The 280241-nt window shown below is 44.7% G+C and overlaps 5 protein-coding genes, 1 non-coding gene and 2 pseudogenes across 18 annotated transcripts; 6 read left to right on the top strand and 2 right to left on the bottom strand.

Moving 5' to 3' along the window:
* Positions 1-49375: 49375 nt before the first annotated feature.
* Epn2 (epsin 2) lies at positions 49376-160896 on the top strand. Of its 4 annotated transcripts, none has more exons than XM_004868771.4 (10): positions 49376-49582; positions 106358-107115; positions 109129-109299; positions 129835-129947; positions 131650-131742; positions 132697-132871; positions 152720-152893; positions 153461-153547; positions 155829-156044; positions 158271-160896. In XM_004868771.4, exons 2-10 carry the CDS (start codon positions 106521-106523, stop codon positions 158552-158554), a joined length of 1908 nt encoding a protein of 635 aa, XP_004868828.2. In that variant the 5' UTR covers positions 49376-49582; positions 106358-106520; the 3' UTR covers positions 158555-160896. The 4 variants fall into 4 exon arrangements, with proteins under 4 accessions (XP_004868828.2, XP_004868832.2, XP_004868831.2 ...); XM_013067065.3 differs by lacking the exon at positions 49376-49582 and adding an exon at positions 51670-52517; XM_004868775.4 differs by lacking the exon at positions 109129-109299 and having other exon boundaries at positions 49432-49582.
* LOC147820657 (small ribosomal subunit protein eS4, X isoform-like) lies at positions 81564-106349 on the top strand (annotated as a pseudogene). The gene has a single exon (XR_015448351.1). The product of XR_015448351.1 is annotated as a small ribosomal subunit protein eS4, X isoform-like (transcript).
* A 3843-nt stretch (positions 160897-164739) lies between the features above and the next one.
* Positions 164740-172887, bottom strand: B9d1 (B9 domain containing 1). 2 transcript variants are annotated; one of them, XM_004868777.3, is made up of 7 exons: positions 172678-172885; positions 170912-170980; positions 169395-169506; positions 168007-168103; positions 167566-167628; positions 165428-165495; positions 164740-165043 (listed from the first exon to the last, which is right to left on the bottom strand). In XM_004868777.3, the coding sequence occupies exons 1-7, from the start codon at positions 172738-172740 to the stop codon at positions 164901-164903; spliced, it is 615 nt and encodes a 204-aa protein (XP_004868834.1). In that variant the 5' UTR covers positions 172741-172885; the 3' UTR covers positions 164740-164900. The 2 variants fall into 2 exon arrangements, with proteins under 2 accessions (XP_004868834.1, XP_021103236.1); XM_021247577.2 differs by lacking the exon at positions 170912-170980 and having other exon boundaries at positions 172678-172887.
* A 10767-nt stretch (positions 172888-183654) lies between these two features.
* On the top strand, positions 183655-219721 carry Mapk7 (mitogen-activated protein kinase 7). Of its 6 annotated transcripts, XR_015448350.1 has the most exons (8): positions 183655-185222; positions 185807-186043; positions 186590-186755; positions 187616-188694; positions 188798-189441; positions 189777-189910; positions 190056-192400; positions 218959-219721. XR_015448350.1 is itself a non-coding variant. In XM_087203904.1 (7 exons), the coding sequence occupies exons 2-7, from the start codon at positions 185812-185814 to the stop codon at positions 190118-190120; spliced, it is 2316 nt and encodes a 771-aa protein (XP_087060030.1). In that variant the 5' UTR covers positions 183655-185222; positions 185807-185811; the 3' UTR covers positions 190121-190511. The 6 variants fall into 6 exon arrangements, 5 of the variants coding, with proteins under 5 accessions (XP_087060030.1, XP_004868837.2, XP_004868835.2 ...); XM_087203904.1 differs by lacking the exon at positions 218959-219721 and having other exon boundaries at positions 190060-190511; XM_004868778.2 differs by lacking the exons at positions 183655-185222; positions 218959-219721 and adding an exon at positions 185259-185534 and having other exon boundaries at positions 190056-190511.
* Positions 190655-193820, bottom strand: Mfap4 (microfibril associated protein 4). Of its 2 annotated transcripts, none has more exons than XM_021247528.2 (6): positions 193674-193820; positions 193314-193392; positions 192942-193096; positions 192259-192355; positions 192002-192184; positions 190655-191891 (listed from the first exon to the last, which is right to left on the bottom strand). In XM_021247528.2, the coding sequence occupies exons 1-6, from the start codon at positions 193677-193679 to the stop codon at positions 191587-191589; spliced, it is 825 nt and encodes a 274-aa protein (XP_021103187.1). In that variant the 5' UTR covers positions 193680-193820; the 3' UTR covers positions 190655-191586. The 2 variants fall into 2 exon arrangements, with proteins under 2 accessions (XP_021103187.1, XP_004868839.1); XM_004868782.3 differs by having other exon boundaries at positions 190655-191598; positions 193674-193817.
* A 7178-nt stretch (positions 219722-226899) lies between the features above and the next one.
* Rnf112 (ring finger protein 112) lies at positions 226900-234009 on the top strand. 2 transcript variants are annotated; one of them, XM_004868784.4, is made up of 14 exons: positions 226900-228174; positions 228334-228374; positions 229195-229480; positions 229660-229866; positions 230015-230149; positions 230349-230453; positions 230856-230906; positions 231199-231255; positions 231335-231409; positions 231536-231656; positions 231800-231963; positions 232038-232091; positions 232264-232338; positions 232444-234009. In XM_004868784.4, the coding sequence occupies exons 1-14, from the start codon at positions 228121-228123 to the stop codon at positions 232912-232914; spliced, it is 1896 nt and encodes a 631-aa protein (XP_004868841.1). In that variant the 5' UTR covers positions 226900-228120; the 3' UTR covers positions 232915-234009. The 2 variants fall into 2 exon arrangements, with proteins under 2 accessions (XP_004868841.1, XP_004868840.1); XM_004868783.4 differs by having other exon boundaries at positions 226909-228174; positions 231794-231963.
* Positions 234010-235281: 1272 nt separating this feature from the next.
* On the top strand, positions 235282-237352 carry LOC101710323 (thyroid transcription factor 1-associated protein 26 pseudogene; annotated as a pseudogene).
* A 33613-nt stretch (positions 237353-270965) lies between these two features.
* On the top strand, positions 270966-271037 carry Trnaw-cca (transfer RNA tryptophan (anticodon CCA)). The gene has a single exon. It is a non-coding gene; the product is annotated as a tRNA-Trp (tRNA).
* Positions 271038-280241: the final 9204 nt, after the last annotated feature.

Raw genomic sequence — 280241 nt, 5'->3', positions numbered from 1 at the left:
GGCAGCAGGACCACTGAGCTAAATCCCCGGCGGAGCATGTCCATTTTTGTACTCATTTCTCTGCCTGTTGATATAGATCAGGATAATAGATTAAAATCATGAGCTTAATTGAATCTGAGCAGTAAATGCAGGTGAAGGTCACACCAATGGCACTGTAACACTTGGGCAGCTTTTTCTAAAGGTTTGAATCTTTTCCACACTGAGGTTGGGCATGGTGGGGTATTCTTGTAATCCTAGCACTCTAGGAGGCTGAGGCAGGAGGATTGCAAATTTGAGGCCAGTCTGTACAACTTAGCCACTTAAGGAGACCCTGTCTCAAAAAAACTAACTTGAGGAGAGAGAAGGTAACAGAAGTTGGTGGCTGCCCTGGCCCAGGGCCTGGCTGGCATTCCAAAACTCCACCCTCTTCTCCACCTCCCTACCTTTTGGCTGCCCTGGCCCAAAGATGGCCGGAAGTTACAAGGTATCTCTTTCTACCTTGGTTTCAGCTGAGCTTTGGTTTCAGCTGAGAGTTTAAAGCCTCAAAATAGTACAGCATAGGGTTGACAACTACTCCCACCTCAAATCTAAGGAGCATCAGCCAAAGGAGATGCGATAGCCAACCTGACTCCATTTGTGTAAAGTTGAATGATTCTGGGTGGTCGACTTCCCCTTCCCCCTTGGGAGCCCCCTCAGTTAATGCATGAGAGACTGCCTTTACTGCCTTGTAAACAGGATGCCTGTGTGAGTCTGCAACTATACTTTATCTTTGTGACCTTTTGGTAGAGCCATCTACAACTACGTTATCTTTACAACCTTGTAAACAGAAGACCCCACACTGCATCTGCGTGATACTTGTGATACTTAGTTTTAACTAAACTCTGTGAAACTTCCCCAACCCCCACTAGTTTAGCAAAGTTCTACCCCTGTGAAACTCCCTTGTGCTCCCCCACTCCCTGAGCCCGCCCCAAATAGAAGAGCCCTTAAAAGGACCCTGCAAACTACCTTTCTTTTGTCAAGAATTTTCTGGCATGAGCCATATCTAATCAGTTGGCTTATAATAAAGGACTCCATTTAATTCAGAGTGTGGCGCATCTCTATAGTTCCAGCTCACCTGGCCCTATTACAGAAAAGAGGCTTCCCCTCTGAAGGCTGAGCTTGGGGCCTCAGGCTTGTGGGTCTCAGGGCTGACTTATTTAAAATTATTCAGAAGTATTTTTTTCTAGGCCAACTCAGGCACAAAAAGGTTAGTTCCAGGGCTGGGGATTTAGTTCAGTGGTTTCAATGCCTGCTGCGCAAGCACAAGGACCTGAGTTCTATCTCCGGTACCAAAAAAAGAAAAATGAAAGAAAAAAAAATGGTTAGTTCTTCTCCCAAGGGCCAGCAACCAGCAAGTGGTAGTGCTGGAGCTCACTGCCAGGCTGACCAGGGAGGGCCCAGACACAGGCATGAGTCATCCTCCTGAGGCCTACTGGGCCTAGGGCCTGGCCACTGCCCACACAGCCAGTCAGGAGAGCTGCAACAGGGCTGTGTAGCCACACGTGGTTGGAGGGTATACACATCCCAGTGCAGAGAGGCTGGGGGGACCACTTGAGGAGTGCACTCTCCCGTGAGGAGGGACTTTGTAGTGCGACTAAGGGGAGGATCTTGAGGTGGAGACTCCTTTGATATCCTCTCGGGGCCCTAAGGGCCCTTATAAAGTCTGCTAAAGGTCTGGACTTACTCAGCTGTAAATTCCTTAAATACCAGGAAGTTTAACTGGTCTTTCAAGAGAAGCCTCTGGAGTCCACTGAAGCTTCCTACTATGCCTGCTTGAAACTGATCCCACCCCACCCCAGCTGAGGCGGAAATGGGCACTCATGGTCAGTTCCTTCTCTCTCACCTCATCATCCTCCCCATCCTCCTATTTCAAACTGTCATTGCCAGCTCCATCCCTTGGGATCAGCCCCCGGGGAGGGGGTGTGTTTGTTTCCTATTGCTGCTGTAACAAGCTACAACAAACTTACAACTGTACAAAGTTGTTCTCTATTGTTCTGGAGATGAGACTTCTTAGATCAGTTTCATTGGGTAAAAGCCAAGATGTGGGCAGGGCTAATTCCTTCTGGGGCCTCTGGGGACCAACTGTTACTTGCCCCCACCTGCTGCTAGACCCATATTCCTTGCACCTCTCAGTTCAGAGCCCTTCCTGCAGCTTCAATGCCAGAGCATCTTGCTTCTGGCTCACATCTCTGTCTTTTCCTTTGTCAAGACTCCCAGTAAAATTGGTGAAAACTAGTAAACAATGAACAAAGCAGTTAAAGCCTTTGGAATTGGTCCTAGTCATAAACTGAAAATGAAATATCTATTGGGTGGTCCTCCACTTACAATGAGGTTATACACAGATAAACCCACTGTAAATTGAAAATGTTACCTTTTTTTTGATACCGGGGATCGAACTTGGGTCCTTACGCTTAATGTTACCTATTTTTAACCCCAACTGGATCTTATTTCCTTCTTGGAATTGTAGAACTAATAACGAGACCGAGTAGCACTTCAGCAGTGAAAGAGACTTTTATTTTTGCCTAAGAATAGGAAAGAGAGACCGAGGGCAGAAGACCGAGAGAATGAGACCACCCGCACAGGCTAGTGGGAGGCAACGAGACGCAGACGTTATTCACCTGGGTGCAGACTAACTGAGGGCAGCAAAGCCATCAGTGCCCAACAAAGAAAAGGCAGGGAGTTTTACAGGGGATTAGAAAGGGGTTTGACACATACAGGGCTCAGAGCGAATATTTTCACTCAGGGTCCATGCAGGGGTCAAGGAAGACGTAACTTGGTAAGATGTAATATTATCAGGTAACTTGGCACTGGGAAGATGTTGTGCTATACTTTGGGTTTGTGTGTGTGTGTGCGTGCGCGCGCGGTACTTTATAGTCATATCCAGTTCATATTCAATCGGCCCCTCAAAAAAGACAACACACAAAGGAAAAAATTTGTGCTTCCCTCAGTCTTCTCCATGGCAGCATGCCACATTAGAAGACCCTATGGCAAATCCCTATATATGAGGATAAAGTGGATTGAGAAAGCTCTGGGCAGGAGCTCAGTTGAGGTGGGACAACCCAAACTGGGTCACTAGGGGTGAGAAGAGGTGTCAAGCAGAAGCCAGGTGACAGTAAGCAAAAGGTTTAAGCAGAGAAAGTGCCAGCTCCCCCGCCCCTCCTCTATTTTCCTTTGTGGAATGGCATCACCATGGTTGTTATAGTTTGTATCTAGTGTCTCCTGAAGCCTCATGGAGTCATAGGTGGGGTTTTTTAGAGGTGGCTGGATCCAGGGTGTGTGAGGCTGGGATCAAGGATGCAATGCTAGGATTAAGGGTATGGATGCTACCCTCCCTAAGGGTGGATAGCCTGGAATAAGTTATAAGGGATAGAAAGTCGCTTGTTGCTCATTGCTAATTGTTGCTGCTGCTTGTCTTTGCTCTGCGATGCCCCTCTGCCATGTGCCACCCTGCCTTGGAACCAGCCAACTATGGAATGAAACGTCAACAAACTGAGAGCCAAATAAACCTTTTCTCCTTTAACATTGAGTGTCAGGAATTTTTTGTTTCAGCAATGAGAAAAGTTACTAAGACAATGGTCATGGGGGTGTCATTTGGTGGAGGGAGCCCCAGCCAAAGGCTCCTATGGACCCAGGGATGGAGGGGACAGAGAGGGGAGACTCAGAGTGAAAAATCCATGGGTACTGAATCAGAGGGAAGAACATGTCTCCAGGATTTCTTTGTCCTCTCCCCTGTAAGGAGGCCCCAGTAGAGGTTCCTGAAAAAGACAGAAATAAGAGCATGAGATTATGGCCACCTGAGGGTCAGGGGGCTGAGGTCTTAATATCTGCTTTGTTCAGAGGCCACAGAGTGTGAAGATCTGTGCCCAGTCTGTGGGAGGGAAGGCAGCTGCCCCTTGAGGACTTCCAGGAACAGCCTTTGTCATAGCTATGGCTGGAGCTGAATGAGCACTCATAGATTTCTATCTAGGAGCCAGACTCCTCAATTATCATCAGAGGTTATATGCCCAAATGCCAATCAAGCATCAAAGTAACACACAGAGGTCCACAAACATGAATCTTCTAGGAGTTTGGATGTTGACTGTCTCCCAAAGGCCCCATTTGATGAAGACTTCATCCCCAGAGTAGGGCTATTGAGAGGTAATAGAACTTTTAAAAGGTGGAGCCTAGTAGGAGGTCTTCAGGTTATTGGGGCCATTATGGTTTGGATATGATGTCTCCCTTCCCAAGGTTAATGTTTTGGAGGCATGGCCCCAGTTCAGCAGTGTTCAGAGATGGGATGTTGGAAGTGACTAGATCATGAGGGATCTAACTTAACCAAGAGATTAATCCATTGATGAATTCATAGTTTGATGGAGGTAAAGCTTAATTGAATGAAGCAGATCACTGAGGATATGGCTTTGAAGAGTATATTTTGTCCCTGACCCCTTCTTTAATGACTTTTTTCCCCTCTCTGCTTTCTGGCTACCATGAGGTGAACAGCTTTGCTCCACCACATCCTTCCACCATGCTGTTCTGCCTCACTTTAGGCCCACAGGAACAGTCAACCAACCATGGACTGAAGCCTCTGAAACCATAAACCAAAGTAAATTTTTCCTCTTTTAAGTTGCTTTTCCCAGGTATTTTGTCACATTGACAAAAAAGCTAAGGGACCCTGGCCCTTTCCTCTTTCTCTCTTTTGCTTCCTGGCCTTGAGTTGGGTAGTTTAATCCATGATGTACTCCCCACCACTGGCATCTAGCATCCTCATAAGAAGCCCCCAAGGAATGATCTAACTACTCATGGACTGGAGTGAACCAAAACTATGGGCCAAAACGATCCTTTTCTCTTTTTAAGTTGACTGTCTTAGGTATTTGTTATAGAGATGGAAAGCTGACTAACACAGAATATTGGGGTGGAAGTTGTTAATTTGTTGACTCACAGCTCCAAATGCACCCATCAATACATGTTCTATGATAAGGAAAGGAATTCTTTCAACTTTTCTTGTTTTTTTTTTCCTTTGTTTTTTGTTTTCCGGTACCAGGGAATCAAACTCAGGACCATGCACTGAGCTAAATCCCCAGCCCTCTTTTTTTTTTTTTTTTTTTTTTTTTGAGATAGGTCTCACTATGTAGTTCAGGCTGGCCTTGAACTCACTATATATTCCAGTACAGCCTCAAACTCACAGTGATCCTCCTGCCTCAGCCTCCCAAATTCTGGGATTACAGGTGTGAACACAGTGATGACCCTTCCTAGGAGACAGGTCTGGAGGGGCATAGCAGAAGACAGAGGCTTTTTGCAGTTTCTGGCATAGAAGAGGAAAACACCAGCTGACATCTAAAAGAACCTGCCCAGCCTTGGGCCAAAAGCATGATCCCATGGTGACCTTAGTGCAACCTTATCCTGGTGAAGGTCTCCATGTTCTCAAAAATACAAGCCAAAGCTCCCTCATGGTCTGCACAAGGTTGCAGTGGCCTGAGGAGTTGCACACCAAGCAGTTACTCCCCCTCCAGTCTGGGGAGGACACATCCTGTGAAGCCACCTGCTTTCTATCTGTATGTGCTCATCAGCTGATGCCCACTTGCACTTGAGAGTTTGCCCAGCTGTTCTAAACCAACTTCAGTCGGACTACACCAGAGAATTTCTGGTACCTAGCAGCCAAAATACACCTTCCCTGAGTGGATCCAGACTTCCAGGAAGATGGCGGAGTGCTGAGCAGCAGAGAAAGAGCCTCTCCAAGCCTCTCCAAGATTTGGTGTCCTGACACTGGAATATAGCAGTATGAGAAGAGGGAGGGAAGTGGGTTCCCAGGACCCAGGAAGGATCTGAAGTGACAATTGAAGTCCACGAGGAGAGAAAAGAGAGAGACTTTAATGAAGAGGAGGGAGGTAGCAAGCAGCCCTTTCACCCAGAGCCCAGACTCACAGTGTGTGAATGGCAGGTCAAACCTGCAGAGGCACAATGACCCCAGAGGTCTCCACGGAGAAGCACACCAGTGGAACAGAGCAGTGGACACAGTGGACTGCAGTGGCTGGTGAGTTATTTGGGTTCAAATATCCCCCAGGAGAGGGCAACTGACAAGTAGCCATCTGGAGAGGGTCCAACTGTACTCAGGAGTCAGAACAGCTACTGGTGACTCCATCTAATGGCTCTGGGTGTCTCGGTGAGGGTACCAAGTTCAAGTCAGCAGGAGGCCAGGGAGCAGAGTTCAAATCAGCAGGGAGGTGAGTTCAAGCCAACTTGAGGCACATGGACTGTTGCAGGCTCAAAATATCTGGTTCCAGCCTCGTAGCCAGAAACCAGCCTGAACTTCAGTGGAACTAAAGGTGCAGGCTGGCTAGGATTATCCACTACCCCACTGTGAAGCTGGGGGTGGCTTGCTGGGATTAATCAATTTGGCTCTGGACTCTGTCTACCCACATTGTCTATCAGTGACAACAGAGACACACCTGGACTTTTCTTTTTCCTTTTCCTTTTTCTTTCTGTTTCCCTCTTTTTTGGTTCTTGTTTTGTTTTTTCTTGATTGTTTGAACACAGCTTCTAGTTTTTTGTGTTGTTGCTCAGTTCAGTTCTTGTTTTTATTTCTTCCTTTACCTTACCCTTCTGTCTTCTTAACCAGTTTCCCAAAGTTTGTACCATCTTCCTTTGTTCTCCAGCCTTGCTTCTAATCTCTTCCTCTTCTTCTACTTCTCTATTTTACCCCAACCCCTTTTAAATCTTCTCCACTAAGGGTAAAGTCGCCATATTAAGGGATTATTTATTGCATACAATTTTCTGGTTTGTTTTATATTTTGTTATATAACCACAAATCTAGTTCATATGGTTATGGGTGGCAAATTAATAGTTACCACAGTTTGTCGTTTTCTAGGCCGTATTTGATGTTATTGTTATTGCTGATCATACTACTTTAGCCAAGGTAACATAATTTTGCTAATCAGTTGTCATTCCTGGTATACCAAGACTGAGATTGCCTAAGGATCTTTAAAAAAAAAAAATATATATATATATATATATATATATATATATATATATGCCAATGCCAAAGAACTGGCAGTTGGGGCAAGTAGGCAGAAATTTCTCATCCCCAATAAACTGAAGAGGTAGGATCATGAAACAGACTCAAAACCTAAAAGCCAGCTATACCTGGAAGACATCTCTGAGAAGTAGTCATTTCCTAAACGTTCTGAATACTAGCAATAAAGCCACTCTCCATAAGCAATTTACAAGCATCAACCCAGGAATTAAACTAAAAAAAAACAAAGAAGAAGAAAATGAGAAGACACTTAAACAAGATGCAACCTCCCTTAACTTTCAGCTCACCAAAGGCAAACTGAGGGGGCAATGAGGTGGAACAGTCCAAAAGACTCTGCAAGGGAATCCAGAGATTCTCCAGCTTTATCCTTTCTGGGTCCTCTCTCTCAGGATGCTTGTACCACGTGGAGCTTCTTTATAGCTTTTTCTTTTTCTTTCCTACTCCCCTAGCCCACTCAGAGTACTCTACCACTGACCTACATTCCCACTCCTTTTTTATTTTGAGACAGGGTCTGACTAAGTTGCCCAGGCTGACCTTGAACTTATGATTGACCTGCATCACAGAATGTTGGAATTACAGGCCAGGCATGGTGGCACACACCTGTACTTCCAGCACTCAGGAGGCTGAGGCAGTAGGATTTCTCTGAGTTTGAGGCCAGCCTGAACTACATAGCAAGATCAGTCTCAAAAAAAAAAAAAGACTATTGGGGGATTACAGACATGTGCCACCACACCTGGCTCCTTGTATCTTATATGTACTTTTCTATTACAGTTGGTCATTATAGAACATCATTCCTGTTTAACGTATTGTGTTCAATCTCCTGATTAGATCCAGAGACTGCCACACTCAGGAAATACTGCACCTTTCAGACCTTCTTGAAAATTACTCAATAATAAAATCTGGCCAACTTATACAGGAATCAAATAAATGATTCAGTAACAGAAAAACGATGTTAAAAGAACTGGTGGTGAGTACTGAATTCATTTCAATACAGAATGAAAACTCAACTGGGGATCTTACGTCTGCAGAAAAGAGTGTGATCAAAGTATAAATGTTAACAAAGTGGAAAATACTCCAAGTTAGGTCAGTGTGAAAAATCCAGTTTCAGAGAATAGTTCATCTCATCTAAATTGAAAACATATGGTTTATAAAGAGCCTTCAACTTATTGGTGAGTTTCATTAACTCCATATTAACTATAGATTCTTTTCAAGGAACTTATATTTTTGTGACCAAAAAAATTCTCAAATTGCCAGTTATGTTGATGCATACCTATAATCCCAGCATTAGAGAGGCTCAGACACGAATGCTACAAGTTCTAAGCAAGCCTGGGCTACATATCAAGTTCAAAAAATTAATTTATTTTAATGCACCTTTAAAAAGGTACTAGGTATTTGAATCCAAGGTCTTTAAACTAAGCTACAACCCTAGCCCTTTAATTTTTATTTTGAGGAAGGACCTTGCTAAGTAGCTAAATTGCCTAGACTGGGCTCAAACTTGAGATCCTCCTGCTCCTGCCTCCCAGAGTACTGAAATTACAGGCATGCACCATCACTCCTCATTTCCTGCTTTTATTTTTTTAAAACAGTGTAGGTTGGATTTTGGTTTGTTGTTCAGCATGTAAAGAGCTTCACTGCTGTCACTATCACACTTGATCCTGCAGCAGCAAGAAAGCTGAACAAACTGAAATCAATGATTCTTTTCAGATTCATCTGAGAACTGAGGCCACAGAAAAAAACATGGTCCCCAAACTCGGGGAGAAAACAGATCCAGAGAATCACAAGTTACTAGAGCAGAAACCCAGGAGCAGAAAAATTGATGGAACTGTATGAAGGGTAGGAAAACCTGAACTGTTATTAGCAATGGATGGAGCTCTGTGTGGTCAAACTCCAGGGGAGCGCAGCTGAGAGATGGGGCTGCATTTTTATGAGTTTTACCTTCAGGAGGAGAAACAGAGAAAAGAAGAAATATTTGAAGCAATCATGACTGAGAATTTCCCAAAATGAATGATGTAGCTCAGTAGCAGAGCACTTGTCTAGCATGCACTAGGCCCTGGGTTCCATCCCCAGGCACACACACACACACGCACACGCGCGCACACACACACACACACACATGCACACACTCACATGCCAAAAAAACCCCTACATCTACACATGTCATAATCAAATAATAGAAAAATCAAGACAGAGAAAAATCTTGAAAGAAGCTAAACATAATATAAAAAGAAAGAGGCCAGGGATTTAGCTCAGTGGTTCCTCTGCCTACCTTGCAAGTGAAAGGTCCCAAGTTCGATCCCCGGTACCAAAAAGCCTTACCTATTGAGGAGTAACAATTGCATCAAAATATAAAGCTATAGAACTCTTAGAAGGAACTCTAAGAGTTCTACAGCATGATAGCACATGCCTATAATCCCAGCACTCAGAAGTCTGACACAGGAGAATTATAAGTTCAAGGCTAGCTGAGCTACACAGTGAGACTCTGTCTCAAGAAACAAAAAGACAGCACTGGGGAGGCAGGAGGATTGCCACAAGTTTGAGCCCAGCCTAGGCTACATAGTGTGTTCAAGGCCAGCCTGAACTACATAGTGAGATCCTGTCTCAAAAAACCAAACCAAATCGAACAAAAAATTCTCTTAGTAGAGACCCAAATGAGAACAACACTGAGATTCTGTCTCACTCCAGAAAGAACAGCTGCTATCAAGATATCAACCAACAACAAATGCTGGCGGGGCTGTGGGGAGAAAGGAACACTTTTCCACTGTTGGTGGGAGTGCAGACTGGTGCATCCACTGTGGAAATCAGTGTGGAGTTTCCTCAAAGAACTAGGATTAGAGGTCCCATTTGACCCAGCCATTCCCCTTCTGGATATCTTCCCAAAGGATTCTAGAACATCATACCACAGCGATATATGCACACCTATGTTTATAGAGGCAGAGTTTGTAATAGCTATATCTTGGAAACAGCCCAAATGCCTATTAACTGGTGACTGGATAAAGGAAATGTGTTTTTTTTATAAAATGGAGTACTACTCAGCCATAAAGAATGATGAACTCGAGGCATTTATAGCTAAATGGATCCACACTGAGGCCATACTCTTGAGTGAAATAAATAGTACAACATGTAAATACCACATAGTTTCTCTGGTGTGAGAAACTGCAAGAGTAAATGAGGACCAAAATAATATATAATAGATATATATAATAATATATGGCCTGCTGCGCAAGCACAAGGACCTGAGTTTGATCCCTGGTACCAAAAAAAAAATCTGCAAAAAGACTGAATGCCTCAACAAAGAAGCTATAAAATGACAAATAAGCATGTGAAAAGATCCTTTATATCAGAAGTCAGTATGGAGTTAAACAACAAAGCAAAACTACTACGTACCTATTAGAATAGCTAATCCAAAAGATTCTATCAACTGCTGAAGAGAACGTGGAGCCACAGAAAATTTCATTCGTTTTAGAAGGCAGGGGTTTTTTGTTATTCATATTTTAATTTATTTAATCTCATTTTAAAATAAGTTTGAATGTTGTTAAATACCTATTAATGTTACTCTTTTAAACATTATCAATATATTTTTAATTATACTTTTTAATTTACATGAAATAGAAGTAATTCTTTTTTATTTATTTATTTTTAGATGTCATTTCTTTTTTTTCATTCATTAATTTTATTGGTACATTTGAGGTATACAGTATGCTGACATTCGTTATTGGGAGTTTGTACCTTTACATAATATATTTTGTGAGGCAGGCAGCAGAACCACTGAGCTAAATCCCTGGCCCTACATAATATATCTTGGTTCTTATTTTTTCCCCATTCCCCTGCCCTCCCTTCAACCCCTCTACCCCTCTGTATTTACAAACACTTTGTTTCCATTTTTTCCTTTTCTCCTATTTATTCCTTTCCCTTTTTTCCTTTCCCCTACCCCTCCCACTTCCTCTTCCCCTTTTGATAGTGTTATTCACCAAATGTTTCTGTTCCCTCAAAATTCCTATGTTGAAGATGCTCCCAATGTAACTGTATTTGGAGATGGGGCTTCTATGATGCTAATTAAGGTTAAATGAGGCCCTAAGGATGGGGCCCCATCCAGTAGGATTAGTTCATTCTCCCTCTCCCCACTCCCCTGTCCCTTCCCCTCCCTCCCTTCTCCCTCCTCTCAACTTTCTCTCTCAAGAGATAGCAAGAAGCCAGCCATCTGTATGCAAAAAAAGTCTCAGCATGAAACTCACCTTGCTGATGCCTTGGTCTTAGATTTTAGTCTCTAGTACTTTAAGAAATGCATTCAGACCATCTCATGTATGGTATTTTGCTATGGCAATCTGAACTAAGACGGGCAGTTACTTACAAAAAGAAACGTAGTCTTACCATATGGTCCAGCCTTCACACCCCTTGGTATCTACCCAAATGAGCTGAAAACATATGTCCACATGGAAACCTGCTGGATATTTTAGCAGGATGTTTTTGCATGCCTGTCTATAGTAGCTTTTTCCATATTTTCCAAAATGGAGAAGCAACCAAGGTGTCCCTTCTAAATAAACTGTGGGACATTCAGACAATGGAAATTATTCAGTGCTAAAAAGAAATGAGCTACAAGCCAAGAGAAGCAATGGAGGAATCATAAATGCACATTGCTCAATGAAAGGAGCCAGTCCAAAAAGGCAGATACTGTATGATTCCAGCTACACAGCATTCTGGAAAAGATGAATTTGTGGAAACAGAAAAAAGGGGCCAGGTGTGGTGGTACACACTTGTAATCCCAGCACTCTGAGAAGCTGAGTCAGGAGGATCACAAGTTTGAGCCCTGCCTGGGGAACTTAGTGACTTAGCAAGACTCTGTCTCAAAATAAAAAATTATAAAAGGGCTGAGAACATAGCTCAGTGTGACAACCTGGGTTTAATCCCCAGTACCTCAAAAAACATTAGTAGTTATCTGATCATTACACACAGTATGCATATATTAAAATGTCACACTGTACCCCATAAATATGTACAATTGTATGTGTCAATTAAAAATAGAAAACATATTTTTTAAAAATCAGTGGTTACCAGGTGTTAGGAGTGAGAGAGATGAATAGGTAGAGCACAGAGAGTATTTAGGGCAGTGAAAATGCCCCGTATGATGTTGATATAGGAAATAGGGTGTGGCAAGGCTGCCTGGGGAAATGAGTGGGACCTGTCAATTGCGAGATCCCAGGGTAGCACTGTTTTTGGCTTGTCTCATCCAACTCTTTTGTTTGAGGCAAGAAAGACCTAGAATACTTTTTGAAAAATGGCAACCCGTTTTTCTATTTCTTTTTCAGTACCAGGAATCGAACTCAGGACCTTGCACTTGTGAGGCAGGAGGTGGAACCACTGAGCTAAATCCCAGGCCTTTTCAACCCATTTTTAAAAGAACTACCCAACAACAACAGAATAATGAGGGATACATGTTATTGTACGTTTGTCCAAACCCATAGAATGTATAACACAGAGAGTGAACTAGAATGTAAACCATAATTTTATTTAATAATTATATATGAATATTGGTTCATCAGTTATAACAAATGTATCACAGTATAACATAAAATATTGTATGTGATCGGGGGCAGAATATATAGGAATTCTCTGTCCATTCTGCTCAATTTTTTGGTAAACCTAAAACTGCTCTGCTCAGAAAAGTCCTATTGCTGGGGATTTAGCTCAGTGGTTTTGCCACCTGCTGTGCAAGTGCAAGGACCCGAGTTTGATCCCCAGTACCAAAAAAAAAAAAAAAAAGAAAAGAAAAGTCCTATTAACCAGATGTGGTGGTGCATACCTACAATCCCAGCACTCAAGAGGCTGAGGCAAGAGGATTGCTTCAAGTTCAGCCTAAATGACACAATGAGACCCTGCCTCAAAAAACCAAAAAAAAAACAAACCCCAAAAAACTAGTAACCAATTAAAAATACACACACATAAGCCGCTGTTATACACAGAAGAAAAATAGCATGGATTGTGGTCCCATTCTTAAAAATGTTATCCGCCCATCCTCTATCCATTACTCCTGTAGAGATAAGATGAGGATGTGTAGGGAAAATTCCATGCTGCTGTTTATGAAATCTAAAGTCCCACGTGCCCTAGGTGGTTTATCGCTTTTTGGGGGGTGTGTATTCTAAACTTCTCAGTTATTTTTTGTTGAATATGTACTGCCTTTATAAAAATAAGTCATTTAAAATAAAAACATTTGATTTAAGCAACATGACAATTCTTGAAGTTTTATATTTGCACTTAAGGGTTTGCGATGAGAAACAGACTGCAAATCTATTTGTCAGAGCCTGCTGTAGTGATTTTTGTTTGTCTTTGGTACTAGAGATTGAACCCTGAGCCTCCGCAGTGAGCTACATCCCCAGCCTTTTTTCACCTTGAGACAGGGCCTCACTAGGTGCTAAGTTCCTCAGGCTTGGGCTCAAACTTTGAATCCTCCTGCCTCAGTCCCCCAGAGTCCACCACCACACCTGGCTCCTACTGTGGTTATTAGTGACAGATAAATTTACAGGTAGATTTTGTTTCCTAAGCGCATTTTTTTCCAGGGCTGGGCAGGCATAGGAGCCAGGCCCTCACACACGCTAGACAAGTGTTCCACCACCGAGCTATATCCCCAGCCTGCTTACTTTATTTTCCCTCCCCTTCCCTTCCCTCCCTTTCTCTCCCCTCTCCTCTCTCCTCACTTCCTCATCATGTCATTCCCCTGCTCATCTTTCTCCCTATCAGACACTAGCTAAATAAAAATTCCTTAAATTTTTCTACTCCATTGAATGGGCCATAGTTCCCCAATTTATGTTCATAAACTAGGTACCTTATATTCATTCTTTAATCATTCTCAGGACTCGTCAGAGGGTCAGGATAAGCATTTTAGCCTGGGTGAGAAGGATGTGGGTTGGAACCCGCAGCCAGGATCATGAATGCGCGATTCCCAGGGCCCACTGTTCCAGTCCGCGACCCGACCCGACGCCGCGGCAGTGCTTGGCCCCGCATCCGACTGCCACCTCTGCCCTCTTGCGGCACCTTCCGGAACTACAGACCGCCCTCCTGTCGCAGAAGTGAGTGGGGGGTGTTAGAGGGTAGGGTCACTCTACGCCCATTTGTGCCCAGGCCACACCGAGACAGAACCCAACAAAGGGACTGTCGCCACCCACTCACCGGTTTCCACAGTGGCAAAGACGGAGGCACAGGTCAAGGCACGTCCCAGGGATAGGCAGCAGACCGATGTGGAGCTAGGACAGACAGGCTGAGCCTAGGATCCAGACACTGGCTCCTTCTGCCACTCTCAGATTCCTCCCACCCACCCTGAAGTCCCATCACTGTCACCAGGGAGCCAGTTTCTGGTGCCTTGGGTTTTTTGTGCCCTTGATGAGAATTCAGTCAAGACACACAGGCAGCCCTGCAGATATATAGGTAGAATTTATTATAAAGGAGATATAGAGAGAAGGCAGACAGTGTTCTAAAGACATCTGCCCTGAGTGCCGCTTTGTATCTTTTTATGGACGCAGAAGTTACTCCTAGAGTTTGGGAACTATGATGATTATCATCCTTTTTTTTTTTTTTGGTACCAGGGATCGAACTCGGGTCCTTGCGCTTTTGCAGCAGGCAGCGAAACCACTGAGCTAAATCCCTGGCCCTGATTATCATCCTTTTATTTACATGCTGTATGTGCTTATGGACATTTCTCTTAGGGCCTGCTTTGGAAAGTAAACATCTCAGAAATGTCTTCCTTGTTCCTATCAGGTGACCACCCATCAGGTGGTCAGGACTCGGGCACTTAATCAAATATGCATCTAAATCGAGTCTCAGCCCAAGGAGGAAGGGTCATTAATGAATGGTTCCTTTCTGATATTGTTGGGTGTATGCCATGACACCCAGGAATGGTGTGTCCCTTGTTTTGGAAATAGATGGCCTGGTGGCCAGGTGTCAGATGAATGTGTACAATGTGTAACCTTAAGATATTGTGCTCTGTGGGGGTGCTATAAGACTGAGACCTAACAGATTATTATAAATATATTATACATTGAAGTCTGTTTCTTTACTTAACTGACAAAGCTTTTTAGGACTCCTTCCCCTTTGTCCCTCAGGTCTGCTAATGTCTAACTACTTGCAACACTACCACTACCTCCTCATAAAACTTAAAATTATTCTCTGAATAGTTGACTTTTGAAATGTGGATGGTTCTGCCAGAGGAGGACCTTTTGTATCACTACTCCTAAGTAGAAAATGCATATCACTTTCATGGATAATAACAATGAAGATAAATATGATAAAAACAAAACAATGAAAATAAGTGTAATAAAAGGAAGGCACTGTTACTAAATGCCGTTGCATACTTTCCAGAAAAGACTGGGCACAGCCTTTGTAACAGAGATTAGCAAACTATGAGAGAACTCGGTTGCTGTTGTTTTTTCTTTTTTTGCTCTTGTAGGGCCTTTTTGTATCCCAGGCAAGCAGCTCTGTCGCTGAGCCTCACTCCCACCCTCTCCCAGTCCCTTGAGCTGCCTCCTTTTTAGCTTTGAGCCTGCAGCATTGCTCTCCTTCTTTGCTTTCCCCTCCCCTGTCTCTGGGTCCTAGAGTCACCTCCCAAAGAAACTCCTCTGGCATAAATGCCCCAGGATCCGTTTTAGGAGAACCCAGACTGAGACAGTGAGAGCTCAGTGAAGGTCAACTTTAAAGTTAACTGTTCTCTTAATTACTCACCCAGTGAATGAGGACCATGGACCTGAATGTAACAGTCATGGCTGACATCTACTGAGCACTTACTGGATACATGGGGCAGATGTGATAACTCATTGCTCACTGACAACCTTCTAAAGTTATCATTAAGTCTGTTTTACACATGGGGAAATTGAGGCACAGAGATGTTAAATGTCTTAGCCTCTCATTGCCAGCAAATAACAGCAGGTTTCCCAGCCAGGGATTCAGAGCTGCGTGTCAACTCTAGGCTGCAGTGGCCGGGGGTAGTGGTGCATACCTGTAATCTCAGCACTTGGGACATTGAGGCAGGAAGATTGTCATAAGTTTGAAGACAGCCTGGACTACATAGTGAGACTTTGTCTCAAAACAAACAAATAAATAAGGTTGTATTGGGGGCGTAAAGTGATTGCTGAACTTGCCTAAAGTCTTGGGTTCCATCCCCTGAGCCCCTCACCAAAAAAAGGTTAGTTGCTGAGGTGTAATTTTTTTGTTTTGTTTGTTTTTTGGTACCAGGGATCTAACTTGGGACCTTGGGCTTGTGAGCCAGGTGGTGGAACCACTGAGCTAAATTCCGGGCCCCCTTAATGTGTTTTGTTTCATTCATAATCTTTAGATTCCATGTGCTTTATTGAATCCATCTTCTCCTCTTAGAAAATACTGTTTGGTTCCAGTTTCCTCAAGGGACCAGCTCCTGATGTCCCTCAGCCCCCTCCTCCCAGGACAAGGCCATCCTGGTTTGTATGTCACATGCATGGAACCCATCGTACCTGCATACTCCGGCCTCCCTGCTGCTGCAGAGGAGCGAGGACCACCAAGAGGCCACCCTTGTTGCTCATTCTCCAGCCTTCAGAGTGTTTCCCTAGGGGGCAAGAAGAGAAGTGAGCCCTTCTCTTGCCATCAAACGATCCTGACCCACACTCCTGTACAAAGGCAGCCTAACAGGAGAAAAGAATACATTTATTTATTCATGAGTTTCCCTTCCATGAATGAAAAATCTAACGATGCAGGGGAAACTGTATGTTTTTATTCTTAGATTCAAAGGCTGGATAGCCCGGTACAGATGAAATTGGACAAAGGAATGTGACCTGATGGTCCCAGCAAGGCTTGGCCATTCAGATTTTTCTTGGCCTCTCTGTGGAGCATTCTTTCCTTCCAGATATGGGAAATAAGGATTTTATGACCTACAATCAAACAAGACAGGCTAGAGTATTTCTTCATGGCCAGCTTTTACACAGAAAGGCAGGAGAAAGCGTAATCATTCTGGTTTTTATGTCTGGCTTTGGGGAACAGAGTAACCCACTGTGGGGAAGTATCCCAGTTTCTATAGCCTGCCTTGGGGAGAGTGAGGGGTGAGAGGCAGGAAGGGAGAAAGCCAGACAGAAATTTTGCTCCTAAGGCCTTCACTTTGGGTACCATTTTCTGAGCCCCAGAGCCAGCTGGGGGCTATGACAAGCAGTATCACAAATATCTGCTGCAGGAGTCCTGTGCACATCCGCACACTGTTGGGTGTTGACACAGAGCAGCCACTGGCCATGAGGGTTGTCACAGGTTCTATTTCACTAGCTGTAGCCATGCCCTTTTTCCACATTAGGTTACTTAGGACATGCAAGGGTTTTCTTGTTGTTGGATTTTTTTGGTTTTTTTGGTACCAGGGATCGAAGTCTGGTCCTTGAGCTTGCAAGGCAGTCTGTGGAACCACTGAGCTAAATCCCTGGCTCCATGCAAGGTTTTTAAATTTTTATTTTAACTTTTTGTGGTACATCTGAATGCTTGTAAGGTATTTTCATTGGAACTTAAGACCGCTGTCTTCCATACCATGTTCCATTCTGAGTTTATCTTTGTCCCAGATTTCCTCATTTCACATTTGTAAGGCTGCATTCCTTTTCTTAAGCAGGCCTCTTACATCCCAAGAGCTTGAGGCCCCACACAACCCATCTACCTCTGAAGGGGTGGCTTCATGGACACCGGGTGGGCATACTGGGCTGACCTAAGTGGCTGGGAACCCAGGAAGCTCCTGAGGTATCAAAAAGAGGTTTCCATGGGGTCCTCCACTGCCAGGACAGGTTGCCAGGACCAAGGCAGAAGGAGGGAGGTCTCAACGCTAGGCTGGCAGAAGGTGCTTCTGGCTGAGGAGGGGGAGCCGAATGTCAGAGTCCAGTCTATCTCAGAGGCAACCAACACACTTGCTGGTGAGTCCCCTGGAGGGAGTGAGAGACAGACATTTCTCACTTGGAACAATTGGACTGGGTTTTACAGAGATAAAGACAGTGACCACAGCATGGTAGCGCATCCCTGAAATCTCAACATTCTAGGAGGCTGAGACAGGACGATTGCAAGTTCAAGCCAACTTTGGCAACTTGGTGAGAACCTGTCTCAAAATTTAAAAGGGGCTGGAGATGTAGCTCAGTGCAAAGGCCCTGAGTTCAATCCCTAGTGTGTGGGGGGGGGCAGAAGGGATTGGAAAAAGGGAGTTTATTTTTAGATGTGTGGATGTTAGATACATGAGCCTGGAGTTGAGGGGCACCCAGAGGTCTGAAGATGACATTGTACGAATTGTCAGGGCCTGGCCGGCGTTGAGTCTCCGATTGGCTGAGGCCAAACTTGGAGTTAGTGCAGGATGCCCGGGGTTGCTAGATCTTACAGGGAAGGGGAAGAGGAGCCAGCAAAGGAGACCAGCCCTGGAAGCTGCAGGCTCTTGCAGCCAGGGAGGAATGCTGAGGAAGGCTGTCCTACAAGCCTGTGTCCCTGGGACAGGCCAGTGTTACGTCCTTGCCGCCCTGTAGGTGTCCCCCTAGTATCCTCCACCCTGCTCTGCCCTCTCCAGCTTCTTTCTTTATAGCGCTCTCCCCACTGCTACAAACTTGATGTTACACTTTGTGCAGTACTTGTTTACTGCCTGTCCTTCTGTCAGATTTTTGGGGCAGTGATCCCCAGTACCCAACTCAGTACCTAGCACACAAGAGGCACTCAGGAAAATACTTGTATCATAAATGGATACATTTTGCAGAAGGGGAGATGATTTGCTTGAGGGAAGGTGATTTGGGAGGGAAGATGATTTGGGAGGGAAGGTGATTTGCTTGAGGTTACATAAAATACAGAAAGGCAGGCAGGGATTTGAGCAGGGTCTGTGGCTCCCAGGAGAGGCTTCTCTCTCTGGATGACGCTCTTCCAGGAGCCCTGCCTCGTTGGAATCTTGACACCCTTGGGATGTCAGACCCCTGCCTGGGCCAGAGCTGGGTACCACGCAGGCCGAAGCCGCGTTACCCTGGAGTGGCCGGCAGAGGGCGCTGCCGATACGCGTCCACACCCAAGGAGGAGCCCGCAGATCTAATCTCTTGAGAGCTGTGGTCGGCCCCAGAGCAGGGTCAAAATGAGGAGACTGGGCCCGAGGGAGGCTTGTGGATCCCACAACAGAACATTTACCAGCATCATGAAGACGGGCTTTCTAGAAGTTATGCTTTTAACTCTATGCTGAAAAATGGCTGGGAGGTGGTCTTTGAGAAAGGGGAGAGCAAGTTGTTCCTGGTGGAGGCAACAGCATTGCAAAGGCCCAGAGCAGACTCTGTGAGTGTCTAGGTATACGACTTGGCCAGGGGCAGTTGTCTAGTCAGGACAGAGTTGGTGATTCTGGCTGTGTGGACGACCCTGGGGTTTTCAGGTGAAGGTGGTGGAGGAAAGAAGAGCAAGGGGCTGGCTGGGCACCCAGAGCCCTGGCTGGCCACAGGGGCATAAAGTAAGTTCAGTCTCTCCTGACGATGCCATCTGACCTGTGTCCTCGCCTGGTAGAGGGTGCGGTGAGCCCAGAGGGGCTGGCCCACAGGCGCCCTTGCTCACAGCTTGGGGCTTGAGTCCTTGCTCAGAGTTCCTACGTGGTCAGCTCCATAAGGCTCCCTGGAGGTGGGGAGACAGAGTGAGATCTTGCTCAGCCTGAGAACAGGACACTGTGCAAGGTACGTCGGTGCCTGCCTCAGGGGGCCTGCCCAACCTCATACCCCCAGCTCTGAGCCCTTCTGGACACAAAGTCCTAGGGAAGGGAGTTCTGTATTTCAGAATCTGGGTATGGAGATAATGTAGGAGGTGAACTTTCTGTGGGACATTAGGTAAGAGTGGATAGGGGTTCAGAACAGGGAAAGGAAGGTAGAGTTGGGAAGTAAGGGAAAACCAAAGATGCCTGGGAGGCAGAATCCACAGAAATGAAATTATCAATAAGGGATGAGGAAAAAGGAAGAGTTGGGGACACGATCTTAAATTTATTCAACAAATCTTGGTTTCTGTGTGCACAATTACATTTGCTTGAACATGGTTATTCATCAGAGGCCCCGGTGTGTGTAGGGGACAGTTAAGTGACACACTGCACACAGCAAAAAAGGAATGAAGGCCTCTAAGGATAACAAATGATCTCCAAGATATATTGTTAGATATTGTAAGTAGGGGGGAAAGCCAAGTGTAGAACAGTGCTCATATTTGAGGGAAAATACAGAAAAGAGGGCAGATGGTATAGCTCAACGATTAAGTCCTTGCCTAGCATGTGCATCCCTAGCACTGCAAAAATAAATAATAAAATACTAAGGGAGATAGAAAAATATAAATATAAGCGGATTTTCCAATATGTACATAAAATATCTCTAAAAGCTCACAAGGGATTTATTACATTATCTACCCCTAGGGAGGTGCTATGGTTTGGATATTAAATGTCTCCCAAAGGCCCATGTGCTAAAGGCTTGGTCCTTAGCCTGTGGTGCCCCTTTAGGAGGTAGGACCACTCAAATAGGAGGAAGTCAGGTCACTGGGAGTGTGCCCTGGAAGGGGATATTGGGGCCTTGGCCTCTCTTCCTCCACTTTTTCTTCACTTCTTGGCTGCCTTGAGGTGAGTAGCTTCTTCCACACACTCCTCCAGCCATTATGTACTGCTGGGCCACAGGCTTAAAGGCACGAAGGCCAATGACCATGGACTGAAATTCTGAAACCATGAGTCAAAATAAATCTTTCTTTTTTTTTAAGATAGACTCTCACTATGTAGTTCAGACTGGCAGGATTATAGGCATGTGCCACCATATCTGGCTCCTCTTTTTTTTTTTATTTATATATATATTTGTTGGTACATTTTAGGTATAAAATACATTGACATTTATCATTAGGTGTTTGTACCAGAACATGATGTATCTTAGTTCTTATTTTTTCTCCCATTACCTGTGCACCCTTCACCCCCTCCACCCTTCCCTATTTACACAGTTTGATTCCGTTTTTTTCTTTCTCATAATTTTTCTTTTCCCTTCTTCATTTTACCCTTCCCCTCCCACCATCCCCAAACCGTTGGACCTTTTCTTATTTCAAATTATCAATTATTCATTTTAATCATGTTCATCCTTATTTACACTTTCAATTTCTCACACTAGAGAAACTTCTGTATTTACACGTGTGTCCTATTTATTTCACTTAAGAGTATAGCCTCAATATGCATCCATTTAGCTATAAATGTCTCTAGTTTCTCATTCTTTATGGCTGAGTAGTACTCCATTTTATAAAAAACCCACATCTTCTTTATCCAGTTTCCAGTTGATGGGCACTTGGGCTGTTTCCAAGCTTTAGCTATTACAAACTGTTCTGGCTCCTCTTTTTAAATTGATAATTTCAGGTATTTTAGTGCACTAAGGGAAAACTGGCCTACACAGGAGGAGAACTGGGTATCTGGGACCAATAGTTGAAGGGAAATTTTTTTTTTCTTTCCGGTACCAGGAATTGAACTCGGGACCTTGAGCTTACGAGGCAGGCAGCAGAACCACTGAGCTAAATCCCTGGCCCTGAAGGGAAATTTTTGCTTAAGAAATATCTATAAAGTACCTACAAATGACATTTTGGTGTTCAATCCTTGAAAGGGAAGGGGCAACATTAATCCACAGATTCAAATTCTAATACCAATAAAGGTGAGGAAAAGAGTGAAATAGCGGAGCATGAGACATTAGGGAGTGGTGGGGACTGACACAAGCAGAGTCCTGACCCATCTGAAAGGGCAGCCCTACTCAGCATCAGCAGATGGCTGTCCCGGGAGTACAGGCCCAGACTGTCAGCTTTCGATTTCCAAAGAGAAACAGAAACAAGTGGCCACTGGATGCAGGAGGAGGTCAGGTGTGATTATGGAGGGCAGCCTGGGGACTTGGAGTAGAGGGAGAGGGAGGTGGAGGGAGTGGCAGACACCCTCAGCTGGCCGACTTATCTCACCTTCCCAAACCCCCTCACCCCAACTGCCTTTCACTGTGGAGACTGGAAAAGAGAGATCATTCGAGTTCTCAGCCTTCCTAGCAGCTATGAGTGGCCATGTGACACAGTTCTGGCCAACAAGATCCAGTGATTAGATTCCACTGGGGATGGGCTCTGAGAAATTATTTATCTTCATAAGCCAGGGATTTAGCTCAGTGGTTCCAGCACCTGCCTCACAAGCGCAAGGTCCTGAGTTTGATCCCTGGTACCAAAAAAAAAAAAAAAAAAAAAAAAAAATGCAATGACAATCTACATAATAAGAGACAAATGTTTTCAATTCACTCTCCATTTTTAACCATTTTTCTTCTTTCCCTCTTAAATGTGGACACAGATACAATGGCAGGAAAAGCAGCCGCTACAGTGCAAACAAGGGGGTAAAGGCAACAGAATTGTAGACATTGGTTCTGACATCATTAGGCTGGTGAAACAATGCTGATCATGATTGATCACTGTGATAGGAGAAAACATAAACACCTAATTGTTCAGGCTGCTGTGATGTGTTCAGTTTTTTCAACCACATTCTTTATAGAAGGCAAATAAAATTCAGATGAGGAGGGGAAAAGAGAGGCTAGGCATGAGTCAGTGGAGAATAAAGGCTAAAGAAGAGATGTTTTATTTGAAGGTGAGAGAGTCCTGAACATGTTTTACAGCAACTTTTATTGATTACATACCAGGTGGCTGGCACAGCAATTTACACGAATTAACTCATTTAATTCTCAGCACAACCTTCTGAGTCAGGTTTTGCTTTATCCTATCATTCAGAGGGAAACGTTGCCCAGTGTCAAGGTGACTTGGCCAAATGTCTCACGGCCAGTAGGGATACAGGGAGAATTTGAACTCGGGCAGATGGAATCCCAACAAAGATGGACTCTATAGCTCCTCAAAGGAGGGAGTGATGCGTCGCGGGGTAGCGTGTCTTGCTGTGACCCAGCCCTGTGAAGACTGAGGCAGGGTAGGGGCAGGGTCTGTGTGTCACCCACACATTGCGGTGCAAGCTCTCGATGTAGGGCACCTGCTTCTCCTGCGGGACAGGGCGTCGGCCAGACAACCGCCTTCCTTTCGGGGTGGTCACCAAGTCCTGGTCACCAAGTCCTCCGCACTTAGTGGGAGGAAGTGCAGAGGAAGCCCAGCCCCAGAGCCACCTGCGGGAATGGCAGGTCCTTGCAGGTTACGCAACCCAAGTAGGAGCTGTGGACTTGGAAAGAGCAGCCGGGCCAGCGCGCCAGAGTCCTCTGGCACGTGCTGGAAGCGCTGCGATCCTGGGAGCCCGGTGTTCCTCTCTGAGCCTCAGTCTCCTCCTCTGTAAATGGGGAGCCCCCAGAGATGCCCGCCGAGCCTCACCGTGGCACCGACGCATGGAGTCCCTGAGTGTGCAAGCCGGCAGCCACGTGTAGACCTGGCCGGCTGATCCGGACAGGAGACCCAGCCCCACCGCCGGACCAGCTTTTCCTGCCAGGCCTCAGGAAATACCAGACGCCCCCGCCCCCGCGTCATCAGCTCGGAGCTAGCTTCAGAACCCGGCTCGGCCGGCCCTCCCCCTCCTTCCGGCCACAGGCCTCGCTCCTAATTCGCCCACTGGGAGTGCGGGCCCTCTGGGCGGGACCTTCGGGAATCTCCCGCTGCAACCGGAGCCTTCTGGATTCATTTGCGCCTCCCCTCCCTCTTACCACTTCGTTCCAGCTTCTCATCCTGAGCTACAGACATTTTAAATCTAGATCGGAAGAGCAAGGCGTTAACCAAGGCCAAATGGTTGAGCCAACAATTCATCCCTTCAGCAAGCGTTTATCGAGCACTTACTGTGTAGCAAGCCCTGTGCCAGGTCTTGGGCAGGAGGCAAGTTAAGTCTATGTGGGTTTGGTTTGCAAGAGAGGGGATGGGGGTGGTGAAGGATTAAGTACCAGGGTCAGAGCTACAGGGAAGAGCACCACCAGGGGTGCCGCAGAGGTTGGCCAGACTCGGGGAAGTGGTCAGCGCCTCCCTGCGTGAGCAGAGGGCCTGGGAACCGCTGGTGAAGGGTCACTTGAGCAGAGAGATGGTGGAAAGGAGTCCAGATTGGGAGAGCAGGCGGAGGCGGGCAGATGTAGGGAGGTGATTCCTGAGCCCAGCGGGGATGGGATCTAATGGCTTGCCCTAGGTCACACAGAGTGATGCTGGAATTTGACTTCACGGTACAGGAACAGGAATCTGGCTTTTTTTTTTTTTTTTCTGTACCGGAGATCGAACTCCGGTCCTTGCGCGTGTGCAGCAGGCTGTGAAACCACTAGACCATTGAGCTAAATCCCTGGCCCAGGAATCTGGCTTTTGGAAGCAGCTCTGCTGGAGCTGGACGTGGTGGCGCACGCCCCGTAATCCCAGCACTTGGAATGCTGAGGCAAGAGAATCACGAAAGTTTAAGGCCAGCCTGGACTACATAGCGAGAGCCTATCTCAAAAAAACCAAACTAGAACAAAACAAAACAGCCCCACCAGGCACCAGGAATAGCTCTGGCCTCCCCTAGGCAGTCTAGTCAGGCTGCAGCTTCCAGGCAGGCATAGAACAGGGGCAGCTAGCCATGTTGGTGGGAGACCCTGCCCTGGGAGAGGTGGCAGCAGCGGAAGTTCCCGTGGGTGGTGAGACTGTGGTGGCCCTGATGTGGTTTCCTGCGGGCCCCTGTGGTTCCACTGTGGGCATTATGCCTGCCTCCTGTGGCTTCTTCCTGTATAGAGAGCTCTTGTTGGCACATGCTGTGCTTCCTGGGCCTGGGAGCCCAGGTGGGACCCTGAGGAAACTGAAGAGTGGGACAGTGAGTTGTCCAAGTTACACACTGGACTTTGCCTGCTCAGTGCTTGGGCTGTGTGCCTTGTTAAATCGTGCTCCATTCATTCTTTCACTCATTGTAACAGATTCACAGGCCCTCATGCCCCACCCCCACCCGGCCAGTAACCACTCCTTTGCACGCTGGCCTAAGGCTTCCGGCTAGGCACACCCAATGACTGGGGCCCTGGCCCTGAAGGCTGACAGTGCTAGAGTGCTTCCCTGTCCCCCAGCAGCCCTGTTATGGGGTTATGGGGTACTGGAGTGTCCTTCTGGAGGTGGTTTCAAGGTTCAGTCTGTCCTGAGCAAAGAACTGGCCAAGACAAGCACAAACAGTAGCAAAGTTTTATTAAAGGTAGGGAAAGAAACAGGCTCTACAGAGCAAGTTTGGGCTAAGTGAAAGTAGGAAAAGAAGTACGCTCTACAGTGTGAGGGTGGGTCACCATAGAAGAGAAAATGCCGTGGCGAAAATTCAATGTGGACTGTCCCACTACAGGCTGACGTCAGGTCTAGGCCATCCTATCTAAAATGAGTTCTTGGGTAAAGTCCATGTGCAGGGCTTTGGGAACTATTCTTCACATGTCTCCTGGGATTTTACAATTAATAGGTCACGCCTGCTTCTCCAACCAGCTTTGCTATCCCCTAACCTCCTGTCTCAGCCCTGCTTAGAGTGACCTGATAATAACCCAGTCCCTTGGTTCCTCAGACTCCTGTTCCCTGCAGCTCCCATGGGATAAGATAATCTCTGAGGTTCAAGTTCCATATAACCCCAAGGTTCCATCCACCATGCTGAGCGCCAGGTGCCCACAGCGATGTGTGCTTAGTCACATACTCTTCTGTGCTTCAGCTCTCCCCTCAGCATCATTCCTGACATCACATCCAAGCAAAACTCCACAGGGGCCTGGGGATTTAGCTCAGTGGTTCTGGTGCCTGCCTTGCAAGCTCACGGTCCTGAGTTCGATCCCCAGTACCAAAGAAAAAAAACAAACAAAAAAAACCTCCACAGGAATCCTCATTCTAGGCTGGGCTTCAGGGGGCACCCAGTGAGGACAGTCATCCATCCAGTTACTCTGCACACGTGACACACTCCTGCTCTGAGCCACCTACTCTGTGCCCTGGGGAGTTGGGCATGATTCATAAGTATTCTTTGGTCTCTGGGTGCTTTATAAATGGGGAAACTAGCTGGGTGTGTTGGCAAACAGCTGTAATCCCACCACTCAGGAGGCTGAGGCAAGAGGATTGAAGCAAGTTCAAGACCAGCCTGAACTACAGAGACCCTGTCTCAAAAAAACAAAAAGGGGTGGTTGAGGTACATATGGGAACTTAGTCATGATCCCATATATTGGAAATACAGGCACAGGAATTGTTGCAGAATTCCAAGAGACAGGAGAGAGCAAAAGGGAGTCGGGGATTTATTTAAGGTATATATACTGGCTCAGTGGACCCTGTGTCTAAAATGGCTGAGTGTTGAACAAAGAGAAGTTTTAGCTTTCATACATTTTGTTGAAGAAGGTGGTTTTTCTAGTGATGTGGCAAGTGAGTTTACCGGAACAGTACAAAGCCAGACAGTTTTGTAACTTTACCTTGAAAGAAGACAGGGTCTTATGAATCATATGAGAACAGAATATCATAACTTTGGTTACAGGACATAGGTGTTAAATTTTATCTGTACCAGAACAAAGAGTTATAGTTACAGGGAAGAGGGGGCGTGCAGGAGGCTGCCCAAGGCTGGGAAGGACTTGTTTTTCTTTAAGTCCTGCTTCATTCTCCCTTTTGATGCTCTTTATAACAAGTTTTACTAGAAATCATCATCATCATCATTATTATTATTATCAATTTTTGTCATAAGGGGGTGCTTGCTGAAGGCCATCAGTCGAGTGATGTTGTCCCTGTTTGAGAGTCTTTATGGCTGACTGAATGTTTCTGAGAAGTAGGAGTGAAAGGCGAGGGAGAATTATAGCAAAGAGGTTAAGAAACTTACATTGTTGTGACTCTATGTTGATCTTCAAGCTTTTACCGTGGTTAGACTGGTCAGCTTCTGGAGTGACCCGAGCAGGGCTGTCATCTCTGGTGGCAGCCTGATTTTGTCACAGGTTCAAGAAGTCTGGATCCTTTTGGCTGGTCTACTTGTCTTGAGCAGTTGGCTTTAGCGGGCTGTGGTGGATCTGAGACACAGTTCCTGTACTTTTAACAGCAGTGGAGGTAGAGAGGATTACAGTACAAGGCCCATGCCATGTGGGCCCTAGGGTTGTTAATTTTGTTTTTTAAAAACTTTTTGACTCAAACAAAGTCCCCTGGTTTGAATGGGTATAGTGGGTCTGTTAAGCTTATGGGCACTTTTTCTTGTACCCAGCTATGGCTATCTTGCAGGGCTATTTCCAAAGGCTGTATTTGTTTTCTCGGGGACAATATTACTAGTTTATAAAAATTACCCTTAATTTGACCTATAATTGGGGGGGGCCAGCTGAGCTAAATTTCATAATGGGAATACCCAATTTGTTTGTTTGGGGTGTACTGGCTTTGGAGGAAAACCATGGGCAGGACTTGATCTCATCTCAAGTGGAGTTTTTTGACAATTTTTTTTTTTAATAACTGTTTGAGTGGGGCCGGGTATTTAGCTCAGTGGTTCTAGCACCTGCCTCGAAAATGCAAGGTCCCGAGTTTGATCCCCAGTACCAAATAATAATAATAATAATAATTGTTTGAGTGTCCAGTTCATGTGTTTTATTTTTCCTGAGCATTGTGGCCAGTAAGCCGTGTTAAGCTTTCATTTTATCTTTAACATCTGTGTGAGCTCTTGGACTATCTTGGCTACAAATGCTGATCCATGGTGTGGCTCTCAAGGTCAAAAGCAGTGTAAATCTTGAGGTAATGTCTTTTAACAGTACCTTGGTCACCTCTTGTGTCCTTTTTGTTCAGGTGGAGAAGGCTTCCATCTATTTTCAGCAGGTGTTGGAAAACCAACATATATTGATAGCCACCGGCTCAAGGCAATTTAGTAAAGTCCGTAAGTAGGTTTTTACATGAGACAGCTCTCGTTTCCTGGATACTTGGGGGCCTGGGCTTTATCTTGGGTTGTTTTGGGCATGGGTTAGGCATTATGCACAAACAGCCCAAGTGATGGCAGTGAGCAATGACACATAGAAATGGTGCCCTATCAGAGGGCAATCAATCCTCCCATTGCCTAGAAAGGGAGATGGGAAGGGCTAAAGAAAGACAACAAAGATTTGCATAATTTTAAAGTACACAGGGGGCCAGGAGGTCAGTGCCTCAGAGTGGGCAAAGACAAAAAACATTCTGAACAAGCCATTATTTATTGGGTACACATAATAATCGGAGGGAGTATCAGGTGACTTAGGGGGTGGTGGTAATCCTATGTGTTTTGTTTTTTTGGGGGATCAAACTCAGGACCTTGCACTTTTGAGGCAGGCAGCAGGACCACTGAGCTAAATCCCCGGTCCAGTAATCCTGTGTTGATGAAGATCTTCTGTTGATGAGGTTGGTAAGGACAGTATTCTTACAATAGTAGATGGGACAAGATAGTAGGCTAATAAAGAAGTTGTCCTTCCCCCAGGTGAAGCCTTTCTTTTTTTATTACTACAGAACCAGGATGTCTTCAGCTGATGTAATCTTTCCCTTGAACTTCACAGTATCACAGGACCATTGAGGCCTCTACTTGTGACTGGAGACAAACGGAGTTATGTTTTCACATGCCATAGCTGGCTCACAGGCAAGGTGACTTTGGGCCTTAGACAGCTATAGCCATATTTTAATTATGAAATTACCCCCCCCCCAAATTTATGTAGAATGGCTCTTGACAGAGGCCTAATAATGTTTTTAGTGTTGTCTTTTCCACATGAGACCCCTGATGGAATTGTTTTATGAACTTGAGGCCCAGCTTTTGGGGATGGCTAGCTTCTCATTAGCAAATTTCTATCATTTTAAAATATATTTTCTAGTTTCTGGGGCAAGTCAGGCTCTTTTATCTGAGGAGTAGCTCGGGGTCTCTGGCAGAGGAGGCTCTGAGATGGGGGGCATGGCCAGGGCTCCTCCTTTGGGTTGGGGGGCTGCCATAGCAGTCCCCCCTTTTTTCTCTGCTTTTTGGTTTCTTCTGGCTTTTAATGTTTCAGTACATTGATGTCCTCTGTAGTATATAATGGCCACCTTTTTGGGGCCCCACATTGTATCTTCATACTATAAATATATACCATATATATATGGCAGTTAAGAGTCTTCTTTTTTTATATATGGCCCCATGTACATGTAATGTTGTAAAGGCATATCTGGAATACATATAGATGTTAGCTTTTTGTCCTTTGTACTTTGTCTTCGGGGGTGAGATTTTGGTGAGCAGAGGTTGGATCTCTATCACAGAGCCTAATGTCATCATCACATATCTTGTCTTTTGGGCCCCTTTTAGCAAATTTTGGGTCTCCAAGAGGGCAATCTATGAGATATCCCCAGCTTGAGAATACTTTGTCCATGATTTTACATAGTCATGAAGAGGGGCTTGTGGCTCAACTGGGAGCAGAGTAGCTGGATTAAGAATGTTCATAGTTTTTAAAGTTATGCAGGAATTTTTTTTTTCCCATTAAGTTTATTGGTACATTTTTGGTATAAAATACAGTCACATTCATCATTGGGATCTTGTACCTTTACATGAGTATCTTGGTTCTTATTTTTTTTCCTTTCCCTTGCCCTCCCTTCACCCCCCTCCACCCCTCCCTATTTGCAAAGACCTTATTTCCATTTTTTTTCCTCTTCTCATATTTTTTCCTTTCCCTTTTTTCCCTTCCCCTACCCCTCACAATTCCCCTGCTCTTTTAGACTTTTTCTTCCTGTTACACAATATCAGTTATACATTTTAGAAATTACAATATTAAGATCTAGGAGACATTACCACAGATTTTACAGAATTTAAAAGGATATAGAAAGCATATTACAAAAATCTTTTTTGAAATAAATTTGACAACTTCTAAGAAGTACCTTGGAAGACAAATTAATGAAACTAAGTCTGGAGGAAATACAAAATTTGAATAGCACCTATTAAAGAAAGTATATTCCTAGCTTGAAAACCTACCTATATGACAACAGCAGGCTCATAAACATTTTAACTGATAAATTATATCAAACAATTAAAGCAGAAAAAAGAAGGACCACTTCTCCCCTCATTTTAGGAACTCAACATTGTGCTAATCCTAAAACTGGATAAAGATAATAGAAGAAAAAAGTATGAACATAGATAGAAATTTGTTTAACAAAACAAACTATTGGAAGTGAGATCTGGCAGGATGTAGAAAGTGGTTTTGTTATAGGGATGGCAGTGTTGGTTCAGCATTGGAAGATCCACCCCCAAAAGTCATCATTTTAACAGAGGAAAGGAAAAAGCCATATGATCCTGTCACTAGTAGGAGAAAAAGTATTGGACTAAATTCTACAGCTGTTCATGGTAAAAGCTATCAGGAGACTAGAAGTAGAACAGAACCTTCTCAACAGATTAAAGACATGTACTCCATACTTCCAGCGAGAACGCCTTATATAAATGGAGAAGATACAATGCTTTCTCCTTAAGGTGGGGAACAAGGGTAGATATGCTTACTCTTTATCTGTCCATTAAACTTTGAAACCTAGTCCCCACCAAAATAGTCTGGCAATAAAATGACACAACTAGGATAGGATTGGCACGGCAGAAGCAAAATCTTTATGTGTAGATGAAATGACCATCTACAGAGAAAATACCAAGAAATCTCTAGGACCCCCTAGAACTTGTACTTGAATTTAGCAGGATTAGAAAACACAAGGTATATATAAAAATTCAGGTCTGTGTATACTTGCTATAAATGAAGAATTGGATATTGAAAGTTAAAAGTTATGTAGGAGTACAAAGGACCTAGAAAAGTTTTTTTAAAAAAAAGTGTTGGAAGACGTTTAGTACCTAATTTTAAGACTTCTTCTAAAGCTACAGTAATCAAGGCAGTGTTGGTGTAAGGAAAGACATAGATCATTTGAATAAAACAGAGAATCTAGAAATAGAACCACACATATATGGTCCACTGAGTTTTGAAAGATTATTTAACATTAGCATTTTATAAAATATAAACTCGATTCAAGAGCCAAGGAAGAGACAATGTTTTCAGCAAATGACACTAGAACACCTGGTATCTGTATATAAAAAATTAACCTCAACCCTTTATTTCCATACATGAAAATAACTTGAAGGCATCTATGAACCTAAATATGAAAGCCTAAAAGTATAAAACTTTAAGAAGAAATTATAAGGGAAAATGTTTATGAATTCAGGGTAGGCAAGAACTACCTAGTATACAAAAGACATGATATATATAAGAAAAAAATTGATAAATGAGATTCCGTCAAAATGTAGAACTTTAAATGACATCATTAAAATGAAGAGTAGTCCTTAAACAGACCATATTTCCAATGCATATAACCTATGACCAGAATATATAAAGAATTCTTAGAGCTCATTAATAGACAACCCAATTAAAATGTAGACATAAGAAGATGATAAATAGCCAGTATAGCACAAGGAATGGTGTGCAACTCTAGAATCAGAAAAATACTAATCAGTACAATAATAAGATTGAATTATACACTCATTAGGGAGATGAAGTTAAAAGTTTTAAAAGCTTTGTCATGACTTTTTCTTTTTGTTGGATTCTCCCCCTTTGCGTTTAATTTGTCACGCCCAGTAGATTCATTCTGCTGGGTTTCCTGGGGTTGTGATCCTCATTGTCTTTTCCTAGGATATTGTCTAAAATTTTTTGGAGTGCTGGTTTGGTATTCATGAAGTTCCTGAGGTGCTCTTTGTCACGAAAGTATCTTATTTCTCCATCAATTTTGAAAGATAGTTTTGCAGGTACATCAATCTGGGTTGGAGGCTGTTTTCTTTTAGGGCTTAAATACATCACTCCAGGCTCTTCTTGCCTTGAGGGTTTGCATTGAGAAGTCTGCTGTGATTCTGATGGGGTTTCCTTTGCATGTGATTTGTTTCTTATCTCTCACTATGCAGGAATTTTTATATAGGATCCCTTAATATAGAGTCATTCTTGGGTTTGATAACCAGTGGTGTCTTCTCTGGTCCATCGAGGGTATGACTGAATGTGGCACTCGGATAGTCAGTTGCTGTCTCAGAGTCACCTTGTCAGCTTCCTGCATCATCAGAGTAGTGGCAGTAAGGACTTTAAAGCATGGAGGCCATGCCAGGGCCACAGAGTCTATTTGTTTTGACAAATATGCTGCCGGACAGTGCCAGGATCTTATGACCTCATCAGAACCCCTATGGCCATTCCCTTTCGTTCCTGGATGTATAGGAAGAAAGGCTTGGTCATGTCTGGCAGCCCCAGGGCTGGAGATTGGGTTAAGGCTTTTTTGATTATTTTGAATGTGCTGTCTTGTTGAATGTGTTCTCAAAGAAGGGGCTATTTTTCCCCTCCTTTGGTAGTTTTATGTAATGACTTAGCCATGAGTGAGAAGTTAGAAATCCAGATGCATCAGAAACCTGTCACCCCCAGAAACTCTCTTATCTGGTGTCTGGTAGTCAGGGCTGGGAGGGCACAGATAGCTTGTTTTCATTTAGTGCCCAGTTGATGTTTCCCTTTTGTTACTATAAAGTACAGATGTCTGACCTTTTGTTGGCAAATTTGAGCTTTTTTTAAAACATCTTATATCTGACCTTTCAGAACAGGTAAAGATCTCTGGTCCCTTAGAGATAGTCCTCACAAGAAGGAGCTGTAAAAAGATCATCTATATATTGTAATAAAACACAGTCACTTCCTGACATGAGAAAGACCTTGAGATTGGTGGCCAGTGTTTCCCTAAAAATGATAGGGGAGTTCTTAAGCCCCTGGGGAAGCCTAGTCTAAGTGAGCTGTTCTTTTATGCCAATAACTGGGTCTTCCTATTGAAATGTAAAAATGGGTTGACTGATTGGTGCCAAGGGGAGATAGAAAAAGGTGTCTTTTAACTCTAGGCAAGTGATCCAGGCAGCACTTGCTGGGATGAGTTCCGTTAGTGTATGTAGGTTTGGCATTGTTTCGGTGTATGGTTTTAGTAGACTGGCCTGTATTTATTAGTCCCTGGTTTACATAGCAGCAAAATTGAGATGTTCTACAAAGACTGGCATTTGACCCAGATTCTATTTTTTATAAGCCTCTTTAAGTGTCCCTGGATGCCTTGTATAGCTTTCTGGGGGAGCGGGTATTGGTGAACTCATACAAGAATTGCCCTCAGTCTTAGTTCTGTTACCACCAGAGGTTGATTTGCAGCTAGTCTGGGTGCGTTGTCTTCAGCCCATACTCCAGAAACTGTCTGTGTCAACCCATACAATTCATTCTTTCCTGACTAGGGTGGCTTGTCAGAATATAGTCTCCATTTCTCAATCTGTGAGACAGTAAGGGTTAACACCATAGCCTCTGGGTGGGTCAGATTTAAGTCATTTTTCCTTGTGGCCCAAAGGCAATTTGGGCTTGTAACTTACGAAGCAAATCTCTTTCCAGGAAGGGAACTGGGCAGTTAGGAGTTATAGGAATTCATGTCAGATCTGTCTTCCCCCTATAACATACCTCTTGGGTCTGAAAAATGGCCTCTGCTCTGAAACTCCAGTGACCCTAATGCTAATCACATGGTTTTTGTTCAATGAGCTAATGTGCTCTGTCACCACAGAATGTTCAGCTCCCATAAAGTCTTATCAATTGGCCCCCCACAGTCATTGTGACCATAGGCTCCTGGGGGCCCAAAGAGAAGCCTGGTCTGTCCTAGTCCTTGTAACTTTTGGTTCCTCCAAGCCCAATTAGATCAGCACCTTGCTCCCTCTGGTAGTGGCCTTTTGTAGAGGGGTCCCCTGTCTTGTGCTCTCCCTTGTCTTTTTAAATTTTTTTTCTGGACATTTATCTTTCTAATGTCTAAACTTTTTTTTTTTTTTGGTAGGGGGGATCAAATTAAGGACCTTGCACTTGCAAAGCAGGCTCGGTGCTGCTGAGCTAAATCCCCAGCCCTCTAAACTTTTTATATCATGCACACTGGTTCTAAGCTACCTTCTGACAGTTCCCAGGGTTTTGTCTAGCCTGATCTTTGCCTTTTGGTTTTTTTTCCTCATGTCCTCATCTCTTTACGTCCTCTGCCCTTTACCCCAAGAGTGCTGCTGCCAGCAGGTTTGTCTTTTTCTTGGTTCTTTGGGGGTTTCTTTGGTTTTTTGTTTTTTTCTGGTTTTTTTTTTTGGTACTGGGGATTGAACTCAGGTCCTTGCGCTTGTGAGGCAGGCGGCGAAACCACTGAGCTAAATCCCTGGCCTAGTTCTTTGCTTTTTTTTGGTACTAGGGATCAAACTCGGGTCCTTGCGCTTGCACAGCAGGCAGCGAAACTACTGAGCTAAATCCCCGGCCCTCTTTGCTTTTTTGAGACAGGGTCTCACTATGTAGTTCAGGCCGGTCTTGAACTCATGGTATAGCTCAAGCTGCCCTCAAACTCCTAGCGATCCTCTTGCCTCAGCCTCCCAAGTGCTGGGGTTACAGGCATGCACCACCACACCCAGCAGTTTGTCTTTTTCTTTTTCTTTTCTTTTTTTTTTTTTTGGTTTGTCTTTTTCTTAAGCCTCTGGTTAGCTTCCCATTTTGCCTCCTGATCATAATTAACATACACCTTAGTGGCCACTTTTATGAGCTGAGTGGCATTTATGCCAATGAAACCCTCTAGCTTTTGTAATTTCTTTCTTTTTTTTTCTGGTGCCAGGGATTGAACTCAGGACCTTGTGCTTGCCAGGCAGACACAGTGCTACTGAGCTACATCCCAGGCCCTAAGATTGTTACATTTTAAATTTGACTGGCTGCCAACAAACCTCTAAGTAACCTTGAATTAGTATCCACAGAGAGCAGAGAAGAGAGCAAGTTAACCCTATAATTATAATTCAAAAACTTGCAATGTATAAGAAATGCTTTAGGACTTGTGATTTAGCTCAGTGTCACCACACCTGCCTTGAAAGCACAAGGTCCTGAGTTGGTTCCCCCATACAAAAAAAAAAATGCTTTAAGCACACCAATTAAACAAAAAATCAAGTCAAATTGGAAACCAAAAGTACGTTTATCAATTAGCTAAACTTTGTAATTTGATTCCTCCTGTAAAACCTCTTTATGGTTGGCAGTACACAGTTGCGGCTTTTTAACTTTAACCATTCAGCCCCAGACTGTGTCTTCTCTGGTTTTTAGACACCAACAGCAAGCATTGGCCTTGGGGCTCCTGAAGCCAGAAGTGTCCCTGGCATTGTCTTGATCCATGCTTTCTGGCACTTTGAAATGAAAGGATAATCCCTGTTTTGTCCTTGTAACTTTGGCAGGCGCAGCTGTATCTTAATTCCCCACTTTGGGCCCCTGCCCCAGCCCAGCCACTGGACCAGCCAGCTGCTCAGGCTTTCTTTTAGTTTTGGTCCCCATCCAGGCTGGTCACAGTTACCACCTATTTCACAGGGGTTTGTTTTTTTTTAATCAGCTTGTCTGTGGTGCCCTGGCTGTATATACCAGCACACTAAACCTAAGCAGCTTTCCACATGCCTTTGCTCCTTACAGCTCAAATTATTCTCTTAATTACTTTTATTTTTAGACCAATTAGATTGCTTCCCCAGTCCCCATCTGAGTTCAGGCAACCTTGGACTCACACACACTTTACTCCACTCATTTACACACAATTATATACTTTTTCACACCCTTCAGACTCATACACTTTATTTTTCACTCACACACAGTCATACACCTCTCCTATCTTATTTTTTTAGCTTTGGTATAGGTTTCCCATAACTCCCTGAGCCTGGCTACTCAATAAACCTGCGTGTGAGTTTTGTCTGACTCCCCCTGAGTGTGACTACTTGCCACACCCCCTTTGCAAGTCATGCACATTGTGGGCCTATCCCATAAGTTGTTAGAGAGCATCTCCTGCCACGGGCTGGCTTCAGATTCCACTTGGGGTTATAGGTCTCTTCTCACTTAGTCTGGATTGGACTGACTGTGAGCCTCTCCCCTGGTGGGCCACTCCCACATCCCTAGCACCTCTATGAGCCAATTCCCATTGCAGACCACTCCTCCTTGGGATGCTGGTGTGGTTCAGTTTAATCCAGGTCAGATTAACTTGGTACTCCCTGGGAAGTGAGCGGCTTTTCCTTCTGTTCATATGGGACAGGTTGCCCCTGGGGCCCCTACCTTACCAAGGTCCCATAGTGTGCTTGTTCCAGGATTATCCTCAATCCCAGCAGGTTCATTTTGCACTGGCAGGGAGGGCCTCTCTGCTTCTAGAGGGCTGATTCCCTCTTTGAGCTGAAGTCTCACCTAGTCGCCCCAGAGGTCTCAGGATTCCCACAGCTCAGGCCCCTCTCAGCCTTATAGGGAAAGGAGACAGCAACTCTGTCAAATCCAGTCCCTTCGTGGTTGCCAGAAATGTTGCAGAATTCCAAGAGACAGGAGAGACCAAATGGGTGTCAGGAGGATTTATTTAAGGTGTACACACCGACTCAGCAGACTCTGTGTCCAAAATGGCTGAGGACTGAACAAAAAGAAGTTCTAGCTTTCATACATTTTGTTGAGGGGGGTGGTTTTTCTAGTGACATGGCAAGTGAGTTTACTGGGACAGGACAAAGGCAGACAGTTTTGTAACTTTGCCTTGAAAGAAGAGTGTCTTATGAATCATATGAGAAGAGCGTCATAACTTTGTTTACAGGACGTAGGTGTTAATTTTATCTGTGCCAGAACAAGGAGTTGTAGCTACAGGGGAGAGGCAAGTGGCGGGGCACAGGGGTGAGGGGGGACTGCCCAAGGCTGGAAATGACTTGTTTTTCTTTAAGTCCTGCTTCATAATTAGAAACCAGGATTTTAGCTTTAAGCTGACTCTCCAAATTGTCCCATAGCCCTACTTCCGAGAACCTAGAGGAATCCAGGTGCCCCCATCTGTCCCTAGCACACTGGGATGGGGACAGAAAAGGAATGAGCAGCCCAAGTCACAGCCAGGGAGGAACCAATTTGGCTTCTTCAGGGGAACTTAAGGAATAGGAGAGTCATTCTCAGCCAGGACAGAAAATGGGTTTGAAATCTTTATACTCAGTAGCCATGTGGTCTGAGGCAAGCCACATCTTCTCTTCATGACTCAACTTACTGCCTTAGTCTGCTTTCTGTTACTGTAACAGAATACTTGAGCCAGGTAATTTATAAAGAACAGATTTGGGCTGGATACAGTAGGTGGTATACACCTGTAAACCGAGCTATTGAGGAGGCTGAGGCAGGAGGATCACAAGTTTGATGCCAACTTGGACTATATAGGGAGATCTTTTTTCAAAAAATAAAGAGTTAAGAGTGTAGTTCAGAAGGAGAGTTGTGAGCAGGGCATGGTGGCACATTCCTATAATCCTAGCACTTGGGAGGCTGAGACAGGAAGATCACTGAGTTCGAGACCAGCCTGGGCTACATAGTGAGTTCAAGACCAGCGAGACTTTGTCTCAAAAAAAAAAAAGGGTCTGGGGTTTTAGCTCAGTGGTTTCGCTGCCTGCTGTGCAAGCGCAAGGACCCGAGTTTGATCCCTGGTACCAAAAAATAAACAAACAAACAAACAAAAGAGTAGTAGAGTGTCCTTGGATTTAATCTCCAATACCAGAAAGAAAAAAAAAAAAGACTTATTGGCCCATGTCCTAGAGGCTGGGAAGTCTGAGGTCACAGCACTTGCATTGTGAGGGCTTTTTTTTTGGTACCAGGGATCGAACTTGGGTCCTTATGGTTTCAAGGCAAGCAGCGGAACCACTGAGCTAAATCCCCAGCCCCATTGTGAGGGCTTTTGAGCTCATGGTGGAAAGCTTGGCTCATGGTGAAAAGCAGAAAACAAGCATCTAGGTTGGGAAGAAGCTAAATGTGAGGGGCTACCTTGCTCTACCACAGCCTGCCCTTTCAGGAACTAGCCTAGTGCTATGGGAGGGAGAGCTCACTCACTATGTGGGCATTAACCCAGTCCTGGGAGAAAGCCATTCATCCCTCTTTTTTTTCCTTGGTATTATGAATTGAACCCAAGACCTTTGTACTGAGCTACACTTCCAGTCCTTTTACTTTTTTGTTTTGAGACAGGATCTCAGTAAATCACTAAGTTGCCCAGATTGGGCTCAAACTTTTTGATCTTCTATTTCAGCTTGCCTCAGCCTTCTAGAGTGCTGGGATTACAGGTGTGTGCCACCAGTGAATCCCTTTTAATAGCCAAGTCACCTCTTTGAGGTTGTGCTTTCCAACACTGCCACAGTCACTGTCAAATTTCAGCATGAGTTTCAAGGGGCCCACCCATATTCAAGCCCTGGCACTCATCCATCTGTAAAACGAGGTCCTCAGAATCTCTACCTCAGGGTTTTCCACAGATTGGCCACCTGAAGACAATAGAGTTATCAGCACAGTTTGAGCAGGTGGGAAGGGCTCCCAGGGCCCCGTTAGTGGAGGAAGCAAGGCAGAACACAGCCTGTGGGCTCAGACTCCCTGCCCCCTGCCTACCACCGACTACCTCGTTTGTGACAAGTGGCAAGTGCCTTCACCTTCCCGTGCCTCAGTTTCCTCACTGGTACAGTGGGGGTAAGGCCTTCTTCCTTGGGCTGTTGTGAAGGGCAAATATGATGGCATGTGGAAATGCTCAGGAAGGACTCCTCAGAGTCTCTGTTGTTACTGGGTACCTACTATGCATTATAACCCTACACTGGTGAGTTGGCCTTCACCTTTTGTCCTCCAATGAGGAAGGCATTTTCACATCTCCATGTCATGGACGTGAAATGGAGGTTAAACAAGGTTTGAGGTTATGCAGAGAGTCACAACTGGTAGAAGTGGTGTGGGGACCGGAATCTCAGCCAGGCTGACTCAGATATCCCCAGGGTCCTCTGGCTGACAGTGCACAATGACTCAAGTTTGCAGGAAGAGGAAGAGGAGGGTGGTGGAAGCTGAGAGGAGCCTCGACTTCTACTTTCTTAGAAATGGAAGTGCTTGGTGAGGTCTGCAGTGGTGTGGTTGGGGCTGGTCGGGCCGAGAAGCAGCCTGGGAATCATTTGACACAGCACACTTGACAGGTCCCAGGGAAAAATCTGCCTCTGCAGCAGCACCAGGATTTCAGCCTGGGAAGCTGACGCCTCAGCCTGAGCACAGCTGCAATTTGGGGTTCAATTCCTGACCAATAGCTAAGAATTCTCTGTCTGGCGCAGGAGTCTCAAGTCCTCTTGGGCTCTGTCCCAGCCTGATGTGACTTCAGGGCCTGGCATGGGCCTCTCTGGGTACAAGAGGACAGGCAAGTAGCTGGCACAAGTGGGCATCCCTGATCTTCCCTACCTAGAAGTCTATAAATCAATAGACTGACTCTGGTGGGCACTGGAAGAAGCCAGAGCTGAGAGACTTTGGATCATGTTAGCTTCCACCCCATAAGCAGGCTGGGGTGGGGGCACTGTCTCAACTGATCATGCTCAGAGGATGTACTGAAGGTGATGGAGGCTGAGACCAGGTCTCTGAGGCAAGGGCATTTTGGGCAGAGGGAACAGCACAGGGACGCTCATTTTGCAAGGTGGATAAAGAAGGTGGGGTGGAGAGGGAAGGCCTTTCTAGCCACAGAAGGGGCAGTAGATGATTCTAACTCCAGAGTCCTTGAAGCATTTGTGAGGGGCTAGCATGATTTCAGTTGGTCTTCCTGGTAAGCCCCTGCCAGCTCAGGACAGGGCTGAAGAGCAGTGAGGAAACGGTCAGAGAGCATCCCAGTATACTTCTGAGATTTCACATCACCAGCAGAGGGGCTGGGACTGAAACTCAGTTCCAGAATCTGCTCCTTGTCCTAAACCACAATGACATTGAGAGTTGCCAGGAACAGCTGCCCATTCCTCCCCACTGGACCATACTCAGAGAACCCATGGCTGAGAGTAGTGCCCACTATGGCTCCCAGTGCTGTCTGGTCTTTCCTTCCCTGAGTCAACCAACATCCTCAGGCACTCCTTTCTGGAGCCAGAATCTTGCAGGGGTCAGAGACACAGATAATAAAGAACTGGCCCCTGCCCCCCTTGGGAAGCTGCTGGACCACAGGGTGACAGAACCCAAACAGGGTGTCCCATCCAGGGGGCAGGGGCTGGAGGGACGAGCAGCCAGAGAAGGCCCTTCTCTGGGATTGTGGTCATTTAGAAGACTCCTAGGGAAAGTGCCTCCCTGAATCCTACAGCCTGTTAGCAGACAGCCAGGCTACTTGTGAGAAGGCCCTGAGGGAAAGGAGAGGATGTTGTGAGGTTTTTTTAGGGTTTTTTTGTATATCATTTTATTGGTACATTTTAGGTGTACAATATAATGACATTCATCATTGGGAATATGCACCTTTACATACTTTCTTGGTTCTTATTTTTTCCCCTTCCCCTGCCCTCCTTTCAACCCCTCTCTCCCTCCCTATTTACAAAGACTTTGTTTCCTTTTTTTTGTTTTCTCATATTAATTTCATTCCCTTCTTTCCTTCCCCCACCCCTCCCACTTCCCCTTCCCCTTTGCCCCTTTTCTTCCTATTTCACATTATCTATTATACCTTTTAGTCCTTGTTTACACTTTAAGTTTCTCACACTAGAGAAACTATTTGGTATTTACACATGTGTGTCCTATTTATTTCACTGAAGAGTATTGCCTCAATGTGCATCCATTTAGCAACAAATGTCTCTAATTTCTCATTCTTTTTTTTTTTTTTTTGGTACTGGGGATTGAACTCTGGACCTTGCCCTTGCAAGGCAGGCGGCGGAACCACTGAGCTAAATCCCCGGCCTAATTTCTCATTTTTGATGGCTGAGTAGTACTCCATTTTATTTTTAAAAAATCACATTTTCTTGATCCAGTCTCCAGTTGATGGGCATTTGGGCTGTTTCCAAGTTTTAGCTATTACAAACTGTGCTGCTATGAATATGGGCGCACATATATCACTGTGGTATGACTCTTTTAATTCTTTGGGGAAGATCCCCAGCAGGGGAATAGCTGGGTCAAATGGGACTTCCAGTCCTAGTTCTTGGAGGTATCTCCATACTGATTTCCACAGTGGTTGCACCAGTCTACACTCACACCAGCAGTGGAGCAGGGTTCCTCTTTCCCCACAGCCCTGCCAGCATTTGTTATTGGTTGATTTCATGATAGCAGCCATTCTCTCTGGAGTGAGGTGGAATCTCTGCATTGTTTTCATTTTCATCTCTCGAATGACCAGTGATGTTGAACATTTTTTCATATGTTTATTTGCCATTTCTACTTCTTTGTCTGAGAAATGTCTGTTCATTTCAGATGCCCATTTTTGGACTGGGTCTTTAAATTTGAGAGGTCTGATTTGTTTAAGTTCTTTATAGATTCTAGATGGTAGACTTTTGTCTGAGGGACTGCTGGTGAAAATTTTTTCCCACATTGTGGGTTGTCTCTTCACACTGCTGGTGGTTTCTCTTGCTGTGCAGAAGCTTTTTAGTAAAAAGAGATCCCACTTGTTGATTGTTTGTGCTAGTTCACAGGCAACTGAGGTTTTGTTCATAAAATCTTTTCCTACCCCAATATCTTCAAGAGTTCTACCTAACCCCTGTTCCAGCCAGTTCAGCGTTTCTGCTTTTATATTTAGATCTTTAATCCATTTTTATTTTAGTTTAGTCCATGGTGAGAGATATAGGTCTAGTTTTACTCTTTGGCAAGTTGAAACCCAGTTTCTCCAGCACCATTTATTAAAGAGGCTGTCTTTCCTCCAGTGAGGGTGTTTGGCTCCTTTGTCAAAGATGAGGTGGCTGAGTGTCTCTGGAGTTGTTTCTGCATCTTCTAATCTGTTCCACTGGTCCTCAGGTCTGTTTCTTTGCCAGTACCATGCTGTTTTTATCACAGTAGCTTTGTAGTATAGTTTCAAGTTGGGGGTTGTAATACCCCGTGCCATGTCTCTGTTACCTAGAATTGCTTTTGCTATTCTGGGTCTCTTCTTGTTCCAAATGAATTTTTGGATTGTTTTTTCAAGGTCCATGAAGTATGCTGCTGGGATTTCAGTTGGGATTGCATTGAATCTATATAGCAGTTTTGGAAGTATGGCCATTTTCACTATGTTGATCCTTCCTACCCAGGAGCAAGGTATGTCCTTCCATTTTCTGATATCATCTTCAATCTCTTTTTTCAAAGTGCTACGGTTTTCAGAGAAAAGGTCTTTGATGCTATTGTGAAAGTAATTGTTTGCCCTATTTCTGGAGAGGATGTTTTTCCAGACAGAAGGAACAGTACACAGGAGAGATCAGAGGCAGGATGGGCAGGCCATCTCAGGGCCCCTGGGCCATTGATGGGACACTGTCTGGAAAGTCAGCTTTCCTCTTTCTGGGATCAAATTCCTGATATCCCCAATTTAGAGGAAGAAAGGTTTAATTTGGCTCATATTTTAAGGGGATCCAATATGTGGTTGGCTGGCCCAAGGCAGAAACATCATGGCGGAAGGGCATGGTGGATCAAAGGAGCTTAGTTCATGCTAGGTGGGAAGCAGAATAGGGTGACAGTGCCAGAGAGGAAGGGGCCTGGACCAGATATAGTCCCCAAGGTCATGCCCCAGTGACCCACCCAGACATACTCAGTAGTGTGCTTTAATGATCCCCTAGGCAGCTCCCAAGCCAATCAAATTGACAATTAAATTCAACCATCACAGACAGTTTGCAGGATTTCTGAGGAACAGTATCAGCAGGTGAGCCTGAGAGGGCAGTCTCTTCACCACACTGGAGATCAGAGTCCCCAAATATTCACTGGGTGTCACAGGAAGACTTGAGACCAGAAATGGGAAGGGGGTGGGGTAGGTGCCAGCTGGCTGGCCTCTCCCTTCTGCCTTTGCCTGGGCATGTGGGAGGCTGGTACCTAGCAGCCCAGATGGAGAGAATGGAGATGCGATTTTGTTCTCATCTTTCGTCTCTGAGCCTCTCAGCTAAGCACATTTACAAAAATTAATAACAGAACTTGAATTTACTTTGAATTAAAGAAAGTAATGGAGGCAAAGGGAGACAGGGAGGGAAGGAGAGAGGGAGAAAATCAGGAAGAAAGAAGGAGGCAAAAGAAAGAAAATGATTGGGTGAATTTTTAAAGTTTTTTCTGGGGTAAAAGCCCCAACCTTTGCATTTTTTCACCCAAGTCATTGGCCCCCTGACTTCTTTCTGGACCCCTACACCTTGGCCTCTTAGTGTCTGTGTCTATGTCAACCTCTTCCACAGGCTGCAGGCTGCTGGGACCCATGAACATAAGGAGTGAGGAGGAGGCAAGGAGAGGCAACTTGAGATGTGTTCCCAGATCTCTGGATCCAACAGCCTTGGCCTTGAGCCTAGTGTAGTGTGAGGAGTCCAGTCCTCTCTCAGTTCCTCCAGCCGCCCTGAGCCCTAAGTTTGAGTGCTTCTGCTTGCTGCCTTCCCATCTACCAGCAAAAAGACAATGTAGAGTGCCGGGGATTTAGCTCAGAGGTTCTGGAACCTGCCTTGAAAGTGCAAGGTCCTGAGTTTGATCCCTGGTACCAAAAAAAAAAAAAAAAAAAAAAAAAAAATTACATGAAAACTGTGGTGGTCCGTACCTATAATCCCAGCACTCTGGGAGGCTGAGGCAGGATTATAAATTCGAGCCCAACCTGGCCAACTTAGTGAGACCCTGCTTTGAAATTAAAAAAAGAAAAAAGTTTTTAAAAGGCTGGGGATAACTGGGTGTGGTGATGCATGACTGTAAATAAACAAATAAGCAAGCTTGGTTTATAAAGGATAGAAACCTACTTTTTTTTTTTTGGTACTGGGGATCGAACTCGGTTCCTTGAGCTTGCACAGCAGGCGGCGAAAGCACTGAGCTAAATCCCTGGCCCAACAGAAACCTACTTAAAGGAAAAAAAAAGATAAAGGAACAAGCCAGACTTTTTTTTATTTGTTTTGCTTTTTGAGACAGGGTCTCACTGTGTAATTCAGGATGGCAGAGCCATCTCAGTCCTCTTCCAGAAGCCTGGAAGGATGGAGGTGTCAAGAACACATGCAGCAGAAAATTCCAGGCCTGTCTGGTTGCCAAGCCAGGCAATTTGGCATATGCCTGTAATCCCAGGATTTGGGAGACTGAGGCAGGAAGATCACCAGGAGTTTGAGGCCAGCCTGGGCTACACAGTGAGTTCAAGGCCACCCTGAACTATATAGCGAGACCCTGTCTCAAAATACCAAAAAGAAAGAAAGAAAGGAAAAAGGAACAGATTGAGAATATTCAAAGAATGTTTTTTGGCCAAAGTTTTATTTTTTGGAGACAGGGTCTGACTATGTAGTTTAGGCTGGACTTGAACACACAGGGATCCTCCTGGTTGAAACTAAGTGCTGGGATTATGGTTGTGCACCATCACGCCCAGTGAGGCAAAACGTTTTAGATTACCCTCTCCAAAGAAAGTGGTGGTTCTCATGACTTTCACCTATAAAATGAGCTATTATCTTTCTGTGGGTGAGTTATCCTTTTTCATATAAACCAAGACCAAGGTGAAACAAATTCCACAGATCCAAAAACACATACAAATTTCCAGCTCCAAACAGTAGTGCACTTCTCTCTTGAGGACATGTACTCTAGGCAGCATTTTTTTTTTTTTTTTTTTGGTACCAGGGATTAAACTCGGGTCCTTGCGCTTGCGCAGCAGGCAGCAAAACCACCGAGCTAAATCCCCAGCAAGGAGGACATGTACTCTACTTCTTTGAATGTGTACTTTTACATTTCTGCTTAATAAAATCCCTTTGTGCCTCTTACACTGCAAATTCTTGTTCTGTGACAGAAGCCTGCAAACATGCAACTTACACCACAGGTAGGGTGGGTTTAGATTCTCCACCTCTGCTTTGGAAACCTTGGACCTTGTTAGGTGACAAAGCCAGAGCCTTTACCCTGGGTTACATCCCAATCCCTTTTGTTTTATTTTCAGACAAGGTCTAGCTAAATTGCTAAATTTTCCAGGCTGGGCTCAAACTTAGAACCTTCCTGTCTCAGCTTCACAGAGTGCTGCAATTACAGGGATTACAGGTGTGGACCACCATCCCCTGCTCTCCTTTATTAGGCAATTCTTTTCACTGGGCAAGTGGCTTCTTCCTGCCTATTGTCTGCCAGTCTAAAGTCTCTCCCCCCTTGAAGCCTTCCTCTAGTCCCACATAAATCCCTGGCCCACAGGTTATCTCTCCCTTTCTTCTTTTGTAACCATCTTTCTTCTTCTGGAATACACCCTTCTTACTAGCCCCAGTCATTCTGCCTCATTATCCATATAGAGCCAACTTCTGAAGCCTTGGAAAGGCAGGTGTGTCATTCCAGCTCAGTCCCCTTGGACTGCTTTGGGAATGGGCAAAATGTCCAGCTTATTCTACACTGTGCTCTGCAAGATTGCTATAGACATGGGAGAACCTAGATTTGAATTCCAGCAGTACTATGTGTTGCCTTTGTTTCCTCATCTGTAAAATGGTAACAGGGCTGCTGACCTCAAGGGATGTCAGAGGGAATGTGAAGGAGAGTAGTATGCTTTGAAGGGGGTTGGGAAGGAGGAATGACTTAGAGGAATGCAGGAATGTCCCCTTTGACCTTGCATGTGGGTGATGGTCCTCTGGCCGGGTGTGGGAGGCTCTGCCCACTCCCAAGGCTGGTCCAATTTCTTGCTCTCCAGCTTCCTATTTGTTAGCCTGTCATCTCTTTCTCTGTATCCAGCTCTCTTTCTCAAGCTTGTGTTGTGTCTCTGTAACTACACACATCTGCTAGCTGGGTGCTTTAGGGAGTCTCTGCCTGGTGAAAAATTGGCCTGGGTGAACAAGCCCAGCATCTCTCCAGATCTTAATTTCTCATCTTTAAAATGTGAACAGTGGGCCTGGGATTTAGCTCAGTGGTTTTGCCACCTGCGCAAACTCAAGGACTGGAGTTTGATCCCTGGTACCAAAAAAAAAATGTGGACAATAAGAATGTATGGGCACAAGGACCCGAGTTTGATCCCCGGTAGAAAAAAAAAAAAAAAAAATATATATATATATATATATATGTCTGATATGTCTGTGTGGACATGTTGATGCACCCCTATAATCCCAGCAACTGGGTGAGTGGGAGGCAGCTGAGGCAGGAGGGTCCCAAGTTCGAGCCCAGCCTAGACAATTTAGTGAGACTCTGTCTCAAAATAATATAATAGTTGGGGGGTGCACTCCTATAATCCCAGCACTCAGGAGGCTGAGGCAGGAGGATCATCGTGAGCTCAAGGCCAGCCTGGGCTACATGAGTTAAAGGTCATCATGAGTTCAAGGTCAGCTGAATTATATATCGAGACCATGTCTCAAAAAAGAAAAGAAAAGAAGGAGGCCAGGGATTTAGCTCAGGAGTTCCACCACCTGCCTCACAAGTGAAAGGACCTGAGTTCTATCCCCAGTACCCCTCCCCCAAAAGAAAACATAAATAAATGAAGACAGTAAAGGACTGGGGGTGTAGCTCAGTGCTCTCTGGGTTTAATCCCAGTTAACGCCCCCAGTGCACACACAGTGTACCTTGTGAACTTGCAGTAAGATTGGATTTTAGGCCAGTGCTGTTCAGCATGGCAGCATCTCACTGTGTGTGCCTATTGAAATTTGAATAAATGAATGTTAAACAAAGTTTAAAACATTTATCTCCTTAGTCACCCTTGACACTTTTCAGGCGCTTACTACCCCACATGTGGCTAGTGGCTACCGTATTGGATGGTATGGATACAGGGCATTTCCATTGTCAGAGAAAGTTCTAGGACCGTGGGAGTGTCAGTGGCACAGTGCTTGCCTAGCATGTGTGAGGCCCTGGGTTTCATCCCTGCACTGCAAAAGGAGGGGGGGATTCGCTTAGATATCAGACAGTTCTGGTTTGGGCAGGTCATGTGAAACAGTCAAGCCTGGAAACATTCCAGCTAAGTGCAATAAAGTTTAACTTAATTTGAAGTTTAAAGCTGAGGCAGGGTCATGATTTCAGGGTATAGTTTTGCTTTCCTTAAAGTTCCAGCACAGGGTTGGGGATTTAGCTCAGTGGTTCCACCGTCTGCCTCACAAACTAAGGACCTGAGTTCGATCCTCAGTACCAAAACAAAAACAAAAACAAAAAAACAACAAAAAAAAGTTCCAGCACAGACCTGCAGCTCACAAGAAATGTTGGACTGTTTGAGGGCATTTCTAGGATGAGGATTGTTGGGTTGCAGAAAGCAATACCCTAGCTAGAGCACACACCTATAATTCCAATACTTTGGGAAGCTGAAACAGGAGGGTCACAAGTTCAAGTCCCACCTGGGCAACTAAGCAATTTAGTAAGATCTTTCTCAAAAAAAAAAAAGAAAAAAGCCGGGCATGGTGGCACATACCTGTGATACCAGCACTCGGGAAGGTAAGGCAGGAGGATCACTGGGAGTTTAGGGTCAGCCTGGACTACATAGTTCAAGGCCAGCCTGAATTACATAGCAAGATCCTGTCTCAAACCCCCTCCCCAAAAGGGGTCGGACTAGTATATAACTCAGTGTGAAGGCCCCAGTTTCAATCCCTAGGACCAAAAACCAAAAATAGTCCTCCACACCCCAAAGTATGGCATTTTGGCATGCAGAGAACTTTGAACTGAAGGACATTGGCAGAACATCAGAATCAGAGTCTGATATTTTCCTGCCATTATTTCTTTTATTTCCCTTTGTGGCTCAAGTTAGTTTCAAAGAAACTAGAACTTCTTTCCACCAAAGCCAGCCACAAAACTTAGACATTAGTTTAAACTTTTGTATAGGAGCTGGCTAGAGAGAAATACTCTGACTTACTGTATCTTGACTGATAGTAGTTCATAAGACCCTCTTTCTAAAAGGGGCCCTGGTAGGAAGGAAAGCCAGAGAGACCAAAAAGAATGTGAACAGACAGGCTTTGCTGGGGTCCCCTACTCTGTTACATTATATCATTTGCTTTTGTCCAATCACATTTTTACATGGCTGTTTATTTTGCATAGAAGCTAAGCATGAAATAGCTTTCCCTGTATCTTTGGATCTTCATTTCTGTAAGCTCCTATGTCTCATAAAACTTTGATTAAATAAATTTGTTATGCCTTTCTCTCATTAACCTGTCTTTAGGAGTGTTGACCATGACCTTATGTTGGGGAGGGAAGGGATCATATACACCTCTCCACCTTTACCTGGCTCGGCCAAGTTCAAAACAAAGTTGTGATTCTCGCTGAGAGGCAGGCACTTAAGGTGTGATTCACTCCTCTGGTGGAGAGTGATAGCGAATAGTGGAAGGAACAGCTAACTGTAAGGCCGGGCTTCTAGCATCTAGAACTTTCCACTGTTGGACTTTTCAAATGAAAAGTGGCCATGTGGGTTTGCAAATGTGCTAGGTCTCCCTCCCCAATCTATTTTTAAAATAAATTTTATCCCATAAATCTAACTTTTTGTGAGAGAAGAACATTCTAGATCATAGCTTGTGAGACCCATATATGGTAACCACCTGGCTCCTTTATAAGAGAAAATTAATTTGTGGCTCAGAAAAGTGCAGTGACTTGCTAGTCTCTCAGTGAGCAAGGGCAGAGTAGGACTTCTATGGGAAGCTTCCTTGAAGCCATAGCTTAGCATAGCGTTGATATTGCCGAGGCAATAGAGATGGTATGTTCTGCCCATCTTGCAAGCTCCACCTCCAGGGGTCTCTACAGATGCTTGTCTTGACTAGAGCAGGTAGCCAACTTTGAGGTGCAGCCTCCAGTTCTGATCCCTCTGAAAATCTCTGAGAGGGCAGGCTTGTGTCCCGCACGTGTCAGGTTTAGGGCTGTTTCTTTCTGGGCCCAGCACATGGCCTGGCACACAGGACATGCCTTGTGGGTGATGATATAAGCAAGGGGAAGAGATGGCTCGCCTTGCATGTGTGTGTGTGTACAAGTGTGCGCGAGGGTGAGACCATGTGCCCTGCATGCGGGGTTTCTGTAAATCCCCAGTGACCAGGGGTTTCCACCTTTTTAGTTCATGAATCCCTTTGGCAATCTAGTGAAGCATGTGGGCCCCTTGCTAGAGTATTTTGGGGGTATAGTTTATTGAACTATAACACACACGGAATGGTGCACATCTAACGTGCATTTTCACAAAACGCACACACTTGCAGCTCAAGAAATCAACCTTGACAGCGCCTCAGAGGCTCCCTAGCCCTGTCCAATCTCCACCTCCCAAGAGGAGCCTCTCTCCACAGTGGTTTCAAATGCAAATTCCAAGAGTAGGGAGGCGTTTATTTTGGAGTATGGTGGGGCGGAGTTCTGTGCCTGTGGGCCTGAGGCAAGGGTGTGAGTTGGGGGGTAAGGCTAAGGGTGGTGTGTGTGGAGTTGCCGGAGGTATACAGGGGTGGGGGCATTTGTAGAGGTCTGAGCAAAGGGTGCTGGGCATGTGGGTTAGGGTATTAACGTGGCGCCTGGGATTTGGGGGTTGAACAGGGCACTTGGGCGTCGTTTGCGGGGCAGTGTTGGAGGGCAGGCTGTCTGTGCGGGGTCGGAGGGGAAACGGTTGGGAGGGGGACTCTGGGCAGTGGAGGGGCGGGGCCACGCATGGGCGGGGGGTGTAGTAGGGCAACTGGGCGGGGCCTCGACGGGGCTCCGGTGGGGTCGCAGGGGCGGGGCCGCGGAGGGGCGGGGCAGGCGGGCGCGCACACGCCATTGGCGCGCCCCCTCCCAGCCGCCATGTTGGCTGGTGTGTGGGTGTCAAACGGAGCCAGACGCGGCGGCGGCAGCAGCTCCGCGGGCTCGGGTAGCCCCGGTCTCTTCGGCGCTGCCGGCGGCCGCAGCCGCGTATCCGCGCCGGAACGGCGGAGCGGAGGTGAGCCGGCAATTCGGGGAGCTTGAGCTCCCCAGCGGGGCCTTAGGGCGCTGGCCCTCTCCCTCCGCGGGGCGCGGACGCTCTTGAGCCACAGGCTGCCCTCACCCCAGCAGCCCCTCAGAGCTTCCAATCCTCCAGCCCCAGCATGACCCCACTCTGAGAAGGATCCTCTTCTTTCTAACCAGACCCCGCCCCGCAGGCTGGAGCATGGCTCCTTCCCCACCTGGATGCCGCTTTCCGCGGCAAAGACCCTTGTTTCCTTATCAGGGAGCGCTTCCTTTTATATCCCTGGTGTCCGAAAGGCCCCTTCAGTTTGGAGCAACGCCGCCCCCCTCCCCAGAGTACATTCCATCCCCTCCCGGGCCGGGCACCCTTTCCTCTAGAGCCCAGCCTGGTCTCCCGCCCCCGTCCAGAGCCGCCGCCCGGCCTCCCTCCAGGAATCGGGGGAGGGGGTCCCCCTTCTCGGTCAGGATTTTGGCTTGTATTCCTTTCCTTTGGGCTGGAATGGGGCCCCCTTTCCCTCCCGGGGGACTAGGTTCCTCCTCCCCAGCCTCCACCCGCACATCACAGAGGGGACGGGGGTGGCAGAGCCAGGTTCCAGCTGCCTTTTGTTCCGCGTGGGACGGCAGAGACCCGGGCCGGAGGTCCTGCTTTGCTAGTCGGGGTGGTTGAGTGGGTGCGTAGGGTCAGCATCTTCCTAGAGACCCTTCCTGTCTTTTCTCCTGGGGCGGCTCCCGGGAGCGGGAGCGTTTGGGAGAGGCAGGATCTTCCTAGCGGAGTTGGTGCCAACAGGTTTTTGTTTGCGATCTGAAGTTGGCCCGGTGGCTTTGCAACGGGGCAGCTTGAGCTCCCTAGAAACCCCAGCAGGGCCCGGGAAAGCCATTTCTCTGTCGTCCCTCTTGGCTCCTTCACCGTTGTGGTAACTTGGAACAAATTTGAAGTCCGCTTTAAGAGTGGAAGGGGCTTAACTATCATTCCGTTTTTACTAAGGGAAACTCAGGCCCGGAGATGCAGTGATTTGCCCAAGGTCACACAGCAATCCTGTGTCAGTACCGCAGTTGGAAGCTCAGTCTCCATTGTTTTTCCACAACACTTAATAACTTTTTAAAAAGAGAGATGTTCAGGATTTCTCCAACCCCTTGCCTTTTATTTTTAACATTTACACAAGAAAATGGGCAGGAACAGATAAGAAGTGTAAATTCTTTCTGCCTCCAGAAAATACCTCAAGAAAGAAGAGATTGGATCAGGGGGTTGACATGATTGAAAAAGATGAATTTTAATTGTTTTCATGCCCCCCATTGTGTATTGTAACGCAGATTTGGCAGAAAATGCGTATCTTGTAGCTATAGATAAGGAATGGTGGATGGTGACAAAATCACATACTAAATTCTGCACAGCAGTGATTGAGTTTGTACTGATAATTAAGTTTTCATCTGTATTTAAATGAACACCAAAAGGGACTCCAATTTGTTTCTGAACAGTACTTGTTCAGGTGCTTAGTTAGGGCAAATTACTGTGTTGGGGAGGCCACTTAGATGTTCTCATCTTTACCTGCATTTTTTTTCTTTTACATTGTTAGTGTTTGTTTTCCTAGTTCTAAAATTGGGGTACTCTTTTGTAGGTATTTGTTATTAATAGTTTGGGAAAGTGTACATTACCGTAAGGCCTGAATTAGGATTGCCTGCATCCCACAAATTCCTGGACCAGGAGTCTTGGATAATCCTGTGGGGTTTACTGATGCCTCCAACTGATAATACCTGGCATGCTGTATAGAGTCATGAAAAATGACCCTTCCTTAGTAGAAATCCTCTGTAGAAATGTGGTTGCCTCTTATGTAACCTTCTTTTATAATGAGGTGTGGATTTCCCAAGAATTGAGATTCTGATAAGAGTCCTACAAAAGTTGTTGAAAAGTGTTTGGGACTCTTATTTTAATGGTTTGGTTTTTTTCCTGAGGTAAAGGAAGGCTTTTTTATTTTTTTAAATTAGCTAAACTGGCAATTTCCAGTTCTTTGTGGTCTAGAGTGCTAAAAGAATGGATTTCATGAAAAATTCATGGAATTCCATGTCATACTTTTGGGACCCCCCCCCCCCTTTAAAGTTCGTTCTTTCTTTCTTTCTGTCTGTCTTTCTGTCTGTCTTTCTTTCTTTTTTGGTTTTTTTGAGATGGCCTTGAACTCACTATGTAGATAGGATGTGAATGATTATTTTATGGCCTTACCTAAGTGACCCTGAGCCTTGGGGAAGTCAAAGGGCTTGAATTTGAAGCATTTGAGATTGGAGAGGATATGAGGAATTAGGTAGTTCTATTCCTTTAACTCATGTGTTTGGTTAAACAAACTTCTGTCTTTGCCAGCCAGCTCCACCAGGACCCTTTTCAGCTGTCCTAGCCTCCCCATCCTACAGTCTATTGGAGTGCTTTGCACATTGTGTGTTTGGGGCCTTTTTGACTCTGACATCTTTGAGGCCAGTGGTTGCCTTGTCTTTTCTACTGGTTAACTCAGTCTGTGACATAGGATAGATGTTTGGTAAAGGTCTGTAATAAGTATTCCTGTAGGCAGTAGAACACTTTTTTTTTTAAGCAGTGGCCAGGTGTATTTGAGAAAATAAAAGTGAAGAGTGAAGGAGTAACTGGGTCTGCAGAGTGAGATTGGGCCAAATTAGAGAAAAGGCAACACCTAGAGAAAGCAGAGCAGGCTACCATGGCCGGCTCCTCCTGGCATCTGTGTTGAACACATTTTTTATTGATTCCTTACTACAGGCTCTCCACAGTTCCGTTTTGCTCTTGCATAAACCACGGCTGTTGGGCTGGGGATTTAGCTCAGTGGTTCCAGCGCCTGCCTCGAAAGCGCAAGGTCCTGAGTTCGATCTCCGGTACCAAAAAAAAACAACAAACCACTACTATTGATCCAGCACCCCATGTGCCAGTCACACAGGTATTATTTTCCGTCCTAGAGATGAGGAAACTGAGATGCCATGTGTTTAAGATCACAGTAAATGATGAGGCTGGGATTTTGAACAGGTGTGTGGAACTCCAGAATATTTGAGAAACTGAGTCTTACGGGGGTGAAGAGATGTACTGCAAGTTAGCAAGGGGTGTGGGATGATATAATTAAGATTGTTGAGGGTGGAGAGAGCACATTTTGTTGTCAGATGCTCTGTGAAACGACTATTCCATCTGTTGAAGCTTTGAAAATTGACAAGCTTTCTGGTAAGTCAGTGGAATATTTTTCTTAATGAGCTTGTTCATAGTGTCTAAAAATAGAAACTTAAGTACAATGATACAAGTGTGCGTGCGATTAAGTGTATGTTCAGTCACTTCCCTCTGTGGTTGTGTTTGACTCTACCTATTTCCAGTCAAGAACTTTTCCATGTTCTGATTTTATTTATTTATTTAGTTTGGTCCTGGGGACTGAACCTAGGCCCTTCGAACTGAGACCTGGCTCTTTTTTATTTTTTATTTTGAGACAGTGTTTTGATAAGTTGCTAAGTTGTCCAGACTGGGCTCGAATTTGTGATCCTCCTGCCTCAACCTCCCACAGTACTAGGATTTATAAACCATGTGCCACCACACCTGGCTCATGTTCAGAAATCTTGAAAGCTGTTTCAGTGGCCTTTAAGAGAACCAGAGAGAGGGCCGGGGATTTAGCTCAATGGCACCATGCCTGCCTTGCAAGCACAAGGTCCAGAGTTCAATCCCCAGTACCACAAAAAAAAGAAAAAGAAAACCAGAGAGAGGGTCGGGGATTTAGCTCAGTGGTTCCACCACCTGCCTCAAAAACTCAAGGTTCTGAGCTCAATACCCGGTACCAAAAAAAAAAGAAAACCAGAGAGAAACAATCATTATAATTTCACATTGGCATATAACATAGTGATTACCACCCATCTGTGAATGGAAAACCTGAGACCCAAGAGAGGTTAAGTAACGTGAGAGGAACTTGGCAGAGCCAGGATTTAAACTGAGGTCTGTGATTCCCAGACCTGGGTTCCTTCTATGCCAGCCCCTGCCATAGAAAATGCTGCAGAATAATGGACATTCATTACCTTATTGGATGGATCTGTGATCTGAAATCACTGTCGGGTTTACTTAGATGGTTGGGAACTGGAATGAGAGATTTCTGGCTTTCTTCTAACCTTAGGATCTATGAAACACTGGTTTGAATGTCAGTAATTTAATGGACCAGTTTATCTGACAGACGGTAGATTTAGGGTTTGATTAAAAGAAAAAAAAGCCTACCTCCTTTGAACCAGATCTGCAACATTGTTACAATACTCCCTATATGTGTTGGATTCTTTTTGGTGACTCATTCCCAGTGTTCCTGGGTACTAAAGTCTGCTTTGTTCCTGAGTACTGAAAGGTTTTTTCCTGGTTCTGTTTTCTCTTGGTCCTGGTCTAGTGTATATTGCACTTTTAAGCCTGTTCTACAGATGGAACAGGTAATTTAATTCTCTTTCTGTTCAGAGCAGTGCAAGGAATTGGGCACTCAGAGAGCTGTAAATAAAGGAACTCCCATCTCCTGGTCATGTAACCCAACTTATCAATAGCACAGGGAAAAATAGGCTCATCCTGGGAGATGGCTGGCCATCTAGGTCTAATGCATGATGTGGATTTAAAAGCATTTATAATTAATCACTTTTGAGTGCCTGCATCTTTCCTCTAGCTCCTACCCCTCTGTGGTAATGTCACACTGCCGCAGGTCAGTAGCTGAGTACCAAATGGCACAGACAATTTGGCTACAAAGGCTATGCTTCACATTGCTCTAGAATCAGATGTGGGTGCTAATAAACATCCTGGCTGGGTAGCTTGGGACATCTCAATCATTGAGCTTTGGTTTCCTCTTCTCTGACATGGGTCTAGAAATGACCATTTTATGGAATAGATTCACACTGGCATGCATTAGAATCACCCAGGAGGCTGGTTCAGTAGTGGGCAGGCTCTAACCTAGAGTTTCTGATTCAGTAGGTAAGGCCTGAGAATGTGCATTTTGAACCACCCTTCAAGTGCTACTGATGTTGCCAGTCTGGGAACTACACTGGGAACCCTGGCCTGAGGACTGAAGAAAAAGATGCTCAATATTTAGTGATAGAACACTTGCCCAGCCTGCACAAAGCCCTAGTTTCAATTCCCAGCACTGGGGAAAAAAAAAATTAGTGTAGGAACCCAGTGCTGCCTGGTTATATAGAGGAAACTCAAAATGACACTTCCTTTTGCCTCTGAACTGCTTCTAAATATTGCTCTGAAGATGGTGGTGTGACATTGGGAAAGGAAACTTGGATTCTCAGAAGTTTGTATTGTAATTATAACTTAAGTGGCTTCATAGGAATGTTACCCTCTTTAGAGAGAATGTGAAATGTCAGTGGCCTTCAAAAAAGCAATGAGTTCATCGTTCTCACACATTTGACGGGAGGTTCACTGTTGAGGCAACTGCTAGAAATAACTTGAAGAGGTGAAGAGGTTGGCAGTGGTGGTGGCAGGTCTCAGCCAAATCCCATGGACCACTAGGGATGGACCACGGGTATTAATGGCAGTCACTCCTTCTAACAATTCAAATTGATTTTAATATTCTTTGGTGTTTAGGCTTTGGAAACACACACACATATGGGCTGCATGGTATGTTTGAGGTGAGGCTGGACTACATAGTGAGCTTAAAAACAAACAAAAACTCCACCAAAAAACAACCCCCTCAACAAACATGGTTATGTGGATGTATGAGTTGTGATGGTTTTTGATGTCTCTTCTATACCATGTCCTAGTTACTCTTTTTATGTGTAATACTTCATTTAATTTTCCAGATTGATCTTGCAAGGTCTATCACAATCGGCACCCCTCACCCTGCTGGATAGGGAACCCCAGGACCTTGCCCAAGTTAGGCAAACAATTCACCACCAAGTTACTTCCCAGCCATTTTTATCTTTTCTTCTGAGGCAGGATCTCACTAAGTTGACCAGACTGGCTTCAAATATGTGATCCTTCTGCCTCACTCACCCTGCAGGTAGCTGGGATTTTATAGGGTTGTGCTACCAAGCCCAGCTGCCCAGCTTCCCTCTGTCCCTCCCTCCCTCCCTCCCTCCCTCCCTTCCTCCCTTCCTCCCTTCCTCCCTCCCTCCCTCCCTTCCTCCCTTCCTCCCTTCCTCCCTTTCTCCCTTTCTCCCCGACTTCCCGCCTTCTGAGACAGTCTCACTGTGCAGTTCAGGCTGGCCTTGAACTCACTGTATACCCCAGACTGGCCTTGAACTCCCAGTGATTCTCCTGCCTCAGCCTCCCTTAGTGTTGGGATTACAGGTGTGTATCACCATGCTTGGCCCATTTCTCTTTTGGCATTTGAAAAAAACCACAAGATAGAGGGCTTCAGCAACCTGCTCCAGGCTATACAACCAGTCAGTGAGTGCCCCAGTTGGTATTTGCTGCCATCTGTTTTAGACTCGGAACCACGCTGTTTGTACTCCCTCACCCTGCAGGGTGCCAGGTGCTCCCATCACTTAACTGTTCCTTCACAGCCCCAAGGGGTAGGCACTTCACAGATGAGCACGCCAAGGCTTGAAGAAAAGCTTGGCCATGTGTACCCAGCCAGTGGCTGGTAGTACTGAATTCAGTCCCACATCTTCTGATTTTACAGCTTTATATAGTCTTTTTTTTTTTTTTTTGGTACTGGGCATTGCACTCAGGACCTTGTGCTTGCCAGGCAGGCTTGTTGCTGCTCAGCTATATCCCCAGCCCCTTATAGTCATTTCTATGACAACACCTCACCTCCCTGTCCAGGACCAGAAAAGTAAATTCTATGATTCTAAGCAGCCTGGTTACATATACCTGGTTACATATATTAGGAACCTGTGGATACTTCAGCTAGGTTGGCTGGGAGAAAGTCTGTGTGGGCTGGTAGGGGTTTTTGTTTACAAAGCTGTTAGAATAATTGGCCAGATTGCTTTTTGAGAGGAGAGGACAATTTCTTTTTCCTTTGTAATGGTGAAGCTCTGCACACTGTACATGAGTACTAAGACTAAAATAATGCTCTGGCCAGGCATGGTAGTACACTCCTGTAATGCCAGCACTTGGAAGGCTGAGGAAGGAGCATTGCTGTAAATTTGAGACCAGCTATGTAGTGTTGTGCTATGTAGTGAGTTCAAGGTTAGCCTGAAGTACAGAGCGAGATCCTGCCTGAAACAACAGAAAACCAAACAAACACGCTCTAGTGATGACTGTTAAAACAGTGATGAAATTTATGCAGATGAGCTTGGTATGCTTAAAAAGTTACTTGTAAGTAAAAATATAAAGTATCTCCTCCCTATTTTGGTAATTAACATATGAGTTCTAGCCAGTGGGTGGTTTTCTCTGGTCTTGCAATGCCCCAGGGAGGCTGGGGTGTGGGTACTTTCCCAAGGTTTGAAAACGGTCTGTAGGTCTTGTTCAGAGGATGGTAAACAGCTCTGTGTTGATACCTGCCCTGCACTTGTAAGAGGCCCTAGGGGTTTGGACTAGTTTGTTAGTGTACTCTTTAAGACTAATGTGAAAAAATGAGAGCAAAACATTGCTGTTCAATGACAACGACGGACCCCTTCCCCACCCCTAAAAGTCATAGGATTAAAGGAATGCTGACAGGCTAGACATGATTCATACTTTCTTTTTTTTTTTTTTTTTGGTACCGGGGATTGAACTTGGGACTCGAGCTTGCAAGGCAGGTGGCAGAACCACTGAGCTAAATCCCTGGCCCTGATTCATATTTTCTTGAAAGTGAAGTCCTCTGTGTGCCTGTTTTTATTTTTGTTGTTGTATTTTGGTACTGGGGATCAAACTCAGGACCTTGTGAGGCAGGTGCTGCCCTGTCTGTATGCCTGTTTGATATCCAGAACTGTCCTGGGACTATAATGACTCTACTTTTTTGTTTGTTTTTGTTTTGTCTTTTGGAAGCAGGGTCTTGCTGTGTAGTTTAGGCTGGCTTTGAGCTCACTATGTAGCCCAGGCTGGCCTTGAACTCTGGGTAATCCTCCTGCTTTAGCCTTCCAAGTGCTGGAATTATGGGTATGTGCCACCACGCCTGGCTAATGACTCTACTTTGGATCAAAATATTTGGGAAACATGATCAGAAAAAGAATTTTTATGCCACTTTTATGAGAGGCAGCCAGGAGATGTAGAGATTATAGATGGGTATTTCAAGGACAGTTTTGTGACAGTAGGGCAGAATAACTGAGGTCTTTGTCAGCCTGTATGGAACACATGATCTCTTCAGATTACTGGTTGTAAATGAATGCCATGTTTCTTGCCACCATGAGTGTAGTCTAATTGTGAAGAAAAAGTTAACATTTGTGAGACAATTAGTAGCTAGCGGTCTGTTGAGCTGTGATTTTTATTGTCAAGAGATCAAGGATGAAAAAAAATCTAAGAATTAGGGAAGGTGTCAGAGAGTAGATAGGAGTTGAGCTGTGCTTTGAAGAAACATGAACCCCTTTATTCCTGAGGGAAAGCAGATGCGAAAGCATTTCGGAACTAGGGAACAGAAGGCAGCAAGCTTGAGGTGAGCCTGTATGTGGTGCTAGGGTATGTTTGTGAGAATATGCATTTTTGTCTGTGCTTGCCCACCTGTGTGTGTGCAGGCTTTTAAGCAGCTTTGCCCTGGGGATGCCTGCTGGATACAGTGAGGACTTCAGTAGCCAGATGGTCCCCAGCTCTGATGAGGCAGCAGCCTTAGGATGTGATTTTATTGTGAGTAAGTTTTTATTGTAAGTGAGGACCAAGGCAGGTCTTGAGACGTGTACCAGCTGCATTGTGGGGGAAAGGGGACCTCTGGCAGTAGCTGCACAGTGGAGTACATCCTATCTTCCTGTGGTTGAGGGCCTGGCCCAGGCTGGCTTCATGAGAGTGGCTGTATCAAAGTTGTACAGACCAGGTGTGAAATGAGGCCATAATCTAGCTTTGTTTGGGGAGAGGTGGGGGGCCTCAGTGCTCACTGAGAAGTTTATAGTTGACACCCTGAGAGCCTGCAGTTCTTATCCCTAGTTGCACCTGCAAACCACGTGGTTTGGAAAGCTTTTAAAAAATGCTTCTGGCTGGGGCCCCACCCTAGACCAATCAAGGTGGAGTCAGTAATTTTTAGAAGTTCCCCAGACATTTCTAATGGTCTATGTGGGTTGAGAATTGAGCTTTGTGCTCAGGGGAGCCTCTAGGAGTGTCAGAGATTGGAAGGTGGGAGGAAATTGGAGCTAGAGAGAAGAGGAAGCCTTTGCAGTAATGAGGTGTGGGTGCTGGGAGCCTGAGCTCTGCTAGAGTCACTGTGGATGGGCTCCAGAAAAGAGATAGGGCTGCCGAGGAGGGGGATCGGGCCAGAGAGACTGACACCTCTGAGCCTCCTTGGAGAAGAGGGTAGTTTGGCAGAGAGTAAAGGTGAGGGCAGGAAGGGAGGTTGTCATCCACCTGTTTGGTAATCTGCCTCCCCACCTGAGTACTAGGCATCTAGCCGGCAGAGCAGGTTCTTTTTTTGTATCAGGGATCGAACTCGGGCCCTTGTGCTTGCGTAGCAGGCACCGAAACCACTGAGCTAAATCCCCGGCCCCAAGCAGGTTTTTATCTGTTCATTCAAGCTTGGCAGCCAGGTTCTTTCCCATACTCTGAATAATGACAATCACAGCAGGCAATACTTAACAAAATTTAAAACTGCATTTCTTGGCTGGGTGTAGTGGTGCACACCTGTAATCCTAGCATTGGGGAGGCTGAGGCAGGATGATCACCATGAGTTTGAGGCTATCCTGGGCTACACAGTTCAAGACCACCCCGGACTATATAGGGAGACCCCATCTCAAAAAAACACTAAACCTGCATTTCTTTAAAGTAGTTTTATTAGAGATAGTTGTACCATAGAGTTTCTAATTTAGATAGATTCGCTTTACTAGTCGAAAATTGGAAGTGAGGTTTACATGATACATTTAATACATGTTGTAATGTTATCATGTGTGGTATTTTGGACAAAAATTAATAGTCCATTTTATTCACTAATGCGTGTTGAGCACATAGGCATTATGTACTCTGTCTTGGATATATGAATGAGTGTACAGCCATACCATCCTGAATGTGTCCGATCTCATCTGGATATATGAATGAATAAAAGTGGGTCTCTACCCTCAGATAGCTCTGAGTCTGCAGAGCATGGCTCCTGGTGTAGAGAACAAGTAACATTGCCCTGGAAAGCAGAGCTCATACAGAAGTTTGGAAAGCAGTATCAGACACAGAATGGAATCTGGGGACCAGATGCTTCTGAAGAAATGATCTGGAAGTTGAATCTTGAAGGAAAAAATGAGAGTTCTTAGAGGACAGAGGTGTTGGAACCAGGCCGGTAGTGCTGTGTGTATGTGCAGAGGCCTGAAGGCACCCAGGGCTGAGTGATGAGGAAGAAGGGCTAGACATGTGGCAGAGGCCCACAAGCTGCCCAGACGGGGATTGATGAGAGCTGGGCAAGATTTGACTTGTGAGCTGTGGTTTTCGCACAGCCTTGTAGTGGTGAGTGGACAGGGCTGTGGGTCCTCTACCCTATTCTAATCAGAGCAGCTGTGCTCTGATGAAAGTAGGGAAGTCAAAGCTGGGAGTGGTGGTGCATGCCTTATAATCCCAGCACTCGGGAAGCTGAGGCAGGAGGGTTGCCATGAGTTCGAGGCCAGCCTGGGCTACATAGTTAAGTTCAGGGTCAGCCTATACTATATAGTGAGACCCTATCTCCAAAAAAAAAAAAAAAAAAAGTAGGGAAGTCAAAAGAGCTCATTGGAAAAGTGTTCCAAAGTGGCCTCCTTGCTGTAGGGGGCATCGAGGGAGGAGCTGAGGTTTCTCGCAGAGGACCTCCACAGCTCTCTTTTCTATCCAAGTGAGAAAGGTGGTGTTGGAAGGAGTTGCTGTCCTACCCTGTCCTCCAGACCAATTTCTCAGGATCAGTGTGACAGCTTGGTGATGGCCTGGTGCTACAGATGAGCCCGGCCCTAGGAGCTAGAACTCTGTTTTCCAGAAATGCCTACAGAATTTATGACCATGTGGTAAAGAGAAGGTATATCCGGGGCCGGAGATTTAGCTCAGTGGGTCCGTGACCTGCCTCGCAAGCTCAAGCTCCCGAGTTCCATCCCTGGTAACAAAAAAGAGAAGATACATCCTGATTGGGACATGCCAGAGAGCCACTGTGTCTAGATCTGTGCTGGGTGCTGAGGCTCCTGGGTCTGGACTAGAGAAAATGTGTGGGTGGATCAAGACCATAGAAATGTCTTGTTTGGCTGTATGTACTCTGCTTCTTTTTGAATGTTAACACTGGGCTAATGCTGCATTAGTTTCCTGCCAGTGCTGTATCAGCTGACCACTAACTGCTTTTTAGAACATCACAGCTGTGTAGGCCAGAGATCCAGCATGGGTCTGAGATAAAATCATTGTGTCCTCATGGCTGGATTCTTCTGGGAGGCTCTCAGGGAGAATCCATCTCTGCTTTGTCCATCTTTTAGGCTAGTAGCTCAAGGTAATCACGAGTCCTTCAAACTGGAAATGGGAGGTCGCAGAGTCAGTCAGAGATGCTGTGAGATAGACGGGACGGTCACAGTTGGCTATGAGGACAAAAGGGGCATGAACAAAAGGGGCTGGTAGCAGAAACCAGATGCCCAAGACCGGGCATGGTCGTACACAGCTGTGTAATCCCAGCATTCAGGAGGTTGAGGCAGGAGGATTACCACGAGTTTTAGGGCAGCCTGGGCTGCGTAGTGAGTTCAAGGTCAGCGAGACCCTGACTCAAAAAATAGATAAATAAAAAGAAACAGAGTGCCCAGACTACAACCCAAAACCCACTTATTTATTGCTAAGTGGCAATACTACAGTTAAACAACTGTTATCTGATGCTTGGTTGCTGGGGCTACTTGGCTTACATGCCAACAGAGGGGGCTTTGGGTGCCAGCTGCAGCATGCGTGCCATAGGTTAGTCACCACTGTTCTAGGCCATTTTTCTTGGTTCATGCCCCTTTTGTCCTCATAGCCAGCTGTGACTGTCCCATCTAGCTCACAGCATCTCTGACTCTGCAACCTCCCAGTTCAGTTTGAAGGACTCTTGTGATTAACTTGAGCCCAATGTATCTCCCTATTTAAAGTCAGCTGATTAGAAACTAATTCTATTTTCTACCTTAATTCCCCTTTGCCATGTAGTCTGACATTCACAGATTACAGGATTAGGATGTGGTCATCTTTGGGAGACCATTATTCGCCTACTATAGTTGCCAACATTAAAATCAGGAGATCTTGCATAGCCATCCACACTTGCAGCTTCATGGACAAATCAGAACACTTGGCAGCCAGGGTTGCTCTGTTGCCTGGCAACAATGGGTCAGAGCCAGTACTGGGCACCATCTCTAGATGGGGCCTGCATGTACCAGTTCTCTTTGGGCCCCAGCCCTCTCTGTGGTGCCTACTCATTCCCTTTTATTGTCTGGTCTCCACTCCTGGGAAAACAGGCTTACGAAGAGTCCAGTAGTGGCAGTGTCCTATGTTCAGGATGATTGAACTTGCCCCTTCCCTATTTTGTACTCTACTCCTCACCCCTTGGACTCTACACCCACTTCTTGTCTCCAGACTGTTGTTCAGACTCTTCTGCCTCTGCCTGACACACACTGTCCCTGCTTCTCTTCTGACCCAGGTCTTTATGCTCTGCAGTATCTCTGATGCTATTTTAGGTGGTATTGTTTGTGCTCTGACTCCTTGTCTCCCATTCTCTCCTTTTCTGGCACCCAACTTCTGGTGCCTTCTGCCCTGTCTTGCATTGGAGTTTGTGAAAAGCAGGTCTTTATGGTGGACCTTTACAACTGTATCCATCGAAAGTCAGGGTGACACAACAGGCATGTAATCAAACATCTCTGGTGTGCATTTTCCTAGACACTGGGAATGAAACAGGAAATGAGAGAGACTCCTGTCTGCTTCCCCTGCAAGTCTGGTTTAGAAGAGGGAGCAGGAGAGGCAAGTGAATAGGCAATTACTGTATCACCTTCCTACTCTATCTAGGGAGATCTTTTTCCTTCATCCTTGAGGCCTGGTGGTGGCTGTTTACATTTTATTTGAGGGTGTTGTTCCTGGGGCTCTTGTTTGAGGCATTTTGTTGAAGGATCCCCTCATTTCTAGATATTGCTTGGACCTCACTGACAGTTGAATTTTGAGCATACATCTTGAGGTTTGGTTATCATGTTGGTTTGTAGTATGAGGATCTGAACCAGACATCTTCCTGCGGTACTGCCTGGTGGTCTGAACTGGGGCTCTAGTTAATTTCTGAGGAGCCCTTTGTGTGGCCTGTGGAGAGACCTGTGACCCTGAACCGTTGGGCTCAGGGTGTGGAAGGTTCCTGGAAAACTTGCTTATAAATAAAATATTTCATCCGTAGTTAGTGAACCATCCTAGCACTTGGGAGGCTGAGGCAGGAAGATCACTGCAAGTTCAGGGCCAGCCTGGGCTACATAGTGAGTTCAGGGCCAGCCTGAATTACAAAGCAAGACCCTGTCTCAAAAAACAAAACAAAACAGGGCTGGAGATTTAGCTCAGTGGTTCTGCCACCTGCTGCACAAGTGCAAGGACCCGAGTTCGATACCTGGTACCAAAAAAACAAAACAAAACAAAAACCAAAACAAACAAAAAAAGGAGTTAGCAGACTATTTATTTATTTATTTAGGTATGGGGATCAAACTCAGGACCATGCGCTTGGGAGGCAGGCAGCGGGACCACTTAGCTAAATCCCCGGCCCAGCATTAATAATTTTAATCTAGTCCCCCCTCCAAATATTTAAAGGCACATTCCAGACTTTAAAGATAAACATTTCAATATGTAAACCTAACCAACTTTTTTTTTTTCCAGTAATGGTGTTTCAACCCGAGGCCTTCACACTGAGCTTTATCCTCCACTCCTTTTGAGACAGGGTCCTCTAAATTGCCCAGGCTGGGTTTGAATTTTTTTTTTTTGGTACCGGGGATCGAACTCTGGTTCTTGCACTTGCACAGCAGGTGGCGAAACCTGGGTTTGAATTTGCTAACCTCCCTCTTCAGCCTTTCAGAATACTGGGATCACAAGTGTGTGTCACCATGCCTGGTTCAGACACAGACTTTTTTTTTTTTTTTTTTTTGGTACCAGGGATCGAACTCGGAACATTGTACTTTTGAGGCAGGCGGTGGCACCACTGAGCTAAATCCCTGGCCCAGACACAGATTTTTTGCAAACTTTATAAGTGAAGATTGACCACCAGTCCTCTTAATTCTGATTTTCATACACTCTGTGTTCAAAGCTGATTTTGTTTATTTTTGTTTTTTGAGATAGGGTCTCATTATCTAGCACAGACTGGCCTCAAACTCACAGTGATCCTCCTGCCTCAGCCTCCTGAGTGCTGGGATTACAGATGTGCACCACCATTCCCAGCTAAAAGCTGACTTCTAAATTGTGGAATAATGATCATTTTTACACATTTTTTTTTTTTTTTTTTTTTTTGTACCAGGGATCGAACTCTCAGGACCTTGTGCTTGCAAGGAAGGCGCAGTGCCACTGAGCTAAATTCCTGGCCCACAAAATCTTGATTTAGATTAATTTTTTTGAGATAGGGTCTCATGTATTCAGGCTGGCTTTGAACTCAAGGCAATCCTCCTGCCTCAGCCTCCGAGTGCTGGCTGGGATTACAGGTGTGCGCCATCATTCCCAGCTATTTTTTAAGTTTTTTTTGTTTTTTTTTTTTTGGTACCGGGGATTGAACTCAGATCCTTGCGCTTATGCAGCAGGTGGCAAAACCACTGAGCTAAATCCCCGGTCCTTGCCCAGCTATTTTTTAAATTGTAAATCACACACAAAATTTACTGATGTAGACTTTTTTTTTTTTTTTTTTTTTTTTGGTACCTGGGATCGAACTCGGTTCCTTCCACTTGCGAGGCAGGCGATGGAACCACTGAGCTAAATCCCCGGCCCTGATGTAGACATTTTAAAGTGAGTAATTCAGTGGCATTTGGTGTATTCACAGTGTTGTAGAATGATGACCTCTAGTTCTAGAACTTTTTTATCACTCCAAAAGAAGAACCAATCCCATCTTCCCCAGCCCCTGGTAATCACTAAGCTACTTTTATCTCTGGATTTAGCTAATCTAGTTAAATTTAAATAAGTTGAATCACTTATTATGTGGCCTTTTTGCCTGCCCCTCCTCCTTCTTTCTGGTTTTGGTTTTCTTGAGACAGAGTCTCACCATGTAGTTCAGGCTGGCCTTGAACTCATTGTGTAGCCCAGGATGGCATCAAATTTGTAATGATCCTCCTGCCTCAGCCTCCTGAGTGCTGGGATTATAGGTGTGTGCTACTATGCCCAGCTACGTGGCCTTTTGGTTGGCCTGTTTTACCATCTATGTTGTAACATGAATCAGGACTTTATTCCTTTTTATCATTGAATAATATTCCACTCTAAGGATAGACTACAATTTATCCATCTGTTGGTGGTCATTTGGGTTGTTCCTGTCTTTGGCTAGTATGAATAGTTGCTATTTTAACTTGTTGCTTAATGTGAAATGTAGTGAAATCTGTGAACCAAAAACTTGTATGTGAGAGGGCAGAAGGACCATTTGGTTCCATTTATTGGTACACATTTTGAAAGAAATACATAATATATAAAACAGAACTACAGTGCACACTATACTTAGGGAATTTAGAGCCTTTCTTTTTTTCCCCTCTTTTTGGTGACCACCCTTCTCTGTAGCTTGGGAAGGCCACGTCTGTGGGTTTGATGTTGGGTGGTAACCTTTCTGAGAGTGGTGTGGAGGAAACCCTTAGAGTCTCTGGGACTTTTGTCCCCTTCCTGAGTTACAGGGATGGATGAACTTGTGCTGTTAGTGTTTTTCTTTCTTTCTGTCTTTTCTCTTCTTTTGGTACCTGGGATTGATCTCAGGACTGTAGGGAGCAGGGAAAGGGGATGTTACTAGAACCTCTGCAGTAGGTCCTAGTCTCCTTTGAGCCACGACCACACAAGGCGAATTGACTTATTACACACAAAAGGTAGAAAAAATGAGACTTTGAGAAGAAGCTGAGTTTTGGGCCTGATAGTGCTGCTCTGGGCAGCAAAGACAAAAGACCCCAACCCCAGGTGTATGCACCTTTCATTCACTACTTCAGTACATCTGGAGAAACAAATGTAATAAATGACTTGCAGAGAGTTCTCACATTGGAATAAACAAAGTGTAACATGATGGGGGCCGTGGAAATCCAAGAACAATGAGGAACTGAGTAGATGAAGATTTTGTTCCTCCCAGAATGTTTTCAGCTGGTGTAATCTTTTCTTTTCTTTTTTTTGGGGGGGGTACCTGGGATTGAACTCGGGTCCTTGTGCTTGCACAGCAGGCTGCAAAACCACTGAGCTAAATCCCCGGCCCTAGCTGGTGTAATCTTGTCCTGGAGCATCACAGCATCACTGGACCATAGAGGTCTTAGCTGGGACCGGAGGCCAAAATGGAGTTTTGTCTCAGAATCCCATAGCTGTCCTGTAGGCAGGAGAACTAGGCCTAATCAAATGATTGTTCCCCAAAATGATGTAGAATTGCTCCTGACTTACCTCCCTTTTTGTTTTATGAAACGGTGTTTTTAGGAAAAGTGAGCACACCGAACAATGGCTTATCCCTATATATTGTGAGGATCTGCAGTGTGTTTGACTGGCTCAGCTGTCTATAATAAGCACAATTTCTCTTAATTTTGGCTGTAAAAGGATTAAAAATCTAATCATTTAAAAAAACAATTTTGGCTAAAAAAGTTCAAACTTGTTGAACTCAAATAAATATCGTTTTTAGTTATACATTTCTACTGGGTGTTTAAGACCAAGTTACCATGAGACCTATATTAAATATTATTATTATTATTATTATTTGGTACTGGGGATCGAACTCCAGTCCTTGGGCCTGCGGGACAGGCAGTGGAACCACTGAGCTAAATCCCCAGCCCGGACCTAAATTTAATAAAATTAACCTCTTGCTATCTAACAAGGTCAATTGAGTCTCCTCAGGCACTGTCTTGGAACCATGCATAGAGCCTCTTAGCTCCTCTGTCAGTGTCAGCCATCAGGATATTTCACAGCCTTGCTTGACCATGTTGCTTTCTGCAAAAGCATGGGAGATTTTTTCCTCCAGGTGACATTCCTTTGGCACACTTTTTGTTGGATCTTTGAAGATTTGGTGTTCAGTAACCTCCCTGCTTAGGAGGTTGGGTGACTCACCAAAGATGCAGGATCTTGGAGAAGGTTCCCTCATGTCCTAGATCTTTTTGTTGTTTGACCTTGGAGGGCCAGGGCCAAAATATTGGCTGTCTTCTTAGCCCAGATACCTTTTTAGTTCTGGTCTCTAAACTTTGGTTGTTGAACACCCAGAAGAGAGGATAAATAAGATTAGCATTGTAAGAGGAGTAGTGAACTCAACTATTATAATTTTACCTGGATATTAAGCATTTTGGAATAAAAATATAGTTAAAAGACTGTTATTATTGCCAATCATGGTTGTTCTTGTGGTCAAATCCCTAAGTAGCTATCCCCCCCCCCCCCATTAACTTTATTGTACATTTTAGGTATAAAATACAGTTACATTCATCATTGGGATCTTGTACCATTACATGAGTCTCTTGGTTCTTATTTTTTTTTCCCCTTCCCTTGCCCTCCCTTCACCCCCTCCACCCTTCCCTATTTGCCTTCACCCCCTCCACCCTTCCCTATTTGCAAAGACCTTGTTTCCATTTTTTTCCTCTTCTCATATTTTTTCCTTTCCCTTTTTTCCCTTCCCCTACCCCTCACAATTCCCCTGCTCTTTTAGACCTTTTCTTCCCATTACACAATATCAGTTATACATTTTTTAAATTACAATATTAAGATCTAGGAGACATTACCACAGATTTTACAGAATTTAAAAGGATATAGAAAGCATATTACAAAAATCTTTTTTGAAATAAATTTGACAACTTCTAAGAAGTACCTTGGAAGACAAATTAATGAAACTAAGTCTGGAGGAAATACAAAATTTGAATAGCACCTATTAAAGAAAGTATATTCCTAGCTTGAAAACCTACCTATATGACAACAGCAGGCTCATAAACATTTTAACTGATAAATTATATCAAACAATTAAAGCAGAAAGAAGAAGGACCACTTCTCCCCTCATTTTAGGAACTCAACATTGTGCTAATCCTAAAACTGGATAAAGATAATAGAAGAAAAAAGTATGAACATAGATAGAAATTTGTTTAACAAAACAAACTATTGGAAGTGAGATCTGGCAGGATGTAGAAAGTGGTTTTGTTATAGGGATGGCAGTGTTGGTTCAGCATTGGAAGATCCACCCCCAAAAGTCATCATTTTAACAGAGGAAAGGAAAAAGCCATATGATCCTGTCACTAGTAGGAGAAAAAGTATTGGACTAAATTCTACAGCTGTTCATGGTAAAAGCTATCAGGAGACTAGAAGTAGAACAGAACCTTCTCAACAGATCAAAGACATGTACTCCATACTTCCAGCGAGAACACCTTATATGAATGGAGAAGATACAATGCTTTCTGCTTAAGGTGGGGAACAAGGGCAGATAATGCTTACTCTTTATCTGTCCATTAAACTTTGAAACCTAGTCCCCACCAAAATAGTCTGGCAATAAAATGACACAACTAGGATAGGATTGGCACAGCAGAAGCAAAATCTTTCTATGTAGATGAAATGATCATCTACAGAGAAAATACTAAGAAAACTCAAGGAGCTCCTAGAACTTGTACTTGAATTTAGCAGGATTAGAAAACACAAGGTATATATAAAAATTCAGGTCTGTGTATACTTGCTATAAATGAAGAATTGGATATTGAAAGTTAAAAGTTATGTAGGAGTACAGAGGACCTAGAAAAGTTAAAAACAAAAACAAAAACAGTGTTGGAAGACGTTTAGTACCTAATTTTAAGACTTCTTCTAAAGCTACAGTAATCAAGGCAGTGTTGGTGTAAGGAAAGACATAGATCATTTGAATAAAACAGAGAATCTAGAAATAGAACCGCACATATATGGTCCACTGAGTTTTGAAAGATTATTTAACATTAGCATTTTATAGAATATAAACTCAATTCAGGAGCCGAGGAAGAGATAGCGTTTTCAGCAAACGGCACTAGAACAGCTGGTATCCGTATATAAAAAATTAACCTCAACCCTTTATTTCCATACATGAAAATAACTTGAAGGGATCTATGAACCTAAATAAGAAAGCCTAAAAGTATGAAACTTTAAGAAGAAATTATAAAGGAAAATATTTATGAATTCAGGGTAGGCAAGAACTACCTAGGATACAAAAGACATGATGTATAAAAGAAAAAAATTGATAACTGAGATTCCATCAAAATGTAGAACTTTAAATGACATCATTAAAATGAAAAGTAGTCCTTTAAACAGACCATATTTCCAATGCATATAACCTGTGACCAGACTATATAAAGAATTCTTAGAGCTCATTAAGACAACCCAATTAAAATGTAGACATAAGATGATAAATAGCCAGTATAGCACAAGGAATGGTGTGCAACTCTAGAGTCAGAAAAATACTAATCAGTACAATAACAAGATTGAATTATACACTCATTAGGGAGATGAAGTTAAAAGTTTTAAAAGCTTTGTCCTGACTTTTTCTTTTCGTTGGATTCTCCCCCTTTGCGTTCAATTTGTCACGCTCAATGGATTCATTCTGCTGGGTTTCCTGGGGTTGTGATCCTCATTGTCTTTTCCTAGGGTATTGTTTAAAATTTTTTGGAGTGCCTTTTTGATATTCATGAAGTTCCTGAGGTGCTCTTTATCATGAAAGTATCTTATTTCTCCATCAATTTTGAAAGATAGTTTTGCAGGGTACATCAATCTGAGTTGGAGGCTGTTTTCTTTTAGGGCTTGAAATACATCACTCCAAGCTCTTCTTGCCTTGAGGGTTTGCATTGAGAAGTCTGCGGTGATTCTGATGGGCTTTTCTTTGTACGTGATTTGTTTCTTTTCTCTCACTGCTTGTAGAATTTTGTTCTTCTGTTGGATTTCTGGAATCCTAACTATTATATGCCTATGTGTAGACATTTTTTGATTAAGGCTAGCTGGAGTGCTATATGCCTTACTTGTCTGTATGTAAGTTCTTTTCCCCTCCTTGGGAAGTTTTCTGCCATCACTTCTGTGAAGAGTTTTTTTTATGTCATCTGCACTCTCTCGTCCTTCTTCATTGACTCCAATCAATCTTATGTTATTCTTCTTTCCATCATCTAGCAGCTGCTGGATTGATTTCTCATGTTCCCTTACAATTTAAAGCAATTTTTATTTCCCTCCTCACTAATTGCAATCTTATCTTCTATATGTGAAATTCTATCCTCACATTGGTTCATTCTGCTGTGCAGACTTTTGATGGAGTTTTTAATCTCCTGGAAATATGTTTGTATATGTTTCATGGATTCCATTTGTTTCCTATGTTGGGATTCCATCATGTTCCTCAGCTCCTGTATTTTTTTATCTGTGTCCTCTCTAGATTTATTTATTTATTTATTTAGGTACTGGGGATCAAACTCAGGTCCTTCCGCTTGCAAGGCAGGCGCCGGAACCACTGAGCTAAATCCCCGGCTTCTCTAGATTTATTAATCATGTCTTGCACCATGAGCACAATCTTTGCTGTTATCTGAGTAATTATTTCTGATTTCATTTTTCCCAGATCCTCTTTTGTTGCCAGTTCAGAGTCCAGGTGGTTGCGTATCAGATTGTTCCATCTCGTTTCCCTTTGGGATTGCTGTAGGTGATCTGGAAGTCTGTTTTTGAAGCTTGTTTATGTGTTTTCTCATTTCCACGGGGGTGGGGGTGGGGTGCTTCTGGCACTCACGCGGCTCACCTTCTCTGCCCTAGAAGCTTGGGATGGCAGCAGGGGAGCTTCCTTCCGGGTTCTGGGATCGGCTGAGCTTCTCTGCCCTAGGAGCCTGGGACGGAGGTGGGGAAGTAGCTGTCTTTTTATAGGATGTCATCTAAGGAAAATAAATCATCCTACAAGTGTGCTTATTATCATATTTGGTTGGAGCATAAGAGAAAGGCAAATATCTGAATCAAAAGGTTATTACCATAAACAATATATTAGATGACCCATACAATTAGAGAGCATGAATACATTTTGTACACCAGAAAAGGAGCAGTAATAAATATCACAATTATATAAAACCTTATGTTCTTCAGTGTAGTTTGGTACCAAAAGAATCTTTCTAGTAACACTTTTTTTTTTTTTGGGTTCCGGGGATTGAACTTGGGTCTTTGCACTTGCTCAGCAGGTGGCAAAACCACTGAGCTAAATCCCCGGCCCTAGTAACACTCTTCTTTTGCCACAGAAATTAATCTTTTGAAGATGACCAGTGTAGATGTATCACAGTAACATATTTAGAGCTTAACCAATGTAAACATTTTATAACATAATTTAAACTTCAATGATAACCAATATAATAAATTTATAATAACATATTGAGACAATATTTGTTGCAGCGTGACTCCCATAAGATTATGAAAATTACTAGGGGTCCCTTTAGTGAATTAAGACCAGAATAATTATTTTCTGGGTGGCTGCTTCTTTATTCACAAAAGGGAGTACCAATGGTCTATTTACTTTGACAAACAATATATATATATCTTTTTATTTTTATAACTGCTTATTGCTATTTGTTTATTGTAAGTGAGCAATAATATACATTACTTTCATAAAATAACAAGATTTAACACCCTGGGGGAAGAAGGGCATGCTTTTAACTTAATAACATTTATCTGTAAGCCAATTCAATAATAGGTGAATATCTTCTGAGAAAGAGAAGAAAAAATAATTTTCAGAATGTGAAAAAGAGAAAAAGATTGAGCTCAACTGTACAAACGGACATACAACAGACAAGCATATAAGACAATTTATAAAACTAGAGTGCACTCAAATATATTTGGCCAAATTGAATTATAATATCTTTTTTATGATTTTTAGTTTTATAATTGTACATAAGACTGATCAGAACTTTTTGTAGGTCAATTAACAGAGATCTCTTTAGAATCAGATGGAATAAAAGTACTTTTATATCTGTAAATCTAAAGAACTTTTTTTTTTGTACCAGGGATTGAACTCAGGACGTTGTTGTGAGGCAGGCAGCAGCAGCACCACTGAGCTAAATCCCTGATTGTAAAGAACATTTTTAAGTTACCCCTTTACTTTTTTTTTTTTTCTTTTCTTTACCATCAATCTGTACTTATTCTCCCTCTGGGGCCATCATCTCAGTCCCGGACCTTGCTGTGGATTTGCTGGTCGTTGCAGGTTAGGTCGGTTGCTCAGGTGCAGTTGGCTCATCGCTCTCAGTGGGGGCGCTATCCCTGGTCTCTGAGATGGTGTCCCCAGCATGACCCATGATCGCACGTTCTAGGAGGGCAGCCACAAGGTTTCATCCTTAACTGTCAGCACACAGGCAAAAATCTCTCCCCCAAGTTTTTGTTTTGTTTTGGTACCGGGGATTGAACTCGGGACCTTGGCGCTTGTGAGGCAGGCAGTGGAACCACTGAGCTAATAAATACCTGGCCTCCCCCCGCCAAGTTTTTAAGGCAGGAGCAATTTTTTGATGTATGGCCTTTTGTAATCTTAAAAACAACTTTAATAATTTAGGTTCTAAGGCAAAGCAGACCATAGCTTCTTCCAGTCTTTGAGTCAAACAAACTGCATAAGAGGAATCACTTAAAATATTAAGAGGTTGGGAAGGGAAGTTTTCAATCACAAATAAAATGGCTAGCAACTCTGACCTCTGAGCAGAAAGACCGGGTGTAGGCAAAGCATAACTAGAGGAAGAGCTCCAAATTGCTGCTTGGCCCTGAGAGGAGCCCCTGGTGAAGTAGGTTGAGGCACCTTGCAACGGCTGAAATTGTGTAACCTTGGGGAGAATAATAAATTCCTGTTGTGTGAAAAACTGAAATAGAGGATCACTAGGATGATAATTATCTATCTGTCCAATGAAATCTGCAAAGGCTGGTTGGCGATACAAAGCAGTTTATAGCAACTGCATTTGAGCCTTATCAGTTGGGATAATGATGAAATGAGGATCGGCACCAAATAATTGTCAGATTCAGTTATGTCCCAAGAAAACTGTTTTTGCAGTTTGCTCTAGATATAATTGTAGAGATTTTACTAACTGGTTAGACTGTTTTTCATACCATTGGTCCTATTAAACCTGTGGGTGAATAGGGGGTGTTAAGCACAAACAAATGAACTGGATAGAGTTGATAAGAAAAACCTGCCAGTTATGTGTGCTTTGTTCTATTAATTGTAACTCCCTTTGTGCCTCTGGAGTTAATCTTCGAGGGGAATTGAGATCAGAACCTCCCTGTGATATTTCATATAAATTCAGGAATTGAAAAGTTGCTATCCCTATTTTAGGCCTAATCCAATAAAAGGCAAATTGAGGTCGGTCAGTCGGCCACAAAGAAATGTTGAAAAAGCAGTCTTCTCCACCTGCTTCACAAGCTCAAGGACCGGAGTTCGATCCTCTGATACCGAAAAAAAGAAAAAAACAATCCTAACAAAAAGCAATCTTCTAAATCTCTAAGTGGCCACTTCTGGGGAATTGCCACTGGGTTTGGTAAGCCAGGTTGCAATGCCTTCATTAGAATGAGGCTGGTGTTAACTGCCCCTAAGTCTTGAGGCAAGTGCCATTTCCCTGACCTTTTTTGGAATAATAAAAATGGCTGTGTTCCAAGGGCTCAGGGATGGTTTTAAATGCCCCTTGTTAAGTTGTTCCAACATAGGTTGCTCTAAAATGGTTAGTTTCTCCTGTGTTAGGGGCCATTGATTAACCCAAATGGGGTCATTCAATTTCTGTTGTAAAGCCAAAGCTGCCTTGGTCAGAGAAACTTCTTCAATATCCCCAACTAAAAACTTAACGTATCCAATTCCAAGGCAATTATCTTTCTGTTGCTGTTCTATAGGCTGCATTCCGCCCTGAAGTTGCTTGCCTAATCCTATTTCCAGTTCATATCCTATTTTAGCCATCATGTTTTGACCTAGTGAGGTTTCAGGGGACAAAGTAGTCACTGCAACTCTCCATTCTTCCAATAAATCTCTGCCCCATAAATTTACAGGTATGGGAGCTATGTAAGGACAAATATGTACCAAGTGACCATCAGGCCCTTCATAAGGCAGGGCAGTGGAGCTTTGCAAAACTTGCTGGGGGGGGGGGGCCCGCGCCAAGCCTACCAGAGATGTTTTAGTTGGTTTTTTGCCCCAAGATGACGGCCAAAAATATGTGCCAGTCATGGATACATCTGCGCCCGTATCTGTCAGCCCTGTAAAGAATTTGCCATTCAATTAATTTTGCACATGGGGCAGTTTTTGGAAATCTCTTGGGTGAAATAAACCTCTCGAGGAATTTCTGGTTTAAGATCCTCTCAGGAAAATTTTTTTTTGGACCAGAGATCAAACTAGGGACCTTGCTCTTGCCAAGCAGGTGGTGGAACCACTGAGCTAAATCCCCGGCCCTCTCTCGGGAATTTTTAAAGCTAACATTATTTAATTTTGGTTTAGACAAGAGCAACAATTGTGCAATATAATCTCCTTGTCCTATTACCCAAAGTCCTGTGGAGCAGGAACGCACAATTCAGAATTACAATCAGAATCAACAATAGCCAGAATAATAATAATGCCTTTCAAAATTAGAATTTTCCAAATATCAAACTAATTTTTCCGGGGGTTGGGGGTGGGGGTCCATGAATTCCTGTGGGGACAGATACTGGAGTGTCACCTCCCAGCAGGTGAACTCTCTGAGCAGCAGGAAGATCTACTGAGCTCACGAGTGTTTCCCTGATGAGGGAAAAAGTGTCCCTCCAGACACCCATGCCGCCTGATTTTGTACTTCTGTGCAGGTCTGAACTGGGTACCGCTGACTCGGGGACTGGAGCCCTCTTGCCCTGATCCCTCTAGTTTCCTGGGTCCAATTCCCATTTTCCTGGCAGCAATGTGCCATGCTTATCATATTTGGAGTGGCAGGCTTTGGCCCAGTGAATGCCTTTTCAACAGCCAGGGGGCAAGGGCCAGGCAGTAACTTATTTTCTTTGGATGCCTGACCCTAGCGGCTCTGGGTCAGCTTGTAAAGCCACTTTCATTTTGCATTTTTTTCTGAGATGCCCCGTTTTTCCACAATTAAAACATTTAAAATCACTGTGTGTACCGTGTAAATGTTGGGAGATGGTTTGAGTCATCAGAGCCGAACTGTATAAAGGATACCCAATATTTTGGCATGCTTTAATATATGCTCCAAGATCCTTAGAGGAGCGAACAGGATTTATTCCCTGTTTGCAATCCATATTAGCATTTTCATAGGCTAGCTGTAAAATCAGGATGTCTGCTGCCTGGGAATTAGAAATCTGTCTCCTAATAGTATGTTGTAATCTTGCTACAAATTCTGTGTAATTTTCCAACAGCCCTTTCATGATTTGAGTAAAAGATTGTGTCGGTGCACCATCAACTGGCACAGAAGCCTAAACCCTCCGCAGGAGGTCCTTTAGCTGGTGAAAGAGTAACGCCCAGCAACAGGCCTGCCTGCTTAAATCCAAAGTTACTGGTGCCGCATAACATATCAATAGTAATTTCTCTCTCCCTGAGCATTCTTAAGAGCCTGTTCCCTGATTAATGAACGCAGTTCATCTCAAAGTGGAGATTGAGCGGGGGACAGGCGCGTTTTCACAAGGTAAAAAACAAGTGCAACCAGAGAATTAAGTCTGAAAGTACATTGTCCAACAGGCCCACTGTATAGGGACTTTGGATGCCATTAGTTAGCACGCTCTGCCTGAGGTCCTTTAGGATGTTAAAATCAAATGAGGCATGAACATACATGTCTACCTCTGAGTTGTTCGGGATCAGGCAAAATTGAGATAGGAAAGCACAAAGGGTCTCCAACCGCCTTGCTCGATGTCATACCCTTATGCGGGGTACGGCGATAGGGAGTGGCCCCAGAAATGGGCTTCAGAAGAGGAACAAGACCTTTCTGAGACCCCCGAGGAGGCTGAGGAGCTAGTGAATTAGAGTCCTCCTTAGCCTGCTGTGGTGGTGGAGCAGAAGCCACAGTGAGATGAAAGCAAATGGGGGGAAGAAGCCAAACAAGGGGAAGCATGGCTAGAAGGGCGAGTAGGGGGAGGGGTAGCTGAGGTCTCCTGAACTGACAGAATTTGAGAGCAGAGCGGACTAAGGTCAAAGTGGGTAGCATTGAGGGTGGGGGAGACGATCACCCCTTCGCTGGGCCTCATGGAGAACCGTACCTACATGTTCCCATGCTATTAAGTTGGTTGTCCCTTCCTGGGGAAAAGATGGGACGTACATTTGTACGTCTTTTAACAAATCTTATCACAGCATCCTTTGGTACCTGATACATAGCTTGCTTTAACAGTGACTGAAGTAATTTGGCAAAGTTATGCTGCTCTGATCACAGAGACTAACTCATATTTGTAACTCAGCAAAGACAGAAAATTACCCCCAGCAGGACATACTTACCACCAGTGTCCCTCGTTCGAGTCCAGAAATCGTCCTGGGAGATCCGTGTGCTGTCTCTTACTCGGAGTTTGTCTCACAGGCGAGTTCACCTGTGGATCCGATTCACATCCACATCAGGCACCAAATATAGGGAACAGTGAAAGGGGACTTTACTAGAACCTATGCAGTGAGTCCTAGTCTCCTGAGAGCCACAGCAGCACAAGGCAAATTGACTTATTATACACAAAAGGTAGAAAAAATGAGACTTTGAGAAGAAGCTGAGCCTTGGGCCTGATCAGTGCTGCTGTGGGCAGCAAAGAGGAAAGACCCTGAGCTTATCACATCTTTTATTCAGTACTTAAGTACATCGGGAGGAACAAATGTAACAAATGACTTGCAGAGAGTTCCCACATCGGGATAAACAATGTGTAACAAATGATGGGGGGGCGGAGACCAAGAGCACTGAGGAACTGAGTAGATGAAGATTTTGTTCCTCCCAGGATGTCCTCAGCTCGTGTAATCTTGTCCTGGAGCATCACAGCATCACTGGACCCTTGAAGTCTTAGCTGTGACTGGAGGCCAGAATGGAATTTTGTCTCGAAATCTCATAGCTGGCCTGTAGGCAGGAGAACTAGGCCTAATCAAATGATTTTTCCCCAAAATGATGGAGAATTGCTCCTGACACAGGACCTTGCACTTTTGAGGCAGGCACGGTGCCACTGAGCTATATCCCCGGCCCACTATTGGTGTTTTCATGAGAGCCACTGATAGAAAAGTTTGTTTTCCTGGATACCGAGGTAGTACCTGTACGTATATGCCTCATTAGTCAGAGAGCCTGCATTATTGTCTTAGCTTTGTATTTTACTGACAGTGTGCTGTGCTCCAGGAGGACAGATTACATATATTGTTATCAGAGTGGAAAATGAAGTGGATTTATTGGGTAGCTCTTTCTAAAATGGCTTGCCAAATAAACCTTACTGGGTTCTGGGTTGCTTGCTGCTTCTTCTAGAGTTAGATTCCAGGTTCTTCTCATCTTGAACAAAAAATTGAACGAAATGAGCAAAGCTGTGGCAAAGTTCATTTGAAAAAGTTAAACGTGCTGGGCGTGGTGGCATGTGTTTGTAATCCCAGCACTTGGGAGGCTGAGGCAGGAGGATCACCATGAGTTCGAGGCCAACCTGGACTAGAAAGCGAGACTCTTGTCTCAAAAAATCAAAAAGAAAAAAAAGTGGAAGTGAAGAGTGAGGGAGAAACTCACTCTGCAGAGTGAGCTTGGGTTGAATAAAAGAGAAAAAGCAAGATAAAAGTACACCCTGGAAAAAGCAGGTGGACTATTGTGAGGAAAGCCACAGTAGCAAGCTCTTTTTGCCATCTGTATCCTTTTAGACTGTTCAAATCTCGAGGAAACCCACAAAAATTTCTACTTGGGCCAGGGATTTAGCTCAGTGGTTCCGGCACCTGCCTCACAAGCACAAGGTCCGGAGTTTGATCCCCAGTACCAAAAACGACCCCCAAAAAACAAAAAAACCTTCTACCTGCAGGTCCTGAGAGGAGGTGCTGGGATCCCATGCCTCAATCTGACTAGGTTATCCTATTGAAAACCTGCTGGAGATCTTGTGAGAAGTCCATGTGCTGGGCTTTGGAAACTGTCCTGCCCAGGTGTTCTGGGATCTCATAATTAATAGGTCACACCGACCACCCCAGCTAGCTTTGCCATGCCCTAATATCCTGTGTCAGATTGGTAGCGTGCTTTATATGCAAGGCATAGAGTTCATGAAGGAGGGCACCCTTCTGGAGGGCTCCTGTGGAACTGTGCTCCTTGAGGTGTGTGAAGAGTGGTCCCTGTCACGTTTCTAGTGGTTATGGAGCTAGAGAGCATACTCTACTACATTGTCTCGAAAAGCAAAAATAAAAGCAAAAAACCCCCAGCAAACCATAGCTAATATACAATATAATATGTCCCAGCAGATTTCCTTTTTTTATACTAAGTTCCCTAGGGTTGTTAAGGAGACTTGTGTTTGTTTGCTATTTTTTGGTTTGTTTTTGTTTGTTTTGTGGTACTAGGGATGGAACCCAGGCCTTAACCATACTGAGCAAGCGCTGCACCACTGAGTTACTTCCCCGCTTTTTATTTGGAGACAGGATCTCACTGGGTTGCTCAGGCTGGCCTTGAACTTGTGATCCCCTTGGCCTAGTCTTCTGAGTAGCTGCTGTTACAGGCCTGTGCCACCACACACTCTGCCAGGATGCCTGTTTTGGTAGTGTAGGGACAGAGAAATGTGATCCTTTATCTTCCTTTTCATGGTAAGGAAGGCCAACATCCCATAACGCAATACAGGTTTATGAGAGGAAAGCAAAACCAATTTGTGTAATCATTGTTGTAAGTGATAAGGGAGCCTTCAAAATGACTAGGAGAGCCATCGAGGTGGTGCATGCCTGTGATCCCAGCACTCAGGAGGCTGAGGCAGGAGAATTGCTGTAAATCCTGGGCCACCTTGGGCTATTTAGTAAGTTCAAGACCAGCCTGAACTATGTCGTGAGACATTGTCTCAAAAACCCAAACCAAACAAAATAAAACAAAAGAGATGATGGGGGAATGTCTGTTTTATGTTTAGATTCTTATTTTTTTTTTTTTTTTTTTTGAGACCGGGTGTTACAGGCCAGCCTTGAGCCCATTAATGTAGCCCAGACCGGCCTTGAACTCATGAGATCCTCCTGCCTCAGCCTCCCAAGTACTGGGATTACACGAGTGTACCACCATACCTGCCTTTTAATGAAGAGACTTAAGACTGTGAAGCAGAGACAGCTGTGTAGAAATGTGACTAACAGTCTGATCCTAGTAATAATGATCTAGTGGGGAAAACTAGCAAGTGCTGTCCCAATTCTTTTTGCCCTCTCAGTTATAGCGTTCCTTCCTCCCAAGTTTGGGAAAGGACCTTTTGGAATGAGGGTCTTTGACCTGTCAGACAAGGTAGGTTAGAGAATTTCTTTATGGCCAGTTTCTACACTGATGGTGTGGTTGTGGTGGGGGAGACGAAAGTAAATTGTAGTTTTTATGGCTGACTTTTGGAAAAAGGGTGACAAGACTTAAGGAAAACAGAGCCTAGTTTCTGTTGCTCACTCTGGGGGAGCATGAGAGATGACAGGAGAACAGGAAAAAGTTAGAGACCTTGGTTCTGTGGCCTTTCAGTGTTCCTTAGTTCAGAATACCCAGTATGCCAAAGTGTCATACTTAGGGCTAGCAATTTACTGGCCTGACAATGGTCACCAAAGAAAATTTAGAAAAAAAAGTCCCTCCCCACATATATGACTAAACTTCAACTTGACTTCTAGCCTTGTCATTGGAACAACTATTAATATTTTGGTTTATTTCCTCTAAGTTGTCTGTTCACTAGCCCAGGTTCTTTGTGGTCTAACCCTTGTGGCTCAGAGTTTTCCCTTGAGTGAGCTTGCTAGAAAGGGGTCTGTAACTCCTGTGATTTGTCTTCTTTCCAAATGAGCTATTGTTCCTCTCCTGTTATGCTCCAGGTGGTGGCAGTCTGCAGCTCCCAGAGGCTTTGGGAGGCCAGGAGGGAACTCACTGGTAAGGGAGAGGCTATGCTGGACTGAGGGGCCTGTTAGCCAGTTGGAAGTGAACAAAGGAGGAGGAGAAAAAAACTGCCAGCATGAGTGGGTGGCTGCCAGGCTGTTTCTGATAGTCTGGAGGAGGAGCTGGCTGCTGGGAAAGAGGATTCAGGACTGACAATAGGACCAAAGCATGTTAGCACTGTACACACTTTGCTGGCATACAAGGGAGTCAGACAGGCTCCATTGGCAGAGTTATTTACTTCTCCCTGGGCCTCAGTTTCTCCATTTGTGACATAAATGAAAGAGTAGTCCTTCCCAGCATCAACACACTTTGATTCTGTGTCTTTGAGGGCTTTCCTGTCCTAGGTGAGAGCAGCATTCTGGCTTGCAGTTTTTGTGGTGTGTCTTCTCCTTTGGGCCAGTAAGGTTGGGTTAATGACAAAAAGTTGGTGATGAATGTCAGCATATTCTTCCCACACAATTTATTGCCTCTCTTTTCAGGAGGTTTCCAGAAGAGAAAACAGCAGTTCTGCAGCAAATGTGTTTGCCTAACAGCTAACTCTGATGCAACCTAGAAAGCTGAGTGGTCACTGCAGGGTGACCCATGATATACCCACATATAGTCATTTCCTTCTAGAGCCTTTGGCATTGACATAGAAAAGGTTGTTTGAGAGTCCTCCTGAGCAGGTCTCCTATGTTGGGAAAGATCCCTGGTATTACGCCTAGTGGTGTTAGGCCCACCTGACTGGTCAAGAGCCAACTTTGTACAAAGATACTGATCTTCCCTCTTCCCACAAGACTGGTCACCTGGAGGGCAGCACACTGCCACATGTAGCGTGCCAGCACAAGTGTGCATTTGTGTGCCATGTTACACTACCAGCTGGTGAATATTTAAATTTGTTGTTTGTTTTTTGAGACAGGGTTTTGCTATGTAGTTCATGCTGGCCTTGAACTCATGTAGCACAGGCTGATCTTGAACTTGGTGGTGATCCTCCTGCCTCAGCTTCCCCAGTGCTGGGATTACACACATGTGCCATGATACCTGGCCTTGTGGATATTTTGTTTTTTTGAGACAGAATCTTGCTATACAGTCCAGGCTGGCCTGGAACTCACAGTGATCCTCCTGCCTCGCAGCCTCCCAGGTGCTGGGATTGTAGGCATTGGCCATCCATCACTCCTGGCTGCCTTGTGAATATTTAAGAAATCCTTGCTGGACATGGTGGTGCATGCCTGTAATCCCAGCACTGGGGAGGCTGAGGCAGGAAGATCACATTGAGTTTGAGGCCAGCCTGGATTACATAGTTATTTCAAGACAGCCTCAATCAATTACACTTGATCTTAGCCAAAAGGCCAAGAAGCGATAAGACAGCCTCAATTACATAGCAAGACCGTGTCTCAAAAAACAGAAAACAAGGGGCAGGGATTTAGCTCAGTGGTTCCACCACCTGTCTCACAAGCGCAAGGTCCTGAGTTCGATCTCCGGTACCAAAAAAAAAAAAAAAGCCAAAAAACAGAAAACAAAACTCTTTCTGTTCCCAGTGCAGCCATGGCTTATGGTCCTAAGAAGCATCTGAAGTGGGTAACAGCTCAAAGCATTAAATGTATTTGCTCCTCATCAATCCACTGGTCCCCACAAGCTGAGAGAATGTCTGCCTCTCATCATTTTCCTAAGGAACAGACCTAAGTATATGCTCTGATGAGTGAGGAAGTAAATTTGCATGCAGCACTTCATTAAGATTGATGGCAAGGGGCCAGGGATTTAGCTCAGTGGTTTCGCTGCCTGCTGCACAAGCGCAAGGACCTGAGTTTGATACCCGGTACCAAAAAAAAAAAAAAGATTGATGGCAAAGCTGGGAATTTATCTCAGTGGTTCCGGCGCCTGCCTTGCAAGTGCAAGGCCCCATGTTCAATCCCTGATACAAAAAAAAAAAAAAAAAGATTGATGGCAAAGTCCAAAATAATATAACTTACCCTTCTGGTTTTATGGATGTTATCAGCATTGACAGGAATGGAGAGAATTTCTGTCTGATTTGTGACACCAATACACCTGAGGAGGCCAAGTATAAGTTATGCAAAGTAAGAAAGATCTTTGTGGGCACAAAAGGAATCTGGTGACCCATGATGCTCGCAACATTTGCTACCCTGATCCCCTCATCAAGGTGAATGACACCATCCAGATTGATTTGTATACTGGCAAGATTAGCGATTTTATCATTTGACTCTGGTAACCTGTATATGGTGACTGGAGATGCCAACTTGGGCAGGATTGGTGTGATCACCAACAGGGAGCGACATCCTGGCTCTTTTGATGTGGTTCATGTGAAAGATGCCAGTAGCAAAAGCTTTGCCACTCGGCTCTTCAACATTTTTGTTATTGGTAAAGGCAACAAATCATAGATTTCTCTTCCCCAAGGAAAGGGAATCTGTCTCACCATTGCTGAAGAGAGAGACAAAAGGCTGGCAGCCAAACGGCTGTGAATGAAATGGTCTCTAGGTGACATGAGAAGGGAAGTTACCTGTAGTCAAATAATATAGCACGGTGACATGCAAAAGAAATAAAAAACAAAAAATCCATCTCAGGGCTGGGACTGTACCTCAGTGACAGAGCACCTGTCTGGCACAAGACCCTGGGTTCAATCCTCTGCACACCACCCCACCAGCCAAAAAAAAAGAAAGGAAAGAAATCCTGTTAGAAATGTAAAGGCTGCTATGAAGACTTTTGTTTTTTAGAAGAACAAATCAGTTTAAAGCTATAAAAGGGGAAACAAATGCCTTTCTTAAAAGAAACAGTCCTGTGATATGCTAAACATATTGACCACTCAATCAAGCTCTCAGCAAACTGAGATTTTTTTAAAAAAAACTGAAAATCTTTGATGCCCATGGAAGTACAATTTGGAATTGGTTGGCCTGAGGTTTACTCCTGGTGGGTGATGTGGAAACATGGCTTTGCCATTGTTTTTTCTTGAATCTGAGAGTAGTAGCTTGCTGATCTAGCATCTTTTGAGCCTTGGGTCATTTTAGAGAGAACTTTCCAGAAAATGAATCTCATTCCTTAGAGGGCCAAGCCTTTCATCTTTACACGCAGCTTTTGTTTTTCCTCTTTTGCACTTTTCCTGGACCTGATTTAATGAGGACCAGGCTTGCTGGGGTCCAGGGGAAAAGGCTGAGGGCTGCTTGAAGTCAGAGGGGTAGTGGGGCTGTGCTCACAGACAGCCGTTGGGTTAGTGACCCTCCCCTCATACTACCAGAGGAGGGAACCCAGCTTGTTGACATGGGTATCCAGGCCCAACCTGATTTGGCCTGTGGTCTTTCCTTTCTCTTCCCTTTGGCCTCCTTTTTAAAAAAATTTTATTTTATCCCATTCCCCCCCTCAAGCCCCCTTCCCTCCCTATGTACAGAAGCTTTGTTTCCATTTTCTTCCATTTTCACTTTTTTTTCTTGTTCCTTCCTTCCTTTCTCCCTCCTCCTCCCTCGTTCCCCTTCCCATTTGAACACTTTCTTCCCATTTTTCAACATCCATTATACATCTCAGTCCTTATTTCCATTTTTGGTTTCTCACACCAGAGAAACAATGTAGTATTTAAACATGTGTGTCCAATTTATTTCACTTAAGAGTATGGTCTCAAGGTCCATCCATTTAGCTATAAATGTCTGAAGCCTATCCTTCTTTACGGCAGAATAGTAGTCCATTGTATAAAAAACCCATGCTTTTTTTTTTTTTTCGGTACCAGGGATTGAACTCAGGTCCTTGCGCTTGCGAAGCAGGTGGTGGAACCACTGAGCTAAATCCCTGGCCCAAAAAACCCATTCTTTATCCATTCACCACTTGATGGGCATTTGGACTGTTTCCAAGATTTAGCTATTACAAACTGTGCTGCTATAAACATGGATGTACATATATCACTGTGGTATGATGCTTTTAATTCTTTTGGGAAGATACCAAGAAGAGGTATAGCTGGGTCCAATGGAACCTCTAGTTTTAGTTTTTCAAGAAATTTCCACACTGATTTCCACAGTGGTTACACCAGTCTACACTCCCACCAGCAGTGGAGAAGGGTTCCTTTTTCCCCACACCTCCTTCAGCATTTGTTATTGGTTGATTTCTTGATAGCAGCCATTCTTTCTGGAGTGAGATGGAATCTCAGCCTTGTTTTAATTTGCATCTCACAAATGACCAGTGATGTTAAACATTTTTCATATATTTATTTGCCGTTTCTAATTTATCTGAGAAGTGTCTATTTCAGATGCCCATTTTTGCACTGGGTCTTTAAATTTGAGGAGGATCTGATTTTTTTGAGCTCTATATTCTAGTTAATAGTCCTTTATCTGAATACCTGGTAAAAATTCTTTCCCACTCTGTGAGTTGTCTGTTCATTCTTTTTTTTTTTTGATACCGGGGTTTGAACTCATGTCCTTGCGCTTGCACAACAGGCAGCGAAACCACTGAGCTAAATCCCTGGCCCAGTTGTCTGTTCATTCTGTTGGTGGTTTCTCTTGCTGTGCAAAAACTTTTTAATAGATGAAGTCCCAGTTGTTGATTCTTTGTAGTATTTCCCAGTATTTCTGGGTTTTGTTCATGAAGTCTTTGCCTACTCCTATGTCCTCAAGCATTCTACCTCTTCTCTCTTCCAGCAGATTCAGTGTTTCTGTTTTAATATTTAGATCTTTGATCCATTTCGATTTTAGGTTAGTGCATGGCGAAAGGTACGGGTCTAATTTCAATCTTTGGCATGCAGGAAGCCAGTTTTTCTAGTACCTTTTATCTTATTTTATTTATTTTATTTTATTTTATTTTTTGGTACCAGGGATCAAACTCGGGTCCTTGCGCTTGCACAGCAGGTGGTGAAACCACTGAGCTAAATCCCCGGCCCTCTAGCACCATTTATTAAAGAGGCTATCTTTTTTCCAGTAAAGGTGTTCAGCTCCTTTGTCAAAGATAAGGTGGCTGAGTATTTGGAATTGTTTCTGCATCCTCTGGTTTGTTCCGTTGATCCTCAGGTCTGTTCTTTTGCCAGTACCATATTGTTTTTATCACTGTAGCTTTGTAGTACAATTTCAGGTCAGGGATTGTGATATCCCCTGCCTTGGCATTGTTGCCCAGAATTCCCTTTGCTATTGATTGTCAGCCTCTTCTGGTTCCAATTGAATTGTAGGATTGTTTTTTTCTAGTTCTGTGAGATATGCTGTTGGGGTTTTGATTGGGATTGCATAGAATCTGTATAACAAGTTGGGAAGTATGGCTATTTTCATTATATTGGTTCTTCCTATCCAAGAAGAAGGGATATCTTTCCATTTCCTATTATCCTCTTCAATGTTCTTTTTCAGAGTACTGTAGTTTTAAATGTAGAGGTCTTTTACTTCCTTTGTTAGATTGATTCCTAGGTATTTCATTTTTTTGGATGCTATTGTGAAAGAGATTGTTTCTCTTATTTCTCTTTCCATGAGTCTGTTGTGTACAGGAAAGCTATTAACTTTTTTTTTTGTTTTTTTTTTTTTTGGTACCGGGGATCCAACTCTGGTCCTTTCACTTGTGAGGCAAGCGACAGAACCACTGAGCTAAATCCCCGGAAAAGCTATTGACTTTTGAGTGTTGACTTTGTATTCAGCTATGCCACTAAATTTAGTTATTAAATCTAAAAGTCTGTTTGTGGAGTTTCTGGGGTCTTCTGTGTAGAGTATCATGTCATCTGCAAATAATGATAATTTAATTTCTTCTTTTCCTATCCTTATTCCTTTTATTTCTTTTTCTTGTCTAATTGCTCTGGCTAATGTTTCCAGAACTATATTGAATAAGAGTGATGACAGTGGACATCCTTGTCTCGTTCTTGATGAAAGAGTGAAAGCTTTCAGTTTTTGTCCATTTTGCATGATGTTGGCTGTTGGTTTTGGCCTCCCTTCTTACTGCTCTTCTCTCTTCACTTAAATTTTCTCAGCTAAGCTTAGAATGTGCTTTGCCTGCTGTTCACCCACCTTGTCCGGCCCCTTGCCTGCTCAGTGTCTGGCCCGAAAGGCAGCGTGCCATCTTGTGTTCTTGTTATCTGTTTTGCCTTTGTCCTGTGAGCCTTGTCTCTTGAGCTCTTCCAAACAGCCTGCATCAGATGGATCTGCACCCCTCAGCTCCATACCCAGCACTTGGCAGGGTCCAGTGCTGGGAAAGGTGTGCTGCCTAGAGAGCTGTCCTGCCTGGCGGAGCCTTGTCCCTGTGATAAAGGCCCAGAGCTGTTTAGAACCACACTGGTTATGGGTTACACAGTGCTAAGGGTGAGCCATAGGAGAGGGAAAGCTCAGATCAGAAGAGCTGGTGGGTTGGTTGGAGTATGAACAGTGGGGGAAAGCCACCAAGATGTGAAATGGAGGAGAGTCACAGAAAGGGACAGCCATAAGAAGGCCTGAGGTCCTTACCCTCTAGCTCACAAGTATTGGTGCCTGGCTCTATATAAGTGGACACATAAGAATACAGGTTGGTCTAGGCTGAGACTGACCCCTTGGCTACTGGGCACCTGAGATCTATTGGCCAAAGGCTTTGATGTGGCTGTGGTATTCCTTTTCTTTCCCCAATAAAATGAGCCTTTTTTTTCTTTTAAAGGAAATGCTCATTTGAATGGGCAATTATTTACACATTTCTTTTTTTTTTTTTTGGTACCGGGCATCGAACTCAGGACCTTGTGCTTGTGAGGCAGGCGACGGCACAACTGAGCTAAATCCCCGGCCCCATATTTACACATTTCTAAAATGAGAAAGTATTAAAATATACATTGGAGGGCCGGGGATTAGCTCAGTGGTTCTGCCACCTGCCTCAAAAGCACAAGGTCCTGAGTTTGATCCCCGGCACCAAAGAAAAAAATTGGAGAAATATTGCCCCTTACTCCTGATCTCATGTGTTCTGTTTGCCCTTCTTGCTGATAACCACTTTTGTATTTTGAATATTCTTCTAGTTTTTCTCTAGAATCCTATTTCTCTTCTACTAAACAAAAAGTATACTGTGTAAACTATTTTACACCTTGGTTTTTTTAACTGAATAGCATATTCTACCGATTTTCTATATTAGTACATGGGGAGTTGTCGTTATTCTTTTAGTATGATATTATGAAGTTTAAAAAGAAATGTAATTTTATTCCCTGCAGAAAGGCATCTGGGCTATTTCCAGCATGCTGTTTCGTAACATGCCTTCAGTGTGTTTTCTTCTCTATGTATCATCTCCCACATGTGCATGTGGTCCCCAGGGACGCATCCCACAGTTCATGGTCAACAGGGAGACACATTTGTCATTTTGACAGATTTTGTGTGGCCCTTCTTCACAGAGGGTGCTGCTTATTGCCTTCTCACTAGCCCCTTACATGCTTGTTTGCCCACAGCCTTGTCAGCAGCAGGTGTTGTCAACTGTTCGGATTCCTGCCAGCCTAACAGGTGTATATAGTATCTCAGTATAGTTCTAATTTACATTTTTCTGAAGAGAGAGCTGATCATATTGTCATATATTTAAAGATTTATATTTTTCCATGTTTAAGGGCCATTTATATTTCCTGTTGGGTTGTTGTTCATCTCTTGATTTTTCTGTATAGTTTTGGAAGATTGGTTTATTGTGTTATGAGTTGTAAGTATTTTTTCAATAAGCACTGAGATTGAGGGTTTGGCCCTCCTGGGTCTTCAGTAGAGGGGATAAGGGCTCAGGAGAGAGAGCACAGAACCTCACACCAGGTCTATGACTTGGCCTCTCTTCACTTACAAAATGCAGAAAGATTGATGCTTTGAGCCATGTGGGTCATTTATGGGCACAGAAGTATTCAATAAATTTCACCCATCACCTTGGTACATTTGCCCAGCAATTATGATGATTGAGACAGATTCTTTAACGCCATTCCTCCCCATTTCCTTGGGTTTAAAGATTCAAACTGTTGGCCTTGGGACAGAGCCTGCTTCCTATTGGGACAGAAGCACAACCTTGGCTTCCCTCTAGGATTTTAAATTAACTGGCCACAGATGACTTTTTCAACACAAACATATGATGGCGTGGGTGTGCTTGAGTTGAATCCGAGGGGCCTCCATGATGCTCTGAGAACATCAGCTCTCAATCTCAGTGTCTGGCACAGCATGGCTTGTTTTCCCCTGCTGCTATGTGTCCAATGTGTGAGTTCAGGGGACTTCACCTGTCAAAGTCATTCATGACCCCAAGATGATGGAGACCCAAGCCTCATAGTTTTATTGGTACATAATGTATGTACCATGCAATAAAGTTCACCCGTTTGAAGTATATACATGGCTTTTAGTAGTGTAAATGGCTCAGTATTTTTTTTGTTTTTGTTTTTTTAGTATTATTTAGGGTCATACAACCATCAACATAATTTTATTATAGAACATTTTATCACCCCAAAAAGAACTGCTGTACCCACTAAACATTCTCCCTTCTGCTCTTTCCCCATCCTCTGGCAGCTATCAGTCTGCTTTGTGTCCTGATGGATTTGCCTATTCTGAACATTCTATATAAGTAGAATCATATAATATTTTACAGCTCCGGGAGCCTGGCTTTTTCACTCAGCGTTATGTTTTCCAGCTTAATCCATGTTGTAACATGTGCCAGGACTATATTCTTCAAGGCTCAGTAATATTCCATGGCATGAACAAATCACATTATTTATCTGCTCATCTGTTTGTGAACAGAGTTGTCTCCACTCTGGCTGTAGTGAGTAGTGCAGCTGTGCTCACAGTGCCTGAGTCTGTGTGCATGTGCCTTTCTCTGGGCAGATAAGGAGGCTCTGTCTTGACACAGGTATTCACTATTACCTCCATGGTGAGAGGGGCATGTGAAAAACAGACCCTGCCTGCTAAAGGTTTTAACAAACACTCTGGGAGGCTGCAGCAGGGGATTTGAAGGTTCAAGTCCAACCCCGGCCGCTTAGTAGCAAGTTAGTTAAATAAACAAAATAATTTTTTTTTAAAAAGGCTGGGAATGCAACTCAATGCAAAGACCCTGAGTTCAATTCCCACTAACACACACACAAATGTTTGCAGAGAATAACACATCTCTGTCCCATCTTATTGTCCAGTATCAAGATTGTCTTAGTTACTTTTCTCATTGCTGAGACAAAATACCTGACACCCAAAATTAAAGGAGGAGAGGTTTATTTTGGCTCACAGTTCATAGAGGGTTCAGTTCATAGTTGGCTGGCTCCAAGGCAGGATGGCATGGCACAGGGGAATGATAGAGGAGAAACAGTCCCTGATAAGGCAGTGAGCAGCAGCAAGGCTGCTTTAGTTTCTGCCCCTTTATATTCTATCTAGGCTATTAGCTTATTGATTGGTGCCACCCACACCCAGGGTGGGCCTTCTATTATCTGCACCCATCCTTAATCCACATTCACACTCTAATCCATCCGCCTTTCAAACTCTCCACCTATGACCACACGAGGCTTTGGGGGACATTTAGGTACAAGCTGTAACACTGACATCAGAGAAGGCGGGAGGAAGATCAGTTCTATTCTAGGTCCAGAAGGAACTGCAAATGTGTGGTAGGGACAACTGATACACTAGAAGGGAAGAAAGAGGATATTCCCAGGCCCCAAGAAGGTGGTCCTTTGTGGGTAGGTCACTCTGGAAGAAGCTTATCAGTAAAATGGGGATTCCAGGGTAGAAATTACATGGGTTGACCTTGAAAGATTGGTGGAACTACCTCTTATTTTCAGAGGGCCATCTTAGATGTATAGCATGGTAATATTGGAGCAGAGAAGAGTAGTCACCTAGGAAAAATGCTACACTAGGCTGAAGTGGAGGATTGAGCCCATTGGGGTCTTCACTGGGAGAGTGTGGCTTAGGAGAGCATAGAGCCTCATCCTATTTCTGTGATTTGCCTTGTCTTTGCACTTGTAAAATGCAGAATTGCAACAAGATCTGTGATGTGATCCACTGGGCCCCGTGGTGAGATATAGTAGTACTCAGTAAATTATAGCCATCACCTTGGTGGATTTGACACTTTGGTGCATTTGGAGGTCACCATATTACCTGGCCTTACCGTCAAAGGCCTTGGGTTCATGTTTTCCTTGAGATACATACGTGTGCTGCAGGACAGCCCAGTTCTCTTTGCCTTGTTATCCTTGTGGTGGTTGAAGGAGGAGGGGGCAGTACTGACATGGCCAGTGCATGTTTGGAGGGCAAGTTAACAGTTCTTCCTTGGCCTTTTGGCACTGGTTTCCAAAGTAGAGCATTTTCTGGGCACAAGAGTAACTGGGCAGATTCACATAACTTGCCCAGTTGTCAGTACTGGAAACATGCCTCTTGATTATTATTTTTCCAAACAAAGCAGGACAATGGCAGTGTAAACACTGAATAAAAGCATGTGGCCAATGGAGATAAAACCAAAAGGAAAATAACAACTTTCATTTCCTTTTGGTTTTTGTGTTTTGACATTTGGCAGAACACTTCTAATCTTTTTAAGAATTCAAAAATTATATGGTATGCAAACTTCTGTTTGTTTATGCCTGTTAAATTTAGTGTGAAATTACTCAAAAATTCCCCTCCTGTTCCATGTCAGCTTGCTCTGTTTTGCTTTTCTTCTGGAGGGGGTGTGATCAAGGGGCCAGTGGGTTGGAGAAGGAAGTCAGAAGCCTGTGGAGCACATGGGTATTCCTGTTGCTGAAGTGAAAGCATTTAGCCTTGGGCCGCGCTGCCTGCCTGGAAAGGGCAAGGACCCGAGTTCGATCTCCTGTACCAAAACAAAATGAAAAAGCATTTAGCCTTATTTCTACAGCTCTGAGGTCCTTTGTCTTGCTGATGTTTGGAAGTCATCTTCATTTTATGAATGAGAGCACTGAGGTTCACGAGCTGACTAAACAGTGGTAGGTAGAAAACAGTGACCTTTCCGCTCTTTGGAATTGTTTTAAAGCTCTGTGTAAGACTCACTTTGTTGGACTTAAGAACGAATCTGGGGGCTGGGGATTTAGCTCAGTGGTTTCGGTGCCTGCTGCGCAAGCGCAAGGACCCGAGTTCGATCCCCAGTACCCAAAAAAAAGAATGAATCTGACTTACATTCTTCTGGAATGGAACTTATTCATAAGTTTCGGACTTACTGTATAACAATCAATAGGCCATGTTTTAAATCCAGTGTGGGCATTTGGGGGTCCTTGCTTCAGAGGTTTGGTGAGGGTATGGATGATCACAGAGCTCCAAGGAGGAATGGGGAGAGGTAGAGTGTGAGCCTGTGGGGGCTGGACTCAGTGCCCTGCAGTCATTCATTCCTATAGCAGATGTGTGCCAGGCACTCGGCAAGCCCCAGTATGCAGCAGTGAGGAGACAGTTGGGGCCTCTGTCCCGTGAGAGCCTGCAGTTCAGAGGTCGTGGGAGGAAGGAGTAAGGGTAGAGAGAGATCCGGAAGCCCAGACAAGCTCCAGGGCCTCTGGTTGTGTCTGCCTGGTACCAGGTGGTGGATCTTGGGCAGAAGAACCCTGGAGGGATGGGGAAGAAGGGCAGACAGGAAGTGGGAAGCTACAGGTTTAGTTTTGTCCTGAGATTAGCATATATCACAAAGGTGTTTGTACAAAGGTACCTGTGCCATTTTTGGTTGTCATTAGTAGGAGAAGGCATACTTATGTGCACTGGTATAAGAGTGAATCTCTGCCCTCTACTCCCCTGGTGCTGAATGGATCCGTCTGTGCCGTGCTCCTGGACCCTTCTTGGACTTTGCTGCAGCCACTTGGATTCTCCTAACTTGCATCCTTGTCCCTGGTTCCCTGTGCTCTGTTGCCTAACTCTCTCAGATGTACATGCTGGCCTTAGTGCCACTCCTGCCTCTGTTCTCTATGCCTGTTCTGCCAGCACCTCCAGATACACTTGTTGGAAATAATGCTAAGTATTCTGCCTCATCTTTTCCCCTGGAACCTCTCTAGTTTTACTTTCTGTTAAGGGCAACTCTGTCCTGGCTATTCCCTCCCCTCCACCCTACCCATACTGACATTGGGTTATCGCGGTTCTATTTCCTACTCTGTATTTATGGTCATCTGCTGCCCTTTCCCATGCCCTTATCACAACCAGATTCAGGCTCCAGTGTCTTCTCATTGCTTGATTGTAGCGTCTAAGTTTCTTCCCTTCCTCCCTCTGCTCCAACTGTCTGCTGCCTGATGAGGATTTCAGAAATGCTGTTCTGACCACATCAGTTCTCTGTTCCCAGACTAAGACAAAAACCAGCATCAGTAACTTCCCTTGCAGCAGTATTTCCTAAAACAACTTTAAGTGGTATTCATTTGAATGTTGTTAGTTTTAATAAAGCTTTATTTTAAAAGTGCCATAGTACTTTGTCAATTCCTTAAATAGACAAACATTAAGTTAACATAGGACCTATCAATCCCACTTATCAGTATATACACAGGAGAGCTGGAAACACAAATCTGTGCAAAAATGTGTACACAGATGTTCATATTAACATTATTTGTAACAGCCAAAAAATTGGGGACAACCCAAGTGCCCATCAACTGATGAATGGATAAATAAGACGTGGTTTATCCACAAAATAGAAAACTATTCAGCTATAAAACGCAATGAGGTGCTAATATATAACGTGGATGAACCTTTAAAAGATGACGCTAAGTGGAAGAAGCCAGACACAAAAGACCACATATTGTCTGCTTCCTTTTACATATGTAAAGTAGCCAGAATAGACACATCCATAGACAGAAAGTAGATTTGTAGTTGTCAGGGACTTGAGGGGAAGGGGAAGGATAGTGACTAATGGATGCAGGATTTCTTTTGGGGGTGATAAAAATATTGTGGGATTAGATAGTAGTGATAGCTGCATTCCATTCTGAATACACTTGCTTTTTTATTTGTTTTAGGAACCGGGGATTGAACTCTGGTTCTTGCGCTTGTGCAGCAGGCGGCAAAACCACTGAGCTAAATCCCTAGTCACTTGTTTGTTTTTTTGAGATAGAGTCTTACTTTATATAATTCAGGTTGGCTTTGAACTGATGATATAGCCCAGGCTGGCCTCAAACCCGCAGCAATCCTCCTGCCTTGTCCTCCTGAGTACTGAGATTATAGGTGAGCGCCACTACACCTGACTCATTTTGAATATACTTTAAAAAAAAAAAAAGATAAAGAAAAAAAAAGATAAAGCACTGAATTATATACTTTAAAGTGGTGAGTTTTATTCTGTAAAAGTTATATCTCAATAGAAATAAAACAAGGCACTCCCCCAATATTATAGTAATAATTCTTCATATGTATTGTTACTTAAAATTGGTATTTGAATTTAAAAGCAAACTGATTTAAAAAAAAAAATACTAAGTAAGGGCCGGGGATTTAGCTCAGTGGTTCTGCCGCCTGCCTTGCAAGCGCAAGGACCCGAATTTGATCCCCGGTAGCCCCCCCCCCCGCCAAAAATTAAGCAAACAGTAGCATAGCTTATAGTAAGGATTCATTAGGTTATTCCTAAGAGTACCTGCCACAGAGTAAGTACTATGCTAGTGGCAGCCACAGTTACTGTTTGTGGAGTTGATAGCAAGAATCTTTTTTTTTGGTGCCGGGGATCGTACTTGGGACCTTGTGCTTGCGAGGCAGGCGGCAGAATCACTGAGCTAAATCCCCAGCCTCCTGAAGGCAAGAATCTTAAAACGTGAATAACCAAAGTTGTCAAGTCCAGATTTCTTTTACTTTTTTTATTTTTATGAGACAGTCTTGGCATGTGGTTCAGGCTGACCTTGAACTCACTGTGTAGCCCAGGCTGGCCTCTAACTCGAAGTGATCCTTCTGCCTCAGCTTCCTGGTTGCTGGGATTACTGGTGTGCACCACCAAGCCTGGCTTAGTCCAGATTTCTTAGCATGCCTGGGGAGGTCCTAGTAGTGAAGCCTCACCTTGCTTCCTAGTATGTCTGTCCATTCCTGCCATCCTGCTAACTCAGCAAGTGCACCTCACTCTAAGGCCTGCCTACTTCTCCTTAAGCACTCTTTCCTCCCTCTCATTCTTCCATAACCTTGCTACCAGTGCACTTGACAGGTTCCAGCCTATCTCTTATCTTTTCAGGAGCAACCAGTGTGGAGTCTGGTTTTGTTCTGTATGGGGTTGCTGTTTCCAACTGGACTGAAGACTGTATCTTGTGCTTTCATAAGTCCCTTGTGCCTGGTGGCATCACCTTTTTTTTTGGTACCAGGGATCAAACTTGGGTCCTTGCGCTTGTGCAGCAGGCGGCGAAACCACTGAGCTAAATCCCCGGCCCGGCATCACCTTCTTTATACACAGTGTGGAAAGTTCTTGTCAAATCTAGTATCAACTAAATTATCAGTATGTCTTTGTGATTATGAAATGATGTTACTAAACAGAGTGGCACCTGGGCATGGTGGCATATGCCTGGAGTCCCACCTCCTTGGGTGGCTGAGGCAGTAGGATCGCTTCAGCCTGGGAGTTGGAGACCAGCCTAGGCATGGCAGTGAGACCCTATCTCAAAAAGATATAGGACTAAAACCCAGGCTGTTTGCCCCAGAGGTGGAAGAGGTGGGAGCCAAGAAAGCCCTGAATGAACCTTATGGCAGTGTTGCAGGCCTTGAGGGGCCATGGGGTCAGGGGCTCATTTTGTGTGTACCTCACATGTGGTTTGCACATACTATCTTGCATGTACTCAACAGTCCCTAACAAAACATTTAAGCAAACAGAGGAGCGACGAGAAAATAGAGCTGGGCCCCCTTCTTGTCTGGGGCAGACTTTGACATTTAAGAGTTAGGAAGGAACGTTTCCTCCCAGTGTAGCCAGTCAGTGTTGTAGAGTAAATAAAACACTGGGAATGTCTCCAGCAGTGGAGAAAAAGTAATATTTTCATTCTGTGCCAAAAAAGGAAGTTAACCTCATAGCTTTAAAAGGCCCATTTCAGAGGAGCAATGGAGACTTCTCAGGTCACTAAATTTGATGTGGCTGATTTAGTAGAAGACTAATGTGGCATCTTTTTTAAAGGATGTAAGTTAAAAAAAATTCCTAGGGCCTGTTCTGGAGTCCATATGGTTCTGCTCAGCCGATTGTGCTGTGTTGCTAGTCTGTAGACCCTATACCTTTTATTTCCCCCTTCGGTATCGGATTGAACTCAGGACCTTGCACTTGCCAGACAGGTGTGGTGCCACTGAGCTACATCCCCGGCCCAACCCTATACTTTTTAAAGCAGAGCTTTCTTTGATTCCATCAAAACCTCTTCCCCATTGCTGGCATTGGCATTCCACATTCATACATCATGAGACCTGAGCATTCCCCCTCCATTGTCTGCCTCCTGCTTGTTTGATTGGTGAGCTTGCTGAGAAAAGGAACTCTTGGGACCTGTTCAACAGGTCATAAGGGTAGGAAGACATCTGTCATCTTCTGGGCCCAAACACCTAGATAAGAGGGCTCTTCTTAGGCCTGAAGCTTCAACAAGAGAAAAATTTATCATTCTAGACTTTCAGTACTAAATTTGTCTAAGCCAGAAAGAATAAGAATAAGGGACAGATGGGATCTGATCCTGGTCCTATCACTTGCTAGCAGTGTAGCTTTTCCGGTTCCTCTGTAAAAAGGGGATAAGAAGACTTAACTCCTCTCTGGGATTGTTATGAAGACCTATGAAATACTTAAAATAGTGCCCGGGATACAGTAAGTTTTGGCTCAGTTAGTATTGCTATCTTCTACTGAGAGCCTCTTCTATTTTGCAGTACTCTTAGTTCTGTTCTGCTATAGAACCAGAGCTTAGCAGCTTCTCTTCAGTGCCCCAGCCCCCTCAGGCTTGGGCTTCAGTGGCTGTTCATGTTGTAGTCAGCATTTATTAATTGACCATGCCTGTCTGGATTATTGTTGGGCAAGCAGCACAGCAGGTGTTTCTTACTCAAGAGATAGAAACCAAAGGGGAACAGGAACTGGGTGAATAGTATCAAGGTGTTAACTCAGGCAGTCTGAGTAGATATCTTTAGATTTTTTTGTTTTGACTTCTATGTCATTTATATAGAGGTACTTATTTTGTTGTTGTTGAGACAGCGTCTCACTATGTAGTTCAGGCTGGCCTTGAACTCATGGCAATTATCCTGCCTCAGCCTCCTGAGTGCTGGGATTACGGGCATGCATCACCACTCCCAACTATAGGGGTGGTTACTGAGGGTTTACTATAGGCCAGGCACTGTTCTGGGTACTGGGGAGAGGGTGGTAAAGACTCAGATGTGGCCCAGCTCTCTTGGAGGGTGGGGCAGGCAGGCAGGATCTGAACAGATAAACAGTTGCATAAGCTAGAGAATGTCAGAGAAGGAGGGTCTCTGCCAGAAACACAAACTGGTGAATTGATAAGAGTACCTGGTAGTTTCTGAGGAGGCAGTGTTTAACCTGACATCTAAATGATGACAAAGATTCCAGCTAGTGACAGTCAAACAAAGAGCAAAGAGGGTGGCAGAGGTACTGGCAGGTGTGTAGAGCTCAAGGCAGGAGCCTGTCTTATTGGTTTGTTTCTCTGGAGTGATGGTGTATATGGTTCCAATAAGAAAGCGACTAGAAAAGAGGGTACAGTACACAAGTGGCACAGAAAGTTGACCTTCAGGCTCGGTCCTTCCCTAGGACACCCCAAGGACCCAAATTTAGGATGGTTTGGCTCAACATTTGAGGTAAGCCTGTCTTCTAGTCTCTGGGACTCTGGCTCACCTTCCAAGTTCAGGGCTACTGGGATAGAGGTGGGGATCAAAGCCAGCTGGTAAAGCTTAAGGGCGGCCATCATTACCAGAAGTCTAGTAACTTCCTCAGTTTCCCCACAGAAATCTGCAACCACTGAGGGAAGGGACTTAGTTGACCTAGGAGGGCTGGTCATAGGGCAGAGGTGGGCCAGCCACTCATTTTCCTCATGGCTGTGGCCTTGTGCTTATACAGGGTGAGAATACCTTCTTCTCAGCAGACACCTCTTGGCATGCATCCTTGCTCCCTTCAAGAAGGGTGAAGTCACTGTGGTGCCGGAAACCCAGAGACTGCCGACACCTGGCTGAGGGCCCTGCAACTCACTCCCCCCACACCGAAGAGATGGCAACAGCCCAGCACTTAGCAGCACCATGGCCACCAGCCAGGTCTAAATTAAGCACGAAATCATGGGAACTTGAGATTTTCCCATGCAGCTTTGCATTTTTTCAAATGTCTCAGGCTGGAAAGTTGTACTAATATAGAGGCTCCTGCCTGGTGGTGTGGCATCATCACCTTCCATTAGCATGTTTCCTGTGACAGAGTCACAGTACATTACAAATGGAGAACTGTGTGTGTGTGTTACAAATGGAGAACTGAGGCAGGCAGGGCACAGGCTGCCTTCATGGGAGGCAAGGTGTTTTGAGGGCTGCTCTTCACACTTCCAAAGACGCAAGGGAAGCCTTCCCTTTTTGCCCCACATGGAGTCCCACAAGCCAACAGAAACATTTGCCATTTGTCTTGTGGCCAGAGTATCAGCTTCTCAGCCCATGAACTGTGGCTAGGGTAGCTCCTGGGACATCATGGAAATGGCAGGGAACCCAGTTATTTGTCAGAACAGGGCCTTTGGGATTGAAGAGTTTGGGGGGAGTGTCTGGTCTAACCATGTCATTTTAGAAGCTTCCTTGGTGCCTCAGAGTAGTCATAGCACTGGACCTTGGGCCCTGATTGTCCTGGTTCTCCTCTAATTCTGGGTTTTTTCTACCATGCCCTATAATTTTCTTTTTTGCATTTTTTGGGGGGGGGTTCTTGAGACAGTCTCACTATGGTTCAGGGTGGCCTTGGATTTGAGGTGATCCTCCTCTTTCAGCCTCCAAAGTGCTGAGATTACAGGCACGTGCCACCACATGTGGCTCTTTTTGCATGATTTTTAAATAATGGTGTTCATTATTTGGTCTTTGCAAAACTAGGGTAGAAATGAGGTGGGGAAATACTAAGAAATTCTAATTTTCCTTTAAGCCATGTTTTATGCATCCCATTTGTGCAGTTGTCAGGGTATTTGGTCCTCTACCATGGAAGGGTGGTGCAGCTCATCCTGCTGTCATTTCTTGCCTAGACAGGCTCAAATTTGTCATCTTCCTCCCTCAGCTTTCAGAGTACTGGAATTACAGGCATGCACTGTGACTAGAGGTCAAGACTTAAGTGTTTGATTTCCCTTGCAGTTCTTCAAGAATATAAATGTTGGGCTGGGAATTTAGCTCAGTGGTTCCACCACCTGCCTCACAAGCACAAGGTCCCGAGTTCGATCTCCGGTACCAAAAAAAAAAAAAAAAGTAATATAAATGTTGTTGGGGATTTAGCTCAGTGGTGCCACCACCTGCCTCGAAAGCGCAAGGGCCTGAGTTGGATCCCTGGCACCAAAAAAATATATATATAAATGTAAAGTTTTTCTTTAAGCGCACTTTTTTGGGTACTAGTATAAAAATTGGCTTCTCTAACCAACAAGAAGTCATTTGAGCTAGACGTGGTGGTGCATGCCTATAATCCCAGCACTTGGGAGGTTGAGGCAGGAAAATGGTCTCAAGGCCAGCCTAGACTACTTAGTGAATTCAAGGCCACCTGAACTACATAGTGAGACTGTCTTAAAAAAAAAAAAAAAAAAAAAAGTCATTGGAATGAAGATGTCCAGATTCAGTTATTGAAGAGAACATTTCTTTTTATTATTTATTTTTTCATTAAGTTTATTGGTATATTTTAGGTATACAGCACAGTTACATTCATCATTGGGATCTTGTACCTTTACATGATGTATCTTGGTTCTTATTTTTTCCCCATTCCCCTGCCCTCCCGTCCCTATTTACAAAGACTTTGTTTCCATTTTTTTCCTTTTCTTTTTTTTTTCTTTTCCCTCTTCTTTCCCCTACCCCTCCCACTTCCCCTACTCCTTTAGACCTTTTCTTCTTATTTCACAGTATCAATTATACATTTTGATCCTTATTTACTCTTTCAGTTTTTCACACCAGGGAAACTATTCGGTATTTACACATGTGTGTCCTATTTATTTAAGAGTATGGTCTCAGTGTGCATCCACTTAGCTATAAATGTAAGAACATTTCTTTTTAGCTGAAACTCACACTTTCCAGGTGTGAGGGAGATAAAAATTTTTTTTCCCTTTTCATTTCTCCCTTCTGCATGGGTTGCAGTTATTGGGCTTTAAGTTAATGCTAGCTTGGCTGAGGCAGGGCCATAATAATCCTTTCTCTTTAGCTGAAATGATTACTGTTGAAAAGAATGTGGCACTGTCCATATTGTCTTGACTGGGCCATTGTCTTCTGAAGGGCCCGTTTGGTGTGGTCATGTGAACTGTGGTTTCAGCCACTCTGACTAGGCCTCTTGTAATGATCGTCATGCCCTTTTTTCCAGTAGGAGGATGAAGGTGTATCCTCTTTCATGGACTGCACACACAGGAAACAGCCAGTGAATCAAGGATTGCTGAGTGTCCTACATGTTTTGGGCTCTTGGACACTGGATGCCATTGTTCCCACTTCAGTATGCTTAAAAATCAACAGGCAGCTGGTTAAGAATGTGGTATCCCCATGGCTGTATGTACCTCAGTTATTCTGCTTCTGGATTTTCAAACAGGTTCTCAGGAGGTTCTGATAAATATGGTCTGTGGACAACACTGGTGTGACACCAGAGAAACATGGATGTCCTCCCTCCTAAGCTCACTTGTCATCTGCTTTTAGAAAAGTGAAGTACATATAAAGTTATAGGAAGCTGCCAGACTCCCATCCATTGAGCTGCCACCTGAGGTGGGCATGTTGAGTCTGTCTAATCATATTTATTAATTGGGACTGGATAGCCACAGTTGCATTTGAGTGACCTGTGAGTGTTAGGTTTGGAGAGCAGGCGTTGAGGGACAGATGTTGTTTCTTCACCACAGCTCTTGATCCTTTATAATGACAGCTAAAAAGCCAGTGCCCAAAATCTCCTTAGGAATTTGGTGGAGACTTACAAATAGGGTGCAGGGGGTAAAGGTGCATGTGCTTTGACATGTACCCACCTGGACTGCTGAGTACCACATAAAGCTTTTCTGTCTCCCATGATCAAAGCACTAGATTTGGAAGGAATTTTCCTACCCTGCTCCATAGTCCTTGAAGTACATTTTTATGGAATTCTTGCCTCCAGCGGCATCAGCCTAGCCATGGAATTTTTTCCAGTTTTTTCGTTTGCTGTTTTATTCAGTCTGTTTCTAGTCTCCATTGCTATTTGGATTTTTTTTTTTTTTTGGCTATTTGCTATTTATTTTTGCTATTCTGATTGCATTTTCAAGTATGCCAGAATCTCCCCTTCCTATTGCATGTCCCCTGCTTGTGGGAATGCAGAGGTTACTTTATGGTTCCCTTTATACATCACTCTTGTCATTCTTACAAAAGAGCAGATGATTCCAAACTTTGGTTGGGGATGCTTTGTTCTTGGGGAGTGCTGTGCTTTCCTAGGAAAATGCAGCCCCTCTGTCAGACTAGGGCTGGGGATCAGATGTGGCTCTGGAGCCTGGCAATGTCTCCACACCTTACTTGAACTTCCTTTGGGAGCCTAGGAAGCACTCACACCCTGCTGCCAGCTTTCTTCCCCTTGCCCTCTCAGGTACTCCTTGCACAGGACTAGTGGTTGCAAGTAACAACACACCCTCTTATAGGTTACAGATGACTTCCCATGTGACTGAGAAGTACAAGGAATGAATTGCTTCAAGCATAGGTGGACCCAGAGGTTCAAATGATGGGATATCTTGCACCCTCCTGTTTTTCCCTTCTTACTTTCTCCTCTGTCTGTTTTAGGTAGCCTCTGCCTGGACCCTTAGGTGGCTTCTAGCAGCTTAGCAGCCATCTTGGTTTCCTGCTGGTTTCAGGGCCCATCCAGAGAGGTCTTCAGGTATCCCATTCTGTATTGTCACTGGGTCTCTCATTTAGCCACAGCACTAGGGGAATGGTGCTCTGTTAGACCCTGCCTGAGTCCCCAACCTGCCTCCTTCTGGCCAGTTTCCCAGAGAAGACTAAGGCACTCTTTCTAGGACAACAGAGATGGTTGTGCATAGGCAAAACCAGCAGATTCCATTTGTAGGCTGGAACTTAAGTATTTGGTTTAAAGAAGCTTCCTAGTTAGGGAAACAAACAATAGAAAAGTAATTGTTTCCTTCCCTACTGAATAGATGTGGCTTTGTTTTTTGAGACAGGGTCCTGGCTGGCCTTGAACTCACTCTGCAGTACAGGCTGGCCTTGAATTTAGAGTAATCCTCCTGTTGGGATTGCAAGGGTGTGTCACCACACCCGCCTAGATGTAGCTTTTGACATGGAGTTTTCAAAGATTCCCAAAAGGGCTTCAATTTTTAAAAAAAAATTTGCTGGAGGTGGATACCAGGCAGGCACTGTGACTGTGCCACACCCCTTGTCCACAGTGTGACTTCCACAGGCCAGCTGGCACATTCAGTTTCTTTCTGTTAGTTGGAATTTTATCCACACACTGTGATTAATAGTGGTTATCTCAGGCAGGGGATATAGCTCAGTGGTGCCTCACCAGCCTGACAAGCACAAAGTCCTGAGTTCAGTTCCTGGTACCAGTGGTCGGATGGGGGGGACAATGGGACGGGACACGGACTATGACGACGACAAACAAACACCCCCCTACCCCTGGTGATCTCATGTGCATCTGAAACTTTCTTTTTTTTGGTTTGTTTGGTTTTTTTTTTTTGGTACCAGGAATGGAACTCGGGACCTTGCGCTTCCAAGACAGGTGCTGAAACCAACTGAGCTAAATCCCTGGCCCCAGAAATTTTGATTCTTTTTCTTTTGGTACTGGGGATCGAACTCGGGTTCTTGCGCTTGCGCAGCAGGCAGCGAAACCACTGAGCCAAATCCCTGGCCCCGAAATTTTGATTCTTAATAAAATGAGTTATTAATAAATACAGTTTCAAAACAGGCTTTTTAGAACCAGGGTAGGACAGGGAGGTAGTGTTGAACATCTTTGCTTTTGCACTGTTCCCTTGGTAGGCACAGAAAGATTTGTTTGCTTTGAATAATGAATCCCAATTTAAAGTCATTTTATTGTCTCCATTCACAAATGTTTAGAAGTCTAACAAAATTGTATAAACTTACAATTGCTTTTGGCCCTTCAGTTGTCAGTGTGTAATTTATAAAAATAAGCCCTTCCACTCTTTTATTTCCCTGTTTTTGATGTAAATCATTAACAAAGTTTATCTTTCCTTCTTGTTTTGATAATCTCTCCTGAACCCCACCCTACCTATCTCTGGACTGGAAGTTTGTTTTTTTAAAATTAATTTTATTGGTACATTTTAGGTATACAGTATAATGACATTTATCATTGGAAATTTACACTTTTACATAATCTCTCTTGGTCCTTATTTTTTCCCCATTACCCTGCCTTCCCTTCAACCCCTCCATTCCCCTCTATTTACAAAAACTTTGTTTCCATTTCTTCATTTTCTCATATTAATTCCATTCCCTTCTTTCCTTTCCCCTACCTCTCCCACTTCCCCTTCCCTTTTGCCCCTTTTCTTCCTATTTCACATTATCTGTTATACCTTTTAGTCTTTATTTACATGGAAGTTGTTTTTTAACACTTATTTTTTTGAGACAGGGCTTACTGTGTAGTTCAGGCTGGCCTCAGTCCTGATCAACCTGTCTCAGCCTCCTGAGTGCTGAGCTTATAGGTGTGCATTACCATGCCTGGCGGTGGCCTAGAATCCTTAAGGCATGGTTTGTGTTTGTGAAATGCACTTGCCTCAGGTTTGACTGAGGAGTCCAGAAGGCAACAAATGATTCTGCTGTAGCAACTTTTTCATGTCCCTTGGTTTGTCCTCAGCAGACTGGAAATGAAGAAACTGGGGTTATTGGGAAGGGAAGTTTGGAAAATGGAGCATGCAAACCATTCAGAAAAAAGTGAGAATAAAGCAACACTCACACTTTGGAAATAACAGGACATGTAAATGGACAGAAGTGTGTGTTTGGGGCTCACTCTTGGGAGGGAGTCATGGTAGATACTTGCTAGGAGAGGAACTGATTCAGTGTTTACAACCTAGCTCTGAGGTTGAGGGAGAGAAGTTTAACCTGTTCCCATTGGCTTGAACCACTGGTGGTATATGGCAAATGGAATTTTTTTTTTTTTTGGTACTGGGGATTGAGCTCGGGACCTTGCATTCGAGAGGCAGGTGGTGGAACCACTGAGCTAAATCCCCGGCCCCACTGGTGGTATATGTATGGCTGCCCCATCAGACAGCTTGTACCACCTGATGGGACTGTCCTGTGCTGCGGGATGGGTCAAGCTGATGGGAACATAAAATGTTTAAATTTGAGCCACCCAGCCAGCAGCAAGACATAGGGTTTTTTTTTGTTTTTGGTACCGGGGATCGAACTCAGGTTCTTGCACTTGCGCAGCAGGCGGTGAAACCACTGAGCTAAATCCCGGGCTTAAAACAAGAATTACAGCCCCATCATGAATGAGAAAGTCAAGTCTGAGTATACATGGCCCAGTTCAGCAAAGCAATGGAGGCTCAGATGTTTGGAGCTTGAAGCTCTGCCTGCTGGTACCTCCAGGATCCTGTGTTGATCTCATAGTTTTGAAAGTTTCATTTTGTAACATCTTGCTCCAGTGAGGTTCGCAGCCCAGTCAGCCTGGAAGATGGTCACTCAATGGCCTGGTGTCCTTTCAAACTGCTGGCTATCTTATCCCCAGAGATCTCCCTTCTTACCATCTGTTGGTACTGAAAGCTATGTATAAGCCTTAAGAAAACAGCAGCTGCCTGGCACTCTGGAAGGCTGAGGCAGGAGCGTTTTAAAGTTACCCTGCTTTGGGGCCGGGGATTTAGCTCAGTGGTTTTACCGCCTGCTGCGCAAGCGCAAGGACCCGAGTTCAATTCCTGGTACCAAAAAATAAATAAATAAATAAATAAATAAATAAATAAATAAATAAATAAAGTTACCCTGCTTGGGTAACTTTGCAAAACCTTGTTTCAAAAAGGGGGGACAGGTAGGTACTAAGGATGAGGCTCAATGTGAAGACCTTGAATTCAGTCCTTAATAAACACACCAAAAATAGCAGCTAGATATATAAATTATATAGATAAGCTTGGTTTCTTTTTCTGACTGACAAATATTTTACTAGCTCTTTTGCTTTGTGAGGCCTGAGTAGTTCAGAAATCACAGCAGGTTGAACTTGTTACAGAAAGGCCTGGCTTCTCCAACAGCCCCAGTTTCTGAATTGCTTGGCATTCCTTTCCCAACTTGTGTATGGCCTGCCCTTCCTCAGAAGAATCACTGATTTTTTTTTTTTCTTCCCATAGGCCTATAAGGCTCTGTGGGATGTCTGGGTGAGCATGCTCACATTCTCTTTCAACCTTCTGGAGGATGCTGGGCCCAGTTGAATATCTGCCAACACCCCATAACCCATCTCCCCTGCCCAGGTGGCCTGAGTAGAGGGCAGCAGAGCTCAGGTTATTGTATCTCGATTGGGGAAAGCATTCTTTCTGTTTTTCTAAGATATTCTCAACAATTGGAGGCCATTTTAACCAGCACCATTTACTCTTGTGCTTAATTGAAGCTTGGAGGGAGATCCCCAGTTCTGCTCACTTCTTTGAAGAGTGGGGCACCATACTTGCTGTGAACCAACTAGAATGACAAATGGAAGTACTGGGGTCTCCGGCACATCATAGGACCCCTAGGTATTACTACTGATTTTGGCACAAATCTGCAATTTAAGATAGGAAGTACTGAAAATCAGAGTGTTCTTTTTTCCTTTGCAAGGCCCATTTCATTTCTATCAGTAATGAATGTAGCGCTGTGAATGAAAAACTTCGTTAAGTCACATGTGCAGGTTATCATGAAAAAGTTTTATCTCTGGTCCTCTGACAGGCTTTGGAGGATTCCTGAGAGTTGGGCAGATCGGTGGAGAGGTAGAATACGCCTGTCTTTTAGCTGTAGCCTCAAATGGAGACAGAAAACTTGGCATATCTTAGGGTGGAGAGAAGGTGGCGAAGCTTTATGAACTGCCCCTCCTTACTTCTATGGCTGTATGTTATGAGTGACCTTTGCATTCCCTGTGCCCTTTTGCTGACTTGTTTTTTTGGTTTTTTTTTTTGATGTGCCCATTTTTACCTGAGTTTTAGATAAGGAAGCTGGAGCTGTCCATTGTTATTCTGGCAGAAACAGCATGGCAGTTGGGTGCAGAGTAAGGCCCACCATGGGGACAGAAGAGGTGGTAGGTCCTCGGCTACCCTGGGGAAATGTATCAGGATGAAGGTTAGTGAGAGGGTACTGGAAACAGGTCCCAGCTAGGCAGCCATAATTAGACAGCATTGTGACTCTAGGCCCCAGGTTCCTCATCAGTATAGTATGAAGGATGTCCTCATCTGGAAGTTTTTCATGAGGTGTAAGTAAGACAGTGCCTGACCTGAAGGACCCAAATGGTCAAGCAGTTGAGTGTGGTAGGTGGAGTCTCACTTTCTCTTCTGGCACCAAGTATGGTGTTGTATCTGTGCCCATCCCTGGAGACTTCTGGACCTCAGTTTTCTCATTTTATAGATGAGGGACCTCTGCTGGACAACTTTGTGATATCATTTATTCAACAGTGTTTATTCCATGTTTGACACAGAGTTAGGTGCTGGGGTACTCACTGTGAACAAGACAGATGGCGGTCACCGAGCTTGAGGACCAGAGCTGTGTGTCAGGGATGTGGACCTCACTGTAGCTCATCTGGAGGAAGAGAGGGGATAGATGTGTTTGGAGTGGGTGAATATGCAGTCCTGGACTTTGGTTTTTTTTCTCTGTGAGATGGAGGAGTTGGGCCACAACCAGAGAAGTTTTCAGTCTGCTTTAGATTCTGTAAGCTCTTGAAAGCCCAGGAGAGGTTGCTAATCTTGCTCTGGTAGAGTAGTCAGAAACGTCACCCCCCCCACCATGGAACTCAGGACATTGCACTTGCCAGGCAGGTGCAGCGCCACTGAGCTACATCCTGGGCCCAGAAACTTCATAAATTCTTGAGCAGGGAGGATCGGGAGAGAAGTGGCCTTCACGGAGAATTCCTTGAGTAGTTAGAAGTCACCAGGACCGATGTCAAATATTTAGCAATTTTAAAGATGTAGACGGCATTTTGAAGTTGAAAGAATCCCGAAATAAGAGACTTTCTTGCCCTGCATGGAATTTTGAAACTCAGATTTGGCTGCATGTAGCTCAGTGGTAAAGCGCATGGTTAGCATGTACAAGGCCCTGGATTTAATCTCCACCGCGCGCGTGTGTGTGCACGCACGTGGATGTACACACACACACACACACACACACACAAATCTGATTCTGCTTCTGAATGTCCTGATTGTGCCTGGCTGTGAAAATGCAGCTCACAAAATACCCATTGTCCAATGGAAGCCTTTTGAAAATGTAATAGTCATATTTCTGGGGTTTTTTGTAGATTTAAATTTTATTCATTATTAATGAATTATTAATTTTTATAGATTTTTTTGAGGCAGGATCTTGCTCTGCAGTTCAAGCTGGTCTTGAACTCACTATGTAGGGCAGGTTGGCCTTGAACTCAGCATTCCTCTTGCCTCAGCCTCCTGAGTGCTGGGATTACAGGTGTACACCACCACACCTGGCTTTCGTGTTACTAATCTTGTCTTAGTTTTGAAAGCAAGATGGCCTCTTGTACCCTGGGATGGACAGCCTGTGGTCTGTCCACTCACAAAACTCACCCAGTCACACTTAGTACGTACCATTTATGGAAGTGTCTTGGCCAGGCTCTCTCACCCTCATGAGGTGCTCGTGTCACAGTGGAGTGTGTTTTCTCTTTTTAGGTCATGGCTAGCTTCTTGGATCTGAGGCTCCAGAGGAGGAAATGACTTCAGGGCTCTTACCCCAGCTTGATTGCGGAAACTGGACCTTCACAGGGTGTGGACTTACTGAGGAAAGGCAATTCTTTCTTTAAAGGGCTTTAAATTTGTAGCAAAGAAAATAAAAATGACGACTTCGTCTATCAGACGGCAGATGAAAAACATTGTGAACAATTATTCAGAGGCTGAAATTAAAGTCCGGGAAGCCACCTCCAATGACCCATGGGGTCCATCCAGCTCTCTGATGACCGAGATTGCTGACTTGACCTACAATGTGGTGGCCTTCTCAGAGATCATGAGCATGGTGTGGAAGCGGCTCAATGATCATGGCAAGAACTGGCGGCATGTGTACAAAGCACTAACACTGCTGGACTACCTCATCAAGACAGGCTCCGAACGTGTGGCCCAGCAGTGCCGTGAGAATATCTTTGCCATCCAGACTCTGAAGGATTTCCAGTACATTGACCGTGATGGCAAGGACCAGGGTATCAATGTGCGTGAGAAGTCAAAGCAGCTGGTGGCTCTCCTCAAGGATGAGGAACGGCTGAAGGCAGAGCGGGCCCAGGCTCTCAAAACCAAAGAGCGCATGGCCCAGGTGGCCACTGGCATGGGCAGCAACCAAATCACCTTTGGCCGTGGCTCCAGTCAGCCCAACTTGTCTACCAGCTACTCAGAACAGGAGTACGGCAAGGCTGGGGGATCACCAGCCTCCTATCATGGCTGTAAGTAATCAAAGTGCTCCCTGCCCCTTGTCTGATTGGGCCCCTTGTCTGATTGGGCCCCTTATACAGATGTGGCAGCAGGGGAGAGGGAGGTAGGTAGTATGGTACCATGTGTACCCTGAGGCCGAGGGAGTGGTGATCACCTTAGGGCCTGACTCTGTTCTAAATTCTCAGCTTTTGGCAATCCAGATAACCATGCCCTTGGTCTGGATTGAGATATGGTCACTAACGGGCTTTGAGTTCCTTGGGTGCTCTGTGGGTCTCCTTTGTGCATCTGGGAAGTACGGCCCCTGTGGCTTCCTGGGTCCTCAGGAGATGGACACTAACGCGGGTCTTACCATTTTCCTGCTGAGAAGGTCTGCCAGCAAAAGGATTGTCCTGCTGCTCAAACAGTGGGGAGCTGACTGATAGCCTGAAGAAAACAAATGCTCTTTCTTGATTATCTTCTTCTTTAATCTCACATTAAATGTTTTTCTACTGACTGAGCTGCAGGTCTCTTGAATGGCTCAGTGTAATTATTCTATTTCAGTATCATGGAGGATGGAGATTGGATTTCTCTGTCTCAAAGAGGGGAAAATGGAAAGAAACATTTGCAGGTGGTTAGTGTGAATTCCAGATGTGCAAAGGGACTTCTTTGTGATTAGGTTGCATGGCTGTATCTGTGTTGGGCAGAGCTGACCTGTATTTTGGGTTTGCCCATCTTTCAGAAGAGAGTATTTTGGTCTTTGCCCTTCTTTCAGAAGAGATTTAGAGGGCAGAAGTGGTGTTCAGGAAATGATACATGCTGGTCTCTGAACCATATTGGCATTCTGGTTGTTCACTGAAAGATTCCAGAATAGTGCCCTTCCTCCACCTTCACAGTGCTGTGTGAACAGTATGGACCCCATACTCAGAAAGGTGGCTCTGGTGGCCTTGTGGGGTGGGGCAGGGATGACAGTGGGGGTACAGAAATTGTGTCTTCTGGATGCAAAAACAAAAGTGCAGGTTTCCATTCTGTGTTTTTTGGAATTAATAACACTATGTCTGGATAATAGAAAACTTGTTTTTTTTAAAGGCAGTTGTTTGTGGTTTGACAAACCCCTGTTAACCCTTGCTTGGTTAATGGTTTTGTCACTAGACCACTTAGCAACATTTCCTGCTTTTGGAGGTTCAGTTAGACTTTCTATTTGTAGGGGCTGCCACCAGGAGTTTGAGAAATGTGTCAAATGGGAGATTTGCGTATCAAAATCAGACTTCCTGTCTCTAGGAATTCTAAATTACTGGGAGCATGGAGCAGGTTAGCATTTTCTTGTGCCATTTTTAGTTATCATTTCCTCTTTTAGTCTGAACTGTTTTGCTTAAGCAATGTTTGTAACCTCTGTTAAACCACTTGAAAATGATTCAACTTTAATCTTCACAGGTCTCCCTTAGGGTTAAGTTTGTAAACCACCCTCTCCCATGAAGATTGCCCTTTAAGTAAAGAAACTGATTTGTTTCTCTCAAGGACCCTTCTGCCATAGCGCCAGAAAAGGATCTCTTTGAATTGCCTTTTGCTGTGGTTGTGATATATGATCAGGGAAGTGGTTCTTTTCTTTCCATGCCTCTTACAGTCGTTATTCTCTAGATGCCAGAGGATACAAAGCAAGGAGCTGAAACAGCACCATGTTCATGAACAGTCTGTGAAACATTCCACATGCAAGAACGAGACTGAGGGGATAGCAGCCTGGTTGTTTGATCTGGCCCCTCCTTCTTATTTTGAGCCAGAGCCATGGGCTTTGCTGGGCTTCCACTGGGCGAAATGATGCCCCAGCTCTGAAGTTTTCTAGTTCCCTCAGACCTTGAGCCTGAGTTACATAATCAGGGTCAGATTGTGTTCAACAGGCTCTTCATGACTGGCTTCCAAGCACAAGGGACAGCAGGGGTGAGGCAGGGCTCTGGGTGGCCTCAGCCCATGCTCCCTGCAGGGCTGCTGCACATCCTCTAATGGTCTGTCTCTCTCTTATGTGTATGTGTGTGTGTGTCCCTGCCCAACAGCGCCTGAGGCCTCACTGTGCCCTCAGCACCGCACAGGGGCCCCACTGGGTCAGAGCGAGGAGCTACAGCCACTGAGCCAGCGCCACCCCTTCCTGCCGCACCTGGGGCTGGCTTCCTGCCCAAATGGCGACTGGGCCCAGCCCTGCCTCACTTGTGACCGGGCAGCCCGAGGTGGGACGGCGGTTTGCTTTTCTCCTTCCTAGAAATGCTGGGCAGCTTGTTGGGGGGTGCTTCTTATGCCAGTACAGCCAACTCTCTCCCTTTCTCCTGCTGGGGCTGGTGGTCCAACCTCCAGCACCCTGGAACCCTCTTATACCTTTCTCCCCAGGAGATCTTGGCCTAGCCATGTTCCCTTTCATATGATCACATACCAACTGCTTAGTAGTGGGACTGCTTTGGGTAGGCATGGGGTGATGGCCCCTTGTCTCCCTAGGCCTCATGTCCTGACAAACTGGAGAGGGCTCTGCTGCCTGCCAGGCTGCCAGTGGTGGTGGATCAGACCACTTGACTTGAAGTGGAAATATCTGTCTCAAACCTCACAATGCTGGCACCAACCAGGTCCTAAATTGATGGTCACTGGAAGCCATCATCCTTGGTGCAGTAGTTGATGCCTTGCTGATTATCCAATGGGATTGTTTTTGCTTCCCAGTCAACTGCTGTCATTCCTGAAATCCCTATTACCACAGTAAATAGAGAGTTAGCTGTACTGTCAATTCTAGGTCATGGTGTATGAAGATACTGAAATCAATGGATAACTAAAAATGGGGATTCGCTTCTCTTTGTTTGTTTTTGGTTTTTTTTTTTTATGTACTGGAGATCAAACTCAGGGCCTTGCGCTTGGGACTTCTCTTTTAACTAATTTTTTTTTTTTTTTGTACTGGGAATCAAACTTGGGACCTTGCGCTTGCTTGCAAGGCAGGTGGCAGAACCACTGAGCTAACTCCGTGGCTCTTTTAACTAATTAATAATGTATCCTGGTCAGAGCCTATACTGTTGGAGGTTAAACTGGAAATAGATTTTTCACTGTTGTTTGTAAGAAAATGCTCTCAGTTTAATCTTCCTTTGGTTGGAGGTAGGATCTGCTTGTGAAGAAAGCACTCTTTTCTACTCTTAGCAGAAGGGGCTCTGACAGCAGGCTTTTTCCTGACTTCCCTGATAAAGTATCTAGCCTTTTATTCAGCCCTGGGGACAGTTGCTGTTCATTCATGCCTCATTAATATTACAGCTTGTTTGACTTGATATATGTGTGTGATCACTGTATTTAGTGCTAAGATTTTCCTTCATCTCCCTGTCTTCCCCTAAAAGTTTATACAGAATTTTGGTTCCTTCTATGCTGACCTTAGAAAATATAAGGAAGATCAGCTTTGTGCTGAAAAGAATATCAAGTTCAAAGCTTATTTGAATGGACACATGAATTACATGTCCATTTCTTCTGCCATATACTCAGGTTTCCACAGAACTTCACAGAATTTCCCCTTTGTTTTCCTTTGTTCTACCCATTTGGTAACTGGTAAGATCTCTTGAACCTTGGTGGTTATTTTGGGTTAATCTGTCCCTATAGCTTTGATATTTGCTTCTTTTTTTTTTTTTTTTTTTTTGAGACAAGGTGTCACTGTGTAGTTCAGGGTGGCCTTGAAGTCACTGTGTAGCCAAGGCTGGCCTTGAATTTGCAGTGATCATCCTGCCTCAGCCTCATGAGTGCCACAGTTACAGGTGTGCACCACCATGCTTGGCAACATTTGCCTATTAAAACCAGGCCTGGCTATCTTTTCAGCTGGGCCCCCTCTGATCCTTCCTCTGCGCCTTTGCCTGTGTGATTCCCTCTGCTTGGATGGCCACCTCCCAAATCAGTCCAGTCATTCAATGTATATAGTCCATGTGGATTTCTCTTATTTTTCATCTCTAATATGAATTAAAGATAAATATCAGTATCTTTTTATTTAATAATTTTTAGTGTATGTGCTGTGAAGCAAGCACATATTTAGTAATTTTTTATACCCCAGGTGAATTTTCAGCAAACAAGTGGTGTTACTTGGGATTGCTGTTCATCCTTAACTATTTGATACAAGCATTTCTTTCCATATTCCTCACCTACCCTGTGATGCCATGGGGTGGGACCCTGTCCTATGTTACTTTTCTGTTCTTTCTTGTGTTGACTGTTAGGTAGGTGGATTTGCTTGGAGTGCACACTTGCAATCTAGCAGTGGAGAAGTCAAAGTAACCCCAGCCTTTCAGAAAAGAATCTCCTGAAATGTAGTCTGTGACTCATGAAAGACATTTGTGAGGGAGATTTTTAGGACCCAAACCCTGCAGGAGCAGAGGTAGCTGGTTGCTGAGAAGCCTTCTTGCATGAGAGCAGCCATGGTGGGAAGGTGTCTCATGCTTTTGACTGTTGTCCTGATGGGTAGTAACATGATGGTGTTTGGGGACAGCTTTCTGTCATGAGCCAGATATCATTTCATCCCTCCTCTCCCTCATTACTCTCAAATGTCTATAGATTTGACTGTGGATATCTCCCACATTCTGTCCTTCATCTCATTCTGTCACCTTAGTCCAGTGCTAGTCTTTTGATTGATTTCTTTCCTCTCAGCCTACACCGTCCTCATCTTTACTCATCTTTATCCTATGCTCTGGTTCTAGAGCTTAGAGTACACCTTTAGATGCTAGTAGCTTCCCTCCAGGGTCATCCCTGAGTTTTTGTCAAGGCAGATAAAACCTTCCCTGGTTGACCTTGGTCACCTCTTTCAGGCCCCGCCCCCCCCAATCTCTCTGGGTCCCTGTCCTCCAACAGAAGCATCTAAGATCTTAGGTCTGTTGACATCTGCCTTTGCTCTCAGCTCCCACATTTCCTTTGGGACATTGTTTACTGAGTTCCCGGCCACCTTGCTCTCCTTCAAATGCCCTAAATGCACTCCCACCTCAGCCTCTGTGCTAGGCACTTCTCCTGTGGTGCTTGCATGGTAATGGAAAGGAAAGCATTTAGCATGTTATATGATGAGTGCTCTGGAAAATAGCAAAACCAAAACAACCCTGTGAGTGTGTGGGGAGCAGTGAGGGTTGTTTGTAGTGTGGAACACACAGGGATTAGAGAAAGAGGTAGAGTGTACTCTGGAGAGCTGTGACAATGTACAGGTTTAGGTGGGAATGTGCTCAGGGCATTTGAAGAAGAGTAAAGTGGCCAAGGAGGCGGCTGGAGCCAGTGAAGGAGAAAGGCTGGTAGGGTCATGGTGGAACATGGCAAACTCTGGCCTGTAGGGTATGTAGGGTGGAGTCTCTCAAACTACTTCTGGCAAGGAGCATTCCTTAAATTCCTAGTCTGTCCCAGCCAGATACTTTAGTGTCAGTGTTTGGGTGTTGTTAACAATGTCAGATAGCTATAAAAAGGGGCTCACTATACTTATCTTGTCACAGACCACATGCTCTGCTCCATGAACTGGCATGAAGCCTTCTGGGTCTACATCAAACGGCCCATTGGCTTTTACTCAATCAGATGGGGAGCTGGGGAGAAGTGGTTTGAACATAGGAGAGACGCCATCTGAATTAAGGGTAAGAAGGGTTAGGAGGATCTCTCTGGCTGTATGTGAGGCAGGGCAGGAGCAGGCCACTTACTGCCTTGGTCCAGGTGGGAGACAATGGGTCTGGAGCCTGTCGTGTGTCAGGAGTCTGGGAAGTGGCCAGGCCTTTGGAGTGACTTCCTGGAGGCCTGTGAGCAGAGTCCTGGGTGTGAGTATGACTGTAGGTGCAGCAGGTTTGGTGAGGATGAAACATTGAAGTTGTCTACTCAACACGCAGGTGGAGATGTTGAGAAGTCTGGAGTCTGGGAGAGAATTCTGGGCTGAAAAGGGAGGTGTTGGTGCATAGATGGTGCTTCTGACTTTTAGCTTTTTGGCCTCCCTGTGTTCAGGTTTACTTGAAGGCTCATGGCACATTGGCTGCTTCCCCACCCGCAAGGGCTCAGCTTACCCAAGTTTGCTACCCTCACACGGTCCTGTCATCAGGTGATGCTTGGGACTGTTGTGTGTCGGCCAAAGCTGGGTGGCGTGGAAGAGACTTCTCAGGTCAGAGGGCTGAAGGCTCTGCCCAAGATCACAGAAGTGGCAGCTGGCTTGGGCTCGGGCCCAGGTGTGAACAGCCTACCTGTGCTCCCATCCAGCGACCTTGTCATCTTCTCAGCTTTTGCTGGACTGGCCACAGCACTTAGTAGGCTGTAAAGGAATTACAAAAGTTCTTGAGAGTAGTAGGAACTTCGTTAAATCATAGGTGACAGAGAGGTTTGTGAAGATCCTAAGATTCAAGGATGAGGCCTGAGAAAAAAGATTGCTGCTATCCTGTGTGGATGACTGGGACCAGATATCCTCTTCCTCCTGTCTCCTGCCCTGGCCTGGGCTCCATTGTGGGCCAGTGAGAGACAGCAGTGCCTCCCTAGTTCCACAGCCTTTGCTCCCTTTTGCTCATCTCTTTGAAACAGCCTCTAGTGTCAGCTCCTGATGTATTGTGAACCAGCCCTGTGTTGCCTAGTCTCTTGGACTTTTTGGTGGGAATTTAACTGCCAGGATCCCTGTTCTAAAAAAAAGTAAAAAGAAAAAGGAAGGCAGGAAATCAGAATAGAAGTTCTTGTCATCCTCTGATTTACTTTAGTGAATCAGGACAACTTTTAAGTACAGAACCGAAGTTTTGTGTTGGGCTTTCCCCCAGATGAGTGCTGTCACCCAACCTTCATCTCCAAATGGCCTGGCAGTCTGTCTGGGTTATGCCTTTGGCACTGTGGCTGGTGCAGGGGAGCCAGCTGTGGTGTGGTTCAGGTCTTCTCCTAGAGGAGTGTTAGTGAGCCCTTCACCTCCAGGGCCTCAGGCATTGGCTGCTCCCCTCACACACCATGGGCAGTGGCTTACCAAGTGATTACTGGAGATTATGGGCATTTAATGTGTTTGCCTTGCTTCACTCCAGAAGGGATTTGAGTTAGCTTGCAAAACACATGCAGTGCCATAGGATTAAGTAGATAGCAGAAGAAAGTGGGGCAGAAGGGAATTATGGGTGAGAAAATAAAATAGCCAGAGTCATACATAGTTGGTAGAGATGGGTCCAAATTTGGCTTTGACCTTCTTAGCCAACAAATCAAGAAGACAGTTTCTCTTTGGATTCTGGACAGGTATCCAGGGTCTAGGTGCAGGTACTGGGGTTCAGGTGCTTACTGTGGCACAGGTGGGAGGGGCAAGGCCGGAGAGCAGTTGCCTAGAATAGTTGGCATGGTGGTGGTGATAAGCACTGTCCTGTAGCTGCCCTCTCAGTTGGGCCTGACCCTGGAGCCCCCAAGCTGTGACTTCACTCCCTAGTGGTCCACCTGGCAGGAATCCAAAGGGAGTTCCAGATCCTTTCATGGCTGTTGCATTTGTTCCACAGCAACTAGCCATTCTAAACTGAATAGGAAAACTCTGGAGAATCTGAAAGCTTCTTGTCACCATGTCATATTGTGTGTGAGAAGTCCCCAGAGGCATTGGGCTTTCTGACAAGCTGATTCTCAATGGCAGAGGAACCTTAGGAGTAAACCAGACTGGCCATGGCCCCAACCCTGCTGGCCAGACTCTGAGAGAAGAGCTGGAGCTTGTTCACACACAGAAGAGAACACTTAATAAATAGGCATCTGAGAAAGGAAGTCCAATACAGGCCTATTTTTTAAAATCTGAGGCTGTGGGGAAATATAATAGTTTAAGAAAAAGAGAAACCTAAGCCATTGTGTCCCTCAGAAGTGCTCCTGAGGTGAAGCTTGGAAGGAGCCTGGGCCAATCTGAGTTTCCTGAGAGCATGGAAAGGGAGAAAGGGAGGCAGGGAAGCTCCAAGGTGTAGGATAGAAGGTAGAGGGTGTTGTTAGGAAAGGCCAGGGACAGCCAGCTACTGGGGAAGATGCCTGGCCCTCAGGGCCTCCTGCCAGCTTTGGTGGTGGACCAGGGATTTGGTGGGAGATGGAACTCATTTGACACTGTGTTTTGCTGAAATGGACGTGCTCTTCCTGTGTCTTTGCTGCGGTAGGTTCAGGGCAGGGGCAAGGTGTTACTGCACTTGAGAGACTTAATCTCTGGTTTAATCTTTTTGTTTGGAAAACAGAATCACAGAGGATGCTGGTCTGTAGTATGTACACACTGTTGGAGGTGACAGTTTTATTGACATATCTATCCAAATGTCATATATAGATGACACTCATTCTTGCAACAAAGGGCTTAGGTCTTCAGGGTGATTTAAATGTGAAATGTTGGCTGGCTGAGCTGCTGAAGCTGGCATTTGCCTGAGATCCAGAAGGCCCAAGGGTCACCTCTCCAGAGCCTTTGCTTTCCCTTGTGAGGGGGCCATTGGTCTCCTACACATGCACCAGGAGACGGGTGGATGTGGTTAATTAGGAAGTTGAGATGGAATCACTCAGTCAGAAGTGGTGAAGCCAGAATTTGAACTGGGGTTTTGGAGAATACCGGTTCTCTTTCCTCCTTCTCTTCCTCCTCCTCCCCCTTCGCCCGCCTCCTCTTCCTCTTTTGTTTTTGAGACAGAGTCTCATTGTGTAGTTCAGGCTGGCATTGAACTCACTGTGTAGCCTAGGCTAGTTTCTGACTCTCGATGATCCTCCTGTCTCTGCCTCCCCTAGTGTTGGGGTTACAGGTGTGCACCACCATGCCTGACTGGTTCTCTTTTCTGTTTGTTTGTTTGTTTGATTGGTACTGGGAATTGAACTCAGGACCTTGTGCTTGCCAGGCAGCCGAGGTGCTGCTGAGCTACATCCCCAGCCCCTCTTTTCTTTCCCTGTAATTAAAAATTAGTTTTCAATTTTGTTTACAAATAGAGGAATGTAGTATATGCCTGTTGCAGTTTTAGGATTGTGTGGTTCATCTCAGATAATGCTTTTTTCTTTTATGGTTTTTAAAAGCAAGAACACACCTATTTACATGGCACCAGTCTGGAATCCCAGCTACTCAGGCAGCTGAGGCAAGAGAATCACAGGTTCAAGGCCAACCTGGGAAACTTCATGAGACCCTGTCTCAAAATAAAATAAAAAGAGCTGGGGATATAGTTTAGCAGTAGAATGCTACCCTACTATGCGCAAGGCCCTGTATTAAATATTTACTCCAGGACTGGAAAACAAAATAAGAGTATCTTCATAAACTGTTACTTAATTGAGATCTAGATCTTACAGCGCTCTCTCAGTAAGTGTGATGAGAAAAGGGAAGTGTTTTTGGTCAGGTTAGACAACATGGCCACAACCACATGTCACTAGTCAACTTTAAGGGGACATTTTAAAGTTATATGAATAAAAATAGGAAGAAAAGCATAAGGATATATTGTATTTCTCTTTACATGGGAAAATAGACTGGTAGTCAGCTTTCTATCACTGTGACAAATCAGAGGAGGAATAGTTTATTTATTTATTTTTTCGGTACCGGGGATCGAACTCAGGACCTTGTGCTTTTGAGGCAGGTGGCGGAACCACTGATAAATCCCTGGCCCAGGAATAGTTTATTTTGGCTCATAGTTTTGGAGGTTTCAGTCCATGTTGCTCATTATTTTGGGCCTGAGGCAAGGCCAGACATGGTGTCAGAGACCATGTGATGGAGCAAAACTATTTACCTCATGGCAGCTGGAAGAAGGAAGAGAACAAGGGGAGGAAGTGGGGACAAAATATACCTTTCAAGGGTTGACTCCCAGTGATCCACTTCCTACAAATAGGACCTACTTCCAGAAATTTCTGCTACCTCTCCAAAGCTCATTAAGCTATGAATTCATCCATAGATCAGTCCATTTATGAGGTCAAGAGCCCTTGTGATCCAGAGGCCCAACCTCTGAACACTGCTGTTTGGGAACCAAGCCTTCAATATGAGCTTTTAGTAGACATTTAAAATCCAAACCATAGCATTGGCCATATAAAATCTGAATATAATCTCTGTCTACCATGTTATCCTGTATTATTTTCTTCAGAGTGTTTTTCATTGTCTGAAATTCTCAAGTTTTGTTTTTTTTTACAATTCAGAAAATATATTTTAAGAAATCATTGTCAATTTTTATAATAATGTTTGAAGCCCATTCTTTGTTGATAGCCTCCACATTTCTATGGTTGTCATTGTTGCTGTGTTTCTTATCTATGACCACCTCACTTTTATTTCCCTTCATTTGTGGATTCTTAAGATGTTGCAGAAGGTTCATTCCTGTACTCCAATACAGATTCACTCCTTCTAGCTGCCTTTTCTAGCATCAATATGCTTTTTAACAAATACACAAACAACAAGCAATGACAGCAGCCAATTCCTCAAATGTCCAGATTAATAACTGTAGCATGCTAAAGAAAGGTGCGTGTAAATAGCTGGAGATGGTATATGGTCCAGAGTCCAGCATAAAATATATTCCTTTCTAAGCACTCCCTCCATTCCCCTAATCCGAATACATGCATTAGAATGTAGCAAAAACCCTTTAGAAACTTCTCTTAGCCAACTGCAAACTTAACTGTTGCCACAAGTGCAAAAGGGTAGGATGTGAACCTGTAATTCGCAAAGCTCTTTAGCCACTTCAATTGGTGATAGAACAGAAAAGGAAAAATTCCCAAGTATACACATCAGTCTGTCTCCACTTTTTAGAAAACTGGAATAAAATGGGAAAGTGCCATTTTTATTTATCCTAATTGAATTTTATTCATATTCTTTTTTTGGTATCGGGGATTGAACTCGGGTCCTTGCACTTGCACAGCAGGCAGCAAAACCACTGAGCTAAATCCCTGGCCCCCTAAGTGAATTTTAAATGTCCTTTTGACACAAAACAGTATATACATAACACAGCTACACAACCTTTTTTCAACTAGACAACAAGTGTCAAAACCCTGTGGATGTATAGGGTAAAACAAGAGAATTGTTCCTATAACTGGTAATCTGACACAATGTCCTATTGCCATGAAAAAAAAAGGTCCACTTTCAGTTTATTCAAGTTTGTTTTCATGGTTTTTAATACCTCTTGATAAAAAAAAAATCAGACTGCCGTAATTTGTGTGTGCTGATCTTCATAAAAAAGGCTTGTTATCTGGGTCAGAGTTAGTGATGTCAGAATATCTGTAACGATCAGGTTCATTGTCAGTGACATCTGGCGTTACAGAAGTTGAACTCCTAGCCTCTGGATTTGATGGCTTCTCTACTGTTTTTGTGAAGTACAGCTTCACCTTAAAATTTGGAGAGAAATACTGGGTTGCTTTGTCTTTATTTGCTTTGTTGAGATCATTTTTTGTTAAAGTAAGTACTACATATTCTTTATCATTATCTGCATGCTCTGTACTGCAAATACTATCAATTTCTTGATCACATAGACTTCCATTTTCTACTTTTTCTGAGGTTTCCTCTGGTCCTGGTTGAAATTCTTAAGTTTGTATTCTCTCTTTCTGTGCAAACTAAGTGTTGAAGCAGGAAGCCTATTTATGTACCCCTAGTGCCTCTAGCACCAAGCCTAAGTCAGGAGAGGTGCTTGATAAATAATTCCTGAATGATGAATGTAAGAAAGTCCTCTCCTCTCCTATGGTTTTTTTTGTTTGTTTGTTTTTTGGGGGGTACTGGGAGCGAATTCAGGACCTTGCACTTTCTCGAGGCAGGCGCAGTGCCACTGAGCTAAATCCCCGCCCTCGCCCACAGTATTTTTATGTGATGTGGTTATCTCTGTTGGTGTCAGTCCTGGGTATGTTAGTCATTTGAAAATACATTTTGAAGGCTTTCCCAGAAATACAGAAATATTTTATATACAGTCGTGTGCCATATAATGACATTTCCATCCCCTCCTTCTGGCTGCTAATGGAGAGCTCAGTCTAGCACCCTTTGAGGGGCTCCCTTCAGGGGCCTGCCTGTCTTTCTAACCTGTAAGCAGGATGTGGGCATGAAATAAGTAATTCTATTTGATTTTCATTGTAAAAGTAGTGCGTGTTCATTAAATGATAGTGTATAAAAGGTAGGGAAAAAAGATGCCAGTAACTTATAATGCTATTACACAAACAGCTGTTGTTCCACTTGGTGTATTTTCTCCTGGACTTTTTTCCTAAGCATTTTCTTTTCTATCTTTGGATGGTGTTGTAAATGCAACTTTGACATCCCTGCTGTCTCATGACATTATAACAGAACATTTTCTGTGTTTCTTGCACAACCCTGTAAATATTTTAACAGCTGCATACAATGCAGTCAGCTCTGAGTATCTTTAGGGGATTGGTTCCAGGACCCCCAGAGCATACCAAAATCCAAGCTTGCTCAAGTCTCTTACATAAATGGTGTAGTAATTACTTTCAACCTATGCACATTATCCTATATACTTTAAATCATCTCTAGATTACTTTTAATACCCAACATGATGTAATTCTATATAAATAGGTGTTCTACTCTATTGTCTAGGGAATGACAAGAGAAAAGTGTCTAATTTTTTCCCCATATATTTTCAGCCTGAGGTTGGTTGAGTCTGGTGATACTAAACCCATGAGCACTGGGCTGTGTTCCATTGGGTAAAGATTCCTAAGTTGTCCCTGTCTTGTTGTGAAACTGTCAGACACACTCCCCGTATTCACCCAGATAGCTCAGCAGTTTGTCAAGTGACAAGGTCTCAGCTGCCCAGACTGTCATTGAGGGCATTTGTGTTATGCAGTATTGTCATGACCATCAGCAAACAGATCAGCACAGACTTGCTGCACTGACTCATCTGAACTATAGTTCTGAATATAACAGTGTCATGGACATACTTTTCATAACCACTTACCATATTCAAAGCACATTTTCACTAGTGGTAGTTTGTTCTGATTGCTCACTTTTTACACCTGTGCATGTCAGGGCTACCCTAAACTTCAAGGAGCCAGCAGCTAGTACCTGAGGCCTTTCCCTGCATGGGGGTAATTTAGGAGAGCGGGGCACATCAGTAGGGTGCTCAAAGTGCTGCCTGGGTCTGGGTGGGGAAACTGCCAGGTGGTGCAGAGGGTCTTTAACCACTGTGCTGTTTTTACCCTTGGCTCCATCGTCATTTCTGGCATTGGGCAAGTGAGTGGTGGGATAGGCTTTGAGTGCAGAAGCAGTCGCTCCTCACACCCCCTGCCCTTGTACCTGCAGAGGGTGCCTTTCAGCTGATTCCAAAATACAGCAGCTATAGTCTGGGATTTTTTTTTTTCCACCCAACTCTATATACATTTTTCATGTTGCTACCAAGTTACACTTTAAAGATTAAACCTTGGGACAGGTTACTTAACTTCTCTGAGTTTAAAATTTTTAATCTGTGAAGTGAGCATGTCCCCAGTACTTAACTCCTGGGTTATTTTTTAATTTACATATGCTAATACACATTCATACACACATGAAAGGCTCCAGCAGTGGATTATCCGTTGTTATCCTTATGGACAGTTATTTTCAGGTTCTCATCAATATAGATAAAACTGTGGTAAACTTCTTTGTGCAGGCAGTGGTTTTTTTTTTTTTAAAGGATTTTGTGGATTATTTCTATGTAGAAGTTCCAGATATAAGATGAAAAATATATGACTAGGAAAAATGTATACTGTTCTCTTTTGAAACTTTGCAAATGTTTTCCAGATTTTGCCCCCAGCAGCAGGTGTGAATGCTCAATTGACAGCCTCTGAGCCCTCAGTGGGTACTGTAATTTAAAAAATTATCATCAATTTAATAAATGAAAATTTACTGTCAGAAAGTAAACTCATTTTTAAAAGAGGTGGAAGGGGAGAGGATTGGGGAAAAAAGATAATCACGATGCAGATTATGTACAGGTACAAATTCCTGATGACGAATGTGATCATTATGTGTGTCTAAAATGTACCAATAAAATTAATTTTAAAAAATAGGTTTCCCCCTGGGTGTGGTGCCTGTAATCCCAGCAGTTGGGAGGCTGAGGTAAGAGGATTGCTGTGAGTTCCAGACCAGCCTGGGCTACAGAGTGAGTTCAGGACCAGCTTAAATGACATAGCAAGACCCAGGCTCTAGCAACCCCCTCAATGGATTTCCCAGTGGGAGCAGTGGTACATGCCTGTAATCCCAGCTGCTCTGGAGGCTGAGGCAGGAGGATCACAAGTTTGAGGCCAGCCTCAGCAACTAAGTGAGACTCTGTCTCAAAATAAAAAGATTAGGTAGAATGCTTGCCTAACATTATGTTAGGGCCTGGGTTCAATCCCTAGTACTGCAAAAAAAAAAGAGGTGGGAGGAGACTTCCTATTTAAAAATATAGTTGACTATCCTTTATTCAAAATACTTGGGACCACATGAGCCTCTGGGTTCATCTTCAGCACCACCAAAAGAGAAAGAAACTCAAAATACTAGGGACCAGAGCTGTTTGAGACTTGCGGTTGTTTCACATTTTGGAATATTTGCATGTACATGAGATGTCTTGGGGATAGGACTCAAATCTAAACATAAAATTCATTTGCGTTTCATATATACCTTATACACATACCCTCAAGGTAACTTTGTGTTATTTTTTAGTGTGCCAGTGTTTTGACTGTGACTGTATCACATGAAGTTAGGTGTGGGACTTTGTACTTGTGGCATTATGTCAGCATTCAAAATGTTTTGCACTGTGGAGCATTTTGTTTTGGATATTTTGGATTAGGGACAATCAACCTTTTTATTCTTAAGAAAATTCTCTAGGCATTTAACTTCTTTAGGGCTGATTGACCTAAAAAGAAGAAAGTTGTGTTTTTCTTGAAGTTCCCACCTCATTTGGTGCTGGCTCACTTGGTGCGGTTGCCCACTGCTGCCCTTCTCCCTTCCCTGGCTCATGCCTGAGAGCTGGGTTACCCCAGGCAAGGCATTTGGGCTTTTCCCTACTACTTTCCCAGCCACCTGGAAATACACACCCAAGCACCCCACCTAAGGAGGGACAGACTCTCCTTTGTTGATTTCACTGTGGACAGAAGCAGTAGCATGGGGATCTCTGGGAAAACAGCAGTGGGAAAAAAGCACTTGATGTTTTGGATAAGCCCTCCCTTTCCTACCCAACATGCTGATGATCTGCAAGGGACAGGGCTTAGTCTGTAGCACCAGGAGAACAGCATAAACCCTTTATTTCAGACCAAGGATGGGGTTTGAATCACAAAGACAGATACTGTAGGTTGCCTTTTGTCTCTGCTTTACTCTCCCCCATCTCCCTCACCAGCCATGTGCTGGGACCTAAATGTGGCCATTGTTCTTTTCATCTGGGCTTCAGCTTCCTTGCCTATAAACTGAAGTGGCTGTACCAAAAGCCTAGAGCAGTAGTGAGGAAGTTATAGCCATTATTAGTTTTCACCAGAAACTAATCTTGAAGCTAAACGGATAGATATTTCAGTGCCTGACCTGTGCAGAAATAAGCCACACTACAAAGTGGGTACTTTATAGGTACATCCAGCTGTTGCACTAAGTGTGCTGTGTCCCAGGGCCTGCTCCTGAAGTCTGATGGCCTAAGCTGAGAACCTCTCTCCCTGTCTGCTTGTGGCCTTCCCTGTGGCGCCCCTAGTCTAGTGAAAGAATGTCTTGGTAGCATGAGGAAGATGTGTGTGAGAAAGTGTCATTGGAGCTGGCATTTAGGGATAAGCACTTCTCTTTCCCATTTGAGAACCACAGGGAAAGTGCACAGTAAAGGGAGCAGCCTGGCTGCACAAGGCTCGAGGCAGGAGAAAGCCTGGTGTAGCAAATGCCCAAGAAGTATGGGAGAGGGAACATGGCTCAGGAAATGTCCTAGCCAGTGGACAAGGCAGTCTGTTCCTAGCATGGGAGCTAGTGGGAGTGCCTTGAGATACATACTAAAAGAGGTTTTAGTACTAGGGCTTCTGCTACATAGTTCCATCTCTGTGCAGCTGAAGACAGCAGAAATGGATTGTCTCACTGCTCTGGAGACTAGAAGTCCAAGTCAAGATATGGCAGGGCATTGTGCACAGAGATTTCTTCCTTTCTTCCCAGCTTCTTGTGGTAGCTGGCAGCTGCATTCCTCCAGTTTCTGCCTCCATTATTCCCTGGCTTCCTCTCCTCATTTGCTGTACTTTTGTCTCTTCTTTTTTATAAGAACACTAGCAATATAGGATATAGGACCTACTCCATTTTAATTACATTTTCTTATAGATTATCAGGCCTCTCATTTTAATTACGTTGACAATGACCCTATTTACAAATAAAATCACATTCTCAAGTACTGGGACTTAAACATATTTTTGGGAGGACCCAATCTTACCTATAACCTAGGATCAGAAGAAAGTGCCATAAGTGCCACAGCTACAACTATGCAGCAGCGCCACAGAAAGTGTCCTGCTTGCACTGTAAGCAAGGCTTGAGCCAGGCCAGGATAGATGTCCTCTTGTGTCTTTGGCTAAGTGGTTCAGAAACATTTCTAAGTATCATAGAATCTCAATTAAATGGATCTTGCATCCGTCACTTTGTATTTCCTTGAAAGCCATCACTCTGGCCCCAGCTAACATCACTGCTCCCCAGACCTGTCAGATGGCATCACTGCTCTGCTTAGACCCTCTGAAAGCCTCTTGGAAGACCTGAGCCCCATACTTTTCCTTCATATACCCTGTGTACCCTCTGTTTACACCAGAATCAGAGCAGAAGCTCCCACCCCTCACTGGCTGCCAGGCGTCTGCCCCAAAGTCTCCTCTCAAAAAGACCTTCTGTGCCATGCTGCTTTGTTTCCCCCCTTGCTTTTGTTTCTAGTCTCTCCTTACTGGGATCTGAGACCCATGAGAACAGGGCCTTTCTTTAGTTCTAGAGGAGGGACCACCATGGTATACTCAAGTATCAATAACTGAGAGTTTTAAACCCTCTTCAGGGTGCTGGGAGCAGGTGTGGGGTTACACTTTGAGTTCTGATCCTGCCACTGGCCATTTAAATCCTCTGGGTCAGTTTCCTTATTTATGAAAAAGGTTGATAAGGCTGTAGGAGTAGCTCAGGGTTAGAGCTTGCTTTGCATGAGGAAGGCCCTGGATTCTATCCAACATACGGAGTTGATATAGAAGAGCAGGCCTTTTAGTAATAAATCTACTGTCTAGCTGCGTGGCCTTGGGCAGGTCAGTGTCCTCCAAGCTCTGGTCTGTGTAGACTCAGGGATCAGTGAGAGATCCATGAAAGTTATACAGATATCATGTACTTTTTACATAGAAACTAATTTTATCCTCACAACAACCCTGGGAGACAGGTACTTTGTTTCTGTTCTACAGATGGGAAAACTGAGGCATAGAGAGTTTAATATCCTAGGCTAAGGTCATACATTAAGAAGCAGCAGAAGCTAGATGTGGTGGCTGGCACACAACTAATCCTAGTACTCAGGAGGCTGATCCAGGAGCATCGCAGTGAGTTGGAGGCCAGCCTGGGCTACATATTGAGTTCAAGGCTAGCCCAAACTAACTACATATTTAGAGACCCAGTCTCAAAGGAAAAACAAAATAAAAGAAAATGGTAGCAAAGCCCAGATCTCAGTTCAGGTATATTAAGACCTCAGACCCAGCAATCACCCACTGTAGATATTTTCTCTGAGACTGAATAGGCCCAGCCTAGGTCAGGCCCAGCTAGGAAATGCAGCCCATAGGGCAGAGAGTAGATATGCTTTCTTCATGCACCCACGCATGGAGCACACAGGAAAAAGCTGTTCTGGTGGGCATCACAAGAAAATGTGAACAGCTGCTGATTTTGATGTGGGCCGGATGAAAAGAGCAGCTTATACTGCTTTTTGTGCTTAAAAAACAAGGTATGGGCATCATCATGTTCCCACCCCTAAAACTTCAGGATGTCTGTCTTCCTAGATAGTTAGAAGCCATTGTCATACCTCACAGAATCAGAAATTGTCAATATCCCCCTACCCAAGCCAAACTTTTTATTTTGTCAGTTGTCCTGAAGATATCTTTCTGCAAGTCTGTCCAGAGTGAGAGCACCTAGGCCATTTCTTCAGGGGCTTGATGTGCCAAGGAGACTGGAGCAGTTGTCCAGCGGAGCATCCCTGGCTTGGGTCTCTTTGTTCAACTGCATTCTCACCCTGAATTTCCTCTGATCTGGGAATCATGTTCAGAGCCTGGATTCCACTACTGTCAGTGTTTTGCTGGGACATCCTGGGTGGTGTTGTGACATTGCCTGATTATGTGAGGTTGGGCACATGGCTTGGAGATGGCTGCCGTCTGTTCCTCTTGTAAAGTCACATCCACACTACAGCTGGGCAGTGATTTGGCTGTGGTCCTACTTTAGTTCACTTCTCATTTTGTACCTTTTTGGCTTTTCCCCTATGTATTTATACCTTTTTCTCTTTTTAAATGTTATTAGAAGTAATCTGAGCTTATTTTCTCTTAATTCACCTTATCTAAGTGAAAATAGTCCTTCCTGAAAGGAGGCAAAACCAGGGCCCTGGTGAGGGGTCACCTGTGTTTCAAAGCCTCAACTGAGGCTGGAGGTGTGGGGTGGGAGTGTCCTCAGTGGCCAGGGTCATAACTGCCTCAGGAAGTAGCCCAGGGAACCACAGGAAGATGTCAACACACTGAGAAACTAGTAAGTGCTTCCCTTCAGTTTAGTAGTGAGGAAGGAATTTAGTTGGACTGAAGAATGGGTCACCCAATGAAGGAAACTGGCCCTGAGCTGGTCCTGGATTCAGTGTGGGCTCTTTCTCCCCTTGCTCTCTGAAGGACACCATCTAGACAAAAAGAATCCAGAGACTAGGTAGGCTGGAGCCTAGGCCTGTTCGCATGGGGGTCTAGAAGGGCAGGTTTTCTGCTGTGTGAGGTGGAGGGTGCGGGCTTTAGCCCCTTAGATGAAGGAGAGAGTACCACCATCGTGGGTTAAGACTGGAATCCCCAGGGGACGGTCAGCTGGGTCCTAGCTATTCCCAAATCCTGCACAAGCCCTGTTGGTCTCCATTTCATGGAAGTGGGAGCAGAAGCTCTGAAAGGTTAGGCCTTTTAGATGTGATCCAACTGCTGGTTAAAGGTGGGGATAGGACTTGTCTAGTTGGTGCTCCTTCCCCTACCTAGCCTCCCTTCAGCTGACATGCATGGGGGCAAGGAGGGTAGCAGCAATGTTTGGACCAACATGCGATCTTCTCGGGTCCCTGAGGCTTGACAACCTGGCATTTTTTCCTTAGGACCAGGACACAGAATCAAAGCCCTACCTCTTTCTTCCTGTGGTCTGTGTGAGGCCCACAGACCAGAAGTCATACTGATTACTGCATAGTAATCATGTCGTATGTATGGTAGCTGTTCCCTTTAGTCAGAATTCTGTGCTTGGCAGCTATTTCTTCAGTACTTTCTAGGAAAATGGCAACCTATAGCTAATAACCAATTTCCTGTTTTACTATCAACGTTACTGCTTTGCTTTTTCTTCTTTAAAAGTTACCTGAAATTGGCCAATAGAAGCATCTTCATTAGGAATTCTCTTGCCCTTATCTTTAGGATCACATTTGGGAAAGGGGTCCCTCCCATACCACAAAGTAGAGACATCCTGGCCTTGCCTGGATGGTAAATGGTACAGGCAGAGTGGAGTTGAATTAGAGCAGCTTTGGTCTCCCTAAGTTGGGAGGGAGTTGCTTGTTCTTCCTGTTAGACTAGATTATGAGAGAATGTTCAGCAGCAGACTGGAAAGGATAAAAGTGATCCTACCCATGGTTATAGTTCTTGGGCACAGTGGGTAAGGACTTGGAGCTCTTCCAAGTAGGGTTGGTAACATAGAAGCCTGTGTTAGGGAAGGGGAAGGCCCCTAATGCATTTGGTGCTATTTAGTGATTAGCTTAAAGTACTAATTCTTGTTCTTCCCTCTCCAGAGTGTAGCTGGGAGAGGAAGCAGCCTGAAGCATGGAGAATGGCCCATCCCTCAAGCAGTTTCTTTTTTCTTTGATTCTAGGGCTCAGGTGGTCAGAAGGGTTCATTCAGGCCCATTGCACAATGAAATCTGTGTTCCCTGTCATGTGCCTGGGCACAAGAGGTCCTTTGTGGGCTGAGATGCTGTCACTAAGGCAAGAGCATTTCTGCTGGAATCCTCCCTCTATACCAACACTCTGTCAGCTGATGTTCAGGGATGGTAACTGCTCATTCTGCCACCTGCGGAACTGAGAGCTATACATCTGTTTATAAAAACCACAGCATGCAGGGGAATACCCTTTGTCTTGAATTTCCACATTGATGTGGTGAGCTATTTCTGGCTGTGTGTTATTCTCATTGCATCAGTGATGGTGGACGTGAGGGTGTACATTTGCATTTGAAGCCAGTCTAGCCTTGCAGGTGTGCCAGACAGCTCAGAGAACAAGGGAGTCCTCAATGCTGCAGCAGGTCTTCTTCATCCATTCATCCCTGGCCTGGCTGAGTCAGCCCCTGTGGCCATGTAGCCAAGGAGCAGCTCTCCCTACCAGGATGTGGCTCATTTTGGGGTTTGCAGAAGTGGGATATGAGACTTTCTCCTTTATTTATTCATGATTTCCATTTGGTTGTAAACAGAATAACAGATGCTATATCTGATATAAACTGAGGGTTTTGTGAGCTAACCCTCAGATTCTTTACCAGCAGCAAGGTTGGGAATGGGGTTAAGTGTTAATAATTTGGACAAGAGAGCTGCATTTAGTGGGTGAGAGTCTCTAAGAACCTTCCCTAGAACTCCCTGGCTGCCTTTGTTTCCTCCAATCTGGATGATGCAACTTTGCTCCTTGAGCACAAGAAAGCCAAGACCTGATTGGTATCTGTGAATTTGGGAACAAAACCAACAAAACAATGTTCTCTTTTGTTTTGCTGTATTGTTAAGAAATCCAATTATTAGGATGGGTTTGAGGATTTTTCATTACCATCCAGCTTTATTTCTAAAGAATACAAAAAAATACTTTGGAAAATATATTTGGGGTGACATTCTAGGATGGGATATGACTTGATTTTAATTAGAGAAATACCTTTGTGGGTTTTAAAAAAATTTTTATTTTTTGGTACCGGGGATTGAACTTGGTTCCTTGTGCTTGCAAGGCAGGCAGCGGAAGCACTGAGCTAAATCCCCGGCCCTGTGTTTTTAAAATAACTGCAGTGGTTTTCTTTTTTTCTTTTCCTTTTCCTCCTTCTTTCCTTCCCTCCTTCTTTCCTTCTCACTGTGCAGTTCAGGCTGGTCTTGAACTCATGGTGATCCTCCTGCTTCAGCCTCCCAAGCGCTGGGATTACAGTCATGCACCATCATGCATAGCTTGGTTTCTGGCTTTTTAAAAACAATTGCACTGTGCTTCATGCCCAGAACTGTTCCTGGTTCAGTCTTTCTGTTACATGTTTTGGTGTACTTTTCAAAATATTTACCAAGAAGAGTGCCTCTGTTTGGTAGTATCACAGTGGTGAGACGTTTCCAGTCTTTTGCACTGCCCCAGCCCACTCCCTGAAGCATCCTCTTGCTGTCTCACTTGGTCCTTCTGTGGATCACCTCCGAGGGCTGAACTGTTAGGCCTGTTTTCCTGTTCCATTCAGGTAGCCAGGACCCAGCCATCTAGAAACTACCTTGTCAGGAATCATTCTTGGCCTTTGACTTTCTCCCAAGGGGGCAGATCCTTGGCAGCAGGTTTAGATTGGAGATGTAGGCAGAAGCAATATTTAGGTGAGTGGATCCTGCTAGTTAGATTTGGTAGAATTCATGTTATAAAGGAAGGAACTAAACACACAACTAAAACATTTTAGAACTACTGCTGAGGTGTGAAGTTGAGTGTTCCATCAATCCATTCATCCACCCATCTGTCTGCATGTAACCATCCGTCTGGGAGATTTTTTTTTTTCATCTGGGAGATTTTTGAGAGCCTGGGGTGAATACCGTGAGGCAGGGCAGAGGGTATTCTAGAGGGCAACTCAGTGAGGCCAAACTGTAAACTGAGGAACAGGAGCAGGAGGTGGGGAGCTGAGCTGCATGGAGTGTCCAGAGGAGGCTAGAGCCAGGAAACTTCCCAGGCAGCAGCATCAAGCCTTCTACTGGGATGGGCAAAGGTGGGCACTCAGGCTCCTGCTCCTCCAACTCTACATCTAATTTCTGGAGGCTTCTAAACTCTTTGATCTATAAGTATCCTATGGCTGTGGAAAGCCCTGCCTGGGTTACAGGGTGAATGAAGATCCTTCCATGTTTTGGGGTTTGTTATATCATCTAGAAATTCACATCTTATCCTTTCAGTAAAAACTGTCTTTCCAGGAGCTGTTTACAAATGTTCAAACTAGCAAAGTACAGGAAAAATGTCTGTACCTGTGTAGTGTTACTAAACAAAATGTTCAGGATCATCACAAATGGCTGGGCCTCATTTTTCTTAGTCTTAAACACTATGAAATATCAAGTGCTGTTTTCAAACTTTGATGTGACTCAGCTAGAGCCTTTGGTGTCCCCATGCCCTGTGCCTGACTGAAGGATGTTATTTGGTCCAGCTCTTCCAGAACTCTACTTGGGGTTCTGTCTGAGTTAGTCCCTGTCTTTGGAGCAGTGCAGGTCTTCAGTGAAGACTGATGTTCTGAACTTCTGGAGGCCTGGGACTTGCACACTCAAAGGATGCCTTCTCCGTCAGCACCATATAACTTACATAGTTGTGAAGCCACATTTGATGATCACTTGATTTTAACTCTGACAAATCTGTAGCCCATTCTTGTACTCTGCCTGTGTCACTGGGCTCTTGCTGGATCTTGTGGGTATGAGTTGGGGATGGGATGTTGTCTAACTGGGGAGCTTCTGGCACAAGAGGGACAGCCCTGTCTTTGCATGTGGTGATTTTGCCTTCCCTCCACAGCCACCTCCCCACGTGTATCCTCGGAGCTAGAGCAGGCTCGGCCACAGACAAGTGGAGAAGAGGAGCTGCAACTGCAGCTGGCACTTGCCATGAGCAGAGAAGTGGCAGAGCAGGTCAGTGTCCTGGATGGGTCTGTACCACAGTGATTGCTGGAAGGGTGTGGCTCCCAGGGAGTGTGATGATACACACGGCCCTATTTTCAGAGCATCTCAAAGGTGCTTGCTGAGTTCACTTCCTGTGGCTACAAGGGTGTTACTTATGGCCCCCGGTCCATGAAGGCATCTGTGCAAAGTCACATTTACGAAGGGTTTTTGAAGAAGTCATCACCAAAAGTGAAAACCACCACAAGTGCTTCCCAGAAACATGTGTGCAGACACAGCCAGTGTCTGAGATCTCCTGAATGAGCAGAGTTCACATGGCTTCCTCAAGGGGACAGGCATGCAGGGCAGGCAAAGGAAGCCAGCTTGAGGAGCAGGAGTGAATCTAGCTGTGCCCCCACCCCCTGAATTTGGTAAGCCACAGATATACAGGGGTGAAAAAGGATAGAAGGAAATACTCTGTTATTTTTGTTTGTTTTGTGGTGTTCAGGATGGAACCCAGATCTTTTGGCACTTTAGCCAAGTGCTCTACCACTGAGCCACACTCCCTCAGGCACTGTATGTGTAGTTTTAATGTTTTTTTCCAGTTCCTGTGTTTCTTTAATAACCATGAATTACTTTAAAATGGGGGAGGAGGAAAAGGAGAAATTAAAGTGACCGAAATAGTTTCATTCCTGTGGTTAACAGTTGTCACAAGATTGGATGGAGATAGAGGTAGATCAGGGACATCTGTCATTTAGAAGACTGTGTTCAGAGAAAAGTGTTTGGGATGGTTAGATTTGAGGATGCTCGAGAGGGCTCACTTTGAGCCTTTTTAAGCTAATTTTAAGTAAAACATAAGGAATATGTCATAATCATTATGTAAAAGCTAGGGCAAGGCTGTCTTTTGCACATAGTGACTGTGCCTTAAATAAATATGATGAGTCATTTTTGTTAAAAATCACGGAACTATATAGCCATTTTCTAGAAGCAGCCACAGTGGGAGGTGGAATGATGTGTGATTTTCATCTTTCTAATTCCTTCTTGAGTTGTCAGATTTGTGTTTTAAAAGAAGACATACTGCTTCTATAAGTAGAATTATAAAGCTATTTTTAAAAGTTTCTTTTATAGTAATGGAGATTGAACTCAGGCCCTCACACATGCTAAGCAAAAACTCCACCACTAAGCTGCATCCCATCCACCCTTTTGGTCTTCTTTTTCCTTCTTCTTCTTTGGTACCAAGAATCAAACTTAGGACCTCACGCTTGGCCAGGCAGGTGCTGTGCTGCTGAGATACATCCCCTGCTCCACCCCTTTTTAAATTAAAAAAATATTGCTTTTTGAGACAGGATCTTGCTAAGTTTGCCCATACTGGCCTCAAGCTTTTGCTCCACCTGCCTCAGACCCCAGAATAGCTGGGTGTGTGTGTGTCAGTACGTCTATCTATAGGTGTATGCCAGCACATCTATTCTAAAGGTATTTTCTCTTTCCCCAATTTGATGGTGCCTGGGTATGACCCCAAGGGGTTGAAGTTATATGTGGTGTGGTAAGGGAGGAGCCTTTCAAGCACACAGTGGGATTGGTAAGTAATTGTGTTTTATAGGTTGATTTAAAATCCTTGTTTGGAATAACGCGTACTACAACATGCATTTCCTGTTGCTGGCCAGTGTGGCTTTGTTTCCTACCGTAATGTTATTAACATTACTGCCAGCTTCAGTCTCCCATTGTCCCTATACAGGAAGAACGCCTCAGGCGGGGTGATGACCTCAGATTACAGATGGCCCTGGAAGAAAGCCGGAGAGACACAGTTAAAGTTCCAAAAAAGAAAGAGGTAAGAGCTTACTGGAAGGTAAATATTTGAGACTGTTCCAGTGGTTGTTGCTATAATGTCATGTCCCCACCCACCCCCTCAGCATTCTATGTGGTGGGGACATAGTAGGTTCTCCATCCTCAATAAATAACCTGCATGTCTGTGAGCAAGGTGAAGGTGCAGTTGAAAGTACATCCCAACCAAGAGAAGACAGTGTCCCTGTGCCTCAGTGCCCTCATTCATAACATGAGGATGGCAATGGTGCCTGCCTCCTGTGGTAATTGGTATATATTAATTAAGTTAAAAGGCAGTGCTTTGGGACATTTTCCTGGGTCAGGTGAGCCCCCAGTAGTGTTGGTCTTCATCATTGTCACTGTCGTATTCTGCTAGGCTTCCCACTTTGACATAGATATAAGCATGGTTTTGCCCCAGACAAGCTCATCATCACTCAGCCTAGAGACAGGAACACACACACACACTCTCACACCCCGCCACCACCACTGCAAGGGGCTCCAGTGGCCTCTCTCATTCTGATGGCACAGGCTCCTGGTAACAGACTTTGTAGTCATTGGAGTGCTAAGGATGGGGCAGCCCTCAGAAGAGAGAGGAGCCCTGGGTGGCACCTGTCAGCTGGGTGGGTAAGTGGGTGGAGAAAGTGAGAGGAGGTTATTAAGTCCAGTGTTATCCTGAAAATGTTCGGGGAGCACTATGGTGTTCTGAACTCTGAAAGCCTGTGGTGCATTTGGCAAATGGCAAATAGCTGAAGCCCAAGCTCTCCTAGGAAGTAGTAAAATTGGTGGAGCTGGTGGGGACAGGGCAGGAAGTGGGGTAGCTAAATTTCCAAATCCCTCTTAAGCTCCTTCCGAAGGGCCTATACTATATAGTAAGAGGTATGGGCAATGTTCATGGCTAGTGAATGGGTATTTACTATAACTGTAACAAAGTAAAACTGTTCCCTTCTCTTTGTCTTAAAAGCATGGCTCCCACCCACAGCAGACTACTCTTTTGGACTTAATGGATGCTCTCCCCAGCTCTGGCCCTGCTGCCCAGAAAGCGGAACCCTGGGGCCCATCAGCATCTGCTAACCAGAACAACCCCTGGGGTGGGCCAGCAGTTCCTGCAAGTTCTTCAGATCCCTGGCCATCATTTGGTAAAGATCCCATCCTTGACCTCTTGTGTTTGCCTGCTGGATGGTTGAAAGGGACAGAGCAAGGCTTCACACTCTGTCTCACCTGGTCCAGTCCTTTGTGGTGGGGTGCAGCCTCATCTAGTCCCTGAAAATGATGCCCAGCAGGCCCCCAACCTCCTCCTTGGGGACTGAGGCACAGAGCTCCCTTTCTTTCTGCTTTGAATGGTTTTCTGCTTTTGATAGAAGGAAAGCTGACTTCCTTCCTGCCTCCCTCATGCATCAGAAATGACTTGTCCCTATTATGGAACATGTTTCTGTTCTCTCAGCCTCAGAATTGTATCCAGCACCCCCACTTTTAAGCAGCCGTAATACCCAGCATGAAATATCTAAATCAGGTTGCTATAATTATCTGGAAATTATCATGTGCTTACCACTGCTGCTAATGAAAAGGGGTTACATTTGCTGTAATTCTTCTTACTTGTTATTAAAGCAATAGTAAATCAATTTAATAGGATAAAGAAGTATTTCTAAGTTTTGCTCCGTGCCAGTGTGAGAGAAGGGAGATGGAAACATGACCATGACAGAATTGGTTTGTGCATGTGATCCTGGGCACATGAGTTTCTTAATTGCTAGGCAGGGCCTTGGCCTCACAGGCTTTGTGAGAGCTTCTGGCCTGGTGCCCTGGAGACCCCTCATAGTGTTCTAAACTAGGCCATAGCAGACCTGTGGGCTTTTTGCTTGAGAAGTGTGAATTGCATATTAGGGGCATCTTACCTATACCTCTTGGAGTCTTGTTTCCCCAAACTAGAATCATATTTTGTATTTAGCTCAGTTCCCTGAATGTTTGCTAAAGTGTACCGAGTGCCAGGTTGTGTCCTGCCATGTGAGGACCCTGAGATGAATAGGTAAATGGTTCTCCTTAGGCCCTGATCATGTATGTGCATGATAGCAGTGCAGTGTAGTAGTGCTGTGTGGTCCAGGCATTGGTGGAGGTTATGTGAGGGGATCCTAGGGCAGCTGGGAGACCAGAGGGTTTGAGGTGAGCATTCTACAGGAAGGGTGCTTCTATTGAGTGTTCAGGGAGGAGCAGGTGGGCAGGCAATGAGAAGCAAGATGTTCCCTACAGAAGACAGTTTGTCAGAAGGCACGAGGGCGTGAGGGGTGGAGTTGGTACAGGTACAGGGAACTGTATGGTATGAAGCAGATGCCAGGGAAGCAAAGTAAAGAATGAGAGGAGAGGAGGAGGTCACTCAGGGTGACCGTTTTATGACTGGATTCTTAGCATGCTTTCAAGGTTCATCTGTGTTAGAGCATGCTTCAGGTCTTCATTTCTCTTTATTCTCTCCATTGTATGGTTATGCCACTTTTTGTTTAACCAGTGAACAACTGATGTAAATTTAGGTTATTTCTCCTCTCTGGCTCTTATTACTCCCAATTTTTAAAAGAGAAGATCAGACCTGGATTTTTTTTTTTAACTGTAGCAAAGTTTTATTTAAGGTAAGAAAAGAAACAGGCTCTGGAGAGCAACTTTGGACCAATTAATACGAAGAAAGTATACCCTACAGGTTAGGGTGGACCATCAATGCAAGAAAGAACTCAGTGGAGAAACCTGGATTTTTGAAATCTATTAATGTTTAAATATTGGCAGTGATTTCAAAAAATTAAGAACATGGTTTGGACAAATCACAGTTTATCTGAGAGTGGCCACATGTGGCTTTTGTCTGCCTGTTTGCTGTTCCCACTTACAGCCTTCTTTGTTTGGATGCACTTGGTGTTTTTACCAGTGAGTGGAGAAGCAAACAGGCCACAAAGCCCAGAGAAGCTATTCTCCTGTGGGTTCACACAAGTTAGAGATGGGTTCTGATACCTAAGGCACCACATCTTGGACTTGTCACACCATCATGGATTGCTACAGTCTTTATGTGGTTCCAGCAAGTCCTGGAAAATACCTCAGATTCCAACATCGAGAGAGCTTGGAGCCAGGCATGGTAGGTAGCACATGCCTGTAATCCTAGCACACATACTTCAGAGACTAAAAATCATTGTGAGTTCAAGGCAAGCCTGAGCTACATAGTGAGATCCTGTCTCCAACAAAGAGGGGAGGGGCAAAAGGGAAATAAGCTCACATTGTTAAAATGTTAAGACGTGAGCTTATTTGCCTCCTGTTTTTTGGCATAGTTGAGGTGATTTTTTTTTTTGAGACAGTGTCTTGCTATGTAGTTCAGATTGGCCTTGAACCCACTAGGTAGCCCAGGCAGGCCTAGACAATACTCCTGCCTCACCCTCCCAAGTGCTGGGATAAACAGGTGTGTACCACCACATCCAGGGAGGCCACATTGTTATACATAATTTCATCTATCTATCTATCTATCTATCTGTCTATTTTTCTATCTATCTTTCTATCTACATACACACACATATACAGGCATCATTAGAAACTGAAAAATGTAGTACTAATGGGACATTGTGTTCCTCAGCCCATTACATATTATGGAGAGATGGTTTTGCAGTCCCAGCACTGTGTTCAGTAGGTTATGAGATTAGACATTTTCAGGGTGGTATGGCTGTAGTCTGTTTTAAGTAGGAAGACACTGGAACCACAGGATTCACATAGGAATTCTCAGCAGTTATGTGACCAGCTGCAGGAGGACAGCCTCATGCCAGCTCCCCAGTTCACTGTCACAAGCTGAGTCCCAGACATTTTGCTTCCGTGTACTGTAGACCTGGATTCAGAGCAAGTGAGTGGTGTTCGGTTTACTGTTAGGCCTCTGACACAATCCAATTGTATATATTTTCGTGGCCATCTATCATCCTGAGAAATGGTCATAACCCAGATTAGAGTTTCTGCCCATAGCATTGGGAGCTGCATCCTCTGGATGAAAGAAGCACTGTTTTGAGAGCCACCATTTTTTGAGGGTCCTTCATTACTAGTTCTTTCCAAGCAGTGCCAAGGGCCCCTGGGCCAAGTGGCCTTGGGAGGAAATGCTAAGAGCTGAGAAAGGGAAATTGGAGCCTGCCAGGTCAGCAGGGCACTTCCTCCTCAGTTCCAGACACAAAGCAGCCACCTGGTCTGAGGAGGCCTCACAGCCTGGTGATTCAGAAGCCTTTGCCATCTCAGCCCCCCTTCTGCTCACCCACCACCACCTGGGCTGGGACAGAGCCTGTCTTCCACTCTGGTGGCAGCAGGTGGTGCTGCTAGCTTCTTGGTGACCCTTTTGTGGGCCAAGCTTCTTGGCAGACCCTTGTGACTGCCTCCCTGTGCACATGAATATTCATCCCTGAGAGTTAGATACATGGTTGATAGAATGCATGTGAATGGGCCCCACAGAAGAGGAGGCCGGAAGCTGCTTGATCTTTCCGACCTGGTTCTATCCTCCTTTCCTCTCATTCACTTGAGCTTTCAACAAGTGTTTATTTATTGGCTGTATGGCATGACCTGGATGCTGCTGAGGCCATGGAGACAGAGTACAGAGGAGCCTTGCAGCAGCTCTACTGTCCATTCACAGAGGAGGAGCCAGCAGTGTTCCCTGGGGCAGCTGGGCCCTGGCCCCATGCTGGCTGTCTTCCCACAGAAAGAGGAGGGAACATTGTCTGTCCTTATGCCACTTTTGAAGAAAGTCATGCTGGCCGCAGGACTGTTTATCTGTGTCTGTGGAGGAGGAAGCTTTGATCATTTTGCATAATCTAAATTTAGCCCAGCAGCTTCCACAGACCTAGCACCTGGACACACCTAGGTTTGCAGTTCTCCTTGCAAAATGGAAACCTTAGCTCACCCAGGCTAAGCAGCTTGTTTACGGTGACCTGGGTGATTTGAGGAGGCTGGGTTTCATTCCATGTCCAAAACTCTGAGCTGTGATCAGCTTTGTCTCTGCAGGTGTGGAGTAGGGGTTCCTTCTGAGCCCAAGCACGTTGAGTTGACAGTGTGCATTGCATAGGATTCTGAGTCTTTAAAATCCTTAGCCATACTGTTTTTGTCATTTCAGCAGCAGGTTCTAAAGGGGAAGTAGACAGGGCCATGGGAACTAACTGCAGGTGTTGGAGGAGGCTCTAGAGAAACTTCAGGGTGGGATTGCATGGCAGGGTGGTCTTTCTTCAGGAAAGCCCTGCCTCTCCACACCTGGGTGGGCTGGGCTCTGCACACTGCTGACTCATGGAGAAAATACTGCAATCCATTTGATTGGTGCAGCTGTGTGTCATGAAGTTCACAGTGGAAAGAGCTCTTCCAGAAATGTTGAAATTCTCTGTGTGTGTGTGTGTGTGTGTGTGTGTGTGTGTTTGTGTGTTTGTGTGTGTGTATTACTAGGGATGGAACCCAGGGGCCTTCTACATGCTAGGGAAGTACCCTACCACTGAGCTACATACCCAGGCCTGTTTTAATTCTTAAAGATATAAGCTAGTCAGTTTGGGATTTTAAAAAACTATGTGTCCAGATAGAAGAACAAAATCCTACTTTTAAGTGCACACAGTACACAGTGGCTGAGATCAGGGAGGCAGAGATCCCAAGGTGAAGGGAGTGGCCAAGAAGAGTCCTGTGACCTGTCTCTACCTGGTGCCCAGGCAATGTGGTCCCTTAAATGCCCAGTCTTTGCTTTTTTAGACTTTAATTTTTATTTTTAAAAATTATTTATTTATTTTTTAAGATAGGGTCTTGCTATGTAGTTCAGGCTAGCTTGGTTTGAACTCATTATATAGCCCAGGCTGGCCTCAAACTTGCAGCAGTCTTAGTGCTGGGATTTCAGCTAATCTTTGTATTTGTCTCATCTGTCTAGAAAACACCCATTTAATCTTGAAAAAAATTTGTTTTTTGGTACTGGGAATCAAACTTGGGACCTTGCACTTGCAAGGCAGGCGCCGGAACCACTGAGCTAATTCCCAGCCCTTTAAATTGTTTTTGGGTTTTTTCTGGTACTGGGGATCGAACTTGGGTCCTTGCGCTTACACAGCAGGCAGCAAAACCACTGAGGTAAATCCCCGGCCCTTAAATCGTTTTTTTTTAATTTAATAAATTTTATTTTATTTTATCCCATTTCCCCCCTCAAACCTCCTCCCCTCTCTATGTACAGAAGCTTTGTTTCCATTTTTTCCCTTCTATTTTCACTTTTTTCTTGTTCCTTCCTTCCTTTCTCGCTCCTCCTCCCTCGTTCCCCTTACCATTTGAACACTTCCCATTTCCCAACATCCATTATACATCTCAGTCCTTATTTCCACTTTCTGTTTCTCACACCAGAGAAACAATGTAGTATTTAAATATGTGTGTCCAATTTATTTCACTTAAGAGTATGGTCTCAAGGTCCATCCATTTAGCTATAAATGCCTGAAGCTCATCCTTTATGGCAGAGTAGTACTCCATTGTATAAAAAAACCACATCTTCTTTATCCAACTCATCAGTTGATGAGCATTTGGGCTATTTCCAAGATTTAGCTATTACAGACTGTGCTGCTATAAACATGGGTGTGCATGTATTGCTGCGGTATGATGCTTTTAATTCTTTTGGGAAGATACCAAGAAGAGGTATAGCTGGGTCCAATGGAACCTCTAGTTTTAGTTTTTCAAGAAATCTCCACACTGATTTCCACAGTGGTTACACCAGTCTACACTCCCATGAGCAGTGGAGAAAGGTTCCTTTTTCCCTTCACCTCCTCCAGCATTTGTTATTGGTTGATATCTTGATAGCCGTCATTCTTTCTGGAGTGAGATGGAATCTCAGCCTTGTTTTAATTTGCATCTCATGAATGATCAGTGGTGTTGAATATTTTTCATGTATTTATTTGCCGTTTCTAATTCTTCATCTGAGAAGTGTCTTTATTTCAGATGCCAATTTTTGCATTGGGTCTTTAAATTTGGGGGGTCTGATTATTTTGAATTCTTTATTGGGGGAATGAACTCAGGACCTTGTGCTTGCGAGGGAGGTGGTGGCACCACTGAGCTAAATCCCTGGCCCTTGAGGTTTTTTTTTTTTTGGTACTGGGGATCGAACTCGGGACCTTGGTGCTTGTGAGGCAGGCACCGGAACCACTGAGCTAAATCCCTGGCCCATTGAGTTCTTTATATATTCTAGATAATAGTCCTTTATCTGAATAGCTGGTAAAAATTCTTTCCCACTCTGTGGGTTGTCTGTTCACTCTGTTGGTGGTTTCTTTTGCTGTGCAAAAACTTTTTAATAGGATGAAGTCCCAGTCATCGATTCTTTGTAATATTTCCCAGTATTTCTGGGTTTTGTTCATGAAGTCTTTGCCTACTCCTATGTCCTCAAGCATTCTACCTCTTCTCTCTTCCAGCAGATTTAGTGTTTCTGTTTTAATATTTAGATCTTTGATCCATTTTGATTTTAGGTTAGTGCATGGTGAAAGATACGGGTCTAGTTTCAATCTTTGGCATGTGGAAACCCAGTTTTTCCAGCACCATTTATTAAAGAGGCTATCTTTGTTCCAGTAAAGGTGTTCGGCTCTTTTGTCAAAGATAAGGTGGCTGAGTGTTTGGAGTTGTTTCTGCATCCTCTGGTCTATTCCATTGATCCTCAGGTCTGTTCTTTGGCCAGTACCATACTGTTTTTATCACTGTAGCTTTGTAGTACAATTTCAGGTCAGGGATTGTGATATCCCCTGCCTTGGCATTGTTGCCCAGAATTCCTTTTGCTATTTATTCTCGGCCTCTTCTGGTTCCAGTTGAATTGTAGGATTGTTTTTTTCTAATTCTGTGAGACATGCTGTTGGGATTTTGATTGGGATTTCATAGAATCTGTATAACAAGTTGGGAAGTATGGCTATTTTCATTATATTGGTTCCTCCTATCCAAGAAGAAGGGATATCTTTCCATTTCCTATTATCCTCTTCAATGTTCTTTTTCAGAGTACCGTAGTTATAAATGTAAAAGTCTTTTACTTCCTTTGTTAGATTGATTCCTAGGTATTTCATTTTTTTGGATGCTATTGTGAAAGAGATTGTTTCTCTTATTTCTCTTTCCATGAGTCTGTTGTGTACAGGAAAACTACTGACTTTTGAGTGTTGACTTTGTATTCAGCTATGCCACTGAATTTGGTTATTAAATCTGAAAGTCTTTTTGTGGAGTTTCTGGGGTCTTCTATGTAGAGTATCATGTCATCTGCAAATAATGATAATTTAATTTCTTCCTTTCCTATCCTTATTCCTTTTATTTCTTTCTGTTGTCTAATTGCTCTGGCTAATGTTTCCAGAACTATATTGAATAAGAGTGATGACAGTGGACATCCTTGTCTCGTTCTTGATTTTAGAGTGAAAGCTTTCAGTTTTTGTCCATTTTAATATGATGTTGGCTGTTGGTTTGTCATAGATGAGTTTTATTAGATTGACATAAAGACCATCTATACCAATTTTCTGTAGGGTTTTTATCAGGAATGGTTGTTGTCAAACGCGTTTTCTGCATTTGTTAAGTGGATTATGTAGTTTTGCATCTGTTACGTAGTTTCTGCATCTGTTAAGTGGATTATGTAGTTTCTGCATCTGTTAAGTGGATTATGTAGTTTTTGTCCGTGGCTCTGTTAATATAGTATATTACGTTTATTGATTTGCGTATATTGGACCATCCCTGCATCCCTGGGATGAATACTTCTTAGTCATGACATATGACCTTCTTGATGATTTGCTGCATTCTGTTTGCCAGTATCTTATTGAGGGTTTTTGCATCTATGTTCATTAGGGAGATTGGCCTGTAATTCTCCTTTTTGGTTGTATCCTTCTCTGGTTTTGGAATCGGGGTAATACTTACTTCCAGAAATGATGTTTTCTTTCAATTTCAGTAAAGAGTTTGAGGAGTAGTGGCATTAGGTCTTTTCTAAATTTCTTGTAGAACTCAGCAGTGAATCTGACAGTGCCTGGGCTTTTCTTTGTTGGTAGTTTTAAAATTACATATTCATTTTCATTGGCTGATACTGGTTTATTTAGAATTTCTGTATCTTCTAGATTCAGTTTTGACAATTCATATGCATCTAGGAATCTGTCCATTTCTTCTGTATTTTCCATCTTAATAGAATACAGATTCTCAAAGTAAGTATTGATGATCTTCTGGATCTATGCAGGGTCTGTTGTGATTTCTCCCTTTTCATTCCTAATTTCATGAATTTGAGTCTTCTTTTGATAAGGTTGGCTAAGGGTTTGTCAGTTTTATTTAATCTTTCAAAGAACCAACTCTTCAATTCATTAAATTTTTGTATTGTTTTCTTAGTCTCCATTGCACTAATTTCTGTTCTGAATTTTATAATTTCCTCCCTTGTATGAGCTTTTGCTTGACTTGCTCTTTTTCTAGAAGCTTGAGGTTCAACATTAGGTTGTTTATTTGAGCCCTCTCTGTTTTCCTGATCTGTGATTTCACTGCTTTAAATTTCCCTCGTAGAACTACTTTCATTGCATCCCATAAGTTCTGGTGTGTGGTACTGTCATTATTATTTAATAGTAGAAATTGTCTAATTTCTTCTTTAATTTCATCTGTGACCCATTGGTTGTTCAAGAGGCTGTTATTTAATTTCCATGTGTTTATGAAGTTCTTGTGGTTTCTTTTGCCATTGATTTCCATTTTCATTGCACAATGGCCTGATAATATGTATGGGATAATTTCAATTCCTTTGCATTTACTTAAGCATGTTCTATGAGCTAGTATATGGTCTATTATGGAGAAAGTCCTATGGTCGGCTGAGAAGAATGTACATTCTGAATGTGTGGAGTGGGACACTCTGTAGATATCTACTAAGTCCATTTGTTCAAAAGTTTGGTTCAGTTCTAGTATTTCAATGTAGATTTTTTTTGTCTAATTGGTCTGTCTGTATGTGACAGTGGGGTATTGAAGTCCCCCATTACAACTATATTAGTGCTTATATGATTTTCTTATTGTGTTAATATTTGTTTTGTATAATTGGGTGTGCTATTTGGTGCATATATATTTAGGACTGATATCTCTTCTTCTTGGATTGTTCCCTTTACCAGGATGTAGTGACCTTCTTTGTCTCTCTTAGTCAGTCTTGGCTTAATTAGTCTTGTCTGCAATTAGAATAGCCACCCCTGCTTTTTTCCAGTTTCCTGACTCATGGAATATTGTTTTCCAACCCTTGACTTTCAGTCTGTGAATTTGTTTTTCAGTTAAATGTGTTTCTTATATGCAGCATATTGTTGGATCTTGCTTCTTGATCCGTTCTGCCTGTGTATTTCTTTTGATTGGTTGAGACCATTAACATAGATGGTTATAACTGATATGCATTGTCTTATCTCTGTCATGGTATTTTCCTACTGTTGGCTTCCTTCTTTCCTTTTCTGTTTAATTTCTTGCCTTGCCTTTTGGATTCATTCTGTTGGGGTTCATGGAGTTGTAATCCTTATTGTCTCTTTCTAGAATATTCTTCAGAACACTTTGGAGTGCTGGTTTGGTGGTCGTAAATTTTTTCAGGTGTTCTTTGTCATGAAAGTATCTTATTTCTCCATCAATTTTGAAGGATAGTGTTGCAGGGTACATCAATCTGGGTTGGTCATTGTTTTCCTTTAGGGATTGAAATATTTCACTCCAAGCTTTCCTTGAGTTGAGAGTTGTGTTGAGAAGTCTGGTGTGATTCTAATGGGCTTTCCTTTATAGGTGATTTGCTTCTTTTCTCTAACAGCTTTTAATATCCTGTCCTTGTGTTGAATTTCTGAAATCTTGACTGTTATTTGCCTTGGGGAAGATTTTTTTTTTTATTATGGCTAACTGGAGTCCTATATGCCTCACTTATTTTTATGTCAAATGTTTTTCCTTGTTTCTGAAATTTACTGCCATTACTTCTAAGAACAAGTTTTTTATATCATTTGTGCTATCTCCTGATTTTTTTATTGACTCCAGTCAATCTTATGTTATTCTTCTTTGCATCATCTAGCAGATACTGGATTGATCTCTCATGGTCCCTTGCCATTTTTAAGAAATCTCTCTTTTCCTGATCACTAACCACAATCCTGTCTTTTACATCTGATACTGTTTCCTCACATTTCCTCATTCTGCTGCATATACTTTCAGTGGAGTTTTTTTTTTTTTTTTGGTACTGGGGATCAAACTTGGGTCCTTGCGCTTTTGAGGCAGGCAGTGGAACCACTGAGCTAAATCCCCGGCCCTTTTCAGTGGAGTTTTTAATGTCCTAGATATCTGTTTGAATCTGTTTCATGGATTCCATGGGCATTCATGGCTTCCATCACATTCCTGAGCTCCTCTATTTTTTTATCTGTATCTTTCATTCTGGTCACCATCTCTGTAGTTATCTGGAAAATTATTTATGCTTTGATTTTTTTTCTAGAGCCTCATTCATCTACTTTGTTACTTCTGCTCTTAGCACTTCAGAGAGTCCAGGTGGGTGGCCTTTGGAGTGTTCCACTTCATTGTCCCGGGGCTTGCCTTTGGTGAGCTGAAAGTCTGTGGTGGTTGCATCTTGTTGAAATGTCTTCTCATTTTCTTTCTTTCTTTTCTTTTCTTTTTTTTTTTTTTTAAGTTTTAGTAACTGGGGATTGAACTCAGGACCTTGCACTTATGCAGGCAGGCATGGTGCCACTGAGCTAAATACCTGGCCCTTCTTTTTTTTTTTTTAAAGTTTGATTCCTGAGTTGATGCTTGTAAATTGCTTATGGTCAATAGCTTTATTGCCAGCATTCAGAGCCCTTAATTCACTACTTCTCAGAAGTGTCTTCTAAGTGAGGATAGCTTTTGGGTTTTGAGTCAGGATCCTACCTCTTCAATTTATTGGGGATGAGAAGTTTCTGCCTACTTGGCCCAGCTGCTAGTTTTTTGGCACTGGCCTGTAGGTTCTTTTTTCTTTTAAGACCCTTGGGCAATCTTAGTCTTGATATACCAGGAGGAACAACTGATTAGCACAATTATGTCACCTTGGCTAAAGTAGTACAATCAACAGTAACAATAGCATCACATACAGCATAGAAAATGACAAATTGTAGCTCTTAATATGGCTTTTTTTACCCTTAAGGGAGAAGTTTTAAAATTAAAAGGGGTAAAAAACCAAACTAGAAGAGGAAGAGGTCAGAAGCGAGGCTGGAGGACAAACTATAGGAAACTGGTGAAGAAGACAGGTGGCAAAGAGAAAAGGAAAAAAAAAAAAACAAGAATAGAACAGAATAACAACAAAAAACTAGAAACTGTGTTCAAGCAATCAAGAAAAAATTGAAAACATTCTGCCGCCTGCCCTGCAAGCACAAGGGCTCGAGTTCAATCCCCAGTACCAAAAAAAAAGAAAAAACTAAAAACAAAACAAGAACTAGAAAGGAGGAAAAACAGAAAGAAAAAGAAAAAAAAGGAAAAAACCTCCCAAAATGTCCAATTCAAGTTGTGTCTCTGCTGTCAGTGTTAGACAATGCGGGCAAACAGAATCTAGAGCCAAACTGATTAATCCCAGTAAGCTAGCTGCAGCTTCATGGTGGGGTAGTGGATAATCCCAGCCAGCCTGCCCTTTTAGTTCCTCTGAAGTTCAGGCTGGTTTCTGGCTATGAGGCTGGAACCGGATTCTTTGGGCCTACAACAGTATATGTGTCTCCTGCTGGCTTGAACTCTGCTCCCTCACCTCCTGCTGACTTGAACTCAGCACGTGCATCAAGGCACTGGAAGCCACTAGATGGAGACCACCCACAGCTGTTCTGAGTTCCAGGCTCAGTTGGCCCTTCTCCAGTATGGCTAACAGCCAGTCACCTCTCCTGGGTGAGGTCTAAATCCAGATAACTCACCAGCTGCTGCAGTTGGGTTCATCCACTGCTCTGTTCCACTGGTATGTTTCTCTGTGAAGGCCTCTGGGGTCTTCAGTGGTCACTGTTCGTCTGCAGGTTTGGCCCGCTGTTCCCTCTCAGAGAGTGTGGGCTCTGGGAGAGAGCTCTGCTTAGTACCTCCCTCCTCTTTGTTGAAGTCTGTCTCTTCACTTTCCCTGTGGACTTCAATTCTTACCTTAGATACTTCCTGGGTCCTGGGGACTCACTACCCTTCTCCTTCTCCTCCTCTTGCTGCTGTTTTGTAGTGGAAGGACACCAAATCTTGGAGAAGCTTTCTCTGCCGTTCACCATTTTGCTTCCTGGAAGTCCCTCCTGTTTAATCTTGAAGACATGGTTTAAATGTCCTGGCCCAGGGGAACATGGGCATCTTTTCTTGAGATTGCCCTTTTGCCTTGTGCTCTGGTTGTGGTGGCTGGGATCTACTGGCTGGTGCAGTGGAATGTATCTATGTTTCTCTCAGATGCAGGGACCTTCCCAGGGCATAGTGCTTGGTTAGAGGAAGATGACTATGTGGGAGGCAGGACTTGTCCCCATCAAGTATTCACAGTGTGTGTCTGAGCACGGCCCTCACTCAAGAAAGCTTGGCAAGGGCAGAGGACACCAGAAGCTTAGTGGTTCTCACACATCCTGGTGCCACATTTGTGTTACCTGAGGAGCTTCTAAAATTGTGTCCAGACCCTACCAAGAATCTTTGTGTGTAAGGAAAGGGGACAGCATCAATATTTTACTGATTATCCCAAGAACTTCCTAAAGGTAGCCATGATTGAAAACCATTCTCTAGTGCCCTCAAGTACCATGTCAGTGAACACCATTCAATTAAAGACTTTGGAAATGCCCTGTGTGGAGTGAGGACAGAGATAAGGTTACAGTTCTCATATGCGTATCTAACACCTGAACCAGACATTTGGCTAGAACTTGTTTGAAGTGGTCACTGATGCCTCTCTGGACAGGGTAAAGCAGATGAGCTGCAGAGCCCCTTTGAGCCTGGTGGAGGAAAAAAAGGAAGGTCAGAAGCTGTGCATCTGCAAGGAGGTTGGTGCCCAGTGATGTCAGAGCTGTAGAAGCAGCGGAGGTTCCCTGGCCCTGGACTTGTAGACACTGCTCAGCTGAGAAAGTGTGGGGCTTATAGTAGATTGTCCTCCTTGTGAGGGCCTGTGAAGTTCTCACAGGTGTTGGTGAGCAATGAGAAAGGAGGAAGGTTTGCTAATGTGCTAATGTCCCCGTGGCTCCCTGTCCATTGTCCTTTGTGTTGTACTGTAGGCAACTCTGAAGACACAGCACAGTACCTCTAGCTTGCAGCCTTGCTCTCCCTGATGAACCATTTCTACCACATCGCTTCCTTCTAGTCAAGATGGAGAGCCCTGAGAGGTGCCCTCTTAGGGAGCAGAGCAAGGGCCAGTCCCCATAGGGCAATTTCAGCAAGGCCCAGGTTCCATTTCCTGTTATATCTCCTCACTATTTCACGCAGCAGTGGCCCTGGGAGAAAAGATTCAGTTGCAGGGAGAGGTGGTTCTGCACGAGACACTAGAAAAGCTGTGGTGAGAGTCAAAAGGAGCTTCTAGAAGGAGACAGGTGTTTCTGGAGCCTCTGGAAGGTTTTGGGTTCTGGGATGGCAGCAGAAGCTGGGTCCTGTTTGGATAGGAGTTGTCAGGGCATAAGGCAATGAAAGGCATCCACAGGAGTGTAACTTGCAGACACATGTGTCTGACTCTTACCTCTTAGCTCTTAGTTTGTGGTTGTGGTCACAACAGCAAGCCTGGGGAGGAGCAAAGGCAGAACTCACCTCCTCCCTTTCTCTGTGCTGTCACAGGTAGGTGTCAGCTGATCTGGCCAGAAGTTAAAAAGGCAGAACAGTAGCTTATGTGGCTTAATAGGCCCAGAAGAAAGCCCTTTGGCATTTCAGAGTCCCAGAGGTATGAAGCCATGCAGTAAAAGGACTAGCAGTAAGCTTATTTTCGTGAAAGCCATGGAGTTTTCCACCATGCAGAAGCAGTAAAGCTAGGGCTGATGTGAAGTGTGGGGATCCAGGGAGTTGAATCCTGCTGAGCTCAAGGGAACATTCATGGGTCCTCTAAATTGATGGGGTCTGCTGACCCTCTCTGAGCTCAGCTCAGCCAGATCATCACAGCCTTGCTGGGTATCCCCTCATGTCTGGGGGTGGGGCTGGGGTTGCCCCTTATCCCAAGGAAATTCACAGTCCAGAGAAGACCTGTGGTTACATGAGTAATTGTGTTGCTATATGAAAAGCTGTCTAAAAGTTAGATCCCTGGTAGCCCCCCCCCGCCCCCCCGCCAAAAGTGAGTGAAGATTCCAGAGGATTTAGGGAATGCAAAAAGACAAGGTAGAAGATGGAGCTGCCAGGGAGGCCCAGAGGCGGCAGACAGGGAGCTGCCCCTATGTGTTTGGGGGGTAGTGAGGAGTCAGTATGGCCAGGGCAAGTAAGGAGGCAGCAAGAATGTCTAACTTGCATCTGGAGTTCAGAAGAGTCCATGTTGGGGAAGATGACTGAGGGCTTTCCATAATTGTTGACAGGCTACTCAGATGCAGAAAGCCTAGTGAGTCCTCCCAGGCCCTTTATCAGAAAGCTGATTGAGGAACACACAAAAAGTTGGCCACCTACAAGGAAAGAGGACAGTTAACCTGATGCCTGACTGCTCAGCAGTGAGGACAGACACAGAATGGCGGAAGTGTCTTCAAGGTATACTGGGAGAAAATAGCTGCCAATGTAGACATTTATTCCTAGCAGAGTCATCTTTCTTCTGAGAATGATTATGACGAAAAAGTATTTTTAAGTGTGGAAGCAACTAACAAAAAACGTCTACCTTCAGAATTCTTTTTTATTTTAATTCAAAATTAGTTTCTTTCTCTCTCTTTTTTTGAGACAGGGTCTTGCTAAGTAGTTCAGGCTGGCCTTGAACTTGTGAGACCCTCCGGTGTCAGCCTCTCAAGTGTAGGGATTACAGGCATGCACCACCACACCTGCATATCTCCAGACTTCTGCATTTGGTGAAGGCAGTATGAAGGTGTGATTCATATCAAGAATGAGGGTGTGATTATGGCATCTCCTGGTAACAGAACACTTAAGAGTTTATTGCCAGTACATGGACAGTGCAGCAACACTGAGGGAAGTTCTTCAGGCTGATAGAGAAAAACGCAGTGGAGATGCAGATCTTCGGCATGAAATGAAGAACCTCAGAAATGGGATGTAATGTGGGAGAGTATTTTAAATGTATTAAGAGTGAAAAGAGACTCTGAGTGGTACAATTTATAAACTGACAAATTTGTTATTCTCTACAATTAAGAGAATATGCATTCTTGGCAACCTCAAGCAGGATACTTGCAAAAAATTATATGCTAGACAAAATAGCCTCAACAAACTTTAAAAATTGGAATTCCATGGGATACATTTTCTGATCATAGTACATTTAGGTTTTAAAAAATCAGCAACAAGGGCTGGGGATGTAGCTCAGTGGTAGAGCAGTTGCTTAGCATGTGTGAGGCCCTGGGTTCAATGCCCAGTACCACACACATACACGTGCACACACATACATGTGCGTGCATGTGCCCGTGCACACACACACACACAGAGTAACAAAAAGATCAGTAGATAATCTCCCTAACCTGTGTATAGTGGCCGTATCCCTGTAATCCCAGCACTGTGGGAGGCTGGGGCAGGAGAATTACAAGTTTGAGCCCAGCCTGGGCAACTTAATGAGACCTTGTGTCAAAATAACAAAAATTAAAAAGGGGATGGATTGTAGCTCAGTGTGAAGGCCCTGGGTTCAATCCTCAGTATTGGGGGGCCAGTGAGAGAGAGGAAAGAGAAACTTAATGTGCTTGAAATTTTAAAAACAATTCTAGCTGGGTATGGTGGCACATGCCCATAATCTCAACACTTGGAAGGCTGAGGTAGGAGAATCACCTTGAGTTCGAGGCCAGCCTAGACTACATAATGAGTTCAAGGCCAGCCTGAACTACATAGTGAGATCCTGTCCCCGCCAAAAACCAAAAAATCTAAATTGCCAAGTCAAAGAAGAAACTATAATGAAAATCCAGAATATTTGGAGCCAAATAACAGATATTTTCATTACAGAATTTATAGAACAATTTAAGCAGTACTAAGAGAAAAATCTACAGCTTTAATAAGTGCTCACATTAGTAATGAAGAAAGTCACAGGTTTAATGAGAATAGAATAGTATTATACCCAAATAAAGTAGAAAAAAGTCATAAGGAGACAAATTAATAAACTAGATAAACATAATATCCATAAAGAATGAAGCTAATAATTGAAAAGAGTAGTAAAATAGCCCAATCTCTGTTAGGATTAATTTTTTAAAAATAGGAAAGATATAGAGTTGGGAATAAAACATATAACTGAAAGCAGTGCAAAGATTTAACACATAGTGAGAACCTTTTTGATCAACTCCATACTTATAAATCCAAAAATTTAGGTAAAGCATATAAAAGAGAAAACTCGGCAAAGCTGACTGAAGAATAATAGGAAACTTATAAATAGAGGCAATTCTGTTATCATGAAAGAAATTAAATCAGTACTTCAACTGTGTTCCTTCCCCAAATCCACCCAGAGTATGTTACAGGCAAATTCTAACAACATTTAAGAAACAGACCCACTTTTATACAGTCTTCTTCAGAGAACAGGAAACAGGATATCTTCCTACTCATTTTATGAATCTGGCATAACCTTGACATCAGAACCAGACAAGGATAATACAGTTATAAAAATAGAGATTTCAGGCTACTTTCATTTATGAATATTAATACAGAAATTCTAGTGAAAGAATTGCAAAATCAGGAAAATAAAAAAGTACATCATGGAAAAGTTGGTAAAAACTTGAGTCATTAGAAATTTTATTAATGTACTAATTAACAGATGAAAAAATGATTTTTTTTGGTACCGGGGATCAAATTCAGGACCTTGCATTTGCAAGGCAGGCGGCAATGATCATTACTAATAGAGGCAGAAACAGTTTAATAGTCTTCGCCAGCCATTCATTGCAAAATTCTTGGCAAAGCTGCAATAATGGGGAACTTCTATAACTTGATAAAGGGCTTCGTGTGTTTTTCCTTTTTTTTTTTAGGTTTTTTTGAGACAGGGTCTTAGCATGTAGTTCAGACTGGTCTTGAACTAACTCTTGTAGCCAGGCTGGCCTCGAACTCATGGCAATCCTCCTGCCTCTGCCTCCTGAGTGCTGAGATTATAGGCCTGCACCACCAGTCTGGCTGATAAAGGGCTTCTTAAAAGAGAAAAATCCCATAGCTAACATATTTAATGCTAAAATGTTGAAAAGTGATCCTGTAAGATAAGAGCAAGACAAGGGTACCAATCTCCGTCCCTCTTACTTTACATTGTGACTGGTGGCCCTCACCAGTGTAGTAAAATAAGAAAAGGAGTATAAAGTACTAGGAAGAAGATACCAGACAGTCATTATTAGCAGGTGATATAAAAAATTTTTGTAGATAAATTATTAGGATTAAGAGTTATTAGAAGTAGGGCCGGGGATTTAGCTCAGTGGTTCCAGCACCTGCCTTGCAAGTGCAAGGTCCCAAGTTCGATCCCTGGTACCAAAAAGAAAAAAAAAGAGTTATTAGAATTATTACTAGAATCAATAATTACAATGACTTACAGTTGTTAATATTATTTAGCAACGTTGCTGGATACAAGGATAGTATACAAAATCATAAAAAGATGCCAATTCCTAGGATTCGTAGCAGGTTCCTAGGAATAAATCCTACACAAGTTATATAAACCTCTTATGGAGATGAAGGATAAAATAAAGATTATATATCAGTGAAAGGTAATAAAGAATATTTATATAAATACAGAGCTCTCCTATGATTTTACTTTGGAAAACAATGTTATTATGATAATACTTTTCCCCCAGAGTGATCTGGGATTCAATACAATTCTGGTAAAAGTCTCAACCAAGGTTTTTTGGGGGAGGCGGGTGCAGTTTGAGGCAAGGTCCCGCTTTTAGTTCAGGCTAGCCTTGAACTCATTATGTAGTCCAGGTCTGCCTCAAACTTGTGGTGATCCTCCTGGCTCAGCCTCCAGAAGGCTGGGTTATAGGTGTCCACCACCATGCCTGGCTGGTTTTTCTTTTTTTATCTCTTTAAGTTTAAATTTTTAACTTGACAGGATTATTTTAAGATGAATATGAAAGACCAGAGGGCCAAGAACAGGCAAGATCCGGGTTGGAATTTTCTGTACCAGAGGTCAAGAATCATAATGTATATGAGATATAAAGGACATGTCAGGATGGAAATCAATAAATGGGTTGGTGCAACAGAATAGGGAGCCCAGTGATAAGCACCTGACACCCTGACTTGTGACCCAGCAGGCACTGCCCACAGCTCATCAGGGAACAAATGAATGGATGAGGGCCCCAGGGATTTAGCTCAGTGGTTCTGCCACCTGCCTTGCAAGTGCAAGGTCCCGAGTTTGATCCCTGGTATAAAAAACAAAACAAAACAAAAATGAATGAATATATGAGTCAGTATGAAGATAACCCTGAAGGAAAGTGGATGAAAGACTTGAACAGGCATCTTGGGAGGGGGGCTTTGTGAATAGCCCGTAATGTGTGAAAGGATGCAGAGTTTATTGAGGAACAAGGAAATGCAAGCCAACTCAATATAAAATAGCTTCACACCTAGTGGATTGGCACAAATGAAAAAGATAGTTCTGTGTACCAGAGAGGTTATGAGGCAACATCTGGGGCCACAGGACCCTAGCATCCACTCCTGGAAGGGTATCTGCTGGTATAACAATTACAGTGGTTTCAGCATCACTTGCTGAAGGTGAAGGTTCTTGTAGCCCAGAAGTTGTGTATACATGTTACATGTATGCAAGGGGATGTGAACAAGAATAGGCAGCAGAACAAAGCCAAAGCAAAATAAAACCAGCATCCAATAGGGCAGTCTGGTGTGACTTTTTTCAAAGAATGAAATACTATATAGCAATAAGATAAACAAATTTCAACTATACCTTAACCCAGATGAATCTCCCAAATAAAACGTGGAGTGAACAAAGTCACAAAAGAATACATACAATGCATTTCCATTTATATAAAGTTCAGGAAATAGACACAGCTCACCAATGTATTGTTTAAAGGTGTGCAGAATATGATAAACTAGAAGGGAAAGCAAGAGAATGGCTAATACAGGGTTTGTGATGGTTGAGATGGGAGAGGGGTCACTGGGAGGTGTGCTATGGTCCCTGAAAGACAGCAGTGTTTAAATGTGGTGCATCACACATGACTGGAAGATGTACACTTTTAAAACTGACATTTTACTTTAGATGGATGCAGATTTTCTGTTCAAAAAAAAAGGTAATTTTGAGCTAAGTGTGGTGGTGCATGCCTGTAATTCCAGCACTTAGGAGGCTGAGGCAGGAGGATTGCTATGAATTCAAGGCCAGCCTGGAGCTGTGTAGTGAGTTTGAAGTTTGAGTTACATAGTGAGATCCTGTCTCAACCCCCCATCCCCAAAAGGGGAGTTGTGGTTGTGATTCATTAAGTTGATTTTACCACTCACAGTTTGAAATTGGTTTTTGTCTTTTTTGCTTAAACTGGTGGTGAGTACATAGTTGTTTATTATGTTATTTCTCTTTATTTCAATACTTACTCATCTTACACTCCTTCAGAAAGCAGAAACCACTCAAAGCAGGTGGGAGAAGTGCCTCCAAGGCCTCTGGAGAGCCAGGGTAGAGTGGGTGAACTGCCAGGCTCCTTTCAGAGGGGGAGCCTGGGTCCTGGGGAAATAGACTTGTCCCATAGTCTGATGAAGTGAGGCCGGCCTAGGGAGCCCCTTGTAAGCCCACTGTATGGAAGGGATCATGGGGAGGTCTCAGCTGTGTCCTCCCTGGTCTTCTCTGAAGGGCTGTTTCCATCTCATGGCCTGGCATTCTTCCTTCCCAAAGGGTGGGCTGCTGGAGCTATAGCTCTGCTCAGCCTTGCTGGCGGGGACAACAGTACCCATTGGGTGATTGTCTCACCCGACAGAGAGCAGAGACTCCAGTGTGGGCCACAGTATCCTTTCCCCTTTCATCTCAGCCTTTTCTGAAGGCATCTCTAAATCCTTACCCTACCTTTCCACAGGTGCCAAGCCAGCAGCCTCTGTGGACCCGTGGGGAGTACCCACCACAGCCAGCACACACTCTATTCCCCAGAGCTCCGACCCCTGGGCAGCTTCACAGCCACCTCCCCCAAGTGCTGGGAAAACAATGGATGCCTGGGGTGCAACCTCGGCTGCCAAGCCTGTATCCGCCTCGGGTGAGAGCTCCATCTTGCCCAGGACCTGAGAGCCCCCAGTCCAGTAGCTCTGCTGTTCCTTGGCAGCGGCCTGTTGGTTTGCTGCATTTGCTTCTCTGCCCCTCCTTAGCTTTTGATCCTGATTCCTAGATCCTGAGCACCCTGGAGTGAGTAGGAGTTCACAAGCCCATCTGTATACCCCCGTCTCCCTCTGAGGGGCTCCCCTAGAGGGTGTTGGGAGAGGTGCTATGTGGGGACCCCAGCCATGGTTCTGTCCTCACTCCAGACCAGTGGGTTGGCTTTGACCACTCTTTCAGGTCATTTCCTGCAGACCCTCACCTCACAAATGTGTCTGCACCATCACCAACCCCCTTGCACTTGGCGTGGGCTGATGGAAGCTGGTGGCCCTGTTCCTGTACTGGGAGACCAGGGTCCCTGCTTCCTGCTGTCCTCCTCAGCCCACCAGTGAGTTCTGCCCCAGGAGGTGGAGTAAGTAGGAGAGGCCTCCGCCCCAGTGTAGACTGAGCAACTGCAGCTCTGTGGAGTCAGATGAGACGCCATCAATCACTGGCCTCTGTATACCCTCAGGGTCCTTTGAGGTCTTCAGTAATTTCAATGGTACAGTTAAAGATGACTTTTCTGAATTTGACAACCTCCGAACTTCAAAAAAAACAGGTAGGTAAAGGTGCTTTCCATAATATTCTGTACATTTGACCAGCTCAGTTATTGAAGAAATAATAGCTAGCTTTCAGATCTCACCAATTTCAAGCATTTTCTTTGCATTTTGATCTTGGGAGCCTGAAGCTTTTAATTCTGGGGATTCACACATTGACAGTGAAAAGTCATGAGGTTAAGTTTTTCTTTTAACTTTTCCTTATGTTGAGCCCAGTGTTTTGTGTCTGGTGCCCTCTCCCCTGGGCCATGTCTGTAGGTCAGCCAGAGCTGCTCAGCTGCCTGCAGATGCCCCACCTCTATCCCACCCTGTGCAATGCGGGCCCACCTCAGGTCTAAGCCATCCTCTCCATCAACTTCTTTCCATCAACTACCCACTCCCCAAAGATCCCTCCTTTTCCCAGATAGCCTCCCTTTGGGCATGGATGAGGCCACTCTCTGCCCACTCCATCCCCCAGCCCCAGGTGACAGCTGCTGCCTAGGAGACCCCAGTCCTGGTTAGATACAGTTTCCTTCTTTCTTACCTCCTAATCACACACAACTTTCCTCTCTTTCCTCCCTCTGCCTTCTCTGCTTTTCTCCGCCATTTTCCCACCCCTCCCCCTCCTCCTCCCCGGCCCCTGTTCCTTCTATTCCCCACTATCCCCTCAACAGCAACCACAGGCCTGCTGGGCCTGGTCTAAGGTAATTGCCTGGCAGCCCTGGCCTCCACCTCCACCCCCTCTTCACTGAAGGACTCCAAGTAAGGAGACTAGAGGCAGCTTTGGGAACCTGGTGATTTGAAGGGTCTGCTTTTATTAAATTAAAAACAAGATTCCACAGGTCTCTGTGGGCCAGAGTACAACCAAACTTGTCATTGCCTCCAACCCCTTCATGCCTCAGTGAGAAGGCAGCCTGGCCCTGGTTCAGCATTGACTTTCAAGTATTTATATTCAATTGTAGAAGGATTCCCATTGTAGAAAATTGGAAGCATTTATGGCACCAAATGAAAACCATCTATAATCCTACTTGCACTCAGCCACTATATTTCTTTCAGGTATCTTTTTCTAAACTCTTTTTGTTTGTTTGAAACAGGGTTTGTGTAATCCAGGTCAGCCTTGAATTCATAATTTTCCTGCCTCAGCCACCTGAGTGCTGGGATTACAGGGCTGTGCTACCACACACCCAGCTTTTTTTCCCTGAACTCTTAGCAGTCTTTCTTGTTTAACTCATACTGTCAGATAAAGTCAAGTCCTGCCCCATCCTAATTTTTATGGAATAACATTTTAAAACATTTTCTATGACTTTAAAAATTCATGATTGCTCAGCAATAGTGCTCACTGTTTCAGGACATATAGATTGCTCACCAATAATTTACGGTGATACCTTCGTTCACGAACTCTGTTCTTTTCCACAGTTCTGGTTGTGAACCAAATTGGGTGAGAACCAAATCAAATTTCTCCATAAGATCACCATTGAACATAACCATTGAATTTGATTCAGTTCTTGTCCAGTTTGGTTTGTGACCAGAATCATGGCAAGAATTAAGTTCATGAACCGAGGCAGAACTGTATTTAATCAATTTGAGGGGAGACATTGTAGGTTCATTTCCTGTTTTGCCAAAGTAAATAATGCGGTGGTAAACATTTTTGTGCTTAAATCTGGTTCACATTTTGCGTTATTCCCTTAGACTGGGTTCATAGAAGTGGCATTACTTAGTGAGAGCGTGATTGTGAAGAAGGCTGAGCCTATGGCCACAGTGTATCCCAGGAAGACAAATGTGCCCACCAACCCATCTCAGCATACCCTCTTTTGACTGTATTTTAGAACTTAATTTTCATTCTTCTTACTGTCAAGAAATTTGCGTTCATTGTAGCAAATGAAAATATAAAATGATACAAAAAATGTAAATTATCCATGCCTTACCAACAACCCAAAATAACATCTTAATATTTTTGAAGGGTTTTGCTGTACATATTATTTTGAATTTTGCCTTTTCTACTTATTATTTTGATACAGTTTTCTTTGCTCATCATTAACTGTTCAGATGTCCCTTCATTTTGGTGTTATGTGGGTACATGGCTTTTTTAACCTGCCCCGTGGCTGGCTGTGTGTCTCTACATGGGACTGTTGGAAAGAATGCTGGAGGGGACATCCTGTCTTGTACACAGTATGTGTGTGCTGGGAGCCTTGGCATCAGGAATGTCTGCGTTCTGCTTTATGCTCCTGGGGTTGGCAGCTTTAGGTACATGGTCTCAGGCCCTGACCTCATGCTCACCATGCCATGTGTATTTCTGTCTTGCAGCTGAGTCTGCGACCTCCCTACCATCTCAGAACAATGGAACTACAAGCCCTGACCCCTTTGAGTCTCACACCCTAACTGTTGCCTCAAGCAAGCCCAGCAGTGCCCGGAAAACACCGGAGTCCTTCCTGGGCCCCAACGCTGCTTTGGTGAACTTGGACTCGCTGGTGACCAGGCCTACTCCACCAGCCCAGTCCCTTAACCCCTTCCTAGCACCAGGTAGGAAAGTGCCCACTCCTCATCTGGATGCTTGCTTTGCTCTTCCTCAGACTGGGTGTGTGATGGCCCTGGACCTGACTCTGACTCTCTCCCCCTTTTCGGGGCTCTTCCTACCATGCTCCATGTGAGGCCCAAGCTACAAGGGCTAGAAAGGAGCACATCCATCAGGAACTCAGGATTATACAGCCATCTCTCTCCAGGGCCACATGGGGGTGGGTTATAGAAGCTGCTGTTTAGAGGGGAGGATGTGAGGAGAAAGTTTCCCCTCTCCTTAGTTGAGAGCACCAAGCAGAAGCTGCTTAACTGGGTAGCCCTGACAGGAGACCCTGGAGAGAATGCTGGTTCTGGGTCAGGTGGAGGCGGGCAGAGTGCTGGGGTGAGAAAGAGCCAGGGTTTGCTGCCCAGCATCTGCCCTCTGTGGGCAGAAATTAATGGGACCCTCTAGCCATTCTCTGGGGACCTAAGGACCCTCTCCATAGTCCCCACCACAGAATTCTGCTCTGTGGCCTTCAGGGGCTCCATGTTGGCTATGGAACAGGGCCTCAGCTGCTTGATTCTGTATCTAGGGTCATTATTTCTGGCTCTGGTATCCCTAGCCCAGCCCTTTCCTTCCCCATGTACATCATGCCTGCAGCTGCCCTGAACTCTATTATGTCCCTCAAACATGAGAGAACTCCCCTTTACCTCCAAGGCATGACACTCTCCACCCCCTGCCTAGAATATCCTCCCTCCTCTTTCCTCCCATCACCCAGCCTACATGACCTCTTCCCCTAAGATGCCTTTCCTCTCATGCACCGATTCCCCTAAGGCCTTGAGGAATGTGTGAGCCTCTGACCAGGCCCCAGGCTACAAAGGATCAGAGGATCCCAGACCTGTTCCTCCTTCAGGCCTTACAGAGGAGTGGCTATTGGCTCTAGAGGGCCTGAGGTTGTGGCCTTAGTGGAGGAGTGTGTGGAGTTCTGGGTCCCACATTGAGGCCTAGGTCAGGAAGGATATGGTGGCCCAGGGCAGGGTGGCTCCATGAGTAGAGCTGGATTAGGGCCTGAGGACCTCAGTCAGCCTGGAGCCTATTCCTGCCCAGTAGTTCCTGTTAACTCAACCTGCAGCGAGTCCTCAGGGTTCAGAAGAGCTCCTGTACGGCTATGTCCTCAGCTCTAAGGACATCTCCTTGGGGCCTTGGGACAGTGAGCCCTGCTGGACCTTTGGGGTCATTCTCCAGGCCACACAGGTGGTCTTGGCTGTCATTTGTGGGTTGCATGGACCAGAGATGCAGTTCCGGTTTCCCTTCCTGGCACCTACCCCTCTGCAGTCTCCCATGTCCTCAGCTGTGAACCAGGGGTGACTCTTAGAGTCCTCTTCCTCCTTGGATCAAAGAGCAGCAAGCAGCCTTGTCTCCATGGTAGTGACTTGGCCACCCTTGACCAGCATGCTGCCTTGGGTTGGAGACTCATGCTGGGAAACCACATCTCTTGGCAAAGAATCCCCAGCTGTTTTGATAATGGGTAGAAGATGCTTCCTGCTTGAGGGAGGTTGGTAGACAGGGTGTCCCACGGTGCCGCATAGGTACTGGCACACAAGCTACATGCTGTGGTTCCTGAGCCCCAGTCCTTTCTCCCAGGCATCTGTGGTCATAGCTGGGCAGATAGAATGAGGGCACAGGGCAGCTGTTTGCTGCTGACAGCATTCTGGACACTAGCCCTCCAGAGGACCTTGGGTCCTGAGCCTGGCATGCTGCTAGCACTGTCTCTTTTAGCCCTCTGACCCTGGATATGTCACAGGCTTCTCACAGATACAGTATCCTGGCCCTTAACAGGTCAATTCTTGTGGTCAGCAGATGCTTGCTAGTGTCTCTTGTGGATGTGGCCACCATTGTTGCAGGCCCTCGGTGAAGCAGGGACCAGAACACTTGTATCCCTGACCTGGAGCTCAGAATTCAGATGGAGCTGGGCATGGTGACACGCACCTATATTCCCAACATTGGGGAGGCCAAAGCAAGAGGATTGCTGTGAGTTTGAGGCCAGCCTGGACTACATAGTGAGTTTAATGGCCAGCCTGGAATACATAGCAAGACCATGTATTTAAAAAAAAAACAACAAAAAAACAACCAAAACAACATAGCTCTCCACAGATGGAGAGCTGTATCTCTTGAGGGTGGCTGTACCCCACCACTGGAGGGGACAGTGCTTTCCTAATAGCTCAACCTCTGCCCTCCTGCTCTCTCCTCAGGTACCACTACCACCTCGGCCCCTGTTAATCCCTTCCAGGTGAACCAGCCCCAGCCACTGACGCTGAACCAGCTGAGGGGGAGTCCAGTCCTGGGGAGCAGCACAGCCTTTGGGCCTAGCACAGGGGTGGAGCCCATGACCTCAGCAGCCCCACACCCAGTTCTGGGGGCCAGTGGCTCCACTTTGACACCCCTGGGCCCCACAACGATGAACATGGTGGGCAGTGTGGGCATGCCTCCTTCGGCAGCACAGGCCACAGGCACAACCAACCCTTTCCTTCTGTAGTGCCCTGGGCTTGGGACCCACCCAGAGCAAATGCCCGGAACACTCGTGCCAGAGGACACTTAGTGAGAACTCTGTGTGGGGTGGTAGCTGAGAGGTGGGGGTGGGTATTAGGGCCTTCAGTTCCAGCTTCCTGGTAAAAGGATTGTCCTTTATAGCCCAAACTCTCAGACTTGAATAGCATGTGGGGTGTCCTCTCCATCTGAGGCAGGGCCGCTTGCCTCTCCCCAGCCTGACCAAGCTCCTCTGAGGCCTTGGATGCAGAAGTGAAGTTGTCATTGTTGTCCTTATTCCCAGCCTCATCCCAAGGGTCCTTAAAATGCTGCCTAGCCTGGAACTTGGGACAGTCACCTTGTCTCTGTCCCCCATGACCCAGCCCCAGTCCTGGGTATGGACCAGATGAAGTGCCAGCCCCATCTGACACTGACTTTTGGAGAAGTGGTTGTGCATATTTTATTTTCCTTTGACTCATGTGTGAGTTCAAAGTAAACACTACCACCATGGACAACTTTTGAATTAAATCCACTAGAGCAAGCTTTAAAACTAATCTGAGCATAACCCTGCCACATGGCTCTATGCTTGTACACGTTTGCACATATTTTGTTTAGTACAGTTTCATATTTGAGTTTGCAGAATTATCTAATAGTCTTTTTTTGGCTAATATTTTTATAACGTGGTTCTTATTTAACTGTCTAGTTTTGATAGAATTTACCAGGTCTGGCTGAATTAAGATCTTGGCATGTGTCATTTAGTGGTTTAAATCCTCTTATTTATGGTTTTAACTCTGTAAGAAAACTTAAAAAGGAAGAGATGTTTGAATGACAAAAACATGCCTTATAGGAAACCTAAAGCAAATTCTTTATAGGGAATTTGATTACACAAAAAAGATGTTTATTTAAGGGAAAAAAAACCAACTCCACCAGTAACAGACTTGTAGCCTCCAGTTGCCTTTTCCTTTCTCTGTCTCCCTTTTTTGGTTAATTACAAACCAATCAACTCTCAGCTCTTTCAGCTAGATCCTGAGAGCGGTTTTATTTCTTACCAGTATACCAACATCTTGGAAGTTAAAGGAAAAAAAATCTAATCTATGAATGTGACTCACTGGTTTTATCAACTAATTCCTTTTTTAATTAAAGGCCCACAGGGATTAATAGGGACTCTGTTTACAGTGTGTCAGAAGTAGAGGGAGCATCTTAGCCTTGCATCTGTGCTCTCCTCTGTCTCAGTCCTTACTCAGGTTATGGTTGGAAACAGCGGTCGTCCTGGGTGTGAGGTGCTGCTGTGCCCAGGGGTCCCTGGGGGAGAGTCCCTAGACTGAGATCGGGTGAGGGACCAGGGCTTGCTTTGAACCACCTACCTTCCGGCTCGAGACCAGCTCTAGACACAGGTTGCAGAAGATGAAAAAATTCATTGCCACCTGGGATAGAATTTTAACAAACATGCACTAATATCATCTCCCTCTTCCAACCTCCTTCTGTCCTCGTCCTACTCACCACTGTGAAAAAAGTATTAAGTCTCAAATTATAGACCAGAGAAGACTTTATTTTTCCCCAGGGAAGGGACAGTCCCCTGAGTCCTACTGTATGTCCCAGCAGTCTAGCAGGTGTTTCTGACTCGCTTTGAAACACAGACTTCTCACCTACAGCTCCAAGGGCAGCTAACCACCTACCTGCCCCTCTCTGGTTCCAGAGAGATTTGACCCCTAGCACCAGCCCAGGAGAGATTGCAGTGGTCCCTGGGCTGCAGGAGGCCATGATGGCTCTGCATGAGGACTGCTCTGAGTCCTGTGTGAGACCTTCTCCTCCTTGGTGCAGGCCCGAGTTCCCAACCAGCCACTCTTCCTGGAACTGCAGGCCTGCAGCTGGCCTTAGGCTCCAGTGTCATTCAGGAAGGCTGGTAGAGGGTGAGAGGCACTGTGGTTGTGGAGGAGGGCACCTGCCCCAGATGGTGCTTTCCCTCCAGTGGTGTGGAGCCTGGCAGCCTACAGGTCAGTGCACCAGACCCAACTCCTAGGGTCAGTGATTCTTTTGTAATAGACAGTAGCCCATCCTGATGTGACTGAGGCCCCAACACAACAACCACTGTGCCACCAGGGCCCAAGAAGATAGCCCCTCGCCCCGCCTCATGGCACAGGCTGTTCTGAGCGCACGTTGTTCCTGTTGCCTGCTGCACTGATCATGAAGCCACCGGCCACTTCCACATGTGTTTCACACGTGCCACTGTGCCCCCTTCTGATGAGCACCATGGTGGAGGAAAGCACCCAGGGGCCGGTGGCTGGTTTTGAACATGTGTTGACTGTTGATACTTATTTACTGTATAAATATAATTTATCATTTGTATCATGATGCGGTTTCTGGCTGTGTCCTTACCCAACTCTTTACCCATCTTGAGCCACAGGAGAGGACTGGGTGGGCTTGGGAGCCAATTTCTGCCCAGGAGCAGCTTGGCTTGTTAGTGAGGCCACCACTTGATCTTGGTGGCCCTGAACCTTTAGGACAGAGGATAGGAGACTTGCTCTTGGTAGGGCAGTCATAGGCAGTCTGAAGGGTATGCTGGGGAAGTGTCTCAAGTGCCCTTCCCCTTCTAGCATTTATCCCCTTGTGACCTCATGATGGAACCTGCTTTGAAGGAGGTGGCAATGAGTGTGCCAGCTCCAAGGCTGGGCCTCAGGTCTCCCATGTTCAGTACGTCATGTCCATGCCATAGAAGAGCTGCTCCAGGAGGATCTGCAACCTGCCATCTTATCAGCTGGGTCCAACTTCCTTTCTACCCAGGGGAACAAGAAATGGGCCTGCTTTCTACATTGCCAGACACTGTCACAGCTGGGCCTTAGGTGACCAAGACATTCCCTCCACACATGGATCAGAAGGTCCCATCAGTCTTTGCTTCTAGCTCAAAGCCCAGGGTCTCCATGGAGGATGGAGGGGCTTCTCCAGTAAGGCAGGTCCAGCCAGTGGTGATCACCATGCCCTCTTCCGACAATAAGGAGACATTGCAGCAGGGGTGATTGTCACAGGTGAGACTCCACTCATGGAAGAGTGAATTGAAAGGTATGGGCAGTCACTGGTTCCAGAACCAGACCTCTGAGGTGGCCCTGCTTGGGAGGGAAGAACCTGAGGAAGCTATGGTTCTGGTGGGAAGGGTGTTAACATTTCCTCAACGGCCCCAGGCTCTGCCCTCTAGGGGAGGCCTATCTTGTATCCCTTTGGCTACATTCAAGATGGATGTTAGAGCTCAGTGGAAGATGGGGAGGCAGTGCTCAGCTTCTGCCTGCTGCCTGTGAATGTTCCTCACCAAGACCTGTTAAAGTCAGAGGCATTGGTCCAGGCCCACAGATCCTGTAGAAGCACATGCCCTCCAAACCTTGGCAGTCTTTTGAGCTCTTTGCTTCCCATTAGTTTCAAGTACAAATGGTTGGAATTGTTTTGGTTGGAGAGTTACTTTGGTGCTGCCCTACCACCACCACCACCAACAGGGCCCTGTCTCCTGGTGTAGTACTACACTGCTGGGCTGATGGGACAACAGCAGGCACAATGCAGGCAGGGGCAATAGCAATAGATAATGAATGCACATATGAAGTTAATTTGTCCTCAGACAAGAGCTGTCATCCTCATGGCCTGTCCCTGCTTCAAGTTAAAGGTGATTACCATGAGGACATCTGGAGCACCATGGGAGGGCCAGCCCTTCATCCAGTATTGACCAAAAAACTGAGTTCCAGTGTTTAAATGGGGAGAAAGTTTTATTAGGTCTTTATTATCCAAAGCAATTTTCAGTTATCTGCATCAATTCTAGAAAGTCTTTTTCAACCTTTTTTTGGCAGTCCTTTTTCACCTTGTGCCTGCTTGGGAAGCACCCTGTCACTGAGTTGCATAAATTTTATTTTGAGATAGGGTCTTGCTAAGTTTCCCAGACTGATGAACTTGCAACCCTCCTGCTTCAGCCTCCCTGGTAGCTGGGATTACAGATGTATGCCACTGCCCCTGGCTTTCCTTTTTCAATCTTTTGATACCAACATTTTTTAGATTCATTTTGTTCCCTTCCATTTCTTCTTCCAAATTGGCAAGTTCTTTCCTGAGTTTTATCTATTTACTGTGACAGCACAACAGTAGCGAACCTCCACTGCACATTCTGTCTCTCCCCTAAAGCCGTCAGCTCAGCAGCCACATAACCCGCCTCAAAATCATCCTGGAGGGGCATGAGGACCCTCAATCCAAGTTGGTTTGTGCATTTGTCAAAAGTCAGCATATGGCTGAGAGTGTAGCTCAATGGAATACTTACCTAGCATGTGTGAAGCCCTGGGTTCTATCCCCAGTACCAAAACAAGAACAAAATAAAAATAATTCCAAACCAACCAACCAAATAACACCACACAGTACAATTAAGATTTATGCATCTCATTGGATATAAATGTCCCCTCAAAGAACAATAAAAAAAAACCTGATATACAGTTGGGTGTAGTGGCATACACTTCTGATCCCAGCATTGGAGAGACTGAGGCAGGAGGATCACAAGTTCAGGCCAGGCTGGTCAACTGAGTGAGACCCTATCTCAAAAAGGGCTAGGGATGTGGCTCAGCACTCCCTAGGTTCAATTCCTAGTACATACATACATACATAGACATAGCTAGATGATAGATACATAGAAGATAGACAAGAGGCCAAAAAATGGAGGGCCTCAGGGATTCCTGCCTGTAGTTTCCTGAGGCCAATGCAGCCATCTTGTGGGGGGGCACTTTGCAACTGTGAAGAGCCAGAGGGCAGAGGCCTCTTGTGTATTTCTGAGTGAGGAAACTTAGGAATTAGAAAAGTGCTATCTCTGGAGGAGTGGGTTGTGGTGGAACCAGGTGGGAGGTCTTCGAGGAGGGGTGGGAAGGGTCCTGGAGGGCTGGACAAGAGGTGTGGAGGGTTTTCTGAGGGAAATACAGCTGGGCTCTGGGCAGAGTGAGGGCCTCTGTGTTACGCCAGGGATGGAAGGTGGGCCAGCCAGTACTCTGCAAGCTTAGGCAGGTGGAGCAGTGGGTAAGAAGTTCCCAGCAGGGCTGAGGTTTTGGACAGGTGCCATACAGGAAAGGAGGGTTCCACGGAACTTATAGATGAGTGCATGTAATGACAACCGGTATTAAACAGGTAGAAGCCAGCAAGGGAAGAGTTGATGACTGGCAAAAAGGGGAAGGCTGGTGGCTTGGAGGTCTTGGAGAGACTGTGGATTGAGGGTCCCAGAGAAGGACCTACAAGGAAAGGAGTGGTCTGGGAGAGGGATCCCTAGATCTCTTAAGATGATGCAGTGGCTGGTAACAAGCAACTCCGAACCTGGAAATGGATGGCTACAAGGTAGAGATTAACGTCAATCCAAGTGAAGAAATAGAAGCCAAGTTGTTGGAGGGATCATTCATGTGGGCTGCAATGCCACCATGAATAGCTGGAGAAAAAGCAAGGTAGGCATGTTGGTGACACAGATGATGACCAGTGTGGTTTGATGGCTGGGGCTGCTGGAAGCTAGGCTGAAGAAGTGGTCTGGAAATGCTGAAGGACAAAGACACACCCCATTTCTGGGGCCATGGTGCATGGGAATGGGAGGGTAAAAGTGCTGCCCAAGAGTGGTATAGGGGACAGGGCAGCTTCAGAGATGGTCAGAATGTAGGAATTTTGCTGAGGCCAGACCAGGAGTTCCAGAATACACAGTGATGGGGCAAGGGATGGGGGTGCCCCTCAAGATAAAGGACATAAGAGAGTCTGTTCAGCAACTTGCTTAGGGCATGGTCCAGTAAGAGGCCAGAGCCTTGCACAGTGGTTTGTAGCCTGGCATCCTGCTGAGGACTCTCAGCCAGGGACAGCTGTACTAAGGGAAGCTCTGTGGCAGGCTGGGGGGCTCACCTGAGGCTGTAGAAAGGGAAGTTGTAGGACATGACTTGCCAGGGTGTGCATGGAGAAGGTAAGAAGGCTTCATCTCAGGCCTTCCTGTTGTAGTGCCACAGGCACCTGTGTGCAAGTGGCCCGGAATCCTCACAGATGCCAAGGTGTTGGGCCATGGGGCTTATCAATGCTCTCACCCTGGCGCAACCGAGTTTTGGGGGCTCCTGCAGCTTCCACCCAGCACAATGCTCCACAGGGCTGGAGATGAGGCAGGGTCTTGGAGGCCTGCTCCCATGTGGAGATAGCGGTGGCACAGGGAAGAGAAAGCAGCCCCACTTGGTTCTCTGAAAAGTAACTTTATTACATAAAACTATTTTGTTGTCCCCAAACGCTCCACAGCACCAGGCTGCACTTCAGGGTGATGGGTGAGTGGCTGACTCCAGAAAGAAGTCCTTGAGTAACGGGGCTGCCCAGCTGCCCAGCCAGACTGAGTGTCTTCACCCAGAGATGCCTTGGGGCAGGCTGGGCCCCGGGATACCATGTGTGTCTGCAGGCCCCGTGTCGTAGCCCAGCTTCCTCATGTCCTTGGTCACCACGTTGAAAAGGAGGGTAACAAAGCCCTGAGAGCGGACTCGGGTCACTGGGGACAGACGGATAGCATTAGCCAGGCTGTGCTGGGGCAGACCCAGGGTGCTTTGGCTATCTCTCAGCCTCAGTACTCTCTTCTGTGAAATGGGATGACAGTGCTTTGCCCATATCCCTCACTGGGCAGTCAAGAGACAACATACAGTGGGACAAATAGACATGCAAACCCTCTGCTCCAACTAGGTACTCACCTGGAAGGTGCTCTGAAAAAATTCTTGGGCCATCTCCTCTCCTATAGTACCAGGTCCCAGATGCCTGGCAGTTTCTTGGCCTTCACCCCCACCTACTTCCTGGGCTCCTGGGTACTAGGGCCTCCCAAGTCCCTCTCCAGGCTGCAGCTTGCCTCTGAACTGGGGTGGGGAGGGGCATCATGCTTTACCTTCCCGGCCTTCGCCCTGCGCCAGCACCTTTGGGTCTGTGTACTCAGGCCGTCGTCCCATGAACCAGCTGGGGACACAGGAGAACATCTGTGAGCAGGACCCAACTGGGGGATTCCTGGCATCAGACACTGGACATGGCCCTCTAGTACTCATGGCAATATAATGTGCTTCCTGTGCCCTGAGGACAGGCACCAGCACTCTCCATGTGCTGCCTTCCACAGGCTCTCAGGGCAGGACCGGAGACCACAGTGATGGAGGGGTGCTCACTGACTCCCAGTGGGTGGGCAGAGCCACCACCTCTATGTGTCTCAGTTTCCCCATCATGGAACAAGGCTCTTCGCAGGTGGCTGTGAGGACTGAGGCCTAGGGTGCAACCTCTATTGTGGGGGCAGATTCCATCCTCGCCACCATCTTCGCTAGGTCTGCACGCAGAGTGGTTTGCTCATCGGGCTGAGAAGACAGATTGTTCAGGGGAGGATGTTCCAGGTAAGGGCCCACTGGGCTAAGCATCAAGGCAGGTAAGGAGCAGGCAGATGGGAAGCAAGCAGGGGAGAGGCCACAAAGCCAGCAGAACACTGTAGTAATCTGGCTGAATTTAACCATAAATGCAAAGGAGTGTGTATGGGGCTTGGAGCATATACCATCTTACTTGCCATGTGAAGACTAGGTTGGAGGGCTATAGTAGTCTAAGAGCTCCCAGAGATATCAGGTGCTTGTTCCTGGAAACCGAACGCAACCTTATTTGGAAAGAGATTCTTTGCAAGTGTCATTAAATTAAGGATTTTACACTGTGGAGGTTATCCTAGATTATCCTTGATCATCTGGAATAATCTTAGTGATACTCTATCAGAGATAGTACTAATGTAATCACAGTCCTCATGGAAGGATGCAGAGGGAGATGTGACACACATAGAGGAGGAGGCATGTGACCAAGGAGAGATCCACCCATAACCCAAGAAAAGTGGGCAGCCACAGGAAGCAGAAAGAGGCAGGAGCAGAGTCTTTCCCTGAGCCTCCTGAGGGAACACAATCCTCCCAGCATCCTGCTTTTGGCTGAATGGTACAGGTTTTGGACTTTTGCATATCAACTTTGTGATACTACATGCTGCCTTCACTGATCAGACACCTCCCTGGTCCTACAATCCAAGAACACATGGCTTTGCCCATTTGGGATCCTGTGTAAAGGGCTGGAGATGCCCGGGCACTGAGCTGCCATCCTAGGCACAGGCTAGAAGCCTGCCTGTATGTCCTCCATCTTTCAGCATGAAGTCCTTTTCTCAGAGACCTCTCATTGCAAGGCCCAAACTCCTTCCCTGGGGTGTGGGATGTGAAGCAAGGAAAATACTATGGCAGGATGGACATATGGGCTCTCAAAGCCCATCCCCCTTCCCTAAGCCCACAGAGACGACCTGACCACTGCTTCCCACACAGCTCCAGGGATGGGCACTGTCACTTTTGGTGACATTGACCCGGGGCATCTGGCTAAGAAGCCCTTTCCCATCTAGTGGCCTCCCAGAGGGGCTTCTAGGGACAGTGGGCACCTAAACTGTTTGGCTGATGCCAGTAGAGAATGCTGTCCTTCCCCTCTGCAGGTCTCAGAGTTCAGTGTGGCTTCTTGGGCTCTTATCTGTCCCTTCACCCAGCAGGGTTCTAACCAGGTCTCACTCCTTGATACTGACCAGGCTTGCAGGGAGAAGTGGTGACTCAAGTCAGTCACCTGGGGCCTGCTGGCCCTCCAGGCTCCTACTTGGAAGTCATAAGGGGTAAGAGGGCTTCCTGCTGGCAGCCTGCTACAGGCATGTGTTCCCTGAGCCCTCTCATAGGCCCTGTATCCCGGCCCAGGCCCGTCTCCCTGGTCTCCCCACTCCCTACCCCACCCTAGTCTCCTAGTTTATCACTTACTGGCCACAGTGACTTCCTGATTACTTCTGATGCTAACCTCATGTTTTCCTCAGGGCTAAGGAATCCCAGGGACTCTGAGCAGCCCCAACCCCAGGCCCCAGTTCCATTTGTCCTCAGGAGGCAGAACAGCCTGAAGGCCTGGTAAGGTCTCCAAGCACATCACAAGGGCCAGAATGTGACAGCCATTCCAAGAAGATTAGAAGGAGCTGCCGGGGGCTTCACATAGAACTCTCACCTTGTGAACTTCTGCAGTTTAGACGTAGACTCTGGCACAAACATAGGGATGGTCCTTTTGTGCCTAAAACAAATATTTTCACACACAACATGTGCTCAGTAGTAGGAAAGTGATGTGCTTTCATAGCCTCTGACAGTGTGCTGGGACCCACACAGACCAAGTGTGTGGCTGCGGCCTGCAGAGGGCAGAGTCTAGGAGAGTCTTTTTCTCAGGGTCTGCTCCCTCCCCTCCCCATCTGGGGTCTGGGTGACACTGGGAGCCTGCATGTGGGCCTCTTCCCAGATCTGGGCCACACCCACCATACTCCAGGCTGAGCTGTCCAGGCTCAGGGCATTCCAAGGCATTCCCAGCCTGAGCCCAAGATGCCCTGCCAAGTGATGGTGCCCAGTCTCCAGGACAGCATGGCCCAGAAAGGGACAAGGGGTCAGGGTGACAACCTACCGGCCAGGTGAGAAGGGCACATGCACTGCCCCATAGCCTCGGACCACGTCATTCCCAAACATGTCTGGTCCATACACACTGAGCACGATCTGTGGCCCTTGGAAAGGACAAGGCTGGGGTCAGCATGTGCGGAAGCCATGAAGGGTGCAGGTAAAGAACAGGATATCCAGCAGAGTCCCAGGACAGCATTCAAGGCCTGGGACAGTGGTGGGCTCCAGGGAGGCACACAGAGGGCTCCTTCCCTTCCTGCAACTTCCTGTGGCTCTGCTACTGCCCAGGCAGGCACTCTCTACAAATCATAGCAGGGGAGAAAGAGCCACAGTGTTGTCCCAGCTCTATCGTTTGATGGGCACAGAAAGCACCTCTGGAGCCCTATGGCAGGCACTGGCCCCTGAGCTGACAAGGGTCTGCTACCTGCTCTCTGTGCCTCCTCTGATGGAAGTGGTCACACTCAGGTGTGCAGAGCACAGCTCATGGGACCAGGGTGGAGGGGGCCTATTCAGGGGTTTTCTTAGACAGAGAGATAGCAAGGCATTCCAGGTATTTCCCTTTGAAATATTAACAGGTACATCCATTTCCCATTAACATCAAGGTCCTTCACCTTAACACTAAGGTCCTTAACTGGGTGCCTCCACCTCATTAGTTTCTATGTCCTTTATGTGTAGGGAGATCACAGTCTGAGGTGATAAGTGAGGCCCCAGGAGGGGCTGGGAACCAGCTTGCCAGGCTCCTTATCCTGCAGCCCTTATTGAATGACCTCAGATTAAGTTATGTAATCTCTCTGCATCTTAGCTTCCTCACCTCTGAAACCCTTAGAATAGTGCTTCCGCCTAGTTTTTTTTTTTTTTTTTTTTTTTTGGTACCAGGGATCGAACTGGGGTCCTTGTGCTTGTGCAGCAGGCGGCAAAACCAACTGAGCTAAATCCCCGGCCCCCTCTGCCTAGTTTTAATAGCTGAATATTTTCATCATCATTCAATTCAAAATGTTTCCTAATTTCATTATTATTTCTTCTTCGCCATATGGGCTATTTTTAGAAGTGATTTTCTTATTTTTCAAACAGATGGAGATTTTTTTTCACCATCCTTTTGTCATTGGCTCCTAGCTTTAATTTCATTATAATCAAAGAAAACACTCCCCAGAAGCCAGGAGTGGTGGCACATACCCATAATCCCAGCACTCAGAAGAATGAAGCAGGAGGATTGTTTCGAATTCCAGGCCAGCCTGGGCTACATAGTGAGTTCAAGGCCAGCCTATCTCAAAAATAAAAGGTCCCAGATAATGGGTAGTGATGCTTTGAATGTGGCCAGTGGTGTGGGATGAGTGACAGGCTCATTTGGGGATGCCACAGGAGAGCTCCAGCCCCCCACCCCGCAGGCTGCAGACTCACAGCCATAGGGGTTGGTGCTCTTAAAGGTGACATCGATGGGGAAGTTCCACACCAGGGCTCGACGCACATCTTGGCTCTTGGAAGTGATCTGTGAGATTCCCTCCTCCAGACCCTGTGGGACAATGACAGTGACAGCTGGTCTGAGTTCCAGGTGGCCATACTCCCTCCCTTTACCTTGGGGAGGCAGTTGAGAGGGCTTTTTTCTCAACCATCTTCTACCGAGACCTACACTGTAAAACAAAAAGATCTAAGAGATAACAGAGCACCTCTTAGGTCTGGAAAGTTAATGCATTATCTTACCAAGGTGTGACAACACCAGAGCCAGACTTCCCCCAGGCACAGGCGCTTCTCCCCTCTGCTCCTAGAAGGTTCATAGATCTGCCCCATACCTCCCTATATGTTTTCAGCCCTCTTCCCCTCACCCTGTTCACTGGGCATCCTGCCTTCCTGCTGCTCCTCAAACATGCCAGGCATATCTGTGCCTCAGGGCCTTTACACTCTCTGCTCCTTTGCCCCAGAAAGTCTTCCCCACAGATTTCCACGTGACTTATTCCCTCCCTTCCTTCAGATCTTTACTTAAAAGCAGCCTTCTCATGGGGCCTTCCTAGCCCACCCTATCCAGCATCCAGCATCCAGCCTCCCTCATGTCCCTCACAGCTCTTGCTTGCTAACTTCATTCTTCCTCCAGGACTTACCATTAGCTAACCTAACGGAATATGTACTAATTATCCATCTCCCCCAAGAATGTGTTCTCTCAGATGACAAGGATTTTTGTCTGGCTTTGGTCACCATGGTTATCCTCAACATCCAGAAGACTCAATTATAGTTATTCAATGAATGGCTGATGGAAAATAAGTATTATTAGGTCAGCTGTACAGATTAAGAAACTGAGGCTCAGAAAGGTCACACAAGTTGGGCCCTTACTTCCCAAACTGCTCTAAGGATTAAATAAGTACTTTGCAAACAGTAAAGCATGATGTCAACTGAGGTCTTCACTTTCACCTCTCTCCAGGTGGAGGCCTTGGACTGAGAGCCCCTGAACTGTCCCAATTCTCTGGCGCTCCACAATACCTCTGGGGAGAGGACTGGCCCCATGCATCTACAGCTTAGCCAATTCCTGGCTGGCTCTCTGGGGCCTGCCCACACATCCCTGCTGGCTGCCATGTGCCAGTTCATAGGAAAGACTATGTGAGGGAGTGTAGACTGGGAGACGCATCAGGGACCCCGGTGGTGGCTGTGTTCTCTGTACCAGCTTCATCAGGAACAATTTCATGTTTAGGTACCCTCTAAACTCAGTGTCTACCTCTCAGTCGGTTCTGGAAGGAGGGGAAGGTTGTGACAGTCACCTTCAGAGACCTTGACAGTGAAAAGGCCAGGAATGGGGCCAGGGATTTAGCTCAGTGGTTCCGCCGCCTGCGTCACAACCTCACAAGCGCAAGGACCCAAGTTCGATCCCCAGTACCAAAAAAAAAAAAAAAAAAGGCCAGGAATAAAGTAGACCCAAGAGCCCAGCTTACCGCTGTGGGGGCCCAGTCCTGGCCGTACACAAAGCAGTACTTGCAGTAGAGGTCATCGTACTCTGGAAACTGCAGAGAAAGGATATAGAAATTCTGTTCCCTGGGACTCAAGTTGAGACTCATGTATTGGCTAGGCAGGAGCAGCTGACAGGAATTTTGAACATGAGGTACCTGGGAACCTAGACATGGGGGCATCTGTGGGAGAGACCCAGTTGCTACTGCCCCAGGGCCTCTCTGCTCAGGCTATGCATTTTTAAATTTTTTTTTTTTTTTGAGACAAGGCTTGCTATGTAGTTCAGGTTGGCTTTGAACTCACTGTGTAGCCCAGGCTGGCCTCAAATGTATGGTGATCTTCCTGCTGGGATTACAGGCATGTACCACCATGCCTGGCTTCTGCCTTCTATCTTATATGCCCTTCCCATCTTACTATCCTCTCATCCTTCTGCTCATCCTTCAAAACACACCCTTCACAGAGCCTGCCCTGACTCCCAGGGTCACCTCTTGGCTCCTTCAGGCTCTGTGCTTTCCTCTATCAAGGCACTGAATACCTGTGTCTATGTCTGTCATCCCCATCAGACTGTGAAGAGGAAACAAGTTTCATGGTTTTCTGTGTCTGCCACAAGGGTGAGCACAGATGAGGGAACAGTGCTGGCGTGAAAGGTCAGAGAACCCAGGAAGCCATAAGAACATAGAGCATAAGCATGGTGGAGCTTAGGGCTGGAGGACAGGGAACGGTCTAGAGCAGAGGGAAGAGCACTGGGGAAAGAAGGTGCTGAAAGCACTCAGCCCAGCTGGAAGACCATCATAGGGCAGAACAGGAGAAGGGGAGGATGGTCTTGGGTACTAGGCCAAGGTGGAGGTGAACAAGGGTGGGAGCTTAGAGCAGTATCCCTGGTGAATGAGGAAGGCACAAGACTCCTACTGAGCATCAGGCCTGGGAGAGCTGTACTTAAACCATCTTCATCAAATCTCACACTAATACAAGAATAATGAGGCTCATGTCCAACAAACAGCCTGGAAGGACAATGCAGCAAAGTGATACCTATCAGACAGACTTGGGCTCAAATTCCAACTTCGCCACTTCCTTTGGGCAAGTTTCCTCAGCCATAAGGACCTTAGCACCATCTGCCTTGAAAAAGTTTCTATGAGGATAGAGCAGGGCAGAACGCTGAGTTTTGCACATAGTGAGCACCTGGCGGAGACTGGGTTATATTTATAATAAATGGTCCTTGTAGACCGGATAGTGAGTACTGTCCCTTCAGTCTTACAGGTACATTCTCCCTGAAAACAGTCAAGGCCATCACCATCGTTGGATCAGAATAACCCAAATATCCCAGTTCTAATCCAAGTTCAAGGATGGGGATTTGGCGAGCATGGCACTCACTGCACACAGTACAGACGCCCTAGACAGTCGTTTAAGGACGAGGCCCTGTGTGCCCGCCCAGCTTCCGCTCCTCCCGTTACTCGCTGGAAGCTCCTGCCAGTGACTCAACCACGTGGACACGATCCAAGCCCGGGTCCACAGGCTTAGCCAAATGTGAACTCGGTACCAGCTCAACCTCCTGAGGTGTTTCCACAACGGCACATTGAGGCTAAGGATCTCCAGCAACCTGGCACCATGCCCCTCGGTGCCGTTCTCCCCCGCCTAACCCAGAAGCTTGGAGGAATGACACGGCCTTCTATAAGCCACGAAGCAGGCCTCGGGGTTGGGGAAGGGCCTTGGAGGTGACTGGGAACGGGCCCTGGCGGAGTCCGCGTCTGCTTACCTTGGCGCTCTCCACTTGCCCATTGACCATGAGCAGGAAGACACTGGGATTGGTCGCGGCCATGGCAAAGGCTCAGGAGGCTCACCTCGGCCCCTCGCGTGGTTGCTAAGAGGTACTGGGGTCGCTTTGGAAACAGACGGCGCGGCGCGCGGGACACATTTCTTATCCCTGCGATTTTGCGAAAGGGTGCGCGAGGGTGGCGGCACGCAAGCGTAGTTAGAAGCTGAGGTCATCAGGGCGGGACTTTGTGGGGGTGGGACCAGATGGGGCGGGGCTACACTAGCCCACATCTCCCTTGAGGATACTAGGACCTTCCCTCCCACTTCGTAGAACCCGACCGCATCCGATTACTCCAGCAGGAAATGTGTGCGCAGTGTGACTCAGCGCTACTTTGCTTGAAGCGCGGTAGCGGGAAAAGCTGAGTCGTGGGGAGAAGTTCCTCAGACTCAAGCCCACCTGAAGCCAAGTGTTAAAACACCCCTTAGCCACCAGGTGGCGCTGTGGCCCTGCCGGTAGGACGCAGAGGAACGCGGGTGGCGCGGCCAGCGCTACCACAGCTCGTTGCGGTTTAACTCCCGGCGCTGAGAAGGGGCCTCAGGTTGGGCCAAGAAGCTCCCTGCCTCAGGTTAAGGGCATGTGTCTGGGTGGCTTTTGAGACCCTTGCCTCCGAAAATGTTTCGGCCTCAAGAATTGCCTCCTGGCCTCAAGAATCCCTATACGGAAGTCACTTCTCATTGTGAAGCTGGGGAAACAGCCCCACGGAGGCGCGGCAAGTCACCCAGTGCTCCGGCGAACTGCTGAGCAGACTCATGTCGTGACTCTCTTCGTTACTCCCTGGCCACCACTACCCCACTCGTGGGCGTCACGGCTTCTGTTAACACGTGGATGGAGCTACTCTTAGCGCTCAACATTTGTATTTGCAAATTCATTCTTGTCATAATTCGGGCTGAAGCTTGCCTCCCCCGCTAGACTGCCAGCTCCAAGAGCCCAGGAGCCGCATCAGTCTTGCATCTTTGTTGCCTGGCACATAGTAAGCCCTCAGTAACTACATTTTAAATGAATGCACACTTGAACATATCTTCATTTAAAAAGAAAATTGAACTCAGTGCCTTTGAACATCCTCAGCCCTTTTTATTTTTTATTTTGAGACAGGATCTTGCTAAATCTCTAAGTTGACCAGGCTGAGCTCGAACTTGTTTTCCTCCTACCTGTCTCCAGAGTGCTGGAGGCTTGTGCCCTCGAGCCCTGCTGAACACAACTGCATTTCACGGGGGAGGAAACTGAGATTCAGACAGGGAAGGTGTCTTGGACACAGTTCAGAAGCAGTTCAGTAAGCCGAGTTTGGATTCACACCCAGGACTTCACAAGCTAAAGACCCTCACTACCTCCTCTGCCTTCTCCTAGCCACTCCAGGCCCAAGGGTGCCTGTTGGTGCAGGTGTCAAAGGAGACTTTGAGACCCCATCTCTAAGCCAGGAAATGAAGGGGTGCATGGGTATGCAGGCTACAGCGAGGCTGGGCCTCCAGGTCCTCTACCCTGCAGCAAACAGGTGCCAGCTTGGGAGCAGACAAGGGGACCCAACAGCCACCTATGCAGGAGAGACGTGGGGTTACAGCCCAGCCTGAACCCACTGCACCCCCCCCCCGGGTGAGTAAGGGTGCCTGGTTGGGGAGGGGACTGTAGGCAGCTAGCACTCACACACATCTGGCAGGAGCGGCTGTGGGGGCCTGATAGGTTGGAGATCCTGCGTGTCCAACACATTGCACAGGGAAGGACCTGTTTGCCTCCCCTGGACCTTGCTCATACTCCCCTGCTACCCCTCACACTCTCTTCCCAGTTAAAATGCTTTCTCCCACAGATTGTGCCAGCCTCACCCAACTCTTTCCTTCTTGTAGGCTCAGTATTGCACAAAAATTAGTTTTCAGCAAAAATGCTTGTGTTAGCAAATAATGGAATGCACCCAGCAGCTTAGAACCTGGCTACATTGAAGGCTGCTCCACTTTCAAATAGGATGTGATGGGGAAGTCTAATCAAGGAGCAGGAAGCTTGGGGGTGGCCCTCAGGAATGCAGATTAAGTCTGATCTCTGGATGCTGGGGAGTGGGGGACCCCAGAGCAGGAGTGAGGATGGCCAATCCCAACTCTTCTGAGTTTAGTGGCATGAGAAGGGACTTGAGGGGAGGGAGTCTTGAGTTTGCTCAGGGCCTGCTGGAGTCCTCACCACCACCTCTGGTGGGCTGACGAGGGCCCTGGTGCATTGCAAGCCCTTGGACAGACTGTCCCTCAGGTTGGGACAGTCAGGTTGCAGCAGAAAGGCATCTTTGCAGACACTGTGTGCAGTGATCTCAGCAGGATACAGTACAGCTCTTGAGGTGAGGGATAGGGATCTGTGCAGGGTGAGGACAGACCCTCAGGCGGGGCTGTTTCTTGGGCTTGCACCAGCCCAGCTTGCCTGCTTGTTACCAATGCCACACTTTCCTGTCTGCTAGCCAAGGTCGCCCGTCCCCGGCTGCCAACCTGGGCCTCTTCCTGCTCTCCATGACACTCTTCATTCACACTTCACTCTTAGTCTAACCCCATCTTCCTGGACTCTCACACAGTACCCTCTGGAAAGCTTTATGCCACTGACATCCAAGACACGTGGAGCAGGCAGGAGAGTGGTGGATGAGGCAGTGCCCAGCGCCAGCCATCAGCACGGGGTGGGGGCTGGAGGCTGAGCAGGCACACCACACCTGTTCCCTCTGCCTGGCCATAGCCAGCCTGTTGGGGTATGGGCAGGGACTCTGGGGATTCCTCTCCAAGGTTCTCAGCTTCTCCCCAGCGCCTGCCTCCCCTAGCTCAGCGCTTCTCACTGCTGTCAACCATCCCTGGTCCCTGCTGATAGCAGGTCCAAACCCTTGGCCCCAGCAGAGCTGCCAGGGAGGAAAAACCTGAGTGGCCAGAGGGATGGGCAACACAGCTCTGCTAAGAGCTGGAGGCTTTACCGGGTGAGTCAAGGCTGGGCCACTTAATCTAGAGCCCTCAGGTCCTCTTGAAGATAGGAGCAGCTCCCTCATGCTGGACTTGATGTCACAAGTTGATCTGGGTCCAGGGCCACATTGAAGTGGGAATGAGGGCAGCTGTGGAGATAGGTAGAGGGGAGGTAGAAAGATGGGGGACACCCTCTTGGACTCCTTCTCCATCACCCTGCCCAGACCCTGCACTCACCTGCCAAAGCAGTTGGCATCCATGAGCACCCATTCTGGGGAGCTGAGGGCCCGCTTGCAGTGGTAGTGATTGTTGAGGAAGATCTTCACCTGCCAAGGCCACATGGCTGGGCCTTTCCTGCTATACGCTTCGGCCAGCCTGGGCCCTGCACTTTGGGAAAATAAGGCCTCTGAAAGTTACCTAACCTCTCAGAGTTTCGAGTTTCTTCCTCATACCCTGAGAGCTGTTGTGAGGATTAAATGTGATGATATATGTCTTGTGTAAGGGTCAGGGTGAACGGATGTCGCTTGAGACCCCTGCAGTAGGTCCCAGCCTCCCGTGAGCCACCACAGCACTGGATAAAGGTTAAAGAATAGACGGAATGGGACTTATAGTGAAGCTGAGTCTGGGGTCCTGATCAATGCTGCACTAGGCAACAAAGACAAAAGCCCCCAAGTGCATCCAGTATTTATTGAATACAGTCGTGAAAAGGAATAGGGAGCTAGGGAGCTTTGAAGTCGTCTAGTGAATTACTGCTAAACGCCTGGCATGATGGTGCCAGGTAGGGCTGTTAGGGAGTAGGCACTGCTTATCTTGCTAGGAGAGAAGAAACGGGTACTGGGACCAGGCGCAATTAACAAGCACTCCACAAGATCAGTGAGATATCAGGGGAAAGGATTTTAATTGGGGTCACACTGACCTTAGCTGCACATAATTCAACAGGGCCCTGCTACTTCACAGACCAGGACTTAGGCCTCGGTGACAGCCATTAGCAAAGGAGCAATACTAGCCCAATTCTGCTACCTGACATGCCCATTTGAGTCACACAGGCCTTCAGTGTGACTCCTGATTTAGGGAAGGCAAGAAGCACGTGCCACTCATAGCCCACTGGTACTGGGCAGGGATGTCTCCTACAGTCTTGTACTGTATTTAGAATATTCTGAAGTTTAATACAATTTTAGCTCTTCTTATTCCTAAATGTAGTTCTTAGGATGCTTATGTTTTTTCATGTTTCCAGGTTTGCATATGCCATTCCTTCTACCTGGCATTTCATTCTCTGCCTTATCTACCTAAAGAACTCCTATTCAGCTTTCAAAAATGAGCCTTCCTTGAACTCCTCCCATGTCCCCGCAATTTGCTCCCTACTTCCAGCTTTGCTTGCTTTTCTGTCAAGACCTGGAGCTCACTCTGCTCAGGCACCTGGGCCTCCTTTAGGGGAGCCATCCATCTGTCCTATCCTGTTAGTTGGGACCCACCTGTGGAATCTTCAAAGGTCATGCCCAGTCTGCACAGAGCTCTTCCCTGCAGGCTGGATACCTCCTCCACTGCCTGATACCTTCTCTATCCTGGTTCCAGGTTTCTATTACCCAAACCCAAGGCTGAGTTACTGGTTGTAAGAGAACTTGGATTCCCAGCCCTCCTGGCAAGCCCTCAACAGTTGCTTGCTTCTTCCCTCTGTACTTCCCCGGTCCTCTCCCACAGTTCTTTACCAAATAGTAGGAACAGCAGCAGTGGCCACATCTGTAGAGTGGCCTGGGTTTGTTCCAGCTGTGTCTGGCCTTTCCCCTGTCAGCCCAGGAAATTTAACTTCTCCAGTGCCTCCTCCCCACTGCCCCCGCAAGGCCCAAGTCACCAGGCAAAAAGGGAACTTGCCTGCAGAAGAGGAAGCTTCCATAGCAGGACCTGAGCTCAGATTCATGGTGGGCAGCTCTAGGCATGCTGCTTACAGACTTTGGTACTTTTGGGCTCTGCAGATCCCACTCCCAGGATGCCATTCTAGTTACAGGGAACTCCTCCTATCTGCCCACAAAGCTCTGAGCAGCCATTGCTACAGGGCTCCTCACAGCAACACAAGACCAGTGCGCCACCTCCTTCATGGATAGGGAGGCTGAACCTTAGAGGGCGTGATTTCCCAAGATCACAGTGAGTCGGAGGCAGAGCCAGGACTTGGACCAGGGTCTCTGGGACTTCAAGTCCCCAGATCATTCCTCCTCACCCTTTGGGTCTTTCCTCCTAGCTCTTCATGTTGGCTCTCCAGTGGAGGGCCCCCACCTGCAAGGCCTGTGGTTCCCTGCAGCTATGGCACAGGCCAGGTGCATGGCCAACTTGCATAAGCATGGCCAAGTTACACCCTTCATCACCTGTCCTTAACAGCTCCTGCTGGCTCTTCCTGATGCGGCCTTGTCCACCATGCACCACACAGTGCTGGGTTCCTGTGCCCACCTTCCCAACAGTGGTGAGTTCATTTCCTGGATTTCAGGGTGGAAATCCACCTGCCCTGAAACCCACTGACATCCAAGTGCACAATTCTGTAGTGTTCTGCATGTTGCATTCTCTGCACATGCTGTTCCTCCATGCTGAAATGTCCCTCTGCCCCCCAGCTCCTCAGTCACAGTCCTACCGCACCAGCATCCACTTAAGCCTCCCTGGCTGACTCAGCCCTGGGCAGAGCAGCTGCCTTGGAGTCACTAAGTGCTTGCTCAAAGGTCACATGAGTGAATGAGTGAGTGGAGGTCTTTGAGGTCAGAGTGGGAGAGAACACAGCAGAATGACCAGGTCTGGGTTTGAGGATGAGCCCAAGATGGTATGCTGGGCCCTTGGTTCCCATCCTCAGCCTGTCTCCATGTGCAATAAGGGCCTGGGATGCTCGTTCCCTGGCTCTGGCCTCAGGATCATCATTCGTAGGAGGAGAGCGTTGTTGAAACTATCTAACAGTCCTGTGAAGGACATTTAATTGAAGGGCTATGAAGATTCCTGGTCTCTCCTCACTTGGGGGTTGGGTATTCCCCTAATTCCTCAAGTTCGAAGGAAAGAATATTTATGTCATGGATATTGGCCAAGGCTAAAATCAGAGATTTATTTTTTAAATATTTTATTGTAGGCCAGGGATTAGCTCAGTGGTTCTGCCGCCTGCCTCGCAAGTGCAAGGTCCCGAGTTCGATCTCCGGTACCCCCCCCCCAATTTTTTTATTGTAGTTTTATTTGAGCACACTGTTGGGGGTAGGTGAAGTCAGAGAGCTTTACCCCATAATGATCAAGGCCTCAAGGTGTGTGGAGGGTTGAACAGAGGAGGGATATGAAGTGACTTGGGTTTTCATAGTAACTCTCTGGCTACGTTGTGGGGAACAGAGTGTGAAGGGAGAGGGGAAAGCTGGGTGGGTATGGTCATCCCGGTAGAATCACCATTTTAGTAAGTAAAAATTCAGGACAAGGGGCCTGCACTCCATTCCCAGCCACTAGCGCGCACGCACACACACACACACACACACAAACACACACACACATCCCACACAAATACAAGACCCTTGGAATACTTGATTGCTATATATATATATATATGTACATATATATATATATCAAGAATTATTTGTTATCCAAAATTAAAATTTAATGGGGCATCCTGAATTTCATCTGGCAGCCAGCCCCATATTCAGGTGCCTGGTGAAAGAAGGTGGAGATTCACAGCTGCTTTGGCATGCTCACCACTTGAGTTTGGCTGCCAGTCCTTGGAAGGGTGTTTCCCCCTGGCAGTGCCTTAGCTACCCTCACTCTGGCCCACACCCTAACTGACCCTGGACCTGCTGTGGCCCTCAGCCACTTCCTGCAGATCTGAGAGAGGAAACTGGAGAGGGAGCAGATCACAGATGGGTGCAGAGGATGATCTCACAGGAAACCAGACAAGCTGGAGTTGCCACCACACCTTGGACTTGGGGAAGCTGGTCCCTACACTGACTGCTACCTCCTCCACAATCCTTGCAGGCTTAGTGATGGGTCTTTCCCTGTGGGATGGGGAATTCTGCATCACCACACCCAGGGCACGCAGGGCAGTCCTTAGGGAATGTTCTGGGAAGGGCAATGTCAGCTCTGGAGCCAACCACAGGGGCCCTAGTTTGAATGTTTCTTGTCCCCCAAAGGATTGGTCCTCAGTGTGGTCCTAGGATGTTCAGAGACAGAGCCTTAGCTGCCCTCACTCTGGCCCACTCTGACCCTGGACCTCAGGAAGGAAGCTCTGAAGGGTATTGTCCTACTCAAATCTCCAAAGGCTTCCAGTAGCCTAAACCAGGAATCAAGCTCAGATAACCACAGTGTGTGTTTCTGTCTCTGTTTTGGAAACACATGTCTTCTAAGCTGTTTTATTTCTTGGCTTTTAAGAAGACATAGGGCACAGTGCTACAAGTACCATGATAAATGGCATCAGACTCTCGGCCTCTGCTGGGGAGGCAGCTAGGATGCAGGAGGGACTGTGGGGGAACTGGAGAGCCCGTGCCTTTTCATTGCTGGGGTTCCAGCACATTATTGCCATGTGGAAATACAGGTCTAATGTTAACAGATCTTCTGATTTTCCAGAAGAAACCAGAAATCAGGATTTTTATGACATGGTATACTCCATTTTTAACATAAGAAATAATTCTGATCTTTGAAAAAGCACCCTGTGAATCATCCTCTCACACTGCTAGTGGGTGTCTACACTGGCACAATCTCTAAAGATAGAAATTGGACATTAGCTGTTAAAGCTACAAATGTAATGCTCTAAGTTGGCACTCCTACTCTGAGTATGTTTCCTGCAGAAACACCTGCACTGTGCAATATAATGTGTACAAAAAATTTAGTGCAGCACTGTTTGCAATAGCAAAAAATTTGAACTAATCTAAATGTATACCTATAGGGTCTTGGTTAAACAGATTCCATTTGTGAAAGAATATTATATAGCTGTGAAAAAAGAATGAGGGGGGGCCGGGGATTTAGCTCAGTGGTTCCACCACCTGCCTCGCAAGCGCAAGGTCCCGAGTTCAATCCCCGGCACCAAAAAAAAAAAAAAAAAAAAAGGGAAGGGCCAGGGATTTAGCTCAGTGGTGCCACCACCTGCCTCAGAAGCACAAGGTTCCAAGTTCGATCCCTGGTACCAAAAAAAAAAAGAATGAGGGGTTTCTTAATTGGACATCTATGGCACAAGTGATAAAAACAAATGGAGAAATTGGGCTTCATCAAAATTAAAAACTCAAAAAACCCCAAAAACTTGTGTACAAAGGAAGATGTTATAAAGAAAGTGAAAAGACAACCCAAGGAAGAAAAATAAATATTTGTAAATCATGTATATGATCAGGGACTTATATAACCAGAATACATAAAGAATTCAACAATAAAACTAGGCAAATAACCCAATTAAAAATGGACAAAGAAGCTGGATACAGTGGCCCATGCCTGCAATCTCAGCTACCGGGGGCTGAGGTGAGAGGATAGAAAGTTTGAGGCCAGCCTGAGCAACCTAGCAAGAAGCCTGTTGCAAAAAAAAAAAAAAAAAAAGGACAAAGCATTTGAATAGACATTTCCCCCACAAAAGGCCATTTGGCCAATAAGTACTTGAAAAGATGCTCAACATTCTTAGTCATTGGGAAAATGCAAATCAAAACCACAAGTGCCGCAGGCATATTGGCACAGGTCTGTAACACCAGCTACTTGGGAGGCTGGGGCAGCAAGTTTGAGGCCAGCCCAGGCAATTTAGCAAGTCCTGTCTCAAAATTTAAAAAAGGGTCATGTATATGGCTCAGTACTAGAGCAAATGTGTAGCATATACAAGGCCCTGGCTTCAATCCCTAGCCCTGAAAAACAAAGCATCAAAAACCCCTACAATGACATAATACTTCACACCTACTAGACTATAATTAATAAAAAGAGGAAAATAAAAGGTGTTGGTGAGGATGTGGAGAACCTGATGAGAGTGATTAATAAATATTAAATATTCTGTGAGAGTGTAAAATGGTGCAGCTGCTGAGGAAAACAGCTTGACACTTCCTCAAAAATTAACCATATAGTTATCATGAGGCAGGAATTCCATCCCTCAGTATATACCCAGGAAAACTGAAAACATATGTCCATGCAAAAACTTGTACATTATTTATAAAGAAAAAAAAGAAAAAAAGAAACAACCTAAATGTACATCAACTGATGAACGAAACAGAAAATCATTCAGCAGAAAAAAAGAATGGAGGGGCTGGGAATTTAGCTCAGTGGTTCTGCTGCCTGCCTTGCAAGAGCAAGGTCCCGAGTTCGATCCCTAGTACCAAAGGAAAAAAAAAAAAAAGGAATGGAATACTGTTACATAATGCAACATGGATGAACCTTTAAAACTCAATGCTAAGTGAAAGATGCCAGATACAAAAGGTCACATATATGATTCCATTTACAGTACATGCCATGTCCAGAATAGGTAAATACATGTTGATTTCCATTTTTTTTTTTTTTTGGTACCAGGGATCGAACTCAGGTCCTTGCGCTTGCGCAGCAGGCGGCGAAACCACTGAGCCAAATCCCCGGCCCTACATGTTGATTTCTAATGGGTTTCTTTTTGGGGTAATAAAAATGTCCTAAAATTAGGCAGTGGCAATGGTTGCCCAACCCTGTGAATGTAGTAAAGAACACAGAACTGTACATTATAAAATAGTGAGTTTTAGGGTTTGAAATATATCTCAAAAAACTGTTTTTTTTTCCTTTGGTACTGGACATCGAACTTGGGACCTTGTGCTTGCGAGGCAGGCGCTGGAACCACTGAGCTAAATCCCCTGCCCAAAAAACTGTTATTTTTAAAGGGGTGGAGAGGCAAGGGACCTGTCCAGTTATTGACATGGGACAATCTTCAGGGAAACTGTGTATGTGACCTTTTGTACACAAAAGGGAGGTGTGTAGGACTATGTACTACACTTGAATTGCTTTTTTCTAGTGGTCACCAGGGGGTGGAATCACAGTTTTCTACTTTTTAGAATTTTTGAACCTTAAGAATGCATTATTCAGTAATTTTTTTTTCTTAAAGAAGTGGTCGCTTGTGTCACATACAACTGAGAGCTCAGTAAAGCAAGGATGAAGGATTTCTATTGGGTTTGACTCTAATTGGATAACTGATGCCTTTTCCAGGACAGAATCAGGGTCTAGTGGGGGCAGAATCAAAGTAGGTCATGGTAGATTGAAAAGTAAACAGTAATCAAGGAGTTTTCTTGGCAGGAATGTTGACTTATATGCAATGTATACACCAAGCCTAGATTAAGTATTTGCAAAATATTTAAAAGTTATAGAGTTTGTTAATAACTTCTGGTATCTTACATTTTATTCTTGGATCAGACAGGACCACCAGACAGATGTCTACTTGGTCCCCTAAAATTTTTTTTTAATGTGTCCTGCTTTTGTATGCCCTCTGCTTACAGACAGTGGATCCTTGTACAGCACATATTTCAGAGTTAGGGAAGATTGTCTACTTTATTACCTGAAGGAAGGCCATCAAAGAAACACTGTTGGGAAAAAAATGCGCATTTCCCATGAGTGTGATTTATTAATGTTCTGTGCAAATTATGCAAGACAATTTTGCTTTTGTTATGCTGTCAGGTAAATCAGAAACACTTTTATAGTTCAACCTTAATTCAGTTGGTCAATAGAATCATTACATGTCTAAATACTAAACATATATTTATTTATAATACTCATAACTATTTCTACTCACGTTGATTTTTTAAAAAACAAGACTACTCTTCTATTTTATTGCACAGATCCCCATAAGCCTCTTAAGATTCAGTCAAAAACAACAACAGTCTCAAAAACAATCACAAAAGACCACACCACCACCACTAATAAGCCCTGTCAGTACTGGAAAAAATAAAGGACTTCTGGAAGGCTGGTAATGTTTGGGTTCTCCTACCCTCTTTGGTACTGGGAATTGAACCAGGGACGTTCAACCACTGAGCTACATCCCTAGCCCTTTTTAATTTTAAATTTTATTATTTATTTATTTATTTATTTTTGGTACCGGCGATCGAACTGAGAACCTTGTGCTTGCGAGGCAGGAGGCGGAACCACTGAGCTAAATCCTCGGCCGTAATTTTCATATTTATTTATTTAGAGACAGGGTCTATTTAGCCAGGCTGACCTCAAACTCGCAGGGACCCTTCGGCCTCAGTCTTAAGAGTAGCTTTGTTTCTCTATCTGAATGCCATACACAAGGGGCTAGGGCAGCGGGGGGTAGGGGGTGGGGTAGGGCGTCTCAATAGTAGAATGCTTGCCTAGCACTCGCGAAGCCCAGAACAACAAAAAAAGAAAGAACAAAAAAAAAAAAGAAAGAAAAAAGAAAGAAAGAAAGAAAGAAAAGGCGGCTGAATGCAATGCATAGGTTTGTGAAAATTTACAGACATGTGGAACTTTCTGTATAGTTTAGTAAAAAGCAAAGAACAAGAGAAAGAGTGGAGAATGTAAACAAAAGTGCAGGTTTACCAAAATTCATTTCTGGCCTGGATCCACCCTTGGGTCTTTAGTTTGCAATTTAAAGACTAAATGGTCAATGTGGCACTCAGACTCTATTGGGATCCACTGCTGTCTCCCTCTTCCATTCACTGGTCATTCAGGGCAAAGGAAGAACCTGTAGACAACTTGTTTGTCTTCTTCTCAGCCTATACACGTTTTTTTGTTTTTTGGGTTTTTTTTGTGGGGGTTTTTTGGGTACCGGGCATCGAACTCAGGACCTTGCGCTTGCAAGGCAGGCGGCGGCACCACACGGCTAAATCCCTGGCCCGGCCTACATACACTTTCAAAAAACTGCAGGGCCTTTCTTTGTCATTTCACCTGGTGGGAACCCAGAAATCTTTGGACTTCCAATTCCAAAACCACTATTTACAGCCCTACTCCAGCTCCCTGCTGAAAACCTTTTCGCCCAGAGCACACAACCCACTACGTCTACTTAGCCTGCTCGGCACTGGGCCGTAGAGAGACAGTTGCTATGTGAATGAGTAAACTATGGAATTCTGCCCAAAGCGCTGTTATCACCCAAGAGAGCAACCTGCGGCGAGAACAGGAACACGCCGAGGATAGGAAACCAGGAGCAGAGGTTTGCCGCAAGCTGTGTGGAAAGGACCATCCATCAGTGGCGGCTTCAGTACGGGCGCTCTGGAATCCAGGAGGACTGGGATCTCTGTGGTTGGACCAGACTGGTCACTCTCTACTGAGGATGACGCACTCTCAGAATTCCCAGGACAGAGAAAGTGGGAAGCACAATCTCCCGGACGATGACTGATAAAATAAGGAGGAATCAAAAGAAGGGGGATTTCGGGAGCTGGCTGCCGAGATAACACTCCTGGGCATTTCTGCCCAACAGAAACACAGGCTAGTCCCTGAGCTCAAGGCGATTGGCCTGGGGAAATAGAGCTGATAGGCGGGAGCGCGTGCGCATACGTGCAGGGGCGTTGCTCTCTAGTCACCCGGCTCCCCAAGCTGCCGGCGCGCATGCGTCGGAGGACAGAGCCAGGCGAGAAGTACCTCTGCGAAGCTTTAAGCACCCTTTGGGCGGCTCCCACCGGCGAGCGGGACAGCGGCGGGCGCGCGCGGGTAGGTGGAGGCGTGGCTTTACTGACCCCTGGGCTTGGATTGGGTACAGCAAATTGAAGGGGTGGAACCTCCGCGGAGGCCGGTCAGCGATTGGCCAGAGACTGGAGGGAGCGTGATCTTCGGGGACGGGGTAGGACGGGGCGGGGGTGAGACATACTGGGCAGTGCGCCACGCTGAGGTGGTGGCCCCGGTCCCTAACCAAGTAAGCGGGCGAGTCTTGAAAGCCCCCCCCGCCCCCCGCTAAGGACAGGAGGCCGGCGAGCCCAGGGACCTCCAAAGCGCCGAGGAGGCGTGGGGGCTAGGCGCCATTCGGTGAGTGTGGTCCGGAGGACGCCCCACTGCCCCGCCCCTCCCTTTCTTCCTGGACCGCGCTGCGCAGCGCCCTCCCCCATCTCGGACCCGGGCTTCAGCTCAGGGTTCCGACTCCCGGGATGTCTGCTGCATGCCTGGCGCTGTCTTTCGCCCCCTACGCAGCATCGGTCGGTTTAGGGAATTTGGAGATTCTCTGGTTCCGCTCCCCAGCCCGCGGAGGGGAAACTGAGGCCCAAGGGGGCGGGCCCCTCCTCACCAGCGTCTCCACACAGACACCATGGCCGAGCCTTTAAAGGAGGAAGATGGCGAGGACGGCTCTGGGGAGCCCCCCGGCTCGGTGAAGGCAGAACCCGCCCACACCACTGCCTCTGTCGCTGCCAAGAATCTGGCCCTTCTCAAAGCCCGCTCCTTTGATGTGACCTTTGACGTGGGGGACGAGTACGAGATCATTGAGACCATAGGCAATGGGGCCTATGGGGTGGTGTCCTCTGCGCGCCGCCGCCTCACGGGTGAGCTTCTTGAGACTCTCACAGATGTGGAAACTGCTTCCCAGAGAGGGTGAGGAACCTGCCCCGACTCAGCCAGCGGTGAAGCAAAGCTGGACTGTGCATTCTGATTCAATTCAGCTCTTACTGATAAGCACCAGGCCCCCAGTTAGGCACCATTCTCAGGTTTGGCCATCCTATCACCCTACTCCCTCCTTAGAAAAATGACAGCCCTGGTTAGACCAGAACCGAGCTGGCCCTGAGGTATTCTAGAGCCAGAGACTGACACAAGGGTCTGGTGGTGGGATGGGTGAGATCTGAGATGGAGAGCGAGTATAGGGGAGGAGAATGAACACAGGCATTAGAGTCAAGACTACCACTAAGGAGCTGTGCAACCCCCAACAAGTGACTGAGCCAGGTTTATTCACCTATAATTGAGCTATTATTAGTACTTGCCTTGCTTGGCTCATATGGTAGCTGCCATTATTTACGTCCTAGAAGTGAGTGTTGAAAAGATCCTGCAGTTACATCAAGGTACCCTCTGGTATCTGCCTTTTCCCTGTTCCCCAGGCCAGCAGGTGGCCATCAAGAAGATCCCAAATGCTTTTGATGTGGTGACCAATGCCAAACGGACTCTCAGGGAGCTGAAGATCCTCAAACACTTCAAGCATGACAATATCATTGCCATCAAGGACATCCTGAGGCCTACTGTGCCCTATGGAGAGTTCAAATCTGTGTAAGGAGCAGCATGGGAGAGGGAGGCATAGTTAGAATCATTTTGGAAGGCCAGGGCCATGTTTCTAAGTTCTGGAAGGGCAGCTGTATCTAATGTGAGGTAGACTGGGAAAATCACCACAATTCCAGACTAGTGCTTCTTTAGGGAGACGACCAAGACAGCTATTATTTCTCAAGATGAGTACAGGTATAACAGTTTTATAAAATCTGAGTATGTACACTGGCAGACATAGGACATTCATCCTACCACTGTACCATCTTATTGTCATAGCAGACATCATTAATTGATTACAGAATACTTATAGAAAATGGACTAGCATGGGCCGGGGATTTAGCTCAGTGGTTTTGCTGCCTGCTGCGCAAGCTCAAGGTCCCGAGTTCGATCCCCGGTACCAAAAAAAAAAAAAATGGACCAGCCTTCACAATTTTTATCATAGTCCTTTAAGCAGGCACTACCACTTCTCTCGTTCTTTTCTTCCCCAAGATGCTGAACTCCAGCATCTGTTCTCCCAATCCCAGAGAGGCTGATTTACTACTGCTCACCACTCTGCCATCTTCCCAGAAGTCTCCTAAGCAGCCACTGTCAAACAATGGAGTTACTTCCGAAACTATACCTGTTGGCCATTCCTGGTATAGTTGAACCCCATCTGTTAGGGAAACTAGATCTGGGGGAAAGTAACTCAATCCAGTTCATGGAAAGGATGTAGAGAATCTAGAATTGGTGCTCTTCTTCCATACCCTGCCCTCAGGCCTTTGAGGTCCCAGGGTAATCCCATTACCTGTCTACAGTCAGGAGTCCATGGTAAGAATGGGGCTTGTGCCTGTAATATGGTTAGTTCAACCCATACCTCTCATTTCCAGCTATGTGGTCTTGGACCTGATGGAGAGCGACCTACACCAGATCATCCACTCCTCACAGCCGCTCACACTGGAGCATGTGCGTTACTTCCTGTATCAGCTGCTGCGGGGCCTCAAGTACATGCACTCAGCTCAGGTCATCCACCGTGACCTCAAGCCCTCCAACCTGTTGGTGAATGAGAACTGTGAGCTCAAGATTGGTGACTTTGGTATGGCCCGTGGCCTGTGTACCTCCCCAGCTGAGCACCAGTACTTCATGACTGAGTATGTGGCTACTCGCTGGTACCGTGCCCCAGAGCTTATGCTCTCCTTGCATGAGTACACCCAGGCTATTGACCTCTGGTCTGTGGGTTGCATCTTTGGTGAAATGTTGGCCCGGCGCCAGCTCTTCCCAGGCAAAAACTATGTGCATCAATTACAATTGATCATGATGGTGCTGGGTACCCCGTCACCAGCTGTGATTCAGGCTGTAGGGGCTGAAAGAGTGCGGGCCTATATCCAGAGCCTCCCGCCACGCCAGCCTGTTCCCTGGGAGACAGTCTACCCAGGTGCTGACCGCCAGGCCCTCTCACTACTGGGCCGCATGCTGTGTTTTGAACCCAGTGCCCGCATCTCAGCAGCTGCTGCCCTTCGTCACCCTTTCCTGGCCAAGTATCATGACCCTGATGATGAACCTGATTGTGCCCCACCCTTTGACTTTGCCTTTGACCGTGAAGCCCTTACCCGAGAGCGCATTAAGGAAGCCATTGTGGCTGAGATTGAGGACTTCCACGCACGACGTGAGGGTATTCGCCAACAGATCCGCTTCCAGCCTTCCCTGCAGCCTGTGGCTAGTGAGCCTGGCTGTCCAGATGTTGAGATGCCCAGTCCCTGGGCTCCCAGTGCGGACTGTGCCATGGAGTCGCCCCCCCCAGCCCCCCCACCGTGTGCAGGTCCTACACCTGATCCCATTGATCTGACTCTTCAGCCACCTCCACCAGCCAGTGAGCCTGCCCAACCAAAGAGAGAGGGTGCCATCTCAGACAACACCAAGGCAGCTCTGAAAGCCACCTTACTCAAGTCCTTGCGCAGCCGACTCAGAGGTACTTTGGTTCAGCAGCTGTCTGGGGACTGGGGTGTTAGAGGGGCCCTCTGGCTCAAACAGGACTGTAGGCTCTCACTTTTCTCCTGCCTGACTTCCTGCAGATGGCCCCAGTGTACCTCTGGAGGCTCCTGAGCCTCGGAAACCTGTGACAGCCCAGGATCGCCAACGAGAGCGGGAGGAAAAGCGCCGGAGGCGCCAAGAGCGAGCCAAGGAGCGAGAGAAGCGGCGACAGGAGCGGGAACGCAAGGAGCGGGGGGCTGGGACCTTGGGGGGCCCCTCCACTGATCCCCTGGCTGGACTGGTGCTTAGTGACAATGATCGAAGCCTGCTGGAGCGCTGGACTCGCATGGCCCGGCCCTCCATCCCACCTCCAGCTCCAGCCCTAGCCCCAGCACCAACTCCATCCCCAGCCCAGCCCACCAGTCCTCCCCCTGGTCCCCCACCACAACTTGCAAACTCCACCCCTACTCCTGCACCCCAGCCTGCTTGTCCAACCCCTGCTCCCCACCCTGCTGGCCCTCCTGGACCCATCTCTGTCCCTGCATCACTCCAGACTGCCACCTCTACTAGCCTTCTGGCCCCCAAGTCACTTGTGCCAGCCTCTGGGTTGCCTGGCCCCAGCACCGCAGTTCTGCCTTACTTCCCATCTGGTCCACCCCCTCCAGACCCTGGGGGGCCCCCTCAGCCTTCCACATCAGAGTCACCCGATGTCAACTTGGTGACCCAGCAGTTGTCTAAGTCACAGGTAAGAGAGACCCAGACCATGGCAACACCTGCACCTGGGCCCATGGGTTTGGAAGTTGTTGTTCTATGAGAACTGAGCAGCAGATGGGGCTTTCTCTCTGAACTTGTCCCTTTGCTCATAGAGCACAAAACCAATGAAGAGGTTGTCAGGGACAAACAGTATACTGCACGGGAAGTACCTGGCTTATAAGTGGCCCCCAGCTGGCACTCAGTGATCAGTGAGACTGGTGTTGATCCTCAGGGATATCTAGGCAGAGTAGTCAGCAGCATTAGGCCAGGAGTGTTATGCCCTTGCTGACAGTTGTATTGTAACTAACTTGCCATTGTCCCCTACAGGTGGAAGATCCCCTTCCCCCTGTGTTCTCAGGCACACCAAAGGGCAGTGGGGCTGGCTATGGTGTTGGCTTTGACCTGGAGGAATTCTTAAACCAGTCTTTCGACATGGGTGTGGCTGACGGGCCACAGGATGGGTAAGATGGCTGGACTGAGCTCTTGGAATGGGAGTGTGGGGAAGGGTTTCTGGTGCAGAAAGAGCTTGCTAGTGAGATGGCTGCCAAGCTGGCCTAGGCTAGCAGCACCCCTCTCTCCCCCTTCCCTGACTCCCTTTTTCTGCAGCCAGGCAGACTCGGCCTCACTCTCAGCCTCCCTACTTGCTGACTGGCTTGAGGGCCATGGCATGAACCCTGCCGACATTGAGTCTCTGCAGCGTGAGATCCAGATGGATTCCCCGATGCTGCTGTCTGACCTGCCTGACCTCCAGGAGCCCTAAGGCCCGCAGCCAGTGCCTTGCTTCCAGGGCAGACCCAGTTCCAAGGTCCATGGGAGCATTCCTGGGGTCTGGCTCCTGGGCCCAACAGGTGAGGCTCAGCTTGGATTATTCTGCAGGTTCATCTCAGACCCACCCTTCAGCCTTAAGCAGCCACCTGAGCCACTGCCGAGCCATGACAGGATTGGGAGACCCTGACTCCCTCTGAATAATCCTTTTCAGTATTGTATTTTTATTATTATTATAATATTATGCAGTCTTTTTGCCATCAAAATGAAGCCTGTGAAATACAAGGTTCCCTTTAATGCCTAAGTCCAGGTGTCATTTTTAGTGAGGGAATGGATGGAGTGGGGGAGGTGGTGGTGGTTAGGGACAGGTATAAGGAGGAGCCAGGTACCCACATTTGGGGGCCAAGCAAATACGTTGTGTGCTGCACAAAGCCACTTCATTCAGGTCCTGAAGGTTTATTGAGACCTCCACTCCCCACACGCTCCCAGCCCCATAGCTTGTTCTCTATCCCTCACATGACCAAACCTCAATCCCTGGGGCAGGTGGGGGACCTCATTCCCATGCCTACCTTGCCTGTAGCTGTTTCAGGGTGTCTTGCAGTAGCTGTGGTGAATACTGTTTTGGCATTGAGATTTGGGGAGCTGGGATAGGCTGGGGGAGGATGTGGAGTATGGTGGTGAGGTGGGGCTGAGGGTCCACAGTGCTCACCATAAGGAGTAAGTTGGTGAAAAGGAGGACAAAGATGGGAGGTGGTCTAAGAATGGACAGGAGTGCTGGAGTGCAGTGGCTTCCCAAGTGGCCTGGAATACACTGTGGGTCCTAGTGAAACTGCATTGCTCAGTCTGGGGTGCCCCAGACAGAGAGGTCCACAGTGAGGAAGCTGGCTAAGGTGGGACACAAACACCCATGCCTGGAGGGTGGGTCCTGACTCTCAGCTGTGGGGACGGGCTGGAGGCTTAGAAATGGTCACCCTACGTGTGTGACAGGGATCAGCAAAGGCTGAGAGTTGCAAGGCTGCCTGAAAAGCTGGTGTGCAGGGAGCAGCAGAAACATCATATTGGGCCCGGAGGGGAGAGGAATACTCATGGAGATGCAGAAAGCCAGGGAAGGGGTGGAGCGGGACAGGGCCAGCCTCTCAGGCCCGGCGGATTTTCATCTCAGTGCGCTTAAGGGAGTAGTAGAAGCCCTTCCACTGGGCCCAGTTGATGCCATTGGCATAGGAGAGATGGGAGCCACCCAGGTAGAAGCCATTTAGGTTGGCAAAGTGACAGCTGCGAAACCAGAACGCTCCTGAGGAGAGGGCTGCGCAGTTCTGCACGAAGAGGTCCTGGTCCCGGTCAAAGGTGGAGAACTTCTGACCACTGTGGTAGGTCAAGGAATCACCTGGCAAAGGGAGGAAGGATGGGGCTGCTGAGGCACGTCACTGATCCCTGTGCTGGGAGGGAGAGGTTGATGGCAATGACAAGTGACAGTGTAAGGGAAATCAAGTGAAGTGGCATCCTGGTGGGATGGGGGCACCCTTCCTGAGTTAGATGTTTGTTGGATAGATGGGCGTCTGCAGTGAAGAGAAACAGCTGCTCCTTCACAGGGTTGCCTTGGAGCAGGGCCAGGGCAGCTGCTCTCAGGGCCGAGACAGGAGCTGGCTGGGGCTGGTTTGGATCCAGCTGTAGCTCTGCCTAGGCCAAGAGGGATGAAAGAGGGACCTCAAGGGCGTCACGGGCTCACCAGGCAGGGCCAACCCTGCCTCTTCCCCCACTGCCCTGCTGAAGCTAGCTGGAGGGGATACCTGCCCCGCCGTCCTCGAATCCTGCCACGTAGAGTGTGTAGCCATCTTCCTCGGCACTGACTGCATTGGGGGAGATGGAGAAGTCAACATACTTGGCATATGCTGTGTTGTTCTCAAAGTCCTCCAGGTCTACTCGAAGTTCGTACTTCTGCTTCAGTGTCAGGAGGTGCAGGTTCTGCAGCCCTGGGGACGAAGGGAGCTGGTCAGCAGAGACCTGGCTGTGAGGCAGCCCCTAGCCCTCCTGGCCCCTGCCTTACCCAGCCAGTATTCCCCGTCCGCACGGCCGAAGCCCAGCTTGTAGTCATTCCAGCCCCGGAAGAAACTCACTGAGCCATTGAATCTCTTCTGGAAGACCTGGAGCCAAGAGAACAGGAAACTGTTCAGTCAAGGATCCAGCGGGTACAGGCCCTACCCTACTGACCCATCTAAGCATGAACCTTTTGTTACTAAGGCTGGCTTGTTAAAGAAAAGAGTGAGAGTTGGAGAGGTTGCTAAAAGAAGGTACACACTGCTGCCAGGTCCCCCATTGAGCAGCTACTACGTGCAACCACCTGAGCTCTTCACTAGCTCCCACTCAGAGGCAAGGACAGAGGAAAGGAAAGAGGTGAAGAGGGGCTGTTTGGGGCCGAGGATGTAGTTCAGAGGTAGACTGGCTTGCCTACTGTGCAGGAGGCTTCTGGGTTCCCCAGAAGCACAAAGCAAAAACTCAAAAGGACTCTACAGTTCAAGTGGCTAGATGTGAATCCTGGTACTGGCTCTGTGACCACAGGCAAGTTACTTCAGGGTCACACATTAACCTACATTAAGTACTTAGAATAACTAAGAAAATGCCTTGGGTAAAAGCACACTCATTTTAAACTGAAAAACTGAGGTTCATAGAAGTGAAGCTCAGGGTCACACAGCTAGGAGTAAACCGGATCTGGCCTCTCCTTCCACTCACCGTCCACTTGCCGCCCTCAGTGGTCATGTCGCAGAAGACAGGCACTGGCACGCTGGGACCCGAGGGGTAGATGAGGTACACACCATCTGCCTGGTAGCCCTGGGCATAGATGTCATCACAGTCCAGGGGCTGCTGAAGGCAAGACTTCTCTAGAGCTGGGGGTGGGAGTGTGGGGACAGTAAGGAGAGGGAGACTAAGACACCCCACAGTTAGTCTCAGTCCCCGGGACCAGGGAACTCTCCTCAGAAAGCGTGAGGTTTCTTTGAGGGGAGCTGCTCAGAGATCATTTCATCACTCTCACTTTGTGGCCTGTACACCCTCTCTTTGCACAGTCTGTGGGACAGGCCTGTCTGTGAACGTGGGGCTGCTTACCATCTCCTCGGATCCCAGTGGCTTGGGGGCTGCAGAGAGGTGTTGAGAGAAGTAGCAGCAGCGGCAGGGCCAGGAGGGCCTAGTGACAGGAAACAGGATCAGTGAAGCCCCCAGCCCCAGGGATGCCCGTTCTTTCTGCATTTGCTCCATTGTATATGCTGCCCTGGCCTGAAACCTTTTCATGTCCTTTGGCCCCTCTTTTCCCTCCCTAGTAACCCTACTTCCTGGACAAAGCCCAACACCCTTGGAGCTTTAGTCTGGAGAATGCCTATGCTTTCATAGTACCCCTGTGGGGAAGTGGCTTCTCCACAGGTGCTCTTAACTTCCTAAGCCAGGAGCTCCCCACGGTGGGCCCAGTACCTTCATGCTGTCGGTTCGGCTCAGAGCGGCTGGTTGTCTGAGGCCCCAGACTGCAACCGCCCAGAGTTATGTGCTGGGCCCTTGGCCAGCCGCCTCAGCCCCGCCTGCCTCTGGAGCTGTAGAACCCCCCTCTCCACACACGACCAGTGTCAGCTTACATTATTAGGGGCCAGGGGACACCTGGGTCTCATTAGGTCTGTCGGCAAAGTGCTCCAGACTAGACGTTAACTCCCTGCTGTCCTGATTGCTGCCTGGATCCCACTCTGCCATCCGCCCTGCTGGACTTGTGGGCCCCTGGCACCCCTAACTGGCCCCAGCCTACCTCTGCTTCCTGACAGCCTCCCTGCAGAGGCCTGTTTATTCTCTCCCTCCTGTCCTGGCCTGTGCTTCATCAGCCATTCAGGGGAGGTCTGTGAAGGCAGGGCTGGATGTAGGTACCCGTGCATCTTAGGGAGGGGGACCACTGAGGGAATGGAAGGCAGGGGGCAGCTTCAGCACTCCTGATGTGGGAGCCTGCCCGGGCTGGTGGTGGGGGACAGGGGCAGCAGGGGCCAGGCCGTCTCCTGGCAGGACTAGGACATTTCTGAGCCATGAGCACAAAGCTGCAGGCGGCCAACTGCTCTGTCTGTCCCAGCTCACGCCAGGGCCCCTCTCCAACTCCCCTCCCCCTTCTCTCAGGCCCACCTCCTTTCCCCTCCCACAGTTCCCTGCCCCATCTGGGCCACTTTTGTTTCTCCTCACCCCACCCTCTTCCCTCTTCCAAGCCCCTTGCTTTGGCCCCTACCTCCTCAGGCTCTCCACCAGGGCTCTCTTAACAGGTTGGCCATTCCCTCAGCCCTGAGCAGCTACTTCTTCCTTTCTTGTGCCTCTTCAAGCTTGAACTCTTTCAGTCTTCCTCCCCACCATTCTTGTCGCCAACCTCCTCCCCTCACCAGAGTGGTTTATTGCTCCAGCCCCTTTACTGATAGCCTTGCTTTTGTCTTCTCCCCTCCACACCAGAAGTGCCTCCTAGATCTTCACTGCTCTGACAATGTTTCCCTGCTTAAACCTGCAGTGGCTCTCTAATCCTTTTGAGCTGAGGTTAAAATTTGAACCTTGGGCTTGAACTTTTAATCTGACTCCAGCCTACCCTCAGGACCTTGACCCTTATTGGTTGAGACTCATAGGCTCAAAGTGTGGCCACTCCAGACTTCTCACCATCAGTCCCTGTGCCTTTGCCTGCCCTCTTTCCTGTGGTGATCACCTGTCCATCTTTTCTTGGCCATGAATACCAATGGGCAGGGTCTGTGCTTCTCTTTTCTCTATGCCCAGCATTGTCATAGAGTAGGCCCAATACACACGTTCACTCAGAACAAGTGTGTTCCAAGCAACTACTATGTGCTGTACTTTATGCTGGCTGCAGTATCTGCCCTCAAGTGGTGAACAAACTTTGAATTGCAAAGGTAGTAGGTGTTAGGAAAAGATATTAATTGAATGGGTGAACATATGAAGTATTCAGAGTGCAGTGATACAGCAGGGGACAGCTCGGTCCTCTGTCCCCACTCTTGAGTTAGCAGATAAGCCCTTTGGAAGAGCCCAGTTGGCTTCCTTGATTTGGTTGTGTGGTTGCTGCTCTGTTCATTGTTGTGTCTTGTCTTTGGGGTTTTAGCACCAGGTTGCTTGCATTCAAATTCAGGTTCTGTCACCTGTTAGCTGGTGATGTTGGACAAATTACCTAGTCCAGTGATGGGGAACCTTTTAGAGCTTTCAGTGATGCAAACAACCCATTGTGGCATGCATTGCAAAGGTTTGCCACCACAGACCTAGTCTCTTTGAGCCTTGACTTCTTCCTCTGTAAAATAAGGATAGTAATACCATCTACTTCACAAGATTATGGTAAGGATTAAATATACATATCCATTACCAAGAACAATGCCCACAATTATTTGTCAAAAGGAAAAAAAAATCACCAGGCGTGGTGGTACATAGTTGTAATCCTAGCACTTGGAGGCTGAGGCAGGAGGATCACTATAAGTTCAAGGTCAGCCTGGGCTACATAGTGAATTGAAGACCAGCCTGAACTACATAATGAAATTATTTCAAAAAACCAAAACAATAACAAAAAAAGGGAAAAAAATCTTTAATCTCAACGGTTTATTTGAGCAATTATAAACAAAACAGAACAAATACAAAACAACAATGATTTGTGAATTGGTCAGTCCCTAGAACCAAAGGAGATTAAGAGAATTCCCACCAATAACATGGATCTGACAGCATTTATAGGAAACAGAAATGTGGCGTAGAGACGTCTTAATTGGTTACAGCTTAATTGGTTACAGAGCCTCTTGTAATTAACTAAAACTCAGATACCGTGGTTATAACCCATATTAGTTTTGTCTGTTAGGCTTAGTGTAGGAGCTTAATCCAAATCAGTGGATTCCAACACATTTTATTTAACATAGTAGTAATTACTTAGTAGAGATTAACCAACACCATTGTCATCATAAACATGCCTGTTCTCATGTGAATGAGTTGTCTTAGGCAACATGATTTTTATCCTTGTCTGTAGAGGAGATAGTTGGCTGCTCCTCAATAGTCATCCTTGGTCCTGAGTACTAAGATTCTGATTTTCATCTGGCTCATTGCCCAGCGTCCCTTGTGGCTATATGAGGTCATATGTTTTAATTTTGGTCAATAAGATGCAAACAAGTGTTACAAAAGTAGTCCTTCTTTGTCTTTCCCTCTGTCCTTCTGGATGTGATGGCTGGAGTTCTGGCTGCCATCTTGGACAGTGGAGAAGAGGCCTTGTTGGGCCATGGTGGAGAGTGGGCAGGAGGTGGGTTCTTCTTGGCTTTGTAGGGTGGGTGCAAGGCCAGCCCTGGGCCCTTCTAGGCCTTTTTTATGTGGAAGAGAAAGAAACTTCTATCTAGTTTAAGCCTCTTTTATTTTTCCTGTAACAGCTGAATTTAATCCTAATCTCTTCTTTCAGCAAGTGCCAGCTAATTTTAGCACAAGGCTACAAAAATAAAAATAATAAAAAAAAAATCAGTCATCAAAGTAAATAATGTATTCAAAGTCAAGTATGAGAGAGTTTTGGAGAACATGGTGAAAAACAAATATAGAACCCCCCCCCAAAAAAAACCCAGAGGATTAAGCTATGAGGTATCATGTTTGTCCTATTAGTTTTGAAAATTTTAAATGATTATGTGTGTGTATGCATAGCAAAGCAGGCACTATGTATTGGCTGGAAGTGGTTAGTTTAACTATTGATTTGGGGAAGGAAATTTGCCAGTCAGTAATCCTTCTTTGAAGAGATTGTGTGAAAGAAATACTCAGGCATAGCGAAAAGGTCACATGCACAGTGAGTAGACATTTCTTGTTGCCTGCCCAGGATGAAAACCTTACAGTTCTGTGGGAGGCACATGACCTCTGTGTAGCCAAAGAAGTACACTGCCCTGGGCTTCATTTGGGGAGCTGATGATTTTAGAAGGAGAAGCAGGAAGAACCCATTCTTGGGGTGGTGGTGATGATCCCAGTGGTCTCTTGGTCCTAGGGTCTCTGACTGGTTTCTTTGGAAATGTGGTGCTAAGCAATTAGGCTTAGACTGCAAAGCCCTAAGTTGATTGTTTTGATAGGGAGATAGGATCTTGCTGAATTGTCCAGCCAGTCTCGAACTTGTGAATTGCCTGCCTCAGCCTCCAGCCTTGGTAACTGACCGTGTGTGTGTGTGTGTGTGTGTGTGTGTGTGTGTGTGTGTGTGTAAGATCCCAACTCACATGCATGCAGTTTATTTTATTTTGGTGCTGGGGATTGAACCCAGAGCCTTGTGCATGCTAAGCATGCATTCCATCACTATATTTATAACATAATTTATATCAAGTTTAAATCAAGATTCTTTCATTCCCAGCAGCAGACACTGAGTGACTTTGCTGGCTTTCCTTGGAGTCTGGACTCGGGCTGGGTGGGGGCTGAGGCTGGTCTGCGGCTCTTGGAATCAGGCCCTCGGTGGGACAGCCTGTTGGGGTGACATTTCTCCACAAACAGACCTGTGGCTTTGTCAGATTCCGGAAGGAAGAGCACCCACCCCCTTAGCCTTGTGTGGGACATTTTGCACACCCTCTCAACCAGGGATGCAGTCAGACAGCTTTTGTTTGCCTCCTCACATTTCACCATCCCAATCCCTGCCCTGGGAGGCTGGCCTTACCTTCTGGTTTCTGACTGAGTCCAGTCAGTGAGGATCTGCTGCAGGATTTGGAGGGAGGGAGGACAGTGAAGTTGGGATACTCCTTCCTTCCCTTGTTGGGTCCCAGAAGCTGGCCTATTCCTCTGCCAAGGGTCTCAGGTCCTGGTGAGTGACCTCTTTACACAGCACCCAGGCACCATGTGGGAAACTGCTTCCTTCTTTGGCCCCTTCAGGTCTATGGGTTTGGCCTTGTCTATTTCATTGTTCTGGCCACTTAGTAGAGGCTTGTACCTTTTGGTTCTCAGAAAAATTCTCAGTTCTTCTTTGGCTGTTTTTTCCCTTTCATTTTTCTCTCCTCTTTCTGATAACTTTATTAGTTTGTTTGTTGGATGTCTTGAATTACCCTTAATTTTTTTCTGTGACATTTTCTATCACTTTGTTTTCATTCTTACTTAAGGAGCACATTCTTAATGTCCAGTACTCCTACTGACTTAAAAATTAGACATCGTGTTGTTTTTATTTTCCAGTTAGTCCTTTTAAAAAGGTTTTATTGGGTTATATTTTACACATAATAAAATTACCTATTGTAAGTATAGAATTCAATAATTACTCCTTTTTAAAAATCTAATTTTAGAGCAATTTTAGGTCTGCAGCAAAATTGAGCAGAAGGTACATATACCCTCTGCCCTGACACATGAAGACTCCCCAACACAATGGTACATTTGTTACAACAAATAGACCTACATGGACTTATTGTTATCACCAAAAGTCCATAGTTTATGTGATAGTTCACACTTGGTGTTGAACATTCCTTGAGTTTGGACAAATGTTGATTGACATGTATCTGCCATCACAGTGATATAGGGAATATAAACATAACTCCCAACCTGCTAGATGTCAGATACACCAAGTTCACGTTCCCCAGCAGTTGAAGAATTCTAAGGAACATCAGAGGTTAAGAGTAGGAAAATTTATTGAGAGATAGCTCCTGAGAGAGAGAAGGGGACCCAAAAGTGAGTTGCTACAGAGCCTACGTTTCTGAGCATTTTATAGAACAAAGTCACAAGGTGGGTACCTTGTGGGTCAAATTATAAGCAACTGATAATATAAGTGTAGCTGCTTAGCTAATATTGATCCAACAGTAGCAAATTATATGGATGACATCATTAACCTTGGTCTATAATCTAGTTTCAGTTTTGTCTTTAGTTTTAGTCTTAGTAATCTTAGTGGGTGGAAGATGGCCTACACCTAATGAGATAATGGTTATTTATATGGGAAATTTCAAAAGGATGGTACCAATAATCTGAGGGTTTTGTTTCTCCTTTAGGGAAGTATGTAAATCTGGCCATTGTGATTTTAATCTTCAGATACACCTCCAGCCACAGTTTTGATGTGTTCACATCTTCTGCACTCACTTCCTCTAGGGTCCAGCCCTGTCTGTCTATAACATTTCTACCTAACTTAGCTGTCTATAATATTAGTACCATATAGGGTATTTTCATTACCCTAAAAATCCTCTGGGCTCCACCTATTCAGCCTTGTTTCACCCCAACTCCTGGCAACCACTGATCTTTTTTATTGTCTCCAGAATATTGTCTTTTCAAGTATGTCACATAGTTGGAATCATATAACATTAGCCTTTTCAGATTGGCTTCATTCATTTAGAAATATATGTTTAAGATTCTTCCACATCTTTTTTTTTTAATATATTTATTGGTACATTTTAGGTATACAATACTTTTACATTTATCATTGGGTGCTTGTACCTGAACATGATGTAACTTAGTTCTTATTCTTTCCCCTATTACCTGTGTGCCCTTCACCCCCTCCACCCTTCCCTATTTACATAGATTTTGTTTCCTTTTTTTTTCCTTTTCTCATAATTTTTCCTTTCCCTTCTTCCCTTTCCCCTTCCCCTCCTGCCACCCCTACACCTTTGGACCTTTTACTGTTTCAAATTATCAATTATTCATTTTAATCCTTATTTACACTTTCAGTTTCTCACACTAGAGAAACTATTCAGTATTTACACATGTGTGTCCTATTTATTTCACTTAAGAGGATGGCCTCAATATGCATCCATTTAGCTATAAATGTCTCTAGTTTCTCGTTCTTTATGGCTGAGTAGTACTCCATTTTATAAAAAAAACCCACATCTTCTTTATCCAGTTTCCAGTTGATGGGCACTTGGGTTGTTGCCAAGCTTTAGCTAATACAAACTGTGCTGCTATAAACATAGGTGCACATATATCGCTGTGGTATGATTCTTTTAATTCTTTGGGAAAGATACCCAGCAGGGGAATAGCTGGGTCAAATGGGACCTGTAGTCCTAGTTCTTTGAGGTATCTCCACACTGATTTCCACAGTGGTTCCACCAGTCTACACTCCCACCAACAATGGAGAAAGGTTCCTTTCTTTCCACACCCCCACCAGCATTTGTTATTGGTTGATTTCTTTTTTTTTTTTGGTACCAGGGATCGAACTCAGGTCCTTGTGCTTTCGAGGCAGGTGAGGGAACCACTGGGCTAAATCCCCAACCCGGTTGATTTCTTAATAGCACCCACTCTTTGTGGGGTGAGGTGGAATCTCAGTGTTGTTTTCATCCGCATCTTTAGAATGACCAGTGATGTTGAACATTTTTTCATATATTTATTTGCTGCTTTTATTTCTTTGTCTGAGAAATGTCTGTTCATTTCAGATGCCCATTTTTGAATTGGTTCTTTGAATTTGGGGGTCTGATTTTTTTCAGTTCTTTATATATTCTAGATAGTAGACCTTTGTCTGAGGTACGGCTGCTAAGAATTTCTTCCCACATTGTAGGTTGTCTCTTAGCTCTGTTGGTAGGTAGTTTCTCTTGCAGTGCAGAAGCTTTTTAATACGATGAGATCCCAGTTGTTGATTCTTTGTGTTAGCTTCCGTGCTACTGAGGATTTGTTCATAAAGTCTTTTCCTATGCCAATGTCATCAAGAGTTCTACCTAACTTATCTTCCAGCAGGTTTAGTGTTTCTGTCTTAATATTTAGATTTTTAATCCACTTCAATCTTAGTTTAGTGCACAGTGATAGGTATGGGTCTAGTTTTAATCTCTGGCAGGTTGAAATCCAGTTTTTCCAACACCATTTATTAAATAGGCTATCTTTCCTCCAATGAGGGTGGTTGGCTCCTTTGTCAAAGATGAGGTGGCTGAGAATATCTGGAGTTGTTTTTGCATCTTCTAATCTATTCCACTGATCCTTGGGTCTGTTTCTTTGCTCAGTACCATGCTGTTTTTATCACAGTAGCTTTGTAGTATAGTTTCAAGTTGGGATTCTGATACCCCCAGCCATGTGTCTGTTGCCTAGAATTGCTTTTGCTATTCTAGGTTTCTTCTGCTTCCAAATGAATTTTTTGATTGTTTTCTCTAGCTCTGTGAAGTATATTGTTGGAATTTCAATCGGCATTGCATTAAATCTATATAGTAGTTTTGGAAGTATGGCCATTTTCACTATATTGGTTCTTCCTACCCAAGAATAAAGGATATCTTTCCATTTTCTTACATCCTCTTCGATCTCCTTCTTCAGAGTGCTGTAGTTTTCAGTGTAGAGGTCTTTTGCTTCCTTTGTTAGGTTGATTCCTAGATATTTCTTTTTTTTAGATGCTATTGTAAAAGGAATTATTTCCTGAATTTCTCTCTCAATGGGTCTCCTATTTGCGTATAAGAAGGCTATTTTTTTTTTTTGAGTGTTGACCTTATATCCAGCTACTCTACTGAATCTGTCAATTAGGTCTAGGAGACTTTTGACTGAGTTTTTTGGGTCTTCTATGTAAAGTATCATATCATCAGCAAATAATGACAGTTTCACTTCTTCCTTTCCTATCTTTATTCCTTTTATTTCTTTCTCTTATCTAATTGCTATGGCTAATGTTTCCAGAACAATATTGAACAGGAGTGGTGATAGTGGGCATCCTTGTCTTGTTCCTGATTTTAGCGTGAAAGTTTTAAGTTTTTGACCATTTAGTATGATGTTGGCTGTTGGTTTTTCATAGATAGCCTTAATCAGGTTGAGATAAAGACCTTCTATTCCAATTTTCTGTAGCATTTTTTATCATGAATGGGTGTTGGATTTTGTCAAATGCCTTTTCTGCATCTATTGAGATGATCGTATGGTTTTTGTCCTTGACTCTGTTAATATAGTGTTTACTATAAACATAATCATTTACTGATTTATGGATGTTGAACCATCCTTACATCCCTGGGATAAATCCGATTTGGTCAGGGTGTATGTTATTCTTGATGACACTCTGTATTCTGTTTGCCAGTATCTTGTTGAGGATTCTTGCATCTATGTTCATTAGGGAGATTGGTCTGTAGATCTCTTTTTGGGTTGGGTCTTTCTCTGGTTTTGGAATCAAAGTAACACTTGCTTCCAGGAATGAATTTGGAAGCCTTGCTTCCCTTTCAAATTCCTTGTTGAGTTTAAAGAGTAATGGCAATAGTTCTTTAAATGTCTTGTAGAATTTTGCAGTGAAGCCATCAGGACCTGGGCTTTTCTTTGTTGGTAAATTTTTTATTACATTTTCAATTTTACTCATTGTTATTGGGGTGTTTAGAATTTCTATATCTTCTTCATTTAATTTTGGCACTTTGTATGTATCTAGGAATCTGTCCATTTCTTCTGTGTTTTCCATTTTATTGGAGTACAGGTTCTCGAAGTAGGTATTGATGATCCTCTGGATTTCTGCTGGATCTGTTGTGGCTTCACCTTTTTCATTCTTTTTTTTTTTTAAGGGAAAATTTTAATTTTTTAAATTAAAAAATTGCCTTGAATATAGATTTTTATCTCCAAAGGGCATTTATAACAATTGGACATGATGGGTACTAGTATTCAAACTATAATGAATACTACTTATACTATGACATATATATGTACAACATTTTTATTACTGGCATCATCAACAACTGCGTTTCATCTCCCCCCCCCATTAACTTTATTGGTACATTTTAGGTATACAATACAGTTACATTCATCATTGGGATCTTGTACCATTACATGAGTATCTTGGTTCTTATTTTTTTTCCCCTTCCCTTGCCCTCCCTTCACCCCCTCCATCCTTCCCTATTTGCAAAGACCTTGTTTCCATTTTTTTCCTCTTCTCATATTTTTTCCTTTCCCTTTTTTCCCTTCCCCTACCCTCCCAATTCCCCTGCTCTTTTAGACCTTTTCTTCCTGTTACACAATATCAGTTATACATTTTTTAAATTACAATATTAAGATCTAGGAGACATTACCACAGATTTTACAGAATTTAAAAGGATATAGAAAGCATATTTCAAAAATCTTTTTTGAAATAAATTTGACAACTTCTTAAGAAGTAACTTAGAAGACAAATTAATGAAACTAACTCTGGAGGAAATATAAAATTTGAATAGCACCTATTAAAGAAACTATATTCCTAGCTTGAAAACCTACCTATATGACAACAGCAGGCTCATAAACATTTTAACTGATAAATTATATCAAACAATTAAAGCAGAAAAAAGAAGGACCACTTCTCCCTCATTTTAGGAACTCAACATTGTGCTAATCCTAAAACTGGATAAAGATAATAGAAGAAAAAAGTGTGAACATAGATAGAAATTTGTTTAACAAAACAAACTATTGGAAGTGAGATCTGGCAGTATGTAGAAAGTGGTTTTGTTATAGGTATAGCAGTGTTGGTTCAGCATTGGAAGATCATCCACCCCCAAAAGTCATCATTTTAACAGAGGAAAGGAGAAAACCATATGATCCTGTCACTAGTCGGAGAAAGAGTATTGGACTAAATTCTACAGCTGTTCATGGTAAAAGCTATCAGGAGACTAGGAGTAGAACAGAACCTTCTCAACAGATCAAAGACATGTATTCCATACTTCCAACAAAAACTCCTTCTATGAATGGAGACGATACAATGCTTTCTCTCTAAAGTGGGGAACAAGGGCATATATGCCTACTCTTCATCTGTCCATTAGACTTTGAAACATAGGTCTAAACCAAAATAGTCGGGCAATAAAATGACACAATTAGGATAGGACTGGCACAGCAGAAGCAAAATCTTTATATGTAGATGAAATGATCACCTACAGAGAAAATACTAAGAAATCTCTAGGAGCCCCTAGAACTTGTACTTGAATTTAGCAGGATTAGAAAACACAAGGTATATATAAAAATTCAGTTCTGTGTATACTTGCCATAAATGAAAAACTGGATATTGAAATTTAAAAGTTAAGTAGGAGTACAAAGGACCCAGAAAAGCCAAACACAAAAACAAAAACAGTGTTGGAAGACGTTTAGTACCTAATTTTAAGACTTCTTCTAAAGCTATAGTAATCAAGGCAGTGTTGGTGTAAGGAAAGACATATAGATCATTTGAATAAAACAGAGAATCTAGAAATAGAACCACACATATATGGTCCACTGAGTTTTGAAAGATTATTTAACATTAGCATTTTATAGAATATAAACTCGATTCAAGAGCTGAGGAAGAGATAGTGTCTTCAGCAAACAGCACTAGAACACCTGGTATCCGTATATAAAAAATTAACCTCAACCCTTTATTTCCATACATGAAAATAACTTGAAGGGATCTATGAACCTAAATAAGAAAGCCTAAAAGTATAAAACTTTAAGAAGAAATTATAAAGGAAAATATTTATGAATTCAGGGTAGGCAAGAACTACCTAGGATACAAAAACCATGATGTATAAAAGAAAAAAAATTGATGAGATTCCATCAAAATGTAGAACTTTAAATGACATCATTAAAATGAAAAGTAGTCCTTAAACAGACCATATTTCCAATGCATATAACCTATGACCAGACTATATAAAGAATTCTTAGAGCTCATTAATAGACAACCCAATTAAAATGTAGACATAAGAAGATGATAAGTAGACAGTCTAGCACAAGGAATGGTGTGCAATTCTAGAATCAGAAAAATACTAATCAGTACAGTAATAAGATTGAATTACACACTCATTAGGGAGATGAAGTCAAAAGTTTTAAAAGCCTTTTCATGACTTTTTCTTTTTGTTGGATTCTCCCCCTTTGCGTTTAATTTGTCATGCCCAGTGGATTCATTCTGCTGGGTTTCCTGGGGTTGTGATCCTCATTGTCTTTTCCTAGGGTAGTGTCTAAAATTTTTGGGAGTGCCGGTTTAGTATTCATGAAGTTCCTGAGGTGCTCTTTATCATGAAAGCATCTTATTTCTCTATCAATTTTGAAAGATAGTTTTGCAGGGTACATCAATCTGGGTTGGAGGCTGTTTTCCTTTAGGGCTTGAAATACATCACTCCAAGCTCTTCTTGCCTTGAGGGTTTGCATTGAGAAGTCTGCTGTGATTCTGATGGGCTTTTCTTTGTATGTGATTTGTTTCTTTTCTCTCACTGCTTGTAGAATTGTATTCTTCTGTTGGATTTCTGGAATCCTATTATATGCCTGTGTGTAGATATTTTTCGATTAAGTTCTTTTCCCCTCCTTGGGAAGTTTTCTGCCATCACTTCTGTGAACGGTTTTTTTTATGTCATCTGCACTCTCTCCTCTTTCCTCATTGACTCCAATCAGTCTTATGTTATTCTTCTTTGCATCGTCTAGCAGCTGCTGGATTGATTTCTCATGTTCCTTTACAATTTTAAAGCAATTTTTCTTTTCCTCCTCACTAATTGCAATCTTAGCTTCTATATGTGAAATTCTATCCTCACATTGGTTCATTCTGCTGCGCAGACTTTCGATGGAGTTTGTAATCTCTTGGAAATGTGTTTGTATCTGTTTTATGGATTCCATTTGTTTCCTATGTTGGGATTTCATCAAGTTCCTCAGATCCTCTATTTTTTATCTGTGTCCTTTCTAGATTTATTAATCATGTCTTGCACCATGAGCAAAATCTTTGCTGTTATCTGAGTAATTATTTCTGATTTCATTTTTCCCAGATCCTCTTTTGTTGCCAGTTCAGAGAGTCCAGGTGGTTGAGTATCAGATTATTCCATCTCGTTTCCCTTTGGGGTTGCTGTAGGTGATCTGGAAGTCTGTTTTTGAGGCTTGTTTATGTGTCTTCTCATTTCCACGGGGGGTGGGGTGTGCTTCTGGCGCCCACGCACCTCACCTTCTGTGCCCTAGGAGCTTGGGATGGCAGCAGGGGAGCTTCCTTCTGGGTGCTGGGACCGGCTGAGCTTCACTGCCCTAGGAGCCTGGGATGGAGACGGGGAGCTTCCTTCTGGGTGCTGGGACCAGCTGAGCTTCACTGCCCTAGGAGCCTGGGATGGAGGTGGGGAGCTTCCTTCTGGGTGCTGGAACCTGCTGAGCTTCTCTGCCCTAGAAGCCTGGGATCACCTTTTTCATTCTTAATTGCATGGATTTGAGCCATTTCTTTCCTTTTTTTGATAAGGTTGGCTAAAGGTTTATCGATTTTATTTATTCTTTCAAAGAACCCAACTCTTTGATTCATTAATTTTTTGTATCATTCTCTTAGTCTCCATTGAATTGATTTCTGCTTGGATCTTTATAATTTCCTTTCTTGTACAAACTTTGGGTTTGTTATGCTTTTCTTTTTCTAGGAGCTTGAGGTTCTGCATTAGGTTATTTAACTGAGTTCTCTCTGTTGTCCTAATGTGGGCATTCAATGCTCTGAATTTCCCGCATAGAACTGCTTTAATTGTGTCCCACAGATTCCTGTATGTTGTACTGGCATTATCATCTACTTGTAGAAACTGTCTAATTTCTTCTTTAATTTCCTCTGTCACCCATTGGTTGTTCAGGAGGGTGTTATTCAATTTCCGTGTGTTTGTGGGAGTTTTGTGGTTTCTTATGTTATTGACCTCCAATTTTATTGGACTATGGTCTGATAATATATAGGGGATAACTTCAGTTCTTTTACATTTACTTAGACATGTCCTATGAGCTAGCATGTGATCTATTTTGGAGAATGACCTGTGTGCAGCTGAAAAGAATGTGTATTCTGATTTTGTGGGGTGGAACACTCTATAAACATCTATTAAGTCCATTTGTTCAATAGCTTGGTTCAGTTCTAGAATTTCATTGTTAGTTTTTCTTCTAGATGATCTGTCTATTTGTGATTGAGGGGTGTTGAGGTCTTCCACTACAATTGTATTAGTGCTTATTTGGTTTTTCATGTCCATTAATATTTGTTTTGTATAGTTGGGGGCATTCATATTTAGTGCATATATATTTAGGATTGTCATCTCTTCCTCTTGGATTGTTCCCTTCACATGTATGCAGTGACCATCTTTGTCTCTCTTAATTAGTTTTGGTTTGAAATCTACTTTGTCTGCAAATGAGATTGCTACACCTGCTTTGTTCCAAGTTCCTGTCACTTGGAGAACTGTTTTCCATCCTTTTACTATCAGTCTATGAATTTCCTTTTGAGTTAGGTGTGTTTCTTGTATACAGCATATTGGGCCAGGGATTTAGCTCAGTGGTTCCGGCACCTGCCTCGCAAGCCCAAAGTCCCAAGTTCGATCCCCGGTACCAAAAAAAAAAAGTTAAATTTTGGGCTGGGGATTTAGCTCAGCGGTGCTGCCGCCTGCCTCGCAAGCGCAAGGTCCCTGTTCAATCCCCAGTACCAAAAAAAAAAAAAAAAAAAAAAAAAGACCAGCATATTGCTGGGTTTTGCTTCTTAATCTATTCTGTCAGTCCATTTCTTTTGATTGGTGAATTGAGGCCATTAACGTTGATAGTTATAATTGAGAGATATTGACTCATCCTTGTCATGATGTTTTACTGTTGTTGGGTCTTTTATTTCCTATTTTCCTCCCTTTCCCTTTAGTGTCTTACCTTGTGTGGTGTCTTCTCTCTGTTGGGCCTCATGGTGTTGTGACCTTCATTTTCTTTTTCTAGGATATTGCTTAAAATTGTTTGGAGTGCTGGTTTTGTGTTCATGAAATTTCTCAGGTGTTCTTTGTCATGAAAGTTATCTAATTTCCCCATCGATTTTGAAAGATGATTTTGCCGGATACAACAGTCTAGGTTGGAAGTTACTTTCTTTTAGGGTTTGAAATACTTCACTCCAGGCTCTCCTTGATTTGACGTTTTGTGTTGAGAAATCTGCCGTGATTCTGATGGGCTTTCCTTTGTAGGTGATTTGTTTCTTTTCTCTAATTGCCTGTAGAATTTTGTTCTTCTGTTGGGTTTCTGGGATCTTGACTATTATATGTCTAGTTGTAGATTTTTTTTGATCGTGGCTAGTTGGAGTTCCATATGCCTCATTTATCTGTTTGTCCAATTCTCCACCTCTGTCTGGGAAGTTTTCTACTGTTACTTCTGTGAACAGTTTTTTTATGTCAATTGTATTTTCTCCTGTTTTTTCGTGGACTCCTATCAGTCTTATGTTATTCTTCTTTGCATCATCTAGCAGCTCTTGGATTGATTTCTCATGGTCCCTTACTATCTTTAAGAAATTTCTGTTTTCATGGTCCTTAACCACAATCCTGTCTTCTATATCTGATATTCTGTCTTCAGATTCTCTTAGTCTGCTCTGCATGCTTTCAATAGAGCTTTTAATCTCCTGAATATCTGTTTGAATCTGTTTCATGGATTCCATTTCTTTCTTATGTTGGGTGATCATGGTTTCCATTTCTTTCTTTTTTTTTTTGGTACCAGGAATCCAACTTGGGACCTTGGATTTGTGAGGCAGGCAGCAGAACCACTGAAGTAAATCCTTGGCCCCTCCATTTCTTTCTTATGCTGGGCATTCATGGCTTCCAGCATGTTTCTGATCTCATCTATTTTCTTATCTGTTTCTGCTCTAGAGCCTCTAATCATGTCTTTCACTCTACTCACCATCTGTGTATTTATCTGGGAGATTATTTCTGCTTTGAATTTTTCTAGAGCCTCATGCATCTGCTTTTCTACTTCCGGTGCTATCAGTTCAGCATGTCCAGGTGGTTGATTATCAGACTTTTCCACCTCATTTCCCCCAGAATTTCCCTATGGTGGCATGGAAGCCTGCGTTTGTGCCTTGCTTAAATGTCTTCTCATTTTTGTTTTTGGTACTGTCTTTGATTTAATTCCTCAGTTGATATTTCAAAACTGCTTAATGTAAGTATCTTTGTTGGTTGTGTTTAAAACCCTTGTGGAATGATTGCTTTTCAGAGGTGTCTTCCAGATATAGCTTGTGTTTAGGTTTTGAGACTCTAATGACTCAGAGACTATTTTATTTTCCTTATACCAGGAAGGAAAACTGATTAGATCATTCACAACATTTTAGCCCAAATGATACAATCAGCAATACTATAGCATCAAGTGCAGCTTAGAAAATGACAATTAGTGGTGGTTATTAATCTATCACATTTAACTACATTAATTAAATCAAAACCAAGGCCCAACCCAGCATATGTTTATAGTGAATAAACTCTTCAATACAGCATCTTTCTCCTTCGGGGTGGGGAATTAGAAGGAATTGGGGAGGGAGGGACAGGTAGAAAGATCAGGAAAGATTAGCAGTGAGGCCAGAAGACACAGGAAGATCACACAAAGTCTAAGAAATTGTTAAAGGCAAGAGGAAAAGGCAGAATGAAAGAATAAAGATGTGAACAGAATCACCTAACAGCAACAGGGAGGCTAGATACTGTATTTACTTTCCTTTAGAACTAATGATAATCAAGAGAAGGAAAAAGAGAAGAAAAGAAAAATAAAGAAGAAATCTGAATTCAGTGCAGAAAGGAACAAATAGGGAGATAAAGAGCAATGTGGGACAGCAAGAGAACAAGTGAGAGAGACAGAGAAAGAAAAGATAAAAGAAAGAAAAGTAAAAATTTGAAAAGAGTAGGAAAAAAGTAAAAATTAAGAATTAAAAATAAGAGAAAAAAATTTTTTTTTCTTTTTTGCAAATAGCAAAAAATAAAAATGATGGGCCTCCTTCAGGGTATGTCTCTGCTGTCACAGTAGGCAACATAGGAATCCATGTGCATATACAAGTCAATGAGTCTCAGCAAGCCAGCAGCAGACCTGTGAGATTCAGGCAGATTTCTGGCTGCTAGTCCCAAGTTGAGCTCCCTGTCCTCCTGCAGGGTTGAACTCTGCAAAGTTCTACTGCAGGTTCCAGTTGCCCTTCCCCTGAAGATAGTGCAGGTTTTGATGGGAGGTGATGATCCCAGATGATGATCCCTCCAACTTACCAAGTATGGTCGTCTGGTGTGCCTTTATTGTAGAGATTCTCTTTACTTTTCTGCTGAACTTCAGTTTTCATCAAGGAGCCTGAGAAGCCCTCTTTCTGTTACTAACTTCTGCTCTATCTTGTGGCGCTCAGGACAAGGGCCTTTATAATCCCCTGCGCCTCTCTATTGTGGAACCAGGTAGCAGAAGAGCCGGGAGGGCAGAGGTGGGGGGTGGGGGGTGGGACTGGGCCTTGCAGGCACCTGCATGGCTAAGTGGAGCGCCAGATGGGGACGGGGCTCCAAGCCGTGCCTGGGACCTCACTGTGGTGGGGGCAGAGCCCGGGATGGAGTGGGGAGGGGGCTTCACGCTGCTTGGCTCCCCTGCTTGCCCTGATTGGTTGCGCCGAGCGGAGTGCCGGATGGGGCCAGGGCTCCAAGCTGCTCCTGGGACTTCACCATTGTGTGGCTCCTCCACATCTTTTCATGGCTTCATTTTTTTTATTTTTTGGCACTGAATAAAATTCCATTGTCTGGATAGATCACAGTTTGCCCATTGGCTAACTGAAGGGCATCTGGGTTGCTTTTATGCTGTGGCAATTATAAATAAAACTGTTACACCCAAGGGAAGGTGTTTGTATGGACATATTTTCAACTAATTTGGGTAAGTACCAAGAAGCATAATTCTGGATTGTATGGTAAGAGTGTAGTTTTGTAAGAAACTTCCAAACTGTTCTCCAAAGTGGCTGTACCACTTTACATTCCCAACTAGCAATGAACAAGATTTCCTCTTGCTCCATATCTTTGGCAGCATTTGGTATTATTATTTTTTATTTCAGCCATTCTCATAGGCATGGAATGGCATCTCATTGTTATTTTAATTTGAATTTCCTAGTGTTAATGATGTTGAACATCTCATGTATTTGCTTCTGCATCTCTTCAGTGAAATATCTGTTCATGTCTTTTGCCCATTTTCTAATGGAGTCAATTGCTTTTTTATTTCTGGAGTTTTGAGAGATCTTTAAAGATTTAAGTATTAGTGTTTTGTCACATGATTAGTATTTGTCAGGTTTGCAAATATTTTCTCCCACTCTGGCTAGTCTTTTCATCTGCATAATAGGGTCAGTCTTTCATAGAGTAAACATTTTGAATTTTGTGAAGCAAAACATTTATTGGTACATTTTAGATTTTGTTGTAGTCAGAAGGATTCAGCAAGGGAATATATTAAATACAGGACACATAACTTATAAGGTTATTTTATGATAATTACCCAAAGAGTCAAATGCAAAGGATTACAAGAAATTAACTGCACACTAGAAACCCATAGGATTCAGCTAAGGGGGTAGATCCCAGCAGTTTCCCATACAAGTCCAGCTGAAGCCCTAGCGTCCAAGGCAATGTGTCATGCTTGTGCGTGTTGAGGATCTGCACCTGGAAGGCCCAAAGGCTAGTGGAAGCCAGACAATCTATGCTGGTGACATGAAGGATTTCTGCCACCAAGCTGAGGGATCCACATTGGAGCCAGGAATTGATGCTCACGGTGAAGATCAGAGCTCCCCTGATGAAAACAGCAGCCATTCCCAGCGACAGCAAGATCCCAAGTTCCTCCTCCGATGAGAACATCCTAGTTTGCATCAGGAAAACCATCTCCAGCAAGCTTCTCCTAGCAAATCAACAGGTCAATATCTTCCCCTCCAGTTCTCTTTTTATGGCTATTGGTAACAATCTTCAGGTGGATCTTTCACACCCAGACCATGCTGATTCAGTTCAGCTGGGCATAGACCATTAGTTAATCCACCACAGATATACATAATGATAACATTCATCACAGAGAATTTGTACCTGTACATGATATATCTTGCTTCTTCCTTTTTATTCCACTTTCCTACCCTCCCTTCAACCCTTCTTCCCCTCCTTACTTACAAAAGCTTTGTTTCCATTTTTTCCTTCTATTCTCTCTTTTTTCTTGTTCCTTCTTTCCTTCTCCCCTGCCCCTCTTGTTCCCCTTCTCATCTGAACATTGTCTTCCCATTTCCCAATATCTATTACACATTTTGGTCCTTATTTCCACTTTCAGTTTCTCACACCAGAGAAACAATCCAGTATTTAAACATGTGTGTCTGATTTATTTCACTTAAGAGTATGGTTTCAAGGTGTATCCATTTACCTAGAAATGTCTCAAGCTTATCCTTTATGGCAGAGGAGTACTCCATTGTATAAAAAAACCACATTTTCTTTATCCATTCGTCAACTGATGGGCATTTGGGGTGTTTCCAACATTTAGCTATTGCAAACTGTGCCACTATAATCATGGGTGTGGATGTATCACTGTGGTATGATGCTTTTAATTCTTTTGGGAAGATACCAAGAAGGAAAATACCTGGGTTGAATGGAACCTCTAGTCTTAGTTCTTTGAGGAATTTCCACACTGATTTCCACAGTGGTTGCACCAGTCTACGTTCCCACCAACAATGGAGAAGGGTTCCTTTTTTCTCCACAGCCCTGCCAGCATTTGTTATTGGCTGATTTCTTGATAATAGTCATTCTTTCTGGAGTGAGGTGGAATCTCAGCATTGTTATAATTTGCATCTCACAAATGACCAGTGAGCTGAACATTTTTTCATATATTGCCATTTCTACTTCTTCATCTGAGAAGTGTCTATTCATTTCAGATACTCATTTTTGGATGGGGTCTTTAATTTGGGGGGCCTGACTTTTTTGAGTTCTTTTTATATTCTAGATATTAGTCCTTTATTTGAGGAAAAGTTGGCAAAACTTTTTCCCCACATTTTGCATTGTCTCTTCACTCTGTTGATGATTTCTTTTCCTGTGCAAAAACTTTTTAATAAGATGAGATCCCAGTTGTTGATTCTTTGTTATAGTTACTATGTGATCAGGATTTTGTTCATAAAGTCTTTCCCTACACCAGTGTCTTCAAGAGTTCTACCTATTCTATCTTGCAGCAGATTTAGTATTTGTTTAGATCCTTGCTCTATTTAGATCTTTGATCCATTTTGATTTGAGTTTAGTGCATGGTGAAAGATAGGGGTTTTTGGGGGTTTTTTTGGTACTGGGGATCGAACTTGGGTCCTTGTGCTTGTGCAGCGTTATGGATCTAGTTTTAATCTTCAGCATATGGAAAGCCAGTTTTTCCAGCAGTTTTCCATTTATTAAAGAAGTTATTTCTGGGATTTAGATCAGTGGTTCTGCCACATGCCCTGCAAGCGCAAGGATCCGAGTTTGATCCCAGTACCAAAAAAAAAAAAAAAAAAGAAGAAGAAGAAACTATTGATTTTTCATGGTCTCTTGCTATTTTTAAAGAAATCTTTCTTTTCATGGTCACTAACCACAATCCTGTCTTTTCTATCTGATATTCTCTCCTCACATTGGCTCATTCTGCTGTGCATACTTTCAATGGAATTTTTAATCTCCTAGATATCTCTTTGAATCAGTTTCATGGATTCCATTTCTTTCCTATGTTGAGTGTTAATGGTTTCCATATTTTCCTAAGCTCCTCTATTTTTTATCTGTATCTGCTCTAAAGTCACTAACCATGTCTTTCATTATGGTCACCATCTCTGTAGTTATCTGAGGAACTATTTTTGCTTTGATTTTTTTCCTATAGCCTCATTCATGTGCTTTGTTACTTCCGTTGTCCAAGGGGTGGGTTTCAAATTGTTCTACCTCTTGGGCCCCTGGGTTTGCTTTTGGTGAGCTGGAAATTTGGGGTTGCATCTTGCTTAAGTGTCTTCTCATTATATATATATATACATATATATATATATTTTTTTTTTTTTAAAGTTTAATTCCTGGGTTGATGCTTGTAAATTGCTTATGGTAAGTAGCTTTATTGCTAGTATTTAGAACCTCTAGGAAATGACTACTTCTCAGAGATGTCTTCCAGGTGTAGCTGGCTTTTGGGTTTTCAGTCTGTTGCAAGATCCTACTGTAGGGGGCCACTGTGAGATATGTCAAAGCCTAGTGTCTGAGGCTGTCTGAGGGCACCTGAGGGCACAATCCCATCATTTAGCACAGGTGCATGATGGGGCTTCATTATATAATAAATGAATCAGGATAGACAACCATGCATGCACCACACAGCCTGCAAGGATGCCCAGAATGTTTTGTCTTACTGTGTCTCAGTGAGCTGATAAAGAACTACTATAAGTTCTGTGCTGGAAATGAAAGTTTGGTTCCTGCTTTGTAATATTTGCTCCATGAGTGTTCTTTTCTTTGGGAACCTCACCGGACTGGACCTCTCTTCAGCCCACCAGCCCCAACACCTACTTCTTCAGTTTATCAGTGATGAGAAGTTGCTGCCATTTGACCTAGCTCCTGGTTCTTTGACACTGGCCTATAGTATAGTTTATGACCCTTAGGCAATTTCAGTCTTGGCACACAAGGAAGAACAACTGATTAGAACAATTATGTGACCTTGGCTGAAGTAGTACAATCAGCAACAATGATATCATCAAATACAGCCTAGAAAATGACAAATGGTGGTAACTATTAATTTGCCACCTTTAACCTTATAAACTAGATTTATGGTTATATAAAAAAACTAAAACAAATAAGAAAATTATATACAGTAAATATGCCCTCAGTATGCCCTCAGGGGAGAAAATTTAAAGGAGGTTAGGGGGAAAAAATAGAGAAATAGGAGAAGAGGAAGAGATTAGAAGAAGCAAGGTTGGAGAACAAAGGAAGATTATGCAAACTTTGGGAAACTGGTGAAGAAGACAGGAGAGAGAGAGAAGGAAGAAATAACAAGAACAGAACAACAACAAAAAAACTAGAACAATGTTCACACTTATATAAAAACAAGAACAAACAAGAAAAAAACAAAACAAAACAAAAACAAGAAAAAAGAAAAAAAAGAGAAGAAAATAAGAGGAATAAAAAAGTCCACTTCAAGGCCTCTGCTCTAACTGGTAGACAAAGTGGGCAGACAGAGTCCAGATCCATGTTGATTAATCCCAACAAGCCAGTCATAGATTTACAGCAGGGTAGTGGATAATCTCAGCAAGCCTACACATTTAGTTCTGAAGCTCAGGCTGGTTTCTGGCTGTGAGGCTGGAACCTGTTTTGTTCAGCCTGCAATATTCCCTGTGGCTCCTGGTGGCTTGAACTTCGCTCCTTGACCTCCTGCTGACTTGAACTTGGTTCCACCTCACCTTAATGGAGCCAGCCCACAGCTGCTCTGAGTTCTGCGCTCATTTGACTGCTCTCCAAGATGGCTACTGGCCAATTGTTCTTTACTGGGGGAATGTCTCACCCCAAATAATTCACCAGCTACTGCAGTCCACTGCATCCACTGCTCTGTTCTTCTGGTGCATTTCTCTGTGGAAGCTTCTGGGGTCACCAGTAGTCACAGTGCATCTGCAGGTTCGAGCAGCCCTTCCCAGCAGTGAGTCAGGGCTCAGGGAGAAAGTGCCGCTTGCCACCTCCTTCTTCTTCATTGAAATCGCTCTCTTCACTCTCCCCATGGGCTTCAATTCTTGCTTCAGATCCTTGCTAGGTCCTGGGGACCCACTTCCCTTCTTCTCTTTCTCACGTTGCTATATCCCAGCACCTGGACAGCAAATCTCAAAGAGGCTATTTCCCTGCCATTACTACTCCCAACATTTTGAATTTTGATTAAATCTAATTTCTGAACTTTTCCTGTTACAGATTGTGCTTTTGGTATCATGTCTAACAACTTTTGGCCTGGTCCTAGGTTCTGAAAATTTTCTATTTTTTTCTAAAAGTTCTATAATTTTATATATTATATTGAGATTAGTGACACATTTTGAATTAATTTTTGTATAAGGTGGGAGGCTTAAACCATATTTTTGTAGATTCCTTTGGACTTTTTACATAGACAATTATGTCATTTGCCAATAGGGATGGGCTTTTTTATTTTTTTGTGTTTTATTTCCTTGCCTTATTGGACTGGATGGCACTTCTAATTCAGTGATTATTTCTTCTGTTCCCTCCATTCTGCTGTTGAGCCCATCTACAGACAATTTTACTTTGTTTATTATATTTTTCTGTTCTAAAATTTTCATTTGATTTTTCTTTATAGTTTCTGGCTTTGTACCAAGGTTTTATATATTTTTATTTGTTTTAAGTGGATTTACACTTTATCATGGCTGCTTTAAAATCTTTATCAGATAATCCTAACATCTCTGTCATCTCAGTGTTGGTATCTATTGTCCTTTGTCATTCAACTTGAGATCTTCCTGGTTCTTGATTGATGAGTGCTTTTTGCTTGAAACCTGGGCATTTTATGTCATATTGGGACACTTAAGTGTCTTACTTAACCCTGTTTTGTTTTGTTTTTAAACCAGATTTTTTTGACCTGGCCTTGAATTTACTATATAGTCCAGGCTGGCCTTGAACCTGTGGCATCCTCCTGCCTCAGTCTCTAGAGTGCTGGGATTACAGGCATGCACCACCACACTCAGTTTAACCCGGTTTTAGCTGGCTTCGTTTGACACACTCTGACAGGGGAAGGGGGTGGTGCTACCTTGGTATTGCCCAATGAAGGTAGAAATCCAGATTGCCTATCCTGCTTCCTCTGACACCCAATGGAAGGTTCCTTGTTTCTGTTGGCTAAGGTATGAGATTCAGCTCTCCACTCTCCACTAATACCGTGGTTTTAGGGGAGCATTTGTCATTACTAGGGTGAAAGTCTCAGCTCCCTACTTGGCTTCTTCTGATACCACCCAGGTGGGGGTATTGAGTCCACTTGTTCCTTCTTGGTGAGGCGAAGGTCTGGATTCCCCACTCAGCCTTTGTAACATGAATGAGGTGGAGCTGCAGCTGTCCCTCTGGCATTTGGCTGGGATAGGGTGTTTATTGCCAAAGAATTTTCTGCTTGCCAGGCCACCCCTTTGCTTGTCCTTTGGACACAGACATCAGCTTTTTGGGAGTTTCTATTTGTGCCCATTAGCATATCCAGGTTGCTAGATTCTCCATTACCTCATCTGGGATAATGAGACAAATAGGAACCCCAAAGAAGTCCCATTCTTGGGCCCTGAGGTCCGTGGCTCATCTATCTTCTTTCTGCCTCTTAGAGTATTTTTATGTTTGTCTTATACACAACATAGATTTTTTTTTTAGTTGTACTTAGCACAAGGAATAGGAAAAATACTCCTACTTCATCTTCTTGCAAGTGGACATCCCTTTAAAAATATTACATTGATGTGTAACTTATAGTATCATAGACCAATCTTTCCATATGTGTGTAATTTGGGAACTACCTACCAGCAGGCTCCCTTGTCTTGGGAGGGACACATTTTTATTTGTGTCTTTGAGAAACCTAGGGGCTATCAGAAGGATTGGTGAGAGGTGGTAGAGGGAACAGCAACCAGGAGCTCATCTGTCTCTGTGGAGTGAGGTGGCCTGGGTTCTGTGGAAGACTTCCAGGTCTGTCCAGGCCTGTTGGCTGAACATGTTTCCCCTCTTTGGCCTGGATCACCAGATAGGGTCAAGTATGCCAGGGTTGTCTGATGCAGGTGGGGAAGCTCTGCTCTGTCTGCTATCAGACTCACTGACAGGAAGCAGAACCAAATTCCAGCCGTTGGATGCCCTCTTTCCTGACCTTTGGGGTCAGCTGTTCATTTCCTGTTGCTCAACCTCACTCCACAGTGAGTGTACATTAATTTTATCCATAAATATGCTGTCTTTTGGATCCTGCTGCATCTGTTTACTCTGCTCAGCCCTGGTTTATAGGGTTGTAAAGGGGAGAGCAATTGGCTGGGGGTTAGAAAGACAGGACAGAGAAACACTTTGTGTAAGAGACAGATACTAGAGTCACATGGGCTTGGCTGTAAGTCACTTAGGTAGTCTCAATTTCCTCATCTGTAAAATGGAGCCAGTTATTACCAGCTTTGGAGGAATGAAGAGGAGGGTTGGGAATTCCATTGTACGAAGGACTCAGCATATAGTAGGAACCAATAAATAATACATGATCATTATTATCAATGTGATAAACTAATGGAAAATTGTACTTCTCTATCTACTTGGCACCTTTTCACAAGCTTAGTCCCTAAGCCCTGTTCCTGTAGGAGTCTTTAGGCTTGACAGAGAAGGGATAAGGCTTTGGGAGCGAGATCTCAGAGCCAAAGCAGGACTGGCTAGTGCCTGGGAAAATCTGGGCACAGTGAGGTGAGCAGCTCACAGCTAGCATTTATTAAGTACCAACTATACACCATACTCTGTATAATGCCCCTCTGTGGGAGTAATCATATCTTCAGTTTTACTGCAGAGGAAACTGGAGTTGTATAGAACCAGTATCTGAACTGAGCCCCATTTGGTGTCAAAGCCTGGGTGCTGCCCAACTAATCCTGTTCAACCTCACTCCACCTAATCTTGCTAGTACCCTCTTGAAGGAGGGTACAGGCCAGCTGGCCAATAGAGGACATGCACAGAGGCTTGGACAGTAGCTGCTCCCCAGCTTTACTCATTCTGGCTGTCTGCCCATCAAGCCAGCTGCACAGGGCCACTTCTCACTTCAGAGGAGTCCGAGTGCCTGGGTCCAGCTGGACAGAGTCTGGGGGCTGAGGGGAGTTTGTGTCATAGGGGGCCAGCAGGGCATGTTTCTTAACTTCCTCTCTGACTGGATGCTCCAGACCCAGGGTGATGGTGGACTATGTTGGAGTTGGAATAGCAGTGGCACTGAGGAGGTGAGGAGTCTGGAGCCAAGTCTCAGCTCTTGAGGGTGGGTGATAATGTGTAAGAGGAAACTGGCTGCCAGAGGTTAGGATCCCTACTTAACCCCATTCTCTGCTGCCAATCAGGGTGAGCAGCCAGCTTCAGCATTGTCACCTCCTTTCCCTGCTGCCCTCCTCTTCAGTTTGTGCCTCAGCTTGTGGTCCTGCTTTCCCCACCTCTGCATCCACCCTCTGTCTTGCTCCTCTCCCCACTTTTACCATCCTCTATCTACCCAGCTTTTTACCTCTGAAGGAAAGCAGCTATATTTTAATTTTGTCATCTCTACTTTTTTTTCATTATAGGTCTATTTCAGCTGTCAACACTTCAATGTAAGAAACTGCTATGTCTGAGAAGTGATTTAACCTCTCCAAGACTCAGCTTTCTTGTCTGAAAAATGGTAGTGGTGGGGTGTGCTGTGAGCTAACACTTCAGGAGCTGGTTAATAAGAGGGAGCTCCAGTCTCCAAGTACCTCCTGCTCCTTCTCCCACTCCCATGCACTGGCCTCCACTTTTTGATCCCTTGCCCATGCCAACTGCTAGAGCAACGGCCCTCATAACTCTCCTGAAAATTCTGCTTTTGTGATTACCTTCTATTATTTTTAGAGCACAGAATCCAGTTTTCTCAGCCTGATGTCCATAGCCTTTCTGGCTCCTGCCAGCTTCTTCATACTACTTGCCTTACCATGTCCATATTCACACACTAGCTATCCACCTTGGGGCCTGCTATGGGGTGAATTATGGACCTCCCTCATATATTGCAGTCCTAACTTCTAGAATGTCAGAATGTGATTCTATTTGGAGTTAGGGTCTTTAGAGTGGAAATAACGTTAAAATGAGGTCATGAGGGTGGGCCCTTGTCCAATACGACTTTGGACATATAAGAAGAGGAGATGAGGACACAGACATACATAGAGGAAGTACCACAGGAAGACACCAGAGCAAGACAGCTGTCAAGGAGACAGACCAAGGAGAAAGAACTCAGAGGAAACCAACTGTGCCAACACCTTGATTTTGGACTTCTAGCTTCCAGTACTGGGAGGAAATAAACTCTTGTTGTTTAAGCTAGGTGGTGGTGCTTTGTTATTGCAGCCCTAGCAGACTTGTTCAGGGCTTACAACAGGCTACTTACTAATGGCCTCAAATTTAAACTTTCCTTTGTCAGATGGATTCTTTAGTGTTTAAGGCATCCACTAAAAACTTTAAACGTGTGTCTTAGCTTCTACAACCCTGTTTTGGCATTATTTCATTTGTTAATGTTCTAGAAGTATCTTAGGATTTCCTCTAGTCCCCATCATCCAGTTTTCTCCTTCTCCAGAGTGTCACTGTGACTGCTGCTGTTTGTGGGGCCACCCTGACCATTGCTTGCACTTAGGGCCCTTGGGAGTTGCTGTGAGGTCTGTGGAAAGGGCTGCCAGAACGAGGCCCTCAGGCCAGGCACCCACATGTCTGTTGTATGTGAGAATCGGTAACAGCCCTTCGCTTCTAATCAGGAATGGACTCAGTCTAATGGACAGGTGTCTGGGTATCTATCAGTCCACCACAGTTTTGCCTGGGTAACCATGAGTCTGTGGTGTCTGTTTATTTAGCTATCACCTACTTATTTATAACTATACCTTTAGGATGCTTTAAGTCTTTCCTTTTAATTAAAAACAAAACAAAACATGTCCTAACTTCTGTTACTGGCAATGGCAGAACCTTAAATTCCTTAAAACCTTAAAACTCCAGAACAAACTAGAAATACTAAATGAAATAGAAGAATCATCCTTTAATGTTTATAACTGATATTGGTAAAGATCAATACACTTAGCTGGGTTTGGTGGGGGACACCTATAATCCCAGCACCCTAGGAGGCTAAGGCTGTTCAAGCCCAGCCTGGGCAATTTAGCCATTTATTGAGACCCTGTATCAAAATTTTAAAAAATTGGGCCGGGTATTTAGCTCAGTGGTTCTGCTGCCTGCCTCACAAACGCAAGGTCCCGAGTTCAATCCCCGGTACCAAAAAAAGAAAAAAAGGTATGGAGGGATTGAGGATATAGCTCAGTGAAGGCCCTTGATTTAATCCTCACCATTGCCAAAAAAGCCCCCCAAACAAAAACAAAATGATCAATATGCTTGATAATATTCTGTGTTGTTGAAGATAGCCCTAAATTATATTAATGCAGGTGCCAGATGGTGTGAGAATGGGAATATTTCTTACAGCGCAGTTTGGAAGAGGAAAATGTGAGCAGTGCTTTAGCTATCTGTCACTAGAGGGTTGAGACAATAGCCTAAGGTGCCTATGCCAAGAGGTTGTCCAAAATAGCAATTACCTCCAGTCTGTTGGCCGTGAGCACTTAGAGGCAGGGTTTAAGAACATGAATCTGGCCATGTGCCTCCCTGCTTAAAACTGTGTGTGATTCCCACTGTCATGCAAGTAAAATCCAAAATCTGCCACATGATCCTCGTGACCTGTCCTCTGCGGTGACCATAGTCCCCTTGCCCTGCCTCTGCTCTTCTGTCTTGTCAGCCTGGCTCTGCACCAAGCCCCACTGTGCGGAGCTTGTTCTGCAGACTCCCTGCCAGATCTTGGCCTGTGCTAGTCCTTGGGTGGGAAATTCTACCCTCAGTGTCTTTCTCCCAGTTAACTCCTTATCCTGCCAGGCTGAGCCTCATTGAGTCCTGGCACCTGGGCTTCCTCTGTACCAACCTGGGGCTTGCTGAGGGGCAGCTCATTGCTCCCTCATTTACACAATGGGGTCTGTCAAAAGATCTAATTATAGCAAATTAATTAGGTTTTTGTGTGTATGTGGTACCAGGGATCGAACTCAGGTCCTTATGCTTTCGAGGCAGGCAGCAGAACCACTGAGCTAAATCCCCAGCCTACAGCAAATTAGTTTAAAGATCAAATTAGCTTTTATTTGCAATTCTAAAATCAGGGCATACCTCATTCTTTTGGGTTTTTTTGGTACCGGGGATTGAACTCAGGACCTTGAGCTTTCAAGGCAGGCAGATATCTCATTCTTATAAAATGAGTGTTTTAATGAGCTGAAGGAAGGAGGTTGGCTTTATAGGCAGAAAAGGGATGAAGAAAGCAGAAACTGAGAACAAAAAGTAGATTGGTTGTTTCAAAGTTAGTTTATTTTTCAGAGGAGACATCCTTGTCATGCTAGGTAAAACTGGCCCATTTGGGGATTTGGCTGTTACCTCACCTACTCATGGCTCAGAAGGTCAGATAAACCACTTAGCTTTGGTGTGGTGGTGTGAACTTCACCTGGGGAAACTCCATTTTGCAGGGAATTATTCCCAACCAATAGCTTCCTCTACATTTTACTTGGCAGATCACATCTTATTTGTTGTAGCCCCTTCATACAGTACCATGTGTGGTACATAAAAGTTATTTTATAAGTGTTTGGAGAAAAGGTATTTTATGTGTTTGGGGAAGGAAAGGAAAGGACCCGCAAGGTACTCTGCAGGAAGTCTGAGCCAACCTGGCCTGAAGTATGGGCCTCATGTAAGCAGGCATTGAATAGTGAGGTCATGCCAGGTACAGGGAGTGGCAGACAGAAGTGTGGTAGTGGGGGCCTCAGCACATGGGGCCGGGGAGGAGGGATGGCACAAACCTGGGAGTCAGGGCTGGAAGGTTTGCTGAGCTGAGGTTTGCTCAGCACTCTGACAGTTTCCTGACTGGAAAAACAAGGATACTAGCCACAGTGTTACGGGAATTGATTATGGTCACAACTTCTGTGACTACATACTGTGAACCCTAAACTGCTAGGCAAATATCAGATAATTGTATATCATTATTATTAGTTATTTTGGGAAGCCCAAGACCAGATGGAGGGGGGTGTTTGAAAGGGGAGTTCAGCTGTATCCCTCAGTTGCTGATGGAAGTCCCTAGAAGCTGGCAGCAGGAGAGGAGTGAAGCCATTTTGAGGGGCAGGGTTTTGACAGCCACATGTGGCCTGGCCTTTCTTGTGTCTCTACTTGTGTCTCCTGCCCAGCTATAGAGTTTGGACCCTCCTGCTGATTGCTCCTCCCCAACCTCCAGCCCAGACATGATGGTCCAGATAGACACCCACTTACAACTGTGTAGCTATGGTCATGGGTAGGTTGGAGACACATGGCTTCTTTTGTGGGGAGCCTGACAGAACTGATAGCTGTCTCTTCCGAGTCATCCATGTTTCTGTTTGGACTACAGCCTGAAATGGGCCTTGCCATTCTAGGGGCTGACCTGGGGGAGAACTGGGGCCACTTGTACTGGGAACAGGCTGAGGACCCCTGGCAGGGACTGTCCAGAAAGCTGAATCCTTGTTTCCTCTTTTTTTTTTTTTTCCATATTTCCTCTTAATGCAGGAATTCTATGCTATGCCCAGCCTTATCTTGATATTTATTTGAAACTAAAAGTGCCAGTGAGATGTGACATTGCTCAAATTCTGTTATCTATGTCTGGTCCTGGTTCTCACCTACTTTCTCCAAGACCCATTTCTGCACTGGAAGGAGGTCTGACCCCTAGGGGCCACCCACTCAGGCCTGGCTCTCTCCTGTTCATGTGTGGAGGTATGGTCCAGACACAGCCTAGGTGAGGGTCAAGGGAGAGCAGGGAGGCCCACTGAGCCTGAGGGCAGGAGGATGGCAGGCACTTAGAACAGAGGCTGCTGTACTTTGGGGGCAGGGTGAGGGTCCTGAAATGAAGGCAGCCATGTTGGGATGGCCACCAAGGAAGGTGGGGATTCTACAATCTATTTCCCACTCCAGGGCACCACCCCACCCCACACCCAGCTCACACCCAGCTCACACCTGACAGTACCTAAAAGCCGTGGACTTCAGGACAGCGGGTCTCCTGAGCTCTAAAAGAGCACTGGGTGGGTTAGAGGTGGGGCACTGTGGCTGAGGGATGATGTCAATGGTGGGAGGGCTTCTGTGTCTATGTGAGTGCTCATTCCCCTTACTTCTCCTTGCTTCACAAACTCCATTCTGGCTAGGGTTTTGATCTTGTGCCTCTTGGTCTTTGCATGGGCCGATTTCTCTGCTAGAAATGTCTGCTCATCTCTGTGCCTTTGTCTGGCCACCTCACATTCACCCTTCAAATGTAGCTTGTGTAGGAAGCCTTCTCAGCTGCCCATGTCCTTTGCTTGATTCTCCTAACATCTTCCCCAACTCTCCCTCATTAGAAAGTTTTTTGCCTAGTACTTTCTCATTGAGCTTTTTGTCACCCTCAGAGTTCATCAGTGTATTCCAGGGCCTAGTGTGATGCGTGGTGTGTAGTGTTCCACAAGTAATTGTAACATCCATAGATGGATGAACCTTTGCATGAATGGATAAGTGTAAGAATGGATGGTGGATAGGTACACATGTGATAGGTGAAAGAGTATATACGGGTAGGTGGTTGGGTAGAGGGATGTATGGCTGACTGGTTGGATGAGTGGGTTGGGGATGGCTAGATGGAAGACATTACCCACGTGTGGACATATGGACAGATGTATGAATAGGTAGTTGGAAAGCGGATAGTTAAAATAATACAGCAAATGAATGGTATACACACATGAATACCCATAGATAATGAATGCATGAGTGACCGAGTGGGTTAATAGGCAGATAATCAGTGTATGCCTGAATGGATGATTGGAAAAGTGGAGAAAAAAATGTTGGATTTGTAGGTGGATAATGAATGGATGGATAGATGAATAGGTAGGTGGGTAGACCCCTTACTTACCTAGAAGGCATCTGGGATATCTTGGGTGTCCCCCTTCTGGCTTGTCCTACCTAGTAATTAGAAATTCTGGGCTGTTTTGCAGGTACCTATGGTAAAAGAGATTTCCCTGCCCAGGAGTGGCAGATGGGCACATTTCTGGAGAAAAGTAGAGAATGAGGAGTGATAGAGTCTTGCCTTGGGCACAGGCAGTGAGCTGTTCATATTTAGCGTATTGTGGGTATGGCTGGGGAGACATTTGGAGAGCAGAGAGTGGTTTGAGAAGAGCACTGGGGTTCAGGGTGATGACAGGGTGAGGGTATTAATTACTTACAGCCCCAGGGTCCCTGGATCTGGATTTCCTTCTTTCTCTTGCTCCCAGCTAGTCACCCAATAGGAAGTATCCCTATGTAGCAGGACAGAGGCTGAGGAGACACATGGCTGGATCTTCTGGGAAAAGGACATGGGCCCTGAGAACTGCATCCAGCCCATGGATGGTCCAGAGGGAAAGGGGCTGATGGCTTGCAGCCCACACCTTGCTGGCAGAGCTAAGGAGCATCAGGTAGCAACACTAGGAAGTGGAGGGATCCTGTGCTCACCACGCCAGCCTCTCTGGTGGGCACCAGCCTGACTTGCCCTCTGGAGGCTCCAGACCAGGAAGTGGGAGATCAGCAGGGACACTCCAATCACCGGGCATCCAGTCTTGTCAAGCTCATCCTCAGGAAACTGAGGCCAAGAGAAATTCAGAGACTTGGCCAATGTTACACAGCAAGTTGGGGCCAGAATTCTCTCCAGAACTCAATTGTCTGCTTCCAATACTCTATATAGACTGGGTGGGGCCAATCCCCCCCCCCATCCCCCGCAAGTGACTGCAAACTGAGACACAGACAGACCACACATTCTTTCCCAGGCTTAACATTATAATTGATGTTATTGTTGCCACCAAAGAGACTATAGAATATCATGGTTAAGTCCTTGGGTTGGGAAGACTGATGGGTTTGGATTCCAATTCTGCCTAATACTTAGTTGTGTGACTTTTTTTTTTGGTACCGGGGATTGAACTTGGGGTCCTTGCGCTTGTGGGGCAGGTGACAGAACCACTAAGCTAAATCCCTGGCCCCTAGTTGTGTGACTTTAAACTTAATCCCTTGGTGCCTCAGTTTCCTCATCTGTAAAATGGGAGTGACATATACTTCCCTCACAGGCTGCACTATTGAGGGTAAGTTCACTGCATAAAGTACTTGGGACAGACCTGTTGAGTAAGGATGTGTGTTGTCTGTGTTTGTACAGTAGTAAGAGTGAGCTCATGTGTAAGTATGCATGTGTATGAGGCCTAGAGGTACACATATGTTTGTGTATGTAAATATGTGAGCATGTTTGTGTGTATGTATAAGAACAGTTATGAGTCTGTGACTATACACATGTGTGAGTGCTTATGAGTCTACTAGACAAGGTGAAGGAATGTGTATACACAGTGTGTGTGCGCACAATATGAGGTAGGTGGAATAGTGTGTGTGTGTGTGTGTGTGTGTGTGTGTGCGCATGCGCAGCTGTCTCTTGCCCACCTTAGGGTCCCAGAAACCTACCCAAACAGAGTACTAGCCAGGAAGATTCTATTTTTGGTTCCTGAGGCTCATTATTCTAAGTCATTCTCCACTGTCCTCCCCTCCTAGTTTAGAAGCTGAAACCAGAGGTCAAGGAGGTAAGCCATTTGGGCTGGACCAGCAGGAACCTATCACAGGGGAAGGAGGCAGAGGAAGAGCAGGTACTAGGAGCATTCGGCTTCAGATCTGGAGACTGAGGGCTGGATGTGGGCCACGTGGATTTGTAGCCATGTGGATCCACAGGCAGGAGGGAAAGTGCTGCATGAGGTTGCAGCGTCAGGCTACCTCACCTATGAGGAGCCCGGTCTTTCCAGCTACTGAGTTGTGGACCCACAGGGATACATAGAGGCTTCCTGTGGGGCTCCTTGGACCTACCCAAATCCACACACAGCCACACAGTGTCCACACACAGTGATGCCACACATAGCCAACACTGTCCTGGGCAGGAACAATGGCCACCAGTGGCCACCAAGTGGTTGGCTAATTGGCAGGTGGCAGAGGTCCTACCTGAGGCAAGTTAGTGATACACCTGGCCCAATGGGCCCATAGTTCTCTGATCCAACGCAGGTTCTTGAGGGCCGTGACTGAGGTGCTCATGGCTGTGTTCTAGCACCTCACATAAGGTGGATGAATGGATGGAAGGGCACAATGATCATAGAGTCTGGCTCTAGGATCCCAAACTTACTCTGCCCTCACAGCGTCCCCACCCAAGACTCAGGACTACCACCTACTACAACCCTCCTCATGGGTTCCACTGACATTCAAGTCACTTCTCCATCTCCAGAGGATTGTCCATCTTGCAAGACCAGGCCTGGCTCAGTGTGGCCATCTTGTCCCTGTGAGCCTCTGAGGCATCCTTGCCTGCTGGTGGTCATCTGGACTAAACTTCTCCAGGGTATGGTCTTATGTTACTCCCCACCTCCTCTGTATCTCACTTCCTGAGATTTAACTGTGTCCTCTCAGAGCTCAGAGAGGTGAAGAACTCAGGGCTGCTCAGCAGGGAATTGAGCCTAGATCCACCATAGTCCAAAGACTCAGCTGCATCCAACCTGTCAGGAGTTAGCTTTCCAAGCCATAGTCACCTGAATGCACATCACATCAGTCTGGAGGCAAGGAGGCTCCAGGGAGGCCATGGTGCCTGAAAGAGGTAGGGGAGGGTGTCTCAGGAGGAATGAGGAGGAATAGACAGAGGTAAGGAAGGGCTTGGTGAGAGGAAAGCTTAGAGAAGATTCAGGCCTGGGAATGTAGGCTGGGTAGTTTGGATTATGCTCTGATAGTGGTAGGGAGCCCCGGAAGGTGTTTGACCAGTGTTGGATTCACCTGTGCAAGGAACATCTATGCTGGCTGCGCAGTAGAGAGTGGATGGGAGCAGGTGAGGGGACCAGTCAAGGGGCCCAGTCAAGGGGCAGTAACAAGGTCCAGAAGTGGCTCTTCACAAAAGGAGGGAAAGACCAGGGGCATGCAGGACCCAAGGGTACTGAGGAAGGTTGCAGCTGAGACTGATCAGTGATGTACCCCTGGGGGAAGGTGGTAGGATATACAGAGCCACATGCAACCTTATGGTATCCTGAAGGCCTCACGTGGTGCGGCTCAAGGAAAGTAGGTTATAGGAACAAATAGACCAATAGCCTCTTGGGTTTGGCCCATGCCAGTTGCCTTCTCTGCTGTTCCCGCATCTTTTCTCTTTGCCCACCCTGCCTGCCGCGTGGCTCTGAAGGACCCTGTCTGGCCCAGTAAAAGAAGTACTGATCCATGGTTACACCTAGAGCCTCTTTTCTTTTTGCTGCGCACTCACATGGCTTCTCTCTCTCTCCGTCCCCCTCCCCCTCCTTGTCCTTATCTTTCCCTTCCGTCTCCATGGCGACTCACCACCTCGGCTTGCCTGCATCCCAGCCCCTGCCAGGAATTTGGAGCTGGGCTCCCTCCCTCCTCTGAAGCCTTGTACCCGAAGCCCTGTCTCCTCCCCCTGGGGTGAGTCCAGCGGCAGCCTCCTCTTTCGGGACCAGTCGACCCACAGGCACATTGATTCTCCAGCTCTGACAGAGAGTCAGCTCCTTGGGGAGACGGTCCCCTGTCCCTCCTTCCACCTGCCACAGCTCAGCCAGCTCTTCAGGAAAGGCTAACCTCACCTCCGTCTGAAGGTCTAGGGTTCTCCTCGCTCCGTGGCAGACCCTCTCCCATCTCAGCCTCCCATGCCGAGGCCCAGCTTGTCAGTCACTTCCTTTTGTCATCGGCTTGGCAAACGGGCAAGTCTTCAGTCCTCAGATCTGGGGAGGAGGCTGGGGGTGGGAAGGAGCCACCTGGAGTGGGGGATGGGTCTGGGGAAGGGGAGGAGGGGCCCCTGGAAACCCAGGATGAAGAAAGCAATCTGAATTCTGTTTTAAACCTAACCCCCCACCTTCCAGGAGAGAAAACGGAGCTTCATGAGAAACAGCAGCAACAGTTGGTGAGCAGCGGGGCCTGCTGGGCTGGGATTGGTGCAGTGGGCCTGGCGGGTCAGCTGGAAATGGCTGAACCAGGAGCATGGAGTCCTGTGGCCAGGCCCAGCCAGCTGAGGCTCCGTAGGGCTCTCCATGGGGAGGGTGTGGCAGGCTGGATCAGCCAGGCTGTGGAGGGGTGGACAGGGACAAGCAGGTGGGTGCTACAGGGAGGCAGATGCTCAGCTCAGAGAATGGAAGAAATTCTCTAAGAGCCAGACCCATCTGCTCAACTGCATAACAGGCTGCTTGGGGACCAGGAGGCTTCCACAGTCTCTTAGTGTCCCAGCAGCAGAGGCTTGGAGTTTATCACTCCTTGAGGGATCTGGCCCAAGTCAGCACTTCCTTGAGGGACCCTGCTGCACAGGGCTGGGGAGAGGATTTTCCCAAGTGTGGGTACCAGGCACACATGTCATGTCAGATGACTGCCCCCATACCCATGAGCTGGGTTCTGCTAACCTCTCCACTGCACAATTAGGAAATTGTGACCCAGAGTGGGAAAGGACCTTGCCCACTATAGGATGTGGCGGTCAGAGCCAGCTTTCTCACTCTTAGGTACCCTCTCACCATTGCTCTGCTTCCCTGACTCTTGGGGCATCTGGGCATGGGATGTGAGTGAGTGAAGAATGGGCAGAGCTCAGCTCCTCTGGGAACAAGGAAGCAGTCCAGGGAAGCCCTAAGGAAAACTGAAGTGGCACTGAGGGAGCCCCACCCCCAGTCATCAGCCGGACCCCCAAAACCCTGCCCCTGATAAACACTCTGATTTTAAATGGCCTATCCTTCTCCCAGGTCCCATGCACCATTCCCCAAGTTGGAGCTGGGTCTGGGGCCCCGAGTGACTGCACCCCAGGAGCTGCCTGCCTGCTCCATCTGCCTGGAGAGGCTGCGTGAGCCCATCTCACTGGCCTGTGGCCATGACTTCTGCATTCGGTGCTTCAGCACACACCGTGTCCCTGGCTGCGAGCCACCCTGCTGCCCCGAGTGCCGGAAGATCTGCAAGCAGAAGAAGGGCCTCCGCAGTCTGGGGGAGAAGATGAGGCTCCTTCCGCAGCGGCCATTGCCCCCTGCGCTGCAGGTGCCTGGACCAGGCCTCCCTGTGGGGTAGGGTGTGTGGAGGTCTCTGGGTCAGACAAAGAAGAAGAGTGGCTTTGGCGCTGTTCGAGAATGCCAGGACAGGGCATGGAGTCCCAGGCTGGACACACTCCAGATGTGGGTCTGTTCTGGATGCTCAGTGGACCCTTTTCTCCTGTCCAGGAGAGCTGTTCAGTGAGGGCAGAACCTCTGCTGCTGGTGCGCATCAATGCCTCGGGGGGCCTCATCCTCAGGATGGGGGCCATCAACCGCTGCCTGAAGCACCCCCTGGCCAGGGACACCCCTGTCTGCCTCCTTGCCGTCCTGGGGGAGCAGCACTCAGGGAAGTCCTCCCTCCTTGACCACTTGCTCCAGGGCTTGCCAAGCTTGGTGAGGGCAGGGCTGGCTGGAGGCTGGGGGTGGGGGGCGGGGGGAGGAAGCAGAAGTCCTGGGTTGGCTATGGGTGAGGAGCTGAGCATGAAACCCAGTCTCCATGGACCTGGAATGGACCACCTGATGCTCCCTTCTCTGCCTGCAGGAGCCTGGTGGTGAGGGCAGCTGGTCCAGAGGAGGAGAAGGGTCCCTGCAGGGGTTCAGATGGGGTGCCAATGGCCTCAGCAGGGGCATATGGATGTGGAGCCACCCCTTCTTGCTGGGGAAAGAGGGGAAGAAGGTGAGAGGAGGAAGGGAAGAAGGAAGTTAGGGTTAGATCACAGAGGCAAGGTGTGGGAAGAGATGGGGGAGAGAGAGAGACAGACAAAGAGGAGAGGGGAATCAAGAAGGAATGTTTTGAGGCTTTGGGGTAAGTACAAGAAGACGGGTCCAGGGAGCACACCTGACCCCTTGGCTCACCCTCTGCACCCCCTGCATAGGTGGCTGTGTTCCTAGTGGATGCAGGGGATGCCATGAGTCCTGAGCTGAGCAGGGAAACAAGGATCAAACTTTGCGCTCTCACCACGATGCTGAGCTCCTACCAGGTGAGAGAGGCATGGAAGTCAGCCTTCATCCTGAGTGCCCTTCCCTAGCTCAGTTTTCTTAAGGCTGAGGGCATCTCACAGGCTTTGGTATCTGGGGTCCCTGTAGGTTCTGGTTGTGGCCCTGGAAGGGGGAAGATGCTCATAGTCTGTGAAGGTGGGAGCATGGGTGGGCAGATGATCCTTGGTTATGGGGGTAGGGTATGGGGAACTGAAGGTCTGCAGGATCCCAAGTCCACTGCAGGCTGGGAGGTATAGATAACTTGCCTGCATCCAGAGGCCTCAGGCCGGGCCCATCCCGTGTTCTGAGGCCTGCAGCTGCTGGGAGGTCCTCCTCATAGGGCCTTCCCAGCAGCATTTGGCCTCTGTGCACACCCTCCTGCATCCTGTTCTCCTTGACTCCAGATCCTGAACAGCTCCCAGGAACTAAAGAACATAGATCTGGACTACCTGGAGGTGAGGAGAGTTGGGCACAACCCACCCCTGACCTAAGGCTAGGGGTCTCGGCCAGAGGAAACTAGAGTCTTCCCAGTCTAGCCCAGAGTTTTATGGCCCTTGAACTGGGTTGGTGGGTTTGATGGTGGAGGGTGCAGCACAAGATGCCTGGTGTGGGGAGAGACAAGAGAATCCCAGAGCTGGGAAGTGGGAAGCTTGACTCCTACAGACAGGCATAGGGAAGTGGAGAGATAGCTTGAGACAAACTGTAGCCTTTGGAGGGCCCACTCTGATATTCTGTATCCACCCCCAGATGTTCGTCCACGTGGCTGAGGTTATGGGCAGGCATTACGGAATGGTACCAATCCAGGTGAGACATTTGTTCTGGACTCATCAGCCTAAACCCTGACACTCCCCAGCTGCTGCTATCAGGGCTCTTTCTCTTTCAGCATCTGGACCTCTTAGTTCGTGACTCATCTCACTCCAACAAGGCAGGGAAGGGTCTCGTGGGTGACATCCTCCAGGTGAGCAGTGCAGAAGGAAGGGTTGGAAGGCATGCTGAGGGCAGAGAGGCCGGAAGGGCCCCTAGAAGGGTGCTCAGAGGGGAGGCTAGGCCCCTGGATGAGTGCCCTCCTCCATCCTTCTCTCAGAAGTTGTCCGGCAAATATCCCAAGGTCCAGGAACTCCTCCTAGGGAACCGAGCCCGCTGTTACCTCCTGCCCTCTCCAGGGAGGCGGTGGATGAACAAAGGCCGAGGAAGCCCAGGAGGTGGTGAGTGTCCCTAAGGCAAAGTCCTCTGTGCATTGCTCCCTAGCTCCACTCCCTGAAACCCTCTGCAGTATCCAGTCCTCCCAAGCCCTTCACCTTGAAAAGCCCTGGTCTCCTCAGTATGAAGAATCTCTTCTTAGACACAGATGATGATTTCCACCACCTTCTGTGGCCCTATGTCTTGGATGTGCTGAGCGCAGTCCCCCAGCACGCTAAGAGCCGCTGCCAGGGCTACTGGAGTGAGGGGCGCACCGTGGCCAGAGGAGACAGACGCCTGCTCACCGGGCAGCAGCTAGCTCAGGAGATCAAGGTGTGAAAACTCCCTGGAGCCCCAGCGCTCAGCAGGTCCCTGCTCTCCCTGACCCAGTGGTGGTGTCTCTACAGAACCTCTCAGGCTGGATGGGGAGGACAGGGCCCGGCTTCAGCTCTCCCGATGAGGTATGGAGCTCCCCTTCCCCCTAAGGGTGGGTGTCTGGGAGGGAGGCAGGTGTGTGGGGGGGGTCTGGGCTGAGCTCTGGGGGTGGGGGTTTGTGCCTGGGAGTAGAGATGAGGAACAGGTGGCCAGGCCAAGGAGGAAGGAGGGAGGCAGCCAGGGCTTTCCCATGGACAGATGGCTGCTCAGCTGCATGACTTGAGGAAAGTGGAAGTCGCCAAGAAGGAGTTTGAGGAGTATGTGAGGCAGCAGGTGAGTCCCGGGCTTGCAGGGGAGGCAGGGGCTGGCCAGGTTCTGGGGTGGAGATTCCTGGGTCTCCCAGTTGGACCACCTTGTTCCCTCTTCCTGTCACCACAGGATGTAGCCACCAAGCGCATCTTCTCTGCACTCCGGGTCCTGCCAGACACCATGCGGAACCTGCTCTCCTCCCAGAAGGATGCCATCTTGGCCCGTCATGGAGTGGCTTTGCTGTGCAAGGAGCGTGAGCAGACCTTAGAAGCCCTGGAGGCTGAGCTGCAGGCCAAGGCCAAGGCCTTCATGGACTCCTACACTATGCGCTTTTGTGGCCACCTGGCTGCAGTTGGGGGCGCTGTGGGAGCTGGGCTTATGGGCCTGGCGGGGGGCGTTGTGGGTGCGGGCATGGCTGCGGCTGCTCTGGCAGCAGAGGCTGGGATGGTGGCAGCAGGGGCAGCAGTGGGGGCGACGGGGGCCGCTGTGGTGGGGGGTGGTGTGGGTGCTGGGCTGGCTGCCACTGTGGGCTGCATGGAGAAGGAAGAAGATGAGAGGGTGCAGGGAGGAGACCGAGAGCCCCTTCTCCAGGAAGAGTGACAGCCCAAGAAATGTTGAAGAATGGGAGAGATGTGAGGTTGGGGAGAAAGTAGGGGGTTAGGGTGGGGCAATGCAGAGATTTTAAGGGGCCCACATGTACCGCACTGCCCCTGTTGAATGCCCACTGTCTGGGCACTGGCCAAGCTGGGGACTCAAGGTACATATAGGAACTTGGGGAGGTTTCCCGGGGCCAGAAGGCAGCCAGCAAGTAGAGCATAGGGTCTGTTTCTGGTTGTAGATGATTATTGATCTGCTGCTGTCCTGGTCCTAGGTAAACTTGACCCTGGGGTTTCTGCTATGAGTGAGGCTCCATCCTTCCCTCTCTAGTTTATTTCCCCAGATGATGGTGGATTGGAGCAAAGATGAGCAGTGCTATCCTGCAAGTCAACCCTGGGTCAACAGCCCTGTCATTTCACAGATGGAATAGTCCCTGGCATGACTGATATGATCAACTTTGGCGTTCAGGAGTGAGGAGCACTGACAGGGTTGGGAGGGAAAGAGGAAGGGAGCCTGGGCCAAACCAGTGAGGCAGGTTATGAGAGATGGTGGCTGAAAACCCACAGTAGAAACATTTGCTCCCAGATGCATTCCAAAGCTACTCCTACAGGACTAAGGTGGGCTGCCTGCCCTCCCCTCGCAGCCTGGCAGCTGTGTGTGCATCCTGAGTGGCCCTGAACCCAACTTGGGCTCATGCCTTTTGTCAAATCTGTTCAGACAGAGGAGTGCCCGTGTTCTTTGTGGAATGCCCTCACCACAACAGATTAAATGCCAAAGAATCACACTTCAGTTGCATTCTGAGCTAAACTAGTCTATTCCAGATTCTATCAAAGCCTCATAAAGGAAACCAAAGGGAACAGATTCTATCTTTAAACATGTTGTTTCTCCCTTGAGCTTGTGAGAGACCACTTTGCTCTGTCTTAGAAGATCTCTTGATGCTGCTCTCCTAATACCAGCTCCATGGGGAATTTGGGGGTGAGGAGCTTCTCTCTGGAAGACAGAAAATCCTACTAGGAAGACTTTTGGGCTACTAAAGTGTAAAATATGCTGGGCACACGACCCCTTATTTTATGAAAAAATAAAATGTGTGTACATGAACATTAGCTTCCCAGTACGTTACTAAAAGAATTCTATCTCCAGTATAAAAAAAAGGTGTGGGGGGGGATGACATACGGGGATGTAGCTCAGTGGCACTGCACCTGCCTCGCAAGTGCAAGGTTCTGAGTTTGATCTCGGGTTCCAAAAAAAAAAAAAAATTTCTGCCCCCAGAGGACCTCAGAGTGTGTATGGAGGTGTGGATCAAGCAGTTCCATTATTGGATGGATGATGGAAAAGGGACACTGAAATTTAAAAGTGACCTGTGGAGCATCAGAGGCTCATGTTTGTCAGTGGCAGGAGGGCTCAGGCCAAAGGGCAGGTTCATAGCCATCTTTGTAGGCTTCTCCACTAGGACTTGGCAAGGTCCTGTTCCTCTTGTCTCTCCTCAGAAACACTACCTCAGATGACATTGCAAACAAATATCAGCTGGCATATGTATGTCCCCACAGAGGACAGAATAGAGGCATCATCAGGGAGGTCTTAGTAAGACCCCCCAAAAAGGAGACTCAGGACCCATTGGGCAGGGCTCAACCAGCTGGGAGTTCACCAGCCTGATTCTCCTTCCAGCCTCTACTCCCTATCTAAAAGTTACAACAGTGGTCACTGTATCCAAACTTTGGATTTTATAGATGCAAGTCTTGGGAGGGGAAGTCTTGAGTAAGCTGCCTAGCTGACAACAAAGAAGCAGGGGAGCCCTGAAGTCCAGTCTGGCACTACCCACAGACACCGACATCCTAAGACATTTTGTTAAGATCAGCTCCGCTGAAATTGAGACATTCCATTTTGGATGCTTCTTCTTATTGACTAGGTCCAGCTCTGGGAGATTAGAGGTGGCAGAGGTGGGGCATATGGTCTAAGACAGATGCCTTAACAGTCAAAATTGCAATTAACAGGCTGGGGACAAAATACATAATGTAGAGAAATCCTAAATCCCTGGTGGGGGTGGGTGCAGTAAAGATGGATGAGGGTGACTCTCTTTTGGAAACTGGGCCAGGGGTGGGGACAGGGTTTAGACTTTGTGCAGTGTTTGTGGAGAAAGGTCTTCTGGAAGCATCTCTGTGAGTTCTTCCATCATCATCTGGTGGACACATGAGCTACAAAACCTCTGGGAGGTTGGGCTGGCAGGCATGGGAGGGCCTCTGAGGACTCACAGGGTGATGGTGGCTAGAACCCCCTCCCCCAGAAGCATTGGAACAGAGGCTCACAATCAACTTCTTGCTCTTTGAACAGATGGGGAGAGGTTGGCCCAGCTGGGGAAGCTTTGGCAGCGACATGATGAGTAATACTCAGTGGTATTTCTTGTGCCTCATAGCTACCAAAGCATTTCCCCAAGCACCATCTCCCTTAAGCCTTAGAACCATCTTATGCAATATGTAGAGGACACATTTTTACAGAGGAGGACACCAAAGCCTGGAGAAATGACATATCTCAGTAGAAACAACTAGTCAGAGATAAGCTAGGACTCAAACCCAAGATTTCTGATGGCAAATCCCTTACTTGACAGAGCCTTCACTTTGATCCCAACCCCTGCTATGTGGCTTCCTAAGTATATGATTTCCTTTTTGTTTCTATAATGAAATACCTGAGGTTGTGGGCTTTATAAAAAAAAAGAGGTTTACTTGGCTTACAGTTTTGGAGGTTCAAGGGCATGGTGCCAGCATCAGCTCAGCTCTAGTGAGGATGCTCTGGTGGTTGACATGACATGATGGTAAGATGCACAAGAGGGAGAGCTCACATGGCAAGCCAGGAAGCCATGGAAACTATACTAATCCCTTCTTAAGGCCATGTCCCCAATGATCTAATGACCTTCCACTAGGTCCCACTTTTTAAAGGTGCTTTTAGTATAGCTAAATGGGGTATTTAGCTTCTAACACATGGATTCTTGGGGACATACTTATATCATGTTCAAAAAATACCACCAAGCTTTTAGCATCAGTTCTATAATTCACCAGAGGTAACTCTGTGGCCAAGATCTCTATGGCATGCTTAGATCTGGCTAGTTTTCCTTCTCTGACCTATTAAAGTTACCAACTCTAAGCTTCTCATATGTCAAGTGTCTGGATAGAGATTTGGTGATTTACTTTGCTGTTAAAGCCTTTGCTGGGGCCTCTATCCCACTGAGGATGGCAGTAGCACAAGACCAAAGGAAGCTGGATCCTGAAGTACTGTAGCTACATGGAGCAGGAGCCCCAAGGCCATTGACCTGCATGACACTGTGCTGGGAGCTGGAAACCAACTCTTACTACATTAAGTGGTGACCCCTCTAGGCTGATTTCTTACTGTACCATTGCCTCCTGTACCCTAACTAACCCAGAAATGTGCTCGTGAAATGGAATGATTCCATAACAAACACCTAAAACATTCCTGGTTGAGTGATGAGCAGTAAGGAAACACATGGCTGGGCCCATGTTATATCGTGACAAAACATTTGCTAAACTGTCGCCTACAATCACTTGGAAGGCAGATTTTGTGCTGTTGAGGGAAATGATTTTTTACATAAAGTCTCCTGCCAACCCAGAATATCCTCTCCATCAATGTGGAAAACAAAGAAAAGAGTTCTGCTATTGAATATGCATTTAGCAAGACTGGGATGCATCATGTGTAATTTGCTAATGCAATTAAAAAGGAAAAAGAAATTCCACCTTATTGGCCCGGCAGCGAGGTGGCAGAGTAGAGGTTTTGAGATGTGAGGTGAGGAGGTTTCTCAGGTCAGATTCAAGAATAAGAATGTGAAACGGAGGACTTTACAGTCTAACCATCCACAGGCCTTCATGGGAGGCGTTTGCGAGGGACAAGACTTTGCATTTCAGAGAAAATTGAAGATTTAGCAAAATTACAAGAAATTTCTATGAAAGGAAAAGAAAGCTGGAACATCACAGGAATCCCAATTCACAGATCAGTACCCAGATCACTTGAAACATCTCTATTTAGCTGAACAGGAAAGACTCAGGAAGCAACAAAACAAAACAAAACAAAACAAAAACAGCATTGTCAGAAGAAAAAGTCAATCAATTTTTGCCTGAATTAACAGTGTAGAGTTGGCCATGCTTTGTCTGAAGACCAATGTCATTAGCCTCAGCCAGAAAAACAGTGTAGCAAAAAAGTAAATTCCATGACTGTTCCAAATAAAAAGAAAAAGAAAAAATCCAGTCAGAAAGCACAAGAAGAATATGAGCAGGTACAAGCTAAGCATGCTGCTAAGAAACAATTCAAGAAGAGAAAACAAGAGAGAGAAGCTCAAAGGCTCTACACAAAGAAAAAAACAGAAGTGTTCAAAATATTGAGCAAAAGGATTAAAAAGGGCCAATCAAACTTGAATTTACAAATGGAATATCTTCTTTAAAAATACAACAAAAGAAAAAAGTTAAATCAGACATTTTGTCCTTTAGGGTAAAAATACCACTGGATATCTACTGGGTTCTTATGTATAGGAAATGGATAGTCCCTGAAAATGAAACAAATTGGTCAATATAACATGAACTGCTAAGATGTGCAAATGTATTTTTTCTTGTAAAAGAAAAATTTTAATATGTACAGTTGATGGGCTAGTTTTATATTTTTTTGCCTCTGGAGGAAGATTGGGTTGAAGAACTTAAAAAAACCTATTTGGGGGACAGGCTTAAGCATACTTCTGTCATGTATAAAATTTCTCGGACAAACGCATAGTCTAAGTACCCAGGCTAACACCTCTTTTGTGACAGGGTGATAGAGTACTGGTTTCCTTGATGTTTATACTTGAAAAAGATGGCTCCAGGTCCTTCAGAAAAAGTCCTGGGTTTTCATCCCATTAAAAGGTTTATTTTACCTTTAAAAAGATTTGCATAAGCTTCAAAAGAGCAGAGGAAATCATGTTGTCTCTGTAGCTTGCACTTTTATAAGATTAACTGTAGAGACTACTCACTGTACCAAGGCTACTCTTGCCTATTTCTGTTCCTTCAAAGGATTGAATTTAATACATCTCTTTTCAACTGTGTAGGCCCTCAAACAGCCCCCTTCATAGGATTCCATAATGGGAGCTCCCATTTCCGGTTATAGTCCTTCTCTTTTGGGGTTGGTTATCCTCTTTGACCAAGTGTGCAACTTGGGGAGGGATGCACATGGGACAGTGAGGGAGGAAGGGGACACCTGCCTAGTCAGCCAGATCAGCCGAATCAACCATGGTGATCAATGGGGTGACAGATGTTTCAGCCAGATCGCCCTCACATCCCCAATTTCGGTTATGCAGACTCCCAGTCTCAGACATTTTGTGGCTAATTTAGGGCTTGAGTATTGGGATGCAATATGAGTTATGTTTACTTCAATACTGCCAGAGTTACTCAGGAAGATGGCCCCATCCTTCACTCTGCTGACATTCTCATCACTGGGCTTTTAAGTCCAGGCTTGTCTATCCTGGGAATACAAAATGGAGCTGATGAGAAATAGGAGGTCCATTACTGGGAGTACAGAAAGAAAACAATGTTACAAATAATGTATTTGTTTCTAGTAAATTGTGGGTCTTAAAGTAACTGAAATCATCACTACTGTGAATAGGCCACACTATGTTTGGATAAGTGTCCCCCAAAGGCCCATGTGTTAAAGGCTTGGTCCCATGGTACTATTCCCGCCCATGGTACTATTGGGAGGTGGGAGGTGGTGGGGCCTTTAAGGGGTGGGGCCTGGGGGGAAGAAGTTAGTTCCCTGGGAAAGCATGCCCTTGAAGAGGATTTTGAGATTCCAGAGCGCCTCTCTCTCTCTCTGTCTCTCTCTCTCTCTCATATTTCTCAGCTACAATGAAGTGAGAAGCAATGGGCCAACTGAACATGGACTGAAACTGTAAGACAAAGTAAAACTTTCCTTCTCATAAAGAACTTTCTCATGTATTTGTTACATTAATGGAGAGTTGACTAATGCAGGCAAGCAAGGCTGTCTATGATAATGATAATAATAGTAAATTCACTAGAATGGCTCTTTCTGGTTGAATGCCCCAATATCAATTATTCTAGAATTGAAAAGTCTCAAGTCCTTGTGGGAATCCTAGTCCAGTCCTCCAGAGGAGCTGGCTTCATATGGAAAGCATGAATCCAACCAAATTTTTCTTTCCCTTTGATAGTCACATCAGAACATTTGAGAAGGTCTCTCTCAGTGTGGTGACAGCCTGTCTTTCCCCTGGAACATCTTTAGGTACATGAAATCAAAAATCTATTTTTGCAAAGCTTCCCTATTCCATGAAGACCCTAAGCAGACATTTACTATTAGTATGTAGATTTGTTTTAAGTCCTGACCCCAGAATGGCAGCCCTGATAACTGCTGTCTATTAACCTGGTTTGTGCTGATTTAATTCCAGGGAAAAGGTAAGCTTCTAAGATTTCCTGAGCAGCTGCCACAGCACAGGAAGGCTTAAGCTGGCCACATGCATCCTGGACATGACTTACCAGTATATATGATCTATAAAAAGACAAAAAGTACAATAAATCTGAAGATCTTAATTGGCTTCTATTTGTGATTCTAGAACATAACTCCTCATATTCATGATAACACTTAACATTGTTTCAGTGTTCTTTCAGACTTTATTTTTCTTCATTCTTTTAATTTGTCCATAGTCTTTTCATAAATTCTTTCAATCTATCTTCAAGATCACTAACTCTTTTGCCAGTTAAAATCTACTGTTGAGGGCCAGGGATTTAGCTCAGTGGTTTCGCTGTCTGCCTAGCAAGCTCAAGGACCTGAGTTCGATCCCTGGTACCAAAAAAAAAAATCTACTGTTGAACTCCTTTAGTGATTTTTAAATTTCAGTTATTATTCTTTTTGGTACTGGGGATTGAACTCGAGACCTTGCGCTTGAGAGGCAGACGGCAGAACCACTGAGCTAAATCCCCAGCCAGTTATTATTCTTTTTAACTCCAGGATTTCCATTTGGTTCTTTCTTTAAAAAAATAATTTCTGGGGCCAGGGATTTAGCTCAGTGGTTCTGCCGCCTGCCTCACAAGCCCAAGTTCCCGAGTTCCATCCCCGGTTAAAAATAAAATTCTGGCTTTTAATTGAGTTCTTAAAACTTGGTGTAACATCCTACATTCCCTTGCTTCTTTTCTCCTACTAGGGTCTTTCTTCCTGTGGCGATTCTAGCTATCAGTTTTCAGGCTAGGCATATTATTTGGGTATGGAAATATCTAATGAGCTCACCTCACTTAATGAGGGCTCTTCTTTTTCTGGAATCTTGGTGATTTAGTTGTGTTTACATTTGCAGTTATTTGGTTATTTAAAAACATAGAACTTTCAATGTATCATTTCTCTTTAGTTAGTACATCTACTTAATGCCTTCTCCTTGGAAACAGAAATTTCAGCAGATTAATGGTACCAAATGCCAGCTTCTTTGGACCAAAATCTGGTTCTTCTCTCATCCTAAACTTTGGGGTAAGAATAATCTCTTTAATAAACTTTGTTGAAACAACTAGATATTCACAGGCAAAATAAAGCATAAGAGTGAAAACTTACTCTTAGAAGAAAATGAAAGAAATCTTCATAACCTTGAGTTTGGAAAAAAAAGGTCAGTGTGAATGTGACACATCATCTTGATTCCCTTTAATATTTAATATTACACCAAGGGACATGGCCAGTGTAATAAGAAAGGAAAAGGAAAAAGTGGTCAATATGTGCACAGAACATGACTATATATGTAAACACTTATGAAATTAACGAAAAAAATTAGAACTGATTATTAAAGGCACAGGATAAAAGGTCAATAAAAATGGCTGGGGATTTAGCTCAGTGGCACTGTGCCTGCCTGGCAAGTGCAAGGTCCTGAGTTTGATCCCTAGTACGGGGGTTGGGTGTTGGGGGCGGGGGAGTATGGTAATTTAGTTACCATAGATTCAAAATAAGTAAAACATCAGGTCTCTTTATTTTATTTTATTTTGATTTTTTGAGACAGGATCTCACTATGTTCCAGGTTGACCTCAAACTCACTATGTAGTCCAGGCTGGGCCTGAACTTGCAGTCCTCCTGCCTCAGCCTCCCAGAGTGCTGATATGATATGCATGTGCCACCATGCCTGGCATAGGCCTCATTTTTTATTGGTACATTTTAGGTACACATATTGATCACATTCATCATAGGGAATCTGTACCTGTACATGATATATCTTGATGCTTATTTTTTCTCAGTTTTCTACCCTCCTTTCAACACCTCTTCTCCACCTTATTTACAGAAGCTTTGTTTCCATTTTTCCTTTTCTCATTTTTTCCCTTTCCCTTCCTTCCTTTCCCCTGCCCCCCTCCATAGTTCCCCTACCAATTTGAACATTTTCTTCCTATTTCATAATATCTATTATACATTTTGGACTTTATTTCCAACTTTCAGTTTCTCACACGATGGAAACCATGTGGTATTTACATATGTGCCTGATTTATTTCACTTAAGAGTTTGGTCTCAAGGTACGTCCATTTACCTAGAAATGTCTCAAGATTATCTTTCTTTATGGCTGAGCAGTATTTCATTGTATAAAAAAATCACATCTTTATCCATTCATTGGTTGATGGGCATTTGGGCTGTTTCCAGGATTTAGCTTATTACACACTGTGCAGCTATAAACAGGGGTGTGCATATATCACTGTGGTATGATGCTTTTAATTCTTTTGGGAAGATACCAAGAAGGGGAATAGCTGGATTGAATGGTACCTCTAGTCTTAGTTCTTTGAGGAATTTCCACACTGATTTCCACAGTGATTGTATGAGTCTGCTCTCCCACCAAGAAGTGGAGAAGGGTTCCTTTTCCCCACATCCCCTCCAGCATTTATTATTGGTTGATTTCTTTTCTTTTCTTTTCTTTTTTGTGGTACCAATGATCATCAAACTCAGGACTTTGCTCTTGCGAGGCAGGTGGTGGCACCACTAAGCTAAATCCCCAGACCCTGGTTGATTTCTTTTTTTTTTTTTAAATTTATGGTAGCCAATTTAATTTTTTTTTACTTTATTAAATTCTTTTATTGGTACATTTTAGGTACACAAGACAATTACATTTCTCATTGGGAATTGTACCTTTACATAATGCATCTTGGTTCTTATTTTTTCCCCATTCCTAGCCATCCCTTCTCTATTTACAAAGACTTTATTTCCATATTTTTCATTTCTCAGCATTTTTCCTTTCCCTTCTTTCCTTTCCCCTGCCCCTCCCACTACCCCTACCCCTTTGGACCTTTTCTTCCTATTTTGCATTATCGATTATTCATTCTAATCATTGGTACATTTCAGGTATACAATATAATGACATTCATCATTGGAAATTTGCACCTTTACATAGTCTCTCTTGGTTCTTATTTTTTACTCTTGCCCAGCCCTCCCTTCAACCCCTCCAGTCCTCCCTATTTACAAAGATTTTGTTCCTATTTTTCCATTTTCTCATATTAATCCCATTCCCTTCTATCCTTTCCCCTAGCCCTCCCACTTCCTTCCCCTTTGCGCCTTTTCTTCCTATTTCACATTACCTATTATACATTTTAGTCCTTATTTACACTTTCAGTTTCTCACACCAGAGAAACTATTCGGTATTTATACATGTGTGTCCAATTTATTTCACTTAAGAGTATCACCTCAGTGTACATCCACTTAGCTATAAATGTCTCTAATTTCTCATTTTTTATGGCTGAGTAGTACTCCGTTTTATAAAAAAACCACATTTTCTTTATCCAGTCTCCTGGTTGATTTGTTGATAGCGGCAATGCTCTGGAGTGAGATGGAATTTCAGTGTTGTTTTAATTTGCATCTCTCAAATGACCAGTGATGTTGGATATTTGTTCATACATTTATTTCCATTTCTACTTCTTCATCTGAGAAGTGTCAGTTCATTTCATTTGCCCATTTTTGGATGGGGTCTTTTAATTTGGGGGGGTCTGATTATTTGAGTTCTTTATATATTCTGGATATTAGTACTTTGTCTGAGGAACAGCTGGTGAAAACTTTTTCCAACACTGTGGATTGTCTTTTCACTCTGCTGGTGGTTTCTCTTGCTTGCAAAAGCTTTTTATTTTTGAACATTTTTTAATTTTTAAAAATTCTTTTATTGGTACATTTTAGGTCTACACTATGTTTACATTTATCTTTGGATGCTTGTACCTGTACATGATGTATCTTGGTTCTTATTTTTTCCCCATTACCTGTGTGCCCTTCACCTGCTCCACCCTTCCCTATATACATAGATTTCGTTTCCATTTTTTCTTTTCTCATAATTTTTCCTTTCATTTCTTTCCTTTCCCCTTCCCCTCACACCACCCCTACACTTTTGGACCTTTTAATATTTCAAATTATCAATTATTCATTTTAATCATTTTAATCCTTACACTTTCAGTTTCTCACACTAGAGAAACTATTCGGTATTTACACGTGTGTCCTATTTATTTCACTTAAGAGGATGGCCTCAATATGCATCCATTTAGCTATAAATGTCTCTAGTTTCTCATTCTTTATGGCTGAGTAGTACTCCATTTTATAAAAAAAAACCCCACATCTCCTTTATCCAGTTTCCAGTTGATGGGGAACTTGGACTGTTTCCAAGCTTTAGCTATTACAAACTGTGCCGCTATAAACATGGGTGCACATATATCGCTGTGGTATGATTCTTTTAATTCTTTGGGGAAGATACCCAGCAGGGGAATAGCTGGGTCAAATGGGACCTCTAGTCCTAGTTCTTTGAGGTATCTCCATAGTGATTTCCACAGTGGTTGCACCAGTCTGCACTCCCACCAACAATGGAGAAGGGTTCCTTTCTCCCCACACCCCTGCCAGCATATGTTATTGGTTGATTTCTTGATAGCAGCCATTCTTTCTGGGGTGAGGTGGAATCTCAGTGTTGTTTTCATTTTCATCTCTCGAATGACCAGTAATGTTGAACATTTTTTCATATGTTTATTTGCTACTTTTACTTCTTTGTCTGAGAAATGTCTGTTCATTTCAGAAGCCCATTTTTGAATTGGGTCTTTAAATTTGGGGGGTTTGATTTTTTTCAGTTCTTTATTCTAGATAGTAGAACTTTGTCTGAGGTACAGCTGCTAAAATTTTTTTCCCACATCGTAGGTTGTCTGTTAGCTCTGTTGGTGATTTCTCTTGCAGTGTAGAAACTTTTTTTTTTTTTTGGTACCAGGGATCGAACTCAGGTCCTTGCGCTTGCGCAGAGAAACCACTGAGCTTAATCCCCGGCCCCCCAGAAGCTTTTTAATGATGAGATCCCAGTTGTTGATCCTTTCTGCTAGTTCCTGTGCTACTGAGGTTTTGTTCATAAAGTTTTTTCCTATGCCAATAGTTTCAAGAGTTCTACCTAACTTATCTTCCAGCAAGTTTAGTGTTTCTGTCTTAATATTTAGATCTTTAATCCACTTTGATCTTAGTTTAGTGCATGGTGATAGGTATGGGTCTAGTTTTTTAAATTTTTAAATTTTTTTTGGCACTGGGGATCGAACTCAGGTCCTTGTGCTTGCAAGGCAAGCAACAGAACCACTGAGCTAAATCCCTGACCCACTATGGGTCTAGTTTTAATGTCTGGTGGGTTGAAATCCAGTTTTTCCAACACCATTTATTAAATAGGCTATCTTTCCTCCAGTGTGGATGGTTGGCTCCTTTGTCAAAGATGAGTTGGCTGATTATGTCTGAAGTTGTTTCTGCATCTTCTAATCTATTGCACTGATCCTCAGGTCTGTTTCTTAGCCAGTACCATGCTGTTTTTAATCACAGTAGCTTTGTAGTATAGCTTCAAGTTGGGGATTGTGGTACCCCAGCCATGTCTCTGTTGCCTAGAATTGCTTTTGCTAGTCTAGGTCGTCTCTGGTTCCAAATGAATTTGTGGATTGTTTTCTCTAGTTCTGTGAAGTATATTGTTGGAATTTCAATTGGCATTGCATTGAATCTATATAGTAGTTTTGGAAGTATGGCCATTTTCACTATGTTGGTTCTTCCTACCCAGGAACAAGGGATGTCTTTCCATTTTCTTATATCCTCCTTGATCTCCTTTTTCAGGGTGCTGTAGTTTTCAGTGTAGAGGCCTTTTGCTTCCTTTGTTAGGTTGATTCCTAGACATTTCATTCTTTTGGATGTTATTGCAAAAGGAATTGTTTCCTGAATTTCTCTCTCAGTGAGTCTGGTATTTGTGTATAAGAAGGCTATTGTTTTTTTGAGTGTTGACCTTATATCCAGCTACACTACTGAATCTGTCAATTAGTTCTAGAAGTCTTTTGGCTGAGTTTTTCTGGTCTTCTATGTAAGCAAAAGCTTTTTAATAAGACGAGATCCCAGTTGTTGATTCTTTGTGATAATACCTGTGCGATCAGGGTTTTGATCATAAAGCCTTTGCCTACACCAATGTCTTTAAGAGTTTTACCTATTCTACCAGTAGATTTAGTGTTTCTGTTTTATTTTTTATTTATTTATTTTTCCCATTAAGTTTATTGGTACATTTTAGGTATAAAATACAGTTACATTCATCATTGAGATCTTGTACCTTCACATGGTGTATCTTGGTTCTTTTTTTTCCCCTTCCCCTGCCCTCCCTTCACCCCCTCCACCCTTCCCTATTTGCAAAGACTTTGTTTCCATTTTTTTCCTTTTCTCATATTTTTTCTTTTCCCTTTTTTCCTTTCTGCTACCTCTCCCACTTTGCCTGCACCTTTAGACCTTTTCTTCCTGTTACACAATATCAATTATATATTTTAAAAATTACAATATCAAGATCTAGGAGACATTACCACAGATTTCACAGAATTTAAAAGGATATAGAAAGCATATTTCAAAAATCTTTTTTGAAATAAATTTGACAACTTCTAAGAAGTACCTTGGAAGACAAATTAATGAAGCTTACTCTGGAGGAAATATAAAATTTGAATAGCACCTATTAAAGAAAGTATATTTCTAGCTTGAAAACCTACCTATATGACAACAGCAGGCTCATAAACATTTTAACTGATAAATTATATTAAACAATTAAAGCAGATAAAAGAAGGAACACTTCTCCTCTCATTTTAGGAAATCAACATTGTGCTAATCCTAAAACTGGATAAAGATAATAGAAGAAAAAAGTATGAACATAGATAGAAATTTGTTTAACAAAACAAGCTATTAAAAGTCAGATCTGGAAGGATGTAGAAAGTGGTTTTGTTATAGAGAAGGCAGTGTTGGCTCAGCATTGGAAGATCCACCCCCAAAAGTCATCATTTTAACAGAGGAAAGGAAAAAGCCATATGATCCTGTCACTAGTTGGAGAAAAAGTATTGGACTAAATTCTACAGCTGTTCATGGTAAAAGCTATCAGGAGACTAGAAGTAGAACAGAACCTTCTCAACAGATCAAAGACATGTACTCCATACTTCCAGCGAGAATGCCTTATATGAATGGAGAAGATACAATGCTTTCTCCTTAAGGTGGGGAACAAGGGTAGATATGCTTACTCTTTATCTGTCCATTAAACTTTGAAACCTAGTCCCCACCAAAATAGTCTGGCAATAAAATGACACAGTTAGGATAGGATTGGCAAGGTAGAAGCAAAATCTTTCTATGTAGATGAAATGATCATCTACAGAGAAAATACTAAGAAATATCTAGGAGTCCCTAGATCTTGTATTTGAATTTAGCAGGATTAGAAAACACAAGGTAGGGCCGGGAATTTAGCTCAGCGGTTTTGCCGCCTGCTGGGCAAGCTCAAGGACCCGAGTTCAATCCCCGGTACCAAAAAAAAAAAAAGAAAGAAAGAAAACACAAAGTATATATAAAAATTCAGGTCTGTGTATACTTGCTATAAATGACAAACTGGATATTGAAATTTAAAAGTTATGTAGGAGTACAAAGAACCTAGAAAAGTTAAAAAACAAAAAACCAAAAAAAACCCTCAGTGTTGGAAGACATTTAGTACCTAATTTTAAGACTTCTTCTAAAGCTATAGTAATCAAGGCAGTGTTGGTGTAAGGAAAGACATATAGATCATTTGAATAAAACAGAGAATCTAGAAATAGAACCACACATATATGGTCCACTGAGTTTTGAAAGATTATTTAACATTAGCATTTCATAGAATATAAACTCAATTCAAGAGCCAAGGAAGAGATAGTGTTTTCAGCAAATGGCACTAGAGCATCTGGTATCCGTATATAAAAAATTAACCTCAACCTTTTATTTCCATACATGAAAATAACTTGAAAGGATCTATGAACCTAAATATGAAAGCCTAAAAGTATAAAACTTTAAGAAGAAATTATAAGGGAAAATGTTTATGAATTCAGGGTAGGGAAGAACTACCTAGTATACAAAAGACATGATGTATAAAAGAAAAAAATTGATAAATGAGATTCCATCAAAATGTAGAACTTTAAATGACATCATTAAAATGAAAAGTAGTCCTTAAACAGACCACATTTACAATGCATATAACCTATGACCCGAATATATAAAGAATTCTTAGAGCTCATTAATAGACAACCCAATTAAAATGTAGACATAAGAAGATGATAAATAGCCAGTACAGCACAAGGAAAGGTGTGCAACTCTAGAATCAGAAAAATACTAATCAGTACAATAATAAGATTGAATTATACATTCATTAGGGAGATGAAGTTAAAAGTTTTAAAAGCCTTGTCATGACTTTTTCTTTTTGTTGGATTCTCCCCCTTTGCATTTAATTTGTCATGCCCAGTGGATTCATTCTGCTGGGTTTCCTGGGGTTGTGATCCTCATTGTCTTTTCCTAGGGTAGTGTCTAAAAATTTTTGGAGTGCCGGTTTAGTATTCATGAAGTTCCTGAGGTGCTCTTTATCATGAAAGCATCTTATTTCTCTATCAATTTTGAAAGATAGTTTTGCAGGGTACATCAATCTGGGTTGGAGGCTGTTTTCCTTTAGGGCTTGAAATACATCACTCCAAGCTCTTCTTGCCTTGAGGGTTTGCATTGAGAAGTCTGCTGTGATTCTGATGGGCTTTCCTTTGTATGTGATTTGTTTCTTTTCTCTCACTGCTTGTAGAATTGTATTCTTCTGTTGGATTTCTGGAATCCTATTATATGCCTGTGTGTAGATATTTTTTGATTAAGGCTAGCTGGAGTCCTATATGCCTCACTTGTCTGTATGTCAAGTTCTTTTCCCCTCCTTGGGAAGTTTTCTGCCATCACTTCTGTGAACAGTTTTTTTTATGTCATCTGCACTCTCTCCTCTTTCTTCATTGACTCCAATCAGTCTTACGTTATTCTTCTTTGCATCGTCTAGCAGCTGCTGGATTGATTTCTCATGTTCCTTTACAATTTTAAAGCAATTTTTCTTTTCCTCCTCACTAATTGCAATCTTAGCTTCTATATGTGAAATTCTATCCTCACATTGGTTCATTCTGCTGCGCAGACTTTTGATGGAGTTTGTAATCTCTTGGAAATCTGTTTGCATCTGTTTCATGGATTCCATTTGTTTCCTATGTTGGGATTCCATCATGTTCCTCAGCTCCTGTATTTTTTTATTTGTGTCCTCTCTAGATTTATTAATCATGTCTTGCACCATGAGCACAATCTTTGCTGTTATCTGAGTAATTATTTCTGATTTCATTTTTCTCAGATCCTCTTTTGTTGCCAGTTCAGAGAGTCCAGGTGGTTGAGTGTCAGATTCTTTCATCTCATTTCCCTTTGGGGTTGCTGTAGGTGATCCAGAAGTCTGTTTTTGAGGCTTGTTTACATGTCTTCTCATTTCTACGGGGGTGGGGGGTGCTTCTGGCATCCGCATGGCTCACTTTCTCTGCCCTAGGAGCTTGGGATGGTGGCGGGGTAGCTTCCTTCCGGGTGCTGGGACTGGCTCAGCTTCTCTGCCCTAGGAGCATGGGATGGCGGCGGGGGAGCTTCCTTCTGGGTGCTGGGATTGGCTCACCTTCTCTGCTATAGGAGCTTGGGATGGTGGTGGGGGAGCTTCCTTCCGGGTGCTGAGACCGGCTCAGCTTCTCTACCCTCTGATTCGGTGTTTTCGGCATGACCGGCGACCTCGGGACCATGCCTCTGTTTTAATATTTAGATCTTTGATCCATTTTGATTTGAGTTTAGTGCATGGTGAAAGATATAGGTCTAGTTTTAATCTTGAGCAAGTGGAAAGCCAGTTTTTCCAGCTCCATTTATTTTATTCTATTTTATTTTATTTTTTGGTACCAGGGATTGAACTCAGGACCTTGTGCTTGCGAGGCAGGCCGCAGAACCACTGAGCTAAATCCCTGGCCCAGTAGCTCCATTTATTAAAGAGGCTATCTTTCTTCCAGTGAAGGTTTTTGGCTCCTTTGTCAAAGAGAAGGTAGCTGAGTATGTCTGGAGTTGTTTCTGCATCTTCTAATCTGTTCCATTCTTAGGTCTGTTATTTTTTTTCTAGTACCATGCCTTTTTTTTTTAATCACAGTAGATTTGTAGTATAATTTAAAGTCAGGGATTGTGATGCCCATATCTTGCCTTTGTTGCCTAAAACTGTCTTTGCTATTCTAGGTCTATTCTGGTTCCAAATGAATTTAAGGATTGTTTTCTCTAATTCTGTGAGATATACTATTGGAATTTTGATTGGCATTGCACTAAATTTGTATAACAATTTTGGAGGTATGGCCATTTTCAGTATATTGGTTCTTCCTACCCAAGAACAAGGGATATCTTTCCATTTTCTTTCTTTCTTTCTTTCTTTCTTTCTTTCTTTCTTTCTTTCTTTCTTTCTTTCTTTCTTTCTTTCTTTCTTTCTGAACCAGGGATCAAACTTGCACCTTTCCACTTTCTGATATTCTCTTTGATCTACTTTTTCAGAGTAATGTAGTTTTTTTTTTTTTGCTACCAGGGATTGAACCTGGGTCCTTGTGCTTGTACAGCAGGTGGTGAAACCACTGAGCTAAATCCCCAGCCCAGAGTAATGTAGTTTTAAATGTAGAGTTCTTTTACTTTCTTCATTAGATTGATTCCTAGGTATTTCTTTCTTTTTTTTTTTTTTTTGGATGCTATTGTGAAAGGGATTGTTTCCCTAATTTCTCTCTCAAATGAGTTTGTTTTTCATGCACAGGGATGCTGATTTATGAGTGTTGACTTTGTATCCAGCTACACTACTGAATTTGGTTATTAAGTCTAGAAGTCTTTTTGTGGAGTTTTTGGGGTCTTCTGTGTAAGTATCATGTCAGCCACAAATGATGATAGTTTAACTTCTTCCTTTCCTATCCTTATTTCTTTTATTTCTTTCTCTTGTCAATGTTTCCAGAACCATATTGAACAAGTGTGGTGATAGTGGACATTCTTGTCTTGTTCTTGATTTTAGAATGAAAGCTTTCAGTTTTTGTCCATTTAATATGTTATTGGCTGTTGGTTTGTCATAGATGGCTTTTATCAGATTGACAAAGACCATCTATACCAAGTTTCTGTAAGGCTATTTATCATGAATGGTTGTTGGACTTTGTCAAATGCTTTTTCCACATGTATTGAGATGATCATATAGTTTTTGTCCTTGGCTCTGTTAATATAGTTTATTATATTTATTGATTTGCATATGTTGAACCATCCCTGCATCTCTGGGATGAATACTTCTTGGTCATGGTGTATAATCTTCTTGATGATTTGCTGCATTCTGTTTGCCAGTATCTTATTGAGGATTTTTGTGTCTATGTTCATAGGGAGATAGGCCTGTAGTTCTCCTTTATGGTTGGATTCTTCTCTGGTTTTGGAATCAAGGTATAGCTTGCTTCCAAAAATAATTTTGGGAGTAATGATTCCCTTGAAATTTCATTTAAGAGTTTGAGAAGTAGCAGCATTAGATCTTCTCTAAATTTCTTATAGAATTCAGCAGTGAATCTGTCAGTGCCTGGGCTTTTCTTTGTTGGTAGGTTTTTAATTACATTTTCAATTTCATTGACTGATATTGGTTTATTTAGACTTTTTATATTTTCTTGATCCTGTTTTCGTAATTCGTGTGTATCTAGGAATCTGTCCATTTCTTCTGTATTTTTCCATCTTATTAGAATACAGTTTCTCAAAGTAGGTATTGATGATCTTCTGATTTCTTCAGGATCTGTTATAATTTCACTCTTTTCATTCCTAATTGCATGGATTTGAGATTTTTCTTTCCTTTTTTGATGAGGTTAGCTAAAGATTTGTTAAGTGTATTTAATCTTGCAAAGAACCAACTCTTTCATTTGTTGATTCTTTGTATCATTTTCTTAGTCTCCATTGCATTAATTTCTTCTATGATCTTTGTAATTTCCTCCCTTGTACAAGCTTTGGGATTGACTTCGTCTTCTTTTTCCAGAAGCTTGAGGTTCAACATTGGGTTATTTCAGCTCGCTCCGTTTTCCTGATGAGTATTCACTGTTATAAATTCTGTCATAGGACTGCTTTCATTGCATCTCATAAGTTCTGGTATGTTGTATTTTCATTATCATTTAATTGTAGAAACTGTCTAATTTCATCTTTAATTTAAACTGTGACCTGTTGGTTGTTCAGGAGGGTGTTGTTTAATTTCCATTTGTTTATGAAGTTCTTGGGATTTCTTTTGCCATTGATTTCCAATTTCATTGTACTATGTTCTGATAATATGTACGAGATAATTTCAGTTCCTTTGCATTTACTTAAGCATATTCTATGAGCTAGTATGTGGTCTATTTTGGAGAACATCCCATGTGCAGCTGAGAAGAATGCAGATTCTGATGTTGTGGGGTGGAACACTCTGTAGACATCTACTAAATCCATTTGTTCAAAAGTCTGGTTTAGATCTGATACATCATTGTTGATTTTTTTGTCTAGTTGGTCTCTCTGTTTGTGACAGTGGGGTATTGAGGTTCCCTCATTACAATTGTATTAGTGCTTATTTGATTTTTCATGTCTGTTAAGATTTGTTTTGTATAGCTGGGTGCAGTAGTATTTAATGCATATATATTTATGATTGTTATCTCTTCATCTTGGATTATTTTCTTTACAAGGATGTAGTGACCTTCTTTGTCTCTCTTAAATAGTCTTGGCTTGAAGTCCACTTTGCAAATAGAATAGCTACCTCTGCTTTTTCTGGGTTCCTGTCATATGGAGTATTATTTTCTATCCTTTAACTTTCAGTCTATGAATTTCTTTTTGAATTTAATATGTTTCTTGTATGCAGGATATTGTTGGATCTTGCTTCTTGATCCATTCTGCCAGTCTATTTCTTTTGATTGCTGAATTGAGACCATTAACTTTGGTTATAACTAATATGTATTGACTTATTCTTCCCAAGTTATTTTCCTGTGTTTGGGTTCCTTTCCCCCACTTTGTTTAATTTCTTACCTTGCCTAGTGGAATCATTATATTGGGATTCATTGAGTTGTAATTCTCATTATTTCTTTCTAGAATATCCTTCAGAACATTTTGGAGTGCTCATTTGGTGTTCATGAATTTCCCCAGGTGTTCTTTGTCATGGAAGTATTTTATTTCTCAATCTATTTTGATAGTTTTGCAGAATACACCAATCTGGGTTAGAGATTGTTTTCTTTTAGGGCTTGAAATACTTCACTCAAGCTTTCCTTGACTTGAGGGTTTGTGTTGAGAAGTCTGCTGTGATTCTAATGTGTGTTCCTTTATATATGATTTGTTTTTTTTCTCTAACAGCTTTTAACATTCTGTTCTTGTGTTGGATTTTTGGAATCTTGACTATTAAATACCTAGGTGTAGGTTTTTTTTTTTTTTTTAATCAAGGCTATTTGGAGTCCTCTGTGTCTCACTTATCTGTATGTCAAATTCTTTTTCCCTGTTTGGGAAGTTTTCTGCCATTACTTCTGGGAAGTTTTTTTAAAAATGTAATTTGTGCTATCTCCTGCTTTTTCATTGACTTTAATCAATCTTATGTTATTCTTTTTCATATCATCTAGCAGCTGTTAGGTTGATTTCTCATGGACCCTTGCTATTTTAAAGAAATCTTTCTTTGCATGGTCGCTAACTGCAATTCTGTCTTCTATATCTAATATTCTGTCCTCACATTGGTTCATTTTCCTGTGTATACTTTCAATGGAATTTTTAATTTCCTGGATATCTGCTTGAATCTTTTTCATGGATTCCATTTCTTTCCTGTACTGGGCATTCATGGTTTCCATTGCTTTCCTATGTTGGGTGTTCATGGTTTCCATGATTTTCCTAAGCTCTTCTATTTTTTTAATCTGTGTCTGCTCTAGAGTCATTAGCCAGGTTTTTCATTATGGTCACCATATATGTTACAGCCTTGTTCATCTGCTTTATTACTTCTGCTGTTACCACTTCAGAGAGTCCAGATGAGTGGCTTTTGGGTTATTCAATCTCATTGCCCCCTGGGTTTGCCTTTGCTGAGCTAGACATCTAGGGTTGCATCTTGCTTAAGTGTCTTCTCATTTTCTATGTTTTTTCAAAGTTTAATTCCTGGGTTGATGCTTGTAAATTGCTTATTGTGAATTGCCTTATTGCTAGTATTTAGAACCCTAGGAAATGACTACTTCTGAGAGATGTCTTCTAGGTGTAACTAGCTTTTGAGTTTTGAGTCTGTTGCAAGATCCTACCTCTTCAATTTATTGAGGATGAGAGGTTGCTGCCTACTTGATCTAGCCCCTGGTTCTTTGGCACTGGCCTATAGTGTTGTTTATGACCCTTAGGCAATCTCAGTCTTGGCATACCAGGAAGAACAACTGATTAGGACAATTATGTCACCTTGGCTAAAGTAGTACAATCAGCAATAACAATAGCATCAAACACAGCCTAGAAAATGACAAACTTTGGTAACTCTTAATTTGTCACCTTTAACTGTATGAACTAGATTTGTGGTTATATAAAAAAATCTAAAAGGAACCAGAAAATTGTATGCAGTAAATAAGCCCTCAACAATATTGTGATTTTACCCTTAGGGGAGAAAATTTAAAAGGAGTTAGGGGGAAAATAGAGAAATGGGAGAAGAGGAAGAGATTAGAAGCAAGGCTAGAGGACAAAGCAAGATCACACAAACTTTGGGAAACTCGTGAAGAAGACAGGAGGGAAAGAGAAGGAAAAAATAAAAAGAACAAAGCAACAATAACAATAACAAAAACTAGAAACTGTGTGCACACTCATATAAAAATAAGAACAATTGAACAAAAATAAAAACAAGAAAAGAGAAATGAAAAAAAAAAGAAAAGAAGACAGGAAAAAAAATGTTCACCTCAAGGCATGTTTATGCTGTCACTGATAGACAACCTTTGCTGAGTAGTGATCCAAGTTGATTAACCCCAGATAGCCAGGCATAGCTTTATGACAGGGTAGTAGATAATCCCAGCAAGCCTGTACTTTTAGTTCCACTGACATTCAGGCTGGTTTTTGGCTGTAAGGCTGGAACTGGACCTGGGGAGCCTGCAACAGTCTGTGCACCACCCACTGGCTCAAATTAGGTTCCTTGACCTGCTGATTTGAACTCTGCCACTGACACTGGAAGAAGCCACTAGATGGAGCCAGACTGCAGCTGTTCTGAATTCTAAGCTCAGTTGACCCCTCTCAAAAATGGCCACCAGCCAATTGCTCTCTCCTGGGGGATGTCCAAAACCGAAACAACTCACCGACCATTGCAGTCCGCTGTTTCCACCACTCCACTCCACTGGCCTGTTTCTCTCTGGAGGTCTCTGAGGTTGCCAGTTGGCACAATTCATCTACCTGTCGAGCCACCCTTCCCATGCAGCAAGTTTGGGCTGCCTCCCACCTCCTTCTTGTTGGATACTCTCTCTTTGCTCTCCCCATGGGCTTCAATTCTTGCTTCAGATCCTTCCTGGGTCTTGTATATGCTAGGCAAGCACTTTACCACTGTGCTACATCCCTAGTGTTTTTCAATTTTATTTTGAAATGGTGCCTCACTAAGTTGCCCAGGCTGACCTTGAACTTGAAATCTTCCTGTCTCTGCCTCTTGAGTAGCTGGAATTACAGGCATGAGCACCATACTTGACCTATTTGTTTTGTTTTTAAACTTTAAGTGGAGGGGATAGTGCTGAGGTAGGATTGAAGAAATAAAGATAGGTGGAAAGGAGACAAGGAAAATCATAACTAAAAATTGTATTTTTAAGAAAACTGAGACTTCTAGGATCTAGTCCAAGTTACTGAAGGCTGTTCATACTGTTATTCCCTTGGTTAAATTAGCCTCCTTTCCTTCCAGACTCATCATACCTGAAATTCCTTAACAATATTTTAAGACCATAAATTGACTTGGTTGAGAAATTAAGAGTAGGAACCTAATTGTAAAATAAAGGAACAGGTTGATAAAATTCAAACATTGCTTAAGTTAACCATCTTAAAAAATAAAAACAACTGGGCTCATAATTGTAAAATGGGCCAGTACCCTTCTGGTGGGTAGGGGATGTTTTCCGTAGGTTTCTACCCCTCAAAAGAAACAAATGTTCCCAATGCCAGAAAATAGCATACCTCTCCCTCTCTTGAGTGCCTCATTCTATTTCTTTGAGTGTATACTTTTAAAATTCTGCCTGATAAATCCTTTCCTTGCCTCTTATTCCATGGTGGGAATCAGTGAACCTGTGAACGTATTTGCAGGTAGGGCAGGTTTAGACTATTCACTTCTGGTTCAGGAATCTTCTTGGACTCTTTCTGGTTCAAGCCTCTTACAAGAGAAGAGCATTTATTACTTTTGTTACGGGGGCTCACTTATAGTTTTCCTATTTCACCTTTAGCTTGGCTTAGGCCATGAACAAGATAGGAGAGAGGCAACAAGGTTGAATTGTACTTTACTATGTGCATGTTGGTATACACTTCCTCTTTGAGCCACATTTTCCTCTGCAGATAAAGGAGGTTAACTCCATTCTCTGGCTCCTTATGAACCTAGTAGCCTGGGAGTCCACAACTACACCTAGTTAGTGATGGGTAGAGTGAAGATGAAGTGTCATTGCTCCTCTGCTTCCAGCAGTCACTTGGAGTCCCTGAGTCACCTCTCCAGGAAAGCTCCAGGTTGGTCCCGCATACTGCCTCCACCCAGTGCACAGCTGCAGATTTTCAAGATGGTCAGTGCTTTACCGTGTACCTAGGAGTTTGCTTTTATTCAGATATGGTGAGGCAAAAAATCAGGAGATAATTGGGATCCAACTGTTATAATTCCTGAGGGGGAGCACACTGCCTCAGCAGGAAGCTCTGGGGTTGGTCAGAAGGCAGAGAAGGGAGGGGAGAAGTGTAAGCAGAAGTCTATTATTGTTTTTGATGGAATGAGCATGGCAAAGCAAGCAGGCTCAGGAATGGCTAGTCTGAATAATTTCTGTGGGCTTGGGGGTGTAGGGGTGTCTTGAGTTTTCTGGTGCCTTGCCTTGGGGTGACTTAGGGTACAGGAGAAGACCGCAGAGCCAGCCACTAACCTCTTGCCAGGGCTCTGGGAGGCTCTCATTTTCTCCCTCTTCTCAGCACTTTTCTTCCAGTGACCATACAGTTCAAAGATTTTGGGAAGAATCTGAAGAGACTCATCTTAAACTGTTTGCAACCTTCCGGAAAACTGTCACTTTACTAGAAACCAAGTTTAGGTATGGGTTTTGAGGAAGTCTGGGAGAAAATGACAATGACACATTTTTTTTCATCAAGAGACAGGTCTTGGTGCCTCAATCACAGAGAGGGAGGGAGGGAGGGACAGGGAGGGAAGGAGGGAGGGAGGGAGAGAGAGAGAGAGACAGAAAGACACACACAGAGAAAGACAGAGAGAGAGAAACAGAGAAAGACACACACAGAGAGAGAAAGAGAGAGAGAGAGAGAGAAACAGAAAGACACACAGAGAAAGACAGAGAGAGAGAGAAACAGAGAAAGACACACACAGAGAGAGAAGGGGGGAGAGATATTGATTCCCAGTTACTTCACCCTGTGTGAAGCTAGAGCAGGAGGGATTGCCAAGGAGTGGGCACCTGTCAGGACGTGGCAGAACTGCCTAACCTAGCACCATGGGTGGCCAAAGACCAGTTGTTGAGCCTAGCAATATGCAGAAAGAATCCATTAGTTTTATCTGATTTCAAAAATCTCAAAGACCCAGGAAAACTTATGGAGTGGTATGGAGGAAATTTTCCACCAAGCAAACGTGGGAACCCTGGAAATCCTAAACCAGATGTGATCTTTCACATCATCCAGCTGAAATGTCCATTCTACAGATGAGAAGTCTACGGCCCAAAGAAGAAAGGGTTGTCCAAGATAAAACTACAGCTCAAGATTTGGGAATAGAAGCAAAGCCAAGGATGTAAGTTAGATGTCAGTTCCCCATTATAACTTCAGTACAAGTTAATGGGCATATACTCCTTCTTACTAGAAGATGAGGCACCTTATTTGGTAGCCTCTTTGGTTGCGTTCACCTAAGGGAAACGCTAGAAGCCACAGACCTTCCAGGTTGAGGTTCAGGGCAGCTAGACTCAAATTCTAGGTCTCCATCCAGGGACGGGAATATCAGGCACAGGTTCTCCCCAGCCTTGTGCTTGAAGCGCCCCCTGATGGCTAGTGTTAACGTATGTATGCTTTATGATGGAAAACTCTGGTGAATGTTTAAATTTTAACACGTTTATTTCAATAAAAGATACCTTGCCATTAATACCTCTCAAAATACCCATCCTCGCTTTGAACACACTTATCCCATTGTCCTTGTCACTTACTAAAGCGTTTCTGGAAGCCCCCTTTAGTGTTTTTAGTTGCACTGTCGTGGTTGCCTCAGTGTCCTGAATTGATTTGAAACCTTTACCTTTCATGGTCATTCTGAGTTTGGAGGAAGAGCCAGGAGTCTCACGGTGCCAGAAGTGGTGAAGAAGGTGGATAAACACACACTGCAATGTTTTAACAACTCGCCTTTCCACTGAATGACACTCCGCAGACAAATTCACCTTGTAAGAAATTAACTTTCTTGTCCAGACACGCCCCCGCCACCATTGGACTCCAGAGGCAGCGAAAGCCAGGCTTTTAATCCGTACTCTTGCAAGAGTAGTGCCTATACACAGAGATAGGCACACTCCAGTTGAGAAACTGTGTTTTTATTTCTAGCTGGCAGGCGTCTCTCCCGCCTCTCTCCTGGCCTGGGATCCAGGGTTCACAGTCTATTCCCAGCAATCCATTTCATCCCACAACTGTTGTTTCCCTCCCCTTTCTCCTTCCTATTCCTTCCTCCCTCTGTATTTCTCTTTGTAGTTATTTTTAGATTTTTGGCTTCCCAGGATTTGGGAAAACTTAAGAATGATGGAATAAATGTGTTAGAAGTAAGGGGGAATATTTTGAGGGAGAGGAATGGAAAGTCTCTTTTACTGTAATAAATTTTAAAAAATTCATCAGATATTTTGATCACCTCTTTTATGGCTTTGTCATGAACATTTGCAGTCATTTACTTCTCTGGGAAACTCTTCTTTCTCATTAATGAGGAAAATGTGCATACATAACTAAATTTAACTGTAGATCACTAAATGTAAGTGTAAAACATATATGCCAAGAAAAATGCATCATGAGGATGAATATTTTTGTTTTGTTCAGGGTAGTGGTCTCTGTACCCATACCAGTAACCCTACCAATGTATGATGCATGATGACTAAAAACTTACTGAATGGCTACATGGACTCATTTCTTATTATTTGAAGTGCTTCAATCAGCAAACATTTATGAAGTGTTTTATGTGTGCAATATGCTGTGAGAGTCACGGTGATCAGAAAAATTTAAAAGACACTGTTCTTACAGTGATAGAGCTGCTATTCATTGTTGCTCTGGCAAACCACAAGCCTGTGAGGTGACAGAGGATGGCAGGCAGGAGAAAGGTGTAGCAAAAAATGTAGGCAGAGCTGGGGCAAGAAGACTGGGTGTCAATTGTGCAGCCAGAAAATGTCTCCCTGGGAAAGAGGCTGTATGTCTTAGTCCCCTTTGTGCTGATAAACAGAATACCACAGGTATGGGATAATTTCTCATGACCAGAAAATGTATTTCCAGTGCGAGTCTGGGAGGCCTAGCATCATGAGGCTGTGTCTGCTGCATTACCTCTGGCAGAAGAGCAAAGAGAAAGTGAGGGAACACAAGACGATAGGAATATATGAGAGGGTGCAAGGGAACTGAACTTGCTTTTGTAACAAACCCACTTGCAATATGGACATTAATTCATCCATGAAGGCAAAGCCCTTATGACCTAATCATCTCTCAACACTGCTGCACTGGGGATTGAGTTTCCAGCACGTGAACTTGGGCACACATTTATTCTGTAGCCATGTGGGGAGCTGAGGCAGAAGGAGAAAAGGAATTTCAGAAGCAGAAGAATAGGGACAGACCTAATTCTGAGTCATGGTCAACATCTTCCTCTTTCATTTTGTCTTTGTGGGTTTGTTTGTTTGTTGTATGGGGGATTGAACCCAGAGCCTTTGCAATGAACTACATCCTCAGCCCTTTTAAATTTTTAAAAATTATTTTTAGACTGCTCTACCCAAGTGAGTTGGAACTATAGAGATGCACCACACTCTGAGCCAGATTTGAGTCTGTTTATTTACAGCCAGCAAATAAGAGGGGGCTCCGGAAAGGTCTTTTGGCACTGAGAAGCAATTTGATTTCTCCTTTCAAACCATGCTTTCAGTTGAGGAGGGCCCAGGGAAGAGCAAGCAGAATTTTACAGAGCAGAACCATGCCAGGTCTGTGGGGGCAAGGGAACTTTCAACACTAGGTGAGCTATAAAACATCCTGCAACTGCAGCAAGTTTTCTGCCAAACAGGATGTGGGTTTTGGGTGCTTTGTCCAGCACAAGTACACAATGGTGGTAAGGCTCAAGATGGAGTCGGGTTGGCTATCACAGACAGGGTCTTGCCAAGTCACTAAGTCACCCAGGGTGGGCTTGAACCTGTGATCCTCCTGCCTCAGCCTCCCACAGAGTTGGGATTGCAGGCAAACACCACAAAGCAGTCATGGGTGCTGAATTTCTAACAGCCACCTATTATGGAGTGCCCATGGCTCTCCTGCCTGCCTTTCCAGTGCACCTCCCTGCTCTGGCAGCACCATCTCCTCATGCTCCCCAGCCTCAGCTCTCACTGAGCCCTGAAGCCATGCACTGGTGGCCATTCAGAGCCCTGCAGTTTCTGGGCTGGACTCAGCAGGCTGAGACCTTTACTGGCATATCAGCAGGATGGGATGAAGAGGGATGTTGCCCAATTTGCAACCAGAGAAAGAAAACTGCTGCAAGGGAGATGGACATAAGGTTTAGTGAAGGACCCAGTGAGCCCTTGTGGCACAAAGTGATTCTGAGAGAACTCCTGGGTGGGAGAAGTTGACTCTGGGCTGTTGAGGGAGGAACAAGGAAGAGAAGTAAACTGATCTCCAGGAACTGAGGAAAGAAGTCCAGAGCAGAGGATAGAAGGTGGGCATCAAATGTGGCAGATAGTGTGTGACCTGGCTCAGCAGGGCCCCAGGACTTCCAGGCCACATCACAACTTTATTAAGGTATAATTCATATCCTATCCAATTCATTAATTTAAGGTACACATTCAGCAGTTTCTAATATATTCCTAGAGTGGAGCAGCTGTCACTACAATCAGTTAGAGAATGTCTTCATGGCCTTAAATAGAAACCTTTTAACTTTTATTCACAGCTCCCCCAACTTCCCACTCCCACAGCCACTAATCCACTTTCTGTATTTATAGAATTGCCTATTACAGATTTCCATGTAAATGGACTCTTGTACTTGTTTTTTTGTTTTTTTGTTTGTTTTGTTTTTTGGTTCTTTTGGTACCGGGGATCAAACTCGGGACCTTGCGTTTGCAAGACAGGCGCTGGAACCACTGAGCTAAATCCCCAACCGAAGTCTTGTACTTGTGATGCTCTGGGACTGCCTACTTTCCTTTGCACACTCATTATGGCCAAAGTACATTTAATGTATGGATAGACCATGTTTTGTTCACCATTTCGTCAGCCGATGGACACTTGGCTTTACCTTTGGTTATCATGGATAAAAAGTGCTGTGTCAGTTTGTGTACAAGCTTTTATGTGCACATCTGTCTTCATTTCTCATGATATAATCAAAGTGCAATTACACCAACATTCCTGTGGAGCTGATTCCTCCCTGGCAAATTCCTGGCTATGTTAGTGGGATATCTTTTACTTTTTTTTTTTGAGACAAGGTCTTACTGTGTAGCCCAGCCTGGTATGGAACTCATAGTGATCCTCCTGCCTCATCCTCCCAAGTGCTGGGATTATAGGCATGTGCCACCATGCCTGGCTACTGGCACATCTTTTAGAACCATATCTTTTGGTGCAAAATCATCTGGCAAGTTTTCTGGACTAACATGGTATTGTCCACAGGAGTATGCTCATGTCGCTGAGCTGTTTAATTCCTTCTTCCACCATCTCACATGGCAACTGGGGCTTACGTGCCTCCCTTTCATGTTTTTAGGTGCTAAGGTTTCTTCATATTTATACCATAACCTAGAGTTGTTTTCAGGATGGATGATCTTGTATTCTAGGCAAGTGCTTCCAAACTGGGGGGCTCCCTGTTTTTCAGTGTTGTTTCTCCCAACCCTTGACACAGGTCCTCAACCACATCACATGAGTAGTCCAGTTCCTGTTGCTTTGCATGGATGAGCTCAGGAAGGTCACAGTCCCACTTCTCCCTCTCAAACTAACACACACCAAGCCATGTCTCATGATTTAATCCTAATAGCCAGTCAGCCAACAAGTCTTATAGTTGTATCTATACTTACTTTAAAAATTTTAAAATTAGTATATGTTTGTGATACCTATTAAATACATTTAGCACAGAGAATTGATACAAATTCATAATGCATCTTGATCCTTTTTACTTCCCCTTCTACTCCTCTCCTTCCCACCTTCCCCCATTTCCCAGGTCTCCTTCTCATCTCCACAAAGTCTATCTCCTTGTTTCCTACCATCTATCTTTTATTCTGCTCTTTGTATTATTTATACTGTAGGTTTCTCATATAAGGGGAATCATGCACTATTTAATCTTCTGTGTCTGACTTATTTCACTTAGCATCATAGACTCAAAGTACATCATTTTTCCTACAGATGACTCAAATCTATCCTGTTGATGGCTGAGTGGTCCTCGGTTGTGTATAAATACCACATTTTCTTTGTCCACTCATCTGTTTGTGGGCATATAGGTCTTTTCTAAGATTTAGCTGTTATAATTTGTGCTGCTATAAACATGGATATGCATGTATCATTGTAATATGATGTCTTTAACTTTTGGGGGAAGATACCCAGAAGAGGTATAGGTCAAATGGAATATCTACTTTTAGTTTTTGGAGGAATTTTCATACTCATTTGTATAATGATTGTGCTAGTTTACATTCCCACCAACAGTGTAGAAGTTTTCCTTTTTCCCTACATTGCCAGTACCTTTTTTTTTAGTTCTTAATGGTGGGTATTCTTTCTGGAGTAAGATGGAATCTCAGTGTTGTTTTGATTTGCATTTCTCTAATGGCAAAAGATGCTGAACATTTTTTCACGTACCTACTTGCCATTTGTACTTCTTCTTGGAGAAGTGTCTATTCATTTCAATTATATCTATACTTTATGCCAGGGAATATACATCCTCCGTCTGCACCAGAGATGGGGTCTTTCTGCCAGCCAAAGGCCAACATCTCATCTTCATCTCTCTCAGACCCTCCTGGCACCGGCGGGATTTTCTGGAAGCAGTCTCTGAGATGGAGATTAGTTAGTGTGCAGGTTTATTGGGGAGTGCTCTTGGGTCACTATTGTGGAAGAGAAGGAAAAGAAACAAGATCAGGAAGAGGGAAAAATTGGTGTATTACAGGGAAAACATCATAGGATTCTTCAAAGCTGGGAAGGCCCCTCAGATGGAAGAAAAGGCTTAAGTTTTTATACCTTCATCAATCAGCTTTCCATCGTTATAGCAAATACCTGAGATAACCAGCTTATTTTTGTTCAGTTTTAGAAGTTCCCATCTATGTTTGATTGGCCCTGTTACTTTTGAGCCTGTGGTGGCACACTGTAACAGAAATGCATGCCAGAGTGAAACCACTCACCTTAGGGCCAGGAAGAAAGAGAATAAAGAAGAGACTGGTATCCTGCTATCTCCTTCAGGGGCACCCCCGCAATGACCTAAAGACTTCCCACCAAGCCCACTTCTTTTTTTTTCCTTAAAAAAACAAGACTTTATTTTCAATAGAATTGTAAGTCAAAACAATAATTGCAGTAAAAATGGAAATCAACCACCATATCTTTTCTTGAGTTCTTCAACAGAATTATCTTTTAATCCTGATTTGTCTATGTGATTGAATAATACATGTGCAATCTTTTTCTCCAGTTCTAACATAAACATCACCACCATATCAAACCTTTTTAGTTCAGAAAGTCTTTGTGAGATTTCAAAGATAACTGATGGCTTTTCTTTCTCAATGTAAAAGTCATGCAGAATTTTAATGATCTGGTTGAACACATCTGGATCTAGATTTTTCTGAAATCACTTCGGATACAAGGATAGTTCAATTTGCTTTAAATACTGATACAGCATATCTGGAGAACTTTTCAGCTGTCTGAAATCAGATTCAAGTTGGAACGAGTTGGCAGGAATTGGAGGTAGAACAGTTGTGACAAACTGAACAGGGGTTTGTTCCACCTTTATAGAAATCTTCTCCCTGGAAGACTGACATACATCCTGTTTCAAACTGACTTGACGTTGCAGAGCTGAAGTATCACTAATTTCTTCTATTTTCAATACTTTTGCTCTTGGGGTATCACTTGAGGGCAAAAGGTAGGTCATCTTGGCTGGAATTCTTCTTACTTGCAGTGTCTGTGGCTGCTATTACATTTGCTCGATTAATAGAATTACTCTTTGGAGCAGCAGCAGTAGTGCTGTCTAAGCCCCACTTCTTAATAGTTCCAACAGCTGCCAGTAGAGCCAAGCTGGGAGACCATTCCTTTAACACATGGATCTCTGGGGAACATTCCAGATCCAAACTATAGTAATCCCTCACTAGATCTGTACTATGGCTGGGTGGAAGCACTTGTGAAGAGTTCTGACAGCTGAAGGATATCTGAAACAACGTTCCCAACAGCTTGGGAAGGAAATCCTTTCCAGGGTGGGATCTGGATGGTGTATCAGTGCCCACTTTAGAGGGGGAGAACAGTGGCATCCATGAGTGACTGGAGAAACCTACTCATCTTCATTACCCTCACTATCATGTTTGTTGTTGCTTTTTAAATTATCTCTAGTGCAGGAATTTTGATATCTGCATGGGGCCAAGCTAACTAGTCTCAGGAGTTAGCAATGCACAAAATTTAGTCAGCTTGAAAATTAGTAGGGGCCTCCTGCCCAACTGGCCTCCTCCAACAAAGATGTTCACCTGAAGACCATAGAATCTGGAAAGATCTTAGAGAGTCTTGTGCTTTGCAACACTCACTTCATGTTGGAATTACCTGGGAATTTTTTTTTTTTTTTTGGTACTGGGGATCGAACTCTGGTCCTTGCACTTGCGAGGTAGGCAGCAGAATCACCTGGGAATTTTTAAGAAAAATAATTCCTAGTTCCATCCTTTTAAAGTCATAAAATTATTTTAATCTTCTCAAGTTATACTTTTCTCCTTCTATTCTTTCTCTTTAAACTCCTGTAAACTTCTAATGGTCAGGCTGCTGGAGAATAGTTAATTTAATTCATTCTCTCTGCCTCAACTTTACAGATGCAGAAACTGATGCTAAGAACTCACAGCTGGCACCCCAATAGACAGAATACTCTGCTTCCAGTATTCTGTTCCATCAGTGTAAAGGGCATCCTGACCACTTCAGTCTCTCCAGACCATTGAACGTACCTGTTCAGGCAGACTGCCAGTCAGCTTTCAATTACTATAGGAAGATAATTGAAATAAACAAGTTTGAGAGAGGAAAGGTTTATTTTGGTTCATAATGCCAGAGGTTTCCAGTCCATAGCCACTTGACCCTTGTTATGGTTTGTATATGGACTGCTTCCCAAGGCTCCTGTGTTGAAGGCTTTATCTCCAGGTGGTGATGCTATTGGGAAGTGGAGGAAACCTTAAGAAGGGGGTCTTTGGGGCCTGCTCCATCACATGCTCTAAGCCATGATATTTTGCCCCACAGGGGCCCAGAAGCAACAGGGCCAAGTGACCATGGACTGAGACTTCTGAAACCATGCACCAAAATAAATCTTTCCTCTTTAGGTTGATTTTATTGCATATTTTGTCACAGCAATGGATAACAAACAAAACTCTGTTGCCTTGGGCCTGTGGTACCACAGCACATTATGGTGAGAGGGTGTGACAGAGGAGGCCTGTTCACCTCACGGTGGTCAGGAAGTAGAGAGACAGAGGAAGGGACTAGGGTTCAATATCCCCTTCAAGGGTGTGCCTCTAGTGACCTAACTTCCTTCCACTATGTCCCATACCCTAAAGGTTCCACCACCTTCCATTAGCACCAAGTTGGGGACCAAGCGTTCAACACATGGGCCTTTGGGAGACATTTCAGATCTAAACTATAGAGTAGACCATTGAAGGTCATTCCACTTTGCCAGATTTATGTGGGTTTAAACTGAACCATGTCCAGGGCTGGGGATTTAGCTCAGTGGTTTTGCCGTCTGCTGTGCAAGCGCAAGGACGAGAGTTTGATCCCTGGTACCATTAAAAAAAAAAACTGAACCCATGTCCTCAGAAAAACCAAAGCCTAAGAGAATTACAGAAGCTTTAAAAGGGGGAAGGACCAAGAGGGGAGATGGAGCAACTGCTTAACTGGTAAATCCTTTAGGACTTTTCTATTTTAAGAAAGGGCCAAAAAAAAGAAAGGGCTGTAAGACAAGAAATGAACACCTGGCATCCAACCAAGTTATCATGAAAATCTAAAACCTTTATAAACTCAAATCCTTCCTCCTTCCCCCACTTCCTTCCTCCCTCCTTCCTTCCCTCCCTCTCCCCCTCCTTTCTTTTCTTTTTACCTCTTCATAGCAGCCAGACTCCACTTCTATCTTCATCTCATGGGTTTTGAGTAGCTGTTTTTTCAGCCAATCACGGAGAAGCAGCTTGGGGGAGACCTGCTCTCTGCCTGGGACTCCAATGAAGCCCATATTGCCGCCCAGTGAGTATTTCTGATAAAAATTTAAAATGTTTGGGGCTGTGGCTTAGCACATGCAAGGCCCTAGCTTTAATTCCAGTACCCAAAAGAAAACGTTGCACTAGTTTCAGTGGTAGGTTTCCTTCTGAAGAGTTGAACAGTTTGCTGGTGTTGGGACTTAGAAAAAAAGTTTTCTGTCACAGTGCAAATAGGAGTTGTTTTCTTCATTTGGTCTATATTCTGTCAGGAAAGAGGTTAATAGGGGACAGGGAGGGCAGGAGGACAGTAGAAGCTGATCCAGAAACTTTGCTCCTAGGAATCTGGAGGAGTAGGTTTGACTCACTCATAGTTGAGATGGATGCATCGGGGATGGGTGAGAAACAAAGAGGAGAACAAATCAAACAGCGGAGTGCATGCTGTGGCAGATGCCTGATGTGCCCCTCAGTTCTTCCAAGAACTGCCTGCCCCGCCACAAGGAGGGCAGTTAGTGCTAAGTCTCTAGCTGCCAGCCTTCACCACCTCAGCTTTCAAGCCAAGGTCAGCACCCTCCAGAAGCAACCCTCTTGTGAGGGAGCAATGGCGCGTCATGGGGTCTTATGATTTATATCTGGATGTCCCCCAAGCCTCATGTACTCATAGATGGGTGGTAATTGAATCACGGAGGCATGATAATCATAGTTGCTTAGTCCACTGATGAGTTTATAGAGAAATGTGATGTTGGGACATAAAGCCTGTTGAGAGGAGTGGGTCACTGAGGCATGGCCTGGAAGGGTATCTCTCCCTCCGACCTCCGGATTGCTCTTTGCTTCCCACCGCCATGCCATCAGCTGTTTCTCCTCTGCAATGCCCCTCAGCTATGCCTTGGAGGCAGCCAAGTAAGGATTGAAACCTCTACAAACTGTGAGCCTAAATAAACCTCTTCTCCTTCAAGTTGTGGTGTCAAGTATTGTGTCTCAGCAACTAGAAAATAACTAAGACACAGGGTAAGCCATTCCCATGGGCACCTGATTTCTCTAACGAGCTCCCACCAGCTGGGAGACTGGGCCAGGGGTTCCTGGTGGCCTGGCAGCTCCCACTTCCCACTGGCTTCTTACATGCGTTACTCCCCCAGTACACTCACTGTTCCTGCAGATGCCTATGGTACTGAGGCTGTTACTTAAATCTTCACAACAGTGTTGTAAGTAACCCACTCCACATGGTAGCGTGCTTTTCTTGGGAGTGGGGGTCAGTTTATAAGTCATTGGTTAGAATCTGTTAAGGATTGTGTGAATCTGAAAGATTGAAGATACGGGCTTTGGGGAGCTGGACTATTCTCAGCCCTTCAGAAAATAGGAGTCAAGTAAAAAATACTTTATTATTGACAAATAGAGTAGTTTCCCGGATCTCAGATGATACTAAACAGAGACTAGAAAGCCAAAGTTTGTGTTTTCAACACGTACAATGTGCCCATGGCATAATCCCACTATCCCTCCTAGTCCAGTGCAGTGACTGGGTTCTCACCCCTGCAGCCTCTTTTCCAGTCGCCTTGGACACTCCATATCAAGGCAAGCACTTGTGAAATTCAGCTTCCCTGCCTGGGATATCTAGGCTGAACTTGAACCAAGAGCAGTGAAGATGGTTCTAGTGCTTTGTTATTCCTTTTTTTTTTTGGTACTGAAACTTAAACTCAGGGCCTCACGCTGGCCAGGCAGGTGCTAAGCCTGCTGAGCTACATCCCCAGCCCTAGGACTTCATTATTAAAACACAATTTTGATGAAAACCATCTTGGAGGGTGCACCTTTGCATTCATCCTCAACTATTTCTTTAGTACATATTCTCTAGAAGAGGAAATGCTTGGATAGTAGTTAAAAAACAATCCAGAGAAGGGACTATCAGTTTGCATTCTTTTCTTTTCTTTTTTTTGACAGGATCTCACTGTGTAGTTCAGACTGGTCTCGAACTCACTGTGTAGCCCAGGCTGGGCTTGAACTCACAGTGATCCTCCTGCTGCACCCTCTGCAGTGCTAGTATTATAGGTATGCACCACTGCTCCCAGCTCTTTTCTAGTCTTGTATGAGAGTATCTATTTCCCCACACCCTTGCCAATGTTGTTAATTATCTTCTTTTAATCTAATGAGCACTGACTGTTCTTAATTTTGAAAATTTTTATCTTCCATAGGAGTTTGTCTTCTGGAAAGAAATAAGGCTTATTCTTTCCATATACAAGTTGTAAAATAAAGAAGCAGTTCTTTATGATTTCAGGGCTGAGGCTTCCAGAACTTCAGGGAGCAGTAGGCCCGGTCAGGGTGAGCTGGTAAGGCACTGCTATGGTTTAGATCTAAAATATTTGGCTAAAGTCTCATGTGTTCAGAAGGTGATTGGATCACTGGGATGCTATATCATCAGTGGATGAATTCAGTCCCTAAAATGTGCTGGTAGGGGCTGGGGCCTGGTTGGAAGTGAGTCCTTGGGTGTTGCCTGGAAGAGTACATTCTTGTCGCTGGCTGCCATGGGGTGTAGCAGTTGTCCTCTGCCAGACTCCTCCACCGTGCTGTTTCTGCCTTGGAGCCAGTCGACTCTGGATTGAACCCACTGGAAACTGTAAGCCAAATAAGTCTCCTTTAAGTTGTTGGTGTTGGATATTTTGTTCCAGCGACAGACAAGTGATTAATACAAACATTTCCCCCTAGCAGGACTCAAGGGACTGCCAACGAACTCAGCAGTAGAGATAAATTTTTAAAATGATCCAATGTTTAAAAAACTAAAATGCAAAGATCCCTGATGAGCAAAATACTGTACCAAACTTTTAATGGGTCTCAACCCAGCATGCCTGTGTCCCTTCCCTCTAGTCATGGCAAGGAGGAGTCAGTTTTTCAAGGGACGTTTCAGCTCCATTTGTAAGTCACTTGATCTGATAATCCCTCCATTTGATCACATCACTGTATTATGTCTCTAGAACACAAAGTAGTTTTCAGTTGTATATTCCAAAGCAGAGGCCAGGTCATCACAGGTATATCACCAAAATCTACACAGGAGTTTAAAAGTGATGTCACTCATCTTTCCTTGAGCGGGGAGCATCCCTTCCACGGGATTCTGGACTCTCCAGTTCTGTGGGACAGGTACTGGCTTCTGCACAGTGGCTTTGCTGTGTGGCAGATGCTTGAGGTCTTCAAGGGAAGAAGCGGGGGAGGACTGAGGGTGGTGAGCCTGAATCTGTAGCCAACACACCGCTCCAACTCTCTTACTCCTTGTCCCCACCAAGGTCCGATTCACTTTGGGCCATCAAATACAATAGGCAGGTGACAAGTCTTTGGAAGTGGTGGAATCAGTAGTCACACCGCCGGCTGGGTTTATTTCCATCCCTAAGGACTGAGATAGGGACCTGTGATCCCTGCTTTGCTGACAGCCTGGAAACAGCCACCTCAGATTCCCAATTCATCCCAAATGCTTGCTCTTCTTACATCTGACCACAAACACAAAAACTGCCGTGACTCCTCTGCTCTTAGGCCTGTCAGGTGCAGGGCAGAGCCCTGTAGAACGGTGGCCTCTGTCAGTAGAGACCCCTCCACCACACAAGCCTCTCTGGGTGCAACAGAGGCCACTAGGGACCTCTTTCCTTTCTGCAAGGACTGGGGCTTGTCTTTGATCTTTTCCTTCTCTAGAATGCACCAGGCTTTGTGTGTGTTGTATTTATTTTGTATTTATTATGACTTATGATCCCTGTTCTTTAAACATACCAGGATAGTGCTTTATTTTTCTTACTTAATGACTTTTTCTTTTTCTTTCTTTTTTTTTTTTTTTGTACTGGGGATCGAACTCGGGTCCTTGCGCTTTCCTGGCAGGCGACGAAACCACTAAGATAAAAATCCCCAGCCCTAATGACTTTTTCTTAGTTTATTCACTTAATAGGAATTTTAAAAAGCAGAGACTTTAAGATGGACAATAAACTCTTTAAAATTATTCCAGGGAAAAGCATTAACTCAAATATACAGGCCAAGAAAAAAAAGTTAAAAAATTATCAAAATGTTATCGGCAATATAATCTCATTTCAAAAAGGAATTTGGAGTGATCGGGAGGGGGATGCTGATTTTTTTTTTCTTTCCCTGATCTGGGAGCACCTCGATACAGTATTTGCACCTTTTGAAAATTCAAAGACATTTTTCTGTTTGTGTGCGATCAGTCCATTGAATTTTTTTTTTTTTTTTGGTACCAGGGATCAAACTCGGGACCTTGGGCTTTCGAGGCAGGCAGCTGAACCACTGAGCTAAATCCCTGGCCCCTAGTCCACTGAAATTAAAAAAAAAAAAATCTGGTATATATAGCGGGTAAAAATCTGGAAGAAATACAGCACATGGAAATATTAGCAATGATTAGTTCTGGTTGGTGGAATTTTTCCTGGATTCTAATCTTCCATATATAACCTGACTTTCTTCAAGGAAAAACTTTTTTTGGTGTTTAAAAATAATTGGTGCGTCCGTCCAGCTTGCTTATCAAGATGTTTGCTGGTTGTAGGTGTCGCCTCCCGGGTCCCCACGTTCTTCCGCGAGGGACAGCAGAGGAGGGAGGGCCTGGCAGCCGAGAGCCCCGCGTCCTGGCCTCGGAATGTCGCGAGGTCTTTCGAGCCGGGGGACAGTGACGTCGCCATTTTACGGGGCGGGGGTGGGGACGCAGTGGTCTCTCGCACACCCAAGGAACCAACGACCTGGGGCCACTTCCGCCAGCCTCGGTCGGGCCCTGCGTCCCTTAGACCTCCGCGTCTCCTTTCCTGTTCCTCCAAGACACGAGGAGGCGGAGCCCGAGTGTCGCTGCCGGGTGACGGCGGGGAGGCGGCGCCGAAGCTCAGACTGGGCTGCCCCGGAGGCGCCCGTTTCCCAGCTCCCGAAAGCGAGGCTCGCGCGTCTTGGACTCTTCCCACGGTCCCCTGGCCCTGGGATCCGGGAAGGAGCACCCAGTCGATCCTGAGCTTTCGGAGCCTCGGACGGAGCCGGCAGAGCAAGGCCTTTAGCAACTCAGAGCCTTCTAGTTCTTATGACCTCGTGGCGCAATGGTAGCGCGTCTGACTCCAGATCAGAAGGTTGCGTGTTCAAGTCACGTCGGGGTCAGCCCAGGTTTTTTTTCCTGCCGACCTCAGCTGAATGGACCGCACTTCAAAAGGGAGAGAAGTTAGGCCCCTTCAGGTCCAGCCGTACTTCCACAGAGCCAAGGGAAGCCGTATTCCTTTTTCCTTTCCTTGAGAATTTAAACACCGATTGCTAGAGAAAGAAATTCCTCCTGATGACGGTCACGAGGCGCTGCAACAAGTCGCAGAGTGACCCCGGTGAGAGGGTGCCGCCTACCCTCTAGGTCACGCCCACTTGTCCCGTCGGTCCAAATCACTCGGGACTCCTTTGCTGGAGATCTCTGCCCGAAGGTGGGCTGCCCGTCCAACCACGTACTTGTTTTCGTCTCCGCATCTCTCCTTGTTTACCTTAAACTCATTCTCTCTGCCTAACTTTAAGGGACTCCTAGTCTCAGTGATGGTCTCTGGCAGTCCTATCTCTCACACCTGGACGCTACCAGACCATTCTCAGAAGGTCTATGAATTCGGCCACAGCCATAAAGTCTGGATATTCACATCAGTATTGTTTGTTAATAGGTTTTTATCTTTTAATCTCTCCTTGTCCATAGGTAGATTGATACAGAGGGATAAAGCAAGTTGCATAGAAAATTTAAACACAAACCATACTATATAAATACAGAGTGAGTATCCTTTACCCAAAATGCTTGGGACCAGAAATGCTTCAGATTTCACATTAAAAAAAATTACAACACAATGAGATATGTAGAAGATGGAACCTAAATCTAAACAAAATTCTTTTTTTATACACATCTTATATACATAGCCTGAAGGTAAGTTTATACAGTATTTTGATGTACCTGCATTTTGATTGCCCCATCCCATAATATCAGGTGTGGATTTTTTTCCCCGGTGTTGGGATGGACCTTAGAGCCTTGTGCACGCTAGACAAGCTCTCTGCCACTAAGCCACATTCCAGGCCAAGTATGAAATTTTCCACTGTGGCAGGCAACATGTCAGTACTCAAAAGTTGTGAGTTTTGGAGCATTTTGCATTTTTGGATTAGGGATGTTCAACTGTTAATACATATGGTACTTAATTTGGATCCATATTTAAAATATGGGTGAGAATTATACATACCAACTCTAGGAGAGTGATTACTTCTGGTAAATGAGGAGGAAAAAGGATAGAGGCAGATTCTTAAAAATAGACATACAGTGGCACAGACCTGTAATCCCAGCACTTAGGTGGTTGAGGGAGGAGGATTGCCATGAGTTCAAGGCCAGCCTGGATTACATAGCAATGCTTCAAAAAATTATATATAATATAATTATATATTATATATTACATATAACTTATATACTAATATATTAATATATTAATGTCAATATATGTTGTCAATATATTGATATTTATATATTATACATTATATATTAATATTATGTAACACATATACTATATTATATATAACAATATTATATATTAAATTATATAATATATAATTATATAATTTATATAATTATAATTAAAATTTATAAAAAATTATTATACAAAATTATATATAATATATAATAACATTATATATAATCTCTAAATATATATATATCCACCCCAAAATATTAACATTTGATAAATCTTGTCAGAGGCTCTGTGAGTTCTAATTTTATGAATTATGATCTTCCCATCTGAGTTTGCTCTACCAGAATGGTCCAAAGCCTTTAGGCAAGAAACTACAGTTTCTCAGGGTATTAGAACACACAGCATACTGGCACAAGAAAGAAATACCCCTTCACAGCAGGCCTTTTGTTTTTCCATATATAAAAATCCAACCGTTCACTTACAATGAATTTTAAGAGAAAGTAAATTAAGAGAGACTTTATTAGTAAGAAGCAGCAAAAACAGTACACAACAGTTTCAGATCCAAGAACTTCAGGTATGGAGATTATCAGATAGAGAATACACAATGGATATGTTTAATTAAAAAAAAATAGAAGAGGTAACCAAAAAATGACCACAGAACAAAAGGCAATAAAAATAATCAGATAAATTTAAAATAACTAAAACAATTCTACAATAAAAGATTTAATACTTGAAATTAGAAACAGTAGGTACATTAAACAGCAGGACATAGCTGCAAAAGAAACCTAATAAAAAGGAATAATGGAATGTTTCGAAATAGGTCAAATAAACGAATTCTTTGAAACTCCTAAAGGTAGTGCTTAATTCTCTGCCTTGAGTGTAGTCTGGACTTAATGACTATATATAACAAAAAACAGAAGTGTGGTATGTGACTTTGAGACCAACTCATAAGATACTGTGGTTTCCTGCTTTCTCTCATCTGGGAAGTCCTATTGGAAAGTTCCCCTGATGAGGAGCTGAAACTCCCAGCCAATAGTCATGTGAATGAGGCCCCATGTGCTTTCATATAACTAGCTAACAATTAAATATGTTCTCATGAAAGACCACTAACCAGAACCAACCAGCTAAGCCACACCCAAATTTCTGACCCTCACAAACTGTGAGAAAGTCCAGTGTAGTGGTGTGCACCTGTAATTCCAGCACTTGGGAGGGTGAGGCAGGAGGATCACTTGAGGCCAGGAGTTAGAGACCAACCTGGACAACATAGCAAGACTTTGTCTCAAACAAACAAACAAACAAACAAAAAGAACTGTGTGAGATAATAAATGCCAATTTAAGATTCCATATTTGGGAGGAGTAATTTGTTATGCAGCAGTATATAATACAAAGATAAAATTTAAACATATGCGAGAAGACAAAGAGACAAAGGGATAGAAAAGGTGAAAAAGTGTTGAGATAATAAAGCAGAATAAAAAATTTACATTTCATTAAAGTTTTCTGAGGGAGGTAATGGAGACTAATATTCATAGAGATGATGATGGCTCTTGATTTTTCAGAATTGAAATACAAGTCTTCACTCTGAAGAAACACAATATATCCCAAGCATGGTATGATATAAGAAAAAGTAATCCATACATAGCATAAGGAAACTGCATAATACATAAAATAAAGAAAATATTTTTAAAACAGCTGGGGGTTGGGGACAATTTATTTACAGAAAAACAGCAAAAACACTGAGGCAGAATTCTCAGGAGCAACAATGAAAACCAAGAAAGCTGTACTTAGAATTCCAAAGCGCTCAAAGGAAAGTACATAGGAAAAAAAACATATAAAATTATATACTTGGGAACTTCTTTCTCAAGAATAAAGACACTTTCAAACAAATGAAATCCTCACCATCTGTTATGGCTTGTATTTAGATGTCCCCCCAAAGCCTTCTGCTGTCACAGTTGGGGAGTTGAAGGTGGTTGGATTAGGGTTTAATGCTGGGATTAAGGATGCCGGGATTAAGGAGGTAATACTGGGGTTAAGAGTGTGATACTGAGCTTAAGGATGCCCCACCCTGCGTGTGGCTGGCATCACCCAAAAGGCTGGTGCCTGGATGGACTACGAAGGGACAGAAAGAAGCTGCTGTTGCTATTGCTGCCACTTCGCTGTTTTGCTACCTTCTGCTTGCCAAGAACTGTTTTCCTCTGTAGTGCCCCTCTGTCATGCCACCCTGCCTTGGAGACAGCTGACTGTGGACCGGAACCTCTACAAACTGTAGACCGAAATAAGCCTTTCCTCCTTTAATTTTGGGTGTCGGGTATTTTGTCTTAGCATTGGGAAAGTAGCTAAGACAGTATCCCTCCCCTGGGAACTGTCAAACAAGTGTGCTTCTGGAAGAAGGAAAATTATCCCGAGCAGAAGGTGATGCAGGGACTGGTAAGCAAAGGCCATAGTGACCTTGTGGGTGTAGCAAACCTTAACCATGTACAACAATCATAGAAATTTATGGAGTTAAAAAGTAGAACTAGGCCAGGGATTTAGCTCAGTGATTTCGATGCCTGCTGCGCAAGCGCAAGGACCTCAGTTTGATCCCTGGTACCAAAAAAAAAGAGTAGAACTAAAATACTGGACAAGAAAAACGTGATCCAGAGTGAACAATTCAGGAATAAAATCTTGTCAGATGGTTATGTTGTTTGAGAGGAAGAATAGGCTATTAACGTGAGACCACAGAATGTTAAAATGTAAGGTGATCACTAAGGAGTGGAGATAAGGATGGGATGCACCTTAGTGGTACAGTATTAAGCATAGCAAAAAGAAATAAAAAGTAGAGATAATATTAGTAATTAACTGATTTGTGGACAGATCAGTGGTAGAGTATTTGCTTAACATGAAAGAGGCCTTGGGTTCAATCCCCAGCAACAAACACAAATAAGCAAAAACAAGATTTCAATAATAAAATTAACAGGGTTGACCAAAATGGGCATAGCTAGAGCTTTTCACACAGCAATTACAGAACATGTTCTTGCATTCAGATGGAACATTTTATAAAACTTTGAATCATACTGTAGGTCATAAAGTAAATCTGCACAAATTTCAAAGCATAGGTATCATTCTGATCACTTTCTCTTACCAAATTATGATTAAACAAGAGGACAACAAGAAACGTACTACTAGCATTAGCCTTATGTGTTAAGATACTTTAAAAAGACACCTCTTAATTTATTTTGTGTTCCTGGGGAGCAAACCAAGGGCTTCCTGCATGTTAGGTAAATGCTCTAGCTCTGAGCTGCACCCAGCCCTTTAATACCAACCCCCCCAAAAAAACCCCACTTGTAAATTACTTCCTAGGTCAAAGACAAAAATCAAATGGTTGGACAATTGTATTAGTCCATTTTTCATTACTATAAAATACTTTAGGACAGTTGCTTCTAATGGGAAGAGGTTTATTTTGCTCACAGTTTTGGAGGTGGAAAGGCCACATAGCATGGTTGTAGCTCTTGCAGGGGTAGGCTGGTTCCATCACAGCCTGATGGGAATTCATGAGAGGGAGAGATCACATGATGAGAGAAGAAATCAGAGAGACTGGGGAGGGGCAGTCTTGCCATAGTTTTTTTTTTTTTTTCTGGTACCGGGGATCGAACTCAGGTCCTTTCGCTTGAGTAGCAGGCGGCGAAACCACTGAGCTAAATCCCCAGCCCAAAGAGATGACATTTCTTTTTTTTTTTTTTTTTTTTTGGTACTGGGGATCAAACTTGGGACCTTGCGCTTGTAAGGCAGGTGCCAGAACCACGGAGCTAAATCCCTGGCCAGGGCAGTCTTGCTTTTGTACAAGGGCCTCACTATGCAGTTTAGTCTGGCCTTGAACTCATTACGTAATCCCAGGCTAGTCTTGAACTCGAGGCAATCCTCCTGCCTCAGCCTCTCAATGCTGAGATGACAGGAGTGTGCTACCATGCCTGGCAACAATATTGTCTTAAGACCTAAAGTTCCACAAGAACTAAGTCAACTCTTTCCAAAGGCAGCAGCCCAACAACCTCCCACTAGACCTCTCCTCTTAGAGGTTCCGCCACTTCTATCACCACACTGGGAACCAGGATTCCAACACATAAACAAGTGGGGGACACACCCAAACTGTGTCCAAACCATGGTAACAACAGTTGTATAGCATTGCAAAGGAGAGATAAAACCACTGCCTGCAGACCATGTACTGGAGACCCCTGCAGTTAGGTTCCAGTATCCTGCCCAGTATATGACACAGGCCTGAGGAAAAAAAAGCTAAAAGACATAACCAAGAGAGAGAAAGTGTGGTGTCAGGATGACCAATGCCGGTGCAACAGACAAAGGCGCTGGTCAGTCCAAGTCACTGATTTTTATTGATAATCAATTAGGGTAAAGTTGAGCTATGTGCAAGGGCAGGACTATGTGAGAAGATAGTGTGGTTTCTATGGAAATTAATGTAAACAAGGCTTGCGAAGGGAGAGACAACGCATTCTTGAATTAGGAACAGAATAGACAAAATATATGCTCGCAGTGAGAACATTGTCCTTCTTGTTAGAAAGTTTTAGTTGTAGGAACAGAATTTGGGTGCGAGTTACGCTGACCTCAGTGCATAGGTTTCGGCCAGGCTCACTTCTATAACAAGCCAGTTGTGGGGTTAACTCTTTTTTTTTTTTTTTTTTTTCAGTACTGGGGATCGAACTTGGGTCCTTCTGCTTGCAAGGCAGGCGGCGGAACCACAAGTGGGGTTAACTCTTTACAGCCTGCTTTGGGCATAATCAATATTACAGTCTCCTGTAACCATGTGGTTACATAACTGGAAACCCTAAAAGAATCAGCTAAAAAATTACTAAAAACAAAAAATCAGTCAGATGGTGAGGTACAAAATTGATGTACAGAAAATCAACCAACAACCAGTTAGGAGGACAAAGGTGAACAGGTAGTAACAAAAAAATGCCTTTCACATAACATTTTTATGTTGTTTTGATTTTATTTGCCACAATGTGACTATATTGCCTAATAAAAACAAAAACAACCCCCCCCAAAAAAATCCAGTTAAAATTAGTGAGCGTCTTATTCCTTGAGGATCTACAAAGATTTTCCAAGGGACACTTGGACATGGATCTTTTTGTTGCCGTTTGTTTGTTTCTGAAGCAGTCTAACTGTGCTGCAGAGACTAGTCTTGAACTCCTGAGCCCAACTGATCCCCCTGCCTCAGCGTCCCCAATAGCATGGACCACAGGTGTAATCCACCCACATGACTCCTTTGTGGACCCATCAATGTCACCCTTGCCTGTTGGCTTCTGAATTCGGCTAATGTGGAGTACCAACAAGAAGAAGGGATGGAAATAAATGAAGATCACCCAAATGAGAAGGCAAAGGTCACTTGTGCTGAGCTTGCTCTAGCAAAAGAGTTTGCTTCTAGCATTTGGACTTGGCAAGACTTGATGGCAGGCAGAGGAGAGGGAGAGAGATTGGTGGAAAAAGAGATGTTTCTGGGGTGCTGTGATTGGAGGCTGTTGCCCTGGAGGATCTGGGATGTGGCTGACAAGAAGTGGAGCATCTTCTGTGATTAGTTCAGGAGAACACAGTTGGCATTCTCTGGGTGGCCCTAAATTGGGAGCAGGGACAAAAAATAGGAAGCTGTCAGTTGTTAACCAAATTCTTGCCACTGGGGTTAAGTGTTTCAGGTTATTGGTGTGACTGGGCTTCCTGGATTGTCACTAGACCTTCTACAAGGCTGGCTCCTTGGACTGGCTCCTGATGGCGACAGGATTGCGTGCAGCTGCTTGCTGCAGATTGTGAGCCAGGGCTCTATTTTTTATATCTGCTCTGGCCATTGCTTGCTCTTATGACATTCCCAGTTTCCTCCTCATTGAATTACTGCAAAATGTGGTCTGCACAGAGGTCACAAGGTCTTAAGTGACACTCTCAACAGGACTCTCTTGGACCCAGCATTGGGAACCTGCCTGCATCTGGTCTGCAGTCCTCAGCATGGCACGGTGCCCACCTGTGCTGGCCTCAAGATGCAGTGCTGGCTGAGACAATCCACATGGTGTTCCCCAAGCGGATATCCCATGAGGCCACTCTGCAGGACTCCTGGTTCAAATGGGACTCTTCAGAGGGATAATGATCACATCTTGTCATCTTCAGCTCTGGAGAAATGGAATCAGTTTGGGCTTCAGAATTATGTTCCTTTTGGAGTCTACTCCTCCAACGAGTCTGAGCGAACACTGACCAAGACGGGGGAAGGGGGTGCCGCAGCACAAGCCAGGAACCTGCCTGTCACCTCCTATAGGCCATCTGACCTTGATGCTCAACACAGAAGGAAAACTCCTGACTGTCTGCCTCACCCCCACCTCAGAGGAAGGGCAGCCTTCCCTGAAGGGTAACTGGGGGACATTTCCTGACCAGGCTTGGGTGGAGAGGTCTCTGTAAGCTCATAGAATTCTAGAAGCTTTCTTCACATCCCTGGTGATACACCAAATAGATAGAGGCTGAGAATAAAGATGAAAAGTGACCAAGAAGAAGAATCTGGATATCTTTTTAAGCATCCAAAGCAGATTATAGAACCAGAAGACAGCATTGGTATAAAACAGAATGATAGACTCTCATATTCCCACTCACGCACAGGACTGGCAAGCAACATGTCAAAACGTCAGGGTGATTATCTTTGGGCTGCAAGATGACAGCATTTTTTTCCTTTTTTGTTTGTGTCTTCTCATTTTTCTGCAAAGGACAGTAAAGAACAATGGTAAGTGTGCTGATCTACAGTGGGAGGGCTTAGTTCTACATTCTGATTGATTCCATACCCTGTACAGCTTATTAAGCCCCCAACTTCTTCATCTATAAAATGGGAACAATAATGTTCTGCTCTCACAGGGAAAATAGGAGAAATCAGTGAGTGAATTTATGTGGAGTGCTTCAAACAATGTCTGCCACATGATGGACAATATAGATACTGGCATTGTGATTATTATCACTTCTAAAATTGTTAATATTTCCAAGGCTGAGAACATCCTCCTTTGATCAGTCAGTAAAGGGAGATTGTATAATTCAGAACACGGACTAAGAGCTAGACTGGATGGCACATATCTGTAGTCCTAGATACCTTGGGAGGTTGATGCAGGGGGGGGTCCCTTGAGTCCAGGAGTTCTGGGCCAGCCTGGGCAACATAGAAATACCCTGTCTCAAAAAACAAACAGAGAGGGACGTTGTGGTGCATGCCTGTAATCCCAGCACTCAGGAGGGTGAGCCAGGAAGATTGCCATGTGTTCAAGGCCAACCTGAACTACAAAGCAAGACCCTGTCTCAAAACAAAACAAACAAATAAGGAGATAGAACAAAAAACCCAGATCTTAGACTAAAAGAGTGTTTCTCTGTCACCAAGATTTTCTGACCCTGTGATCGTGTGTTGTGTGTGCTGTGAATAGATCATTCAAACCCACAACAAACTCAGGGGCTGAGGCCATCACAGGCAGCCTCATTCTTGTTAGGATCTCCTGGATCTGGGGTTTTGACCACAATAGAGAGAACAAAGAAAAAGGATGGTGCTGCCGGTTTAAAAGCAAAAACTCAGTGCACCAGCAGAGGGTGGAAGTTGCTAACCCAGGAAAAAGAGGGCAGCCACCTGACGACAATAATAGACTGGCTTGAGTAAACCCTGAAAGAATTTCTGTAAAATGATGTAATCCTTGCACATTTTTCAAGTGAGCATATAGAATTTTCACCATAATTTAAAATAGTTGCAAGGGCTGGTGTATTGCAAATAGTAACATTTTAAAATAAAATGGTTACATCATTCTTTTAAATATATCCAGTGAAGCACAGACATCATGATAATTTGATACTGTCATCCATTTAAAAATACAATAAGCTCTTCTCTAATAGAAATTTTTCTTCTTTC

The sequence above is a fragment of the Heterocephalus glaber genome, unplaced genomic scaffold (assembly GCF_053883595.1).
Source record: "Heterocephalus glaber isolate CG9 unplaced genomic scaffold, H.glaber_assembly_v1.0 deba00001813, whole genome shotgun sequence".
Classification (NCBI taxonomy): Eukaryota; Metazoa; Chordata; class Mammalia; order Rodentia; family Bathyergidae; genus Heterocephalus; species Heterocephalus glaber.
The sequence above is the reverse complement of the archived record's forward strand: the minus strand, read 5'-3'. Positions and strand labels throughout refer to the sequence as shown.

Coding starts and splice junctions, on each gene's coding strand:
- Epn2 (XM_004868771.4), top strand. CDS start 106,521: ATGACGACTTCGTCTATCAGACGGCAGATGAAAAACATTGTGAACAAT. Junction 131,743..132,696: donor AAGTTCCAAAAAAGAAAGAG/GTAAGAGCTTAC, acceptor TTGTCTTAAAAG/CATGGCTCCCACCCACAGCA. Junction 153,548..155,828: donor CCGAACTTCAAAAAAAACAG/GTAGGTAAAGGT, acceptor TCTGTCTTGCAG/CTGAGTCTGCGACCTCCCTA.
- Rnf112 (XM_004868783.4), top strand. CDS start 228,121: ATGCCGAGGCCCAGCTTGTCAGTCACTTCCTTTTGTCATCGGCTTGGC. Junction 231,410..231,535: donor TCGTGGGTGACATCCTCCAG/GTGAGCAGTGCA, acceptor TCCTTCTCTCAG/AAGTTGTCCGGCAAATATCC. Junction 232,339..232,443: donor AGGAGTATGTGAGGCAGCAG/GTGAGTCCCGGG, acceptor CTGTCACCACAG/GATGTAGCCACCAAGCGCAT.
- B9d1 (XM_004868777.3), bottom strand. CDS start 172,740: ATGGCCGCGACCAATCCCAGTGTCTTCCTGCTCATGGTCAATGGGCAA. Junction 167,629..168,006: donor GTGCCCTTCTCACCTGGCCG/GTAGGTTGTCAC, acceptor TATTTGTTTTAG/GCACAAAAGGACCATCCCTA. Junction 165,044..165,427: donor GCAGGGCGAAGGCCGGGAAG/GTAAAGCATGAT, acceptor GTCTGTCCCCAG/TGACCCGAGTCCGCTCTCAG.
- Mapk7 (XM_004868778.2), top strand. CDS start 185,812: ATGGCCGAGCCTTTAAAGGAGGAAGATGGCGAGGACGGCTCTGGGGAG. Junction 186,044..186,589: donor TGCGCGCCGCCGCCTCACGG/GTGAGCTTCTTG, acceptor CCTGTTCCCCAG/GCCAGCAGGTGGCCATCAAG. Junction 186,756..187,615: donor TATGGAGAGTTCAAATCTGT/GTAAGGAGCAGC, acceptor TCTCATTTCCAG/CTATGTGGTCTTGGACCTGA.
- Mfap4 (XM_021247528.2), bottom strand. Junction 193,097..193,313: donor CACTGGGATCCGAGGAGATG/GTAAGCAGCCCC, acceptor TCCCACCCCCAG/CTCTAGAGAAGTCTTGCCTT. Junction 191,892..192,001: donor ATTCGAGGACGGCGGGGCAG/GTATCCCCTCCA, acceptor CTCTTGGCCTAG/GCAGAGCTACAGCTGGATCC.